The 288,358-nt window shown below is 40.4% G+C and overlaps 4 protein-coding genes across 8 annotated transcripts; 1 reads left to right on the forward strand and 3 right to left on the reverse strand.

Annotated features, from left to right (window-relative positions):
- Window positions 1-16,346: 16,346 nt before the first annotated feature.
- On the reverse strand, window positions 16,347-101,314 carry IPO11 (importin 11). The gene is made up of 32 exons (XM_082075779.1): window positions 100,993-101,314; window positions 100,190-100,245; window positions 97,844-97,927; window positions 97,415-97,558; window positions 95,702-95,802; window positions 86,568-86,640; window positions 83,053-83,256; window positions 80,180-80,312; window positions 79,030-79,088; window positions 76,358-76,406; window positions 74,528-74,598; window positions 72,961-73,153; window positions 72,398-72,550; window positions 72,069-72,112; window positions 71,108-71,198; window positions 69,279-69,326; window positions 68,542-68,647; window positions 64,561-64,687; window positions 63,443-63,476; window positions 63,220-63,260; window positions 62,013-62,129; window positions 60,533-60,646; window positions 56,455-56,570; window positions 54,880-54,956; window positions 54,243-54,322; window positions 53,593-53,673; window positions 50,015-50,110; window positions 48,317-48,430; window positions 47,319-47,440; window positions 28,371-28,466; window positions 24,856-24,940; window positions 16,347-16,852 (listed from the first exon to the last, which is right to left on the reverse strand). Exons 4-32 carry the CDS (start codon window positions 97,550-97,552, stop codon window positions 16,688-16,690), a joined length of 2,928 nt encoding a protein of 975 aa, XP_081931905.1. The 5' UTR covers window positions 97,553-97,558; window positions 97,844-97,927; window positions 100,190-100,245; window positions 100,993-101,314; the 3' UTR covers window positions 16,347-16,687.
- Window positions 34,282-38,104, reverse strand: LRRC70 (leucine rich repeat containing 70). Its single transcript, XM_082075780.1, has 2 exons — window positions 37,792-38,104; window positions 34,282-37,314 (listed from the first exon to the last, which is right to left on the reverse strand). Exon 2 carries the CDS (start codon window positions 37,301-37,303, stop codon window positions 35,378-35,380), a length of 1,926 nt encoding a protein of 641 aa, XP_081931906.1. The 5' UTR covers window positions 37,304-37,314; window positions 37,792-38,104; the 3' UTR covers window positions 34,282-35,377.
- Window positions 101,315-103,972: 2,658 nt separating the features above from the next.
- Window positions 103,973-113,272, forward strand: DIMT1 (DIM1 rRNA methyltransferase and ribosome maturation factor). 3 transcript variants are annotated; one of them, XM_082074615.1, is made up of 12 exons: window positions 103,973-104,434; window positions 104,653-104,726; window positions 105,659-105,745; window positions 106,131-106,192; window positions 106,300-106,393; window positions 106,482-106,531; window positions 107,381-107,504; window positions 107,616-107,708; window positions 108,449-108,513; window positions 108,816-108,879; window positions 109,372-109,478; window positions 112,788-113,272. In XM_082074615.1, exons 1-12 carry the CDS (start codon window positions 104,374-104,376, stop codon window positions 112,828-112,830), a joined length of 924 nt encoding a protein of 307 aa, XP_081930741.1. In that variant the 5' UTR covers window positions 103,973-104,373; the 3' UTR covers window positions 112,831-113,272. The 3 variants fall into 3 exon arrangements, with proteins under 3 accessions (XP_081930741.1, XP_081930742.1, XP_081930743.1); XM_082074616.1 differs by lacking the exon at window positions 104,653-104,726 and having other exon boundaries at window positions 103,977-104,434; XM_082074617.1 differs by lacking the exons at window positions 103,973-104,434; window positions 104,653-104,726 and having other exon boundaries at window positions 105,670-105,745; window positions 106,482-106,528; window positions 107,377-107,504.
- KIF2A (kinesin family member 2A) lies at window positions 112,786-171,255 on the reverse strand. 3 transcript variants are annotated; one of them, XM_082074614.1, is made up of 21 exons: window positions 170,869-171,255; window positions 147,093-147,187; window positions 145,671-145,790; window positions 145,174-145,228; window positions 143,049-143,171; window positions 142,364-142,464; window positions 139,844-139,939; window positions 139,007-139,061; window positions 135,871-136,033; window positions 132,422-132,512; window positions 132,204-132,267; window positions 131,692-131,783; window positions 131,309-131,451; window positions 130,354-130,558; window positions 125,718-125,828; window positions 123,534-123,601; window positions 122,099-122,212; window positions 121,167-121,317; window positions 120,624-120,725; window positions 117,607-117,742; window positions 112,786-116,218 (listed from the first exon to the last, which is right to left on the reverse strand). In XM_082074614.1, the coding sequence occupies exons 1-21, from the start codon at window positions 170,930-170,932 to the stop codon at window positions 116,133-116,135; spliced, it is 2,235 nt and encodes a 744-aa protein (XP_081930740.1). In that variant the 5' UTR covers window positions 170,933-171,255; the 3' UTR covers window positions 112,786-116,132. The 3 variants fall into 3 exon arrangements, with proteins under 3 accessions (XP_081930740.1, XP_081930739.1, XP_081930738.1); XM_082074613.1 differs by lacking the exon at window positions 122,099-122,212 and having other exon boundaries at window positions 143,106-143,171; window positions 170,869-171,252; XM_082074612.1 differs by lacking the exon at window positions 122,099-122,212 and having other exon boundaries at window positions 170,869-171,252.
- Window positions 171,256-288,358: the final 117,103 nt, after the last annotated feature.

Genomic DNA, 288,358 nt, shown 5'->3' on the forward strand with positions numbered 1-288,358 from the left:
ATTATAGGAAACATCAGACAGTAGGGTATGGCAGCAGGTATGTACTTTCAAAATGAAGGGACCTAGTGATACGGAATATCTGAGAAATGTATTATTCAAACAATGCAGATATGTTAAAATTATAGAAACTAAACTGAATGGAAGATCTTAAGGTAGGCATCACAAAATTAAGGAAAGCCTGGAGGGAAATGTCTAGCTTTGATTTCAGTTAATCCTTATAGAACCAAAGACACAATTCTCAGACAAAAGCAAAACCACAATTCTAAGCATAATTTTGCATTTCTGTGTCTTCTGAAAACTCAACATAACACATGAAATCCCTAGTGAAAGCTGATGCTTGATTTCTGAGAAGAAGAAAGTTAGAATCAGTACCCAGGCATACAACAAAGAACCACAACTTCTTGAGTTGATGTCCTGATCTGGAAGGAACTGACAAGGATCATCAAGTCCAACTCCTGTCCCTGTATGTGACAACCCCAAAATTCACACCATGTGTTTGAGGGCATTGTGCAATCACTTCTTGAACACTTTCAGGCTTGGGGCTTTGACCACCTCCCTGGGGAGCCTGTTTCAGTGCCCCACCACCCTCTGGGTGAAGGATAGGGTCAATTAACTCCCAAAATGCTGAATACAAATATGTTACTAGTTTCACATTAATCATTCATCTTTAACAGGAGTTGCTGGTTTGCACTCTCCAAAAGCAATGATATGAAGGAATGAGAGCTGGTGTTTTCCAGGTTTATTTTTGGGCAAAAAGAAGTTTTGTTACCACTAAATTCTGCAAACATGACATAAGCTTCAGACGTGTCAATGGTCAGACATGTGCAGAGAAAACACCAATCTTTGCAACAGACAAATTCCCACTACCAGATTCTATTTGAGAGGGAAATTTGGGATAGGGAGACCGAGTGACTCCTGGATACAGGAACAGAAATTGCCTTTGAGAAGTAAGGATACAAACAGGAAACCTAACTGTAGGCAATATTTCTCTGTGTACTCAGCACATTGGCCTCCCAACAAACCTAAAGCACCAGCAAACTTCGTGAATTTTAGTAGCAAAGCAGGAAAGGTCCTGTTTGTCTGTATTTTTGGACAAGCACTGCCTCCCAGGTGCAGTTTAATCACCAGCAGAAGCTCCCTGTGCTGATCACACATCCTCACTCAAGAGCCAGTCACCCTCCTCCACTTTCTGGGATGGCTGTTCTGGGTGCCCTCTTTGTGTTCAAAGCCATCAGCCTTCACTACTCCTGTGGATTGCAACACAACACCCGGAGGAAGGGTGGTCAGTCTGGGATGTCAACTATCTCAACGGGAGCAGGAAAGTCTCCCAAGCTTTGGGACTGCTCCTTAAGACACAGTGATCTGGACAAGAAAATTTAGAAGGGACATGGAAAGCATGGGGGCAACAAAATCCCAGCTGAGGTCTGTCCCACCGCACATCTTCCTGCTCCCTCCTTTGTACCGGCAACACGGCTGGAGTAAAGACATTGGAAAATAAAGAAAGAAGGAAAGAAGGAAAGAAGGAAAGAAGGAAAGAAGGAAAGAAGGAAAGAAGGAAAGAAAGCAGCACCAAAATCACAGCGCAATTATGTGAGCTGAACATGAATATGGAGGCACAGATAAAATAGCAGGGTCAACCTGGCCTTTTCCCCACCTTTTCCAGCTTTACAACCTGTTTCCTAGACAACTGCTTGGCCACATGCACACTTGCCACCTCTATTCCCCTATGCACATCCCCCTTTTCAACATAACGAAGCCAAAGTATTTGTAAGGAGGTGTACCATCTGTAGTGCTGATTTCTGTAACATCTAGATTTAATTTAGCATTCTCACACCTACCTGTTTTCAGCCAGCTGCAAACGAGAATAGGTTTCACAGAATACGACAAAATTCAACAGTCCAAATGCATACAGGGAACCACAGACTATTCACCTCTGGCCTGTATGATTCTTGCTCCTAAAATTCCTGCCATGCAATATTCTGACATCAAATTAACCAGAAAGTAGAAAAGCATTTGATCTCTGTAATGATTTTTTCATATATACCTTTGACTCATAGAACATTGCTTATCAATTCAAGAAAATTCATATATATATATATGTATCTGTGTATCTCTCTGTATATAACTCAACCAACTGAAATGTTTCTTGCTCTGGTTCTAGGGAGCATAACAACAATTTCTTGTAGTTTAAGCTTCAAGATATTGTTTGGTACGAGAAAGCATTGTAAGAAAATAAAACCTCAACAAAGTAAAGCATTATAGGGAGTAGAAGTAACTATGAATGAAGATTACTCCACATCATGAGATAAGAGGCTTCAGAAACAGCACTTGTGCATCTTTTGTGGCTTTCCTGGAAAGTTTTGGTACTAAATCCTGAGTCCTGCTGACCTAAGTGGTCTGTCAAAGAAACAAATGTTCATCATGCAGCTCCCATATTACAAACTAGCACAAGGGTTTATTTAGTGAGTTTTAAGTGGTTTAGGAAATGCACACAGGCAAAGAAACTGAATCTGGTTGTTTACCTAAAATTCAACACAACTAAACTGGCTTGATAAACAGGTCTGAAATCCCAGTAGAACTTTCTATAACAAAAATCCTTTTTTTCTATCTTGGCTCAGACACAACATACAAATTTCTGCCTTCTCCTATTCCACATTAACTGGACCACAGTAGCACTCCTACATTTTTTCTTCTCCATTTTAACATCCTTTTTCTCACTCCAGAAACCCCACCCTACAAAAAGAATACAAATGTGCACCAGTCCTTATTTTATCAGTACATATATTTTACTGTTTTGTCAGCCCATCCCAATTTTTGTCCAGTGTGAACATTAAATTCAAGAACAACAAAGCTTATTCTGACTCCATCAAAACTTACGTTGTCTTTTGAAACGCAGTGATGTCTGAAATCCTTTAGCCAGAATGAAGTTATTCTGATATTTTAGACAACACCAGCAGCAGTAAATAAATTAACCTCAGAATGTGATATAACCTATACGGCCATTATTGCCATTCATTACACACTGTAGATGATGAATAGGACTTTTCTGAGGCTTGATAACCAAAAGTGATGACAAGATCCAGTTTATTAAGACTCTGCCTCCTGTTCTAAGCTGCACAACATAAAAACCATCAGAATAAAGTAAAGGCATTGACAATGTTTTAGAAATTTGCAAATCACTGCAATACTATAAAAATAGGAGTGTCTGTCATAGGTAATTGAGGGACAGCTATGAACCTCCCACTGAACATATGCACATACACACACTGCAATTATTATAGAAAAGCTGCAAATGGTAAGAAGTACAACATGTTTACTGTTTTTATTTCTAAAGGACTGACCCTTGTGAATAATCACCCCATCAACAGATTCTAGAGGAACACAAGAGCTGAACTTTCAAACCTTCAAAAATTCTCACGTTTATTCCTTTTTAAGAACTATATCAACACACTGACCCAAATGAATAACTGATGACAAATTCCACCACCTCAAGTGGAATTTTTCAGCTAATATTTAACTGGGGGTTAATTTTTTTAAACGACATTTTATTTGTCTCAACTTTGTTCACAAGCACACTCAAACCACAGCATTATCAACAAACTATTGCATCATCTTTGTATCTCCATGAGCACTTTGCATTAAGCTTTGTCATCATTATTCAATCTTTTGTAATACCATCATATTCCCACTAAAAGCCTATCAAGAAAATCAGTTACTACACATGAAGATCAGCTTTTGTTCACTGAATGAGACTAAAACCCTCCTAAAACCCCTTCATGTCGTCAGCCCTGACATCAGTATCAGATTCTTTTACCCCTTTTTACAGCAAAAAGCATTGCAAAGAGAGGACTCAGAGCAAAGAAAACAGAAAAGAACATAAGGTGAAGCAGCCATAGTAAACTTGCTGCAGAAGTCTCTCTATAAAAACCGCAGCTGGTTTAATTTGAGCCTTATGTTTGGCTCAGTGGTCAGACATGCTTTATCAGTGGGAGAACATGCTGTTACTATATTAATACCTTAAGATTTGCACAGGTTTCTGAGGTGCTGGCCCCAGGAAATTCTAGTTTCTGCTCAGTAAGAACTGCAGGTCAACCCAAAACTGACTGGTCTCTTCTCATACATTATACAGTTATGAAGAACAACACTAAAATTCACACACAGCAAGGAAGGAAACTGTATAGCAAAAGACAGACATGGGACAAGCTGATTATCAAATTCCCCTTATTGACAAATGCTGGTGGCCTAATTTTTAGTTTCAGGCCTTTCAGATACAAATTATTGCAAGTTCTACTTCTGCCTATACAACAACAACAGATATGCAAATGTAGAATTAGCATTAAAAATAAAATGGGAATGAAAAACCGTATCCATGCATTTTGAGGGCCAGAGTGCAAATCAGTGGAATACAGTCAATAGGGGCTAAAGCTACTGGGGTTTATCCTGTTCAGAGAGTTCACCAGCCGTAGAGGAATGCGAAAGAACAGTTTAAATAGCTTCAGAGAAAACATCAGCAACAACAAGCTACAAAGAAAGCTATTGCAGCCTTTTAATGTATTTTATAATGTGCAAAAAGCTAGTTTACATTCCCCTAAGTACAAATAGTCCATTTCCCCATGGAGCAAACACATCTACATCTAGGTTACTCTATCACTACTGCAGGGAAACTAATACTTTTGCATCTGATTGATCTGAATTATTTTAGACTGCTCCTTTCTGGGGACCTAAGATGACCAGCTCTGATGCATGCACATCTACTCTAGGGTATTTATACTCCACAAGCCTCATCTCAATTTGAGCCTGTACTAAGAATTATGCAACTGCACAGGTATGTGCATATATGAAAACTATTCACACACTTCAAAAGGCTGGCCAGATGCATCATAGCTGAAACATCAAGTAAATAGCTAAAAATCAAGTAAACTAAGACAGTTCTTGCTTGAATGCTGTGTACAGTTAAGCTTGTGATGGAAAAAACATTATGCAAAGTAAAACTATTTTCAGACATGCCAGATACTGGTTCTAAAGCTGTACAAATACACATATTGTCCCCAGGTTTCTTAGTAATCATTCTCTAGAAACGCAAAACATCTAACTCTTCATTGCAAGAACCTTGTCTTCTGACAACTCGGTTTAAAATATTTTGTCTAATAAACACTGTCTCTTTGATCTGTGACAGCTCCAGACTTAACAGGCATCCAGCCTTCACCTAGACTTTATCAATAAGGTTGCACAAAACTGATCACCTTTGAACAGTGCAGAGGCTCATGTTAATAAAAAGCCCACCTTATCCTGTGGGATACCATCTTCCATTTTCAGGTTATTGTTTTTAAGCATGCTCCTCAAAAGCACATGCAGCTGGTGAACAGCTTAGTCTGCACTGCCTGATGCTTTTTTTGACACAAATTTTTATCCCAGAGAAATAAATCTCCCACTCTATTTACCTCAAACTTATCACTAGAATTATCTAAATCTTTGCTCTCAACCTACTTGTTGCCTCATTAATGCTCAGAGGACTGACATTTGCAAGCAGTCCGGTAAGTGAATTGCTGAAACCTTCCTTTGAAATACTCAGAGCTACATTCTCATTGTGTCCTGAAACATCTCATAACATCAGACAAGACAGCCCATATCTTTTATATAGTTCCCACAGATTGTTTTTCCACACAGAATCCAAAAATGCTGTGCAACTCAATAAGAAAGGAAATCTGTTACGACAGGAATTATAGAAGAAAAAGGAGATTTATAATTATACAAAGAATTTAAAAAACTGACATCAAGAACAATTGTGTATTCTTGGTATATTGTAAGTAAAGTTCTGGCATCCACAGTTGTCCTGCAATAACTTGGGATCCACTTCAGACAATGGAGGAGGGTTGGAGGAACTATAGTTTTAGACTTCATAACTTAAGTTGAATTTGCTCCTTTCTCTGATTCCATGGCTTATGCTACCTCAGGAAATACAATGGTGTTGGAAGCATATACATTATAAATATATATCTCTGCAATCCCTCCCTCGTTGCTAACAGCAGGTGTTTGTTACTGTGTGTAACTCTAGTCCAAGGATGTATGTGGAACTCACAAAATGTTTCACTTTATATTGTATCTCTATTTGGGGTAGAGCCTCAGATAAAATCTATGCTATTTATAGTCTTTACAGCTTATACTATTTTATCTTTGTTTATTGCAAAATGAAGATGACTTAGAAGTTCAGTTTAATCTGGAAGCTGTACACAAAGTACCTTGTACTTGCCTGGACTTAGGACTGCTTAGTATTTTATTACTGTTAGATTGTACTGACTTTGAAGCGCAACCATAACTGTGGGCAAGAGGGAACAATACAGATTTCAAATATAATTTCTACTGAAAGAAATGTTAAAGAAACTTTGAGTGAATTTAGTGTTTGGTAGACTGACAACTCCAGAGAAAAGATCATACAAAACACATACCCTCTGAAGGGGGGTGGTGCAAATATCTTACTGTTTGGGTACTGTTTGGTTTTAGTTAATGAAACCCACACCTCAAAGCCATGTTTTCCACTGGTGAAGCCTACAGTAAGGCTTTACATTTGTATTTGGGGCATGCAAAAATGATCATGAACAATCGGGTTACTGTCACTTGGCGGCTTACCGCTGATTAGGTGCTGTTAAGCTCTGAAGCTCTACAGCCTTATGCACCTTTGGTGTGAGTTCATGGTGGAGTAAGCAAATGCATTGTACTGCCTATTTAGAACAGGGGGGGATCATACACAACGAGCATACTAATTCTGCCAAGTGGCAATTCAATACGCCATGCTTTCTGTATGTATGAATATGGCTTTAACCACCAAAAAGCTTCTTCCTCCAAAACGAGAAGTTCTGGCAATATTCTGAATGTGCTCACATTCAAGTTTTGAGGGCTTACTTCACTAGGGCAGCTTTGAAAAATATACCAGTCCTGGTAAGAGGCATGGAAACACAGATGAGTGCATGCACATATACTAACATGTGTACTGAACAGAACATTATTACTCTAACACTATTGCCTGTGTTTTGTTCATATTTTCCATCCTTTTGTACTTATCATTTTCATAGAAGTATCAAACACCTCTTGACTGTTCCCATGTCAACTCCCATCACTTTCCTCTTTCTTTTTCTTTCCCACTCTATTTTTCCTACAGAATCCATTTTTTCTATCTTCTTCCTCCCTAAGTCACACAGAATCACAGAATGTTTGGGATTGGAAGGGACCTCGAAAGATCACCTAGTTTTCCAGAGTAGGAGACTTCACAACCTCCCTGGGCAGCCTGTTCCAGTGTTCTGTCACCCTCACTGAGAAGAATTTTCTTCTCAAATTTAAATGGAACCTTTTGTGTTCCAGTTTGTACCCATTCCCCCTTGTCCTATCAGTTCATTTCTCTTCAACTCCTGCTGAGGCTATCTTGCACTCACCTGTTTTCTGTAAGCAGGCAGCTGAAATTGTCCTACTCCAAGCTATGCAGAAAAACCACATAGGAGAGAACATAACCAGCTGTGTTCAAACTCTGCTGAGGACTCACTGGCAGTAATGTGCAATTCAGATAACATTAACCTGCAAGAGTGACACTGTAGAGTCCATGCTACCATCGCAATCTCCAGGCCAGAGAGAACTAGTTTAACAATGCAGAAACTAAAAAGGTGCACTTGGAATCATCCTCAAGTGCCAACAGAAGCAAACATATTTCTGAAAGCCTGAGAAAATCTTCTCCAAAATTTCTACCTTCTGCTGCATGAAAGTCTGCGAAGATCTAGGGCCAGTAGGATTGTCGAATGACACTGTTTGTTATTTAGTTACAGCTTTTGGCTACCTTGCTTATTCTTTGAATCTCTAAAAGCAATGAAGCATATTACCAATGGCACAAGATACATACATTGAAGGTAGCTGGTTGAAAAAAAAAGAAAAAAAATCAACGAAACAAAACAACAACAACACAAACAAAAAACCACAATAAATTATAAAATAGGTGCAAAATAAAATATAATAATAGAAGTGCCTCTGATCTGGTCTCCTAGGTATAAGTTGCTCTGTTCAACTCCAATATTAACTAAAAATAGGGAGAAAGTGAGAGAACACACTAATATTTATAAGTTTCTAAAAAAAAAAAAAGTTAATGTCATTATTTTACTATTTACAAACAGATTTACACAAAGTGCAAACTAAACCAGATCATTCTGTGCAATGCCTGTTGGCAGTAAGACATTAAACATTTTAGTATATCTTCGGTGTTTAACTGACACTTATATCCTTACATACTATAATAAAATAAGGGCCTTGAATTCCAGAGGTAGCAAGGTCCATGGGGGTGCTCATGCTGTCATGAAAAAATAAGTCAACATTTTCATCTCAAATTAGGGTTAAATATTCCTTACTGTTTTATAAACGGTCCGAGACAACACTGCTGGTTTTGTGTTGTGATATAAGTATGAGCATGTCTGGGTGCATATGAGTTTCCTCCAAACTAAAAAAGACACTCAGGGTTCATCTGTCTCCAGCTGTGAAAATTCACCTAAGAAAATAGGACAAAATTATTGAGTCTTTCACTCTTCAACTTCAGTGCAGGCTTTGTGAAGAAATTCAACCTTAAACACTACAAGATCAAATAATTCCTTCTACAATTGATTTGCCAGCTGTAGGCCTCAAGGCAGAAAGTCTTACCCAAATCCCATTCTGCCTTTCCCTAAATCAGGTGTCCTTCCTTTACAAGCAATCCAAATAAAATAGCACCTCAAGTTTTCCAAAGAGGTCATTACCTCCTTCTGGTCTTGCTCTTGAAATACCATCTTTATAAAGGTTCAGATATTTCTTCTTCTTCATTATAGAATTCTGTAAGACACCTCCAGTCTGTGGAAATCCCTATCTTCTTGTTACCATGGGTCCATCTAGTCTCCATACCCTGATGCTGAGCAATTCTCTGTTGAAACCCACAACAGTACTGTTTCTTTTCCACACCAATGAACCTTAAGATCCACTGAGATTCACCATTTCACCTTCCTTAGAGGGAGGATTTTTCCAGCCCACCATTTACCCTGCAGTTTTCCTCCTGAAAGCTCTCTACAATAAGAGACTCTCAAATCTTGAGGGATCTTAGCAGTGTATATATGTGTAGTGTATTATAAATACTTGATAAGGGGGATGAACGCAGAGGGAGCCAGACCTATGTGGTGCCCACTGGTAGGACCAGAGGCAACAGGCACAAATTGAAACACATGAAATCCCATCTGAACACAAGAAAACACTTTTTCATTGTCACAGTGGTCCAACAAGATGCTCAGAGAGGCTGTGGTGTCGCCATCTGTGGAGAAACTCAAAATCCAACTGGACATAGTTCTGGGTAATCTCCTGTAACTGACCCTGCTTGAGCAGTGGAATGGACTAGATAACGTCAAGACATTCATTTCAACCAAAATTATTCTGTGAAATCTCATTTCCAGCTGCATGAGCTTGTTCAAAACCTCTCTCTCCCTGAGCAACTGGACCCTCTAGGTTTCCATTTCACCAGCCTCAAGGAAAATGTGACTCACAAGGGCTGACTCTGAACATGTTGCAAGGCTGATGAGCATTTCCCAGCACTGAAGCTTCATCTTGCCTTCGTGTTGATACACTGCCCTGCTCAGTTGTGTTCCTTACAGTTCCTGTTTCACTGGAAATTTTTGCCAGTACACTATTGATCATCACTTCCAAATAATTAATAAATTTTTATAAGAATCAGTCCTAATACAGAACCTCGAGGCATGTCACTATTAACTTTTTGCTGGGTTGAAAACGGCTTATTCACCTTCTTGCTTTCCAGCTCTCCGTTATTTAGATGTTAGAATTTTATCTCTGACTGCACAACCACCAGATCTCCTTACCAGCCCCTATGCCACAGCCTTCTGAAATTCCAGCCCCTGTCATTCAGCAATGCTTTTGACATTGGACAGGGATCTGGGGACAAGCAACACATGGGGCATTACAGTATCATTGAATAAAGTGCATAAATATCCTTGAAGATAGGTAAGAGAATACAAGGCTCATTGTTTCCTACACCCACAGCTGCTGGATAAATGAATCTCCTGCCTGTTTTATCCCTGACCCAAGTGCTCAGTTGCCTGCATGCAAGGGTTTCATTGGTGTATTTAAAAACTGAAAAGCTTAAGTGCTATGGAACCATCAGGCACTTGCTACAGATGTGGTAAAACAAAAAGCAACTTCTGGTGGTACAGAGTGGGAAAATACAGGGCAGAGCATTTCAGCAGCTGAATGGGACAAAATGTTCTGCTGCAGGTACAAATTATGCCTGTGCTGTTCCTCATACACACAGCTGATGTTTAAAGATGGGGCGGGTGAACCATCAGGGTGAAGGTGATGTTTTCTGGTCTCTAATGTTTCCCCTGTAAGCTCAGTTGGTGAGTCAGGAGTCATAAGCTCTGTAAGCATGTACAAATTCCCTCATTCCTGCAGGATGAGAGTTTCTAGTTTTCCTCAGTACACTGCAAAAATGCAGGGAAATATCTGCAAGATACATTTGTCTTTTTTTTTTTTTAATTAAACTATAACCATAATAAATTTCCAGTTGAAAGAAAGATCATTTGGTTTAAAATACTTGAAGAACATATTCAGAAATTATTCAAGGTGTATTTATGAAACACTGTCAGGCAGCAAAATAGCCAGCTCTACACTTTCTCTGCTCAGAATTTACCTGTCAGCAATTCTAATTTTCTCAAGTTGGTAAGTTAATGGATAATATTTGTCGATGCTGTATGATTGATTCACTGGGTTTCCTGAATAACTTATGAAGCATTTTTAGCTTAGACCACAACCACCAGACAGGCCCCACAGTGCTCTGCTCCTTTCCTGAGTAGCACTAAAGATTTTGCTGGTGCAAATACTGGAAAAACAAATGTAACTTTTTGGTCATACATTCACTTCATTTAAACATTTTCTGCCTATTTTTAAATGCCGCTTTAATAGTCTTTCTTCTAGGAGGCAGTTAAAATTGCTGTGGGAAGTGATGACAACCCACAATCACAGTTAGCATGACTAAGTTTTTGCTGTTGTTTTAAACACCAATGTGTCCCTTTATTAGCATTATATTCCACAATAGAATTGGATAAGATTTCCAGAGGTTAATAAAATGCAGAAATTGAAAACTAGTTTCTTATCACCTGAAACATTACGCAAGCTCAGCAAATGGGTTTACCTACAAATAAATACTTATTGTAAATGTTCTAGGCTTTTGACATTTTTAGAAGTAAAAGCTTGGCTTCAATATCAGTTTGTATTTTATTAAGAGCAGGTTAAGAAATTTAAAAAGATAAATACAATATTTAACCTTGACTCAAATAAAATACTTCTGCCAACCCACCATTTTTCCCTTCTTCAGACAGAGAGTGAAAAAGTCAATTACTTGCATAGCTCCAGCCTAGGAGACATGTTTTGCCACCTGCCAACATCCACTGCTGACTACAGAAATGACACATACCTCAATGTGGGATGTGATTTTATTCTGTATAATCAACTTTTAAGGGACATGGTTTAGTTACATTTATGTATTGGTGGTGGAATTTGCTTGTTTGCAACAAATTCACTTTTGCTACTTTTCAGTTAATTTTAGACTGCTCTTTGGAAACTGATCACCTATTTTGTGTGAACTTGAAAACAAATTCCTTCATGATCAATATTTTTAAGCAAGTAACGTATACTAGTCAGTGCAGTAGTATGCACTCAGCCTCTCAAACGTTGCCTAGCCAGTGTGGGGAGCAGAGAATGTAACATTTTTAAGCAATCCTTAAGAATCCACAATACATTTTTTAAAGGGAGTTGGGTGCAGTTAATTTGATTTCATTTTCCTCACAGTCAGCAAAATCTGGTACGAACAAGCTATTGCACTTTATGAAAAGTTTCTACAGAACTAGTCAAATATGATTACTTGATGATTAGTCATCATTATTAGTCATAGCTAGCAGTAAGATGGAAGTTGTGAACATTTTAAAATTAGTAATTAATCATTTGGGTTTTGGAGCAGCAGCATTGAAGCAAGACAAGTAATCGAGTTTGGAAAGCCGTCAAAAGTGTACCTTAATGACAAAGGTGCTGCTTTTGCTAAGTGAAGATGTGGCATGTTCAGCACTTCAAAGAACACCATGAACTGCACTTAAGAGTATCAAAGGAGTTTGCAACTACATACAAATTTAAAAAGTAATGCATACTAAACATTATTGAATCTTATTGACTGCATTTCTGACAGAACGTCTGTGTTAATATGATCTATAGAAGTGATTTTATCAATGAACCATCAAAGAAATGAGCCCATCTGTTACAACTCGCAGCTACAAGCTGTGACTCCACTCAGGACTTTGGCCATCACCGCCGGTGCCCTGGGAGAAGATGTCCGACCACCTGCTGGGACCAACAAGAAAACAGAGGATCACGAGTAGCTTTGCCAAGGGTCATGCACTACACAGTGGTCCCTTTCTGAACAAAAAATGTGGTTCAAACCCTGGAAAACAGACTTCACAAGAGAAAGGATGAAATCTTAATGCTCTAGCATCCTTGACTTCAGGACAGTATTTGCTTGAATAATTCAGCTTTCAGAGCAACTGCAGCAGCAATTCCCTCAGGAAGGTGCTGGAGCACTGCAGCAGCCAGGTTCCCTCCTGCAAATTCTCTGAGGCTTCCCTGGTACCATCAAGCCTCTTCCCAATTGAGGCAAAGACAGCAGAACACCCCCTGCTACCCATCAATGACACCACTAGCAATTGCTCACCTGACAATAAGAAGAGTTTTCCAAAAGGGCTCTTGGGGTGTCTTGCAGCATTGCAGCACCTGCAGGCAGCCACCGTGCCGTGCACGCTGCCTGCACCCTCCTGCACCACCATGACAGCAGGTTAGGGGGAAACAGCCTGGCTCTGGGACTTATTCGCAAACGACGCAAAAAACCTCTATCGCTTCACTGAGGGTAGGAGGCCACAACCTCTCTCACGGCGAGGCAGGGAACACCGTGACAGCACAAGACCTCTTCCCTGCCCACTGCAAGCATGGCGGGAGTTCATCGGTCTCACCACAGCAGCCGGCGCCTGCCATGAGGAGGGAGGCCTGAGGGAGCTGCTAAAGGCTTAAAAATCATCTGTTTCATCGGTACACCAAAGTTCATTTATTTGAAGATGAAAGCAGCAGAGTTACTCCTCTCAGTTTCTTTCAGCACATAGCTTCAAAAGACATTTAACTATCATAAGAGACAGAAAAAGTTTGTCTTCAGGTCACAGTCATTGCTTTCTTTGAAAGGGAAACTGATAAAATTTGTAAGCCTTAGAAATCTAATTGTGCTGCAGAAAAAATAAAATCCCCTTTTTTTTTTTTTTAGCTTGAAAAATAAAGCTCAAACTGCAACAGGATCAAAGATCCTCCTTCACAATAACTTCAGAAACTGTATTTTACTGCTTTGGTGTCACGCAATTTGTTGTATTCGGTTTCCTTACTTCCTGAAGAAGCTAAAGTCAGAAATTTCAACAACGACAAAAAGGGTTAAAGCTTGCTGCAGTCCTAATCCACAACCTTCCAGTGGAAATCTAATCCTATATATTAGGTATTATATATCTAATGTTTTTCTGCTGTTTTAATCTGAAATTTCTCCACTTTCTCAGTACTAGACTACTGCTGGGCACAGACGGACACTAGTTTTGCAGTGTGCTAACAGTGGTTGTCACACAAAGGAGTTACGTGATGATAATTGTTTTCTTTTATAGCCCAAGCCTTGGAGTAAAATCTTCCAACATGAAAAGCTTAACACCTAGTGTCCTGGTTTTGTTAAAAACAAGTTTCTCTTTTAATGAATTTGCCTGTCAGCTAAAGCCTTCATATTAGCTGCATTTTCCTGAAAAGCCAGATACGCGTTTTGGTAAACACAGCAATGGTATGCAAGGTCACTGATAAGGATGGATGCAAGTCTTGCAGGAGGGGCAACAAGAAACAGGTGACCAGAAACTGGACAACGGAGTATCCCATCCCATTCACATCATACTTCATACAAAAGTGGGAGATCACGAGGATCTCGTCCCTTTTCCTTATGGCCAACATTAGGAGAGGACCTTGCGAGTCGTCCCTGTGAGCTGAGGCCTAGTGACAGACTGAATCCAGTTGGCTGTAGAGTCCAGTTCAGGACTTCAGGTGCCAGCCCTACATCTGCCAAAGCAGTTGTCGGGGTCGGGACTTTCAAGATTGCTTTTGTATATTTTGTATGATTTTTCTCTATTTTATCAATAGCATTAGTAAAACATTTTTAATTTTTCCAACTCTCTTCTCTCCATCCTTCTTTCCCTCCCGATCGCCTGTCCTTAGTGGGAAGGGGGGAGAGGAAGGGGCTGAAGCGGGAAGCGGGGGGAAAGGGGGGTAACAGTACATCTGCCGCGGTTTTATTGTCACCCCGCAATTAAACCTCGACACCTAGTGGCAAATTTAACTTGTTCCCTAACACATACAAATATGAATACACTTATTCAGAGGCATTACTCAGAAAGTTAATCACAATATTATTGTGCCATTATTAGCCAAAAGTACGTCCATCATTCCTGACAGAGCCTGCGCCAACATAAGTTACCACGCACTAAAATAAACTGCAGTTAACACTCCACCACATGAGGTAATGGGGGCTTGAATATCTTGGCAAATGAGGCAGGCAGGCAGGTCTGGCTTAGCTGTGCCCTGTGCAAGCTGCTGCACAGGGAACATGGCGGCTCAACCATGCAGCAGAAATGCAGACACCTGCCTTTCGGCCAGGGCTTGACACTGCAGGTAGGACCTCACTGTCTCTGAAATGTCAGGGTGCCCCAGTGCTGCACAAGTGATTTTACTGAATGGTGATGGAGAAGTATTGCTTCCCGACCTGAGGTTCTTCTGTATGCCACAAAGTCATGCCATGCGGTGTTTGTCAAAGCTAATGAGGTCGACAAGACCTGTGCTAGTTTCACACTGAGCCAAAAGCTGAGGGTGTCTGCAGATTAACTATGCAACAAATGCAATTTCAGTCAAATGCTGCCAGGTTCTGGTAACTGTAGTTCACAGCTCAATGGGACCATTAGGACACTGAGCCCATTCCCTTGCAAGTACCAAACATAACCAGCCAAAACTCTTAATTGTGAGAATTGATGTTGTAGAATGATTGAAGAAATGTCATGCACATAAGAAACAAATCGCAACAATTCTTCTAACAAACCTCCCTATGCCAAGGTAAAAAGCAGGAAACACTGAGTTATCAAACAACTTCTGGAGACAGACGCTGGCAGCTGGGTACAGAGGAGGTTTTGCATTCAGAGGTGCCAAGAGCCCCTGCAGCCTCTGCCACTGAAGCACAGGGAGGATGAGGGAACCGTTAGGCTTACTCTGCAAACAGAAGGAACATTTCAAAAACAATTACTCCCTGAAGGGTCAGTAAAGATAAAGGCTCAGATTTTAAAAATCATCTGGCTATCTGGTAAGGTTATCAGAAGCATGTAGGTGTGTTTAAACAGCTAATCCTCTCTGGGAAAAAAAAAAAAAAAATCAAGTCTGTCTTAACAGTTTAATCATCCCTTAGCACAGCAAATAAAGTTGACTTCAACTTCAAAAGTCGAAGATCGGAACTTAAAAGGAAAATCTCAAAATGCAAAAGAGACTTTTCTCTCCCCTTCCACCCACAAGGTAGGAAAGACAAAGGCTCATTAGAAAGGAGTAGCTTTATATTGTCATTCCTGCAGCTGTCCAGTTAACTAAAAAAACTCAAAGTGAGCCTCACATTTGCAAATAATTATTTCAACCGTGACCATCTGGGCTCAAACTTTTCCGTAACAATTATAAAGTATCCTGATTATATGCCGTTGATGAAAAAAAGCAATGAATTGAGTTACTGAACAACAATTTTAAGTAGAACAGGTACAGCCAAGAATTAATTTAATTAATTACTCATCTACCTTGGGGGAATTTCTCTGTGTTATGACCGGTAAAAAAAGCAACAGAAGGAATTCAAAAAAGCAAGAAATTTTTCATAATAGAAATAAAGAAGTTGGTGATAAAAATGAAAATCCATATGTTCATATAGAGATATACATTGATATTCTATAATACCTCTTCAAATACAATTTAAGCATTAACAATCTATGGTTTTTTTCTCTGAGACAATTGAAATGGGAATTACCTTTCTCTCATGAAGGCAAACTTCCGCTCACAGTCTTACTGCCTTCCTAACTCTTTCTGCTTCTATGGTTGAATGAATGGTCATGAAAGGGTAATAGGAGGGAAAGCTATAGGTATACAATATCCAGACAAGCAGATACTGATACTGAATTATACTGCTGTATTAATAGACACTTCTCATTAATATACATTACAAAGTTCCTCCAGACCTCTCAGTTTAAGACATAGCTTTGTGAACCAAAAAGCCAGTAATGATACCAAAAAAATGGTGCTATCTAGGACAGCATATATGATCTTAGGAGTCATGGAAGACATACTTCAATTATAAAACCCTTATAATAAGTACCTTATTAAAAAATAACAAAGCATTACCAAAGTCAGTTTAATAGCAACAACAGAAGCTCATTTCCATTTTTAACACAACTTTTATTCAGTGTTCAGTGGGCTCTTCCATACAAGATGGAAGGCTACTTTTGTATTTTTTTTGAAAGTGAAACTTGATGTACAAAATCTTTTTTCGGCTTATTTAGAAGCCTTGTAAAAATTCTTGTAGCTGTGCAACTACTTCTGTATCCACGGTTTCCATAAGTGCCTGAAAACCTTGCTCTCCCAGTAATTCCTGCTGTGCCTTTAGCTTCTCATAGATGAACTGCTGCAATGACACAGTGTGTACAGGGTCCTTCAGTGCAAGCTGTGGAAAACATAAGAAAAAATTACATAATAATACACTTTAAAATACTCTTTGATTTACTCATCTTTTATAACCTCAGCTCAAGACAGAAATCTTCTGCTTTCCATTGTTCCTATTTGAGAAACAAGAAGAAATACTCCTGTAAAGCAAAGACCACATTATTATCAAAAGCAAATATCAGTTTAAAATTATTTGAAAAGCTCTCAAATCATGGATCCAGTCTGCTGTAGCATATCTACAAGATAAAAGAGTTTCAAAGCTGCTTTGTTAATTACTGCTGAATGAGTTTCCCGTAACTACTAAAAACCACATCAGATGTTACTATGATAAGCACTTTAGAGATGGTATGAACAACAGTCAGTTATATTTTAATAGTATAGAAATAAAACACTAAAAAAGCTGAATTAGTTTAGATTATATGACAAACAACAGCTAAAATAAACTGTCCATATGCATAAAGAATAGACGCACTTCTATATTAGTAGCTAGACAATCTCATCAGTCCAGCTGGATTATGCAATCTTCTTTTGGGCAGGGAGCAACAGCGTATTTGTTGCTATTTTCCACATTTTAACTGGCTCTTAATGAAAGTAAAAAGAGGTAAATGAAGGGGCTACATTGACAGAGGACCTATTCTTAAATTTAATATCAGAAGACAGGTGTGGGCAGGCTAAGGACGGGGATAGTTCTGCAGAACTTGCCCCTCAGCCCAGCAGGCTGGACGAAAGGGGATGGGAAGTGGAGATACATGGAGATTGCAGCATCATAAAGAAATATGATGTTGAAATAAAGAGGAAATTACTGCAAATCCATTGTTCTTAGTATCAAAATCAAACAGCACTATTATTTATGCTGGAAGGTCAGGAAACAAAATATAATTCTGGATCTCAAAGCCTACTAAAATAGAAGATTTCTGGGCTCATAATACCTTGCTATCCTGCTATTTCGATATAAATGAGGCATATTAAACTTGCATAACTGCCCTTTTGGCATGACACACAAAAAAATTTGAATTTTAATATGGAGTGAAAGACATTATACCTTAAGATTATTTACTTATTTATTAAAGAATATTATACCTAAAGCAGCAGGAAATACTGATTGAAACAGACACATATATATGACAGAGTAAAGCATCCAAAAACATTGTAATTACCACAAAAGAGAAGTTAGTCTTATTTCTCATTAACAACTCCAGAGAAAACACAGGCTGCTTTTTAGTTTCTTCTATTAGTTATTGCAAGTCCTTTTTTCTCACCATGGTCACCTCACCTTTCATATTGTAAATCTCTTAATCATTCATTCAGCATTCTTAATATTGGCTTCTTAGCCTTCGATCCTTCATAATTTCCTACTGTCCAGCTGTTTTACATTTCAAAAGTAAGATATGATCTTTTCATCACTTATTCCTAACATCACACTCTTTAGAAAAGGGGAGTAATTGCAAAAATACCTCAGTATTCTGCAGTAATTCTTTTGAGTAAATGTAATCTGGTCTCTAGAGCATAAACAGAGTTTCAAACTGCAATTTCAAATTTCTAAACCACAGTCACTCTAATCACGGTCTGCCAAGGGTATTCCCAACCCTTTTGTAACAGCTTTGGCACAATCTACAGGGTAAAAAAGACTGTCCTGCCAAGTAAAGATTCTACCAGTTTCTGAGCAATTCTCATTTGTTAACCAACAACTGTCATTTGGGACATATAACACATTTCTAAGTAGTTAGTTTCTGTAAGTTCATAGCTGTAAACCAGGGGTGTCAAACTCGGGTATAAATGTAGCTACAATCCTAAAATTACATTTGGCCCTTTGAAGGCAACTGTGAGGTTGAAGTGGCACCTGGTGAAAATGGGTCTGAGACCCCTGCTGTAAATAGTTATGTTTAAAAGTACCACAGGGAATTCTGCACAGAAAAACAGGTATTAAAATTGCCATAGACAAGTGCTCTCAACCTTGTGATCCCAATACAGCAGCAACTAGATGAATGGCATGCATTACAAAGTCACCTTTGAAAGAACCACCAAAAAGCCATTCTTTAACAACCTTATAGCCTGCAAAACAATTAATCTAGACATTTAGTTAAAAGTATGACTTATGTGACCCCACCATAAACCCTTGTTAAAGTACTCAGAATTAGAATTGGAACTCAGAACAATTAGCCTTAAAATATCAACTTGAGGTACTTTCTTTTTTCTACTTTACCAAGACAAATTTATCTAAACAGCAACTTCATATTACATATTATTCTTTTGATACCTGCTCCCCTCCCACAAATAAAAGCTGACTTAAATAAATGGTAAATAAAGCTCTCATTTCTCATATGTCAGCCTCAAGTCTGAATTTCTTCCCAATTTTAAGAAGCTATTAGAATGCAAGCACATGTGTAATGCTGTTCTAGCACCCCAATGATTGTTTTCAAACTCTGAAAAGAAGTGCTGTATTGTTTTGAAAAGAAAAAGTTTGAATCCTTGCTTATTTGCAAAGGTTGCTGGAACTCAAAGTCTGAGCAATCTCTAGCATCTATTACAACAATAATTACGGAGACACTCTCTAGCACCTCTCATACATGTTAACCCTCTAGCACCTGCCTCATGGCAGGTGACAATGGGTTTCCAAATAATCTTCTGAATCAGCTCTGCAATTCTACTGAAAAGTAATTAACAGTGAAAAAAAACTAACAAAAGTGAAGATGACAAAACTTAATATATTACAGAACTCAAATTTAGTATTTTTTTAATAGAGCTGCCAGATTTGCACAATGCTAGGAGCTAAAGGAAAAGGCTATCAAATGCACTGCAACTTTGGTACAGAATTATTTTGATTTCAGAAGTATTATAATTCCACACGTTCTTTCTTGTAAAACTTCAGTGAAACTGATCAGCTTCACACGTAGTCTCCCCATTAGACACGAAACTAACTGAAACACCTCTGCTGCATATCTACCAATGTGGCAGTACACTCTCCCCGCACCTGACCCCCCACACGCCCCCCGCTGAGAACTGATGTGGCAGCTGCATGTGTGCACAGCCCTCCCTTCCTTCAATGGGGCAGCTAATGGCTCTTTTATTGTGAGACCCAGGCCAGAGTCCTTAGGAGAGAGGAGAGGGCACACCAGCCACAGTAGGGGAGTGCAGAGATGCACGTAGCCACAGTATGGGGGTGCCGAGAAGCCACGAAGCTTCTAGACTGCCCACAGCCACACCTGACCAGACTACAAAACGGGACTTCCTGCCGACGACCACTTGTGGTCTTCTTAGAGCTGCAGGTCTGTATGCCAGAAGCCTTCCCTTAGGCAGGATCGCTGCCTAAATTAACCTTCTGGGATTGGGACAGCCTCGCCGCCTCGTTTGGGTGAGTGGTAACTTACTAGATATATCTTTGTATTTTCCTTGCTGGACCAGCAAGTGTATTCCGTGCTTAAATATAAGCACGTGTAGTTTCATTGCTTATACTGCAAGTGTACTTTCCTTGCCAGACTCAGGCAAGCGTATATCCTTAATACAATCCCTCATTAGACACGTGAGTGTCTTTTCCTGGAGTCAGGGACGGCTCTGGCATTGTTTATTGTGAGTGTGTGTACGCAAGCTATGGATCTCCATTATTCTTATTTTGCTGTACCCCAAATAATCTCAAGTTGATATCTGAATCTGTATTTTATGTTACTGGAGTGCTAACTGATTGTACAAACCCCATTTCTAATTGGTTTCATGGACTTTCCCGGACAGAATAAAAGCCTGGTTTGGACCTGGTTGTCCGCCTAAAACTAATTTTGGGGTCCCTCCATGACAACCAACATATGTTCTATCAGAACAAGTGAGGAATGGTAAAAAACTCTGTTTAGTTTATTGCAACAAGCAGAATCTCATCCCTCACAGTTCAAATCAGCAGCACTGTAATCCAGTATGGACTGTTGCAGCGTGATTAATGCTTGCTGCTAGAAGTAGCATCTAGTATCTGTAAGCCAAATGGAACTTAAGAGTCTTCAAACTTAATTAAGGAGCTAAAACACTAATTTGTTTTCATTCTTGTAAAAAATATTTCAAGTAAATTAAAGCATTTCCTGCAACAATAATAAATTTGCTTTCCTTTCACTCTACATTTTTGGAATTTATATTCAGAACTAAAAAAAAAAAAAATTAAATGGCTTGGTATAATTAGTTTGATGACAATATTAGACAATTAGCTGCAGTCTTAGCTGAATAAGCAAGCAAAATCATAAGTATGGAAGAATAGTAAGCAGTGTTCTTTATTCACTGTATTTTCATTATGGAAAAATTATAATAGTAACTCTTTGTCGTAGTTTAAACCGAGCTAGCAATACAACCACAACAGCTGCTCACTCACCCTTTCCCTCTCCCTCCCCCCAATAATGGAGAGAATCAAAAGGGAGGAAGAAACTTGGATTGAGATAAACACAGTTTAATAAAACAACAAAATACTAATACACTAATAATAAATATATATATATAAAATAGAAATAAAAGATACTCAAGGCAATTGCAAACAAACTCCGTCCACACCGAGCAGCCAGTCCCAGGAATCAGTGCCTGGTCCCAACAGCTGATCCCAAAGAGAAAAGAAAGAGGAAAAAGGCAGAAAGGCTCAGAGGCCTCTGCAAAACAGCAAAAGGCCGAACTAAACATCCCAAACCAAACTCCCGCAGGTGTGTCCCAGAACAAGCAAGAGTGAGAATGCCCAAAAGAGCGAGAGACCAGAAGCTCCCGACTCTTATTAAATATGAAGCACGATGCCAATGGGATGGAATACTGTTATTGATCAGCCTAGATGTCAGTCAAGCTCTGCCCCATCCTTTTCCCCCTTCCTCAATGCCTCACCCCTGTGGGCAGAGCGCTCAGAATGTCCTTGGCTCTCAGACCAGAGCAATTAAAAACATTAACTCTGTGCTGGGGTGTTATCTGCTTGTTCTCAAACTAGGTCCAAATAATGAGCATGCTAGCTGTGAATAAGAAAGGTTTCTAACTACACGAAGAAAATTAACTCATTTTCAGTCAAACCAGCACACTGGTATAAGATAAAAAAGTACAATATTTTCAGTATTCTATTCGCTTTTTGGAGGAAAAATCATCCTCTTGAAAACTGAGTCTCCAGCGTGCTAAGCACTGGGCATCCAATATCAGGCCAGTATGAAACACAACTGTATCAATATTAATGCTGGCTGCATTGTCTCTAAATACCGGGTCAGGGACTATAGTTTTGCATATAAGTATGTATGCTGAGTTCTTAGGTGTGTGGCTAGAGTATTCTTTAATTGAATTGTTCCTGATTCTGAGAAGAGCAAAACACACCTATTTTCCAGTAAGAAAAAAAAAAAAACAACACACACACACACACACATAAACAAAACAAAAAACCCCAACAAAACACAAAAAAACAGTCAAAAAAAACTTCAACCAACCAACCAATAAAAACCCAATACCCAACCAATCAACCAACTAACCAAAAAACCTAGAAAATTCAAAGAGCTTCTTATTCAAAACAGCTACAGACAGGAAACAAAAGGTCGGCAGGGAAATACACTTTACTGAAATGTGCTTCACACTGCTCAGTTAAAACCTGATTTGACTAGCTTTTGAATCTGGTTACTTTACAAACTGATATTGAAAATATGAGAGTCTACCTTGTGGCTGGACTGAAGAAATTCATCTTCCACCTAGGTAGTTGTAAACAGCAATTTGAAGCAGAAAAGCTTGTATCAAAGCATCTACAGAAAAAAAACCCAAAACATTCCCCATCCATTCAAACTCTACTTGTCAGCATCAATGGCATTCTGCAGAATTATCAGTTGCCTGAACCAATATTTATGAGGTGGATCTCTTTTCTCAACATCTTACGACAACACAACTGTCCAAAATCACACTTTTTTCAATAATCAATTATATATTATTCTGTACTAAACAGTGACCTAATCACTACAAGCGATAACACAAGCCAATGGAATGGCATTAGAATGCAAAAACAGTGATGCCAGAACATTTCTTCCATCACGACTGTATTCATCAAAACTGTACCGGTGCCTTGTATCATTTAGGAGGGAAGAATTATACAGGTCATTAACCAACGTGCCCTGCTTTTCATGTTGGCTGATATGTTTGCAGTGAAGGTAGTCCATAGCAAATCTAACGAGTGTAAATTCCTAAATACATATCCAAACTACTGAAGGCAACCTATAACTGGAAAAATAGGAGAATTTCTGAAAGAAAGGTATTAAAACTTTAGTGAGCCAAAGAGAAATAAAATCTGAGTATACTCAAAGCAAATTAAGAACATGAAAGCACTAAATTTAAATTCAATTTATGTTTTTCAGATCTGATTAACAAACCAAACATACCTCTCTCCCTACAGATACATAGGCATATTGATCCCTATTGATGAAGATACATATATATGTGTCTGTATACGTATATATGTCAAAAGATTAACCAAAACCGCTAAGGATAGATATTTTATTTGTGCAAACACATAGACTTTAATTTAAGCCTGCAAGATAAAAGAAAATCTAATCAAATTTAAGAGCTTAAAGATGCTTTTAAGAGTAACTGAATTATAGAACTATCTAGTATATTTTTAAATCTGAAATTGAGAGACACTAGGAATTTCTCTTAAGGCATTACTAACAGTAGAAGAATATGCAAGAGTTTTTGTGTCATTTTCTTTTTTCTTTTTTTTTTTTTTAGAAAGGAACTCTATATTGATTCATATTTAAAAAAAAGTCTTCTAACAAACCAAAAGCATCCAGTGCCTTTAAAAAAAAAATCCAAATTCAAACAAACTATCAAAAGCCATTCAAACTCTTTTGCACTCGTACAAAAAGGAATAAAGACATTGAGGTGCTAGAGTGACTTCAGAGAAGGGCACTGAAGCTGGTGAGGGGTCTGGAGCACAAGTCTGATGAGGAGCAGCTGAGGGAACTGGGGCAGTTCAGTCTGGAGAAAAGGAGGCTGAGGGGAGACCTTATTGCTGTCTACAACTACCTGAAAGGACGTTGTAGCATGGAGGCTGTTAGTCTCTTATCCAAAAGTAGCAAGTGATAGGACAAGAGGAAGTGGCCTCAAGTTGCGACAGGGGAGGTTTAGATGGCATATCAGGAAAAATTTCCACATGGAAAGAGTCATCAAGTTCTTTGAAGAGGCTGCCCAGGGAAGTGGTTGAGTCACCATCCCTGGAGGAGTTTAAAAGACACGTAGACATGGCACTTACGGACATGGTCTAGTTGTGGACTTGGTGGTGTTAGGTTTACAGCTCGACTCGATCTTAAAGGTCTTTTCCAACATAATTCTATGATTCTATGTAAGTCAGTTGACGCAGACGTGCAACAGGGCTACACCTGTCTGCTCAATCACCCTGTCCCATGTTTAGCAATTACTCAATGCCAAGCAGTTCAAACTCTATTTTATTTGACAGTATTTGTACACCGCAGTTTTCTGTGTGTGGAACCAGTTCTTTGAACTCTTGCAATGAAAGTTAAATTATGAAACATTCACAGACTAGGTTGGACAGCAGCACAATTGCATGGTACCTAATCCAGATATGTTCATCTAAATAAATGCTCCTTCTTAAGACCTCTTGACATTAGAACATGGTTCCATGCAAGTATCAGGATCAATAGATGTTCAGGTAAAACACATGATCCAATATAATAAAGATTCCTTTAAATATGAGAAATTTGGCCTGTCATGACATTTCAGTAAGCTTTAACTCCCTGCATTTTTCAATAAAACCTTTTTATAATGTCTTAATTTTATAATGTCCAGATTTTGTGAACAGATGATGTCTGTTTTGGCAACATTTTCCCAAACTTGAAAGAAAAGCAGAAGCATAAATGTTGTGGCTGCAAATTTGTCATCAAAGCATTTTCCTTTTTGATTCAATTGATGAATTTTCCAAGAACAACAGATGAACCAAATCCAAAGGCAAAGACTTTAATTTTACACAAGGTAATCACAAAATCAGCTTTTCAACTGAGTAACAGATCTAAAACTTACCATTTTTTTCCTTTTGTCTTGTTCTGTGGGAGGTTCCTCATCCTCTGTAGCTTTGGGCTCTTCAAAATGAGACATCAGCATGCAGCTAAGAATGGCAATAAGAATAGTTTTACCATATACTACCATTAAAAATTATTTTAAAGGACTTTTAAAAACACTGGACAGAGACAAGGGAGTTTGATGAAAGTCAGGCAATCTGTCAGCAAGTTATTTTTTTCTGAGAACAATGAATTTAAAGAAGCCTGAATGCATGTTCTGTGTCACCTACACTCACGTAACAATCTCAGTTATCCTCTGTATTTTAGCTCAAGTTCTGCCTTAGAAATGCATTTCTGAATACAAAAAACAGACTACGTGGGTTTAAACAATAAATACAGAAAAACCTACCATTTCAAACTAGAACTTCCCAGTCTTTCCAAGGAAGTGTTATACAAGCATTCTTTATACTATTAACATGAAAATCAAAGTGGCAGACATGCATGCAAAACTAGCTGTAATTTCTCATTGCATTCATGTTTTCCTGCGAGATCTTTAACAAGAGGACCTGAAAACCAATTTGGTCACTGCTATTGGTTCTAGACTCTAAAATATGCAAGACACTGAACAATAATGTTTCAGGTGGTCAGAAATGAGTTAGCTTCTGCAGAGTTTTTTCTAGGCACGTAAAGCAGAGCCTTTAAACTTCTTATTTTTTGTTTTGCTGCACCCTCAACTGGTACACACAGGGAACAGCCATATTATTTTTAAAGTAAATATAAAACCAGAAAATATGAAATAAACAGTTTAAATGCTAGTGGTTTTTCTGTCTCTTATAACAGTTTGAATGGACTTTATAAAAACACGGGGGAAAGCTATCCTACAGGAGACAAGCTTTCCATTCACTTTACATTCTCTGCATTGGAAGAATACATAAATATTCCATTACTTTATCAATTTTTTCCCAGGAAATCTAGTTTAAAAATAAAAAGGATTTAAAAATCATTTGGGTGACAACAACTTGCAACTGCATATTAGGTATGTTTCATGGCAGCAAGGACACTTAATCCACAGAAAGCGCAAAGACAGATGCATAATATTGCTCATTTTCAGCCCTGTACTACTGTGCGTTTTAATCGCTGCATTCCATTAGCAGGTGAAATGTTCATGCAGCTAAGTTGAATAACTTGTTTTAAAGTTACGAAAATGAAAAAAAGTTGTGATTTTGTGTAAAAATACTCAGACTTACTCTGTTTATATATATTCAGTATTCTATTGACACATGTTTAGAGCTCTATGAAAGACCTGCTGAACAGCATGGCAGAAGGGTCAAATGCTAACAGAGAAGTCCTTTCCTGCAAAGGGATTAGTTATTTCAAAATAGTACAGCAAATCTGCTGTCTCCTCACCACATAAATGGTGTGATTTCTTGCAACTCAGCTCCCCTTTCCAGAAAATCTGAGGTCTTTAAAGCTTTCTTGTAATTATTACTACAATACAAGACATAAAAACTAGGAAACCTGACTGAGTGTACTCTGTTTGTAAGCCAGGGCACTGTGTAACTATTTTCATAACCTGATCAAAATCTGATCTGAAACCAGAAGAGACCTTTATCTTTGCATTTGTATTTGGGAAGGCTCTTCCAAAATCCCCTTGCTCTAACTACAGCAGCTTCTTCAGTTTTCTAGTTTAAATGGTCAGCTGACGCTTAAGCCAACAGTGTCATTTAATTTGTAGTTTTCCCTGTGTATGTTTACCTTCTCTTCATCGTCAGTGGCTGCAGTTCTATATTACATCAGCCTTGATTTTCCTATGCTAAACATGTTGTTTAGTCTCTGCTCTACAGTAATCAGATATTATGATAATCAGAGGAGTAACCAATTTTTTTTTCTGAATATATTCAGGCTTAAATCATTCTTCTTCAATGTGGAAACCCAGAATAGTGCACACAACTTCAGATGAGTGCTCTCACTTTATTTACATTCAGATGATGTTGAAATGTGTAACACAAATTGTCAGAATCTTTCGAACAGCCCATTCAGTATCTGTCCACAGAAATATGTCCTTGGTTCTGTTCGCCTATATTTTATGAAGCAAAAGCAATGTCCAGAGCTTGGAAAAGTGAAGTGACAAGCTCTACAAGTCTTCAGGCTTAAAATATGAAATTATCTAGGACAAGGTTTTATTTATTTCTCTGTGAGAACTCTTTTTGTAAAGCCACATATTTAGAAATAGAAAGGACTCCGTAATGTTGTCTCCAGTAGTAAACAGAACACAATGCCAAAGCCTGTTCTCAGACTTGGGAGTTACATCTTCTATACTGAGAGTCAGGACAAAAAAAAGTACTTTCGCAAGCAATTATTGGGCATAGCTCAGGCTCAGCATGAGTGTGGACCATTCTCAGTGCACACTTGTGTTTGTACCACCTGTTCTAAGTGGAGGAAAACTTAATAGATTGCAGGCAGGCTGTTCTGTGCCAGCTGGCTTCAGTGCCAGCAAACATCCCCTGAAGCAATTAATTAATTAGTTCAGATACAGTCTGTTCCATCACCAGTAATTATCTGAAAGTTAGAAAATGTTTGATTCTTAGCATCCAGGAAATACTGTTATTAGAACATACTGTCTGTAGGGACATGTTGCTTAGCATCTGTTTTTAAAGTCTTGCAAATCTCCATCATTCTAAAACTATGTAATCATTACAAAGGAAAAACAACATTAAGATCTCTGTCTTGAAAAATCCTTACTGGTCAGGTTTGTGGTATGTGGTCTTTTGTTTGCTTGTTGTTGTTGTTTTTGGTTGGTCGGGTTTTTTTGTGGGTGGTTTTTGTTTGTTTGGTTTTGGTGTTGTTGTTTTTGGTGTTGTTGTTTGGGGTCGGTTTGTTTGTTTTTTTACCACAGCTTTGATGGAATACCACGAGTAACTTGGGAGGCAGCAGGAAAGGAATGAGCGTGGTGCTGGGTGGCCATGCAGTCTGAGCACCCTGACACCACCTTCCTGCCACAAATGAACCCTTGCTGCCAGCACTGGAAACTGTCATTTGAGGTATGCTTGTAGCAGCAGGTGTGTTAACTGGAACAACTGGAAGGGAAGAATTGCCCTAGGTTTTCAAGTATTGTACACTAGGTCCATTCAATGAGGCTCAGGCATTTAGAAAAAGATCTAGATTAAACTCCAGATGCCACACTCAAAGAAACTCTCAAGTATCACCCTATCAACATACAAGCTTGTCCAATTGTAATTGTAGATAGTGAGCAAAAAGCAAACCTAAGCATATGAACATTTTAAGGCATAATTTGGTAGAGAAGTTAACAAACAACATAGAATTATACTGACTGTAATCTGAAGTCCTCTCTCCCCCATTACAATCATTTTTCTTAAGATCAAAAATTTCCTATCTTACTAAAACATTCATTCTTGTGAAAACACAACTCTTATGAGCACATCTTAACTGTCTACAGATTTTTCCAATTAAAACACTACATATACAGCAGTACTACGACTGTTGAATCCACAAAAATTAATTAGATTTTCCACTTACTCTTTGTATGTTCCTGTTTCAGGATCTTCAGCCATAACATCATGCAGCCCTTCCACTGAAATGTTGATGATACCACAAAATTTATCTTGGATAACACTGAAAAAGAACAAAATTTATCTTGGACAACGCGGCAAAGAACAGGAAAGTGACTTAGCTAAAGGAACTAAACAGGAAATTTGCTCAGTAACTGTAGAGCACATTTACTAAGCAGTATTTTCATTGCTTACTGCTTAGCTGAGCATGCTATTAAGCAGCTAACTCAAATTCTTTTTTTTTTTCATTAAAGGTTTCAAAAATATGCAAGAAACATCATTCTTAAATAGAATAAAACCTCATGTGCCACTGTTGAAAACCTAGACATAATTGCCAATGGAATAAAAGAAAAAATACATTAGCACAGGACTCCAGAACTGAAGTGGGAAGGGCAGGCTCTGGATAGCAGGGAGGTCAGAATACTGGCTTCTATTTCTAACATATACACACATTTTCTCCCACCATTATTCAATGCAAAAATCTACGCACAGACACTTCAGCAAAGGGTAGCTTGTAAAGATGGTACACTCTGTTTCCTCTGTCCAGCCTTACAAGCATTCCTTCACCCTCCTAGGCAGCTGAGTGACTCCCCATGGTGGGTGAAAACCATCTGCACCCAGTTCTGCATGAATGGTGCAGCAGGATCTCTTTGCTGAAACACAGGCCTCTCCTGCCATATGAAAAACTAGGCTATTTCAGACAACTGCAAACAGCTGATTGGTATCACTCAGGACCTTGAAAAGACAAGCACCTTTTGCCAGCACAAGACAAAGGCCAGACTGGATAGCCCCACAACACCTGAAATGACACCAAACACTAAATTTAGATACTTGCTCCTTCCTTGAAAACTGATGTGCCTGTAGGGTGAGGACACAGAAACATGATCTTCCCATGATGGATAAAGTAGGTGCCACCTTGTTAATGGAAAGCAGCTGTGACTGCTGTTTCTGCTGAATTTCCAGCTACTGTGACTGTAGTGTCAGAAATGTGCTATTGTGGGACTTCCATGCATCGACTCCTACTCTGTGAACCACAAGAGCGTGAAGACACACAGCAAGTGAGAAGATGTTCATCTCGGGAAGACTGCAAAAGTTCCAGCTACAGGCAGCAAAGAAACAGAAATGGCCTACCTGGTGACGGTAAACTACAACTCTTGTCCTGGGACTGCCATTGACAGGAGCATTTTATTACTCCCTGTTTGGAATTTCAGGCTTAATCTCCCCCAAAGGAGGCTGCTGCTGTCTAGTGGCATAAGCAGACACATCCCATATTTGTTTAAAGGTACTGAACACTAAGCTCCTGTAGTTTGATCCTTTATGTTTGATCACAGATTAATATATTTCTTAATATGATTTCATTTCTTTATTTCGGATGCAAACTAAAAAACTGGATAAACTGTAGCTCCTTCAACATTAGTTGTTGCATTTGAAAATCTTCTTGTCAGACATAAAACAAAGTTTTACGTATATGACAAAAAGACTTTATATAGCAATGGATGCTTCAGAAGAAAAGCATATCAGGTTAGAATACTAAGCATATAAATATTTCTTCTAAATTTTTTAAGATTATGATTCAGCTCATTATCATTTTGTTTCCAAAGTATTATTTTTGTTCCCTTTTCTATTCAGCTACTGTTGAGTGGCACAATCTGAACTGTATTTTGAAAAATGAAACTTGAAACTCCTAAATTCCACAAAATAAAAATTGACACAATTTTCAGTCTGGCTTATTCTAATTATCATCGTCATACATATGCTTTGAAAGAGACTTTCTCCCTTGCCAGGAAGCTTGCCCATCTCATTCAGAACAGCAAATTATTACATGCTGCGAGGCTGAATCTCTGCGGGGTGCTGCAGACAGCGAGCAAACAGCCCAGCGAGTACACAGCACGGCTGGGAATGCACATGCTGGCTGCCTGGCAGCCCGCAGAACGAGCCCTCGGAGACAGGGCTTCTTCACTTGTCAGTGGTTTCCACCTAGCACACCTCCCATGAAAGCTCTTCCACCTCATTTGTTTTTTTGAAACACATCTCTAGGAAAATGCCATTAGCATGGTTAATATTTTCCAACATGAGAAAGGAAACAGCTGTCCTCAGATTCATGTCAACAGAGCACAAGGGGCATTCAACCAAGAGCAGATGCAAACACTTTGCACCCTGGAGAAATAAATTGTGCCCATATGTCTGCACTGTTTAATTAATAGTATAGGTTGCTGCCTATTACGTGGTAGTTTTATTTCTTCCTTCCAAGCTGCATGAACAATCCCTAACTATCACAGAAATTCTATATTGGGAGGGGAGTGAAAAAAGTGTTTGACCCAATGAAGGCTTAGCCTTTTCATCAGCTGCAGGGCTAATTATGGTCAACCTATTCAGTGAGGTTACTTTAACATGTAAATAAATACTGTAGGCATAGTGCTCATTCAATTTATGAGATTTTTCCAAGCTTGCAGATTGACAGGAAGAGCACACAGGGAGGCCCATTTCAGTAACCTGTGTTTCCAAGGATTTTTAATATTTCCAGAAGAAACTGAGGATACTGGTTGAAGACCCAAAATACTGTTCTTGACAGTTAGCTCTCAAGCACATAGAGAAATCATTCATTTCTTTATGTGGAGAGGACATTTTAACTTTTTACTTTACAGCATAAATGAGGAATGTTGTTTTATTTCTTTCTTCAGTGAAAGACTGAAAATTCATAGTAATGTTTCTTTTGAGGAAAGCAAAGCTAAAGAATGTAGAAGACCTTTCAAAATGGGTTAACTGCTGCCTGCATATTTCAGTATAGGTAATACCTTCTCCTTCCCCCCCGCCTTTAAATGGGACATGAAGTTTCCTCCTACTGAAGACTCACTGAATTGTTTACCAAGTATGGAATGATTAAACAATGCAACTATTTTTAGAATACAAGACATGTGCTGGTGAAATATAGAGACAACATAGGCTCATTGTACTTTGAAAAAAAGTACCTCAGTTGAAGTTCAATGGTAATACAGAATGCATCAGGCCCTATTTTCATAGAAGAATAAAAGAACAATGCAAATCAACATAATACCTTTTTAAAGAGACTAGAATTAGTCTGCTTGTTTAAAAGAAATACATTTCAAAATCATATAGCAGATTCAGTAAAGACAGGGACGCTGTATTTAGAGCAACTTCCAAAACAGAAAATTAACACTGTCCATACTAAAATCTCAACTTGGAACAAAGACATCATTTGAGCAGTTCCCCCCTTGAACTGCACATAATCCAGATCAGCAATAGAACAAACAACAGCATCAAATTATAACTGGTTCTATACCTACTCAGTTTCCATAAGTTCTCCAGATAAAACCTCATTTGTTTATGAAGCAAAAATAAGCAAAAGACAGGCCCAGACTTAGCAGATTATAACATCTATAATCTTGTCTGGATCTAAAATACCCAAGAACTCAAAGATCCAATTAACACATTGCCTTCTCTCTCTCTTTTTTTTTTTTTTTTTCCCCCAGAAATAACCTTTTATGCTGCCTGTAAATAAAATTCACCTTGCCTACAACAAAAAAAAAATTTATCATTTATGGCAGTTTGTACATAAACTCACATCTTTTATTTCAAAGATCGTATAATTTGTCAGATAAAAGAATGAAGGCTTTGCAAAGGAGAAAACAGACATCTATTCTGAAAAAGATAATATTCATTTTTTCTCATTATGTCTATCATTTCTAATACACTCAGGTATCTAGTCAACATTTTTATTATCCTGAGGTCTTATGCAAAATTTCAGAATTTGGATTTCAATTACATAGATAGCCACTGTAAATAAAGCTTTTGCATCAGCTTAATAAAACTTACAACAAATTTTAAATCAAATGGTTCCCATGTCTGCTATGCATCTTCCTCAGCCTATGAGAAATGGAGGAAAAATCCTGCATGGGAAAACACACTTTTTTAGAGATTAAAGGGACGAGGATAAAATCTCTTCTGCTTTTCTACATTCATCAGGATGAAGCAGTAAACACCAAAAGAAGGGAAAAGCTTCGTTTCCTATCTTTCCTAGTGTTCAGTAGATTTGAGAAAAATTCTTTATTTTTATCTCATTAGCCAAGGAAAGAGGTAGAGTGGGGCAAATGGAGATTATTTTGCACTTCTGCAAGCAATGTAAACAATTCTTCTGCACACATCCCCCACTTCAGGAGCTGCACAGTGCTAAGGAGCTCCTAAAACAGTAACGTATCAGCCAAGACATTTCCCATGGAATTCTATAGCTGACCATGAACTTGATTATCATAAAGTGCTATTTTGCCTCATGAGAGCAGACACAACCAAGTCTTCTAATGTATTCTCTAATGATTTTTACATTTAGACGTATGAACCACATGTGTACATGAAAGGATCTGTTTCCTAGTGTGAATATTTAAACACAAAAGCTAGTGAACTCAAAAGAAAGGCATTTCCCCCACAACTGCATGATGAATCTCCCAATTCCTTGTTAGTCTAATCCAAATTGTTGACAAACTGAATATCAGGGGATGACTCTGCACCAAGGGACGGTTTCCACCTGCTCCAATACTTGCTTGCAAAAGCAGCTCTGACACCATTGGTTTCCTTTCACGCTCCATCACCACAGATGGTGAGACTCACACCTGGCAAACAACTGCAGCTTGTCTGTGGAAAGGACATACTTTCAGAAGGAACCTCTCCTGCTCTTCTGTAGAGAGCAGCTGTGGAAATTGAAGCCTAAAACAGAGCAGTCCCTGACAGACTTCTTTGAGAACTAGTGTTTTTTATTTTTCTGCCTCAACCTTTGCCTACTCCCAAGAATCTTCTCTAGCAAAGGCACATAAACATTTCTATAAATGAAAACTTAACTAGTTTCCATTGAATTTTAAGTCCGTATTTCTGAAGACATCCATTTAAAACTGAAAATTTAGAAATACAGCACATAAAACTGCAGAACCTATTAATGCACTGATTGTGCAGCTGTTATTAAATAAAAAAAATTAGCACTTATCACGAGTAATTACATAGGAGAGGCAGAAAGGAACTGAAATGGGTTGAAGAGGAAGAGACTGTAATGGATCAGCTACCTAAAAAAATCATGAAGCATGAATTAGACTCAACATTTTCCCTCCTTAAAAACATTACCCATTACATTTAACATCTGATTTACAACTAGAAAGTTATTAAAAAAGTTTTGACTCAAGCAATCCAAAATAGTCTAAGCTTTTGTTCAAGTAGCTGAATTAAGTGTTCCATTGAATAAAAGTATCTGACCTATTATACAGTAAATTACAGTAAAATATATTGCGATATAGTAAATTGATATTTCATTTCATTCAGCAGAGACAGATAGCAGGCAACAGAGGCACACTTGCATATTCCCACCCACACTGTGCAGTGAAGGTCTATACATGTACTGGTAGCAGGTGATAACGTGCCATTCCTGGGAATACACTGCAGATGGACAAACGAGGTGACAGGGAGACTCAACAGCCAGCCACACACATGAGTTACATCAGCGGAAAGCAGGCAGGCTAGAACAAGAATCTTGAGGGCCATTCTGGTTCATCTGTAGAATGCCCTGGTCTCCAGGCTGGATCCTGGAACAGCAAGATACTTCTAGACAAATCAACCCCATCAGGGACAGACTCCGGAAATACTGTCTTCCATTCTTCCTTGAGCAAAACGATCTAGCTGTAAATTGTGTTGCTTATACACTAAGTAGTTGTAGGGCACAGGCTTGTAGAAGACAAGCAGTATCTACAAAAGCAAGTCCCATGCAATTAACTGAAAACTCTACAAGACTGGACTATTTGGAACCTATTTTTGTGACTTTTTCCTAAATTAAGTTTGAATTACTGGAGTAACAACAACAATCTCAGAAATTCAGTTTGGAAACAAAGCTACAACACACTAGACATAGCCTGACAACAACATAAACTGATCATCAATATTTAAAATAGAAATATAAAGTAAAAAAATTGCAAACTCTATAGTAAAATAATATCCATCTTTTGAAGATTAAGCTTAAAATTAGGTCTCCACTAAGAAAATGCACTTTGACCTGACACTTCGAATATACGCTACAAATATGCACATATCTTCAGTAAATAATGTAGCATTATGTATTTAAAGTGTAGTTTATTTCTTCAGTTTATACCTCTTCTCCAGCCAAAAACTACCTCAAACTGTTACTATATAGATAACATAATATCCTTTATTGACAATAATTAACCAGCTCTATTACATTAGGCATAATAAACTTAGTCACTTGTTCAATCCAACAGAAATTTAGTTTCTCTATTAATGCCAGCTTCAGGTATTATCATAAAATGATACACATACACAGTTACAAAAAATTCACTTTAATATGTTCATTACACAGACTGAATACACAACTTTGTATATTAAAATATGCCATAGGTATGAATAAAATTTTAATCATTTAATTTTTTTTCCTCAAGACTTTGAATATGCTAAGTGTAAATATGCCTTTTTTTTTCCCACTGTGATGGTTAATAGAGGCAGAGTAGAAAATGCATTACAATAAATAAATAAAGCATTATTTTTTCTCACTCCTCCAGATTTTTTAGCTTCATGGTCCTGCTAAAAACTGATATTTTTGTTGCTTCAAGCTTCAAATTAGCTATGGAATTTCTATAGAAACTTATACCATCAAGTATTGCGAAATGAAAAGAAATATATATGTACTTTATATAGCACATGTACTTGAGTTATAGGTCAAAGATTCCTACAACAGGGACAGAGGATAATGTAACTATCCACATCAGATTTAAATGACATCTGATAAAAACCAATACATTTCAAAACATTCACAAAGCAAATGACGATGACAAACCCAAATTATATCAATTTTCACAATTCTATCAATCCGTTAATTTTCATCAGTGCAGGCACTTTTAGGAAATTGAGTTCTTGATTTCTTGACATTTCAGATACCAGTAAAGTTAACATCAAATCAAATCAGATAAATTACAATGATGAATGTTCAAACAATATGACCTGTGCCTGACTTTCAGATGGTGTTCGCTTGAGCAGCCTGATTTGATCCAGTTCTGAATGCCCCACTGCATTCCGAGTTAGAGACTGCACTGGGCCAGTGATGTTGTACCTGCCAGGCTGATAAAAACCATAATATTCTATGCTCTTTTCCCCTGAGTTTTCCAGCACCTTTAGTTTCTGCCTAAACTGAATAATTTTGCAGGTTAAGAACAGGATCACTGTACAAGCCAGAATGAAAAAGGCTAGTAAAATGTCAAAAGCCTGACTCAACTTTTCAACCTGTTGTGTACAAAGCAGGGGTGTTTCTAACGATACAAGAGAAGCATCTGTTGGATACAAACCTTTTCCTTCTACCATTCTGTTAACAGGTATAGTCTGTGCTGGTATTTGCACTGGTAATGTTCGTAATACTGTAGTTGTCTGTGATGGAATTTCAGCAGCATTTTCTTCATAGGGAAACGGGTTAGCAGATGTAGCTGTAGTTCCTTCCCAGAAAGCAACATATTTAGTTTCTGCATTGGCAAGCTGTTGCGACTGTTCAAATGTGTTGTGCCTGTTTCCCTTATGCCATGCCATCAGCAAAGTGGTGGGGTTGTGACGGACACCTACGGATGCCAGACTCTGGGCTGTTTCTGGGCTGGGAGTCGGGCTACTGCAGTTTGCAAACTGAGCCCACTTAATGTAATGCAAAGGTCTGCCACGCATACGTGGGGGATTCTGACAATGAATTTTTACAGAAATAGGAGACGATGCTAGCCAATTAAGTAAACCAAGCATTTTGCAGCTGCAGTTCCAAGGATTATAATTTACCTGTAGATGAGTTAAAGACACTAAGGGCTTGAGTACTTCAGGTTGTAACTCTGTAATATTATTGAATGCTAGACTGAGTATTTTAAGTGACTGTCCCACTTTTTCAAAGGTACCATTGCCGATACTTGTTATTTTATTTCTGTCTAACTGCAGATACATTAAATTGTTCAATAATGTAAAAGTGCTGGAATTTATATTTTCTAAATCATTGTAACTTAAGATTAACTGGCTAAGGTGGTTTAATCCAAAAAATCCATTTACTGCAATACATTTAAGCTTTATGCTTTTTAAAGACAGATATCGAAGCTTGCTAAGTCCTTTAAATGCAAAAGGATGTATTGAACCAATGGGATTGTGAGACAAAGAAAGTCTTTCAAGATTTTTGAGCTTTCCAATAGCATTTGATGGCACAAGTGTTAAGTTGTTACCTTCAAGGAACAAATATGCAAGGTTTTCAAGATGATGAAATGCTGAATCTGATATCCGTGAAATCCTATTATTGGCTAGGTTAAGTGTTCGGAGATTTCTCATTCCCAAGAAAGTGCCACTTCCAAGGATACTGAGACGATTTCTTTGAAGTGTTAAATATCTAACAGAAAGGAGATCACTAAACAATCCTCTGGGAACAAAAGCTATTTGATTATTCTGAAGGTATAAACAATGAAGATTGGAAAGACCTTCAAAGATTCCTGGATCCAGGCGTTTAATATTATTGTTATTTAGATGCAAGTAGCAGAGTTTGGGGAGTTCCAGAAAAGCTTTTGGATGCACATAAGAAATACTGGAATTATCCATATAGAGTGCAACAAGCTTCTGCAGGCCTCTCAGTTCATTTGGAGTGACAAGCGATACATTATTCTCACTGAGGTACACAAGAATTGTCAAGTTCCACGGGATGCTTGAAAGCCCTAAATTACGACAGCTAACTTGTCTCCCTGTGCAGAGCTGGCAAGCAGCTGGACAGCCAAGAGCCTCCTTCTGGAGCAGCAACAAAAGAAAACAACTAAGGACATACAGGAATGCTCCCAGGCAGGGTGGAGAACTTTGCAGACCACACATATCCCTGTCTTTGGCCTTCTCAATCATCTCTGACTTTGCTAGTAGAGATAAAAAGAAGTTTATAAATATTATTAATGTGGAAGTTTAAAGATTCTATGCGTACATTCCTTAAAATATAAGCGTAACTTTCAAGAGCGGTATTTTCTATATTCTCCTTTAATGCCAAATAAGTAGTTTAAAAATAAAAGCTTAGTAAGTATAAGTTTGAACTACACTGAAAAAAATTTCAAAGTAAACGAAGAATGAAACAATGTACTGCCAGCCTAGTCAGAAAATATTTAATTGGTTGCAGCATAAAGGCAACTAAGCTGCCAAAATAATGGCTTCTAGTAAATTCAAAATACAGCTTATTAACTATTTTTTATAGTTAACAAGAACTAGGAAATTTTTCAATAGCATTCAAGTAGAAATGCTAACTGGAAACAAGTTTCCTTTCACTGGCAGCTCACTTATAATTTGAATTTTACTTTTATAATGCTGAGTTACATGAAAAATAAATAAAAACAATTCCTTACCCCAAATCTGAAGTTCATTATTTCTTTTATTTTCCTGGTTTGCAGCTCATTGGACTTAGTTAAAAGCTGACCAACCGTACTCATCTGTGAAAGCTTTTTGAAGGCAATCTTGTCGCGTACTAGAGCTCTTACATTTTGCCCTAGGATTTGCAACTGTTTGCTCAGGAAACTAAGAAAGAAGTGGTTAAAGTCAGGTTGCCATGGATACAGGAAACCCTGGGACAGGAAGCCATTTTATCTGTGCTTCAGAAGTATTGTTGGAAAGGAAATCTGAATGATTTGTTTCTAGAAAACTACAAACTATCTTAGTTTGTAACTGTTGCTGGTTTGGCTTTTTACTGTTTTCAACTAGCAGAGCTGAAATTAGTTTTAGCTAAATTAGGTATTACTTTCAGATTAAAGCGCATGCACTTCTAAGAGTACTGCTGTGCTATTTTTAATCCTTTATCTACCATCCGGAATCTGAGATGTTTTATTAGATCAACAGCAACACTTACACTGTTCCATCTCTCTGCAGAGTCAAACTGCGGCCACCGTGAACACACGCACACACTCACACACACACACACTCCAGCAGAGAGGGAGAGGAGGGAGGCTGGGATGGCAGAGCCCAGGAAACCTCAGATACGAGAACCGCACAATGTGGTATTAAAACTGCTCTGTATTCCTTATACTGCAGACTTGATCCACGCTTTTTAAGTCCTTCTTTAGGCCACTTTTTTTAAAGCAAATTTATCCACAGAGGACTATGTACATTCTGACAGCCACACCTTTGGTGCACGACTCTCATTTCCTGCAGGGCTCCTTGTGTCTCCCCTCATCCTTAGTTTACCTATCACAGGGAACAAACACCTGCAAAGTTCAGCCGTATCATCAAAGGGGGAAAAAGGAAACAACAAAACAAGGTGGTAAATTAAAGATTAAGCCTACAAATAACAATGTAACTATAAAAATCACAATTTATACTGTAAAGCACCATTCTGCTCTGCAAAACGAAGCTGACAAAGCCCATCAGTGCAGTGACAATTGGGAAGGATGGAAGGGCACCTGGCACAGACAGCAAGAAGATCAAAATATCTTCAAAGCAAGATCAAAAGCTCTGTAGCTTCCTCACAAGTAGAGGAGGGGGAGCAGGCGCTGATCTCTTCTCTCTGTTGACCAACAACACTCGAGGGAACGTCAGGAAGATGTGTCAGGGAAGGTTTAGGTTGGACATTAGGAAAAGGTTCTTCCTCCAGAGAGTGGTGGAGCACTGGAACAGGCTCCCCAGGGAGGTGTCACAGCCCCAAGCCTGACAGTGTTAAAGACTGGACAACGCCCTCAGACACATGGTATGAACTGTGGGTTTGACCTGTACAGGGACAGGAGTTGGGCTCGATGATCCTTGTGGGTCCCTTCCAACTCAGGACATTCTACAATCCGTTGCCAAAGCCAAGGAAGAGGCACAACAGCAGAAGAATCAAGTAATTTCAGCCATAATGATCTCATACAGAAAGCAGAAGTTCATGTAAGGGGCGAAATATCACCCAAATATCTTTGTCTACCATAATACACGCTGAAATGCACGACTCACATGAGCAAAGGAAGCAGAATAGACATGGCCATGCTTCTGAGAGCCCTTCTTCCAAATTCTGCCAAAAGAAACTTGTATTTCTGAAGTTTTTATAAAAAATGGTTTTGAACATTTCTTTTTTCATTTGGAATCTGTAAAACACCCAATAGTCCTTCAATTTTCCAACTTGAGCTAGTTAAAATTAACTAGATGGAGGGGAATTTTTTTTAATTTTGGTTTTTCTTTTTTAAACACAGACAAAAAATTAATGACCTTCATTTCTATCAGAGTCGATACCTCTCACAATATCTAAAGTAAGAAATCAGCAGGACCAGGGAAATTGGTCCATGAGCCACTTCAGACAAATCCTGCATCAGTTACAAGCCAGAATAAGAACTGCATTTGGTTCTTTTTTTTTGAGACCATTAAACCAATAGGAAAACTAACTGTTCTTTAGACATAACTATTTAGTTTCACGTTTTAGTTTTTCATATTATTTAACATAATGGTTGATATAAAGGAATGTAAAATAAAATACATGAGATGTAATTTCCTTAAAGGAAAACACTTGAACAGTTCTCAGGATGACTAGGGAAGTATCCTGCATATGGGGGATAGAACAGTAAGAGTAATTAAAAAATATTATCTAGGTCATACGCAGGCAGGTGAGTGGAAGAACAAAGATTAACAAAAATGAAGAATTACTTCAAACAAGAAATTATCTCTTGGCTAAGCTGTAACACCTATAGGCTATTTATGCCAATATTTACTTGGCTAAAGAAAACATTAAAAATTATTTATTTCAAGATGTGCTGTGTGAACCAACCCCATAGGGCTCAAAGAAGCAAGTCCCAATCTAAAAAAAAGTTTTAAGAGACAATTGTTAATAGGTCTACCTTCTTGCAAAATGCCAAAATTAACACATTTAGAAAGACTGAAGGTCCATGAGATATCAGACAGCATGGGAATTTAGAGAAACCAATATAGTGGCCAGATAAACAAAAGCTGGTTCCTAGCAAGTTGTTTCTATGTATCTTATATGGCTTTAGATTCTTCACTATTCACTGCAATATTTAGTGAACTGTTCAAACTATAAAAACAATAAGAAATATACTCAATATGAATGCATTTGAAAGTCAAAGCAGTTTCCCAAATTTCAAACAGAATAACTAATTGGCCTTCTAGAAATTGATCCAAAACTAAATCAAATTGTACAGTTTTCAGCAGCTATTGCCTGCTATTTTATGGGACAGGATGGGTGTGCTCTTGGCATTAGTAACAGATAGCTTCTAAAAATTTTACAAAAAGAGAAAACATACAATTAGTCTGTTTCCTGAAAACTACTACAGACAATACCCATATGGAAAATACAAAAGCTATTTCTTCCTTAAAAATGCAAACATTCTTTATGCTAGATATTTCCTTTATCTTGAGATCTGATGTTTTGTTTTAAACCCTCCCTTTCTCATTAAATTGTCTGAATATGAAATGTTGATTTATAAGAAAATACTTAATTGTAGGAGTTCTCGCAGTGATATTGGTTGTGCTGTTAACCACTTCTTGTCACCAAGTATCTCAGCTACTCTAAGGCAGTCTCAAAATTCACAGAGCATAGGACCAGAGAGAGAAGTAGGTGTACCAAATAGCTCAGAACAAACTCAAGTGGAAAATCAGCTACAAATCGGTATTAATTTTGCTTTTAAAGTTTGTTACGATAATGTGATATTTACATATTTTTAATAATATGCTATACTTTAGTCACTGTCCAATAACTAATTCCCAAACAGGGAGACTGCACATTACAAAGGACAAAGGTAAAAAGTTTGAAGAAAGCTGTTTAGTCTGTTTTATCATATTTTGCTGTTTTTTATATTACTAAAACAATCAATTTTAGGGTGGACTATATTTAGTAGAGTTTTAGGCAAGGCTTCTGAATTTTTTTATACAGGCCACAAACTAAAGCAAGATATCAGCAGCAATCAACCTCTTAGCACTGCAGTTTGTTTTCTGCTGCAGAGCAGCTGCATTTAGTGACTAAGTACTTTGCCATCGCTTGGTAAAACTTGTAAACAAGCCTTACGGGTCTCAGGGGAAATGATAATTTGTTCCTGGCCAGTCCATACTAACAATTAGGTGTAGGAGAAAAATTAACAGAGATTGTGAACAAGGGAAGTTTATTGAGTGCATCCTCTTGCCAATGCTATGATGAGACAAACAATTAAGGAAGTCATGGTACTATATATAACACTCTGAACGATGCAGACTCTGATATTCAGACTAAGACCAAAGCCACATTTTTCACTCATATCATTAGAACTGCACTGCTACCTGTCAGGCAAACTAAACAAATATAAGGCCAAACATGGATGACAACTGCAAAGTCATAATTCAAAGAGCTCCTTTTAATACTAATAGTCTATTAAATATGTCTGTGAGCACACTTTTGAATAGAGGAACGAAAAAAAGGAGGGGAAGACGGGCCTTCAGAGTATCACCTCTATAAGGGTGGATATGCAAATTAGTTATGTACCAAATTCTGACTTCATAAACAAGGATGTAACTCTCTCTGAAGGAGAATATAACATTTTATTAGGCATTTTCTTGCCATTTCCTAATATTATATATAGACAGCTTCTTCAACGGAAAATTAAATTTCTAACAAAGTAACTGAAACAAATGACACAGGCAAATCTTCTGTAATAACCTAATGAAGATTTATAATAGCATACTGTAAGTACTTACATTCACAGAATGCCAATTATCTAATTGACAGAACCCATACTGGCTGACATATCAGATTTGATATACAGTGAGAAAAAACAGACATTCATTTATAACTATTAGAAATGAGCAGAGCAACCTGCAGAACCTCTTGGGCTCCTAACCTTTTCCTCAAAATAAATTCCTCAGACAAACACATTTGAATTAAAGTGGAAAAAATAACACTGGCATCTTGAAATACTACTCATATGCCACAAATCAAAAAGGAAATAGACAAGATCAATTAAAATGCTTTGTGTTTCAAGCTAAGTAGAGTCTCCTCTACTTTGGAGTGGTACCACTCCACACTGGTAGATCCACCAAGAATGAACCCATCCTCAAGCATCAAAATTAGTGGACTGTTTTGGAAAGTGCTGACTTCGAGTAAAAGCAAACTTGGCAACCTTCCATTCAAGAATTATATACGTAGCACCAATAACACTCATCAGCAAAAGGGGAGTGCTAAGCTTTCAACATAGTGTCAAATGCTACTCGTTCTTACAGTTAGGTATCAAAACAAGCTAAGTTAATCACTGACACAATATCTTTCCAAATCCTGTTTGTGTTTCCTATTAGAGACTAAAATATTCATAGAATCATTTTGGTTGGAAGAGATCCTTAAGATCATCAAGTCCACCCATAATGTAAATTGGGCACTAAACCATGTCCCTAAGAACCTCATATACACATCTTTTAAACACCTACAGGGATCGTGACTCCAGCACTTTCGTGACCAGCCTGTTCTGGTGCTTCACAACCCTTTTCATGAAGAAACCTCCCTGGCACAACTTGTGGCCATTTCCTCTTGTCCTGTCAGTTGTTACTTGGGAGAAGAGACCAACACCCTCCACGCTACAACCTCCTTTCAGGTCATTGTAGACAGTGATAAGGTCTCCCCTCAGCCTCCTTTTCTCCAGGCTAAACAAACCCAGCTCCCTCAGCCGCTCCTCATCAGACTTGTGCTCCAGGCCCCTCGCCAGCTTCATCACCTCCTTTGCACTCTCTGCAGCACCTCAATGTCTTTCTTGCAGTGGGGGTCCCAAAACTGAACACAGGATTCAAGGTGGGGCCTCATAAGTGTCGAGTACAGCAGCACAATCACTTCTCTAGTCCTGCTGGCCACACTATTCCTGTCACAAGCCAGGATGATCTTGGCCTTTTTGGCCACTTGGGCACACTGCTGGCTCATGTTCAGCTGGCTGTCCATCAACACCTCCAGATCCCTCTCTGCCAGGCAGCTTTCCAGCCACTCTTCCCCAAGCCTGTAGCGCTGCCTGGGGTTGTTGTGACCCAAGAGCAGGACCCAGCACTTGGCCTTGTTGAATCTCATACAACTGGACTAAGACCATCAATGCAGTCAGTCCAGATCCCTCTGTATGGCCTTCCTACCCTCTCACATATCAACACTCCCAATATTCCTATCACTCTTAAGCAATTTCAGTATTGTTTGTGTTTTACCAAGAGACACAAGTAATGAACAGAGGAATAAAAAAAGAAATCTGCTTTGCTAAATAATCATTAAAAGCTTGCAATATTCCAAAGTAAGCACATTACAAAACACTGTAATGCTGACATTATCAAAGTGACAAAAGTGCAGTAAGCGCGCTGATTATTTCCAGATATATATAGTTACAAGAATGGGAATAGGTACAATTTTAGCTGCTTTGGTCTCATGAAATACAAAGAATGCTGAAGATGTGTGTCTCAAAATGCAGCACCTAAGACAGTGGTGGTGGCCCATGTCCTTTCCACAATGGCCTAAAGAAAAGTTAGGCTGCTGATCCTAACCACGTTCACTAGGCACTATTTTGGGGACCAAGTGCATAACTAATAAAGCCCAACCCAACATCTGCTGTACTGTACTAGAATCATGGAGTAGAATACCAGATTGGAAGGGACCACAAGGATCATCTGGTCCAAACTTTCTTGGCAAAATCACAGTCTAGACTAGGTGGCCCAGCACCAGTACTCTTCAAGCTGTAAGTTCACAAACAAGCCATGACAAATGGCTTGTAGACAAACTGGATTATGACTGAACAAGACCAGGAAATTATGACATCTGTGAATGTATTCATCCAGGTTGTCGTCATATCTCATGTCTCACACCCCAGTTCAGACATTATTCTCTTCCAAACTTCAAGTCCTTTCATATTTTTCAAAAAACCCTCACTGTTCTAGCTATTGTGTGTCTAAGCATACTTCCCTCATGTACTTAGCATGGGGACACTGTTACTCCTTAAGTGTATCCTTACTGCTTAAATCTTGTTACTGGACCCTACTATTATATGCTTCAGTTTAAAGACAAAGGTCTGCATTTTAAGAAGTACCAAGAGCTTTTAATAAATTAATGAAAATGCACATGTAGAGATATGAGCAGCAAACAGGCATTAAGAGCATGAAATGTGGAAAATAATATGCATATATATGTATACATCGGTCAGACACAAAAAATGCTAACGCTGACTGGCCAGAGCCAGGTAGCAAATGCACAAAATTAGGTAGTATTTAGTTTATCCAAAAATCCCAAGTTACACCAGGAAATTACTGCTAGGTGAAAATGTGCTGCAACACACTAATCAGGAAAGAAACTCTTACTGTTCTTTTTTTTTTTTAACACAGACTCTAAAGACTAACACAATATGCAGCTGTCTGTAGGAAGATAAACAGAATGGTGGATTGAAGGACCATATGCATTTAATGATAAAATACAATGGTACTATTGATACTAAAGACATTATTGCATGTATCTCTGGATGATATTGCCTACACAAGCAAGCTATAGTTTGCTAATAAACTGTCACTTTATGACCCACTTAGTCCAACTAACTGGCCTGAGAACCACTGTGAACTATGAGTGCTCTAGAGTGGTTCCCATCTTATCTATTCTAAAATCCTTCACTTGTGACACTGTCAGAGGCACAATATATGAAACAGGAAATTGTTTCTGCCATACTGGTTTTAAATGAGTAATAATAGAAGCTTTAGCTTCCCATAAAAATGAGAAAGTCCCAAGTCCACATACATACGGCTATAAACACGAGCCCTAACTAGAAAAGTACCTAAAAGCAATGAAATAATACTATACAGTTTGAAGGGAGAATACAAAAGGTCACTCCTTAATACTTTCCCCAACATTTTATCCATAAAGCAACTCAGAGGGAAAAATGTATCTTTTTCTATTCCCTCTCTTTCTAAAATAACTTGATGCTCTTGGGACAGCTCCAGCTGTAGGTTAGAGGAAACAACTGGCAAAAAGAGCAAAGTCCTCAGGAAGTGCAAGACACAGTGCAGATGACTGTTTTCCCTACAGCAGAATCTTGAAAATCTGAGCTTGCTACTGGTACCACCCTGACCATTTTACAGGAGCAAGCTGAGGGTAGAACGGCACTCTCAGCTTGGCCTTCCCAAGTGAATCTATCTCATAGCCATTCTCAGGAAACAAAATTCTGTTCTTTCTCTACAGCTGAGAAATCTTGAACAGGCTGTGGATGTCCAAAATAATATCTAATCAGGAAACTTGTTAGTGAGGTACTCCAACAGGAAAAATTACTTAAGCTTTTCTTGAAAACATTGTATACACGGGTCAAAATATTTTGTTTAAATACTGTATTATACTTAAAACATATTTTCTTAAACTTTGCAAATGGACTTGCACAAGAAGACTGCTTTTGAAAAATTTGATTTTTAACACAAACTTCATATGGGAGATGCAGCAAGTATATACAATATAATCCCTATAAAACTGGAAAAACAGAGTGACTCACATTGTTCCGTAGCAGAAGGAAAAATCACTTGACAGAATCGGCTTCACACATTCTGTCTGAAGGTATGTTTGGCCCTGGCAATCTATCAGTTGTATAGCAAAATTTTCATAACTTTGACATAAATACGTCCACTAAAGAGAGGCTTCTTTATTTGAGAAGCAGCTTTCTTAAATGATTTAAGTATATGAAAAATAAAGCTGTAATTTGCAGCAGCTTTTATTATGTTAAGGACTGCCAGAAATATTTGGCTCTTACAGCAGGAAATTGGAGCAGCTGAAGGTAGTTCAAAATAACACAGTTATCTAAAGCAATTTCTATTTTCCTTCCTCTCTTTAAAAGAAACTTCACAGGAAGACAGACATGTAGCTCAGCACCTTAAATTTTAGACAACACCTCTTTGAGAACATTTCAAATATATTCATAAGTAATATAACATTGTTACATTTACTGAAAAAGAAAAAACAAATGCTTTTTCATAAAGAAGCTGCTTGGTTCACCTTTGGCTAGGTGTTTCTCTTGATGATCTGGGACAATAAAGGAAAGCTTCTGTGTACATCAAAAACAATGAAGCCTCTTTAAGTTTTACATGTAATAGCTCCCTGATTTTTTAGGTAGCCACTACATTATCTACAGCTTTACAGACACTAACTTAGATTTAGGATTTGTCAGTAGAATCTAAACTCCCATTAGATAATACTTGAGCCTTTTCAGGAAATCAGACTGATTTTCCAGCAGACTAAACAAACTCATGCAGTCTTGTCTTCCTGACTTTCAAACAGACAAGAATAATCTGAAGGTAAGTATGGACTGAACTCTCACCAAAACATGTTATACATGAATTCTAGCAGTGACAATTTAAAAGTCAGTGTAACACTATTCATTTTTTTCATTAAAATATTTAATTTTGTATGTTTATTGAGCAAAGAAGATGGCTAGAGAAAGAACAGTAAAAACTGCTTGCTATAGAAATCTACAGTGCAAAAACTGTTTCAGTCTTTCACAGCAATTATTCCGTTTAATATCATAAAGGGGAAAACCAGGATTAAAGTTCAGATCTACCCACAACATGAAAGAAAACTGAAACTTTCTTCCCTGGAAAGGACACCAAGCCAACTAAAGCAACTACTTAAGTCACCGATGAGAGAAGCAGCTAGCTCAATATTAACATGAGAATGAACAATAAAATATGCAGTGCTGTCTCCTCGCTTTTACTAAATCACATTTTCCATGACATAGAAGAAAGGTTATTATATTGCTACAAAGGCAAACATAAATTAATATAATGTAGCATGAAACTTCTACTTTAAGTGTCTCTTGACAAAAAGAGGCAAGAAAACTACTTATCTTTGAATATTTACCTGTAAAAGTGTGAAATACCTTAAAAATATATCTTAAAAATATCTTAAGGTCCTTTGAAGCATTCCTATTTAAGGTATTGTACACTTCCTCACCTATTCAATGATGGCAGAAGTGAAAGCAATGCCAAAGCAGACAGTTTTCTTCTTTCTGGCTGAGTGATGTTATCCATCCGATCAACCCACATTTCAATCATGTTACCAAGAACTTGGTCCAACTGCAATGGCAAAAAGAACATTCCTTTTAATTCCTGAGTACTTCAGCTTATTTAGAAAATAATTTTTCTACCAACTGAACAAATTATTTAATCTGGGAAAAACACCACACAGTTATGAATACCAGACACAAGTAGCAAGCCACAGGTACTTTTTAAATTTTCTGTGTCAGTGTTTCTAGGCCATGAAATCCTCTCACTATTAATTGTAACCTGGAAGTTAGAAATGTATTTCATTCATGGGCAGAGCAGTGATTTAGGACACTGAATTACTCAAACAGTTTTCTTATAACGGTCTAATACATATAAAGCGCGTGAACTTTTTCTCTGTTTTACCTTCACTGGCAGCAAATAAAAAGACTCGTCTTTACCTGTTTGAAAACTATATTATACCCAAGGATAGGAAAACTACTAGATTTCCCTTAAAGATATAGTACAATACTTGTAGCAAAGAACCTCAGTAACCTCATCAGTGAAAGCAGAGCACACTGATCCTGATACTCGAGATAATCCTCACCAGAGAATGACTAGAACATTATTCTTGGTGCAGGACCCATCAAGACAGCACAAGGAAAGAAACTCTTACTCTGCAATGCCATGCAAACTGAAGAGGTTTATATGGTTTATTGTGGGATGCAATGGGAAGATAATTTAGCAACTGTATAAAACTTTTTATGAGGTGTGTTAAGGTGGTTGTGGGAATATGTAAAACTTGTTACAGGATGTGCAGGGTTAGGACCAAAAGAGGGGAAAGAGCCTCTTTCCAAGGCAGACCGGAGAGGAGCAAGCATGGAAAACAGATGGAAAAGTTCTCTTGGGTCAAAAGAATACAGGTCTTCCACATGCAATCCAGCTGAAGTATCAAGACAAAATCCTTACCTCTTGAGCCAATTCACATGCCATCTGGCTCAAAAGTACTGAAAAAAAACTTGCATTTTGTAGTAGAACTCTACCCATGATCCCCAGATAAGTGGACATAACCACTGGATATCTCTGAAAGAAAAGTAAATCAAAGCAAAAGGGGGCTCAGTTTAATTACAGAAAAATACTTAACATACAGCGTGCAGATCCATGGAAAACACTTGCATGCATCCTTTATATATTGTATTAAATTAGAATTAAATTTGAAATTACACATTTAAAAGCCTCTAAGACCACAAGACTGAGTGAGTAATCATTCATTACTAGAGTTTGTTGATTCTTACAACAGGAAAACTATGTCAATCTCAGTCATTTTCCTCCAAACAGTCAAGACAACCATGCAAGGTAATTTTACTTTAAAAACTTGCATCGTAAGGAATAAACAGTATATTGTACCATTAAAAATTACTTTGAGGTTTTACTATGGTTTAAAAATACTTTTCACAGTTTTTGTAACACTATGAAGTGCTCAGTATTTTTGAAGTTGTTATTTATTTTACTGAGACAAACAATAATACATTAGCCAATAACTGATTTGCAAGTGTCCCAACATTAACTTGATACATTAATAACCCCATTGTTTGTTATCTTTTGTTATTACTGTTAATTTTAAAAGAAGCTACAAATTTATTTGTATTGAATCCAGCATCTAGCCATATAACAGTAAGTTTTTTGTAGAATTACCTACTTGACAAACAAAATGCCAATATTTACCTGAAAATGATAACCCAGGCTAATACCTTTTTGAATAGGGAACAATTAATTTATTAAAGTCTTAAATCAGAACACATTTTAATAATCCACTCTCCATTTTTGTGTCATCTTAAACTCCAAACTGCTCAAACAAACTGGCTTTTACTGTGTTCTATAGGGCAAAAAGTACATCACTAAGTAATATTATTTAGCTTAATCTTGGAAATATCTTAGTTAATAATAATGGGAAACAAATACCAAGATCTGAAAAAAAGCAAAGATTTTGATCAGAAGCCAAAAGCATAGAGAATTCCACACACTGATTCTGCTGTTTAAAGTATTTTTTTCTCCTGCTAGTACTGCAAGGTTCAACATAATTAAAGCATATTGGTTTTTACTCCTTCTTATCCAACATGGAAATTTGTTGAAGGTAGAAAAGAGGGAGAACTTAATATATCTAAGCAAGCAAAATGCTAAAGCCTGTTCTATCTCACACAAAGCATTCTTGCATCCTTCAGCTCCTCATGTCAATTAGGCAATATGCCAATTAGAAAAAGAACATCAAGTCAACCTTCTCTTTGTCTGATTTGTTTCCCTCTGGTCCAGGTACACTTAAAAAGGAGTAGTACAAGTGTCTTTAAAAAAACAGCAAAAAACTCCAACAACTTCAAAGAATCTGAGTGTAGAGTCATAGCAACTTTTCAGTGTTAAGAGTGAAGTAAGAATAGAGTAACATTTTATTAAAATGAACACTAGATGACGAAATAAGTGATGGATATGTTGCTTCGACTCTTGCTCTACTATGTTACTTTTACAGACTTCTCAAGTAGCTGTCACGGATCTGTCAGGTGCTCTTAAAGTAACAGAAAATGCAACACCAGTATGGTAAAACTGGACCAGATAACTGAAGGTACTTTCCTGTTCTAAAGGAAAAGCAGATAATAGTTAAAGAGTAACCCTTACCTCCCCATCTATAATTCCCCTGAATATTGATGGCAGAAGCGGTTGAAAAACTTGAGGACCCAAAACAGGGTTTACTTTCAGGGCATTTTCCACAACCTTAAGAACAAAAGCAAATTAGACAATTAGTAAAGTACATTTAAAAATCTTTACTGAAGCTTTAAAACTACATCTACTAGTCTATATATAAAGTCCTGGTAGAATGATTACCATTAAATACCAACAAACCCCAGGACTGCTAGATGTATATTCTATCGAAGTATTCTGCAAACCTGATCTGCATAACAGAGCTGATGAAAACCAACATGCCAAGTGAAACCCACCTAGCCAAGCACCTGCTCATAAGCCTCCCCATGGCCCTGGAAAAGCTGGTGAGGTGGGTTGGAAGGAAGGACCTTGACAAGGCTCCAGGAAAAGCAGCTTCATGAGGTGGGCTGGCAGTGAGGAGTGCCAGCTGTTTAAGGCTCTTTTCTATACTTTTGTCCTGTCACTGAAGAACCATTAATTAGGATGTACGATCTCTTTGCAAGTGATCAAATAATCACAAGTGCTCTCACATATGCTGTTCTCGATACCCTGCTCTGGTTCCCAGTTTTTACATTCTTTACCCTTTACTTCTCAGCTCTTTCTCGCCCACCATGAGCTGTTCCCTGAAGTATAATTTTTTCCTCTCTTCTTCAGGCTTTCTTCTCCCCAGCTGTTCGGGCTCTCCTCTTGTATCAATACAGAGAGGGGAAGAGGCTGTGAGAATAATGGGCTGATATCTGCTCCTATGGGTAAGTCAAGATAGAGACCACGCATTGATACACTAACGTGTATAAAGCATATAAAGGTACCTCCTTAAACAGTCTTCTCAGTCTCTGGCTACTTGCAGCTCAGAGGGACTTCCTCAAGTAACTGCTCTTCTGTGCTCTTGTCCAGTTTCCCCTAAATCTCTTTCCTTTTGAACCTTGTTCTTACTAGCTTCATTTAACGCCCACTATTTCTTGCCTTGAGAGATGTTAAGCAGTTGACCCCTTTCAATGCCTCTCAATTTTGTAGACCTTTAACATACTGTTAAATGGAGGTGAACATAAGTTTTGCCCCACTCATCTCTTTCATATGCTGGAAGTTTTGTCCAAATCATTTGTTCCTTGTACAGTATTTTCAAATCTTTTATTGTCTGTCTCGGATAATTAGAAAACCAAGTCACATTAAGCCTCAGAAATCTTGCAATAAATAGTCTTGTCAGTTCAAATTAGTGTTTTTCAACTTTATCTGTTTATTTACTCTTCTAATGTCTATTTTAAATCCAGCCAAAGCTGTTTGTAGGAAAATAGTTCAGAGAACACTCCTGGATACTTCTGCTCCTGATATTTACCTTAGGGGTTTTTGTTAAAGAAGTCAGCATAGTGACACCTAACAAAACATTTTCCTTTTTGTAAAAATACATGGATTAAATTTCAATTATCCTTCTGGGAGCAGGAAGGCATACTAGGAATGTGTTCAAAGAATACTGGACAAACCTTGTGGCTAATGCAAGGCAACACTGGGAGCCAAGTTGATAAATGGTACTATATTAGCGCAACATTCCATTTTAGAGATCTAATTAAAAGGTGCTGCATCAAATGTTTGTCCAACTACAGACTCTAAATAATACTAACGAGGAATTGACATTTTAAACTCTAGAACTAGAGTCTTTAAGCTCCTCACAGCCAGAACTACAAATGGAGAGGACTATCAGTTTCTGCTGTTTTCCTGTCCTGGGGTTCTGCAAGCAGCTCTGCAACCCACCAAGGAGGTAGGTGCAATCTAGGTTCTTGCCTCCCTTGCATTTATAATGAACTGAATTCAAGTCCAAGATTTTACAAGCAACATATAGTTCCCAGTTAGTGCAGCCACTGGAAATGTAAGTAGTAATACATGAGTATTACTACTCAACTACCAGTGCATACTCCATTTCCTGAAATTCTTCAAAAGGCACATTTAAAGTATCATGGCAAACATTTCAAAAGCTATGAATTTCATAACATTTCTTTCATAGTAGCATTTGAAGTTTGTGCAAAAATACTTTTCTTTGTACTCTGAAAAAACACTAGCAATTCTATTGAAGCAGTTGTTGCCATTGCAATAGCAACTTATGCCAAAAGCAAAGACTTTGAACAGTACGTCAAGGTACAAATTCAAGTACGCTACACAAAGGAATGTGATAGAGCGGACATACATCCAACACGCAAAGATTGGAAAAGCTTGACTACAGACCTTTTAGGTTCTAGCAGTCATACAGAAATGGAGAAAAAAAAAGTGAATCTAGATCATTCAGTGCTTATTCAATCCTAAAAATCATCCAAATGTTTTTTATAATAATACACGTGTACACAGAATTATTACTTAACCCTTATCTTGTCAGTTTTTCAGATATGCAGTTACAAAAAGGAAACTGTATGATTATTTTTCTTATTGGCATTGAATACTGAAAGGAAAACTAATATGAAAAAAAATTCTAAATGTAATACTACTGTTGCTGTTCTGTGCTGGCAAAGCGATCAATTCTCGTTGATAAGGCACAGACAAAACTCAGATTAAGAAGGCTAGATACGGTAATTAAATAATTACCTTTGCATATTTGATTAGAAACAGTCTAGATTAACTTAATTATTAAAAAACTTAATTATAAAAAAAGTATGACTTTTTACTTTAGAGTTGAACACCTTCTTAATGTTGCATATTTCATCCGAATAATGAAAGATATGTTTTCTCAAATCTGAACCAAGCCAAAAACTGAATTAGGACAAATCTTCAAACTTATTGATTTTGCTCTTTTATTTTGTAATTAGAAGTGTAAGCATCTTTTATGTTACACTGTGGTACTCTTCTCCATTCTAGAATTCAATTAGAAATACACAACTTTGATTAGTTTTCCACAGCTTTCATGAGTCCACTGATAGCCAAAGATTAAATCAAGTTACTTTGACCCAAACACAATCTTGTTTTGCAACTCAGTGCTCTCAAGATTTTCTGTACATTAGAGTGTCATCTTTGCAATGCAGTGATTAGTCACCTGGCTGTTTAAGTGAGCTGTTGCAAGGCTGCAGAACAAACTATTTTCATGAGGTTCCAAGTTCTCACTAACCTCCTTTCTCTAGTAATCTAGAAAATACTGAGATGGGAAAGATATCAGGGAGTCTTAATTTAAATCCATCTATACAAAGAGCACTCAAACTAGCTTAGAACTCACTTACCTAAGTACAACACCTCAAAATCACATGAGGTAATGAAGGCATTGCAGAGAGGGTATAGGAACAGTGTGTTAGGGGATTATTTTTTAGGGTGCTCTATTTAGGGCTATACTAACGTTCTCTTGGGAAAAGTAGTATTTCTAAAAAGTGTGTATACACTCTCCATACACACACACACAAACTTTAAATATTCAGTTTCAAATACCACTGACTCCAATGTCAATGTGTGCTAAATAAGCTGTTTTCTTCTACATGTTCTACATTCATCATACTTGAAAATATTACTCTAACCTGATAAAGCACTACCAGGAATAACAGCTTTACAGATCTGAATACCCAGATATTATTTTTATTACACTCTACCTTTAAAACTTGAACTTGACCTTCAGTAGTTATGTCCTTCAAAAGTTCACAAAATGACCGGCATAAGTCAGTAGCATAAGTCTGAAATTAATTTAAAAAGGCAAGCATGTTTTATAACTATGTATACATTCCAAAATTCAACACATAAAGGATTACATATTGTCCAAAGACCTAACTTCATAGTTGCTAAAATGCTTGTATTTCCTGAACCAAGTAAAATCTAATCTAAGCATTTTTAAAACATTACAGGTTTTTTAAACAATCAATCTCAATGGATTTTCTAATGAAGAAAGTTTGAGAACAAGGCATAATATCTCTAGCTAATTTCTTGCTAGAATTTATTATCATAATTTTCATCTCGTTGGATATTCAGAGTAATTATAACTAGTCTCCATAGGACCTTTTCAGGTACCAAAATACTAAATCAATCCACAAAACATTCATTCTAAATAATAATCTTTCTCAAATCTTATTTGAGTGTCCACTATGTGCCATAAAGAGCTAGCATTAGAACAATATCCGTGTATACACATAAATGACTAAGAGGATAAATGTTTGTCTGTACATTGTCTTCCAACATGAGAAAAAAAGATAGTTTGCCAGTAGGGAGCTAAGGTTCCAATATGACTCTTTATGTAACAGTAACATACCTGTAAAAATGCAGATGACGATAAGAATATATAAGCATTAATGATTTTAAAGCAATTTTTGAGGTTTTCTGAACTCATGTCTAGAAAAAAAAAAATCACAATTCAGAATGTCATCACCAAACTGAAGTACAACTAAAATGATTCACACTGATCTTGTGTATAGTCACAATCAAATCAAGTCTCACAGGACCTGGTCCACAAAGGCAATTAATACAAAGCAAAAACTACAAGACAATAACTTTTATCTATACCACCTTAAACACAGCCAAATCAACTACTTCTATGTAAATGGTTATAAATATTTTCAACAGTCCTTTTGGGTCTGAGTTAGCAAAGCTGCACTGTATTTATTTGCATACACTGTTCCATTCTCACATAGGTTTGTCCCCTATTATTGTATATTAATACCTCTAACAAGTAACATTTATGCAAGACTTAAAAATGCTATAATGTAGGGTAAGTAGATAATAAATATTAAAGATAGGAAAGTCAAACAATAAAAACCTGCTCTTCATTTTCTAAGTTAGAGTTCTGCAAGCCCTCTTGGTTCTTGTAGCCACTGCAGCATTGCTTAATATATGAACAACACAAACAGTAGAAAAAAATAAATCAGAAATTTTAGTAGTAAAAGACTTACCAAGAAGGGCAGGCATGTTCTGAAATATCCTCAGGAGGTCAGGTGTAAGACATGGACTATTCTCCAGAGTCACTAACCTGAGAACAGATTAAGTGAAATGTTTTACATGATCTAGGGATAACACTAAGCAATTATTTTGACAGATGTAAAACAGTGTAACTTCTATTAACGTCCTCTATGATCCTTAAATAATGCGTAACAAGTGTCCTATTAGTCCTTAAAACACATCCATCACTATAGGCATGGATTTTGCTATGGTAGGAAAAGAAAGAAAAACATGCCACTGTCTTTTTTAAAAGACAATTTAACCTCCCTAATACAGCACTGAGAATGTCAAAGTACTGAAATGGGGAACTCAGAGAAGGTGGGTAAACAGAAATATTCGCAGTGTAAGGACAACATGTGTAGTACTCTACATCTCAAAGGAGCAGCTGTGGTAGCAATCAGTTCAAACCTCTACTTTTAACTACATACTCAGTATTGTTTGCATACATTGATAATCTTGAGGTTTGAAAACAGTAGCTACAAATTAAATTAATACTTAAAGCCACAGCAACACATTCCAGTTTGTTCCTAGACATTAGGTGTGGGATTACCGTATTTAAATAACGTTTATGATCATGTAAAGTATCTTAGCTGTTCCCCTGCTCTTGGCTCAGGAAGCCATCCCAGCTATCTCTGCCAGCTCCATCCTGGTTCCACTGATGCTCTAGGACACCTTAAAGTATCATATTTACATTATTCTGCATAGGCATCAGAATAACAATTTCACGATCAGTCTTATGAAGAAGATATGAAAGTTCTGACCTGATACATTAAAAAGGCCCCTATCTTAAATTTTGTCAAGATCTTGTACTTTGACTTGCTCCCCCACCACCAATATCTTTATAAATTTCAGTTTTGCTGAATACAACAGATCATTCGTAGGTTAAGCATCTGCAATTAAAATGTCCATCTACAATTTTTCAAAGAAATCCCTTGCTATTTTCATGACAAACTCAATATATTCCCATTCTGCAAAAATCAGATGTGCTGAACTCAGTCCAGGTTAACTTTCCTTCTCCTAGAGTGTCAGCTGCACCAGAAACAATTGAATTAGCCACATGGTAAATTAATCACAGCACCACTTTTTGGTTTATGTTTCGTCACCAAATAGCTTGAGATCTGAAAGATAACTTCTGCATCTTATCCCTGTAAACTTGCCATCTCTTCCAGCAACCAGCCTGGAGATTCACTGAGTTATTTGTTTCCAAAGTCAAGCAGGTCAAATTGTTGGTTTAGCATTCACATTATAGTGAGTCTACAGTTTTTGTCTTGCTGTTCATTGCCACAACAGAACTATATCTCTCTATCACTGCCAGAAAATGGATTATCTACTCAGCTATTTTTAATTATGTTTCTGTTATTAATTTCCTAACCTCACCTCTTCAGAGCAAGGGTATGATACAGATAATGTCAAGTAACAAAAACATATACATTTTTAATACGCCAAAGATTTGTAAAAGATTTTTTTTTTTCTCTGGGGATAAAAAAATTAAATTTTAAAAATTAGAAATTGATAAAAAACATTCTCACCACAACTCTAAACCATCTTCCAGAAGATAGACATGTGGAGGTTGAGAAACATCTGTACTTAGCTGAATAACTGGAAGTAGAAAAGGATAGAGATTTTTGCTGTCTGCTCCCAGGCCCTATAAAAATAAACCCAATAAAATACTTGAAAAAACCCTCAAATCAAGCATTTGAAGAACAGCACATAAAAGAGTTCTGATGGTGTTCTATTTGCATACTGTAAATATGCATTCAAGAAATCAAAGGTTGAACTTGCATCTAAATGGTCCAACAACAATATATAGACTGATACTCCTGAGCTTTCTCTCAACATGTCTTGAGAAAACTGCATGTTTTTTAATAAAAGTAGTTTCCTTTTTTTTTTTTTCGTGTTGATCTAGAAGAAAAAATTATAAACAATACCCATTACTAAAAATATTAATTGTTTATTGTCTTTTTGGGAAAAGTCACAGCTCTAACAAATACTAAATAACTAAATGCCAAATAAAATGTTCTAAAAATCAAGAAAACAATTACTCTTTGGACCTTATCACTTACTACACCTTTGACATATTCTGAGATTCAGGAGGAGGGTTTCTTTTCATTGCTACACAAAGATTCACAAACTGATGACAGTGATTTATTTTTTAAGTTATCCATGAGTCATACACAAAGATGTCTTCCAAAGAATGCACAGTAAAAATCTTTTTCAACAATAATTTCATAAGAACAGCTTATTAAAAGAGATGGGTTAAGATAACTATTGTCATAACTAATCATAAATTAAAAATAATCCTAAAAAGAATGGAATTCTTAAATCTGTAACTACTTAATGTTTTGTAATATTACTACTTAAGAGAACTGAGGCTAGCTGAATGCTGCTGTTGCACAGCTATTCTTTTCAGAAACTGTTAAGTTAAAAATTATTTGGTGTTTCTCAGTTAAGGCTTCTTTGTGGAATTATTCATTTAAACATACTTGTCGTAGATGAAAAAGAAACTTGCAGAAATTTGCTTAATTTTTTTGGGTCCACCTATACTTTTTGCCATAGTCCATATTAAAGAAGTGCTTAATACCATGGATTCTGCAAGCAGTATAACTGTGCATGGTTTTATTTGTCAATCTTTTCTCAGGAATGTATTACAACTTATTTGAATTTTTACTGCCAACAGCACAGATATTTCTACATATTTCAAGTTTAAGGATTATTTAGTTATACCAAGAGTTTTTCTTTCACTGATAAGAAATTCAGGTAATTTTAACTATTATCTCTGGATAAAGCAAGCAGCTAAAAATTTCTAAAGGAGTTCAAAATTGTCTGCAACAGTATTACAGTAAACCTCTAGAGGAATTAGAGAACATATTGTACATGTATAGAAAAACAGGGAGGAGAGGCAAGTAACCATTAAGAATCAAAACTACCCAAACAGATCATCTTAAGTGCCATCATGCAGCACATACAGGACAAGCAGGTGATCAAGCCCGGTCAGCAAGGGTTTATGAAAGGCAGGTCTTGCTTGATCAACCTGATCTCTTTCTATGACAAGGTGACCTGCTTTCTAAGGGTGAGGGAAAGGCTGTGGATGTTGTGTACTTAGACTTTACTAAAGTTTTTGACACCGTATCCCACAGCATTCTCCTGGAGAAATTGCAGCTCATGGGCTGGATAGGTGGATTCTGCAATGGATAAATAATTGGCGGGATGGCTGGGCCCAAAGAGTTGTGGTGAACGGAGCCAAATCCAGTTGGAGACCAGTCATGAGTGGTGTTCCCCAGGGTTCAGTATTGGGGCCAGTTCTGTTTAATCTCTTTATCAATGATTTGGGTGAGGGGATTGAATGCACCCTTAATAGGTTTGCTGATGATACCAAGTTGGGTGGGAGCACTGATCTGCTGGAGGGTGGGAAGGCCATACAGAGGGATCTGGACCAGCTGAATGGTTGGGCTGAGGCCAATTGTATGAGGTTTAACAAGGCCAAGTGCCGGGTCCTGCACTTAGGTCACAGCAACTCCAGGCAGCGCTACAGGCTTGGGCAAGAGTGGCTGGAAAGCTGCCTGGCAGAGAGGGATCTGGAGGTGTTGATGGACAGCCAGCTGAACATGAGCCAGCGTGTGCCCAGGTGGCCAAAAAGGCCAAGAGCATCCTGGCTTGTATCAGGAATAGTGTGGCCAGCATGACTAGGAGAGTGATGGGCCACTGTACTCAGCACTGGTGAGGCTGCATCTTGAATCCTGTGTTTAGTTTTGGCCCTTCAATACAAGAAAGACTTTGAGGTGGTGGGGAGAGTGCAGAGAAGGGCAGTGAGGCTGTTGGGAGGTCTGGAGCACAAGTCTTATGAGGAGCAGCTGAGGGAACTGGGGCTGTTTATCCTGGAGAAAAGGAGGCTGAGAGGAGACCTTATCGCTGTCTACAACTACCTGAAGGGAGGTTTTAGCATGGGGGGTGTTGGTCTGTTCTCCCAAGTAACAAGTGATAAGTCAAGAGGATATGGCCACAAGTTGTGCCCAGGGAAGGTTCAGATCGGACATGAGGAAAATTTCTTCACAGAAAGGGTTGTCAGGTATTGGAACAGGCTGCCCAGGAAAGTGGTTGAGTCACAATCCATGGAGGTGTTGAAAAGATATGTAGATCTGACACTTAGGGACTTAGTTCAGTGGAGGATTTTGCAGTGTTAGGTTTACAGTTGGACTCAATGCCCTTAAAGGTCTTTTCAAGACTCTATGATTCTAAAAGGTCAAAACTCATTTATCTGAATACAGATCATCAGCAACTTCCATTTAGATACAAGGTTAGTCAACATAGCAATTAATGTTATATGGCAAAATCTGGGACCAAAAGTTATCTACATTCCTTTAGTTTTGAGAACAGTTAAGATACTAAGTGAACTAAACAAACTTAGCTGAATGAACAACCTAATGAGACCTAATGTTGATAAATGCAAGCAATATATCATAGAAAGGAAAAGTTTGCTACACCACACAAATAAAAAAAAATAAAATCTACAGAAAAACAATGGTCTGAGAATCACTGTGTTCACCGTACTACTGTCACTTACTTCACTTATGAGCCACAGTCACAAACAAAGGTAAGGCATTAAAATAGTTCTGACCATTCTGTTTTAAAATGGACATTAGAAAGAGGAGATACTACAGTATAGCTAAAACATCCATAATGAGCATGGATAAATTCTCAAAAGGAAAAAAAAAATATATCAAAGAGACTGAAATACAAATAACGGGATGTGATACAAATCAATTATGTAACAAAGCAAGTGGTTCAGAGTTGATATTTTCTCTGTTTTATATAATAGATGTACAGGGCACAAGAGAACGTCATAAAGTTAAGAAGTTTAATATGGGATGAAATAAAGTATTTTTTCCACACACTGTGAAAAAATGTTGCAAAAATAATTGCAAAGGGACATATAGGTATCAGAGGTTAGCAGTGGAAAGGTAATGGTAAAAATTGTAACAATAACAGTTATGATTTAAACATGTGATGCTAATCTGAATCAAAATGAAAACTGCAAGAACAGGTAAAGGGAAACTTCTTGTGGTAGCCCATATCTTGGCCTGTGATTTAAAAGTGGCTCATGTTTACAGAAAGTTTGACATCAAAACAGAAATTTCACATCTCTGGAGCTGAATTGAAAGTAATGGGGAAACGTGCCTACACAGCAGAACCAAGTCAGAACTGTATATAACAATTGTAAGAAGAGATCAAGATTCCTAATGCTGGATGTGAAACAAAGGGAGCTAGAACAAGCTCTTTCACATAAGGTCACTAAAGGAGATTTAATTCCAAGATTACAAAATCAGAACCCTCCACAAACACAAGCAGATCTGCCTAAAGAACTGCTTTTACCATACCAGCCCCTGAAAACAAAACAGTTTAGTGCTTAACATTAGCCACGCTTATCTTCACTATCAGAGAACGACGTTTTTATTATAAGACTGAGAAATACTTAGAAATGGCCTACAAAACCAAAATATACCTTGATTTTACCTCTATATAGACACATAAACACAGAACACATGTAGGCATGTCTGAGAAAGAACTCTAAGAAATACTGACAACATTTATTGGATTCTGACCCCTTACCTGGACAAGATGGATGAGGGTGGTTAAAATCGCACATCGTAGCATATTGTGCTCCTCACTCTGTTTCCAAAGGAGTGGTAAATACTGAATCAAACAGTCTACATATGGTCGTATCTGAAGTTCAGAACACAAAATTAACTTCTTAATGTGTGAAACAAGGCCATTAATTTATCCCAAGCATAATTTCTGAAATATTTAAGACCTGCTTTTGCCACAGTAAAAATAAAGATTTTGCTTTGATTTACTCCTCTTTCCTCTTCCTAAAACACCATTTTCCACACTCTGTGACTGAAGTCACTTCTGACTGCACAGTGGTTTGAGAAGAACATTATTACCTATAGTAAAATTTGTGCATGGCAATGAGGCTTAGGTAGAAAACAGAACACAAACAATACTTTATTTGATAGCCATAGATATTTTCATATTAATATATGCTTCACTTAGACAGGAGTCTTTAAGATCACCAGAAACAGTCCCATGAAAAAAAAGAATAATGCTGAATAACCTCTGAAGTTACCCATGCTTTGAGCAGGGGTTGGACCACATAACGTCCAGAAGTTCATCCCAACCTAATTTTTTTCTGTGATGCTCTACAATAATGAAAGGTTAAGCTGTTTGTCTTCAAAATTATTTAATTAGGAATTAACCTAAACAGACTTAAACATTCTTTCTCAAATTGTTTTTTCTGTTTCTTCTCTAGTTGATCTAAAATTCAGGGAAATCTGCTGTTGTGTTGACTTTTCTTACAGCAGACAATTAGGAAAGCTACATTTGGCTCTCAGACAGGATTACTTGTGGAAAGAGGAGATAAAACCACGCATTATTTCTGTCCTTAATAAAGCAATGCTGAAAAAAAACCTGACACAATATCAATCAACAGTTCATTTTAGAATTCTGCAAAAGCATCTTCAATTTCTTTACATTCTAGCTGAAGAATAACACTAAGAAGAAAGCACTAAAAATATATGTGAACTTCAAACTCTTCATGCAGTTAGGAGAGTGCTGTATAGGCAATTGTAACCCCTATCAGTGAAGATAAGATTACAAATTTAACTGCAGAGTCCCTGCGAGTGTGAAGCATTTTGACCCCCAAAATGTCTCTTAATATGTAAGATTTAATAAAACACTAGTTTAGATATGAGACAATTAGATTTGAAAGTGAAAATTAAAAAAAGAAAACTGAAAGAAATGCATTAAGATAAGCAGTAAAAGTCTTCCTGTACTCTAAAAGATGAGTCGAAACAAAAAAATATACGGTAAATAAAGAAAAGCAGTAACTGAGCAAGAACATGTTACAAAAAAGATAAATGAGAACTGGAAAAGGACAAGAGAACCAAGGAATGCAAATAATGCAAGCATTGACCATAACAATAACTAGTCTATTAATCAATTATATTTTTCACTATTTTTGTGTAAAGCAAAAAGTCATCCTCTGTATTTGAAGTACAAAGTTAGCACTGAAGTCTGTAAAAAAAAATACCTGCATATTCACTCTTTCAATCACACAAGACAGAACGTGAAGTACATGCATTTTGGTGTCACACTGTGTTACTTCCTGAAGCAGCTGAAAGAGCAGTGTAAACATGGGTTCTAGATACTGAAATAAAAATAAATAAGTAGAGATTAGACCATTAAAAATACAACTGGTGACATGAATTGGTGATTTTTGCATACTCCTACCACTCTAAGACATCTGTGAACTTTGAAAGACAATTGCCAAGTATGCAAAATGTTACTTTTTCATTGGGAAAAAGGCACACTAGCCAATCACACTAACACACCGTCTAAACCAAGACAAAAATATTTAGAGAGACTCTTTAATAAAACTATTCAAATGTTATTCAGTTTGAACATAAGCCATTCTCATGTTTGGGCAAGTATAAACATAACTTCACAGATAAAACATTATAAAGCTGAAGGGCATCTCTCCAGAAGGAGCACTTTGTTAGGGTCAAAGCAAAGGTACGCTCTTCCAGCTTTTGGGTCACAGATGAAATTTAGATACTGAACAGTGTAGATGCACTCTGCATTTTTGTTTTGTTCATTCACAAGAGAGCTGTAATTAACAAAGAAGTCATAATCAAATGAGAAGAAAAAAGCACCTGCTAAGTTTCAGTGATCAAAATAAGTGTTGTATGTTTAGCTTAACATTTCATTGTTTACTTAATGACAATAGTAACGACCACTGTAAAGAACGCAAATGTAGGAGACCAAGACAGTTTATGTTTTTAAGGTGCTATTTTAATCACACACTTATATTTAATATTTTTGTGAAACAGTAGGTTGAAAAGTACTGTGTGAAACAGGCATACTGGAAAGTCACGTTGGTGAGCAGACTTGTTGAAGACAGAATTCATATTGTCATAGCATGAAGAAATTTAGCGTCTGGTAAAATATATATATATGCAGAGAGAATTAGAGTACTACACACAATGCTAGGAAGTTGTAATAGTCATAATAGCAACTCGTTTTGAATTGCCTGTCTGTGTATTGTACATCACCAACCTTAGCAGCAACAGTATGAGTCTTTACATGTTTTGGCCTATGAAAACTGAAAAAAAAACCAAAAACCACACACACACACTAATTACTAAATACTGTGGTTTCAAATGAAACTGGACATTTTTTCCTTCTTTCCTCTATAGATCTATCTACTCATCAGAATATGTTCATATAAATGGTCTTACCGGTAGGAACTGGTCAGTTCTGAACTCAAAGTCATCTACAGGTAAATAACCATTAAGAAAAAATAATACAGACTGTAGAGGGATACAAGACTCAAATAAGCAAATATTCCATGGATATTACCAAATTCTTCATGTTACAATTTTTGTGTAAGTTTAAAGTTGTTTATTTTCCAGTAACTCTGAACTGAGAGCTAATCAAACGTCTTTGTCCATAAAAGGATATCTAACTTCAGTGTCGTAGCTGTCTCAATACGGACCTGAAAGAAGAAAAGTCAAGATGTACCACACATATGTCCAGTAAGCCTGTTGTTTATCAATATAATATCTGACAATATCAAAGCAGTTGCTGTTTTGGCAATTGAATCATTCTGTGTGTTCTGTCACCCTCTAAGAAATGTAGTTAGTTCAACACAAACATTTCAGTATCCTTTACAGTTTATTTGGCATTGCTAAAGTGGTACCACCTGGAGAAATTTCTCAGATAAAACCTTCATGAAGGTCAAGAAAGAATTAAACAAGAAAGTAGCCTGTGATAAAAACTCTTGCAACAGAGAAGGAGTTTAACTTGGGATTATCTCATGGTTTGCTGTCACTCATAAAGCACAGATTCAAATATAGTCAAGAAGCTGGCATGTTCTTCCCTGGTAGATGTTCAGATGCTCCAAAAGTGTCAACCAAAACCAGTCAAGAGATCGACACAGAAACACATCCTGCTCTGCTAAAGCTGTCTGGAATCACTGAAAAAACTGCTATGACTCCCATAACAGAGTAGCTCTATCAGTTGGCTGCTAAGTCTGTTTAAAAATTTTAAAAAGTAAAAATAAAAAGAAAGAAAGAAACAATCACAAAATCAGCTTCTCAATTCAACCTCGCCTGCTGGTCTACTGAAATCATAGCTTAAAACCACAGAGTTGTACTCAACCAGCTTAGCAACAAACACTATTCTGTTAGCACATAACTATTGTTGATGCTAAAATAGTACTGTATACTGCAGGGACTAGTCACAGAATAACCCTGTTTGATCTACACAAACTGTTCATTTGTTTATAAATTATTTCTCTCCAGACCCTTCACAACTTCTTCTTACAAAAAAAACAGACTGTCACTATTGTCATTCATTTTCCCACTGATGTAATCACCTAGTGATTATCTTAAGGGCTTGTTTTATGTCTTTGACCTTATTGTTCAACATCTCAACAACTAAATACCCCCACAGCTTCCCAACAGATTCTCTCTTGCAAAACAGCAGACTGCAAGGTGTGAAGTTCTCAATCAAATTTACATAAGGTATGGTATTTCTGTCTCAGCTGTGTTTACAGAACATCACTCATTTATACTTACCACTAAGTCCTGGTCTTGAAGCAAGTTACGAATTGCCTCATATAACATAGGTCTCAAGTCTGATTTGAATTTTACAGAAATCCACTGCCCAATCAGCCAAATTACTCTTCGCCGTATTGGTTTATATCTTTAAAAGTGGGGGAAAAAAAAAATATATTCATTAACTCATCATATTTGCCATTATAGAACACTTTGACGAAAAAGAAAACTAAGAATCACAAGGAAAACATTATTCCCCAATAGAAGATGTAGTTTGTCAAGACCAATATTAGAACTTTAATGAAGAATTTTTTTCATCAAAATTCTGTAGGAAACACCAACTTAGTCAGAAAAAGGTAACTTTCATCTTAAATGACTGAATCTTGAAGATCCCAGTAGAGATACAGTTTATTCTGCACATAGCACACCGATAAACTAAACTAAAAATAAATCTTAGATTTATTACCGCCACCATGGAGTCTACTGTGATCACCATACTTTCCAGCAATTTCATTGATATTTCTTTTACGCTAAATATTTTAGGTCTAATACAACTTAAAAATGCAAACTTAAGTACTGCATTACAGCAACTGCAACAGTATTTTGTGTCATCAGTCTAAGACTATTCTCAGAAAGAACTGACATCACCTAATCTTGCACCACTACTGCAATAAAGGTACAAAACAAACAGCTTTCAAGTCAATACAAAGAAGAACCAGAACGGCAACGAGGTGGATTACCTAACATAATGATTAAGAAAAGCATTCCATAGAGCTGCTGTTTTTCTCCACTGATTATAAAAGCTGATGGGCAAAAGCAGCTCAAATTTAAATGTTTAACTTGCAGACATATAAAATTAGGCAAGATGAACCCCATCCATGGAATTTCAAGTAAATTATTTTGCTTTGTTATCCTAAATGTATTTTTCATTTTATGAACTTCTGCCATGTAAGCCATTAAGACAGCACTTTAAACTGAAGCTATCAAGGCTTCTTTATATTTAATAAATGTGATATATTAAACATTCCGATAACCATGAGATAGTTAACAAAGCACAACTTCAGTGAACGTGAAAGTTGTGGAAGTTGCATGTATACAGCAGTTCATCAGAATGTAACATAAAGTTAATGAGGAATAACAATTCAGTTTTGCTTGAGATTTATTGAGTCGCAGTGAAGCATGAACAAGCCATGCTGAAACACGACTTACACAATATGTTGCCTTACTAACCTGTCCTTCTATTTATTCCAGAAGCTGTGAAGATACAACTTCTATGCTTAGAAAGCTCGTGCCCGATACATAATCTTGCAAAAATCAGAATATTAAAAAAGAGGTTTGTTTTGAGATTGGCGTTGGATAGTTTTCAAACAACTATCACATAAAGAAAAGTTTTAAATTACACGACATAAGTCTCCTGATACAAAGGATTTTCAACTCTGGTGACATCTGTTGTACAATTCATACATCCTACATGTATCTTTATAATTCTTTCTCCCTGGTAGAGAAAAAGATAGTGTGCTTTTGGGTTGTTGGTTTTGTTTGTTTGTTTGGTTTTTGGGGGGGTAGTGCTTGGTTTTTGGTGTTATTGTTTGTTCATAGGTGCTAATTTTTGAGGTCCTACATTTTCTACATTCACTCCTGGGAAAAGCTCACCTCTTAGAACATCATTAGCTTTTACAGTAAGAGCATATACTAAGTATAAGCAGATGGAGCCTGCTGGACATAAAGATTTCATAGGAAAAATGACCATATTCCAAAATAAGGCAGCAATAGTCATAGGACAGTAGCTTTACGTGGTCTGTACAACATTCAGACATTCAAGTCCAAAGTATCTCACTTGATACCAAAGTATTAAGTGTGACATTGATACTCTCTCTCAGCAGGAAAAGTTGTTTTAAGATTGAATTATTGTGAGAGATTGTATTCAGTAAAGTATTTTCATATTATGGAAAAGTTTCTCCTTACTCCATACAAAACCAGATACCATGGCAAGTGATAAATTTTGCAATGCAATGTTTCTAAATATCTTTAAGAATATTTTTTCATTAATCCTATATTTCTCCTACTGCTATGGCCACAGCTGACAGTCTCACTATCAATGGACAATGAAACATTCAAAGAAAACAAAACACAGCAAACTCTACAGTCACTGCTGACAAGGCATAGGCTTGTGCTCCCAGACATGAACCAATTTGTGAACAAGTATGCTAATCACCATGGGACATTCTTCAGGACAGCAGATCATGCCTTCCAATTTGCTTTATCTCAACGGCATATATATTCCTGAAGCTGTTGTTAAAGCAGCACTCCAATCAAACTACTACCACAGTCTCCCTTATTGCCATGGTGGTCTCCAGCGCTGCTGACAGTAGAAGCAGCTGAAGCAAATAAAGCTTCAAACTTTCAGATGACTCCTACTGCAAGCTTCTGTCCCCACAGGAATTTCATCCTGAGATATCAAAAATGCCAACCAAATGGTTAGATCAAGTGTCTTCCCTACTGTAAACACAACCATATCAATTGTAGAAGACTTTTCTCAGTTTTACTTAATGCTATATGGGTGGATGGTATAAAAATGCCGAAGCTACAAATACTGTGGCAGTTTTATTCAGAAATCAATGCTGAGGAGGTACAACAAAAAAAAGGATCAATCATATATACAAGATCTCTCATTTTTTCGTGCTCTTCTGTCATTTAACCTGTTAGAGTACTTGGCCACTGGTAAAAGCAAGATGAAGTTGAGATCATGCAAAAAAAAAAACCAAAAACCAACGTAATGAGAAAAAAGTAAACAACTGTAGCACTTATTCTGTGACTCTGAAGTAAGGTTAGATATCCAAAAGTAGAGAATTCATTTTTAAGAAGTATATTATAAGGCAAAGAAGCATTTCAGTATTTTTAAGTGCACCAGGATCTTCCATTCTACCTTAAATTGAACTGTATTTGTAAAAAAAGTGTCTATAATTGGCATTTGGAAAAGATGGCCATTATGGAAAATCATTTACAATTTATAGTAGCTCCTAAGGGTACTAGCAAACAAATTTGTATATATTACAGTTAACAATTATGTGTGGTAAGATTAATAGCAAATATAAAGAAAAGAAATAGTAAAATTCTTCAAATTTCAAAATGGCAATTCTGCCATTGACTCATAGGAAAAACAGGAAATACTTATTCAGAGCCAAAGGATGACTGAGAACTCATCAGATAAGGACAAGCACATACAATAGCAGTTACTGTCCTTCCCCTGAGGAAGCGTGACAGTTTCAGGAACAGGGAGGAACACTCTTCTAGGCACTTGTAGACATGGACTGAGATGCCAAAAGCATCTTTCAAAATATCCTATGACATCCACTAACCAAAACAAAGGTTTTCATGTGAAGGCCATCCAAGTGAAGGGAACCTTGGTGAGAAAGGAAACCCCAGCAGATGGGCCATGTAATACTTTTGATGTAGAACCAGCCTGTAATCATTCACACTTTACAACACAACACAAATCCTCACTTCCTCACTTCATTGCTGGCAAAATCTACAGAAGAGCACTACAGAGGGCATGTATTGAAACTAGCAGAGAAGAACAAATCACTGTTTTGGCTGAGCTACAGTTTTACAGAGATTTCCACAGACTGCAGTCAGCCTTTGCTGCCTGAAGGCCTCTGGGGTCTCAGAAGGCCTACATATCTCTATTTAAGTGAGCAAAGGTGGCTGTCCTGAGAAAGATTAGTCAACTCAAATACTTGCAAGAGGACAGACTCATTATTTTTACACAACGCTGGTAGTATCTGCCACACAGTAATTTAAACATAAACAGAAAATTTCATGAACGCTATCACTTCTGTGACTGTATCAGCTATCAATATTTATTTCATAACACTGCTCATTTATTGGATACATTTAAATGTTGAGTATTTTTCAAGTCTGCAATTACTTGACATTATATGTTAAAAGATTTGTATCAACAGTTCATATTTAAACAAAGGTATAACAAACTAAGGTGTTTACCTGTTGTGAGAAACCTGTAGTTCTGCTAACAGTTGATTCTTAAACCACTGATCAAAATCCACACTGTCAAATAGCTCATACGCAGCCAGTCCAACTGCATTAAACACTGGGAAAAATATATATTTATGCTTACTGTTTGCTTAAATACTAAATGATTTTAGTATTAAATAATCAGACTAATTTAAGTTTCTGAAAACATTTTGGATAACCTGAACATAATAAAGAAAACAAAATTAAGCACAACTTTCTGAAGAAAGGTATTATCAGACCATGGTAAAGTTAACTCTGGAAGAATGTTTAGTAAAAGAAAGATATTACAGAAGAAAGTTGAAAGACATAAGACCGATGAAGATCTTATTGTGACATCAGGAATTATTCCATTAGAGGTCTTAGTCAACTCTTCTCTTTTGCCATAAAATCTCCTTACTTGTACAATGGACAGAGTATCTCCGTGGGAGCCCTGTAGCCCACTTATTTGCAGAAAGGAAAGGAAAGGACAGTACGGGAGACTGTCTGGCTAAGGGTTTGTTTCACAAAAAAAGGTGAAAAAAGCACCATTTTTTTATATAAGTGTTTTGAAAATAATGACATCAAGTGCAAGGAGAAATAGGATTTAGGTCTTACTCTCCCAGTGTCTTAAAAAACATCTTGCAAATTCATCCTGCAATTTTTAAGAAGTCAAGCACATACACAAAAGCAGCTCTGTTATTTTAAACGTAAGGCAAAATTTAATTTACCAGCATCTTTAATCAGTATAGCACTGGTATCTTCCATGTTGGTAGGTCCTACAAGACAACATTAAAATAAAGAAAAAAATATAACTAAAACAAAGAACTAAAGCAATTTGGGCCTAAGTATGCTATGAAATAAGACTGCCTCACTATTTTTGTTTTATTCACAAGTCCAGTTATTTCAGTTTCCATATTTTTTCAGGTAACATATGTAATTAAGTCTCAATTATAATCAAGTCTCTGCTTTCATGCTCTATTTTTGATGGACTTCTTTGGGACTGAACAGTTTTAACAGCAGCACGGCAGGCAGAAGCATACATTTTAAACGAACAGACTCAAAACTCATAAATTGCTGAGGACTATTGACAATGTGGCACTATTTCCAACAGTTCCTATACACTTTATATATGTGTACTTGTGTACTTACACTGTATAAGTAAAATTTTTCCAAAATCTTAAGAATTAATGAATAGTTAATACCATCTAGTATTTCAACAGAAGGGGGAAAAAAAAAAAAAAAAAAAAAAGCAAGCATACATGTATCTTTGATCATGGAATTATTAACTTCCATAACTCTTGGAAAAAACTGTAACTGTTAACCCTGTTGTAAGGATACTTTTACCACTCCCAGGACTACAGCAGAGCAAGGCATCCTGAAACTTATGTGCACAAAGAGATTCTGGAGGTGAAGTCAGAAATCACGCTCAGAATATGAGTATTTATTTCTATTTTTAATAGAAAGTAATGATCCAGTCTAATAAGGACAAATATAAAATGTTTTAAGTCAGGTGACATACAATGCGGGGAAACAACTAAAGCCAAAATGACAGGGAAAACAAAGCAGTAGTTACTACTCCTTATCTTCCATGGCCACTATAAAAATCAGTTTGAGGATGAAGAAAACCTGAATCATTCCTCAGTCTATGAAGACTTCAGTCATCTGAGGAATGGACACCTCTGCTGTGAGGACAGGCTGAGGGAGTTGGGGTTGTTCAGCCTTGGAGAACAGAAGGCTCTGGGGAGACCTTATTGCAGCCTTTCAGCTGTTGTGATAGCACAAGGGGAAATAGTTTTAAACTGAAAGAGGGGAGATTCAAGCTAGACATGAGGAAGAAATTTTTTACCATGAGGGTGGTGAAACACTGGCACAGGTTGCCCAGAGAGGTGGTAGATGCCCCATCCCTGGAGACATTCCAGGCCAGGATGGATGGGGCTTTGACCAACCTGATCTAGTTGAAGATGTCTCTGCTCATTGCAGGGGGATTGGACTAGATGACCTTTGAAGGTCGCTTCCAGCCCAAACTATTCCATGATTCAAACAGAAAACCACAAAATTTGCAAATCTTCGTACCTGGAAAGCCCTCCACAGTCTCCAAAATGAGAGCATAACTTGAACTTTTTCTTTTGAAAGTTTTTTTTTTTTCCCAAAGATTTTTGCAGAGATATGGCAGAATTACCATAGACTGCCTTGCAACATTTGAACAGAAAGTTCCCAGTAAAAAGCAACCTACAGAACTTATTAATTCAATTTATTGTCAACTGTTCTCAAGAAAGTCTCAAATCTCACACAAGTAGAAAAGCCCCAATCTTTGCCAGTCATCTAAAAGAGATACAATGAAAAGGAAATAATCCTTAGGATTTTCTTTTCATATATATACATTGCATTTCCTTTATGGTAGCTTTAAAAATAATTTTAAAATATTAACACATTCTTTCAAAAATGCATAAGGAATGTACTATATATAATTAGATATCACAAAGTAGTTTAACAGTTGACAAAAGTCAATGTAAAGAATTCTACATTTTACAGCTCCTTTGTTTGTTAAAGAACTTACCTTGTAGACTGTGAACCATTTCTAACAGCACAGGGCTAAGAGTCTGATTATATTCATGGAAAATATCAATAAAAAGAACTTCCGTGCATGGCTGAAAAAAATAAAATATCTGGTTTAGAATCCATCAAAATAAAGGCTATTATTATACATTTTATGCTCAAATTTGTAAGTGCTGAATATCTTGTACTGAAGATCATTTATAGCAAAATTCATATCATATGAAATACCACTCTTCTTATTATACAGTATGCTTAACTTTTGCAAGATTTTGACAGCTCTATCTATACCAGCCAGTTCTGCAGTAGAACAACAATGGATCTGGGGAGTGACACAGCTGGTGTTGAGGAGACAGTGACCACACCGTAGGTATGTCACAATTTCTTTTTGGATTAGCTCTAGTTGAGTCGTCTGGACTGAATAACCAGTTGCACTTGGAACACACTAGAAGAACAGGGTTGGGTTTTTTAGTTTAAAATGAAAGTAACTCAGTAAATAAACTCTGAGATCTCTCTGCAAAGCAAATCCCAGCAGTGATAACTGGGAGATTCAATTCAACAAAGCACATTTTTGATCTGAACTAAGATGCTAATGTAGATGCATCTGAAACTTTCTTCGTTCATGTCTACTAACAAAGTCATAAGTGATAATACAAGTTACCAGTTCAAAGAAGAAACAACTGCTAGGTTTAATAACCATCAGATACTACACAATACAAATGCTGAAGCAGACTCCTTTTACCTCCCTCCTCGAACATGAAGTGCATAGTTTCCAGTGTATTTCAGCATGCTTGAACATTGATAAATGAACAAAGTTTATACTAATTTTAATGAAATTTTTTAACTAAAGATTCTTTTGAAAAGCATGAGCTTATCTTTCCAGCATCATCTCTCTTGGCTACAAGACTATCAAGAAATGCATCCAGAAACACTGAATGGTTTTTTTTTCAAAGTGTAACACTTACTCTGAGGCTGTACTTCCAAGAATCTCCTCCTGTCTCTTCTACCGCTATGATTTCACAAAAAAAAAAAAAAAAAAGAAAGAAAGAAAAGAAAGTATTATTTCAACGACAGTTCAAATTAAGTTTAGTAGGTAGATATCTGAGTATCACAGACTACTGAGAAATTTCTCATCAGGAAAACAATCTCTAGAAGGAATATTTGGAATATTTGTCCATGTAACAAGACTTCAGAAAACAGCCAGTATTGCAAGTAGGCAATTTACAGAGGCAATGTGGATATGAAACTCCAGTATCTAAATAAACTGCAGCCAACTATACAACACATTTCTTACTGAAGCTTTCTGGATCCTCTTCCCACATCATTAGTTCTTCCTTTGTCAACAGGAAATAATGACTGACTAATCTCCTACATATTTCCGTTAGTGTTGGATATGTGAAAAATGCTGTCTTAATCTTGTGTGCTTCGAGAGTTTCAGGACTGCTATCTGAAATTAAAAAAAAATTTCAAGTTACAATTAAGTGTCTTAGTGATCAAAAATTGATAGGTAATAAATGCTTATTCTCAGAAAAAAACTGACTACTGGTTTTAGTCAATTACAGCAAACATCCCAGTTTATCAAAGCAAGGAAAGCTGTATCAAACCATTTGATGAAATAATCAACAAAGCTTCACGCTCCTTGTGGATTCAAAATTACTTTAGCAAGTCAGTGTCTATATATATTAATATTTTAACCATCAAAATAAGAATTATTAAGATAGAGACAGAAGTGTATATTATTAACTATTAAAGTATTAAGTGCTTCAGAAGAATGTTTTAAAGGAGTTTTACTGTTGAGAATAACTAGCAAAATGTTTTTCAAGATATAAAAATGTTTATGGTAAATAGCAGCAGTACCTTCAATGTTTTTGGATGGCTTGTAAGCATAATTTTTTACAATCATCTTAATGAGATTCATGCACTGTACAATAAACCGCTCAAATACAATTCCTTCACCAGCCTCTGTGAATACATAGCTTACAGCAAACTCCAATGACCTCTGAATCAAAGGGGTGAATGAAAAAGGATGTTGATCCAGGAAGTCCAAAAGCTAAAAATTAAGGAAGCAGAAGAGGAAGAAAGATATATCAAATGACTTTTTATGCAAGTCTTCTATTAAATGCTTTCATAAACTAGTTCTCAGAAACAAGTGCTAATTTACATAAAATAATAGAAAACTGCATGCAGACAGTAAATTAGGAAAAGATCAGTATCGATGCCTAAAGAAGCATTATTTTGCCCTGAAATTTCTGACTCATGTTCAAGTTTTTTTGTTGGTTTTTTTTTTTACATTTTCAACAAGAGCAACTTGCTAGCAACATAGTATATAAATAATATCAGCCACACTTAAAACTCTGAATGTTTTAGCACATAATTCATCCCTCCTAGAACTATTCTAAGTAAAAGAGGCATGCGGGAAAACAAAAGAAAAAATTGTTTTTCTCCCCCTCCACTGCAGTACAGCACTTTCTTCTTCAGCTTAGCTTTTCCAACTAGTGGTCTAGAATGCACTGGTCAGCTCCTTTAATGTACTCCACTACTTCAAAACTGCTTAAGCCTAAATTCTTGTACCTGAATTTCTACAGGTGCTAGATTATTAAATAGTGTATTTTCTCTTCAAGTCTATAAAAAAGAAGCATATGCCTCACATGCTTTACTTGTTAGTTCAAAGTAGGAAGTACTATGATAAACACTAAGAATGTTGGGTCAGAGCACCTCCAGTTCAATTTTGGTGAATCTGGCTGATGCTTCCTACTTCTGACTATTAGGCTGAATATTTAAATAAGATCCATGGCCCCAAAATAGGATGTGAAAACAATGAGAATTCTGTAGGTTTTGTATCTTTTAAAAACAATAAGTGAAAATGCTAAAATTACTTTCTGAAATTTATGCAATTAATGGTTGCACAGAATTAGGAGACAACCTCAAATACGTAATACAAAAGTCACAGAGGGTAAAAGAGTTTTTTGTTAATTTTCTGTCAATGAACCAAAAGTGGCTAGTCATTCAACAGAACTAACAGGGCCTTAGAAACAGCAATCTAACTGCTTGTAAAAGATAGGATGAAAAGTTTGTACCTTCTTTATTCACCAATGCTGACACCAATGTTTTAGCAAACCTTCTGCAATTCTCTTATGAGCAAAATCTTAGCTAAATAATTTATTTATGGAATTCATTTAATTTTGTTTGAGCTAAGGAAATGTATTCTTCACTCCTACAACTTACATCAGCATTTGTAAACATACCCCTTTTTCTTTAAAAAAATTTCAAATATATTTCATAACAAAGAGGTTTTAAGTTACAGTACCTTCTACCTCTTTAAAAGATCTGAAAGCTATTGGATTTAAGGAATATACACGTCTGAATGGGGACTTCTGCTCCAGAACAGTAAACTATTCAGTAACTGAATGGAGAATTTACTTACCACTTTAGTGAACAGAATTATAGTCTTTTCTAGACGATCTCTGCATACGTTTTCTGCTCTTACACTTCTACCTGGTAAATTAGATATTTAACAACTATCATTTTTTTCAGACTTTCATTTTCTTTCTGGATAGCTAAGATTTTTTAAAAAATAACACTGGAGGACAACTTGTTCTATATATAGTTCAGGGATTATGGCAGCCAGAAAAAAAGTTCTATGGCAGAATAAATTAGAAGTCAAATTCAAGGTAAGAAGTTCTGGGGGGAGGCAGAAATTAGCTATTTCAGCTGCAGTGGGATTCACTGTAACTGATCAGAATAAAACAATAAAGACATAAATAAAAACAATAAAACAATAAAGACTGTTAACTCAATGACAAAAGACAGTTAAAATAATGCCAGAAAATGCTAGCAAAGGCAAGAAGTAAAAAAGCATTGAAAAGATGAAAATGTCCTTTTATTAAAACTATGGTATATCCTTACTGCATAACACTACATGCTTTTCTAGAAACTCCACCTTAAAAATCCAATTGATTATGGATATGGGAAAACATTCTCAACTTACAAAAAACAGATAAAAGTTTTTACTAACAAAAAAAAAAAAAAGCCATAATTAAGGCACACAGGCAAAAACCATGACATAATACATGTAAACACTAATCTTCTAAGGTAGTGGTTCCTGCTTTTGCAAAACAACTTATTGATTAGAAAAGTGGAAATGCAAAGCTTCAACTTGGTTCTTATCTTAGAACATTCCAAGTCCACAGACCTTATGTTCTAGGAGGCCACAATAACCACCAAGCTTCGGAATGTGTCAGCTTTCAATTCAGTTTCTTAAAGCTAGGCAATTATCTAGCCAAAAATTGAAAAAGGACCAGAAAGAGCATGACTATATTACAGTAGAATGGGCAAACAGGTGCATGCAAAGAAGCCTGTATTTTAGAAGTGCAAAAAGGGTATTTTATTTTGGAATTGAACACAGTGACTGTTTTCATGTTTTTCTTAGAAACAAAGTTCAGAGCCCAAATCAGCCCTCTTCACCTAAGTCCAGGCTCCTAAGCCAAGTACCTTCATTTACATCAGAAAATTCTTTCTACTCAGTTTAGACATCTGTCCTCAGCAAAAGTGGTGTTGAATCCTAACAGAATGACCTGATAGGCTTAAAATGAATGAATGGCTTACACCAGGACTACTACAAGCATAGAAACAAAAAAAAAACAAAAAAAAACAAAACAAAAAAAAAAAAAAAAAAAAAAAAGAGTTAATTGAGATGGAACACCTCCGATCATCTGATCATCCCCTGCTTCAGGTGAAATCCCTGCAAATGCACTAACACCTGCCAACTACACTTACATTTCTTGTGACTGTGTTAACCCGTGGTTGCCCATCCCAGACTACTACTCTTCTAGTTAAAAAGAATATAGAGGTAAATGTGATCTTTATTTCCCATTTGACAAAAACACATGGCAAACTCCAGGAAAAACACAAAACTCTCCTAAACTAGAAAACTCAAGATGATCTGGGTTTTTTCTAGCATCTACATATTTTAATATGGATACTTTGTCAATCCATGGTTTGAGATGAGTATTTTTTTACATGGGCATTATCACACAAAGTATAATTTTGGTGGGATTTTAATCTGTTGACATAAATCAGCATTTTTAATGAAGCCATTTCAGACAGTTCAGCAGCATTTAAAGTAAAAGCTTTGGACTTAAAAAAAAAAATCTCACATATAAATGATTAATGATGATGCACTAAACATTATTGTGTCTTCATCCAGCTTCTAATGTTTAATAACCAATACAAGGAAAAATATTCAGATACTTACTACACTCCAGAAACTGTTTTAGGCGTTCAAACACTGCATTTAGAAAACCCTGAAAAATATAAATGTGTCTTTAAAAGATTAAGTTTATTTTGCACTATATTATGCAGCTCATGGCCCAGATGGGCTTACTATTCACTGGGTAAAGAACTGGCTGGATCACTGGGCCCAAAGAGTTATGAAAGAAGCCAAATCTAGTTGGCAGCCAGTCATGACTGGTGCTCCCCAGGGTTCAGTATTTGGGCCAGTTCTGTTTAATTTCTTTATCAATGATTTGGATGAGGGGAGTGAATGCACCCTTAATAGGTTTGCTGATGATACCAAGTTGGGTGGGAGTACTGATCTGCTGGAGGGTAGGAAGGCCATACAGAGGGATCTGGAGCACCTGGATGTTTGGGCTGAGGCTAATTGTATGAGGTTTAACAAGGCCAAGTGCCTGGTCCTGCACTTGGGTCACAGCAACCCCAGGTAGCGCTACAGGCTTGGGCAAGAGTGGCTGGAAAGCTGCCTGGCAGAGAGGGATCTGGGGGTGTTGATGGACAGCGGCTGAACATGAGCCAGTGTGTGTGCCCAGGAGGCCAAAAAGGCCGACAGCATCCTGGCTTGTATCAGGAATGGTGTGGCCAGCACGACTAGGAGAGTGATGGGCCACTGTACTTGGTGCTGGTGAGGCTCCACCTTAAATCCTGTGTTCAGTTTTGGGCCCCTCATCATAAGAAAGACATTGAGGTGCTGGAGAGAGTGCAGAGAAGGGCAGTGAGGCTGTTGGGAGGTCTGGAGCACAAGTCTGACGAGGAGCAGCTGAGGGAACTGGGGCTGTTTAGCCTGGAGAAAAGGAGGCTGAGGGGAGACCTTATCGCTGTCTCCAACTACCTGAAGGGAGGTTTTAGCATGGGGGGTGTTGGTCTCTTCTCCCAAGTAACAAGTGATAGGACAAGAGGAAATGGCCACAAGTTGTGCCAGGGAAGGTTCAGATCAGACATTAGGAAAATATCTTCACAGAAGGGCTTGTCAGGCATTGGAACAGGCTGCCCAGGGAAGTGGTGAAGTCATCATCCCTGGAGGTGTTTGAAAGACATGTACATGAGGTTCTTAGAGACATGGTTTAGTGCTAGAATTAGGTTATGGTTGGACTCAATGATCTTTAAGACCTCTTCCAATTAAAATGATTCCATGAGCAGAAAGCTGAGTCAAACTCAGTTCAGATGTGCTACTACCTCAGGGTCTAAGAAGGAGATAGACTGTTGGGACCGTGCTCTGGCCTCCCTGAGACAGGAATGGCCACCAGTAAAAACACAAGATCAAAGGAGTCCTGTATCCTCCCCCTGCCAAACTGCAGACAGCAGCTCAAGGGAAACAAGTGAATGGCCGCAAATCCACACTCAGGCTGGCAGGTGAAACCCACCTCGCCCTTCTAGGTGTCTCTGTACAACAGGTATGAGGCTCTGGATGTAGAAGGCCACAATGGATGAGGAAAATGAAAGTACATCTACACCACAAGTATTGACAGAATCAGAAAGGCCTATCCCCTGTATTACAGCCACTTCCATGACGAAGAAAAGATGGGTTGTAGTTGTAGGTGACTCCCTTCTGAGGGGAACAGAGGACCCAAACAGACCCTCCTCTTAGGGAAGCCTGCTGCCTTCCTGGGGCCCTGGTTAAGGACATCACCAGGAAACTTCTCAGACTGGTACAGTCCTCGGCCTACCACCCATTACTAAAATAGGGGAGACTGAGGCTAGACATGAGGAAGATATTCTTTACAATGATGGTGGTGAGACACAATGGAACAGGTTGCCTGGATTGGTGATAGATTCCTCATCCCTGAAAACATTCAACGCCAGGCTGGACGGGGCTCTGCACAACCTGATCTAGTTGAAGATGTCCCTCTGAATGGCAGGAGGGTGGGACTAGATGACTTTTGAAGGTCCCTTCAAACTCAAACTGTTCTATGATTCTATTATCACCTTATCTTTTTTAACTGAACCAATTGATTTTTCTCGGACAAGGCATCTCGCAGACTGCATAGATGATCCAAACCAAACTTAGTACGACACCAACGGCACAGAGGCTCTAAAAGGTGGTGGTATAGGTAAATATAGATGTATGCTTTACAATCTACTTATCCATTTCTTTCTTGTTCTCAAAGTCTTAGTTTAGGATGTAGGCCATAGGTACCCAATTCCTCCAGCAAAGCACTGTTTGGGATTAAGGGAGATGCTTGCATTCCCTTCTTCTCTTCCCACTTCTCCCAACACCCAGGTGGGCTGCATACCACAGGTTTTCAATTTGATCAGACAAATTCTATCCATAGAATTTGACAAGACAAAGATGCCATTGGATTAATCATTAAAAGAAAACACCATCTTCAAATGATGGGGGACAGCTCATGTAAGACAACTTCCAGTAGGCATCAGGGGTGTCACTATCATGTGACATGTAAACTGGAAGGGGTACCTTTTGGTTTTTTTAACATCATGCCATTGTTTAGGTTCAATCTAGGATCTGACAGTTCTTAAATGATGGGAGGACAAGTTTGAGAATGTGTTCCTTGATCTTACTTTACATGACACAAATGTGTGCCATTCAACGATTTTTAAATGTAGCTCTAGCAATACCTGCAATCACCATAGAAATTTCTAATCTAGAACTACAAATGGAGATATATTACTTACCATCACCTCTGAACTCCAATGAGGTTCTACAAATCCATGGACTGTCAGTTTACGAAGCACTAGGAATAAAGAAGTTACTTGTGTAGATAGTTCTCAGCCCCTGTTCCAACAGATTTCAGATCATGATTACAGTTACAGTTGCTATGCCTTTCTTCTATTTCTCTGTATTAAAAAATGCACTTAATTTTGGGTCTTTGGATTCCTCAACCATATGTAACGTGAACCTAATCTTGTTGAAATTACTTAAAAGTACATCATGTGTAAAATAATTACAAGAATTCCAAGAATTACTGAATCTTCACAAGGAATTCCGAAAAAGCTGTAAGTATTCAAGCTCTGAAAGGTTCTGCAGCAGAGAAAGGGCCAAGTACAGTCAACTATGGCCCACACATCATCTTTTAATTTTCTCAGATTTATCACTGCCAATAACCCAGAGAAGCCACACACTGCACCTTCTGAAACAATTTAAGACTGGTATCATGTACATTGCAAGCACCGCACACAAACCTTCCAGCTCTTCAAATCAGCAAAGTACAGTAAGGCTATATATTCATTCTACAGAAAAATACTCAAGCATAACCTTAAATCCAAACTGACTACTAAGGTTATCTCTTCATTGAACACGAGATACACTTAACATAACAAAATTACTCAGTTAAATGCCTAAAGATAGCAAAATGTAAAGCACGTAAAAAAGCATCTTGTTGTGCCCTCCACTTTCCCATCTCCTACACTATGACTTCTTACAACATGCATATCAGAATGGTACATACTGAGAAATAAAGAATACCTTCTCCCCCTTCTGCTTTCCTGGGGACAGCTGAACACTTGCCTGCTGGTGGGAAGCTGTGAATGAATTTTGTATTTTGCTTTGCCTGTATGTGCAGCTTTTGCTTTTCTTATTAAATTGTCTTTATCTCAACACACAACTTTTCCCATTTTTTTATTCCAAGTCTTGCCCCATCCCACCAAGGGAGAATGAGTGAGTGGCTGTGTGGTACTTATTTGCCAGCTGGTGTTAAACTACAACATTTTCCTAATATGCACAGCTTTGTCAGAAAATGGTAACGCTTGACCAAAGAAGTCTTAATTGTTCATTGTGAAGAAACTTATTTGATTCCTTGTATTGAACATCATTCTATATTATTACCTTTCAATGACAACAAAGTTCTTTCTAGTGAATTTGTGGCTGCAGCTTCATCCCCTGCACAAATTTGCTGAAGGAATGTATCAGTATGATGATTCCACAAGGAACACGCAAAGCTATAAATACTTGATGCAAGCTGCAAAAGGAAGAAAGACCAACAATGTATTTGTTTTCCTGAATTTGGCTATAGCATAACAAATTCCTAAATTTTAAAGGCCAATTTAGACTGTACAATTATTTAATACATGTTCTTGCATATAATAGGACGCAGTGTTTCACTCACTTTTTTGTTGTACTGAGTCATACTGATTCAAAGATATTTTCCAGAAAAATACATTGTCTTAATTTGAAGATGTTATGATAGACTCACCTGCTTCCCTGACAACTTGGTCTATGACTCTGCCACTTTCAAAATAACTATTTAGGCCTCCTTATCTGATTTTCATTAAATACAGCCACAGATCTGTAATACAGTACGAGGCTTCAAAAAGCTATCACCTCTCCTCATCACCTCCTCTCCCACAAGACTTGAACTATTTGTCTTATAGCATAGTTAATATCGAAATGCACTTACTGTGGGACACGGTTAGCAGCTACGTGCCTATCTCTAATAAAAACAGTGTTGAACAATGCCTGTGCTGAAACTTTATTTTGTAAATAGCTGCAAATCCTGACTTTTTGCCTCAAATTATTTAAAATATAAAATGACAAATTGTTTCTAATCAGCTAGCACTAAACAAATCTCAGACTTAATTCACATTACAGTTTCCAAACAGTGCTTACCTGATAAAGATATCTGAAATGTAAACAGAAGATAAAGAATTTCTCACTCAGTTGTGGTAGCACTTGACAGCTTTATAGTTAAGGAAGAAACTGCATTCAGTCTGTTACACATTACATCAGTGGAGTTTAAAGCACATATGAGCTGTTTATTTGGTTGCTTTGACTGAGTAAGAGCCTGACAATAGAAACTCCTGATAATTATTCAATGATGTGTTCGTGGATTTTCAAAAACACATCATTGAATAATTACCAAGAATTTCCACCTACTTATGTTTTGGGGGTTGACTTTGGATATTAAGGAGATGTCTCTTTTAAATAGAAAGTACTAATACTAACCATACTAGCAAACAGGACCAACTCAGATGAGGAAAAAAAAGAAGCAAAAATAGCCCTAATAGTAGGATATATTCTGGATAACCTCACTTATTTGTAATCAGATCACTGTACCTTAGTGCTGAAAGAATTTAAAACAATATCTGCTTTACTAAAAATTGGAGGGGACAGAACCACAAAAACACACACTGTTCATTAGGAGGACCCACCACGTTTTTACCTTTGAAGTCATTCAGCCAGCAATTATAATTTGTATTATTGCAGGACCTAAAGACCTAATCATGGGGCTAGGCTGCCTTAAATTCCTCTAGCCAGTAAAATAGGTAAAGCGCACTCATGGTGGTAAATACATACCCAAGCTAAAGAAAAAATATGGAATACCTTCATAAAGCAAAACTGTTCATGATGAACAGTAACAGTAAAAGCAAAGATGGCAGACTTGTTTCAATAGTGGATTTCATAGGCTGCCACTGATTCCTATTTAGGAACATATTTCAAATATTCAGTCACCTTCAATGCAGCAAAAAACTCAGAATCATAAAAATTCTCATTGAAGTTCAACAAGGTGACTAAACTGAATGGTGTGTATCCAGTAATGGAGAAGGTACCCAAAATCTTATTGTACTTCACGGTAGGACTGCAAAGGAAAGTGGTTATAGTTTAAGACAGTGAAGTTGTGCAGAACTTCACAATTTCAGACAAAAATTAGTTATTCAGATAAACTATAAAAACATAACAGCATTCTTGCAAAACCAGGGCCAGGAAGCACCAGGAAGACTTGAAAGCTTAATGTCAAATGAATTAGGGGAAAAAAAGGCAACAGATATTTTCATTGATTTGCAGTCATTCATTATATCACTTATCCAATATGTGCAATATGCTGCTACAGAAAAAAAAAAAAAAATCCAGGTTTTAACACATGCAATTAATTTATTCCTGAAAGTAGCAGTAGATTTTTATTAGATAGAAAAATTAAACTCACTAGTTTTACTTCCAAGAACCACCATTATAATTTCGTAGACTAAATCCAGAAAATAGGCTCAAAAGAAAATGTTTGTTTATAAGCATATCACTAAAGGTATATAAGCAGATATTACATTTTTTCTACTGGTACTAAAGCAGCTAACTGTATCTTTTAGATGGTTAATGTAGTTATAAACATAACTGTGCTATTCACCGGAAAGATGGAGTTATAAATAAGTTCCATTTACAAGTTAGTGTATCACAATTCATACATCATCTAACATTTTTCTTTTTAAACCTCAGGTAATAGTGTTCAATAAGGGACACCTTATCTGTAAGCATAGCCTTGTAATCCAGTACTATACTACATTAAAAATTTGTCAAGTATTTCCAAAGCTGTAGTAAAAAAGAGCTGAAACCGTAACTACTTATTTGAAAGTATCAAGAAAATTTGCATTCTGTTACTTAAGCTTTTAGAACTTTAAGCTTCCAGAACTTTTAGCTTCAAAGAGCTATGTTGCTTCTCGACTGTCAAAGTCACATGCCACCCAACAGATGTAAATTGCCTTTACAGGAGACAGAAGAAGCAGATGTCAGAGTTGTCTAATTTTGCCATTATTAAAACAAAACCCAGGCCTTAAATGTAAACCCTATTGTGACAGATGCTCAGAAAATTACCTTTTCCCACCTAAGGTTCCAAAAACTGTGAACACACACAGTATTCCCAACACAGTGAAAGTGGATGCTCTGAAAATAAGTGGTTTGCATGCTCTCCAAAACTGCGTTGCATTACTTACATCATAGAAAAGCTTCCTATCTGCAGCAAGCCGTTTGGATGCCAGGGTCTTCGTAACATGATAAAAGGTAAGTAGCGCTCTGTGCTGTCGAAGATCATCCTGGACTTTCACAGATTCCAGAAGAGTGGGTATAAGTTCTGGCCATTGCCTTGGGCAGTCCACCCTGGCAACTTTAGCAATCAGTACAGAAATCTGAGTCGCTATCTGCAGGAAAGAAAAACAAAACATAGACACCAGAAAGTCAAAAGTCATTTAGGAGACATACAGTGCAGAAATTAACAGCCAAATAAAACCTGAATCAAAAAAGTCTAGTATGGATTGTCAGATTTGTGTGTGTGGGTGTGTGTTTTTTTTTCCTCAATCTGTTTTTAAGTTTGTTGAATGCAAATAGATTTGGAGCAAAAAAAAGTCTTCCATTTTATATTTATCATAAATATTTACATAAAATGCTAAGCTGGCTACCTTGTTTAAATTTTACATTACAATCACTAAATTTTTTGTTCTAGAAATCACATAAATGAAGAAACAGATATTTGGGAACCACTTTTTACTTAGTGATCTTTTCTAATGCTTTCTACAAACAAACAGATTGCTGAATACATATTACCCTTATTTCTGCGATACCTGACTTTTCATTTTTAGACAGAAGCATTCCCTTTCCCAGGCACATGTGCCTGTGAGCCATGGTCCCAGATCCTCACACCACGGGCCAGGCATACTTATACCATCTGGACTTTGGGTACTAGCACCAAATCCCAGTCACAGCATTAGCTGGCACCTACTCCTTGCAGCATGGACACACAAGAAACAGAGTGAGATGACACAGGAAGATTGTTAAGGGATCCAATCAGAAGACAGGACAGAGAGCAGTGATTAGCTCCTGGGTTTGTTCACACACGGGTACTGAACAGCCATGGTTTACATGACTGGCCCTTTCTATACCCTCTTTCTGTCTATTCTCCACTTTGGTGCTCCACAACTCCCTTCCCCTGAACATTCCTTAATAAATTTTGCATAGTCCCACATAACCCCACCTCAAATATCCAAAACCATAATTTCTTCTTCCCCCATTCTTATTGCATTTCCATTGAAAAGGCCCTCAATTAGACAACCTTAATGAAGCAGATGCTCTCACCTTCAACATACCCTTACAACTACCACCACACTTCCAGTCTAGGGAAGAAGTCCCCTTCTTATGCCATAGAAAGGATTCTAAGCAATTTACTGGCATAAAAGGCAATAGCTGCCTCCTTTACTGCTTCCTTAGCTGTTTCATCTGACACCTGACCACCCCATAAAACTTCCTACAATACTGATTCCTACCCACTTCCTCAGGGAGAAGAATTGCTTCAGAAAACTCACAAAGTTTGCAAGGAAGGACAGGGAGTCTTATTTATTTTTGGATCAAGTGATACTGATTGGCAGGAGGGAGCAAATAAACTCTTCTCCATACATGATACAAGAATCTACCTCTCCAGGGATGCTAAGAGCACTTCTTCCTTAAGGACTGGCTTTTTAAGTGAAAACAATCTCCTGTCATATATTTCAAGCAGTATTTTGCTCCTCTCTTCACTCCATATGGCAAATATCTTGAGAGAGCACAGAAATTATGCTCCCAACATATGGTATGTTCTGTTTTTCTTTCCCCCTCGCCTGGAAGTCAGCTCGTATCATCACATCTCAATGCTATGTCTAACTCTTATATTTTTGTGTTGTGGGTTTTTTTTTTTCTTTTTATGCATACAAGAGTCATAATTTTTCTGCCTTCAGTGATGAAGAATGCACAAGTAGATAGCAACTGTGCTATGACGTATCTGTGACTGGAAAAGAGCATCTGTGACTGGAAAAGAGCACTCATCAGAAACATGAGATAACAAAATTCAGGCATACCAGGCAGACTGGGGACTAAGTGAAAGATGCCTCTGAAAGTAAATAAAGATACCTACAAGAAGGATTAGGGGACAGGATAGAAAGGAGGAGAGATGGACTCTTACATTCTTCAAAATCACAACAATAGTTTGGATAAGCATTTCAAAGCAGATTGTTGGCGTAAAAATTCCTTCACATCTTAAAAAGCTATATCACAAAAATATCATAAGGACACACAAATAAATATATAAAGCTGCTAGCCTTTAAAGTGTTAGTTAAAAAGGTTACAATCTCAGTCTGCAACTATAGTCTCAGAATGGGAGACATGTCCATCAGCAGTGGAATTTATAAAATACACCATTCTATTGTCTTAGCAGGCAAATTGATTAAATACTAATGAAGGTGTGAAAAAACTGTTGATAAATTTTGAATCATTTCACATACAATGCAGTTAACATTAGGTTTTTAGAAATGTGAATACCACATAACCACTGCAAAATTAAGTATCTGATTAATTTTATACTACCTAGTAGTAGCATAAATGACACAGACTTTATGGTCCAAGACAACATACTTAATAGTTCTTTTTGGTTGAAATAAAGAAACAAGTAATACTTGGTCATATATCTCTTTTTTTACACTGAAACTATATCTGCATTACAAATCTAAAGATATTTTCAAAGTCTATCTGGATTTTTAAAAATTGCATTTGAAATAAAAACTTCAAATTCTAGTCCAAATTGTCATTGCACAAAAGTCTTCTACAAATACTCAACTACCCTAGTTTTGACACATTGCTAAAATCCTACAAATAACGTTAATCCCATCAAGGAATGCTGAACAGTTGAAACTGAACTGTCTGCAGAATGGAAGTTTGTTTGCTATACCTTTTCTTTTTAAACCTTACCTTATTTAAATCATTTAGTACTTCGTTGGAAAAGTTCTATAAGACCTAACTCGAAATATTTGCAAATATTTCCTTCCAGAATCTCATACTTGCATGAGCAAGAATAAATTAGCAGAAGGCAGACTCATTCAACCAGCAAATGCATACTCTGAACCCCTAACAATAGCTTTATACTCAATTTAACAATAAATCCTTATTCTAAGTTGCTTAAAATTAGTCACTTTTTGTAAGATAAGGCATTATCATGCTGAAGCTTTATTATGCTTATATAAACTCATTAATATTGTGACTAGATATGTGACAATAATACTGCTTAGGTGGGTTTATGCAGTAGCATTCTCAACAGCTCATTCCCACTACACACCCACCACACTTCCTCATAGGGCAATACTGGGAATCAGATCAGAGAACAGATACAGCTGAAAAAAGAAAAATCACTTGGGGAGAGAAGGCTATTTTTGAGCTACATCCATTCCCTGAACCATCTCTCCAAATGGTTGCATAAACAGCAACGGACAACATAAACTACCACTGCAACAAAACACAAACTCTCTAAAGAGACAAAACATGTTGAATTATTATCCATGGAAAACGATCTTACTTCAACATACAGATCTGTCTGAAAGGCAACATGGAAATTGCAACTCATAAACTTTATTAAACACTTTGTAAAGAGAAAAAACAAATTATATACCAATACAAGCGTTTGGAGAGTAATAATTAATCGTCCACCACTGACCTGATTCACTGGCTCATTAAAGTTGGTAATAAGTCCAGCACGCAGTGTAGCTTTTTCTTCCTCAGAAAGAGCACTGTCAGGATATATTTATTAGAATATTATATAATGTTCAATAAAAAACAACTATTAATTCATATTCAGAATTACTTTCTCATCATTACTAGAAACAAAAGTTAAGTGATCATTTCTCTCTGTGCATCTGTGTTTGACTGGATGAAGATTACTTTTATAATCCATTCTCTTGAAACTAATATATTTCAGTTTGGTAAACTACCAACATATAAACATCCCTTCTTTTTCACTGTCTCCAAGACATTTAACAACAGAGGGAACAGTGAAACAGACAAAATTAAACCCCAAGTTTTGATGTGACCTTTGTAAATACAAATGGCAAAAAAGAAAGCTCACAGTAAGATACCCTAATATATTATGAAAATAAGAGAAGATTGCACAAACTATAAACTGATTGTTATTAGACAGTTTTTATACAGTTATCACTGTGGCTATTGATGACTTGTGTATGACTTGCCCATGTGCACTAAAGAATAATGACAAATAGGTGTTCAGTTTAAGGCAATCAGGTTATCAAATGACAGCTCTTTTTGCAAAAGTAGTAATCATTTTCTGCTACAAATCCATTTCTACAAGCAAGTCATATAGCCACACTTAAAAATATGAATCCTTTGAAAGTTATACCTTTGAGTGAAAAATATATTGATACAGTCTTCAAAAATGCAAGGAAAGCTAGTAAGAAGAATAAATTCTAAGCCATAAACGTTAACTTTCCTCACATGAAGCTTTACACTATCTTTATACTTCCTTCTAAGTGACTTCTATGAGTTTAAGACTACGAATTAAAATACCCTATCACTCCAGCACTACTTCAGACTTCATGTGACTGATGTAAATTACTAATATATTCCAGGCAGGAAACATAACAAACTGCTTTTAAAAATGCTTTGTTGTTATTTACAGATTATGCAATCAGAAAAAATAATCAACTTTTGTTAACTAACAGCAGCTAGAAAGCTGTTCCTTGTACATAAAAAGACATAAATTATCACACAAGGTTGTTTAGATAACACTTTCATCTAAGACTGCAACAATTTAGAAACATGCATGCAATCACCACATCCCAATGAAATCTAGTTGCTGGAAATTAAGAAGAATGAAAACACACGGCAGAACAACCAACAACTTCAACCACCCTGACATGTGCTGGAAAAATGGCACAGTGAGCTGTAGGCAATCCAGGAGACTCCTGGAATGCACTGAGGATAACTTCTAGGCCAGGTAAGAGACAGCCCTACAAGATGGGATGTGACACCACACCTGATGGTCACCAGTGCAAGTGAGCTAATCAGTGATCCCAACACTGGAGGCAGCCTGGGCTGCAGTGATCACACACTCATGGAGTTCACAGTCCTGAGGGACGTGGGACAGGTGACGAATAAAGTCAGGCCCTGAATGGTAGGAAAGTCAACTTCCAGCTCTTCAAGGAGTTAGTGAACATGACCCCTGGGAAACTGCCCTCAGGGACAAGGGAGCAGAACAGAGCTGGCAGAGCTTTAAGGACACGTTCCATTGAGTGCAAGAGCTCCCGATTCCCAGGTATAAGAAATGGGGTAAGGAGGGCAAGAGGCCGGCATGGCTGAGTCGAGACCTGCTGGACAAACTAAAGGGCAAGAAGGAAATGCACAGGCAGTGGCAGCAGGGACAGGGATCCTGGGAAGAGCAGAGGGGACACTCTGCAGTTGTGCATAGATGGGGTCAGGAAGGACAAGGTACAGCTGGAGCTGAACTTGGCGAGGGACACAAAGAATAACAAGAAGGGCTTCTACAGGTAGGTCAGGCAGAACAGGAAGGTGAGAGGTAGAGTAGCCCCCCAATGAACAAGACTGGTGAACTGGCAACAATGGATGAGGTACTTAGCAACTTCTTTGCCTCAGTCTTCACAGGCAAGCTCTCTTCCCACACCTCTCAAGTGTGTGAACTGCAAGAGGGGACTGAGGGAGCAAAGTCCCTCCCACGTTAGTGAGGATCAGGTCTGTGACCACTCATGGAGCCTGAACATATGTAAGTCTATGGGACCTGAGGAGATATATCCCAGAGTCCTGAGGGAATTAGCTGATGCACTTGCCAAGCCACTCTCCATGATATTTGAAAAGTCACGACAGTCAGGTGAAGTCTCTGGTGACTGGGAAAATTGAAACATTGCACCCCTTTTAAAAAGGGTAGAAAAGAGGAACCTGGGAACAGATCTGGCTAGAAGCAATGCTAAGGCACATGGAGGAAAGGGAGGTGATTCAATACAGCCAGCACGGCTTCACCAAGGGCAAGTCCTGACTGACCAAACTAGTTCCTTTCTATGATGGAGTGACTACATCAGTGGACAAAGGGCGGGCTATGGATGTCATCTATCTGAACTTCTGTAAAGCCTTTGACGTGTTCCCCCACAACATCCTTCTTTCTAAGTTGGAGAAGTTTGGATTTGATGGGCGGATTGTTTGGTGCATGAAGAACTGGCTGGATGGTCGCACCCAGAGAGTAGTGATCAATGGCTCAATGTCTGGATGGGCACTGGTGACAAGTTGTGTTCCTCAGGGGTCTGTATCAGGACCAGTACTGTTAAATATCTTCATCAATGACACAGACAGTGGGACTGAGTGCACCCTCAGCAAGTTTGTGGATGACACCAAGCTGAGTGGTGCAGTTGACGCACCTGAGGGACAGGACACCATCCAGAGGGACCTGGACAAGCTCAAGAAGTGGGCCCATGTGAACCTCATGAGGTTCAATAAGGCCAAGTGCAAGTTCCTGCATCTGGGTTGGGGCAACCCCCAGTATCAATACAGGCTGGGGGATGAAGCGATTGAGAGCAGCCCTGTGGAGAAGGACTTGGGGGTACAGAAGGATGGAAGATTGGACATGAGTTGGCAATGTGCTCTTGCAACCCAGAAGGCCAATTGTATCTTGGGCTGCACCAAAAGGAGCGAGGCCAGCAGGTTGAGGGAGGCGATTCTGCCCCTCTACTCCACTCTGGTGAGACCCCATGTGGCGATACACTCTCGCCCCACCACCCCCCCGCTCTGCTGAGAACTGATGTGGCAGCTGCATGTGTGCAGATTCCCCTTCTCCCTCAACACCTCCCCCCTCTCCTGAAATGGGGCAAGTTAATGGCTCTTATTGTGAGACCCAGGCAAGAGTCCTTAGGAGAGAGGAGGGGGCACACCACCCACAGTAGGGGCGTGCAGAGGCGCAGGCAGCCACAGTAGGGGGGGTGCAGAGGTGCATGTAGACACAGTAGGGGCGTGCAGAGAAGCCACGAAGCTTCTAGACTGCCCACAGCCAGATCTGACAAGACTATAAAACAGGGTCCAGCTGAGGCTGCTTTTGTGTGGTCCTCTCAGAGCACTGGCCAAATGCTGCTGCAGAGAGCCCTCCCACAACCGGGACACTGTCTAAGGTAACCTCCCGAAAAATAGGACTGCCTCATCTCCACGTGTGGAGTGATAACTAGATGTTCCCTCACTGGATAAGCAAGTGTATTAAATAATTCCTTGCCGCTTGGGTGGGTGTTTTCCTCACTAGACCAGTGAGTGTATTCCGTGCTTCAATATAAGCACATGTATTTTTCTAGAGTCAGGGACAGCTCTGGCATTGTTTATTGTGAGTGCATGTATGGACGTTGTGGATCTCCATTATTCTTATTTTGCTGTACCCCATATAATCTCCTCAAGTTGATACCCGAATCTGTATTTTATGTTACCGGAGTATTAACTGATTTTACAAACCCTGTTTCTAATTGGTTGTTTTCCCGGACTTTCCTGGACAGAATAAAAGTCTGTTTTGGACGTTGTTGTCTGCCTAAAACTAACTTTGGGGTCCCTCCGTAACACCCTACCCGGAGTCCTGCGTCCAGCTCTGGAGCCCTCAGTACAGGAAAGACACGGAACTGTTGGAGAAGGTCCAGAGGAGGCCACAAAAATGATCAGAGGGCTGGAACACCTCTGCTGTGAGGACAGGCTGAGAGAGTTGGGGCTGTTCAGCCTGGAGAAGAGAAAGCTCCAGGGAGACCTTATTGTGACCTTTCAGTGCTTAAATGGAGCCTATAAGAAAGATGGAGACAGACTTTTTAGAAGGACCTGTTACGACAGAGCAAGAGGTAATGGTTTTAAACTAAAAGAGGAGAGATACAGGCTAGATATGAGGAAGAAATTTTTTACAATGAGGGTGGTGAAACACTGGCACAGGTTGCCCAGAGAGATGGTAGATGCCCCATCCCTGAAGACATTCCAGGCGAGGCTGGACAGGGCTCTGAGCAGCCTGATCTAGTTGAAGATGTCCCTGCTCATGGCAGGGGGGTTGGACTAGATGACTTTAGAAGCTCCCTTCTGTGGAGAGTTTTTGGAAGAAAGAGGACATGGGCTGTGTGCTGTGAACAGGCCAGAGCTTGATGTGGCTGAGGTGTAGGCTAGGACCTGCACGGAGGGTTGTCTGGAGACACCAAAGACAGAACGGAAGTCGCTTAAGTAAACAGAAGCTGGTCTATCCTCAACCCAGGCTGCAGGAGGGGCGCTGTCATCACTGCGCGTGAACAGCTCATGGACAGTGCCCTGCAGCTAATCACCATAGCGGGGGGACGGACTGCAGAGAGTGACCAATCATAGCCTGTGCTTGTCGCGTGATCACTAAGTAAAGAGTATATAAGTGTTGTTAAAACGTGTATTGGGGGACATTGATATTCAGTGTGTTGTTAAAACGTTCATTAAAGGGCATTGATGCTAAACTCATATTGAGTCTCTGTCCTCGCGGGTCGCCTGTCGCACTCAAAGAGACTTACCGTGCCCAAATTCTTCGTTCTCCACACCCTTCCAATCCAAATCTATGATTCTAACCACTTCCTGTTGTCTGACCTCAGGCACAGACACTAACCTACCAGTTTTATATAGTGAGACTCAAAATGGTGGCTAAAGCTCCCTAAAACACAGCTTTTACACTAATCTAGAGAAATACTAAATACTCATCTCAAAATAATAAAAAGCAGTGGTAAGATTTAGCCTAAGATCAAACATTTGCAACAACACTCCAATTTTACCTTTTTTCCCCTTTGTATATAACACAAGTACTCACTATTTCCTAAATCAAAGAGTTACCATTCTTAGCACACAAGGGGGGAAATCTATTGTTTCACTTTTGACTCAGAGCTGTGCACTAAGTCCTACTTTGAAAGGTAATTTATAGCACTCAGGAAACACGTTTAAATGGCTTTTTATGAAGACTTAGGCTTTAAGTTATTTCTACATAAAATTAAATTATGCCTAAAAACATTTAGGTAATGTTTACAAATATTTCTGCAACAGTAAATGTTTTTCTGCAGAAAACTATTTCAGTTGTTAATGTAAAGCCACGAGATGACATCCAATTTCTGTGGTCCTTTTTTTTTTAAATACAAAAATGTGGTATATAATTTCCACATGTACCTGCATACTTTAAGTAGTTTCTAAAACTTGTATGCCATTTTTAATGCAAATAAGAAATCAAATCTCAATTACTTGTATCTTGTACAATATCTCACTTTCAGGAATAACAGAAAGCACCTAAAACCTGATTTATAAACAAACAAAAAAATGTTCTACTATATTATTACATTTACCTTGTTTGTGAGGAAATGAGGCTCCTTGCTTTAATTACTCTTTCATAACTAGAATTATATTAGTCATACCATATTCATATTCCAAAAGGAGCGAGAATTCAGTTCATTGCTAACCATTAATAAAAATGGCATAATTACACTTTCACCATTACAAACAAAACAAATGAAGGAAGCGAAACAGATTCATAAGAATGAACATCTCAAATACCGAAGCTTATGAGCAGAGGTGGCAAAGAGTAGTAATAATTAAAAAAAAAAAAAAGAAACCAATGCAGAGGTAAGTGCTATACTGCATTATGTGGCAGGAATTGAAGAATCTCCAACAGTTCTTCGGAGGATGGAGGAATTTACCATTTAGATAATACAACAGTGGCATCTGCTGGAGACCAGATTCCCTGCTACACGCTCACCCATCCGCAAGTCACAGACAGAGCCACAGACAGAGCCACAGACAGCGGTATCTTTATCCTCTTTTAATGTGCTGCAAGAAAAGCCCACAACACCTTCCAGAAATTATAGGCAGGCTAGAAATTGGGAAGAATGTGCATAATTCAACAAATCATGTCCCTTCAGCACTGAATCACTCCAAAGCAAAAATTAAAACAAGATTAACTTCTAAGTATTTATGTGGTTGCCATTCACAATTGGCAGCTTCCAAGTTTCTGATCTTTTTCTGTGTTCGCGGTATGAGGAAACAAGTATCCAAATATTTTAAAAGTTCTTTTGGAGCTTTTTTTTTTAAAGATTCTACTATTTCATAAGCTAAAAATCCAGATCTCAAGAGTTATTTACAGTTATCACTCAAACAAACAAAAACATGGATTTGAGATGTATTATTAAAGTTGCCAACACAGTAATCAAACCAGAGAACAAAATCCATAAAAGACAGGATTTAACAGGATTATCTGCAAAATTAAAAACATGTTCAAGAAAAGGAACTCCTAATAAAACTCCAACTCAAGAAAAGCCATAAACCAAAACCACGTGCACAATCATAGAGTGAAATCACCTTCTGAGGAGGCTGGCAACACATTCAAAACCAGGCCACACCATGCCTTAAATGAGGGTATGACAAGCCCAGGCTCTTGCCCACAGCAACCTGGGAAGCTGCCTGACAAAGCACACAGCAGAAAGTTCACAAGACCATCTCTGAAATAACTCTCACTGGAAAATGCTGCTTTAAGTCCAAGGCAGGTGGAGAATAAGCAGCATGAATAGGACAGATAGCATCAGTGAACATGTACAAAAAGAACACTATTTCAGAAAACTCACGTTTTCTTAATTTAAAAAAAAAAAAAAAAAAAGTTGTCTGTATTCACTGTTCTGTAGCTATGTATTTTAGCAGAATGAAACACTCAGATACTGTCCTGTTTAAAGAACTCACCATCAGCATTTTCCTGCTTTGCAGAAGTAGCAGCTGAGAAATCATGAATGACCAGCAGAAGGGGAAAGCTAGCTCTGCTTGATTCAGCTGAACTAACTTCAGCACACTGGTACAACAGAGGTATTTATCTTACTGGGAAAGTTTGTGAAAGTTCCCTACAAGTACACAAATATTCAAGAGAAATTGTTCTGAAAGAAACTATCTTTAGCACTAAGGAATTAAGGCTGTATGAAAATATTACCTGTCTGCAAGAACTCTCCTCCAATTCTCATAATTCTTCAAACTACCTGGCAAATTTCAACTGCATTTGGCAAAAAGCAGAAATGTCAACAGTATGATTTTTTTCTGTAGCTTTTGTGAAAATCAACAGCTGAGTAAAGTAGATAGACCTGAGTTCACATCCCACTGAGAAAACACAGGTATAAAAAGGCCTTTCCTTTGAGAAGCAGCAGAAAACAGTCACCTCCAAATCCAACATCTGCTCTACCAAACAGGATGGATCGGAACACACTTTGAGGTACTACCATGGATGGACACGGGACAGCTGCTGATGTGATAGACGAGATGAAAGACAAGAATTTTGCAAGGACAACAAAAATGCAACATATACAGTGAAATATTAAAAGATCATAGTATCTAAAACAAAACTAGTTCACAAAGCAATCCACTGAGAAATCACAGCTTAAAAGCAGCATTTCTCAAAATACCCTCAACATAAGAGAAAAGCAATCTGGGTGAGTGCAAAATACTGATAGGATCGTACATACAAAAAATTTAGAAGTGAAATTAGAAATAGAGGAAAAAAATAGACATAGAGTGGAAACTTAGTACTTATTTACCACATGGAATCTTTACCAATAGCCAATATTTTAAAATAAATATACATTAATTGTGCTAAATCTGCAAATAGAAAAATTAGAACTGGTCTTATTTCATATAGAATATATACTATTTCATACAGAATTACTTCATGGAATCTTTAAAAATATATGTTTTATTGGCTATTATTAATATTTATATTACTATTATTTTCCTGTTACATAAAAGAGAATCCGAATGCTTCCAGATGTTTTGCAATTGTATACTAAACCACACGTACAAAAACTCTAGTACTTTCCATAATAATGAAGGAGTACTACTAAAATGTTCCACAGATGTAGAATTTCATCACTTTTCCCTCTTTTGATGAATCTTCATAAAAGCTTACAATGTAAGCCAAAATACATTAACTTATCTCAAACAAACACAATGAAAATCATGCCATACTTTTCTGAAGTAGCTTAGAACTATGACTCATAAAAAGTGGACCTGGAATTACAAGTTGTTCCCTACAGAACCTCATAATGATGTCCCACCTATTTATATTACTACCATTTAAGAGAGAGACTGAACACTTCCAAGCCTTTCCTGGTTCCTAAAAACAATGAAGGAAAATTGAAACCCTTTTTGAAATTAGCCCGACTTTTTAAAGGGAAAAGAAAAAACTCCACATGGAACAACCGAAAGTATATAGGGCTGCAAGTATCGCAAATTATAACTGCATTACTTGTAACTTTTAAGTAAATGATTTGGTGCTTGAGAACACTGCTTAGATTTTTAGCTTCTTTGGAGAACTTTTTTTTGTCATGCATTATCAGAACACACATATCAGAACAACAGACAATGAAGACCAGAACTTGCTGTCATGATAGCAACTTCCTCCTTATCACGTACATGTTCAATATGAATTATTAATCCGCTTAAATGAAATTCCTCCTTCGTAATCTCTCCAAGAGGCTTCCTACCTTTGCCTTCATCTGCTATTATCAGAAAATCCAGGTGCTAACCTTATAAAGCTTATCACTTCACTTCAAAATCTCATTTCTACAAAATAGCCTTCTAACTCAGTTTTTAAAAGTAAAACATGAATATAGCTATAAGAAGAAATACAAAAGCAGGGTGGTTCAAGAGTGAGTCCTAATGTTGAAAGGTTTTATCTGTTTCACCATGAATTCTAAAATAACTTCTGTCAACCAAGGAATTTGTTCTTTTCCAGTTTGACAAGTATAACAGAAACTACTGTAGGAGGTGAGGTGAAAGAAAATCAGAACTTACTGTGGTGCGACACGTCTCCAGTAGCGATCAATTCCATTTTTAAAGTACAGCACAGCTAACCATCTTACATTCACATCCAGGGTATGATTTGTAAAGATATTCTGTTTCAAAAAAAAAAGATTAAGTTAAAAACTGATCAATACACCACAGACAGGATAGAAATTGTATTAACACATGCACTGGCATATGTATAAATACAAACACCACTGTATGTACAGGTGTATATAAAAAAAATGCACTAGCCAGCATTTGACAGACACGTTAAACGAAGTGTTAAACATTAATTTTTAAAGATTACAAAAATGCTTACCACTAGCCCTAACACTTAATTCATAAAAAATAAACTAAACGTATATGGCAAATGTATTTCTAGTCTCGTCTGACTGAACAGGGAATAAAAAAATAATAATTACCAGCACCAGCCAGCTATTACACTCTTTAATGACACAGCTGAATTATGATTAGAATAAGAAATTATTCTGTATTGTGCAGTGCCACAGACTTCCAAGACCTTTCAGGAGATTTCTTTGTTATCTTGACATATGCTGAGAACTGTCTTGACTACCAATGTTGACTGCAAAACAGTAACCTGGAAGGACAGCAACTCTTACACTTGCCTATACTTATTCAAGAAAATCAGCTTCTACTACTTAAAAGTATCTAAACACATACATAGATCTGTATCTATCTATATACACTTTTATGTACCTATCTGTATATACAAAGTAAGAAAGATTATTTCATACAGTAACAGTGTAAAACAAACCAAGCAGGAGAAGTTAAAATAAATATAGGCCATTGAATCTTAATACAAGCACCACTGCACTAGACGGATCCTTCTCGAGGGGGTGAGACATTAGTCCCTGCTTTACGGAGCAAATAGATGTGAGCTCAGTGGTATCACTACACAGTGCACAGCACCACTTGTATAAAGGGCTTTTAGAAGGCTACTAAGAAGGGACATGAAAAATGCAGGGATTCAGGTCAAGAGCATCTGCTAGTTTTGGCTGCTGTGTCTGAAGAACTAAAAATAAACCTTTAAAAGAAGCTGGCACCTCATCAAGCTTTTCAATATGAATTCAAAACTTACCATTTTATCGAACTCTATTTCTATAATACTACCAGCTTTCTAGACATAATGCCCAGCACAAAAAGAACCCTCACAAACTCCAATCACTAGAAAGCAAACATAAGCTGACAAGGGTATTGACTCAAAACTAGCAACCTAAACACCAAAAAGGTTGTATCCCACTGATAAGCACCACACAACATGGAAGGATCTATATGTAACACAGTCACAGGGGAACTTCTACAAAAGCAGACATAATGCCACCAAATCCACAATAAAGGTGGTTCTGGTCCATACAAGCCTCCCTCCCTCATGGAGCAGTAAATGTCATTTCTTTGAGAAGGGTCCTCTTGGCCTTCTACCATCTAGAATTCACAACAGGCCAACAACAGGGTCAGCACTAGAGCCCAGCACCTCATGGCACTACAAGCTGGATTTCCTCCTCCTTCTGAACGTCTGGGAAACAAGCCTGCTGTGAGACACGGTGATGACAACGCCTGCCACCACACAGCATTGGGATACCAGCAGCTGGACCATGACGACTCAAGGCTTTCCTCAGCCACAGGTCATGGTGCCCAGTATTCTAGAGTCACATCTAGAATTACTCAACGTTTACTTCATTGCACTTTTCCACTGTGTCTTACCAACAAGACTGAATAGAACCCTGGTTGCGTCTCCCACTGCTTCAGTTGCTCCTCTGCTGGTTTCAGCACTGCAGTATCTTGGCTGGTAGCTTGGGTCAAGACTTGCAAAACAATACTGCTGGCACTGTTGATATCCATGAAAACCTGAGAACATTTAAAAAGGAGGAAAAACACTGAAGAAAAAAGCCAGCTAATATAGATAGGTATTTTCCATTCATATCACCTAAACACCCCACGCTCAGTTGTCGTTAGACTATACCGTGTAGGATCACATTACACCCACTCACAGGCAGCATCAAGGTACAGCAATTAAACTATTTTGCTTTCAGAGATCACTCAGCAGAAAAAGCAAGCATTACATCCATTATTACAAGTACATTTACTACCTTTGAGGAATTACAAGAAATATTTCTGTTTTAAACCAGTTACCTCTCTTGTGAAGGACAGCAAACTAAAAACAAAACCACTGCTAGCGATGACCTCAAATGCAGGCAGAGAAAATCAGAGGCTCGTCTGAAAGAGAAGAGGATGCAGAGTATTATCATTTTTGTATGGTGGTAGCACCTCTGGAATAACATGTTTCAGAAAGGGGAAAATCTGCTGTGTAACAGGAGCCGGGAGAGAGGAGTGAGAATTTGTGATAGAAACAGCGCTGCAGACATGAAGGTCATTCCCACTCCCACACTCCTTCATCTCCTCCTGATGGCAAAAATCCAAGATCCACTTCTGTTCTATTCTTCATTCTTTCATTCCTTCCTAAGGAAGTGTCTGCACACACAGTTGACTTCAGAGAATATTCCCGTGTTCTGCCATGCTCCTTCAATGGTTTTCCTGAGTAGTCAATCCTTTTGATACAGGCAAATTAGTAACCAAGTACTTTTCCCGTAACACTGAAATACCTCCAAATTTTGGACTCACATGTCAGTTACAAAAAACATATCAGGGACAGCTATATATCTGCCAGGGAACAAAACAAAGGGTTCACAGAATCACACAAATTCACAGAATGTTAGGGATTGGAAGGGATCTCAGAAGATCATCTAGATTCCATCAGTAGACACCTCCACACTTCATTTTTTACAGACTTCAAAGAATGCAGTAGAAAAACTCCCTCATAAACAGCAATCAATTCTGTACTCTTTTAATTCTTTTCCACTCTAAGAGGGTGTAAGAATAGTTTCTCTGAAATGAGAAGGACACAAAGTGGTAAATATATCGCCCAAAACAAGACAAGTACACACTAGGTTGTGTTAAGAGGAACATAGCAAGTGGCTCTGAGGATGTCGTTATCATCCTTTCCTCAGCAGCAGCCGAGACTGACTCTAGAACAGGGTCTTCAGGTTTGTCATCACTCCTGTCCCTCTGCCCCCTTCAAGAAAGAAGTGTAGAAACCGGAGAGAGGCCACAGCCACTCAGACAGTCTGAGGTCTAAAGCAAATTACCCACAAGGAGAGGCTGAGGACTTGTTCAGGGAAGTGGAAGCTCAGGGAAGACTCAGTAACACAACAAACTTCCCAAGGGGCAGTTGCAAAGAGGACAGAACCAAACACTTCTCATCAGCACATAAGGGAACTAATAAATAACTACAAAGCTACAAACTGCAGCTAGGGAGGTTCAAGCAGAAGCTCAAAAATGTATTTTCCTGCACATTTGTTTCAAGAAAAACACAAAAACCAAAGTTTCCACTCCTTAAGGCTGAAAGAACCACCTAAGGGTCACCTTCTGAAACGAAGAACAAGAATACTAGCATTCATAGTTAAACGAACATCTACAAAGTTATTTTTACAAAAATTGAAACTAAAACATAGGTCTTGAAAAAGTCAGCATGCAGAAGATATAAAGGATAAAAGGACAAAGACCAAGGTGGAACACAGGAATAAAGAACAGGAGTGAGCAACCATACTAAGAGAAGTCAGACTGCATTAAAAATATTGAGGAGAAGAACAGCCTTATAGGGTAAGTGGAAAGTATCAAGCTGACCAAGAACTACTCAGAAAAAGAACAGCCAGTAAAAAAAAAACAATTATATTGAAACTATTTCAAGGATTTGCTTGGGTATAACTCATAAGAAACTCTATCAGAGGGTTCCGTATTGATGACACAGAAAAAGCTGAAGACACATACAGAGACAACACAGGCCTATTTTTAATGTTTAACAGTAAGCTTATAGGATCAACAATCTCACAAGATCAATCACATTCCTTTGACTTCTTCCTAGTTCCCCTAATTTTAACAGATCTGCAGAGATATGACAGAAGACTTTCTAACACATTAGTGTGCAACAGCTGAAACAGGAATGCAACTTTCAATCTGCCCTCCTGCTCTGAAACAGCTTTAAATCATTTCAGTTTAACTACAGTTTAAACCTGTTTCTGATAATACAGCTTGAAAATTTTATACATAAAGCTCAGGGAACAAAAGCTTGTATTCCATCATTTACACACAGCTGCTAAATGCCCTTCTGCAGAATGGTACAATGAAAGAACAAGAGAAGAAAGGCAGAGAGTGATAAAAAAAAATGGTGGTAAAATGCAGTTTCAAGAAATCAAAACTCACAGGGAGAACACTGTAAAGACTGGGGTAGTTCTCACACATAATGAATGCTAGTTTGAAAGACATGGCAAAAACACAACAGACATCACTTCATCAGAGACACAAGGGAAGCAAGGTATGTAAAGACAGAAAATGGAAGCAGTATCAGTGTTGCATCTAGAGCCACATACAGTTCACACATGTTTTTGGCTTCTAAGGTAACAAAGCAGAGAAACGACTCACCTTTGATTTACGGTAGAATCTGCTTTACTGTAAGGCTTTCAATGCTGTTCTTCAACCTGCAGGAAGAAAATAACCACTTTTAATGAAGGCAAATACTTGTCCTTTCCTACAAAAAAACAAGTTCTGTCAATAAACCAACCACCTTAATGCCTCATATTGTTCTGATGCCGTCTTGTCAATTCTGCCCCTGCTGAAAACTGTTTAAAGCAGGGAAGAGCTCTCTGGCATGAACTGACAGCTCTTCCAACTCCGAGAATGCACTGCATTTTATGCAATTTGAAAAGAAACCCATCTACCCTGGCTAGACCTGCCTTACCAAGTGGGTTGGACAAGATGATCTGCAGAGATCACTTCAGACCCCAAACATTCTGTGACACTGGGATGCACTTGGCCATTACCAAGAACTGTATCACCCTGGCCGGTCTGCAGCAGCCAGCACAGGGGCCGGCACACCACGGAAAGGATACGCGAGCAGCATCGGGCAGCTCAGCGCAGAACCGGAGGCGAACAGCGGCCTGCGCGGGTGCGGAAGGGCCGCCCCGCCCGCTGCGCTGCGCCTCCGGGGCTCTTTCCCCTGAGCGCGGCCTCGCTGCGAGCCGAAGCCGCTTCGCCCCCTCGCCCCAGCCAACCCTCCCGCCCGGGCCCTGCACCGCCCGGGCCCTGCCCGCTCGGGCCCTGCCCACCCGGCCCCGCGTCCCGCCACGAGCCCGCCACGCCGGGAGCGGCGGGAAGCGGCCCGGAACGGCGCGCGAGCATCCCGCAGCGCCCCGGGTTCCGGCCGCGCGGCCCCGCACGCGACTCACCGTTGCCTACTGCTGGCGCCGCGCGCCGGGCCGGGCGCGCGAGACCCCGCTGGTTCGGAAGCTCGCGCCACGAGCCGGGAGCAGCCACTGCCGCACTCCGCCTCCCCCGGCGCGCCGCCGGGACGTCACTGCGCCGCGACTTGCGGCCGCCTCTCCCCGCCGAGCGGTCGGGGGCCGCCGGGACCGCCGCGTGCAGCTCCCGCCGCAGGGGGCGGGGACTATGGATGTGTGGGCGGGGCGCCTGGCGCGCGGCACCGCCTGACGTCAGCGGCTTCTCCGTGAAGCGGGGGCGCAGTCGTGCTGCTTCACTTCGTGCCCGCCGGGGCAGCCAGCCGGGCTCACGGCTGCCCAGAGACGGCCCCTGGGCTGCGCCGGGCCGCCCGCCTCAGCCCCGCCGGGAGCCGTCACCGGCGCCCGTCACCGGGGCACGGCCTGCGCGCGGCGGGCGGGTCGGCTGCGGCGCCCGGTACGTCACAATGCGTGATGGGGCTGTTGCTGCTGTCGTGTGCGGGCTGCCGACGGGGGAAAACGGCTGGAGAAAACGGGAAATGGCGACATAGTTTTAGTGATGTGTTTGAAGCCGTTGTCACCAGCTGTAACGCCTGAGAATGGTGTTGGGGGGCTGTTGTAAAAATCTTCGGTGTTATCGTCGAATGACAAAACGGCAGGTTGTGAGGGACCTCAGGGATCACCTGGTCCAGACTTCGGTGACACAGTCACAGTCTAGACGAGATGGTGCAGCACCCTGTCCATCTGAATCTTAGAAGTGTCCAGTGTTGGGGAATCCACCACCTCACTGGGGAGATGATTCCAATGGCTTTTTGTTCTCATGGTGAAAAATTTCCCTCGTGTCCAATCATTATCTCCCCTGGAGTAACTTGTACCCATTACCCCTCGTCTCTTCCATGTGACTGCTTGTAAAAATCTTCTTTGTGGCCACAAATATTGGAATGAGGTTTCCCCTTAGCTTGCTTTTCTCAAGGCTGAACAAGCCCTGTTCTCTCAGCCCTGCCTTGCACAGCAGCATCCCAGTCCTTTGATCACCTTTGCGGCCTTTCCTTGGACCCTCTCCAGCCCACCCACGTATTTTTTGTATAGCAGGGACCAAGACTGAACACAGTATTCCAGGTGTGCCTGACAGGCACTGAGCAGAGTGGGTCAATGACTTCTTTGTCTTCGCTGCTTATGGCCTTCTTGATGCAGCCCAGCTTCTTGTTCACTTTCTTGCCATATCTGTGCTATGAATAGCAAATGAATTTGTATCCTGTTTTCCATTGACAGGAAATACCAGAAAACTTCAAAATTGCAGAAAAAATTCAGACAGTCCCAAAAAAACAAAGGTTACCACCCTGAAAAACAACGTCATTCAATGGATATGTATTATTTCAGTAGGTTTTTTTGGTTTTAATTTATGCCTTCCTTTTAAGCTTCTTCGCATTCTATCTGCACCTGTACCCATGTAGCACAGCTTAGTATTGGGTTACACAGGAACAGTACTAACTCTCAATACTAGACAGTCCTGGCTCCCAGTCCTGAACATGAACAAACATGTATGCCTATATAGGGATATGCATTTTAACTGCTGCTTACAGTATTTAGAAGCAACTAGATAAAGATCCCTATTTCTGTTATCTATATAATAGACATTTATATGTCTCCTCTAAAAATGGCTTTGATATGAGGTTTTATTGCAGAGAGGAGGCAAAAAGCTGCTGCTCTGTATTTTAAAAGCAGTAAATTCTTTCCTGGCAAAAGTGAGGTGCTGGACTTCCAAGTGACTGTTTTTAAATATACCAAATAACATGCATTGATGCTGCCGTAACTGAAACCTGCATTCTCTGATCATGGACTTCACCTCACTGTATTCTTGCACAATACTTGACAGTACAACCCATAGTCTGGTCTGGGCAATGGAAACAGAGTTACAGTCATTTTACTTGTTGGGGATTGTTTGTATTAAAGTGTATTTAAACGTTTCCTTTTGATGCAAAATACCTGCGTCTTCCATTTGTCCTCTGGTAGTGACGCACATTCCAGGTCTGTCCATATTATTTTCTTGGAGAAATCCCAGTAACTGTTTCTCAGAAACAAGAGCATTGCAAAAAGCATTATCGAGGTACCTGAAACTACCACCATCCTTTACCCCCTCCTCATTGCCACCAACCCACTCTAGGAACCAGCAGAAAACTACCAAAGGGCCGGTGCTCATAAGCATGGACAGAAGGTGTGGGGGGTTTTGTCAACTGTAAATTCAGTTTTAATAAGAAAACTACCTGGCACTTCAGGGCAAGGAGGAGTTGTAGCCTCAATCAAAGCTGTCAGTGAGTCTTAGAGCAACGCATGTCTGTGCCCTGACAGAAAGGGTAACTGAAGGGTCTTAATCTAGTTTGGATTATGCATATTTGTTGCCAAGCTCCAGGCAGGGTTTTCCTAGGGAAATCTGCATTACCTCTGCATTGCAGCTGTGGTCTGTCTTATGATTTGGGAAGACAGTAACTATTGACTGTGCAGCTTCACACAGGGATGAAGTCATGACTCTCTGTATTAACAGGTCATATTTTCATCTCTAGCATATCTTATTCCATAAGACCACAGTAAGTGGATAAAAGGCAAACTAGCAAAACCTCTGCTAAGATGTAACTTTTTATTTACATCCAACGTAAACTGTTTAAAAGTCATAGATTCAGAGACATGTACAGAAATATCCACCAGAATTTTCTGGCATCCTGAGAGGTTGTCTTCGAAAACACAAAGAGACCCGCTGCTCCGGAAGCTCCCGCCACGAGCCGGGACCAGCCACTGCCGCACTCCGCCTGCCCCGGCGCGCCGCCGTGACGTCACTACGCCCCGAGTCGCGGCCGCCTCTCCCCGCCGAGCGGATGGGAGCCGCAGGGGGCGGGGACTCTGGACTTGTGGGCGGGGCGCCTGGCGCGCGGCACCGCCTAACGTCACGGCTTCCGCGAGAGAGGCAGGGACACCACGGGGAACGGTGCGTGCAGCCGTTCTGGGCAAAGCCCGATCTGGACAATGTGGTGGAGGACCCTGTCCAGCTGAACCTTAAGCGTGTCCGGTGTTGGGGAACCCACCGCGTTCCGGCGGAGGCTATTCCAGGGGCCGGGTGTTCCCGTTGGGAAGCGCCCCTGCAGCTCTGCGGGGTCTCGCTTCGGGCGCGCGGCTCCTCCTGCTTTCCGCGGGAAGGCCGCGCGCTGACCCTAAAACCGGCAGTTCTGCCGCGGAACTGGTCCGCACACACCTCCGGCCCGCGGGGGGGCGCTGTCCGCGGGGGCGCTCCGCCCTGCTACCGCGCGGCGCTCCTGCTGCCAGGCCTGTCGGGAGTTGTGGTCCCGCGCGGCACGTGCGCGGGGCCCAGTGGTGGCCGCCATGCCCAAGGTGCGGGCGGGGAAGCGGCCGCGGCAGGAGCGGCGGGACGGCTGTGCCGGCGGTGAGTGCCGGGCGGGACTGGTCAGGCTGGGCGGCGGTGCCCCCCGGAACGGGGGCCAGGGCCGGGTTCGTCCTTGCTGCGGGGACGGCTCGGTGCTGCGAGCGGCGCCGGGGGAGGGCAGCGCCCGGCGGGGAGCGCGGTCCGGGCAGGGAGCGGCGGCGGCCGGTGGCGGTTCCGCGGACGCGGCTGCGGCAGGAGTAACGCCGCTTTCTGCCCAGGGATCCTCTTCAACACCGGGGCCGGGCAGCACATCCTGAAGAACCCGCTTGTCGTCAACAGCATCATCGAGAAGGTGCGTGGCGCGGGGCCCCACGGCGGGCGGAGATTCCCCCGCAAGGAGAGTCCTGCGGCGCGGCCCTCGGCCCGGGCCGGCCCTTCGGCGCTCTTGCAGGGACCTTCCTCCTCCGCCGCAGCCATTGCCTTGATATTGCTGCTTGCTTTTTGTTACTGCTTTCTGATGTGGCGGCTTGCTTAGTTTTCTGTACATACAGAAGCACACAGTCATAGAACTGTTTAGTTTGGAAAAGACCTTTAAGGTCATCGAGTCCAACCATTAACCCAACACTGCCAAATCCACCACTAAACCACGTCCTTAAGAACATCATCTACACATGTTTTAAACCCCTCCAGGGATGGTGATTCCACCACTTCCCTGGGCAGCCTGTTCCAATACCTGACAACCCTTTCCATGAAGGATTTTTTCCTAATATCCAATATAAACCTCCCTGGCACAACTTGAGACCATTTCCTTTTGTCCTATCACTTGCTACTTGGGAGAAGAGACCAACACCCTCCATGCTACAACCTCCTTTCAGGTAGTTGTAGCCAGTGATAAGGTCTTCCCTCAGCCTCCTTTTCTCCAGGCTGAACAGCCCCAGTTCCCTCAGCTGCTCATCATCAGACTTGAGCTCCAGACCCCCCAACAGCTTCGTTGCCTCCTCTGCACTCTCTCCAGCACATCGGTGTCTTTCTTATGATTAGGGTCCCAAAACTAAACACAGTATTTGAGGTGTAGCCTCTCCAGTGCTGAGTACAGCAGTCGATCAGATACTCCTGTTTTCACAGTTTTGCTCCCATCCCTTTCTAAACAACACTCACACTCCTCTGCTGGCTGATTTTGGCCTTTTACCAAGCTGCGCATATGTCACATGCATTTTGTTTTAAAATTAAATGGTTACTTGAAATTGGTTCTGGAAAAGTAACTGAAATGCCGTTTGTTCATAGGCTGCCCTACGACGCACAGATGTCGTTCTGGAAGTAGGCCCAGGAACCGGTAACCTAACAGTAAAGATGTTAGAGAAAGTAAAAAAAGTAAGTGTGAATTTCTCCCTCACCTTCCTCAAGCTCAAACCACCTCATGGCTTAGACTGTGGAAAGCAGAAGGATCTTCATTTGCTTGATTAAATTAAGCAGAATTACTCTACGGATACTTTTCGTAATATTTGCGTAATTCCAATGAGCTTTTATGTAAATTCATGTAATTCATGTAGATTCATGTAAATCTTGCATGTTTTTATCAAACTATATTGCTGTTACCCATTTATGTGCTAAGTCTGCATGTTTTGGAGGAGGGAGGAAAGATGCACAGCCTTTTTGGGAATTTTAAAGATTGATATAAACCCATAGCAATAGATACAGGTTTTTTTTCACAACTGGAATTTTAACATAAAGTTGTAAATATATACTTTGTTTTCAGGTTATTGCTTGTGAAATTGATCCTAGGCTTGTTGGTGAGCTTCAGAAGAGAGTTCAGGGCACGTGAGTACCAACTGTGGAAACAGTGAGCACTTAAAGCAGCAGAGCTGCTGTGGAAGAACTTTGGCAATGTGCATCTCTGAGGATAACCACACTGTATTTTCCCCCAGGTGTCTGGCAAACAAACTTGAAATCAAGGTTGGAGATGTCTTGAAATCAGACTTACCGTTTTTTGATGCATGTGTTGCTAACTTGCCTTACCAGGTATGGGCTAAACAACATAGCAAAACTTCTTTCTCTTTTAATGATGATTGCCCTGGAGTTAAACTAATGAGATTCCTCTTTTCCTCAGATTTCTTCACCTTTTGTGTTCAAATTATTGCTTCATAGACCTTTTTTCAGGTATGTGGAAGAGAACTCTGCATTACTTGATAGAAAAACAAAACAAACTTTAAAAAATATTCTCAAATCTAATTTTTTCAGTTCTTAAAATATCAGTTTGATGGGTCAGAGCTGCACCCTTTTTTTTCTAATATGAAAACTGCCAGTGCCCAGGAATTAGTTTAAGTCTGTGTATTAAGCGCAAGAAAATTGAGTCTTGGCATCAGTGAGTGTCCAGCTGATGAAAACAGGAGTTGCACCTCGTTACATTAGTATTATAACAAATCGTTATTCTGCGGATAAGTAGGGCATTGTAGCATCTCAAATGCCTTTCTGCCTTAAAAAGGAAGGGTGGAAGGTGCCTTAAAAAGGAAGGGTGGAAAGGGTAGCATCAATGCCAAGACACTTCCTGTTGTCTGGTTCAAAAATACAGCTGCTTAGGTACTTCTGTGTGTTATTCAATGTGTCAGCAGTTACTGATTTCGCTCACTGAAGTGCTAATGTTAGTGACGTTACTGGTCAATTTTTGGAGCTAGAGTCTGGATTTGAAGGATTTATCATAGAATTATTCAAAATGATTGGTTACAGTCAGGCACAAAACTCTGAGACTAGTCTCTTCCATCCTAATCCATTTAGTGGTATAAATAATCAAATTCTTCTGTAGCTTTAAGGAGATTTAGATGGTTTCACCATGTTTTATGTTGGTTGTTCTTTTAAGAGAGTGAGCTGATTAAGGCAGAGTTTGTTTATGACAAACTTTTATTGCTTCTAAGCAGTGAGGAACATCCTGTGTTTTCCAAGTGTGTTAGTTGGCTTTTGACATAGAAGTTGATTACTTATAATGGATTTTCTCATTTCTGTTATTCTCAGGTGTGCAATACTTATGTTTCAAAGGGAGTTTGCACTTCGTTTGGTTGCAAAACCGGGAACAAAACTGTACTGCAGACTCTCCATTAATACTCAGTTATTAGCTCGCGTGGACCATTTGATGAAGGTACGTTGTTCTGTGCTAGCTAACAGAGCTATGAAAGACAGAAGAATGTTTCTAGGAATGTGAGGATTTGCTGCTTATTCATCCAGCTGCCTGACTTCTCCCAACTAACAGGTTGGAAAGAACAATTTCAGGCCTCCTCCCAAAGTGGAATCAAGTGTTGTCAGAATAGAACCAAAGAACCCACCACCACCTATCAACTTTCAGGTGAGAGTGGCATACTCAATAAATGTGTAGTGTACTAGTGATAATACTTAATTTCATTTTTATTTTCCCTTCCTACTGAGTTGCATGTGCTGTTTTCACTATTAAGTACCAGCTATTCATTGGCATTTACTTTCTCTGTTGATGGGTCTTGTGTTAGGATGTTACCTGAGTGTGCCACCATCAAATCAGGTTAACATTCGTTTACAGTATTTCTGTCAAGACTGAGATACGATCTCCATGTTGGTTGGGGAGTTGCTAATAATAATGTCCCTTTCTTCATGGTTTGTATCTCCCAGAGACCCTTCTGGCTGATGACTTTGTTGGTTATGATCAAAGTGGTATTTATGAGAAGTCTTATGTTCGCATGAGCGGGTATCATCTCAGAAGACAGATGTTACAGCATGCTATTCTTAAAGCTAATTTTTTAAAACATTTTGATTTTCAAGACCGTATTGCCCAAGGTTAGCTGTAGTTTCAAGTGTCTGCTTCCTCAGCACATAAAATCTGGCCAATAGTGCCTAGGCATGAAAATGAGCAATCAAAAGGATTTCGTGGGTGAAATATTTTCTCCTCCGTTTGTATTGCCTTGTTCAAGACAGGACTGGTTTTTATTGTTTAGAAAGGTATTTTCCTGAAAGATTTTGTTGTGTGTTTGGTACTGTGAAGTTGTCCGTAGTGGCTGTTCCAGTTTGTAGTAGCTGTCTGTTCCATTCTGTAAATTCCGAAATTTTTTGTTTCAGGAGTGGGATGGTCTGGTAAGGATAGCCTTTGTTAGGAAAAACAAGACACTCTCCGCAGCATTTAAGTAAGTAACTTCTATAAAAGGAAATATTTTCAAAGTTTGAGAGTTCATCCAGTGAACCATTTCTTTTGTGCAAATGCAGAGCTGTGTTAGATGCATGCCAGCACAGTCTGGGGTAAACCATGATGGAGGATTTCTGCTGAGGTCACGAGCTTTTTCTTTTCAAAGAAAACTAGGCAGCTGTTGAACAGCTTTGTATAGTAGTTACAGGTTTTTATAATAAAGATTTAAAACCAACCTCAGTTACCTCAAAAAAAAAATCTCGTTAAAGCTGAGTTTTCATTCTAAACTTGTATTTCTTTCAGGTCAAGTGCTGTAGAGCAGCTGCTGGATCATAATTACCGAATTCATTGTTCCTTACATAATACAGTAAGTGCCTTTTTAGTATATTAAATTCTGTTTCTGTGTACTGTGACCTACACACTGGCTTTTATAAGAGTAAAAAAATTAACATTGACAAGCTTAACATGTTAAAAAGATTTTCACGGGACAGTTTGAGGGAGGAGCTTCCTTCCTAGAGAAAAATCTAAAACTGTCAGTATATAACAGCGCAAAAGCTGAAAGCTGAGTATGTTATTAATGTATTGGCTGTACAGGTCTCAAGGACATTAACTGATGTAAGAAAACATTTTGTCTCTGCTTAGCAATACTGCTGTGATTAATTTATAGTGAATGAGCCTAAGTATGAAAATTCAGATACAACAACAGAAGAATATAGTAATCAACACAAGATAAAATACAACTTATTTCTGTTACTTGAAACAAGAATTATTCTAAAGCAGAAAAAGAACAGATTGTTTAAATGAACTATTTCTATGCTATGGATAGCAAATGAATTTGTATCCTATTTTCTATTGACAGGAAATACCTGAAAATTTCAAAATATCAGAGAAAATACAGACAGTCCTGAAAAATACAGGTTACTCTGAGAAACGAGCCCGTTCAATGGATATAGATGATTTTATTAGGTATTTTTTTGTTTCAATTTATGCCTTTTAAGCTTCTTCACGTTCTGTTTGCACCTGTACCCATGTAGCACAGATTAGTATTGGGTTACACAGGAACAGTACTAACTCTGTTTTCCTCTCAATACCAGACACTCCTGGCTCCCAGTCTTGAACATGAACAAACATGTGAACCCTGTATATGCATTTTAACTGCTGCTTACAGTATTTAGAAGCAACTAGCAAAAGATACCTATTGCTGGTATTTGTGTAATAGACCATTCCATGTCTCCTCTAAAAGTGGCTTTAATATGGAATTGGTTATTATAATTTCTCTGGAAGCAGACGCAGCCATTCTCTATATGTCCTGAGGATTAGGCCTTAGTCTATAGCATAATTTGGAAATTTGGGTAATGAAGTGCTATATTCTGCTCTTACTTCTGTCAGTTAATTTAAGTGGCAACATGAATCCTCTTCTGACTTAAGAATTCCCAGCCATTTCTCACTGTGACAACAAATACAGGTTCCTCTTTTCTACCCTTTTTAAAAGGGGTGCAATGTTTCCATTTTTCCAGTCACCAGAGACTTCACCTGACTGTCGTGACTTCTCAAATATCATGGAGAGTGGCTTGGCAAGTGCATCAGCCAATTCCCTCAGGACCCTGGGATATATCTTGTCATAGATATGTCTTGTCATAGACTTACGTATGTTCAGGCTCCATGAGTGGTCACAGACCTGATCCTCACTAATGTGGGAGGGACTTTGCTCCCTCAGTCCCCTCTTGCAGTTCATCCACTTGAGAGGTGTGGGAAGAGAGCTTGCCTGTGAAGACTGAGGCAAGTTGCTGAGTGCTCCGCCTTCTCCTCATCCATTGTTGCCAGTTCACCAGTCTTGTTCATTGGGGGGCTACTCTACCTCTCACCTTCCTGTTCTGCCTGACCTACCTGTAGAAGCCCTTCTTGTTATTCTTTGTGTCCCTCCCCAAGTTCAGCTCCAGCTGTGCCTTGGCCTTCCTGACCCCATCTCTGCACAACTGCAGAGTGTCCCCTCTGCTCTTCCCAGGATCCCTGTCCCTGCTGCCACCGCCCGTGCATTTCCTTCTTGCCCTTTAGTTTGTCCAGCAGGTCTCGACTCAGCCATGCCGGCCTCTTGCCCTCCTTACCCTGTTTCTTATACCTGGGAATCGGGAGCTCTTGCACTCAATGGAACGTGTCCTTAAAGCTCTGCCAGATCTGTTCTGCTCCCTTGTCCCTGAGGGCAGTTTCCCAGGGGTCATGTTCACTAACTCCTTGAAGAGCTGGAAGTTGACTTTCCTACCATTCAGGGCCCTGACTTTATTCGTCACCTGTCCCATGTCCCTCAGGACTGTGAACTCCATGAGTGTGTGATCACTGCAGCCCAGGCTGCCTCCAGTGTTGGGATCACTGATTAGGTCACTTGCACTGGTGACCATCAGGTGTGGTGTCACATCCCATCTTGTAGGGCTGTCTCTTACCTGGCCTAGAAGTTATCCTCAGTGCATTTCAGGAGTCTCCTGGATTGCCTACAGCTCACTGTGCCACTTTTCCAGCATGTGTCAGGGTGGTTGAAGTCCCCCAGCAGGACAAGAGCCTGCGAGCACGATGCCTCCTGTAGCTGGAGTGAGAAGGCTTCATCAGTAGCCTCCCCCTGATTGGGTGGCCTGTAGTAGACACCAGCCACAAGGCTTCCTTTGTTACCTCATTCTCTCTTACCCGTAAGCTTTCAACCTGCTTGTGGCCATTCTTCAGAGAGAGCTCTTCACACTTTGTCCATCTCTTGATGTAGAGGGCAACACCTCCACCCTTCCTTCCTTGTCTGTGTGTTCTGAACAGCCTGTAGCCACCAATCACTGCACTCCAGTCATGGGATCTGTCCCGCCAAGTTTCAGTCATCGCCACAAGGTTGTAGCTTTCTAGCAGCACGGTGGCTTCCAATTCCTCCTGTTTGTTGCCCATGCTGCGTGCATTGGTGTAGAGACACTTCAGCTGGGCTGTTGGCTGCGTGATGTTGTTAGAGGAACCCCCTTAATTCTCTAGAAGTATTTCACTGGAGTTTTCCTGTTGGCCTCAGTTACCTCAGGAGTCCCTGCCTTGTCTCCATAAGACTTCAGGTGTGCTCCAGTGGAGCCAGCATGTCTCAAGGCCACTGGCTGAGGGTCCTCACTAGCACCCCACCCCTCTGTCCTTGGTGGCTTGTCCCACAGCTTGTCACAGGCTATATCGTCTCCCTCCCCCATCATGTCTAGTTTAAAACTCTGTTGATGAGCCCAGGTAGCTCATGTGCAAAGACCCTGTTTCCCCTTTGAGAAAGGTGAATTCCATCTGACACCAGCAAACCTGGTGTTGTGTAGGCCATGCCATTATCAAAAAACCTAAAATTGTGGTGGTGACACCAGCCACAGAGCCACGTATTAATAGATTGTGTCCATTTGTTTCCTCTAATGTCACTGTCCACAACTGCAAGGAGGGAGGAGAAAATAACCTGTGCTCCCGATTCCCTTACCAACTGTCCCAAGGCCTTGAAGTCTCTTTTGATCACCCCTGGACACCTTCATCACCACCCAAATGTAAGACCAGCAATGGGTGGTAGTCCTGAGGGCCGTACGAGGCTGGGAAGTTTCCTGGTGATGTCCTTAACCAGGGCCCCAGGCTTCCCTAAGAGGAGGGTCTGTTTGGGTCCTCTGTTCCCCTCAGAAGGGAGTCACCTACAACTACAACCCATCTTTTCTTCGTCATGGAAGTGGCTGTAATACAGGGGATAGGCCTTTCTGATTCTGTCAATACTTGTGGTGTAGATGTACCTTCATTTTCCTCATCCATTGTGGCCTTCTACATCCAGAGCCTCATACCTGTTGTACAGAGACACCTAGAAGGGCAAGGTGGGTTTCACCTGCCAGCCTGAGTGTGGATTTGCGGCCATTCACTCGTTTCCCTTGAGCTGCTGTCTGCAGTTTGGCAGGGGGAGGATACAGGACTCCTTTGATCTTGTGTTTTTACTGGTGGCCATTCCTGTCTCAGGGAGGCCAGAGCACGGTCCCAACAGTCTGTCTCCTCCTCTGTCTCCCTGATGTTTCTTGACCTTTCTACTTCAGTATAATAAACTGCACTGAAAATATACCTGTCTCTCTAAAGTAAAAAATTTGCAAGTAACTTCTATTTTAACATTTGTAACAATTCTTGATGACAGTTGAACTGCAATGGCTACTTTCCTGCTATTTTTGCATGTTCTTTGCCAGGCAGCGCATCTTAAAAATGCTGTAAGCTGAAGTATAAATTGCTAGAAATGGTAACAGAAATGTTTTACTGTTTCAGACTGCTGCATGGCTTCAATTCAGAAGGCATCCATTTCTCATAGATCCTACTGCAAGCATGGAAGATGGTCTGTGTTTTGTCACCAAAACCTCACATCAGACAGAGTGACTGCAGTGAGACCAACTCTTCTCACAAAAGGGGTGGACAGAACACAACATCCACACTCTGGTTCTTATTAAATCTTACCTGCAGTTTTATCACAGAGAGGAGGCAAAAAGCTGCTGCTCTGTATTTTAAAAGCAGTAAATTCTTTCCTGGCAAAAGTGAGGCGCTGGACTTCCAAGTGACTGTTTTTAAATATACCAAATAACATGCATTGATGCTGCCGTAACTGAAACCTGCGTTCTCTGATCATGGACTTCACCTCACTGTATTCTTGCACAATACTTGACAGTACAACCCATAGTCTGGTCTGGGCAATGGAAACAGAGTTACAGTCATTTTACTTGTTGGGGATTGTTTGTATTAAAGTGTATTTAAACGTTTCCTTTTGATGCAAAATGCCTGTGTCTTCCATTTGTCCTCTGGTAGTGACGCACATTCCAGGTCTGTCCATATTATTTTCTTGGAGAAATCCCAGTAACTGTTTCTCAGAAACAAGAGCATTGCAAAAAGCATTATCGAGGTACCTGAAACTATCACCATCCTTTACCCCCTCCTCATTGCCACCAACCCACTCTAGGAACCAGCAGAAAACTACCAAAGGGCCGGTGCTCATAAGCATGGACAGAAGGTGTGGGGGGTTTTGTCAACTGTAAATTCAGTTTTAATAAGAAAACTACCTGGCACTTCAGGGCAAGGAGGAGTTGTAGCCTCAATCAAAGCTGTCAGTGAGTCTTAGAGCAACGCATGTCTGTGCCCTGACAGAAAGGGTAACTGAAGGGTCTTAATCTAGTTTGGATTATGCATATTTGTTGCCAAGCTCCAGGCAGAGTTTTCCTAGGGAAATCTGCATTACCTCTGCATTGCAGCTGTGAAAAGAAAAACGTGCTTTGCTCTGTCTTATGATTCGGGAAAACAGTAACTATTGATTCTGCAGCATCGTGCAGGGATTACACAAACTATTCAGCCACAATTTCAAGATGCATCTGCTACCTGACAGGACACGTGTAATTTGCAAGATGTGGTAAAAAGCTGCTGAAATCCAACTGCGGCTGTCCTTCCCACTCCTGTTTGGTACCAGCTGTAAAGCACAGCCTGGCTGTGGCTCTGGGGGTACATGCGGGAAGAGGAGGGAAGGCACCATTTCTCAGGTAGGGTGTCTCAATCTTCCGAGGCTTTTTAGAAAGTGTGATTTCCCTAGAGCAGCTCCAAAGAAACCCACTGGGACTACACCATAACCTCTGCTATCACCTGCTAACAAAAGCTGCTCCCTTCTATTTCCTTGTTTTCTTCTCTTCACTCTGATGGACGATGTTCTTAAACAACTAACTGCTCAGAAAGATGGGTGATGGTTCTTTGAAGATCTTCTGCAAAACTAAAGTCAGGACACTACTCTGGGGAACTTCTTCCCCTATGACAAGTTTGTACAGAAGCGTTAGTTAGCTCCAAGTAAATATCCCATCTGAAATCAGAGGCCTTTTCAAAAGTGTAACTCCAATGTGCTTTCAATGTGAAACCCTTCCCATAGCGCAATAGAACTTTTGTACGAATAAATTCAGACGTACAATTCATGTAATAGCTTACTTTATTAAACACATGTAAAATCTACAATGTTTCAGTTTTTATGTTTACACACAGGAGGATTTTTTTTTTTTTTTTTTTTTTTAATCTTGATGCAACAAGAGCGTCCCATAGCCTATCGTGCTACGGGAGATACAAACATGAAACACGACAAGAATTCCTGGCTCATTTAACTCTCTTTTCATTGCCTTCCCCTTATTTCCCTCCAGGCCTGGCACAAACAGACAGGCCTGTCTTCCAAAAGCAATTGTTCAACAGCTCCAAGGGAAAGTCTGCTGACACAAACTCCTGGAAACAGGGAGAACTCCTAGAGAGTTCTACAATTCTTCATTTGACAAGAAGTCTTACATGAAAGATCAATCTTTTTTGGATACTGACTTGCAAAAATAACGTGAGTGCCACCAGCTAAGAAGTGCTGACACACATGGTGCCATTTGTGAGAGTTCAGGTACTTGTGGGATTTCTGTTAGCACTAGGTAAAGGTATTGCGCAAAATCCTCAAATGACGCAATTTCACCCCACTTTTCAGTTGCTGGCACTGTACAAAGGGAAAAATAGGCATGAGCTACTTTATTTTAAAGCAACAGAGCTACTCAAACTACCTGCAAACTACAATTAATGTACACGTAAGTTTCTCATGCATCAAAAGCTAAATTTTAACAGTATGTGAAAGGCAAAAGTTTGCATTTAGCTATATCCCCATAGTTTGACAACGCAGAGGTCAGATCACACCTTTACGCTGACAGTATTATCACGCCACGCCACATACTGTATAGCTGCTTTATGCTAAGATACAACTCTCCTCAGTGCTTAAACATGACCCTTTTATACATCAACTATTTTTTTCTCTTTTTTTTTTTTTTTTTAATTACAGAGAAAAATGTTAGAATTTTATAATCATTTTCATGGCATTCAAATAAATCTAGATTCCAGATTTTTCAAAAGGAGGATGGAATGTCCAGCTGTTTGTCCACTCCAACAGCTCTTGCAGTTCCTGTTCAAATGATATGGCACATCCTGTGAAATGACACTAGCCAGCAAAAATGAAAGTCTAAAAACACGTTAAAAACGTACACGCACTAAAAGTAATTCATACTGACAAATAAGGAATGTCGTTCATTAAGGCTGTGCTTCAGGAGGATGTTTAGGGTTAAGTAGCCTTCAGCAAGGCACCAAACGGGAAGAGGTCAGCACAGCTGTCTCTGGAAGAGGAGGTATGTACAACCACTAGTGAGGTGTGCATGCACGCAAACACAATTTAAATCTGCACAGCTGGTCTTCGTAATAAAACTGAACACAGCTAAAAGGAAATACTGCGTCTTTTTAATGGCCACATTTTTACTTCATTATTAAAACATGGCCGATATTTCCAAACATAAAATTCACACTTTGAATAAATGAAATATTTTAAACAAAGTGCTTCACAGATCTGAACCCCGCACACTTGTGCTGTCTGGTCTAGAAGCATTTTGCAGACATTGGAGCATTTCACACGAATCTGAAAATGTCACTCAGGTGAATAAGAAACAGGACATTTCCACAGACATTTCTAACAGTTTTACACTTTCAAGTAATTGAGTTCTTACGGCCACTGGGATTTGTAACAAATGTTGTGCTACAGCAGTACAGGTTCGTGGATTCCTTTAGCAGCAGAGGCCCCTTTCAAAGGGCACGTGGTCTTTTCGGGTTGATCTGTTTACTGGCCTGTTCCTCCTCTTGCAGAGCTGCCCGGAAAGATTTCACTTTGTCTTTAAAGAAAAAGAGAGAGTAACTGCTGATGTGCCTGCGCTCAACACAGATCTTGAAACTAAGCCCTGATGCTCGGCATCCTGGCCCCAATGCACAACAAAGAACATTCTTCTGCAAAAACAGCTGACGCCACAAACTACAAGAGGATTGAGAGAAGCTTAAATTCAATACTCACCACACAAACAAGTTGCTTAGCAACTCAGTCCCTTCTGAGATGCCACCCCTGTCTCTAAGCAGGAGAGGGCTGGAAGCTGCACAATTGCATTCCCAGCATGAAACCTCTTCACACCTAAATTCTGCTTCTAACTTACAGAGTACAGGGAGATGCACACCACACACACCCTTCTGCTTCCCAGCAGCTTGCAACCATGCTCAGAGGCACACAGAATTGTATTTAGTGTACAGTCTCTTCTGTACATTCCAAAGCCCAGCAGAGTAAATTCTACTCCCCTTGTGTTCTTCTATGAATGTGAAAAGCATTTGTGATTAAATTTTAGAAGTTCTTCACTGTAAAGACACAAATGTATCATTTGTTTCATCGTAACTTGAAGAGGAATGGGAGAAACCTCAGATAGGAAGTGCAGCATCCTTTCATATTTCCGTTCCTATCCCCTTCCACTCTCCAGTAATAATAATAACAATAATAATAAAGAAGAAGAAGAAGAAGAAGAAGAAGAATAGTAAAATACCACTCAGCCCCCAGCAACACCCTTGAATTTTCACCAGAACACCATGCTGTCTGGAGTACAAATTGTTATAGAAACTAGAACGAAGAATTCATCTCCGGGAGGTACCAAGCTGACAAGCTGATTTTGGAAGTGCAAGAGTCAATTCTGGGCACTAAGAATTATCTGCAGTTTGTTTTTCAACAAAGAGAGGCTGACAAAATTCAGACCAAAAGGCTGCTGAAGGAAAAGGAAGGCTAATAAACAAGCTCCTCAGAGCTCGATGCCACTCGTAAGCACAGTCTTAAAAATGACATTAGGCTGCCTGCTACACTACAGAATGCAACAGAGCAGGAACTGGGAGCACCTATTACATTTTTCTCATTGCACTGCCTTCCTTTTTGTTTACGTTGTGTTTGGATTTCCTTTTTCTTTATTGTTTTGAGACAAAGGAAAAGCAAAGTTGCAGGATTGGGTTTATACTTGAGATAAAGCAGAGGTTTTTCCTTTCAAGTAGGAGGAACTGAGCACAGACAGGAACTTGTTCTCATGCAGCAGGATAAAAGTTCCTTCCACAGGACATTACAGGGCAGTGTAAGAGGGAAAAGGACCCTAACCCACAACCACATTCTTCTGTTTCTCATCATTATTACTGCAAGTCTCCTTGGCATATGAAAACACATTGCTAATAATGCACACAAAAGGGATTAAAAGCAATCTACCTCTAAGTTCGGTTAGAATATCAATTTTTTGCTCTAGAATTGCTTCAAGTTGAGTAGCGTAGGAATCCACATCATAGTCTACTTCTTCTGTCATCTCAAGAAGAGCTTTTTCATCTTCCAGCCATCTAATAGATTCCTAAAACAAACAAACAACAAAAAAGTTAAAGCCAAGGCCAAAAATTAAAGACAAGAACCAAACTAGACCTTTTCTCAAGATGACCACAATTTTCCTTTTGAGCCACCTCATTAAAACAGGTTTCAATCCTACAATGAAATCTTATTCCTAAATCAGAAAAACTGAAACCTTACTCCTAAGGTAGCAAAATGGCACATTTCCTACATGGTTTCCTAATTCCGGTGGCCATAACACCAACAGGTAAACACCAGTGAACCCAGTTCTCTTCAAATTCAGAATACTAGGTGGTTGTAAAGCTAAGAAACTCAGAGAACAGCACTTTATATCACAGTTATTTCCCCTTAGGCACGTATCAAACTTGAAGTCAGACTTTCGTTTTAAGTATGGGCTGGTTGCCACTGAGTAGAATCACAGTGGTATTGCTACACTCAAGGAGCCAAGACAATTCTGTCCATAACAGAAGCCCGCTATTGCATGAGCTGTCTTCCCAGATAGAGAGAGTACTTTAAAGCTTGGCTAAATCAGCTCTTCAGCATCGTTGAATATTACAAAAAAAGGAAAACAAAAAAAAGTCTTGCAGTAAAGAAGCGTGCGACCAGGAGCTTAGAGCTTACAGAACCATGCGAAGCTGTGATCAGGAGAACTGAACCCATTGGAAATACCGTGATTTAAGAAAACCAAAACAGCTGATATGCTGCGCCTGAAATACAATTAAGTCTTTCCCTCTGTGCTCAGTAGCCCAAGTAATATTGAAAGCTCAGTCCTAACCCCATGTATGCTTTCTGCCTTTCTGGAAAAATGAGCTCATATTGGGATAGGATTCACCTCATCCAGTGTAAAATCATACATCCAAGACACTAAGGAAGATCAACACCTCCACAGCACTATTTACTTCATTGACCTATTCTAGACATTTTTGTTAGGAATGGATGTTTTGTATTGGCAGCTTCCAGAAGAAAGCTGACAGGAGACAAGTTCTGGCTGGTGCAGCTGGTAGATTTTGTACTGGTCCAGCTCACTCCCACTCACAGCATAAACTAACAAGCCACGCTGTGAGCGAAGGGAGCTGAGGTTTGGACACGTTTCCTTCCAGCGGCTGCTCGGAGGAGCGCTGATCTCCAGCAGAAGGGCAGATGGACACAAAGAGGCAGTGACATCTTAAACTAACACAGTTCGTCTCTCCAGAAGTCACAAGCAGTAGGACACAGCTACAGCATATGGCAGGTGACTTTCACACTTCTGCATGTTTTACTTCAGGGTTGATGTTTCATTACAACGAAATCCCTACATTCGTTACAAAATGCGATGTTTAGCATCCTACTGAATCACAAACACAACTCAATGTTCCACTAAGTCAGACACCTAAACTGAGATGTATGTATTCCCTACAGGTTTAGTGCTCTGCTGTTCTCTTAGTAAAATAAAACAATTTAGAAATCTCTGACAGCAGTGGAATGACCGTATGATATCCCACAACTTCAAGACTATGCACTTTCATGGCAAAAGATCTGGACAGGCTGGAGGAGTGGGCAGAGAAGAACTTCACGAAATTCAACACAGGCAAATGTAGGGTCCTGCACCTGCGGAGGAATAACCTCAGGCACCACTACATATTATGACTGACCTGCTGGAAAGGAGTGCTGCAGAGAAGGACTTGGGAGCTCTGGCGAACAGGCTGACCATCATAGAGTGTTAGGGATTGGAAGGGACCTCAAAACATCATGAAGTCCAATCCCCTTGCCAGAGCAGGAACACCTAGATGAGGCTACACAGGAATGTTTCCAGGCGGGTTTTGAATGTCTCCAGAGTAGGAGACTCCACAACCTCCCTGGGCAGAATGTTCCAGTGCTCTGTTACCCTCACTGAGAAGCAGTTTCTTCTCATATTTAAGTGGAACCTCTTGTGTTCCAGCTTGATCCCACTACCCCTTGTCCTACTGTTGGTTGTCACCAAGAAGAGCCTGGCTCCACCCTCGTGACACTCACCCTTTACGTATTTATAAACACTAATGAAGTCACCCCTCAGTCTCCTCTTCTCCAAGCTAAAGACACCCAACTCCCTCAGCCTTCCCTCATAAGGGAGATGCTCCACTCCCTTCATCATCTTTGTTGCCCTGAGCTGGACTCTCTCCAGCAGTTCCCTGTCCTTCTGGAACTGAGGGGCCCAGAACTGGACACAATATTCCAGATGCGGTCTCACCAGGGCAGAGTAGAGGGGGAGGAGAATCTCTCTCGATCTACTAACCACCCCCCTTCTAATACACCCCAGGATGCCATTGGCCTTCCTGGCCACAAGGGCACAGTGCTGGCTCATGGTCATCCTGCTGTCCACCAGGACCCCCAGGTCCCATCCCCCTATGCTGCACTCTAATAGGTCATTCCCCAATTTATAATGGAAGCTGGGGTTGTTCCTACTCAGATGCGTCTTTCCTATGAAGAGAGACTGAGAGAGCTGGGTCTGTTCAGCCTGGAGAAGAGAAGGCTGAGAGGGGACCTTATTTATGGTTACAAATATCTCAAGGGTGGGTGTCAAGAGGATGGATCAGACTCTTTTCAGTGGTGCCCAACAACAGGATGAGAGCAACAGGCACAGACTGAAGCACAGGAGGTTCCGTGTGAATATGAGGAGAAACTTCTTTACTTGGAGGGTGCCAGAGCACTGGAACAGGCTGCCCAGAGAGGTTGTGGAGTCTCCTTCTCTGGAGACATTCAAACCCCATCTGGACTCATTTCTGTGCAATCTGCTCAGGGTGAACCTGCTTTAGCAGGTAGGCTGGACTGGATGATCTCCCAAGGTCCCTTCCAACCCTAACAGCTCTGTGATTCTGCAAAAATCCAAACTCCTGGATTAGGATAAAATGAAGTACAACTCCATCTCTTACCTGGAAGACAGCTCTGTGGTCTTCTAGAACTTGCTCTTCCATTTCTACCATTTGTGACACAGCTTCATGGAAAGTAAACAACTGTGGAGAAACTTCCTCTTCCTGAAAACAATATTTAAGCTTGTCAGTCTGGAAAGAACTGTGGTTATAGGATACATAATGAATGTGATCCATCCCATCACAGAACAGAAAAAGAAATATGCAGAAAGAAGAACCTGTGATAACCAGAATTTAATGCTTTTAACAATAAAATCTTCAGAAATGAGAGCAATATATAAAGAAATGTTCAAAGAGTTAAATTTAGTTCATATTTTGTTTTGTTTTGTTTTTTTGGGGGTATAGGTTTGTCTGGTTTGGTTTGTTTTTTTGGGGGGGGCAGGTTGGTATGGCAATTAACATAATCCTACAAAGTGACAAGGTGAAGAAGCATATTCTGTTTACTTAATGGTCTTGCTAACAGGCTATAAATACACATTAACCTGGATTTGTTCTGCCACTGTCTTTACCATCACCTCTTTCCACCTAATGCTGTAAACTACTCACGTTTTGTTCACAAAGCAGTTTGAGATCATCTCTCTGAGGAGAGCTACCCACACCCCACTGTGTCTCCAGATCGTCAATCTGACTGGGAGCGTGGTGTATAATGGGACGGGCATCTCCTGCTGTACTGGGATCGACCGTCAGCTCCTTCACCCTGCGAGCACAGAAGGTTTCATTTGGAAATCAGTAACTTCCTGTGCAAACGAGTCACAACCAAAAATAAAGCTCTATGGGTTTATGCGCAATTAATCCATTTATTAAGGAAGATGATGATGTCAACTTCACAATTCAATGTGCTTTCACTGACAAAAAGTTGTTTCTCCAACTCCTAAAAAGCGTGGACCATCGAATTTCAGCTACTTGTGGGTGCATTAAACCCCATCTTCTGGCCAAAAGCATTCTCTGATTGAAATCTTACTGCTCATTGACAGCTAAGAAGGCAAAAATCTTCAAGTCTGTTAAGTTTAAGAACATAGTCTTCATCTCTTTAAAGAGAAAAACATTTTTTTCCAAGTAGTACTTATTTACTACAATGGAAACTATTTTTCATTCAACGCTAGAGGGATGAGAAGTTTTTAAAATAGACACATATGATAATAGTTTTGTTTTTTAATTAGAGATATTCAAATTACCCTAAACACAGACTTGTCATATTTGGTCCACTAAATGTACAAAGGTGACATCACCATTTCTTTTAAAATGTACAAAGGAAACTATTATAGCAAGCCTAGATACAGAGTGTGGATGTTTAAGGAGGGTGAACAAAATACTGGGAAGATGATTGCAGATCATGCAGAACCATCGCCTGCCAAACAAAATAAAAACAAAGTATGTGTGATTCAAGGCAAGGAAACTAATGAAAGGTTGGTCCGTAAAATTACATTGCCAAAAACAAAACTTAAAAATAAAGATTCCATGTATAGAATGAAGTAGACCTGGTGATTGAAGGAGAAAAGTCGTCATACTCATAGGAAGGAGAGAGATCAGAGCGACTGCCACTACCCTGTGAGAAGGGAATGTCCGAAGGACTAATTCCAAATTCCTTTACTCTGCAGCAGCAAAATACAGCAGCAAATTAAAAGAAAATGTTCTTACAAACACAGTTAAAATGACAACACTTTGTTTAGCATACTTCTTTAATAGTTTAACGATAAAACTATTGGTATATTAAAACATAAGTGTGCCAACATGTTTAAACCTTCTACAAACAGAATTACAGATCACGAACAAAACTGAACGAAACCAGTACTGCTGATTTGCAGCAGACTGTAATAGCAGTATTTTCAGAAGGGTAATTCCAGATTACAGTTCATGCAGTTAACAAAATCTGTTCTACATTCAATATTCCACTAAATGGTTCCTTTGAAAACATCGAACTACTACAGCTACAAAACTTTAAATTCTGTTCTGTCCTTTCTGTTACACTGCACACACACTGGTGTACAGCATCTAAAATATAATTGTACTATGAAAATGATATTGTGCTAGAAAAAAATCAAAATACTACACAAAACACATGAGTCATTTACTCCACAGGCTGGTCCAAGCCAGGCAGATGTGCTACTAGTTCCCTCAACCCAGGCACAGAAACATCTGGATACCAGGAGGAGCAGGCACTCGGCCTCCCTGGCAGCCCACAGTGCCCCTGAGCGACGGCCCGGGGTGCCCAGCCAAGCAGGGTCTCTGGGTCACAGGTGTGACTGCAGGGACAGGCGGGGCCTGACCACCTCTTCTCCACAGACATTAAACAAAGAACTGAGCAGGGGAAGGCACCTTTCACACTCACTGAAGAGATGAACACCTGCAGCAAGCGGTACAGGTCTCAAAGGTGATGATTTCTCTACACAGTTTATAAAGTCACTGTTGGATTAACTGACTCTGTACTTAGGGGTCTCAGAAACTTGCCTGAAGTCAGGAAGTATAAAATTTCATCTCTATCTATGAAACAGACTGGCAACTGCATGCAGTTCCACCAGGGGGATGAAAAAAAAAAAAAAACACATCGCAGAAAGGTATTTCAGCTAACACCTCAGGAATCATCCCGAATACAGACAACCCTTATGCAAGAGATGGTGCCTCCAGAGCTGGGGCAAAACTAATAGTAGCATCTCCAATATTGCTTGTAAGCCACTTTATCCATCTTTGGGTAATGGCTTAAAAGTAGTTGCTATTGACTCCATTGTAATGGTCATAAAGAATAACAAATTAAATGTAAGCCTGGATCACTAATTTGGTTTTAATCTTATTCAGAAATGCACATACAAGAAAATTATTTAAGTACCTAAAATAACTATACATCATGGAAAAACACTATTCTAAATGTTGGTGATCAACAGACAGTACAGCTATAAGAAATAACATTTTCCATACCTATTTGCGTATCTCAATGTATTTAGAGTGTTTTCACATGATGCCATCCCCGGAGAAATCGTAGCGATCTGGAGAAAATAAGCCACCTGTTAATGAATTACTTTGTACAGTTTCATTTGAGATCTTCTACAAAAACTGTCTACTACATACATCTGTCCTTATCTAATGACATCTTATGTGGCAGATGCATTCAGCACCCCCAGCCAAACCAGCACCAGTCTGGTCCAGGCTCCAGAGGAGGTGAAGGAGGAGCCACAGCTGGGCCAACAGCTCCTGTCGCAAAAGCCCCGAGGAAGCAGAATGGCACACGGACGTTGTGGGTGCAGGGAGTCTCGTGCAGACCATTCCCACTGTGTGCAATATCACTATGAGCCAACCACTTTATTCAATAAATATGACAGCCTCGGTCAGCCTACTCTGAGCTCTCCCTGCTAAATAAGCTGGCTGTATGGTGATGGTGTTTACTGCTCACAGATCAGTGCATAAGCCCAGTTTAAGTTTCGTATCAGTCATTTAGTTTAAGTCAATTCATACTGAATACAACGAATCACCTAGAATTATATAGTTGTGTGATTTTTTTTTAACGTGCTCTCTGCTTCATGTTACTTAGTAAGCTCTGTGCTGTAAAGTTCTGCCCGTATTTACCAAAAGCAGTTACACATTACACTGAACATCTGTGAGATAAGGTCTAGTTCGCACTTTGCTGAGAACAATGTAGTTGACTGGGGAGAAAATGACAACTTCAAGGCTAACAAGAAGACATCACAGACATCTGTGAAATAGGGCCTGTCCTGCACTTTGCTGCAAAGGGAAGGATTCATTCGGACAAAACAGCACCTTCAAGGCTATGGATTATAAACAATATCTACAGTTAAACAAAACAAAGGCCCATCTAAGATCAATGAAATAGAACCAATGAGAAGCAAGAAGACCCGAGACTCAAATATTGCTTCTGGGCTGAATCATGGTATGAATGGTCTGTAAAAATATAAAAATACAGGGATTTCTGTGCTCAGCTGGGACCTCTGTACAGGCACCCAGCTCGAGCCAGCCCTCCTGCTATTCTACTCCATTAAATTATTTATTTCTATGAACTCTGATGCCTGAGAGTTTGCTTTGGGAGTTCTAGGATCCAGACTCCAGTGTGACTGGACACCAGGCCTTTGGAGGGAAGGTCAGCAGCATTCGACTTGGCATATTTCCTCCATGCAGCAAATGACAGAGTGAACCTGCCAGCAAACTCTCTTAAGTCACACTCTTCTCTGGGTGATCTAAACATTACAGCAAGCTGAACCCTAAATCACCATCCATGGCACTTAAGCAGACAGATATCAAGTCAAAGCTACATTTTTTTCTTTTTTTAACCACACCCGGAACATTAAGAATTCACAGAAATTCAGTCAATTTCCCCCATCTCACTGTCTTGGCAACATAACATGTAAATGCAAAACTCTAACTGAAAAAATACTCCTCAAAATGGGAAATATGCTACTCAATAGAAAGTGAGCCTAATATAACTGGGAAACAATTAGCAGATTATTTATAAACACATATATATCTTTGCAGGCTGTTCTTCAGCTAACTCAGAGAGTAATTTCCAACAGGCTAACTTTCCAAACCTTCAGTAGTGTGGATATAGTAGTAAGAGATGCAAAATCTAGCTTTCTGATCCTGCAGAGCGTTTATGAAGTTACAGAATCATAGAATAGTTCCAGTTGGAAGGGATCTTTAAACGACATCTAGTCGAACCCCACTGCAGCAAGCAGGGACATCTTCAACTAGATCATGTATGTCTCAGTGGGAAATAAAGCAATCCTGTCTTTTCATCAGAAAACTGAAGGAGAAAAAAATACTAATAAAAATGCTGGTTTGCCACCATTTTCAAATTAGAACCATACCTAACAGCTAAAGGGAAGACTAGGCTGCCCTAACACCATGGTTTTAATGTTGTGGTCAGCAGACTTCTCTGTCTTATAGACTAACTAATTCTAGGGAGCCTGTGAAAAGTAACAAACACAAACAAGCCTAGAAATTGGTGTCCACTGCAGAGAGTTCGCATTTCCATAAGGAGAAATGTTAAGGATGCGCAAATAAAAACAGCTGGATCATCATCAATTCTCTGTCCTTTCTACCATCTTTTCTTTTTGTAATGCATAGAACAAACAGTTAACCAAACCAACTTACCATACAGGTACGGGAGTTTTCTCCTATGAATGAATCTCTTAGCACCTGAGTAAGTTTACTTGCTCTGAAAGGTGTATGAGGTTTATTTCGGCCTAAGGCTCTAATGCACTCCTGAAAGAACAAACAAGTTTATGAATTTTTGTTTAACATGGGTTGAATAAATATAATACAAATGCAATTCAAAATCAGAAAATACATGCTTTAGATAAGCTGCTGTCCCCTAAAATAGCATTAAAATTTACCATTAGAGTTTGGGTTCGAGAAGTGCTGGGCTTTTACCTCTCCCTAATTTCAGTAGAGAGGTAGGAATCTGAAAGGACTTGGGAGCCCAAAAACTTTCTGAATTTCATCCAGAATGTTTGTATCTATTGTAACCAACAACACCACCAAAACAAACCAGAAAATAGTGAACTTAAGTGTCCAGACTAACAATTATTTCTCATTATCAGCTGCAAAAGCCTGAATGATCCACAGCCTCCACCAGCAGAAGCAGTGTGGACAGAGACACATGTTACATCTATCAGTTGAAAGCAGTAGCTTTGCTTCTGGCTCTACCACTGACTTTCTTTACAGCTCAGAAGAAAATAAACTTTCTGAAAGCTTCCACAGGTCACATACCTCCTACTGATGTACTCAGTGTTGGAAGACAATTGAAAACCTAAGTCATCCTCTCCATGTGAAAAAAAAAAAAAGGGATAAGGTCTCTTCTTTCACTCACAAGGGTGTGGGGCTAAACTAACGTCTGCAATCGGTTGGAGAGTTTCAGTGAGAAATACTGCACAGATGTAATTATTATGAAATTACTATAGAAGTTAGAGCAGCGACTAAATATAACAGTGCAAACCAAGACCACTTTTTCCCACTCGGAGCTCTAGCATCAGATAATAAATTACTTAACAGGCAAAGAAAGTTTACATTTAAATTTCTATGTTGTTGTCATCATCATATTTTGATCATTAATTCCAGTTTCTGACTTTGCCTTAGTACTTTGTGTACAGGCATTTCTTCAGATGCATGGCTTCCTTGGTAGAGTTTTAACACACATACATACAGGACTTCTTCAGACAGCCACACTTAAAAGCTTTTCAAATCAGAACTTTGCTTTTAGCAGGGCTTTTGTGCCACATGGACAGTTCTACAGCAGTTCAGCTAATCCTCCTGCTGCAGCCATATCCTTGTGGCCTTTTAAACTTTCCTAGAAACAGTGTCTTCCAAAAGCCAGGCTAGAAACTGTGGGATGATAATCTAAGAAAACACTGCAACTGCGAAACAGCATAAAACAGAGCTAAACATGGGCTCAGAATAAAACTGCACTGATACAGAACAGAACCAACACTAGGGCCAGCCGGCTTTAACTAAAGCGATTCTTTAAAAACTCTCATCAGCTGAATTTTATAGAATGGACATGGCTCAAACAGAAAGACTGAAGCTTGCTGAATGTGAATTTCACTCACAAATGCTAAAAAGGACTCAATATTTAAACGTGAGCAAGGTGGTGAATTCCTTGCACCTTCTGAATTTGTACATTACACTACACTTAACTAAGGAGAAAAGCAGATTAGGCACGAAGTGGGTAACGAATTTTCAACAAGTCACGTTACAGACCAAAACCAGTAACAAATGTGCATGTTGAGTTATTGATATGGAAACCAACAAGTTTAATAAAGATATTTTAATTTACTATAATGATTTTTAGTTTGCTTGCTCCTGAAAAAATAGAACTGTATTATCTCCTTATTAGTAAAATGACTGCAGGACACTGCCAGCTTCTAAATTAATGGAGTTTTTAACTACTTTTGCTTTTCATCACAGCTCAGAAAACCCGGGAACAAAAATTAGGTTGGTGCAAAAGTAATTGTGGTTTTGGACCATGAACTTTAAATCATTATAACTAGGCTTAAACACATCCTTATTAATCAAAATAGGAACCATTACAATCAACACATTTTTGCCAAGGAGAAATAGGTTTGTTTACTCCCGTAGCATAAAAATCCATGCTTTGGGATTCAACAAACTCTTGGAAAGCATTTTCTGCATCCTGCTGGGTGTGGAAACGTTTTCTCTGCAACAAGTGGTTGAGAGGCTTGAGAAGCCGCAGCCAGTTGGCGCGAGGTAAGGGGAATACGATGGATGAGGCAAAACTTTGTAGCCCAATTCGTTCAACTTTGGAAGCATTGGTTGTGCAATGTGTGGTCCAGCACTGTCGTGGAGAAGAATTGGGCCCTTTCTGCTGACCAATGTCGGCTGCAGGTGCTGCAGTTTTTGGTGCAACTCATTGATTTGCTCAGCATCCTTCTCAGACGGAATGGTTTCGCCAGGATTCAGAAAGCTGTAGTGGACCAGACTGGCAGTTGACCATCAAATAGTGACCATGACCTTTTTTTGGTGTAAGTTTGGCTTTGGGAAGTGCTTTGGAGGTTCTTCTTGGTCCAACCACTGAGCTGGTCACCGCCAGTTGAAATGGTTTGTTGTTACTGCATAGAGTAAGAGAAGATGATACTTCAAAATGATTATTTTCCTGATTTTCAGTCAGCTCATGAGGCAGTCACTTATCCAGCTTTTACACCTTTCCAATTTGCTTCGGATGCCAAACAACCGTAGAATGGTCTTTGTCAAGTTCTTTGGCAATTTCCAATACAGTCGTAAGAGGATCAGGTGTGATGATTGCTCTCAGTTGGTCCATGTCCACTTCCCATGGCCACCATTATGCTCCTTGTTTCCAAGACTCTTGTCTCCTTTGTGAAATCTCTTGACACAGCCCTGCACTGTCCATTCATTAGCAGTTGCTGGGCTAAATATGTTGTTGATATTGTGAGTTGTCTCCACTGTTTTGTAACCCATTTTCAACTCAAATAAGAAAATTGCTCAAATTTACTTTTTGTCTAACATCATTTCCATAGTCTAAAATAAACAGCAAGTAATAAGTCAGTAGCAAAAAAAAAAAAAGTGGGAGCACATTAAAATTATGTATAACATAACCACATTTACTTAAGAATGTATCCAATATCAAATGGCAAATTTCAACAATGCAAAAACTGCAATTCTTTTGCACCAACCTAATAGTACATTAAACTGATAAAAACTGGAGAACAGGCTGTTTACAGAAATAACTTCCTGGGCCAAAAATCTGAACAATTTAAGACAGGACTGATATCCATATGCAAATAGTAAGTCTTGGATAAGCACCAAAGACCACTTATCAGAACATACTAATTTAATTCAAACTTTACAGTAACTTCAAGAGTCTTGAATACAAATGGAAAAAGCTGTGTCAAGTTTTGGGGGACAGATGAAAAATGGAAAGCTAACATACAACTGAGAAACGTATAACTTCTTGTACCACTGTTTAGACCTCTCCAAACCTCCACGTATTTTTATTTCCCTTCCCATATAATTTGGGTCACAACCACTAGTATGGCAGCAGCAGAACCTTTCACTATAATTAAAAAGATAAGCTGTATGAAAATGAACTAAGTATGTTCTATGGCTATTGCCCTGAAGGTACTAGCCAGTACAAAATCAAGTAAACTGAAAAAAAAAACAGAACAAAACCAAAAATAAACCCTAACCAATCAACCAACAGCAAAACAAACAAACAAGCAACCCCCCCCAAAAAAGATTAAAAAAAACCTGCTTTATTCAAGTATTATACATTTAGAAGCAAGTGATACTGTCAACACAATGTTGCTTGCATGATCTACTTTGATGCTAAATCAAAACAGGCCACAATTTCAGAACTGCTGCTTCCCATTTTTCAACATGCCACACAATTTTGTAACACATCATAGGTTACAATTTTGTGGTGTTTTGCGAGATATGCTTAGAGTCAGATAGAAGTCTTCTCCCACATTTATACTGGAGATAAACAAGTAAGCACAGTGATTTTGGCATTCAGGTTCTTTATATAAAACTGCAGTGCTGGTGCTGAGAGCAGTGAACCCAAGCAAAACTAAACAACAACAGAGAAGTTCTCCCCAGGTAAGACCCAAAAAATACTTTCCCTGTTTAGACTGAACCTCTTTTAAGCACTATAAAACACACAAACAAAAAAGGCATATGAATATTTAAATAATATGTCTTAGCTCTCTTGATGTGTCCTGAATTAATGTATGAAAATCTGACAAGTCACTGTATCAGATCATTTCCTGTTAAAAGAGTAGTCAAAAATGGATTCCAACTTTCAAGGGTTATTTTAGTCTACTTGTTAGCTCTTTCTGGATACATTGCTGATGTGTTTCTTTAGTGAATTAATTAACAGCAGTAAATAAATATGTTGTAAAGGTAATTCTATTTTTATAAATAAAAAAATAAATACAGAGATCAGCAAGAATATTTCTTGCTAGTATTTCAGACCTTGAGTACCAAAGTCAGTCACCTGTCCTCCCATTTTAGAGGACAGATTTTTTTTTTAATTTAAATGCGAGCTGATAGTACAACGTTTATACAATGTTTCTACTTGGCAATTACCAAGTGCTCCTTCAGGCATTTAGAGGAAACATCATTACATTATTTTACCTGTCACATCAGAAGACAATGTAGACAAGCAAAGCCTCCAAAACCACTCATTTTAATAGTCATTGCTATTACATGCAGAAGGCTTCCACCTACTCAAAGGCAATGGAAACATTTCAGTTACCTTGAGTGCTAAAAGGCTCTTGTTAATTTCTGCACCTTCCAGTCGGGTCTGCCTATCAGCACTGGAAGTATCTGCTCCTCTTTCATTGCCAGCCAAGTCAATCAGAGAAAATTTACCATGCAATTTCCCTTTCCGTCTGAGAATAATCTGAAACACTGCATGGCTTCGAGATGAGTGTGCATTTGCAGATGTCTGGCCAGATGTCCTTAAATAAAAGGAGAGAAGGGAAGGACATGTAAAGAGGCGAAGGACCATACATGCCAAACACACTAACCTTAGAACGTTAGTTTTCTCAGGGCAGAGTGCTGTGTTTTCTTACATGTGTTGACAGCATGTCTAATGTTCTTGTGGATACTAGATTTATAACCCTAATAACTGGATGCACATAGTACAATTATACCTCTTTTTTTCATCTCTTGAAACAGAAACGGTATATTAGTAACATTTAACCTCCCTTTTAATAGCAAGAATAAACACATCTTCAAAGATTCAGATTATCAGAGAGCTTACATGTAAAATGCTGATGGCATTTTTATCTGGTCAGGCAGCAGTCTATGCACTAGGCTAATTTTAAGAAAAATGAAGCTGGGTTCTTAAAAAAAATATATATATAAATATATATGTATACATAAGCTTAACCATCTCTCACTATGTATCAAGGCCTTTTAGAGCAGAAGAATCTGGCAGTATTCCAGATTAAAAATGATTTGAATTTAAGTCAGTAAGCTGCTTACATAATGCATGCAGTTCACATCCTTTAGAAAAACCAGTTATTTCTCTGTAGGAGATAGAGAAACTCTATCTTTATTTAAATGGTAGTCAGAGTCCTCACTTGCAGCCAACTTCATCAAAAAACCCTCTGCAGATTAAAAAGCCATCACTATGAAGAAACCCCAAGAAAAGCTTCTGATTCTTTAACGTACAATGAAAAACTGGTATAAGCTATGGGAGATACCTGCAGCTGTTGCCTATTTCAATAAGCTTAAGAACATCTTCAACACATTTGACTTCCCGTTCCTGTAATCCCACCACCTGGACTTGCTGTTTACCATCTTCTAACACTCTTAATTTTGTCTTCCTGTTCAACAAGTCAAAAACCTTAGAGGGGGGAAAACAGCACAGTTAAAGAGGAGCTTTAAAATACATTTTTATTTTAAGATCCTATATCAAAATATGTAAAGCATTCCATGGAAAAACATGATTGGAAGGGCAGCATAAAGAATCATGCGAAATAAAGCTTTTAGTACAAAGAGGAAAAAAATATTTTATGTGACAAGCTCGGAATCTTTTTTGTGAAAGAGAAATGCCCCCTTCCTCAGAGAAAGATCTGGTGCTTACCTTACCACTGTAGATCTCAAAAAATGTTGCATATACTTGAAGTTCTAACTTCTTATAGTTTGGTTTCTTTAGCATTAAAAAGACATCTCGAGCTGTGAATACATTTCCAGAACAAAAAGAAAATTTGTTCTTTATTTTCATTTAGTGCAGACTCACTAATGTGTAACAGTCTATTTTACAGCATCTCATATTTTTCAAGTATAACACATAGGGCCAGTTAGCCAAGTCTAAAATGCTGGAGTTTCAACTGCCACATTACACCGGAAGATGCAGAAGATCCCAAAATTATAAACTTTGTTAATCATCTGTTGCATTTATTACGTGTTTTGAAGTAATCTACATATACCTTTATTTCACTGTGTAAAGACTACACCTCTAGGAACTACTTTTGATGTTACCAAAGCTTCATTGTAATGCAAAATATGTAGACCCTTATGTTTGTACAACAGGGAGCAAAAAACTTATTGGCCTCAACTAATCTGCAAAAAGCCAACAGACCAATAAAGTCTCACCTGCAAGTGCATATATTCCGTTAGAACAATCTTGGTTCTTTCCTAAAAAGTCACCACCCATAGTCTAAATTAAAAAAAAAAAAGGAAAAAAAAAATCAAAAATACACTGTGAGAAAATCACAGAACTGTAGCTCGCGTATTTGTTACTTATTAGAACTTATTTAAGTGTATCATATATAAAAAAAAGTGTATTGCTGACATGTAGAACAAATACTTACATGGGTTTTTCCACTGCCTGTTTGCCCATATGCAAAACAAGTGGCCATCCCCCTTTCAAATATGGTCTCCACTAAAGGTCGAGCTGTAAACCTTAAATGCAAAAAACAACAGAACTTAAGAAATTGAATTACTTTAAGATGCTACTACCACAAGGATGCTATAAATATTAAGGCCAGAAGTGACAAAACTGATCCTGTGATTCAAGAGGTCAAAGGACACCATCTCATTAATTCCTGAACTAAAGAGACTACCAGCTCTAAGGCATTAAAATATCCCAAACAAACAAACAGAAGCTACAAGGTCTCTCCCATTTATTTCACAACACTATTATCCTTCTTTAAACCCTAAGTAAAAAAAAAAAATCTTGTTTTAATAATGCAACACAACTGTTTTGTTTTGCCAATACTAAAATTCTGCTACAGATTTTTTTTTTTTAGTCTTTTTGGGGGGGGTTCTTGTTTTGTTTTTTCCAGCTCAAATCAGCTTTCAAGATATAATTTAGAAGATGAGTGGCCAAAAGAACACTGCACATCTTAGTATTTTGAGAACACACATACACCGAGAAAAGGCTCAAGAAAACATAATATACCCCAGCCTTTCAGAACTGAAAAATCTATTTTCTCTGAAATATTATTTGATGTGTCAAAAAAATATTATCCAAAGTATAATTTTTCTGTTTTAGAGACTTAATTTTTACTTTAGAAAACAGATGATTTATTGTTCCTACTTCAGCTTCTTATCACCATTACTTCATGATAAACTCCAAAAGCAAAGGGTAAACTAATGGAGAGTTACCAAGGGAGGTAAGAGTCTCTCTACAAGTCTCTGTTTCTGAATTTTTTCCAGGTGTTCACACAAAAAGTACCTTTAAGTGACAGAAACAGGAACAATTGTTTACAGAAACACAGAGCTGTTAGAACTTTATTTCATGCCACTTTGGAACAAGCATAAGATCACTTACAAAAATAATATGGGCAAGACTAAGCCATTTCGCAACCAAAGGTTATGGAAAAACCTAAGATTAACTGAATACTGAATTTTCATCAAAAATGTAGCAGTGATTCCTGATCAGCCTTACTGTTTCTATTTTGCTTCTTCTAAACATATACTTCCTTTGTCCTCAAGAGGATATACCCGCATTTTGATGTTTGTGCCTTTTATATATAAAATACAAAATTTCACAAAGCCTATCAACCTAACAAATACACTCCATTATCTCTTTTTAACTGACTTTGAAAAGATTCATTTTGCTGATTCATAAGAAAGAAACTTAACTGTATCTATTTTAATGTAAGGCAAAATACAAACATATCTACAAAAGTTTTCATAAAGCATTATAAACCTCCAAATGGTACCATGCAAAAACAGTCCAACTTTACTTTTACTAGAACCTTATTTGCAAACTTGATCTTTCAGAAATGTAAAATCTGGTTCTGCTTTAAAACTTGTGTACGTTTTTTAACATCAGCGAAAACTTACAACTCAGTGTTGTGGCTCAGAGATTCAAATATACTTAAAATATAGCTTAATAATAATAATAATAATAATAATAATAATAATAATAATAATAATAGAGTAATACTCTTCTCCTGCAAACTGAAGACTGTTTTTCAATATAGAAATACAGTGACTCATTTTAGTAAACTGGAGAAAACTGGAGGAACTTGTCACACTATTTTTTGCCCCACTGTGACCCTGGCATTCTGGTAGGAGCAGATGATGTTGTTCTTAGTTCTGTTTTACAGGAGACCTTGAAGCAGTTTGCTCTTCAAACAATAATAATCACTATTGTGCCATGAGGGAGAAGGAGGAAGTTTGTACTGCCCCCACAGACTAGAGATTTACTGTTTCAGTACAAATACAATCATCTTTCAATAATTCCTGTACTATCATTAATGCATTACGTAACTAATAAAAATTGTCTGGCAAAAACTCAATACAAAAATTCAACAACACTGTATGCGAAAAACACCCCTTGCATTTATACACTGCTCACAAATGTAAGTAGCAGGAAGGAGGGATATTAGAAGAACTGTTTGCTAAGTGGGAGAAGAACTATTGCAAGAGGCATACATCAACAGCTAGATCACTCTCCCGCAGCTCTTCAGTCTCAAAAAACTAAAGATGCTACCAGTAAACAACCATTAGAGACAGACATCTCCACAGGCACAGCTTTGCTGTTTAGAAGCCTTTTGTGAGGGTAAACAGACTATGCCAATTTTCCTTCTACCACCTTCATCCTTCTAATTATATCAAGCATAAGACAGCAGTTTTAATTTTCAAGGCCTTTTAATAATTCTTGTATTATGAATTTTCTGTTATCCATCAACAAGCCATTAATATCTAACATCCATCAGGACATACTGCTAACTTCTGCTTCCTAGTTCTTGGATTAAAAACAAGAATTAAGGTATTTCTCTGTCACTGTTCCCTAAGGCTACGAGAAGCACTTTCCAAGCATAAGGAAAAAAAATCTTAATCGAATTCCTCTCTAATATCAAAAGCTTCACAATATTTAGACTCTGTACCAAGATTATAACCTGGTGTGGTGTCTAACATTGCCTGCTACTGTACCTACTCCATTTAGTGACTCGTACAAGGTAAATAGCTACTTCCAAATATGTTTTTAAAAGCACTGTATGCATTATTCTGTGCTAGCTTTAGAAAGGAGACAGAAGAATAAAGGAGAAAATGGAGATCAAAATACCTTGGGGCTGAAAGTGGATGTGTGTCTTTGTTACTGGGCGGTTTTTGTGTGTGTGGTTTGGTTTTTTGTTTGTTTAGGATTTTTTGTTTGTTTGTTTGGGTTTTATTTAAATCAGGAAGATTCAGCATTTTGAGCAAGATAACTTAGCTCCATGCAGCTCTGTGTTACATCAGCCAGATTGCTCCCAGCAGCCAAGCCATTCAGGTGTCAGCACTGCAGCAACATAACCTCTCCCACTTTCTTTGTACTTTCCCCGCCCTCTCCCCATTTGTTTCCATCTCTTTTCATATATGTAAACTGCTCTTCCGGGCTGGGGCTGCCCTTTTCTTCCAAGTTTCCTGAAGACCAAAAGCCTCAGGTGCCTCAGGTGCTGCACGCACACCAATTATTAAGACAATAACCCTGACGCAAAGGGAGAGCTCATGAAGTTGTTCAAATATTCAGCAGCTGAGGAGGCACGAAATACACGCCAGAGCCTGGAAACCAGCAGGGCTTGGAGGAGAACCTGCAGCAGGACTGAGGCCAACAGAGGTGGAGACGACATTGCAGGTGAGGAATTCAGGATAAAGAGTTAAAACAAAAGTAAACAGAATAATGGAGTAGCAATATACATTGTCTGGTAACACAGAGAATAGGAGTAAAGTCCATGAGCAAGGTAATCCCACAGTTATTGACATGGGAGATACATGAGAAAAAAGATTCACCAAAAAAAAAAAAAAAAAAAAAAGCATATACACATACCTGTAAACCATTTCATTAGGAGCCGTGTCATCAAAGGCATAATCAAAACGAAAAGTTTGGTTTTCTAGGTACCTTGTTAAATCCACCTTTTGTTTTGGTTCATGTACCATCACAACATCTTTACTAGGAATTGTTATTACATCAAGGTCTTTCATTAAAGTTTCTATAAAATAAGTGAAATATATATTTAACTAGCAACACATAATTATTTTTTACATTTTTTTCATTGTTTACAGTCTTACAACATCTCAGATAACACAGCTCCTCCAAGTAACAACAATGCAATGGATTTGGGCTTCCGATGCCTAGATAGTAATCTGCTATGGAAGAGATTTGATTTTGGAAGCCTAGTCATCCTACCAACTGCTAGAAATTAAAGAGAGGTTGTACAAAGCTAATTCGAAAAACTATCACTGTAGCTTGTTATGTATTCTCTAAAAACACTTTCCATGGATTTGAGTTCTTTTTCCTCAGGGCTTCTATACTGTTTCACAGATCACTGCCATATTCTTTGAGTTTTTAAAATTAACTTCTCTGCTGGATAAACTGGACACCGAAAGCCCTATACTGCTTGCACAGTTAAACATGCAAAGAAACTAATATCCTTACGATAATCTGCTTAATTTTAAATTTTCAACTTTTTTATTTTCCCTATATCCTTAATGTTACAGTCATATGTTTGCAGGTTTCAAAAAGAAAAAAATTACTTTCATTCTACACAGATATTTTAATTTGCATATTCCTCCTGGAACCTACAGTATACATCTTTAATACAGAACTTCTCTAAAGTAAAATCCTTCCTAAAAATTACCTTGTAAGCAGAAAGCTGAAAATGCTAATGATCCTTCCTATTGCTAGGCATGAACAAAAGCCATCTAGACACGATTTCGGCAGTGAGATCCCAGGTTATAATTACTACACAGCACTACAATTTACTGCTAATTGTTGTGTGAGATATGAGTCAGCAAAACAGAGAACCCAGGGATCCGTAATATGCACAAAAATAAAGATCCTTTGTGTGCACAGCCAGGATCACTAATGTGTCCTAGTTGCATTTCTATGTAAAACGTCTTCAGGCACACAGTTCAAGAATTTGATGTGACTTTATACAATCACATAGAAATCTTTTCATCAGTTAACGTACTGATCAAACAGTACAATGGTTACCATTGCATGACATTACACACCAACAGAAACATGTATTCAAGTCACTATATAATAAACTTCTCAACTGCACTGAAGTCAAATAAAATGCAATTATTCTGCAGTAATCACAGAGAAGAAATAAGGAACAGTAATGAACAGAGATGTATGACAGTCAATTTTTGCAGCAAAAGCTTTTTAGTTTAAGTAGTCAAGAGCTGATTTTCCTTAAACAATTGTTTGAAATAAGACATTTACCTGTTCCCAGCTATTTGTTATGACAACCTGTATTCCTTGATGATGAAAATTTGGAATAGTGTCTATGAAACCCACCATACATTTCTCAATTATAAAAATATATCACTGAAATAAAACTTTAAAATGTAAATCTGAACACCTACTTCCTGCGAAGTCAATTCACAGAATGGTGTTGAGAACCTAAAGATTTTTGTGATAATTCTCTGTATATGAGGCTGACAAAAAAATACTAATTTTGTTTTTTCTCTTCATGTGGTTACATACTAGTATCTTTGATTCTTTTGTACTCTTCAATTTTAAAACATGTCAGGAGAAATACTGTTTCTTATGAAGTGTGTGTTTTCAGAAGATTGTATAATGTGGGTAGTACATTATCTCGATGGTTCACCCCCTGCATAGATTATTTCATGAATACCTTTTTACTATAGCTTATTCTAAAAAATGCAAAACAACTTTAGCGCCAACCTCATTTTTACTTAGACACTCATCTTCCTACAAACACCTCTGAACTATTTTTAATAGCTCTAAATCACTAATACTTAAGATAAGCAACTTTCACAAAAGCAAATCCTACTTCTGAATCCCAGCCCATGCCCCATGACAACTTCCTCTCATTCACTGTCATTTCCCTTTGTCCACCTTCAGTGCAGGTAGAAGGTGATGCTTCCCCCAAATGTATCAGATTTCTAAGTCATATTTTATTAAAGATAACCTCCAATGCTAAAACAGAAATTCAGCTGCTACCAGACTTGTATACTGAGTGCCCTTATTAAATACGTTGTGCAACTACAGGCTGGTATCAACATATGTTTTCCCTTCTCCACACAATTCTCCCATCTTCCTCTCGATATGCGCTAGATAATCCTTAATGCGTAGTTCTGACAGTACAAAAATAGTAAACGCACACCATGTTGTTTCAGAGTCAGAGTGATGATCTCTGAGTCCCTTAACTAAGCAAAATATAATAGAAAGAGAAGGAAAGAAACATCTTTCAAAACAAATGTCAGTTTACTTAAGTGCTGGGATTCAGATAGGCTGCAATCCAGAAGCATTTGCGTTCTTAATTTCCCACTGAAAGTACAGAACTTCATGGGAAGAATGAGATTCAACATATCAAAAAAGTCACTAGGGAGTCATTCCAGTACCTAATAGTTTTTTAGTGGCATTTCATATGCCCCAGGGTATCTTGCCCCACCTCCAGTTTGCCTGTGAGCCACTAGCCCTGCGACGATGTCTTGTCTTGTCGTAAGACATCAGCGTTTAAGCACCTGAACTGCTCTCTTGATGTCTGATTCAAGACCATTTGAAAGTATAAAAATAAGTGTACAAAAAATGTGTATGAAAGTTTTCACGGGGCAGGTCTCTGGTCAGGTCATCCCTTGAAGGATAGTCTGAAAGAATGGTGATCCTAATGCAATGTAAGAATACTGAAGAAATTACAGTAGAATTAATGCCTAGATCAACTAAATACAGCCTACATGATCTTGGAAAAAAACTGCAGTCTCTCTGCACCTCACCTCCCAATCCATAAAATGGCGACAGTTAAACTACTTTTCTCCCATCTTTATCCAGTTTATGATGAGTCTATGAATTTTCTGGGTCTGTCACACATACTGTCTAGCCTAACAGGTTCTCCTTTGATCAGTATTTCTACATCTCTTTAGCACAAATCATACTACTATCAGAAGCAGTTTAAAAAAAAAAAAATAAACAGCAAAATCTTCAATGGTCATACCTTTTTTATTGAGTGGTCGTTTTCGTACACAAACACATATCCTGTGCTCATCAATCTGCAAAAGAAACAGTCTTTCAGTGAACCATACACCAATTCCAGTTATACAATATTTTACCTTATTTTACTTCTATTCTTGAATTAATTAGCCAATCATGTATACAAAGAGAAATTTCCAAGACAGTGAGTCATCTGAACATGTAAAAGCTCCATGTGTCTGCAAAATAGCCAAAAACCCAAAAGGGAGAAGCAGAGATTAACAAAACTCCCTGCAGACAGTGACCCAATTCTGTAGAGTACCAGGGGCATCTTGGAATATGGCAAGAAAACCCACATCCAAGAGGGTAAGCGCTATGGACAGAAATTGTCACAACCTCTGATTTCCACAGAGATCTGACAGTGTTCATCATTTAGGGATTCTGCTCCTCTGACTCCTCTGCAAACCAAAGGCCCTCATCACCTTCAAAGATCAAATCTTAATCCTTATACTCACGAGGGTTTTTCAGAGAAGCTTAATGATTTTGTGTGCACATCCCCTACTATCCCAGGAAAATTTACAATAGAGGCTGAGTGACTACTTAGTACATATTGGTACTATTTTACAGTAAAAAGACATTTAAATGACATAATTAACAAAATTTAGTAACCTAGGACTTTCAATACCTACAAATTTCAATATCAAATTAGTGAAAAAAATAAAACCCATGTTATAATGAATACTAATATATATTAAACTACTTGTTTTTCATGTTTACAGACAGAAGTATACATTGAAAAAATTGAAAACACATATCAAAAATACAGGAGGATAAAACATTTCCATGTTGCTAGGGTACTTACAGGATCTGCAGTTGTCAGTGGTCTATAATCCAAACTTCCCCTGAAATCTCTTATCATACACATAATTTCATAATTTGGGTTTGTAGCATCAACATCCTGGGGAAGTGAGCAAAAGAATTGCTAAATTTACTTTTTTCATGAAATGGACTAAACTTCAGTATCTTCTGTATTCTTGATAACAAAAATACACATCAACTGAAATCTTATTTTTTCTCCAAAACATTAGAAATGTCTCATATGCAAGTTTAATGCCTTTTTCCATTCTGATGTAGCTAATTTACTGATCATAAAGCAAAACAATTACATGCTTTCTATTTCATGGTTTTGGTTGGCATGTAATATAAAATACGTTTTAATTAACTGTCTGCTCAAGAAAGAGAAACGACTCCTGCTTTGCCAGGGTCATGACGTTGAACACCTCCGAGCAATTGCACAACACTGGATAGCACATACAGCCAACACTTCCTGAAAAAAGGCAGTCCGATGGACACACTGCATTACAGGGGTACAACACACACCTCAGAGGACAGCGCAGGCACCCTGGCTACTCTAAACACAACACAGCTGCATCTAAGTAGGTTTAAGGAGCTTGATCCAACTACTGGTCCTGGGTTAACTCCTACAGTCACTCGGATGAACTGGAATCTCTTCTAAGACTTCTAGACCCCTCAAAAAGCAGAAGCAATCCCAAAGATATGTGGTAGGCAACATCCCAGCTCAGAAGACCTCCTACCCCTACACCTAAAGCCATCAGTACCAGAGCAAATGAGCACCTAAGAAGCCATGCACAGAGTCCCTTCAAGCCTTGCTAAGCCTGAGCCTACTGTGAGCTGAGATAGTTCTCCGCAAGATCAATCAAATATCCTTGCTGTCACTTCTTCCCGCGACTGTCGGTTTTTACACCTTTTCAGAACATGTTCTGCTGATGCCACACACAACCAGCTCTGGTGCTCAGACCTTATAGAGTTGTGCATGGCTCCCCCCAAAATGACATAAACCTCCTCCTGGATCGCCACTCATTGTGGAAACAGTTTAAGTGCTTTCAGAAAGCGCTGCACTGGGGTTAACAAGCTGAAAGGGAGTACGCTCATGTCTCTGCACCTCTGACACAGCCAACCATAGCCCAGATAAAACTGCATCCTGCTCATCAGAAGCTGATGGTACTTGGTGTTGTTGACCCTGATCACAGTGAACTAAAAACTGCTGACTGTAAGCCCCTACAAAATGTATCCCTGCTGAAATGCTTCCTTCTAACAGTCAGAAAGGAGTACTGCTTATTGCAGAAAAAGTGTTCGCCTGATACTCTTCAAATCCTGCCTTACCCACTAGAAAAGAGTGTTTGGCTAATTATTGCTGCATTTCATAATGACAACAAATGACAGAATAGACGAAGCAACAGGAAGCAGAGGTAAGCACAGGCCACCAAGAGAAACAAAGCTTCCTCATACAGAAGTTTAAGACTCAGATGCAAAGGGACTCTTCACAGGAGTGACAAAAGGAAAATTTTAGCTGTAGTGTGAAGTCAAAGTATTTCAATATCAAAAGTAAAATATAAAAAGTATAGAAATATAAATACAAAATAAACCTAAACAGGTAATATGAAATATAATATTAAATATTATATGGAAAAATAAAATATATTTTTAAATATATTTGTTCCTTGCACATAAAGGCATAGTAATGTTTTCTGTTTGTGTAAATGGATGGAAATTAGAGAACATGAATTCAACATAGGTGATTTTAGGTCAACTTAGAAACAGCATAAACTATGAAGTGAATTGCCTGAATTATTTATTTGGTGATGGTACTTCTCATGTCAGCAGTGGATTGGTAGTATCTCTTTAGAGACTAACACATAGCCACAGGGCTGCCAACAAGATTACACTACGAGTTTTGCAAAAGCTTTTGCACCACTGTGACAGAAAGTCATCTAATATTAAGAGATTTTTCTCACAGGATTAGCAACTTCATTTCTTTCACACAAGTTTCTAACAACTTACTGCTGACCTGCTTGCATGATGCAAAGGTAAAATATAAATACATAGAATGGTTTAAAGAAAAAAAAAAAACATTAAAAATCACTGTTTGAACTTGAGCCTCAAATCAATCTCCTACAAAGCTTCAAAGATCACAAAGAGTAATTTATCATAATGCTGTAATACCTCCTGTAGAATAACAGACCTATCTAAAAGCAAAAGACTTGATTATTTTCTTCAATATATTTGCCTTAAGAAATAGCTATTATCAGTACTTGATCTTTAAAGAACACATGGCAAGATAAGCAGTTGTAAGCAATTATTTTTGTAGGACGAAAAGGAGGGGGAAAACTGTCTAAAGTAATAGTTATGAGAGCAATGCAACCAAGCATGAAAATATTTATCAAACTTGTATACAGGATGAAAACATTTAATTTCAAGATTACTACAGTTCATAAGAACTATTAAAGACTGAAAAAGCACAATGATTTTGCAAAGTTCTCTTGCTGACATAACATTTTCCATCCAAGCTAGAAATACTAACCTGAGCTCTTTTTTCTCTAAGTTCCTGCTGCTGTAACCTTCTTTTTTCACGTTTCTCTTGCAATTTTTCAACCTCTTTTACACAATTAGATTTTCTACGTGCTTAAAGAAAATGATACACTCGTAAAAATATTTTCAGTGTTGCATGAATTTAGTATTTACACTGTAACACTTCAATTATATTAATTTATCAATAATTAGAATGTATTTATTTCAACTATTTTTTCAAGCAAATCAGTATTAGTACAAAATAATTATGGCAATTTAATTTCTAAAATTCATAAAATAAATGAATTAGAAAAAAATCATTGGAATAGGACAATAATTGCATGACCAAAAATATAAGGACAATGACCCTCAAAAAATATTTGGACGGATACATGTGATCTCTTGTTTTAGAATTAAAAGAAAGCCCAGGCAAATTAAAAAACAAAACAAAACAAACACCAAACCACCAACAAACACCACCATGGTTAAAAAATATAAAGGAAAAATGAAATCCGCATACTGGCATAACTATGACAAAGTGAACCTTTTTTGAGCCATAGCTCTCTGAAAAAGCTCCTCGAGGAAGCCCCACAGACAACTGTGCATGTACACCACTGGCCATTTATGGACAACACAATCCAAGAGAATGCACATGTAACGCCCAGAATGAATGAATCCTTGATACACGGTTTACATACAAGGGGGTCCAAATTCCTTTTTTGCAGCTTGAACTGGAGATATATCTGAAACACTACCATTCTGTTGAGAAGAGGAAGACTGCTCAGGAAGCTGAGTAGGTCGCGCGCGTGCAGAACCAACCACTGCAAAGGAAAAAAGCACAAAGTTCATGTGGACAAGGAAGAGTACCATTTCTACACAATTCTGAAATGCTTTGGTATGATGAGGAGATAAAACAAGGCCCCTTTTCCAGACACAACAGTTTACTGGTGGCTAGGGGGAGCCATACATGTAGAAAGTCTATTAATAAAGACTTTCGGTATGTAGCCTTTTTTATCCTAGTATCATACACCAACACAATGTAATTATTAAGTACCAACACTGCGTGTGCATATTTTAAAATACTCTACTGCAGAATTAGTACAACTTATGTGCATAGAATGAAGCATGCACTTGAAGATATGCAGTCCTGAAGTTTTAAAGTGCTGAAGTTTTATTTATATTGTGACTATACCCAAAAAATGAGTAAAAAGAGAAGCCCTGCTGTTTCACATTCTCTAGACATTACAAAATGGTCCCACCCCATTGAGCCTACGACCTCTGGAGGGGCAAAGGGATAGAAATGAAAGGCAGCCAAGTGCAGCTCAATCTGTGAGTGGAAGAAACAAACCTTTTTGACACTATACTGGAAGGGATACAGATACAATCAATACACATAAACTTATGCATTGATTCTATATGTGCTAAGGATGCCAGTTTCTGAAGATGCAGTGATGTGTGTTCCCAGTGAATGCAGGGGGAGTGGTGAGCACACAAGCCTCTTTGTTAGGGCTGAATGCTATTAATTGTTTTTCAAAGAGTTGCTTCAAGCAGCTCTGCTTCAGCTGGCCCGTTTCCTGCACACACTCCTAACAGAGCCTGCCAGAGGAGTACAACAGTTAAGGTACCAGCTTTGATTAGCAGCCAGAGATGACAGCTCACCGTGCAACACAGAGACAACCATGGAAACAGGTATCGAGTGGGACAAATGAGACAAATGCCCAGATCATTCCACATATGATAGGAGATCTAGCTGATAGCACAAATCAACTACACAAAATAAGACAGCCTGCTGAGAAAAGCTTATCTACAAGGCCAACAAAGAACAAGTACTTAAGCCGACTGTGAATAGTAAGATGCACAGGACCTATTAAAATACAAGTGACAAGGTTATTCCAGACCAAACAGACTATTTACTACAAACAACAACATGTTATGGATCTGAGGAGAGCCATCAATAAGATGTCTCAAATTTAAACCATATTAGTTCGAAAAAGATTATCTCCTCCTCATGAGATTTTCAGTTTAATACCCCCAAAGGCAAATGGCAGAAAGGTGAAAGTGGTCCCAGTCATCCACCAGAAGAGTCTGAACACTTACAAAGATACGCAAGCCCACTTGTTTTTCAAGTTAAACAGATGGACTTGAATCTAGTCCGTATTAATGACACCAGATTAATGTTTAGAAGAAGAATCATCAGCATAAGTTAGTTGCAGGAGCGAAAATGAAAACAATAAGAAGTAACTATTCCTTCTGATGTTATGGATGCATTACATGCATATTAACCCAACGTATACCTTTCACCTCTCCTCCTGTGGTATTTCAGCATTTTTTTTGTAGATTTTTCACTATTAACTTCAGAGAAATAACCCACACGGCTTAAGTACTCTTTGAATGAATGCTTATACACAGACCGTTACAAAACTAAGCTAAAAAATTTAAAGCGTAAGAATTTTAAGTGCACTATTTAGTTTATATTGAAACACTTAATTAAGCAGAAAGGTAACTGAGGATGGTTTAACTTGAAGAAGTCCACACATGACTTAATGTACCATAATTAACTTCAAATTTTTGCACCTTCAGTTCATTCAGCTTAATTTTCCTAATGCTATATTGCTTAAATTTGCATATAAACACTATTCGTACAGTATGAATTCCTAAATATATATTGCAATACTTCTAGGAATGAGCTACCATGTCTTTTACATTTCACATGCATACATACTGAAAAAGAAGTGCAGAGCTATTAAGGAATGTTATATGAGGAAGAGGCTAAAATGTTCCCATATTTTTTACTTCCCTGAAATGGAAAGAGATAACATTTACCTCTGTTATCTCTGGCAGGGATGTCATTCTTCGCAGATGTCACAGTCCGGCGAGTCTGTAAAGAAATAAATCTGCGTTATTCAGTCGCCATATTACTGAAAATGTAAACTGCAGCCCCATCTCTGTTTCCTTCTGGTGAATGGAAACAACACCATATCAGTAATATAAATAGGTGATTGCTTCCAAATCCCTCCCTGAAGATCCCACGGTGAAAGCTGCTTGAACTACACATACTGTTTTGAAACAACCTCCAAAACCTTTTCGGTACTTTTCCTTGAGATATATTTAGTTACAGAAGTATTGGTTCCCAACTCCCTCTCTGTTCAAACTGTTCTTAAAAAAATGTTAGAAACTGCTACTCACCACAGGAAAAAGAAAGGAAAACAGTTATCAGATAGCTCCACAGACACAAAAGTTGAAGTTAAAAATTCAAGCCCAGCAACATGTATAGAAGTACTGTAAGTTTAACATGAACATGCTACATTAATATTACCAACCTTCACAATTTTGTTTACTTTGGCTGATGAAGCAGGTGGTGGTGGTGTCTCTGGACTAGGCTCAATATCTTCATCAGGTGCCAGATCTGGGTTAAGTGAAAATATGCTCTCCAAGTCAATCTGTGTAGAGAATACAAAACACATTCGTGAGTCTTAAAATGGTATTCACCCCCTCCATTTCTCCTGTGATGTTTGAGAATAAACAGCAAATATATTAAAAGTTTTCACACCACAATTTGTTAATTCTAAAATGTGAATTATCTTTTATGTCAAATAAAAACAGCTTAATCTTCAGTCTTGGTATAAATTGAAAACACACCTTTCAGAAAAGGGATTAATTTAAAATGACCAATAGATCTTAATAATTTCCTAAAGAGATTACATTAAAACCAAAGTAGCTAGTATTACTGTGTTAATTTGAAAATTACCGCAGAATATGAAAGACATTCTGTAATATAAAAAGAAAGACATCTCAATCATTTGAAATTTCCTGGACAGTGCAAAAGAAACAGATGAATTACAACCACCCCAAAATAAAAAGCATAGTTGAAACCATGGCAAATTTAACATGCTATTTTCTTTTTCTTTTAAGTGTTTCTCATTCAAAACCCTGTAAAATGTAAGGGGGGAGAGCCAGGATCTCAAAAATAGCTGGCTTCAGATCTATTGAAACTTGGTTTCCTAAAAATCTTAAATAGCTTTAGTCCCTTTAGATTGCCATTTCCCCTGGCTGGACCTTTCAAAGACCTCACTACTGTATAGATCCTGTGTGTCCAGAGGGATGAGCTCAGCTGATTACATCACTAGGACTTTCTCAACAACATTTTTTCTGTTTCCTGTGTTTTCACAAGAGTGGTAAGTGTAATTGTTTCTGAGATGCTTCTGCAAATCTCAGCTGAAATTGGGTAACATGGCCCAAAATGTAAAGGAAGATGGGATGGCAAAGTGTTACACAGAAATACACAGTTTCTCAAGGGAAGGAAGGATGGAAAATTATTGCCAAAACTAAATAAATAAGCAAACAAACTAGCAGTTTAATTCCTCACTAATAGAATCACAAGAAGATTTCTAATCTAACTCTCCCACTAGTTTCCTGTCTGAACTTCAAGTCATTCTCCATCTCAAAAATTTGACTTTTATACTTGTAAAAAGAGGTTAACAAGGTCAGCCCTTGTAATCTGGTTCAAAATCAACAAATGAAAAGAACTATTTAAAAGCTACAACAGAGATCTCAGGAAGCCAAACTTAATAAAACAGAAACCAACATTTGCCAAACAGCTCCCAGGCAGAACAGTCTGTAACCAAAGAATCATCAAGTAAACTAAGATTTATATCTTCTTTTCTCTCTAGTGCAAATTCCAAAGTAATATTCATCTAGATTACACATTTTCAAAAGATTAAAGTTCTGAAATAATTTTTTACCTCTTTGCCTTTAGTATCTCCATTTTCAATCCATTCAACAGTTACACTTTCATTATCTTCATTCAGGGATGTTACCATAGCTTGGTGAATTCGGCCTAGAAAGCAAACACAAATGATCATTTATCAATTGGTGAAAAAATTTTCCAGAAGATATTTTCATCCCTGCACTGAGACATGCAGAGAGAGGCAGGAAGAAGAGAGTTAATAAAAATGAGGCGATAAACAGAAGATGATCCCTGGCCACAGACTGTGAAGTATCTCAGACAGTGGAGACTCTAACGGGACAGTCAGCATACAAGTAAAAAAGCTCAATGAACAGAAAACTGGGGGGTAAGTAAACAACACACCACGTGAAAGCCACACCAGTTAGACTCTCTTTTCTTGAGAGAAGAAAATTCAAATACCACGAGACTCTCATGAGCACTGAAGTCTCCCAAGCTGCACTCCACAAAGTCTTGTTTGCCCCCCTTCTAGGATGACATTAATACAATATCACATGTCCCAACATAGGAGTGAAGCCCTCCGAAACTGTATTCTGATATCCATTTCTTATGGGTATCCAATCGGTCAGTAATGAAACTGCTTGCAACAATAATACAAATCATCATTTTAAAACAGCTGCTTACACAGATTGCTGAGCTGAAGTGCCATTGCTCTGACTTCTCCCATGAAAAACCCAAAACCAGCAAGCCCCCATGAAGTACAATAAACCCAGTAAACTTTTAGCGGGAATAAGGAATTTTCTTCTTAAATATGTAGCGTACCACAATTTTCTTATGTCCTATTTCCTACACACAGTAGTGAGGAACAACTGGAAGAGCAGAGCAGCCATGCGCTGACACAAAACAATCAAGACCCAGGTGTCACATTGATTTCACATCTGCACTTTGCCCTGAGAGTACCAAGAATTGGGGTTTCTGAGGAACACGAGTCCAACCCAACGGCTCCTCCATCACCCTCCTCTAATGAGCCATGGCAGGAGCAAGCAATCCCTCAGGCCACCCGGCCCAAGCCAGCCCCAGGTGCCCAAGGGCCACATCCAGCTCTTGGTGCATGAGCGACCGTCCCGGAGCAGCCCACACACACGCTGCTGCCGGGGACCCACTCGAGGGCCAAACACAGCGCAGTCTTGACACAACTGCTCTGGCCCAGGTTCACCTTCCACCCTCTCCTTACCTAAAGCTCCCACCCCCCTATCCACTTCAGTTTTCTCCTTTGTTGACATTTTTGAAGTTCTATTTTAGCAATTTCAGTCATAACTTGATGATTTTCTGAAGTCAATGTTTTTATACAGTCTGAAAAAAACCTTGACTGATAAGCCACATCATCTCACCTAACAGAGCAAGCAAAAAATGTACCCTGTTAATATTTCTTTGATTGTGGAGGCTGCCTAAACATTCACACTTAGTTAAAATTAAGCAAGAAGAGAGACTACATGGAAGCACCATGGCAGGTAACAGCACACCTGTGTACTTCAAGGTACCATGTGGAGGAAGAGCTCAGCTGATGCTCCAGCCAAGCGCAGCACCCGGGGCACAGGCAGAGCAGCCAGCACCCCCGGGTACCACTGTCTCCACATCTGCCATGCTCGGCTCACCTGCATTACATACGCATTTACAACCTCCGTGCCTGTTCTTGCCCAAAGCGTAAGTTTCACTCCACCACTAAAGAAGTTTGAGTAGTTCTTTTCAACTTAAAAAAAAAAAAAAAAAAAAAAGAGCCTCCCCCTTTGCTTCACCTGGTTTCTCTCCCCTAGCATTTGTTAGTTTCCATTCCCCTGATCTGTGTTTTGCCCAAACAAACCCTTCTACTTGTGCTTCCTGAGCACCATCCTCACAAGTGCCCCCGCTGCACGCTCTGCAGGGACAGCCTGAGCGGCACTGCAGGAGATGATGGGCAGGGACCACCTGCTCTCCTCTCCCCTTTGCCCCTTGCACAAATCACACTGTGCGGGCACACATACTGCCCTCGGGACTCTGCCTAAATTCTGGTGGCAGAGCTGAAGCAGACACACTGAACATGACGCTGTCACACCTTATTTCCTTGGACGAGCTTTTTTATGTGAGTTTTCTTTGTGTAAGGTCATCAATGTTTCTGCATTTAATGACCTCCAGGGACTTAATTTTGTGCAAGAAGACCCTGTTGTAGAATGTTTTCAATAAGCTATCTGGTTCATCAGCAAACTAGCAACAGAAGCAACTGTCTTCCTGTAGCAGTGTCAGTCCTGCCACTTTTACAGGGAGCACACTGGGACTGCAAGGACACAAAAACTGTGGGAACTGGAAGACGCCTCAAGCTTTGATTGGTATAATCTTCTGTTATTGTTTTAAAGTCAGGCCCAGCTGTCAATCCAGAATCAAGAGAAACACAGTATATGAAAAATGTAATTTTAGCCAACAACTTCTATACAATATAATATATTATACAATATTATAGAAATATTGTATATAAATAGACAACACAGCTAGGCACACACAGTCCAGGAGGTTCCTGCAGAGCACTGATGATAACTTTTTGACACAGGTGATGGTGATGGCCAAGCCAACAAGGAGAGATGTGCTGCTGGACCTTGTCCTAACAAAGAAGGACTGGCCAGAGATACAACGGTTGGTGGTCACCCTTGGCTGCAGCGACCATGAGATAGTGGAGTTCAGGATCCTGTGTGGGAGAAGCAAGACAGTAAGTAGGATTACAGCCCTGGACTTCAAGAGAATTAACTTTGGCCTCTTCAAGGTCCTACTTTGAGGAATCCCATGGGTTAGGGCTCTAGAAGTTTGGGGGGTCCAAGAGAGCTGGTTTATATTCAAGCATCACTTCCTCCAAGCTCAAGATCAGTGCATCGCTATGAGCAAGGAATCAAGCAAAAGGAGCTTGTCTCATCATGGATGAGTAAGGAGCTTCTGACAAAACTCAAATGGAAGAAGAAGGGCTACAGAATGTGGAAAAAAGGACAGACCACTTGGGAGGAATATAGGAACACTGTTAGAGTGTGCAGGGATGCGGTGAAAAAGGCTGAGGTCCACTTGGAATTAAATCTGGCAAGGGACATCCAGGACAAGAAGAAGGGCTTCTTTGAGTACATCAGCAGCAAAAGGAAGATTAGGGAAAATGTTAGCCTGCTGCTGAATGAGGTGGGTTCCCTGGTGATGGATGATACAGAGAAGGTGGAGTTACTGAATGCCTTCTTCACTTCTGTCTTTACTGCTAAGACCGGCCCTTGAGAATCCCAGACCCTGGAGGTAGGAGAGAAAGTCTGGAGAAAGGAATTTCCCTTGGCTGAGAAGCGTTGTGTTACAGATCGTTTAGATAAGCTGGACATCCCAAAATCCATGGTTCCCAACGGGATGCACCCACAAGTGCTGAGAGAGCTGGCAAATGTTATTGCCAAGCTACTCTCCATCATCTTCGAAAGGTCTTGGAGAACAGGAGAGATGCCTGAGGACTGGTAAAAAGCCAACATCACTCCAGTCTTCTAAAAGGGCAAGAAGGACAATCCCGGAAACTACAAGCCAGTCAGCCTCACCTCCATCCCTGGAAAAGCACCTGAACAGCTCATTAGGGATGTCATCTCCAAGCACGTGGAGAAAAGAAGGTTATAAGGAATAGTCAGCATGGATTCACCAAGGTGAGATAATACTTGACTGATCTGATAGCCTTCTATGGTCATATGACTGGCTAGGTAGACGAGAGGAGAGCAGTGGATGTTGCCTACCTTGACTTCAGCAAGGCTTTTGACAATCTCTCACAACCTCCTCATAGGCAAGCTCAGGAAGTGCAGGCTGGATGAATGCATGGTGAGATGGACTGAGAACTGGCTGAATGGCAGAGCTCAGAGGGTTGTGATCAGTGGTGCAGAGTCTGGTTGGAGGGCTGTAGCTAGTGTTGTTCCCTAGGGGTCAGTACTGGGTTCAGTTGTGTTCAACCTGTTCATTAATGACCTGGATGAAGAGACTGAGTGCACCCTCAGCAGGTTTGCTGATGATGCCAAGCTGAGAGGACGGGATGACAAACCAGAAGGCTGTGCTGCCATTCAGTGAGACCTGGACAGGCTGAAGAGTTGGGCAGAGAGGAATCTAATGATATTCAACACAGGCAAGTGTACGGTCCTGCACCTGAAGAGGAATAACCCCAGGCACCAGTACAGGTTGGGGGTTGATCTGCTGAAAAGCAGCTCTGTGGAAAGAACCTGGGAGTCCTGGTGGACAACAAGTTACCCATAAGCCAGCAATGTGCCCTTGTGGCCAAGAAGGCCAACAGTATCCTAGGGTGCATTAAGAAGAGCGTGACCAGTAGGTCGAGGGAGGTGAATCCTCCCCCTCTACTTTGCCCTGGTGAGGCTGCATCTGGAGTTCTGTGTCCAGTTCTGGGCTCCCCAGTTTAAGAACGACAACGAATTACTGGAGAGAGTCCAGCAGAGAGCTGTGAAGATGATGAGGGGTCTGAAGCATCTTTCGGATGACGAAAGACTGAGCGAGCTGGGCCTGTTCAGCCTGGAGAACAGAAGGCTGAGAGGGGATCTTATCAATGACTACAAATATTGCAAGGGTGGATGCCAAGATGATGGGATCAGACTCTTTTCAGTGGTGCCCAAATGACAGGATGACGAGCAACAGGCACAGACTGAAGCACAAGAGGTTCCATCTGAATATAAGGAGAAACATCTTCATTTTGAGCATGCCAAAGCACTAGAACACGCTGCCCAGAGAGGTTGTGGAGTCTCCTTCTCTGGAGACATTCAAAACCTGCCTGGACACATTCCTGTGCGATCTGCTCTGGGTGAACCTGCTTTAGCAGGTGGGTTAGACTAGATGATCTCCAGAGGTCCCTTCCAATTCCAACCATTCTGTGATTAAAATAATCTTTAGTATGTTACCAAGTTTTATAAATTTTCAAGAAAAACAGTACTCACAGCTGAAACCTGTGATACTATAGTAGTCACAGAGCCATCATCTAAGTCCTATTACCTGCCTCTGTGCTCCACAACTTTTGATAGAGAACAAATAGCAATTTAAAAAGGTTTAATCTTTGCCATAACAAGTGAAAGGAGATCAAAGCAGGCTGATGAACAAAAAGAAAATACTGAACACTCTCACAAGCACAGTAAGCCAGCACGCTGGAACAAAAGAATCACAATAAATCTTCCATCTCTGTGCCAGATTTCATCCATTGCCTGGCCAAGAAAGTCAGGACTGAATAAAAAAATCACTAATGAAAATTCAAGTTATGTCTGTCTTTCAAATATTCTCAGCTTAAATACAAAATGTATACTATAATGTCTGAACTGGCAATGTACCCTTACAATTTGTTCCTAAAAATTCTTTGTTACTAAAAGTTTACATGTCACTGAAGTGCCAGAAAACACATTTACATCTTTACAATTGCCTCTTGCACTCCGCAAACAGTATTCCATTATATTTTTCTAGTACACAGCTGAATACAGCAGCTGTGAAATTCAGGAATGCCAGCAACCAATTAGTCTGGCATAAACCTCGTCTAGCATATAAAGCAAGACCAAGCTGCAAATGTTACGAGCCAAATCAATCTGCAAAGAGTGGTTGAAGGCAACATCCCTGATTTCTGGTGCATTTCCTAGAGTTGGTATAAACCTCTGAAATTTAAACATGTCCATGTAAACATGAGCATGTATTATGACAAATTGAGAAAGGAAAAGTGATCCAAGAAAGACTAATTTCACACACATCTCAAAAATAAAAGACGAAAGTAGAGCCATAGTGCTGATACACTGATTCTTCACTCAGTGTTTCTTTTATTTCTAGTGCCTCTCCTCACATGATTAGATTTCACATCACAAGCAAAACTTTTTCTTGGAAGCTGTTCCATTGCTATAGAGCTCAAAATTCAAGAAGTTATTTGAAAAGACTATTATTTGTGTACATTCTGTCATACAGTGTGTGGCATCTGGCTTATCTCCTACTGACTAGAGCATGCAGAAAATATTGCTGCAAATACAGCAACAGAATACAAATATATGTGAAGCTGACACTTTTCAATTACCTTAAATACATATACGTTACAATCTTATCACCCTAATCAACAGAAGTGAAGAACATAAACTCTCCGTTCCCTCTTTCCTAGTTACCTGATGGATATTCCACAAACAGAAGAAAGCAAGCATAAACATCTGCAGAAACACCAGATAAATCCCCACAGCAATTAGGGGGCAATTGGTGTAGGAAAAGGCTCAGGAAGCAGCAGCAAAAGCAAATAACCAGGGCTAAATCAAACATTTTACCTAACCCACAATCTAGGTAGCAGAGCCAACTGATGGCAAATACCAAGCTGTACTTAGAGCCTTATCTCCAAGCAAAATGAACATTTTCTACCTGCAAAACTTCTCCAAACCACCACAATTTTGAAGCAGTGATCAGTTACAGTACTAAAACCATGGCCTTTTCATCTTCCTAATACTTTTCAGAAATGCCAGTATCAGTGTTAAACATAGGTTGGTGTTTTCTAAATTACAGTCTGGGCTACAGCACTGGCTGACATGTGACTTAAACCCCTTTGCACTCTCCCAAGTGACTCAAGAAATAAGGCTCAAAAAAGAACATAGCCTTCCCCACCCTTCCACATAATTAAAGTGCCCCCACCCCAAAAGACACCATATTCACACATGGCATACCAAAGTTTTGAAGTCTTAGAAATATTTTTGAGCCATAATAATTAAAAATTTACACACAGGCTCCAGATCAGGCTATGGAAAAGAAAGGTTCATAATTTCTGGTATGACACTCCTTCCTCTCCCAAAATCAGGCGCGGGACCCTGCCTGGCAACGTTACGCTACAACCATCATACAGTTGCTTAAGCCTTGTTAGCTCAAACCCAGGCAATTATTTTTAGCAGAACCAGGCTATGGCAATGTTAACGGACCCAACGTTAAGTAAACAAAACTCACAGCTTACGTTACATCCTCTGAACTTGCCACTTGTTTAGGAGCACAGATGTGTTAGATCAGCTCAGCCAGCAGTCTGTCAGCCGAGCACTGAGCTTGTCTAAGTGCATCAACAGTAGATGTTTCATAGATGAATGCAAAACCATACTATAACTTAACATCTGCTACAGAGTCTTGCTGAGGATGACCACTGCCACAGAAACTACCCACCCCTTAAAGTACTGTAATAGGCATCTGTGAAATAGCCAGGATTTTCCATGAGGGTCTAACATGAATGCTATCTCATCTAGGGACACCTGGACAGGACTGACCTTCACCCTCTGCCACTTGATATTCAAAAATTAAAATTGTGAAAAGAAGAATTTTCTTCACTGTCTTTTAAATATAATAAAAATGCCAAGTTACATGTACAACAACAACCAAAAAAACATGTTTAAGAAAAACATGAAGCTGCAAATCCAGAAGCAGCATTTATCAGAATTACCATGGTCCAGAAAACTGTCTCCCGTGCTACGGGCTCCAATCCAGGTGACTGGTGAAAAGGCTTTCCTGCTCTCTCAGAGCTCAGGGAGGTGAAAAATAACCCTCTAGTCATCGAACAACAGCTATACCAAAATTCAAGGAAAAAATCTGAAAGAAAAAGAGAATTTCAGGCTCGGTGTCTCCAGCAACGTCAACTGTGGTGACATTGCTATTCAGGCTATCAGGGCTTGTCCTGGTCCCCCCTGCGCTGCACAGGCAGTCCTGCTGCTAATCCCCCAAGGAAAAGCCGGCCGTTACTAGGGACAGATGTTTCTTTCTCCACAACACTAAACATGTTTGATTTAATTTTGTTTCAAAGGTTCATTTATCCACAAACAAGTAGCCTTTTATTTTCTTTGTATCTACCACAGTTATGCTTTAGTTTTGTTTTACTTAATCATACAGATTTATTTTGGTTTTGCCAGGCTTCCTTATTGTCTTGTCTGTTACCTTATGGTGCTACCACACCGTCAGTTAGGTCACTAAACAGACACAGTACTGCCAGATTTCTAAAGCAAGTTCTTAAATACCAAACGAAAGCCATGTAATTTTAATCAAAGATATATTTTCCTATTTGTGTTTGTGAATGATCCCTCACTACCAACTCATTTTGTTTTATTCTCTATATTATCACATTGATACTCAAGCTCTTCAAATGGCAAGCATGTTACAACATTTTATGATCTCTGTAAAGCTCTAGGACATAATACACAGGGATTTTCAAAACAGAAACTAACATTACCCCAAACAAGTTTCCCATATCTGCGTGTATATTTCAGCTTTGAATTAAAATCCAACTTAATCTACTCTTGCCCCCATCTAGAAAGCTACCAAACTCAGAAAAATCCCCATCTAAGATATGTATGTATCTTATTTCTGTGCAAAAAGAATCAAATATAGTACTTTAGAAAAATGAAGTTCACATATCTTACTGACAGTCCACTAACAAATGAGGAGGGGAAAAAAAATCCAACACATAGACATGTCACTGAACTGTATAGAATATTAAGCTTCAAAATACAAGCAGCACATTTAATGTCCCTCATGCAGCAAGCAGGACATCGGCGACTTTTTGGTTTCCCTTGCATCCAACAGCAACAAGCACCCCCATCCCGAACCACTAAATTGTAATTCACTGTGCTCAGCCTACCTGAACTTGTTTCCTGTCCACACTGATGCACCTTCTCTCAAGTAGTTCCCTAGAGCTGCATCCCAGTGCTGCTGTCACAGTTTTTGTTTCTCTATTATTCATCAAATCTCCAATCCTTTCACATTGTGATCAGTGGGGTTTTCCGCTGACTCTTCATTTTGCAAGCCAATCTCTAAAATTCCCCTTTACATTCAAAACAAATTTCCTGTGGTTTCCCCACTTAGAGGAACACCTTTGTTTTTTATTTCCCTCCAATGTAGCTCCAGTTTCTTTTTGGGGTCGGGAGCTAATACACTTTCAAGCACATTTCAGAGGGCATTGACTCACATCAGTGAGCTCCTCTTAAAACATATTCCCTTTATTCTCTTTCAGAAGCTTCACACAAGGTTGTCAAGAGTATCTCACCACTGTGGCATTTAGAAGCTACAGCTACATATTGCCTTTGTAGGTATCGGTGTCAGAGAGACACTTGTTTTTCAAGCAGCTCAATTCATAAAGTACCACATCACAATGGCTAACAGATGCACTGATATTTAGGTATTTATAATGAAGTTATATCTTTGCTCTACGGTTCCAGCCATCCTATCATTTTTAAGAGGATGAGTTCTCCACAAACAACTAAGCCACAGAAAAAGATATTTGGAAGGAAGTGCCCATCCAATCGTATGTAACGCAGAGTAGTGAACACATTGCACCTTTATGTTATTAAGTAGTCTGCCGCTGCTGTCCACCCCAGAGAGCTGCGCTAGTACCTTGCTGTCAACATACACAAACTTTTTTACAGATTCCATGTCTTCACAGCCATCTAGTACTGTCTGCTTTTTCATGGCTTGTACAAATACACCTGTAAAAGAACAGCGAGCCACCTCTAGCAGCTTCAGCCTCGTAGGATTATCTCGTTTTCCAACACTGCCAACCAGGCCAAGGTGCAATAGCCCACCGAAGCTCCAGACTGCTTTCCACAGGAGCACTCACTGCCAAATAACAGTAATTTTGACATTGCATTCACTTTCCCCCTTGTCACTTCATCCTGGTAGTCCACGCTTATTTTTTGGTTAACTAGAGTATCAAGGTTTTTTGTCTGTCATTCATGGTTTATGATCTCCCAGTCCACAGAAAAAGCACAATGACTTGGTGCCATGTTTTACCCCAGTTGTTTCATTTCATAGACCTCACCTGGAGTTCTGCATCCAGCTCTGAAGCCCTCAGTACAGGAAAGACATGGACCTGTTGGAGAGGGCCCAGAGGAGGCCACAAAAATGATCAGAGGGCTGGAACACCTCTCCTGTGAGGACAGGCTGAGAGAGTTGGGGTTGTTCAGCCTGGAGAAGGCTCCAGGGACACCTTATTGCGACCTTTCAGTACTTAAAAGGGGCCTATAAGAAAGATGGGAACAGACCTTGTAGCAGGGCCTGTTACGACAGGACAAGGTGTAATGGTTTTAAACTAAAAAAGGAGAGACTCAAGCTAGACATGAGGAAGACATTTTTACAATGCGGGTGGGGAGATCCTGGCACAGGTTGCCCAGGCAGGTGGTAGATGCCCCATCCCTGGAGACATTCCAGGCCAGGCTGGACAGGGCTTTGAACAGCCTGATGTAGTAGAAGATGTCCCTGCTCATTGCAGGGGGATTGGACTAGATGACCTTTGAAAGCCCCTTCCAACCCAAAATATTCTGTGACTCTATGATACTTCTTAATCTTGCTGCATGATACAGATCTCCAGAGATTATACTCTCCCTCTACCATAATAATGAAGTTTCCCAAGAACAATGTTACTTTCTGTGTTACCGACCAGGAATGAGTAACTAATGGATGGGAAAAAACAGGGAGCTAGTCCCAAAACTGACCCCAGAAGGCACACTTTTAGGTAGAAATTATTAGGTATGCTACCATTACCTGTCTTAAATACATTACTGTATTAAAACTTCATATGAATCATTCTTCATACTCTACAAAACATTTTCCTGACATTCAGAGAAACTTACAACTGACCCTCCTAATGGGTTGATATCGGTAACGCTTCACAAAGCCTCTCCCATGCTGAGGTCCCAGCGGGACCAAGATGGGGTCAGGTCACCCCACATCAAGCTCCATGACTCAGCACAGCGTTTACCCGCTCCACCTCTAGGACACACTGACTAGAAGCACTTTAGCATCTGTCCTCCACCATTTGCTACTACTTTTATTCGAGGCACTGTATGCTCCTAGAACGCCTCAATTAGATGCATAATCTTTCCACTCATTTTAGTGAGAAATCAAGCAGGATGGGCTGTAATCACTTCCAAAATCAATGTGATGATATACATGCTCTTATCAAAATATGCCATAACCCATGACCAACCTCCTCATTCTCAAGCAGCAGGCAGGACTACGTTGTAATAGAAAAACCTCAAGTCCCAGAGATCATCTCTGCACCTTTTATTCCAGACCACACCATGGACAGAAACCCCAAGATAACTGGTACCGGTTGGTTCATGTCCACAGCACCCCTGGAACAGCACCTTTCACAGCACATTGTTCACAACTAGAACACTTAGTGTGCAACCCATGTCCCTCGGCTGTGCCTGTCTGAGTAGTGCACTGCAACAGGAGCAGCTCTGCAGAGCAAAGTTGGTGGTGCTGGGGAACAGACATTCAGACCACATGTCTTGGAGGGGACTTGGGCAGGGGGTCTATTCCCACAGACTGAGCACCTCGTGTTGGAGTGCATCAGGGTCATACCTGGAGTGTGCTCTCCAGCTAAATTTCATCCAAATGGAATTTCGTGTGATCCAGGGTACACCTTGTACAGGTGTACCCTGCGGTACCAAGTGGCATGCATAGAGCCCTAAGACCTCACAATTTATTTTTTCTAATGGTTATTCACCTTGACACAAAAATGAGAAAACTGCATTGCAGCCTCCCACTATGATGCTTTCAGATCACAAACAGGATCATGTGCTGCATGCCCAGGGATGTGCTCAAGAATATGCAAGTGTGATGCAGAAGCACTTGTCTGAGCAGTGACAGCTAAAATGATGCAGTTCAGGTCTCTCCCCAAGAACCACCCAAGGAGTTCAGGTTTCCTGTAGGAGGCTCACTCCAGATGGAAGCCTGGACATGAACTAGCACATGTGCAACAAGAATGCTCACAGTACAAGAGACTAGACTAAAAGGAGATGCAAGATGAACTCGCAATGAGAACGGCCCAAACCATTAAATACTTCTAATCCTCTGTACAAGTTTACATGAAAACAGTGCTAAGGAAGGAGGGGACTGTTTTCTTTTATGATATAGGCCTTTCAAAATATTAGCTAGAAACTTACATGTCATCTTCCAGCATGGTGTTCACTTAAACTCTGAATTACACTAAATTTTGGATCTGATCCTTTGGCAAGACAGGTTTTTGGATAGTCAGATGACATGACTTCAAAAGAGCCTCTCAAAAATAAGGCAGTACACAAAAAGGTGGCAGATGAGGTTCAACATAGACAAAAGAAAGATAATCCACCCAGATAAAAATGATCTAATTTATAGGTACACAATGCTGAAACTAGAAGTTACAACTCAAGTAAAGGATCCTTAAATTAACACTTCTCCAAACATATCAACTCGATATGTAGCTGCAACAACAAAAAAGGCCACTAAAACACCAGCCATTGTCAGGAAGCTACAGTATAAAAGCAAGTGTAACTTTCAAACTATAAATAAAACCTTGGTATACTCACATCTCAATTACTGAGGCACTATTCTTCACACTTCAAAAAAGATGTAGGGGAATTAGAGGAGGTAGAGAAGGACAACTAAGAAGAGAAAGAGAATGAAGATATCAAGTTGGGGATGAGATTGCTCACTGTGCTGGGTTAGCTAAAATTGAAATATTTTTCTTTATGCATTTAAATCTTTTATTCTTGTGTGAGAATAAAGTGATAACATTGCTTTTTCCTGCAATGGAGTTAATGTTTCCTTGTCACTAGGCAGACTGTGGTTTTGGCTAGGTACAAAAAGAACATACGAATTCACTGATCTTTCGGTTGTTGCCAAGGAGACTAAGGACTTCTTCAGCCTTCCAGCTGCAGGTGCAAAATAGCGGCTGGGAGGGAGAACATGCAAGACAGCACCAAGATTGACATTCAGGTTGGTCAATGAAATGTTCCCCACCACTAGCATCACGCTCTGTATAAAGCTGGAGCCAATGGGCCAATGGGCTTTCCACTTTTTGACTTTTTGGTCTCCTGCTGGGATCGGCTGTTCGAGACACAGTCTTTCCAGGACTGGGTGTTCAACACTACAGGAGTCCATAAGCAATTACACTGCAGAACATTTATTTTATTTTTATATACATAACTAAGATTAGTATATTACTATCATCATTATCATTATCTATAATAATATTATGTTGTCTTATTAAACTGTTCTTATCTCAACCCATGAGCTTCTCCCTTCTTTTTCGATATTTTCCTCCATTCCACTTTGGGGGGGAGACAGGACGAACCAGCAGCTGCATGGTCCTATTTGCAGGTTTTTGAGAACAAGACTGTGAGTGGATTTGCTTGCACTTTACAACCATACAGGACAAAATTAGTTGAATCCGTTATTCACCAAATCCTGCAACATTAAAGCTGGATGCAGTCTCTTAAGACTCACTGGCTTCAAGCATATAAAAACAGCAATGTACTTGCCTATGCAGCAAGCAGGGAAATTCCCGATCTTGCTTCCACAAGAGGATGTTGAGGCAGACAGTGTAAGGTGGGTCAGAAAGGTACTCAATAAATTCACAGAAAATAGGTCTATAAATGGATATTTAATAGGACTAGGCAGAGTTGTACTTCTGATATCCCAGATATAATTCCAGATACTTGGGGAAGACAAAGACTGTGGCCACTGGCAAGGCTGACCTGCTTTCCCTAAATAGCCTTCCCTGCCGCTGTTGGGTTAGAGGAACCATCAGTTTAATCCTCTGAGGCACTTCTTATGGTAGTGGTGAGGGTAATTTAAGGGGAAGGAGGAACCTCCAAAAAGGCAGAAACACTTCATAAGCTTTAAAAAAAAAATCACGTTCTCCAATTTCAGTTAAAGACTTCTAAAGAGAGAAGGGGGAAAAAAAAAGTCATTCGTTTTTCATAAAGTAAGCTTCATTTTGTCATATATTCATGAAAGCAATCTCCCTTCCAAAGTCTAAAAAAAGCCCAAACCAAAACAATAATCCACCTGTTTTCGACATTCCTGTGAGGTTTTCCAATGCCTACTGGTCCCTTTCATGGCCCATATGAACCCCTCCAGTTCTCAGATTTAGGGAAGATTAAGCAACCAGAGCTGCAAACTTTATTGAAATGAGAATAATTCATTAATGCATGTCATGATAGTATTTTCTGTCCTCTATGACATTTTTCTTTTACTGTCACTTTGTAAGTCAAAGTTTTCATTCAATTCCTGGTAATGACATTCGCATCTTTCCTATAAGTTGACAACTCGTAAACAAGTTGCAGGAATACTTCTTCTTATATATATTTTTTTAGTTTTGTAAAACTGAACATCACTTGACATATTTTTGTACATTGAATCAGCAGTTCCTTGGAGTGCCTTCAACAATTTTGCAGGCAGCTTCTTTAAAATCTTTTTAAACTGTTTATGAAAGTTCCTCTCCAGAATACTTTGCCATATACTTTTACACATCAAAGTCCTCTGTGTTCAGTATAAATTTCAATACGGTTATGGTATGTAGGAGCAAAAGTAGATTCAGTCAAGTATCTCTTTCAAGCCGCACTGGGGTTTAGTGTCGTAGAAACTTTTTTAGCAAGAGGTTTTTAGATTGTGGTGTACCACTTGGTGTGATGAATACCCTCTGCCAAAAAATTGAGATGACTTGGCTGGTTCTCTCTCCCTTCCCCCTTTCTCATTTTGTTTGTTGCGTTAATAAATGGCAAAGACTTCATTATTTTCTCTACTTTCTCTGAAGCTGACAGTAGCTGCCTAGAAACCATAGCTTCTTGCATCACACAGAAAATTTCTACCAGCACCTTCTACAGATGTTTCCAAATGGTACCATTTGCCTTTTATGACCCACCCTGTCAAATAGTGTCTTACTGGTTTTGTTTGGTTTTTGTTTGGTTGTTGTTGGGGTTTTCTATGTTAATTTCCCTTACTTAGCAATATTACCTTTAGTAAGAATATTTACCATTACCTAATTTATTACAGAGCTGCCAACTGTTGCTCCTGGTCAGAAGTAAGAAGCCTTTATCCTCATACACATTTAAAGCCTGTATTTTTCCTGTATCTTAACATGGTTCTAAAAGCTCAAACCAGCAAGAAAACTTGGAATAATATTTTAATTCTTCTCTGTCGTTTGATGAAACTTATTGTAACTTAAAAATCATTGGATTGTGATTTATGTTTACCTCGTTCACCACCACCTGAGCTCCTATCCTGTTATAGTGTCAAGATTAACAGAGAAGTTAAATTCATAGAAGCATAGAAGAACATGCAAAAATAACCCAAAAATGAATCAAAAGCTTGGAATATTTCAAAATCTAAGTGTGCATGTACTTTTCAGATTGAATTCATTTCCATTGCTCTCTCCTAGAGCCAGAGATCCCCATCACTACATCATTATGCATGCCTACATCTCTAGCAAATACTTCAACAAATCAGTTGGATATACACCTCAGACTCTCTATGTAGTTCAGATACAAGCGTAAAGTAACACATTTTAGTGACTGCAAAATATGCAGCGCTGTGCAACAAAATTTCTAGATCCAAACACTGAAAGGGCACGAATATGCAATGCACCTTGCTTCTAAACTCGTGCTCTACCACCCACCACTCCCTCACACATTCAGTGTGTTCATCCACTGAAGGCAACTCCTAACATACTATCCTGCAAGTAACAGAAGGGACTGAAAATACTCACAGTTCCGATACCTGGGATTACACAGACCTGTCAGTGCCTGACAGGAGCCATGAGAGACTCAAACTTGCACTTGACAAAGCTTCAGTGGGATAACTGCTAACTTCAAAGCATGTTACATTACTCCACAGGAAAAGCAGAACCATCCACTGATAAAAATGAAACCAATGTCAAATTTTTTTTTGTTATATACAAGTTACTTGAAGTCACTTTGCTACTGCTTGGGACTGGACAATTAGTCCTACAGAGCTGGCACAGCAGAAGTACCAAAGAACACAGCAGACTGATCCCATTGCAAGTCTGGGAAACTTAAATGCCGCTCATCCCTGATGACACCAGAACTGTCACTAGGTAAAAACAATAAGCTATACTGAAAGTGTATTATTTGAATAAAGCAAAATAAAAAACTATACTATCACATTCAAGCCTTCTTTCTCAAGAGTCAAACACAAGACTCAGTGTTGCTAAACAAGAATCCATAAAAAACAAAAAACAAAACAAAAAAAACAAAACAAAACAAAACAAAACAAAAAAGCAACACAAACTCATCAAATGGCTTAACTATTAAATCTACCTGGTAAATCACATTTTTTAAAATCTCATTTAAAGTTTCGGTTAGATGCACAGTTACACAGAGTTTTGTCAAGAACCTCTACTTACTCCTTTTAACTAAGCAATTCTAAAATTAACTGGGGTTCCCAGCAACATAAAAGAACAACCGAATTTAGACAATAATAGTAGAATTACCTAAAGTCTTCTAGGCGTGTTCTACTCATGTAAATGATTCAGTGCACTCCACATATTAAAAAACAAACAAACAAACAAAAAAAGCCTGATAAATTCTTTTTTTTTCCAGGAAAGGTACTTCTAATGTAATTTTTTACACAGCTTTATTACCTCATGTCTAACAGTCCAGCTTTACATTTTAGAAATGAGCAAATTCAAAGACAGCAAAATTAACTCCACAGAACACTTCTCAACAATGCCATCTTCATGACACCCGTGGCTGCTCTGTGTCCCAGGCCTGATGACGAGGCAGAGAGAAGGGGTACAAAAGAATGTTCCTGTTCTGCCTCCAGTGGTGGCTCCACCTGAGAAAAAGCATTTCACGTGGCACGTGTACTGCACTGCATTCTAGTAAATCAACGGGTATAGATGTTTTAAGATATAACTGACCTGTTTATCATGATACCCTTGGGGATATGAACAAAATACATTTCCAGGGTATCAGACACAGTCAGTCATGTTGCATCGCCATATACTACAGAATTCAAAGCGTTCCTTTACAGAGGTCAAAAGTGTAGGAAAATCACATAAATCAGCCATCTATATAGAGGGAACACTAGAGCAAACTATAGGCTTTCTAATTCTTTGAGTGAAAATAAGAAAATAGTACTCAGCAATATAAAACTATGAACACTTTAATAAAAGGAAAGAGGACAGAAAAAGAAGAAACAGCACACGTGCCTGTACATACACAACATGAACAGGTTTGAGGATACACCTCACAGCAGTTTAAGACAATCTGCACCTGGATTACCAGTTTCAGTGCCCTCAACCCCTCATTTCCCTTCAACACATCTAACTAAAAACTAAAACCAATGCAGTGCACACACAAGAGCAGCCCAGAGTTAAACATATTAAACACATGTGGAATCACACCAACAGTCAAAATTAACTGTAGCTAATTTAACGATGAAGAGTGGCTAACAGTCCTATGTAAGTATAAATACCTCTACCCAAACCCAGGAAAAATTGATCCCAACAATAAAGCTAGGAACATTAATTTTAGTGTTTACAGTCAGTTCAGTATTGAGAACAATTTACATAAAACCTCAAATACCAAGTCACAATAAAACCCAGAGGTTTCGAATATTCAACTGCAAGCAATTTTTAAAAAATTTTGTTAGAAGGAACTGTAACTATTCCCCCCCCCAAAAAAATAAAGACTTCTGAAAAGACACAGTGGTAAAATTGGAAAACACAGATAAGCTTTCAAGCAAGCAAACTCAGCTGTTCATATACGTGAAAGCTTGTTCATGTTTTTGAAACAGATGAACAGATAAAACAAAAAAATGTACTGCCGCTCCATAAAAACCTTCTGCCCTAGATCTGGAAAGACATATTGAAAGCATTTATGCTTCCAAGTAATTTTACCTATATTATAGAAGTATAATGAAAAATTGACTAAAAAAGCCAAGCTCTTCTTTAAAGCTCTTCAGTTTTAAATTACAAACACTGTCATGCCTGACCATATATTTTGTCTACTACACATTGCTACTACTGGACAAGGACTGCTCGGCAGTCCTTACTGTGGATTTCTATATTTTACTTTTTGCATTACATCAGAAGTTTAACTTAACTCTGAAAAGTTAACAAAAAGCATTTATCAAAAGTGATTGTGTTATTTTCCTATATAGACTAAACATACTGTGAACAATTATAGTGAACATCACATTTTAGTGTTCACCATGGGCTGATCTTCCTGATACTGGCTCCAGTCACACAGTACAGTGAGGAAGACAAGACAACCCAACAAACAATAAGATGGGAAAAAAGGTATTTTGTTTTAATCATACTTCATTATATAAGTAATAAACACTTAAAAAGGAAGACCTTAAACAAGAACAAAGCAATGAAGTGAATTTACTCCATTCTGTTACTTGTTCCTAAAGCACAAAAAATGGCAGTGGCACATTCCACAGGTCAAGCCAGCAAATATGCTCCAGGAAAGGAGCTCACCCTGCAAATACTTCATATTCACTTCTCTACATTGTCCTATGGTAAGTGGATGTACTAAAAGAAGTCAAAAGACTAATTTATCTTCTAGAGCAAACACAGATACTTTTGCAATGACATTGATCTGCAGGCAGGGATCACCTCTACCCAGTGATTTATGGTCCCTTCCCACCTTGGCAAGGTGGGAAGCCATGCCTGGTACCATAGCAGCATGGCAGTCTTCATAAAGCTGTAAGAAGAGAAGACAAGTAACACTGGGCTCAGGGAACAGGCCATCAGACAGAGCAAGTGGGAAGAGCAGTAACTTTATCTACCAAAAAAGAAAGAAATTATAAATTGCTCAACATGATCAGAGGTGAAATAACACGCAATACAAGCTGTGTAATCCTCATGGCCACACACAGCTCTAAAGACATGATTGCCAGGATGTAATGCTATATTAAACACACTTATGGAACAAAGATGAGAAGATTTACTGAAGATTAGGACTCTACTCTTGTCATTCAAAAGCTATTTATACAAAATATAGAAGGCCACCATAAATATCTGAGAATCTGCGAGTTACCGTGCAAATCCACTTACTGCATGGCAAAAGCTGAAAGCTTAAAAAGTGATTTCAAGAAGGACTCAGTAAATTTAACATATCTTCCTGGTCAACACTTCTGTAGGAAAAAAAAAAAACAGAAACTCTGGATGTAATAATATAAGAAACTACACTGGCTAACCCAGTCTAAATGTTGGATCCATTAGCTCAACCCACAATAGCAAACCTGAAGCCTTGCCTGTGATCCGGCCACTATGGAAGGACAAAGACACATTGTGCCCATATGGCTTACACAGGGATTAGGTAATTGAGTCAAATGATTTAAACATGGTAATCACAAGGAACAAAGAGATGTATGTCACCAAAGGAAAGAGTAAAAGCACATTACCATTTAAATCTATCTCCAAGAGCTTGTAAAATAGGGTGACTACTCAAACCTGTACAGAATTTTTATAGTGTCGTTATACCTTCAATCCCGCTATAAAATCCTTGTTGCTACTGGGAGTTATACGTCAAGATCAAGATCATCATACAGGATTACGCAGAAGACAGAGCATGTTACAGACCTCTCAAATCTGAGAAACATCAAGTTCACGGAAGCTGGGCTTTAAAGAAAAAAATTACAGCCCTTACCGTTACAAAAATTAGTCTTGTTCATGTCTGAAAGGCAAAACAGTTACCATGATGTTTTGGGAAGCCTACAGAGGGAGCTGCCAGCAGGATTTTGGACGACATGGATTATATTCGACCGTGACCAGTTCCAGCTGCTTTAGAGACAAGTGAAGAAAATTCTTAAGTAGGAAATTGCAAAATAACACAGCCACAGGCAAGATTTCTTCCTACCTCCCATCAGTTAGAGGTTATTTAAACAACACACTCAGGAAGAACAGAAACTAGCTTTTACACTTGCTGGTGTATTTTTTAAAATTTTAGTGTAAAACTGAATATTCTTACTGAATATTCTTTCTTAAAATTCTGCTATGCTTCTAGCCTCCATCTCCTCTGGTAACAAGCTGCACATGATAACTGCAGCTAGTCTGTTCTCCTTCATCAGTTTTAGTTTTCTCTTTCAAACACTGACAGCTCTCCTGTTTTTCTATTATGAAAATATGGTCACAAACTCATAATCTTTCTTTTTTACATCATTTGATGGTTAATCCCTAAATCTCTGCATTTTTCCTTTTCTGGAACTTCAGTCAAATCTTCAGTCGCTCTTCCAGTTACAAGAATGTCCCTTGTCCTCATGCCTGTGACATTATTTCTGACACATTGAGATCAGAACTGTATTCCACCCCTTGCTTTCAAAACGAGCAAATACATAACTAATTCCTCTGTCTTTCTAGGTAGTACTTCAGATCTGCAAAGACAAAGAGAATAGGAACAGCCTGAAGAGGAAATGGACAGAACACAACTGGAGTGAAAAAGGAAAAACACCCATCAGCCTACTAAAGTGCTGCAGGGCATAAGCGATTTATCCTATTTCAGCAACAGACTGAATGTATGGGGAAAAAAAAAAAGTGAAGTTTTTTTCTACAAGTAGTTATATAGGTATTTAACATCATTAACTGGATAATGCACAAGAAGTGGAGATACAGGTGTAAGTTCACATATAAAGCAGCGAGCTATTTTTATATTATTTGAGTAAAGGGAATTCGTCAACAGCCAAATGCCTGTATTTAGATATCAAAAAGAAGCATCTTCTGGAGAAGTCTCACAGGTATCCTCTGACTCCCTCTCTCCTTCTCTAAGCTTTCATGGGCTAAGGCACATTTTTCAAGACTGGAAATACATTCCATTCTTAGCAATTTGCAATCTAAATCAAAGGAGTTCCTTCCCATTTCCAAGATAGATTACCTAGCATATTTCAAGCAAAAAATATAAATTATACTGAAATAAGAAGTAAATTTCAGTATCAGAAATTATGACCAAAAAGAACAAACTAGCTGACCACTTGATATGCTCTTACATTACACAAACATGACTAGTTATTCCAGTTATAACGGGAAATATTATCTGCAGCTCTAGACAACATTTATACCAATGTTTACCCACTGAAAAAAAAACCCAGATACACAGCAAGCAGCTCTGCCAGCATCAGTCCTTGAAAATGCTGGGTTTTATCCAAACACTGGTTTTCATGTGTTTTTGGCCATGACTTCTAACAATGCCTTTCATTTGTACAACATCTATTTTCTATTGAGTCCTATAAGAAATCTCTCATGAAACACTTTAACCTAATTAGAACTTGTCAAAATGACAAAACAAGTAACTTTTCTTCCCAGAATGTTCTGGTCTTATTCTTTGGTTTATTATGTTTTGCCAGTCTTTGCAATTTTGGTGTAGTCAACAAGTATGACTTGTCACATTGATGTTTCACCAAAAAAATGCTTTCTCTTAGGCTCCCTTTCTATTTAAAGACAAATAGAGTTATCTGGAATTAATAAAACTCTGTATTCAGAAAAGTGTTTAACGTTACTGGTGGACAGATGGGAAAAAACACATACTTTTTCAAATGATCCCATTAACAAAGTAAAACTTTATTCTTCTCTGGATTCAGCAAATAAACAGATAACTATGGAAATTTTTAAAGAATTACTACACATGCCGCTCAAAATAATATTTAGTTTTAAAAGAGGGCTCCCTACAAACCACATGTAAAAATAGCCCAGATCAACTCATCACTCTATCCAAAGTTTCTTAAACAGTTTTAATTATGCTTTCAGGCAAGCATAGCCGGTACGATACACAACCCCAACTCTGCCTAGGACACAGCTCTGGGTAGAGCACATCCAGGTAGCTCATTGTTTACGGAACCAGGAGACCACGTGTGAAGACCTCCATTTCATCCTGGCCATGCATTTCCTACACACTGACACTGCTGGGGTCACAGATCCCTCTGTGAGCTATTGGAACTAGCGCATCTAACCATCTTCTGCTGTGTTTAGTCAATCAAATCATCAATCAAATCATCAGAAGAAGAAACTAATTGACCACGCTGGATGACAGAGTTTGTATGAACAACGTGGCTGACAGAGGCACAGGCAGCAGGACCGTCCCTTTGTTAGAAGCAGCTAGATCAATTTTGATCACCTGTACAACCACAGTTCAGGTTGTAAACCCACCTTCTGAATGGCAATGTTATCTAGTCCTGGCTGCCCTTCAATATCCTTCTCAAAATGCCCCCTTCCACATAACTAGGACAGACTCTCCTACATTTTAAAGGGGAATTTTAACAACAGAAGGCTGCAGTAGATTGAGCCAGAATGGGGTACCTCCTCCACCAGTCCCAAGAGAAAACAATCAGACCTCACAATAACCAGGACCCACTAACTCTAGTATTACACTGCAGTCACACGAGGACCAAGTTAACATAAATGCTCAAAACCCTACAGTTTGAGCAATTGCTATAAAGGTATCCCCCTAGTATTACTGATGTGTAATGTATTAATGTGTTGCATCACATGTGTAAGTCATCCAGCAAAATATGTAAATAATTAACAGTAATGAAAGGAAGTATTTTTACATTCAAGAGTTACTGTCCTCACTGCCGACTTTACAAGTGAGTAGAATCCTGCAGAGGGAAAAAAAAACACAAACCCAAACCAGCAAAGCATGCTCATGCCTTATTTTCCAAAAGCATACAAGCCAAACAGTAACATTTATATTTATTAAAAGTTCACACAGACCTCATAAAAGCAGTTTTATAAGTTGCTACAGTGAGGTTTTCTGAAACCCCAGACAGAGATCTGCAGAAGTTATAAAAATAACTGCCAGACCTATCAGATTCTTCACGTGACACACAAGCCATCAAGCACAAATTGAGGGGTTAGGTTTACTATAGTGTCCAGCCAACTCCAATCATTACTTTATTGTAGGGTTGAACTGCAGTATGGGACACAAGGAAGACAAGCTGCATAAAGCTTGTCAGCTGCTTGTTTCCTGGCTCATGACAAAACCATGCTAACTTCAGTGCCTTTGACCTCGAGAGCTTTCTTCCATGAGAAACATCTGGTTATTCTTTAGCTAGCTCCTGAAATCTGAACAGGAAAAAAAAAAAAAAAAAGGCTTTCCAGAAAACCCCAGCAGAACCCCACCCCAGTTCAGCAGGCTCCACAGACCTCCCAGAGGCTGAGAACAGATGACATAGTCCCACTCAAATTAAAGAGCTAAAGTCACGAGTGACCTGCCATTGATTCAGCCAAAGAACTTCCCATTTCAGTTATCTCCTACCAGACAAATATGAAGAGTTAGCAGCCTAAACCTGACACACACGCCTCCTTTATTCACGTGTATTTCTAGACAGCACCATACATCCTCCCTCTGGGAGATGCTGAGCAAGGTGAGAAACATTGGATTCCCAACGGAGAATTAACAACTCATGGCCACAAATAGCAATTGCCCTTATATTTTGATCATAAAGAAGATCTGAAATAATGACATCAAGATTTCTATCAGGTTATGGAAGTGTCCAGAGGCATTTCTGTCAGGGCATACTGTTGTGTCATTCTTTCAGAGCACGGCTTGTACCCAGACCAAACGAGAAGTTATTTATTCACATTCAAGGCCTTTCCTCCCTCCATCACCTCATCCTTTCCCCTAAGGTCCTCCCGCCTCCCTGCCCAAACCTCCCCGGGCTCTCCTCACCCACGCCCCTCTCCCCGCCAAAACCCCCGGATCACATCCCTCCACAGCCGCCCGGCACGCCCCATTGCCCACCTCACACCCCCCCGCCGCCGCGGTCCCTCGCTCCCGCCCTGCCGCAGCGGCCCCGTCCCCAGCGCCCGCCCGCCCCGCCGCTCGCGCCCCGCGCAACCGCCCTGCGCCGCCAAGCGCGAGCGCTCCCCTGACAACCGCAGCGCGCGCCAGGCCCGGCCACTCCCCGGCCCCGCGCACACAATGGGCCCCGCGCGCAGCCCCCTCCCCGCCCCCCCCCCGCGCCGCGCACTGGGGCGGCGGCCCCGCCGGGGCCTGCGGCCGCTCGTTCACGCCGGCCCCTCCCGCCGCCCCTGCCCCACTGACCATCGCTGCGCTTGATCTCCACGTAGATCCCTATCTGGATCTTGCCGAAGTTGGCCGCTGCCATGGCTTCATGGGGCAGCCGCGGAGATCCGAGGCGCTGCCGGCCGGGCGCACAGGGGGCGGGAAGGGCGCGCACAGTGGCGGTGGCGACGGCGGCGGCGGCACCGACCGCGGCGGCTCTGGGAGGGCGGGAGAGAGGGGAGGAGGGAGGGAAGGAGGGGGAAGAGAGAAAAGGCGCCGGCCGGATACAACAGGCGCTGGGAGCGGCTGCGCCTGCGCGCCTCGCCGCGGCGTCACGGCAGCACCGGCTGGCGGAGGAGGCGGGGGCAGGCGCGCCGCCGCGGCTTCGTCAGCGTGAGGTGTCCCCTCCTCCGCCTGCCGCCCCGGCGGGCGGGCGCCGTCGGCCTGCGCGGCCCGGGCGGGTCCTCGGCCCAGTTCCCACCCGCGACCCAGTCACGAGGGCGCCCCGTATCCCCAGCCCGCGACCTTGGGGAGCCCCGCCTCGCCATTCACCCGCGCCGGGATGCCGCAGCCGCTCTCTCACAGCGGCCCTTCGCTGCACCTCGGCCGGGCTGGCATAAGATGGGTGCCCTCTCTGCCCTGGGACCGGCGCCCCACGGTAAAACCCTGCGCTGGCCGCCTGCCAGCTCGCGTGGGCCCGGGCCGGGGCCGGGAGGGGCTCGTCCCAGCCGCAGGCCGTCTGTGCCAGCCCCCGTCTCCTGGACATGTCCCGACTTACAGACACACATGCACCTGTTTGGCACCAGATGGTGACGGAGCTGCTCTGAAGTTTTAGCGTAATAGTGTTATCTATATACTGTCTGCTTATTCCAGGCTGAGCTCTTCTGCCTAGGATCCAGTGACAGGACACATAGGAATTGTTCAAAGCTGCACCAGGAGAGGTTTAGACTGGACATTAGGAAGCATTCTTTACTTAAAAGGGTGGTAAACACTGGAACAGGCTTCCTAGAGGAGTGGTTGATGCACCAAGCCTGTCAGTGTTTAAGAGACATTCGGACAATGCCCTTAATACCATACTGTGGCTTTATAAGCCCTGAAGTGGTCAGGCGGTTGGACTAGATGATTATTGTAGGTCACTTCCAACTGAAATGGTCTAGTCTAGTCTATTCTGTTCTGTTATCATGTTCTGTTCCATTCCACACCCATGTGCCAAGCTGAGCAAGTTAGAAGCATGCTTCAAGTTCTCCAACCTGTCAGCAGCTCTTTGGTCCAAGGAAGCCCATACTGTCAACAGCATCCACCCATCTTCACCTCATTACTACCCTGTGCCTTTATACAGCTTAAATAAAAACCACAACACAATTCATGTTCTTTATTTCCCTGTAGTGACTCCTGTACCTCAGGCAAGACACCATCTCAAACATTGTCCCTTGGGTTTCTCCTCTGAGGGTAGTTCCTGACATGATGAAGACACCACCAGTTTAAATTTGTCCTTGCTGCAAAGCTTCCTGGACACCTTGAGTGTCATGACAATACCCTAAACACACAGCCTCTTCTCGCCCAGCAAAGCCAGTCTATTAAAAATAATCCCTTCAATCCAGACATCAAGGGGTAATACATGATGACAGCTGACACTGCACCCTGAGAGCTGTTCCCTCCCATCCAGCCTGTCACCCCCCTTGCCTTGTGTCTTCTCCCTCCGCTGTCAGTTTTGTACTGAAATCAGTACAATACCCAGCAACTCAGCATTGATAAGTTACTGCTTCCAACTCCTACAAGCTATATATATATATATATATGTTTATATATGTACATAGAGAAAGCAGCCCTGCAGATGAAAAGCTGGACATTACCTGGCAGAGTGTGCTCATAGACCGGAAAGCCAACCATATCCTGGGCTGCATCAAAAGGAGTGTGGCCATCAGGCTGAGGGAGGTGATTCTGCACCTCTGCTTCACTCCGGTGAGACCCCACCTGGAGTCCTGCATCCGGCCCTGGAGCCCTCAGTACACCATCAGTACAGGAAAGACATGGACCTGTTGGACAGGGGCCAGAGGAGGCCACAAAAATGATCAGAGGAATGGAACACCTCTGCTGTGAGGAGAGGCTGAGAGAGTTGGAGTTTCACTTTTAAAAAACAGGTCTTACTCTCTTATCTTTGCCCACCGTAATTTTTTACATGAGAAATGTAGGTCCAAATCACATTAGTAATAGGAGGCATTGCTTACTATGGTTATGATGGAATTATAATATCAAAGATACCAAGATATGTCCACCCAATATACTTTGGCTTTTTAATTTAGTCACTGTCCATTTAACTAAGACTACTGGCAAACACGGGGCAGAAATATTTCTTTGAAAAAGTTCTGATGTAAGTAATAGCCCAAAGAATCCTGTGCCATTAAGAAGACCTCTTCTAATTATAACAGAATTAAAGACCTATTATTTTTAACCCATGGATGATTTTGAAATAAAACCAAAATGCAGTAAGTGTTTTAGATTTACCTAAGAATTAGGCAGAGACTAACTTTGAATTTAAAAAAAAATATTCTTCTACCCACTGGAATTCCACGGCATTTCAGTGACTTGAACAGAGCACTTTATAATATTACTTTTACACAAATTCTACGGCATAAATATACCTTTTGTAGTTCAGTTTTGTTTTGGAGAAGTACCTATGACAGACTTGGATAGCCATTGCTTGGTCTTTGTTTAACTTTTACATTTATGATCACTTTGATTAAACCTTTTCAGATGTTTTTATGTAATGTAAAAATATGAAATGTTTTCTTTTTGAAGATCAACTCAGAAAATATTTTCCTAGTTACACAAATGCAACTGGTATTAGATGTGTATGCAGGGCAGTCAACAATCAGGTTAAAGGAACTTTTGTTTGCTTGTAAAATTAAAAAAAAAACCACAAACAAACAAACCAAACCAAACAAACAAAAAAGAGCAAAAACACAAACAAACAAACAAACGAACCACAAACAAACAAGCCCCAAACCAACAAACAAAACACCCCACCATATTTATTACATAGAAACTTTTAAAAAGAAATCACCACAATACTGTAGCTTCTCAGGTCATCATGGCAACCTGGTAGACTATAAAAAAAAAATTGCAAAATTAATAATAGATTATTTCTTCCACTTAAGAATCAGTAAATATACAAGAAGAACCTGAAGCAGTTTGAGATCCCAGTTGCCCACTTAGAGCGATAGACGTAGACTTGTCCAGTTTGGTACCTTTGTCAGAACAGTGACAGCTGAGCTGTCTCACAGACCCCTTCCTGCTCTTTTTTCCTTTTAAGCATCTCTTCACCTGTATTGTATTGCTATTTAAAATTACCCCCTGTGGGACACAGCACTTCATGAGTAACAGCACTACACAATAGTATCACAAAGTTATAAAAATAGGAGAACCACCTTACTTATAGAGTTAAAATATTTTAACATATTCTGCTTTATTAGATATAGCAATCTGATTTTCATGTCTCAATAATAAATTACCGTAATCTTGTAGTGGTTTAACCCCAGCTAGCAACGAAAACCACAATAGCTGATTGCTCACTCTCCACCCCACATACCCAAGTAGGGGAGAGAATTGAAAAGGAAGGGAGAAACTCGTCAATTGAGGTAAGAACAGTTTAATAAAATAACAAAATAATACTATCATATACTACTACTACTAGACATAAAATATGATATAAAATAAGTGACACTCAATGCAATTCCTCACAGACACTGTCTGTGCCAAGCAACCAGTCCTGGGAAGACAGAGGTCCCTGGTCCTGAACAACTGATCCTGGAGGGAGAGAGAAAAGGCCAAAAAAAGCAGAAAGACCCAGAGGCCAAGTGTGAAAGAGCAGAACAGCAAAAGGTGAGATAATGGGACTCCTGAATGGAACTCAACTGAAATGGACCAGAACCAGAACAGGTCTTCACAGCTAGAAAACCTGACTCCTATTAACTATGAAGCATGATACTAATGGCATGGAATATTGTCATTGATCAGCCTGGATGTCAGTCCAGGTCTGTTACATCTATGCCCCCCTTCCTAACTTCATGAAAAAAATTAACTTGATTTCAGTCAAAGCAGCACAGTATTCATAACTTTATGTAGCTGCCCTATCTGACAGTCAAAATATTTTAAACTGGGCAGTTAAAGCTTCATAACTAACCTTTTGTCATCCACAAATGCATTCTAGATTCCATTGCGTTAAATGTTCTGCTGATTATCTGCAGCAAATGAATTGATGACTCATTTGAGTAACAATGCTTTTGGGCTTATAATTAACTAATTATATATTGGAAACAACATAGGTGGGTGGGTTTTCTGATTTAAGCAAATATGTCTAAGCATAATAGGTTTCTCTGTATTAAAGAATGCAGGTGCTGAAACTGTTGCTGTAAAACTCAAACACACTTCACCTTCAAAGACGTGTCAGTGAGATACCGATATTCAGGCCATCATGAGAACGGGAAGCATTAAGTTTTTCTTAAGCAGTGCCTTGCAGATTTAAACGAAAGTTTATAATTGCTTTGTTGTCACCAGTGTCACCCCACAGCACTCTGATAACTCCTAACACAGCTTTTCTGGTCACTTCTTCTGTATGCTTCTTAAGAAGGTCAAGTTTTCTAAAAGCCACTAATCTGCATGAACAGGACTAAAGAGATCTGTTTGTATGTTTTTGCAATTCTAGCTACTTTTCTTTTATTACTTCATTTCCATGTGGCCTCTCCAGGTAATTCTAGATCCTGACTTATAAGAATCTTTCTAGCAGGACACATACAGCTGGCATAGGGGTGCATGATCAGGCCAAAGATATTAAGAAAATGTGGGGGTCACTGACCTGTGTTGTTGTGAAGAACATCACTTCATGTATAGCAGTTTCGGCACATTTCTACTAGTTTGGAAGGTCAGCTAAAACACACGGAGAAAAGTAATTATTGAGAGTTTGTCCTTAAAGCAAATGCAAGTATACAAATAAATCTGGTATTTCATTTATTGCTTTATTCTTCCAGAATGAGCTGTGCTCCTAAAGAACTTTTGCATGCAGAAAAGCAGAGCACTGCTAGATACTAGTGAAAGAATCCAAAAGTGAAGAGCGTGAATGTATTCCAGTCCCTTCAAAGAGGAAGGCCTTTGAGAAACAAGGTGCAATAAGGAGAAGCACACATCCCTCCCTTACCATGCCCTTCACTCCAGCTCTGCATTTGTAGCCACTGTGACATCTTTTGCCTTCCCCCATATTCATAGGTGCTTGTGCAGTTATAACACGTAGCTAAGGTTAGAAGGACAGTCCAGAAAAACTACCGCAGTTCAAAAAGTCCCAAAATAACAGAAGCGCTGAAGAATAACAAAAATTGAGGTAGTTATTGCAGTAGGCAGTGGTGCGGTCATTATGGCTCTGGCACATGCATTACACATTCTTTTATTAATTCCATATGCTGCTGCTGAGTGTCTGGCCTGAGTCAGCTGTGTATCTGGGGTCACATTTCTTCGTACTCTCCTATTGATCATATGAAATACAAACAGGATTCCTGCTAGATAGCAAACTGCCTCAGGAAAGAAAATGATAAAAACCAGATGAACCTTGATTTCTGCCCAATCCACTTGCTACCTACAGGTAAGACCAGAACAGCTATAGTGTGTATAGTCTTCTTCCTTCTTTCTTTTCTTCCTTCTCTCCTCTCTGCAAATCTTCTAGGGAAATCTCAGAGGGTTTGTGGTAAAACACATATTACCCAGCTATTCAGCTGGTTAATAAACTGCCATTTCTTACATCTTTCTGCTATCCAATGTAACTTTTTTGTCAGAAGGAAATCTCATATCATATTACCTGTGAAAACAATTTTAGCATTAATGCATCTGCCTTGTATCTCAATCTAATTATTACATCCCATCTGTCCCCACCAGTGAGGCTTCCGCAACAAGTCATGTCGACCTTGTAAAAATTGAATGGTTTCTTTCCTTTGTCTTAGAAGTTATCCTGTAGCTTTCTACATATTTCTAAGTCATTAGTGGACAGTATTAGAAAAACCAGATAGTCATACCTGAGGTAGTTTTGCCTTAACACGCAATGGTTTAGCCCATTTTTATGTTGAAATTTGAACTCATATAGATTGTCAATGTGCTTGTTTATAGCTTTACTCCTTTTTAACACCATTTTATAAATCTGGTGCAACCTCTGTGTAATTAGCTAGAACTACATTGCATAAAACTATGCAATACCCAAGCAGGCACTGGGCTTGGTAGTGCACTCAGAGGACATGGAACTCCATCCTGAATACACCTGTTCCTCAACACGCAACAGAGAGGTGATAAAAATACAAAAAGAGCTATTTGCGGTTTCTTAGTCAGGACCTAAATTCAAGCTAAAAGGCTATTCTAAAAGAAGGCAGTGGATTTGATTCCACATATCCTGGAATACCGAAAACATTTGGAATAAGTATGATGATATGGTGATTTCAGGCTTCCTTCTAAGCACTAGCACAGGCCTCTGACAGTAGAAATCCTTCTATTAGTAGCCTAACAGTGCAACTGGAGAACATTTCTAACTATAATGGTGCATACTTTTATGAAATAAAAATAGGCAACAACTTTTTTAAAAGCTGAAGTAATTAAAACTTTACTCTTCATCTTTCCCCTTCTAGAAGAACTTGATGGAATCAGGTGCATTTTTGTTCCTTGTGTTTTACCATATAAAAAGCTTAATATCAAATCTTCTAAAACAAAAAGGGATAGCAGAGGCTGCTTTATAAAAAAAATCTCTGCTAAATAGAATAATTTTCTTAAAATGCAATTGTTTGATTAAAGTAAATGTTTATTCTTGCTTGACAGATTCCTTGGATAAATTAAGAAATTTGTTTGCAAATGGATTCTTGCATGCTTTTCTATTCTTGAATGTCAGAGAACAACAACCAAAAAAAAGCTGAAAAGATGTATCAGTTTTTAGACTCTTACAAATCTGATTGCATTTCCTACCCATTCACCTTAGAAAGTAGGCAGAAATAATATATGCAGACTATCACGATCAATTGTGCATTTGACAAGTTACTCACATTAATCATAATAAAGATTTTTAAAAGTATCATAACAAAGGCTGTTTATGTTTAGGGAGCTCTTATGCATTATGAGCACAACAAACCTAATGTTTTGTTCTTAAAGTAAAGAAAAAAAAAAAGAGAAAAGCTCAGACATTGTAATTAGTTATTGTAATAACCAGGAAAGCTAAAAGTTATTAATACCCTGTCTTCTCTTGTAAGCTAGCCCATACATTATTTTTCTATATAATTAATAAGGAGTTATCGTCAAACTATGTTTCTTTTTCCTGAATTTCAGAAATGGTGGCTCTTATGAAACTGAATAACCCAAATGTCTTCAAGTCCCTAGGCAAAAGTCTACCACCATGTCCTTCTTACGTTGCCAAAGCAATGAGAAAAAAATATTATGATGAGAAGAAATTACTGCAGTAACTAATCTGTCAAAGTAGATGTTAACTTCAGTACAGTTACAGCTGAATGGCTCTTTAAGGTTATTTAAAATCAAGGATTCCTTTACAGTCGATGAATAGGAGGGCAACCCACTGAAAGAACCTGAGCTCTCTATAGCAGGTGACTTGGATAAACACTGAAACCCTACCTATTTCAAAGAAAGAAGTGCCGTTGGGATGAGTTCCATGGCACAGACATGTGTCAGCATCGAAAAGTAAGGGCAGCAAGGCACATATTTGAGTAGAAGGGCTCTGGCAGGCAGCAGTACTTGGGCAAGTCCTATTCTGCTCAGAGGAGGTGGCAGGAGTCCTGGACCTCTCTGAAGCTGGAGGCACAGAAACTGTCAGCTGAGATGTGGGCAGAGGCACCTTTGAAGGGGATGCGGTGCGTGGCTGCAAGACACAACATGGTCAGAGACAGCTGCTGGTGTCAAAGGAAAGGAATTATTTGGAAATACTGGCATGCCTCAAGACTCAGTGAATGTAGTGTACAGTTCTTTCACCTGAACATTCATAACTGAGTTCAAATGTTTCTGAACTCACTGGATCAAGTGCATGAAGGAAGAAATGAGACTAGAATATTTTGTATCTAGCTTCTGGAATATATTTAAATGTGTTTAAACTTTTTACACTTGTACAGATAAGTACACACATGGTGAAAGTATATCAAGGAAAAAAAGCCTTTTATGTTTAGCTTGGAAAGTGGACAGGCAACATTTTGAGGTTATTCTCCTCTTTCAGCTTAAAGAAAGGTATTAATATTAATTTCTGTTTACTAAACTTCTGGATCTATACTTGTGGGATGCCGTAGAGTGTCTTTTGAGTCTCAGAGCCTTTCCTAAGGATGAACATTTCTTACTTTTCTTATTTTTTCCTCTGGCAAAGGTATAACTATTTTTATTTTTATTTTTTTTTTAAGTGTGGCACTGATGAAAATAGTAGGTATCTTGTGAAAGATAACTAAGTTTCATTTTATCTCATTTGAACTTGCTCTTAATGATTGTCTGTAGAGTGTCTTGAAGAGTCGATCCACAAGACAGTTTTTTTCCCCCAAGTTTTATTCTAAGAATTACATTATTTCTTCTTAATGTGCTGTTAGAAAAGAGGGAGTGGTTCAAAGAGACACACAAGCATAGGTAGCATTGTGATTACCTCAAAATGTGACAGAACAGAAGCTTGAACAGAAGCTTTGTCCAAACTTGAGGAGCTTTGTCCTATACTGCTGCTTACCAGGGCTGAGAAGAGGCTGCTTGGGCAGCAGAGCTGGCCTGGCACAAGTGGCTTGTTGATATACTGGCTATGTGAAAGTAAGTTAAAATTCCCGAAAATTCACCTGTCAACATGATTAAATGTGGTAATGACAATGTCAGACTCACAAATGAGAATGTGCTACTTCATGCTGTGGAAATTCCCGTTTTTTACAGTAACCATGCTGAACATGACCCAGTGTCTCGCTCTCGCAGAAGCAGCAGCCAGTGCAGGTTGGATGTGTTCATGAAGAGTACTGTAGGGACATTATAGGGAAAAAAAAACCTTTCTGTTTAAGCATAGTTAAGCACTGGGTCAGATTATGCAGGACATTTGTCATAATTCTCCAGTGAAGGTGATTCAATAAGAGATTAAGTGTCTCTTAGAGACAGTATATAACCTGTCTCTGAGCAGGCGGATGGATTCGATGACCTCTTTCAGATCCTCACTGTCTTACGTTTCTATCGCATTTATGACAAATCCTTTTCCTCCTGCCTAAACCCTCTGACCCGTCTGGATTAACAGATTTCATTTAAACTTCATGGCTGTTCTAATTTTAGAGATGAGTTTAATACTGTATGTTCAACCACCACCCATGTGATTTACCTGATAACTTGGGCGTGCCTGTACAAAGGTATCTGAAGAAAGAATCCCTGCCTTTCAGTCTGTTGACAGAAGAGGTGGAGGCTTTTTTTCTGAATAATTATATACAAAACCGCTGAAGTGCCCTTCAGGGGCATTAAAATGAAGTTACTTAGTAATTACTGAGGTTGTTACAGTTACTATCATTTTTCATTTCTAATTCTAAGGTTATAACCTCAACTAAGGAAATCAGAAACAGCAGACAAAACCAGGCAAACCCAGGCAATTCCAGAATATGCAGTAAATGTTCATCTATATCAGAAACTTTCCTTACAAGTTGTTTTCTGTTGCTCACAGGACAACAGCCGTCAATACAGAGCAAACAGGAAAACAACAGGACCCAGTTATGATGAGAATAAAATCCCTATCCTGTAATTTTGCTCACTTCATAACTTACACGTTCTTCATATTAACTTCCTTCTAAAAGAGGCTTGCACAAAGCGGTGAAGTGGTTTTTCTTTTGCAATTGAATTAGTGAAAAAACCCAACATACTGAGAAACAATGAAATGGGGGATATACGGGCTTTCACTATGCTGGTTACAACCCATGAAGTTGGTACACATTTTAGGGAGTGGTGTTAATTTCCAGATGTTACCTTAAAGGAACTGTAACTCTTTGTTCTCAGCTATGATTATTTATTTTAAAAATCTTGCTTTGAAAGAAAAAAAAGAAAAAATATCTTTGCAGTATTTAATTCTTACAGACCTGATGAAAGCAACTGTGAGCATTAAACACCCTGAGAATGAGGGATTGTAGTTAGATACTTACATTTATGTGCCCCAGAGGTAAAAAAGTAATCTCACAACATCATTGTATTACTGTCTTATAGCTGGTCACATCTCTATTAAACCTGCTTTCCACAATGTCCCAGTGTTCACCAGACAAGAGGCAAACAGAATGACTCTGGATAATGATGGCAGTTAGCAGACCTGTGGTCATCAACATACAGGGGTTTTTTTTGCATTAAGTTTCAGTGTGCTCACACAGATATATTTTATTTGTAAGAATCCTTTATAATGACCCGTCGCTGCACACACAAACATAAAGCACTGGCATTGGAATAATTTGTAAAGAAAACTTGGGTCACTGCAAAGTACCTGTTACATTGAAGGACTGTGATAATATCAGCGTAGGACTATGGGAAAAGCTTATTTGCAATAAACATCAAAATGGTAGCTTGAAGCGAGTTGTACCAAGAGGATGGCTCACCACCACCAGATCCAGGAAGCTGCCTGGTAGATAAGCCTAGCTGTATATTGTTGCTGTGTGGAAAGGGAATGCATACAAGACCTGGATAAAATACGAAGTTAAGACATCCTCTACAAGATGATTTTTACTTAGACCGATGGCACTTAGACTAGTGATCCTAATTGGTGTGGGACATCAGAACTGTGCCCCCCAACTAAAATATCAGCATTCAACAAGACCTGCATGGAGCTAGACAATAAAAGACCATTAACTCTAGTGTTATCTCTATTGTCCTATTTCTGGTAGAAGAAGCTTACCTTTATAATCTAAAATCAGATTCATTTGAAAAAGTGAATCTGATTATTAAATTTGTTTATGTGGTCTGAATTTCTTTCTTGTATCCCAGGAAACTGGAAGCATGAGGAGTCCTTCAATCTAAATACACTAAGTAACAAGAAAGTATGAGTATGTGCAGAAGCTCAGTATTTCACATATTCCTATGCTATGTGGGTTTGTCCCAAGGACTGAGCCACCATAGAATTTCATCTACCAGTTGATATGTCCTTCAGTGTTGAACTGTTGTTACATATAAAGTTTTATGTTAAAGACTGTGATTATCCTAGTGACAACATAACCTACTATTGCTGCACAGTCAGTAATAGGAACAGGACAGTGCAGCACTGTTTGCTGAGATAAATACTCACATATCATAGCCTTGTGTTTTACTAAGGATTCTCACTTGTCCCAGTTGATAGATGTAGTAACTCTGTTGGTTCAAGGTTATGATTTATTACCTAAGAGCCTTTTCCCATTTTCTATCACTTCCTTATCAAGAGCTGCCATTTTCAAAGCTCAGCAGTTTGTACTGAGCATTGCCATATTATATCATTTACATAAAATAGGATCCTTCCTTTTAGTTGAAATTCTTTCAGTATTTCAAAGATTTCTTTGCAAAATGTATTTCTGTCAGGCAAATTGCATTTTCTGACACTTGGTCTCTTCTTGGATGTAAAACCTTCAGCTTGATCCTCACTTAAACTTTTTCTTCATGGCTTTCATTTCTCTCACTGCTACTAGAGTGTGTCAGCAGGAATGCTTTTCCAAATGATGACACTTTTCTGTAGAAAATGTAGATTTCAACCGGATAGGAAAAAAATTGTAACACCTTTGAAAGAAGCTCTCTGGTCTTGCTTTACAAGCCTCTCCTTTACCCCATAGTTCAGTTACTAACACAACAGGAAGCATGAAGAGGACAGGAACTTACCTGCACAACTGGCTCAGGAACAGATTTGTCAAAATCACTGAGGAAATTGCAGAGAAATACATAAAAGCACTGCAGGGAAGATAACAGAAGAAGCTGTTTTCATCTGAAGAATAAAGAATGACAAGCTTGATTTTTTATTTTATTTTTTTTTCCTAAGGAAAAGGAAGTGGCTTAGCAGAATGGTATTAACTTTGCTGCTATTCCATCTTTATATGTGCCTGGTTTACTCCTGAAATTGACTGTATCCTTTTCCAGGAAATGTTCTAAAACAGTCTTAAAGGAGCGCACCTTTCTTTCTACATATTTCTTTTTCTGTTGGAGAAGTCTCAAAATTAATAACTTCAGACCTGTCAACTTTTTAAATTTTCTTGTAATTGTGACTGCTATCATATATAGGATTTTCCTTGTAAACTGATTTTCTGTGCTTATGTATTTAAAGGAAAAATAATTTTAAAATAACACATGTTGCCCCCCTGCTTTTAAATTTGTACTAGTACTTAGTATTTTTATAGTAACATAAGTATCCAAAGTACAGTACAAACATTTATCAACTGTTACAAAGCCACTGGTGTTGGACAGGAGAACAAATGATCTATGGAATATCAGTAATAAAACTGAAAATAGAGACAGTAATGATGTGCTCCTAACAGATGAAAGTAAATTATGAGAAATTCAGTACATATGACTTCTTGACTCTTAGCTTCACATCTTGCAACTTACAAGCCCCTCTGCAGTGTGAGTGTGACAGGCTCACCCTTGTCCTGAAGTGGCCTATCAAGAGGTCACCCCAATCCTTTTGTGTGACACCCACCAGCAGGAACTCTTGCCATATTAATTTTACACTCTTCATAGTCTGTCATTATTTCATGTTCATTTAAAGCCTTCTCCTTCCCTGAAAAGTGTGACTGAGATCTGGCATCCTGTCCTTTCAATAGCATAGGATATCACCTCCTTATTGTTGTCTCCAGGCAATTTTCATTAAGGAAACACAGTGATTTGCTAAAATCTCAAACGTGCCTCTTCCAGGAAGCCTGCTTGGGTGACAACTGTGCATACTATGCATTCTGGTTGTAGGCCAGCGCAGAGGTTTCCACCACAGCAGCTGATCTTCCCTTTCCCGCACTTACCGCACTGGTGGCTTTGGGTCCCCATTTACTGGACCTGAGCACAACAAAACTTGCTCTGGGGTGGCTATAGCACTGTCTGTTCCCCTCTCTTCATGGAATCATAGATGATTTGAGTGGGAAGGTACCTTCAAAGGTCATCGAGTCCTACCCTCCTGCTATGAGCAAGGACATTTTCAACTAGAACAGGTTGCTCAGAGCCCTGTCCAACCTGACCTTGAATGTTTACAGAGATGGGGCATCTACCTACCTACCAGTGTTTCACCACCCTCACTGTAAAAAATTTCTTGCTTAGATCGAGTCTGAATCTGCATCTGCCCTCTTCTAGTTTAAAACCATTACCCCTTGTCCTGTTGCTACAGGGCCTGCTAAAACGTCTCTCTCCATCCTTCCTATAGGCCTTTTCAAGTACTGAAAGGCCACAATAAGGTCTCCCTGGAACCCTCTCTTCTCCAGGCTGAATAGCCCCAACTCTCTCATCCTGTCTTCACAGGAGAGGTGTTCCAGTCCTGTGATCATTTTTGTGACCTCCTCTGGCCCCTGTCCAACAGGTCCATGTCTTTCCTGTACTGAGAGCTCCAGAGCTGGATACAGGACTCCAAGTGGGGTCTCATCAGAGTGAAGCAGAGGGACAGAATCACCTCCCTTGACCTGCTGGCCACACTTCTTCTCATGCAGCCCTCGATATGGTTTGCTTTCTGGTCTGCGAGTACACATTGCCAGGTCATGTCCATCCACCAGAACCCCCAAGTCCTTCTCTGCAGGGCTGCTCTCAATCCCTTCATCCCCCAGCCTGTACTGATACTGGGGGTTGCCCCAACCCAGGTGGAGAACCTTGCACTTGGCCTTGGTGAACCTCATGAGGTTTGCATGGCCCCACTTCTTCAAATTGTCCAGTTCCCTGCTAAAGGAATCCCATCGCATTTTCTTGATGCAGTTCCAGGCACTGCCCAGTCAAGCCCCTTTGAAGATCTTGACAGTAGTACTTGTCAAAATCCATTGCAAGTTTAATAAATACTTTCCTAAAACTGCAGTTTTGTAATATTTTTCCATTATCTTCATTTTTAAAGACCAGAGCAATGATTTCTATTTCCTGCCACTTGAGAATTTTTCAATCTCAAACGTAGCTTCTCGAAGTGAAAATCATTATTATGAGCTTCATCAAGGCTGTCGTTAAAGATGCTTTTTGGGAATAGGAGTCTTCCTGCTTAACCACTGACCAGGTTAGTGTTACCTGGTGATGATAGTGATACATCAGCCATCTGTCACTATCCCCTGAAATTTAAGTTTTCGAAAGGACGACAAACCCCATTCAAAATGGAGTTTATAGTCAGATAGAGATGTCTAGTCCCCAAGACAAATCAGAATTCATAAGCTTTTTAAAGACAGGTTTCCTGTATGAATACACATTTCTAAAATTCTTTAAATTGGTTCCTAGAAGCTGTATATGGAGAAAGAGGTTTCAAGTTTTTCTCATGGATTTTCTTGAATTAGCTTTGAAAATCCTCATGAAATAAGTAATCATGCATAGAAAATGATTACAGCTTTGTGGCCATATGTGGAATTTTACTGATAATATTTTTGAAACTGGGTCACTTTTGTGAGAAGTGCTAAATATTTAAATTCAAAGTTAATTCTTGAAGTGTGCTAGTTCTGTCTTTTAAAGAATTTGATAGGACTTGCAAGGCAAAGTCTAGGCAGTATTATACAATAAGCTATCTGAATTATAAAAAGAAAGTATATATCTTAATATAAAAATAACAGGAATTTTGGCAAGCTGAATAGCACATTTTTACTTCAGTGTAGTGTTAAACTGTAACAATAGTTTCCTGTTTAAAATCAATAGTGATTTCCATGGACGAGGAGAGATGAAGGATAGATTGATGCAGTCCTCCACAAGCCCAATTTAAAACAGTAATGCTCGTAATCAGCATTCCTTAAGCATCGTTTTTTTACACTGAAAAGAAGTGTTTAGATTTGACTTCTGAATACTATAAAATCTGTAATTGCAATCATTGAGGACAATTTATCTCTGTGTTGCACACCATCTTGGTGCCATTAACAGGCGAGAATCAGGAAAGGAAGACGTCAGTGGCTGGAAGAGGAAGAAAAATAATTTGTAGAAAGTACAGCAAAATTAGAGTTGTTGTTCATACAATCTATGGCAGATAATTTTACTTAGAAGAGAGGTGATACTGTGACGGCTTTAATGTAAGAGACATAAATAAATGAGAGATTGTCCTGGTTTTGTTAAAAACAAGTTTTTGTTTTAACGAAGTTTCCTTTTGGCTAAAGTCTTCTTAGTAACTGCACTTTTCTGAAAACTAGATACATGTTTTGGTAGACATAGCGATGGAATGCAAGGTCATTCATAGGGATGGACATACATTCCACGAGAGGGGCAGTGAGAAACAGGTGACCAGAAACTGACCAACTAAGTATCCCATCCCATTCATGTGATACTTCATATAAAAGTGGGAGATCACGAGGATCTTGTGCCTTTTCCTTATGGCCGACATTAGGAGAGGACCTTGCGAGTCATCCCTGCTTGCTGAGGCCTAGTGCAGACTGAATCCAGATCTGGTTGGCTGCAGAGTCCAGTCCAGGACTTCGAGTGCCGGCCCTACATCTGTCAGAGCAGTTGCCAGGATTTTCAAGATTGGTTTTATATATTTTGTATTATTTTCTCTATTTTATTAGTAGTATTAGTAAAACATTTTTAATTTTTTCCAACTCTTCCTCTCTGTCCTTCTTTTGCCTTCCAATCACCTGTCCTTAGGGGGAAGAGGGAAGACTAGATGGGGAAAGGGGGGGAGAGGGGTTAACAATACATCTCCCACAGTTTATTGTCACCCTGCAATCAAACCTTGACAGAGATGTAGAAGAAAAGTTTACAGAGTATATTTCTAAGTATTTTAAGGAAGTAAATAAAAATTCAGCATGTTCTAAAATGGCCTATTTTTAATATTTTAAAAGTTTGAAATGTTTAAATTGCAATATACTGGCTTGACTAAACGGATAACTTTTACTGCTGCTGTGATAAATTTTGATGAATTGCCAGTACTGAGTGTGGATGCCAGTTCCCGTTTCACTTGTCAAATATATCTGGAAGTAGTGTGGCTTAGGAAGACATAGCATCTTCCAAGAGATGATTGAGAGAACTTTGAGACAGTCCACTTACTAGTTAATATTTTAGGGAAGGATTTGCGAATTGTATTCTTTTTTTGGGGAAGAAAAAGCTTTTGAATTTTAAAGCTGAACAGCGTGTTATCATCTTGGATACATGAAAAGAAATCGTCTTTCATAGATGAAGAAGAAACTGTCATTGCCCTGTAGCTTAAACTTATTCTGAATATTCTTGTGCCCTAGATTTTTCCTCAACACTCAGTACATGTTTTGAGATTAAAGTTGTTATTTGTGATAATCAGAAATAATGAATGTAACTGCAGTAGCTTCATCCAGTGTAATTGTACTCATTTTGGCAGTACTTTGGAACTCCAAACATCAAAAGCTATTAAAAAACATAGGAAAAAAATACCACAAAGGGTACAGAAGATTCCTTTGCATTTTGCCTTATCATTTTGCCTGATGATGTGCTGCACAGGCTTTGTTTTGTTTACTTCCTTACAAGCCTGGTGTGTGTATACAAGGAATAATTATTGGTGCTGGAAATGAGTCATTGCTGTATGAGACTTTGGGGGACTTAGCCCAGCAGTGACACCTAAAATCCTGTGCTAGCCATCAATTTTTCCTGTCCACCTCAGAAAGTCATCACAAGGTTTCCAGCTCAGGACAGCATGCTGGCTGGGTGGTTACAACAGCAGTGTTTCTGGCAGGGACACTAGAGACCACCCGGTTATTCTGGGGTTTAGCAATGAGCCTGTCTCACAGACACTCTCTCTGGGACAGGAGGAACATGTTTCAACTGCTTCCTCACTGCAGCACAAGATTGTTCTCAATTCAGGCTTTTTCATAGAGATGCTTATTCATAGGATCCCTCAGAGCATCTGCTTTTTAGGACATCATGAGTATCGGGATCGTGTTGTCTAAAATGATCACTATCCCAAAAAGGTGTATTGACTTTTAATCCACTGAAATCAGCACTGATTAGTCTGTCCACTGAATGTGTGAATTCTGTCTATTTTAAAGACCTTTATGTTCCCTAGTACCTAAAATCTATGCCATTTATTTATGGATCTTAATTTTAAAATGTTTTGTAAAAACAAAAATGAACTTGGTAAACTCACTGTATGTGTAAAATGCACTCATATTTGTATGTCACTGTCACAGCTCACCAAATATCAGTCAAGGGCCAGTCACTACTTTTCCAATAAATTAGCACATATATAATATGTAATATTTAATTTGTTTAACACAGAATGTCATTCTTTTATCCAAGTGATAATTACATGACAATAAGAAATTTATTACATGAGTGCACATTAATAAAAAAAAATTTTAAAAAGGATAAAAGGATATTTCCTTCTCAAAGGAAGGCCTTTTACAAGTTTGGAGCAGGTCTTTGGAGTGCACATACCATTAATCCTTTCAAAAAGCTTTTGATGTTCTGTGATGCTGACAGCTTTCCTATTACTTTGAGAACAATCTAATAATATTTGGTTATGCATTTTTCTAAAGATTCTAAGCACGTGTAATAGGCCATGATGTCTCCATGGTGCATGCACAGAAGGCAAGTCACATCCTAGACTATTATTTGCAGACAGACCTTTCAACAGAGATATGATTTTACTGTAGCTAAAGTAGGTTTCTAATAGGTTTCTCTGAGGGCTGAATCAAATGTCACCAGTCCTGGGACTATTACCTAAATCAAGCATAGGGACTAAATTATTCTTTGCTTAAGAGACTCTCAAGGAATCTGTGAGGCTTTCAGAAAGTCTAAAAATGGTGTTTTGTTTTGGAAAGTATTCTCCTCTTATCAGCACAAATCTTACTCTGTAATTTCAATGGTTTAATTGAAATTAGTGAACATTACTAGATTAACTGACTACAGAATCTGACATAAGATCCATAGAGTTATTGCATTGTTGAGGTCTGTCAAAGATCTGGTCTAGTGCATCTAAAAACAAAGGTGGGCTCTTGCTGATGTATCTAATAGTAAAGTTTTCAAGTTTGGCACTCAAGCAAATATACAGGTTTTGAGATAAATTTGTCCATATAAAAGACGGAAGGGCAAAGAAGAGTTGTTGGAACAGGGTGAACAGAAACTGCAGAAACTGTTTGGATCTCTTCTAGCACTTCTGCAGACAGCATTTCTGCAGTTTGTTGTCCCCAGAAGACAACAACCAAAAAGAGCCCATGCTGGAGTTTGACACTTACTTTTATGGTAAGCCACAAAAAGTGTCTTTGATGTTTACAGTGGGGAGCAAGATCAGAGTTGATCAGACAGCTGCTGACAAGCTTCCCAGAAAATACAGCACAATGAGGTTGCTGTAGTCAAGGGTCTATTTCTGTTTCTGTTAGAATGCATCTAATTTATTTTGTAGAATATTAGCAGAAAAATCTTCAAAGTAAAGCCTGTAAAGTTCCATTTCCTGCTTTCTGCCCTTGGTTAGCTGTCTCATAATAATTAATAAAACTTGTGGTTAAATAACTAGATCCTAAATATGCCATGAATTTACATTCTAGAAAACATGGGGGTTTTAAGTATAATAAAGAATTTTTTGAGAAGCTTGATTTTATTACTGTCTTTGTTTAAAGTAAATAAGGAAAAATTAACAAGAAGCCTAGAAAAGCAGAGGAAGAGGAGCACTGAAAGCTTTCCCATCCTCTCTTTTCTAATGCTCTGTAGATAACAACTCAGTGGGCACTACAATTTAATAGCCAGTGAAAAAAATACCCCAGCAAGTATCAGCCTAATAAAAACTCCACTGTGGTTGAGTTGCTTTTCCTATGTTGCAACAGGTGTAATAATAGTCAAAACCCAATGTCTTTGTAGGATATGAAAAAAATACAGTTACCCTTGTCAAAGCTAATTAGGAGTTATATAATGTCAGTCCATAGGTTTTGAAACATCCAGGGATGATTGTCTGGAGGAAGAGAGACTCTTGTGGATGTGCTGCCATTCTGGAGCCTCTTAGGGTAAGAGTGTTCTCTTTAGACCATTGCAGGAGTTCATACACTAAGCGGTAGAGCCCACTAACTTATGCCAAAGTGTTTCAGTGCAAGTAACTGCTTAGTGAAAGAAATTACAGTGACAGATTATTTTTGATAATTCATTCATTTTTTTGAATAATGCTACTGTATCATTTCAACTTTGGAAATGCTATTTTATTATTTAAAAATATCAAATATAAAACTCTCAGACCTTATGCACAAAGGAAGCAAGACCTCGCTGTAGTTGCTGTATTAATGTTGAGACAGGAAGAACTTGAATTCACTTTCATCACTCTTGATACATGTGATTAGTAATTCACCTGGTACATGGCAAGAAAAGGAGTACTGGAAGAAACCACAGATGTTAGTATCGTATATAACAAGAGGACTTTATATTCTAAGTGCATGTTTGAACTCATGCTTTGCTGTTAAGCACCTGCATAAAGAGGTGATTTAATCTCTGGATGGATGGAGATTAGACTAGACTACAATGGACTAGGCTAGGCTAGGCTAGGCTAGGCTAGGCTAGGCTAGGCTAGGCTAGGCTAGGCTAGAATAGAATAGAATAGAATAGAATAGAATAGAATAGAATAGAATAGAATAGAATAGAATAGAATAGAATAGAATAGAATAGAATAGAATAGAATAGAATAGAATAGAATATTTCATTTGGAAGTGGCCTACAACAATCTTGTAGTCCCACTGCCTGATCACTTCAGGGCTGACCAAAGTTACAATATGGTATTAAGGGCGTTGTCCAAATGTCTCTTAAACACTGACAGCCTTGGAGTATCAACCACCTCTCTAGGAAGCCCGTTCCAGTGTTTGACCATCCTCTAGGTAAAGAAATGCTTCCTAATGTCCAGTCTAAACATCTCCTGGTGTAGCTCTGAACCATTTCTGTGTGTCCTGTCACTGTATCCCAGGCAGAAGAGCTCAGCACCTCCCTCTCCACGTCCCCGCCTCAGGAAGCTGCACAGAGCAATGAGGTCAGCCCCTCAGCCTCCTTCTCTCCAACCTAGACAAGCCTGAACTCCTCAGCCACCTCTCATGGGACATTCCTCCCAGCCCATTCACCAGATTCATTGCCCTCCTCTGCAAAGGACCTTCACATCTTTCCTAAATTGTGGGGCCCAGAACTGTACCGAGAGCTCAAGACAAGGCCGCACAAGGACTGAATACAGCAGGATAGTTACCTCTTTTTAACAGCAGGTTGTGCTGTGTTTGATGCACCTCAAGATGCAGGACACACACTCTTGACCTCCAGGACACACTGCTGACTCACATCAAGCTTAGTGTCCAATCAGCACACCCAGATCTCTTTCTGCAGGGCTGCTCTCCAGCCACTTGTCTCACAGTTTACGCTTGTGCCCTTCGTTACTCTGTCCTAGGTGCAGAATCTGGCATTTTGACTTGTGTAAATGCTCCAATCTATCTAGATCTTTCTGCAAGGCATCTTGTCCCTCAGGCGGTCAACAGCACCTCCCAGTTTGCTGTCATCAGTAATCTTGCTAATGGTTCATTCAATTCCTGTATCCACATTGTTGATTAATTTATTGAACAGAACTGGCCCTAGAATTGAGCCCTGAGGAACAGCACTGGTGACTGGTCACCAGCCAGATGTAGCCCCATTCACTACAACACTTTGAGTCCAGCCCTTCAGCCAGTTCTTCACCCAGCACACTGTGAACCTGCTCATCCCACAGCTTGAACTGCCCTCAGTTGACCAGATGGAACTTTGCAAAGGCCTTTCTGTTTCACATGCATTCAGCTAGAATATTTTAACCTGTCAGATATTCTGTAGGCCAAGAATTACAAAAGTATGGATGTGTGCGCATACCTCAGTGGATGTTTATTGACCCTTTATCTTTTAATAAAAAGGTCTTTATTTTCTACTGTGATTAAGACTTCTGTTATACATTCAATTTCTTTTTTTTCAGCCAGAAGTCTGTAGTATTCTTGACTTTCTACAGAAATAAAGCTTGACAAAAACTGTTTAAATATAGCTACATGAACACTGAAGTCAGCCTGTTGAAATGATGCTATTTGTTTCAAATGCTTGATAAGAATGTCAAAAAATAGAGCTATGAAAGGTGTTTTGGCAGCTGCAGCAGTAGCATTCGAAGCATCTTTGTAATTAGTGTTATCTGAAGCTTATTTACTATTCAGATTCACTGAGATTTACTGCCAAATTAACAGTTTTTGCTCTCTTAGGAGTTTTTAAATAACATGGTCCAGCTCACAGTTTTATTTACAGCTTGCCTCAATTATCTTTTTCATTATTTTTTTATTTTTAATGAAGCTGATTATTTGCCTTTTTCCAACAAAGTTTGAAGTAAAATATGTACTGATTTGGGATTAACATGGAAAAAACTCTGCAATCATGAATAAGTGTAAGGGAATGGAGAAGAAATCTGTGATGCTTAATCTTTATGAGCATTACTGTTGCCTCTCTTGGCCTGAGCTGTTACCTGGTAGCTGAGGCAACTGCTTAGGAGACATTAATGATGCAGAAAACCCAGTTTATTACCACAGACACAGAGTTTTTTTTTTTCTGTAAAGACTGACTTAATTTCTGAAGAGGGGATGGAGGCAGCAGTAACTTTTTGGCAAACGCCAAAAAAAACGTTGCTATACTATCACAAAGGTAAAAGCATTCTAAAACTGTGGCTGACAGACTGGCTTTGTGGCAGAGAGAGGTTTAAGCTAAGAGTTTACCACTTGGCTTTTTAGTCCTATGTGGAAAAAAGATTTAACTCATTCCTTTCCACTTCATTGCTCTATTCCCTCTATTGGCAGTAACGGTGTAAGGCTGTGAGGTCATTCTATATGTCAATTGGGAGAGCATCAGTCATTAAGAAAGGCTGGTGACCAGCTTACCTTTCTCAGGTTCAGCACTAGCCAGCCAAGATAAAGTCATAGTGTCTGACCACGCCTGCCTGTGATTCCACCCACTGTGGTCAGTGGAACAGTAGGGTCTTCTCCCTAACTGACTTGGTCTTTGGGCCAGCAGGTCCAGGGAGAAAGATCTGTCTGGTGGGTTATGCCTTCTTGTGAGGGTCCAAAACAGCTACATGAAACAGCAGGACAGCATTGTCTGTTAGCACTCCTGTCTGCTTCCTAGCGAAGAAAGATGTGAGAGCGGGACCATACCTTATCACAACTGGGCGCCACCGGAGGGGTGGTGACAGTTCAGCAGCTGTAGAGTGGATAACCTGTGTTTTCCTTGAACTGGTATCAGTGGCTGAGCGAGAAGGTTGTTCCCCAATATCACTCCCCAGTGCTGACTCCATGTAAAAACCCATAATGTGATCCCCATTTTTTTTTGTGAGTGGTAAATTGTCACACAGTAGGATGTATGCTTTGCCTGTGTAAGATGCAAAGCTTGAGGAGCCAGCAACTGGAATCAGTCTCCTTTTACTCCTCTGTACTGATATCAGACCCTAGCCTTTCTGCTATGCTATATGACACTCCTTCAGAGATTGTCGATGCCTTAAACAACAAGTATTTTTCAGAAGCATAAAACCAAAATGTGCACTGCAACTCCCAGTAGGTTGTCAGATTTTTTAATGCCCCAAGTGGAATCTTTTTGAAGTTTTCTGAGATTTTCTCATGGACGTTTAGTTCTGTCTGAGTTTTGAGAATATGATGCTTGCTTTTTCCTTCTTGCTGTGTTTTGTTAGTAAAGAGAATAAATAGTTTATTTCCCTGTCTAACAAGCCCATATTTTATAGCATTCACAGAAGTTTTGTCAGTGTGCGACTGCCATTTAAAACAAGGTTGAAAACCTGTGAAGCTAAATTGGGCAATATTGTTTGAAAGATGTATGGGTATCCTTCTGAATCCTTTGCAAAAGCCTCTGCTCAAGAGAAGTGGTAATAAAGAATGAAAACTAATTCTTTTCTGTTCACTTGTTATCCTGGTTATGAAAGAAGAAAGAGAAGAGTAAGATTGTTTAACTAACCTGTAATTTTCTTAATGAATCTGTAAACACCACCTGGCATGAGATAACCCATTGAAGATCACAAGTCATGGCAGTGAAACACCGACATGGGCTACCTCTGGGTGCTGTGAAATCTCCTTTGAAAAGGGGCTGGACAAGCACCTATGAAGGACAGTATGGCTCCTGCCCAGTGCAGGGCTGGAGGTGAAGAGTTTTTCATCTGCCTTCTAGCTCTGTGGCACATCTCTGTGTGGCTCTGCTGATTTGGGAAGGCTGCCCTTAGTGTTACACTGGCCTTTGTCTGGGATCCCGCAGTTTTTCCTGGATGTGTAAAGAGGTAGCTGTGCATGGGTGGATTTGGACACCACTGATGGGAGGGCATATGCTACCTCTGATCTCAGATGGGAAGTGCCTCCAACCCTTTTTGCTGTTTCCTGAGCAGCATTTTCTCCAAACCTGTTTTCTGCTTTGATCTATTGAGGATCTAGTCACCCTTTGGGAGTGAGCAGCAGTGCTGGGAACGTAATATTTTGTATAGTATGTTGGCCACTTCAGAGTAGTGGGTCCCCCTCTCCCTTCAGGGTGCTTCGCTTGGCCTCTCTGAGCTACACATGGGCCTCTTTATATCTCAGCTGCTAGAAAGCTGGTCTGGAGATGCTCGGCATGGGTCAATGATGGACAGCTGGTTATCGGCAAGCTGTTTTTTGGGGGTTTTTTGTTATGTGCTTTGCCCATGACAGGGTACTGCAGAGGATGTCAGCTCCCTGGGAGCCAGGACCACAGGGACTTCACAGAGCAGCAGGGCAGGACCTCACAGCCAAGGCTGTTCCACCTCCCAGCCAAAGAGGTGGGCAAGATGGGGGTCAGTGAGGCAGCCCCCTCCCCAGGCATTGGGCATTTCCCTGGGGGTGGTGACAGGCCAATATCCACAGCTGGTTGTGGGATGTTTACATATATAAAGCATATGCTTGATTTGGAAGTAACAAGACTCAGCTTCTGTTGGAGCGAGATAAGGACTCAGCAAAACCAGTCGATTCAATGTGAATCACGCTAAGCCATTTATTACAGAAACAAGTCTCCTTATATACGTAACCATATTCCAATCACGCGTCCACGCTCCAAGCATGGAGTCGCTAAATGAGTACCGTGGGCTGTCCGTGCTCTGGAGTCTCACCGATGATACATTCGATGATTCACGCCACGCCAGGACCCCGGTGATTGTGGAACGCCCCTCTCTCTCACAGCAGACTCCGATCCCAGCCTCCCGAAGAGGCCCTGAGACTCCTCCGAGCCCGACCAATTCAGCAACAGGTCTCCATCCATCAAGACCCCTCCACAAGCTTCAATATGGGCATATAATAATTTGTTAAAATTGGAGCTAAAATTTGTCTTAAGCACTCTTCTTGACAACATTTACTTCTGCTGTCACTTGGAAATATGGACCCAGAGGCCCCACAGCAATGCTTTGTAGCTTTACTGAAAACAAACTGTGCCTTTTTAAAAAATAGCTTACTCCAGGGACTGTGACTCCAGGGATTCTGTTAAAGGCCACCAGGCAGTGGACAGAGTGCATTACTCATTAATAAATCTAGTCTGTTCCTGTTCCCTTCAACCATGTTTCCCCTCCCAAGCCCTTTGGGTGTTCTAATGCCGGTAAAAATCCATTCCTGTTCTCTCAAATGCTCTGAAGTCTCAGGGACCAATTCGCAGGTCTCTGAAACAGAGAAATGATGCTTAAGGTGGTAGGTAACAGTTAGACAAAGACTGATACTTCCAGAAAATGACAGCTGACAAACAGCAACACTTTCAAATCTACTACTGCTTGATTTGGAACAATCACCCAGCAGTGCACAAACACCTGACCCCATTGAAAGTGGTAACAAAACCCCCATTGACTTGTAGGCAACTAGGATTTCAGGACTTGTATTTAGCAATTCAGCTGCAGAGTTTGTGGCAAAAAGCAAGGTATTTGTATGCAACGCTGACCACCCAAGAGATGGGACAACAGTCCTGGCAGCGAGCACAGAACAAAGGATTATTGAACCGGATCCACATGCCCTGCACAATGCATTGGCTGCATTTGTACAATTAGCCCATCATGACGTGAGTCATGGACAATAAAGAGCTGTCTGTAATCCCACACAGCAGTAGCAGCAGGGCATGAGGAGCTATGGCCATGGCTCTGCAGGCAGGATTCCTTAAAGAGTAATCAGGTCACTTGACATATGTTAGGCATCAACATGGCCAAGAAAACAACTCAGCCGGACACCTGGAAACATCATGGGATTGGTAAAAACAGATGTATGACTCACAGGAAAATCTTCAAATCCCATTTCCTCTTCATCGCTTTTAAAAGTGGCCATCATTTTCCTTGTGCAATCACTGTGGCAAAAATAGATCCATAGATGATATAGATAGATATAGATATAGATATAGATATAGATATAGATATAGATATAGATATAGATATAGATATAGATATAGATATAGATATAGATATAGATATAGATATAGATATAGATATAGATATAGATATATATTTTTGTAATTAAACTAGATTTTTCAATAAATGAAACATTCTGCTGCTCTTGCTAAGATGAATCCCAGATGGGTGTGAATTAATGAGAGCAAGAAGTTTTCCAGAAAATGTTACCTCAGCTTATCAAGACTGGAGCCTCAGCTAGCATATGTTACCCTTTCATATATTTGCAAGAATGTCTTTTTATTGTTTAGCTTCATGTTTTGTTCATTTGTGAACCCTTATAGAGATAGATGTCCTCTCAGCTAGCTTGACAGAAAACCAACAGTTTTCTCTACCACTTTTATAATGAATACCAAGAGCTCAGAGTGATGGTTGTGGGGTGACAGGCAGAAGGCCGTAGAAAATGGTCTATAACTGAAGTTCAGTTTTCAAGTTCAGCTGGGTCCTGTCAATACCTTGGAGCTCCCTGAGAAATGTTGAGTGTTGGCAGTACACCATAGCTTGAGAGGGATTGGAAGATGCTGATCTGAATGATTTAAAACCAGGAAAATCTAGAACCTAAGACTTTCTGTTCTTCTTGGGTCCAAGTATAGGTAGCTGCGTTAGTTCAGCTCAGTCACTTCTGTAAAATTAGCTTGTGAAGGAGATCACCACTTCTGCAGCAACTTCTCTTTTCAGTGGCACATTCAGGCTAATGGCTTTTGGACAATCCTACTTCCAAGAAATAACAGATTCTATTTTTAGGTTTGCATTCCTTCTTACAAGGAACCATTAATAATTTGACTGAGCTGTTAATACAATATCATACCTGTTGTTGTTCTCTATTTCTTTTTAAGGTGTTTTGATGGGACATGTAGAGGTGGCTCCTGCTGACTGAATATCCTTCATTAATCTGTCTTTTGATTTAAGCAGAGATTTTAAAATAAACAAGGAAAGATCTTTCCAACAGGAAAACACTGCCAAAGTATTAATTCAGAGAGATGGTTATTACAGAAAAATTATTTGAGTGTCATTTAGTATTAGATTTATCACCCTGCATTTGTCAACTAACTGGTTTAACGGGGAATTGCTTAAATAAAGTACACAGGAGCAGGCTCATTCCTAAGGCATATTCTTTGCTCAACATTAAGAAAATATCTGTAAGTCTGGATAGGGGTAGCTAGAATTTTTATTGCTCATATTAATCAGAGAGAGATTAGAAAGGGATTTAGAACAAACATTGTTTGTGTTTAAGCATTCAGTACATAATCCTCCAAGGCTGATGCTGTGTCAGGTACTCTCTACTCCCATCTCATGGTGAGCAGAGACCATGGCAGCTCTGGGACCAGAAAGTCTGACCCTGGAAAGTCTGTATTTCATGGAAGCTGCAGACTTTTCCAAAAGATAGTCATTCTGTATGGGACAAAATTAAAATAAAATCACCTCCGAGAATGAGATTTCTCTGAGTCATACACTTTAAAATAAAATGTACCATTCTATTTGGATTTAAATTTTTAAATAACATGTATCACACAATCTGAATATATTCCTTTGCTTTGAAGAAAAGCCGTGGTGCTTTGAATGCACTTTCTAACACTGCTGACAAAAAAAAATATCTGTGAATTATGGTGACTAGAATAATGGAGTGAGAAAGAAGGTAGATCACTGATGGATACTTAAAAGCAACTCTGCTATTTATGAATTACTCCTGCTTGGAGAACTGATTCTTTCTGCAGTGATGTGTCTCTTCTGAGAAGTACCAAGATTGTCATTCCTTTTGTCTTTGTCACACCTACGGTTTAGCTGTAGCATAGTAATACCCCATTTACAGTGGCGGATCTCCCTAACAGAAATGAAACAATTTATTTCCTTCTAAACAGAAGGATAAATACTGGATGCTTTTCTATGCGTGACCCAGAGATCCATGGCTGGGCAGATGCTGTGACAAAACCTGTTTCAGTGCTGAACCTCTTGGCTCTCGGGAAATGCTCCTGTTGCTATGTCTGGCATGCAGAGCTGAGCTTGGCAGATGTCACAGTTTGGGCCAATATCTTCAGCTAACACATCTTTGCTTGCATTAAACTCCTGCTTCAGTCCATAATCCCTGATTGTTTTACATATCTGAAATTTTAGCTCACCCAGCATAAGCCAACTGGCCTCCTCAGTGATGAAACCTGGATGTAGCTGGAGTCTGGCTTTCTAGCCTCCTCCGCACTCCCATATGTCCCTACACTGGCCATCTTTCAGGGCTCAAAACCTTACCATTGTGCAGAACAGCCCTCTCGCAGGAGAGAACTTCTGTCACCTTGCATGGTGTAGGAGGAGCTCCTCCAATTGCGGGAGGCCGGCATGTTGGCTTGCCTCTTGGGGGCTTCTGTGCAGAGGTATGCTTTGGGGTTAGTCACTTGACCAGGTGCCATGGTGTAGAAACTTAGGGGTTGTGTCTAGCAGCAATGGCTGACCAGGGCAAGAAGACACTAAAAATGCATGAGGATATTCTACTGTATGATGAAGAACTGAATCAGCCCTCCCCAGTCATAGGCCTTTTTTTCTGGTGGGATGCAGGCATCTCTGGCATCCAGGGCAGAGGGAACTGGCTGACAAAACAACACCAAGGAAGGTGAACCTTGCCCAATATCACATCAGCCTACTGAGCCTTGTGCCAATCCTGCCTAGGGCACTGGAAAAGGGAAATTTTGTGCCAGCTACTTCTGTTAGAAAAAGTTGGAGGGGAATGCTGGACTAGAGACTCCTCTGATTTCTGTGGACTTGGCCAGGGGTGAGACCTGTCAATTGTGAGGGTCCATGGTCTCTGGGTAATTCCTGTATGTCTTTGACGGTCAACTAAGGGAAGCAGTGCTATTGGGAGGCATCTTACATCGGTATACAGTCCCGTGGAAAACTTGTAGAAGAATCTACAAAAAAAGCTGCAAACTTGTTCTGTTTAATTTCTTTGGATTTAAACAAGGGCTAAGAACCCTTTATTTGATTTATTTGGTCTTGTGTAAAGGTGAGGAGCCTCTGTTTGATTTTACCTGACCTATTAAAGGCAAATTGACACTACTCATGTAAGTTCATGTTATTGACTTGTTCTGCTGTAGTATTCAATATGCAGCCTCTCTTACCTGTGAAAACATTTCATTTTATATCCTGGACTCCTCAGGGAAAGGTGGTGTGTTTATTGACTCAGAAATTATTTGTTTTCTAGATTCCTAAGGGAATGGCATAGGACTCTTTTGGCCTTATCGTGTTGCTGTTACTTTGCTATGATGGCTTGTAATGTGTATGTTGCCTTAAGGTTTCATTATGGCTTGCGTCTTGTTGTGGGCCAAAAATGGCCAGTTTTGCAACATTCCTGAAGGAACTAACAAATGCTTACTCCTCAAGACCTTACCGGCGCCTTAGCGTTACCATTTCCCCCACCATTAGTCTTGCTATTGTACAGAAGGACTGCAGAGGCAGGGTGAACAGTAGGAAAGCACACAGGTGGAATGAGGTACAGGGAAGAAGAGAAACTGCCTCTGGATTCGTGAGGCTGTGCAACTTTTGAAAGTAGGCTATGGAAAAGTACGGGCTGTGGGAGACAGAAGCATATGGAAGCTTAAGCAGACCCATTTAGAGGGGCAATGCTAGTGCCATGTAGGCTCAGAAATCATGCACTTTGCTGCTAAGCAATGGAAATCCCAAGTATGGTCTTCCCTCACAGAAGCACTGACGTCAGTAGTGTTGTTTTCAAGACAGATTCATGAGGTCCTGAGCCCTTTGCCTGGTGACAGGATTCCTCACCAACATCAAAGAAATTGTGCAGAGTGTGAAGGGTTGTGACGGTGAACACCATGCTAGGGATGCAGGCAGGCAGCCAGTCTTTACCTCTGTGTGTGGAAGGACCTGGACACGCTTGCTTCACATCTGTGCAACAGAGACTGAGTGGGCACTGGGTGGTGGCTCGCAACAGGTGAGCAGGAGCACACAACCATACTGGTACCTGGTTTGCAGTGTCACCCACTATGTAGGCTGTTTTTCAGGAGACAGAAGACATCATTATCTGGCCCAGGCTAAAAATAGCCCCTATGTCAGAATTCAGCTATATGTCTTGTTTTCAACTCTATTAATTGTATTTTCTTCTAAAAAAATATTAGTCTTTATTAGTGTAACCCCTATTTATGGTTAAAAGGACAACATACTAAAATAAACCTTTCTGATTTTTGTAATTCCATGTTACTTTCTGATTCAAACAAATCCTGCAAGTCCAAGTTCGGTAAGTTATAGAATTTTCCTCTTGTGTTTCTTTAAATAAATTTTCCAGGAACTAGTTGTATAAGCCCTTTAGGTAATTTTTTGCCCAGCTAGTATATGCTAAGCCAACGAGTTATAGGGCCATAGAGAAATTGAATTATACCAATTAAATTCAAGATCTGACAATATTTTCATAAGTAGAGCAAAAGATTTGGTTCTAAAGGCACTTCAAGTTGTTTTCTCTTACAGGATGGTACTTGCAACTGAAATAGGCATTATGGGGCTGAATTTTATTTTTGGTTATTCTGTTGCAGAGCTGCGTCAAACCAGTGAAAACTCCCATGGGTGCAAATGGGTGTGTTTCAGACCCATTCGAGTTGCTTTGCACAGACGTGTCAAAGCACCTGTCAGACCTCTCTTGCTTTGGCTTTATATTTGGAACAAGGGGGCTGTTGTTAAGCAAATATGTGCTTGCTTGTGGTATACTATACTTGGAGCCAAGAGAAGTACTCATTTCAACTTTCAGAAACTCTTCCATATTCCTTTACAGAAAAGCTGTTTTTCACAGCTATATGCAACATTTGGAAGGCTAGATCTGTAGACAGTTGAAAGCATTTCTGTAGCTATATCTCAAAAAAGCAACACAGTAGGAACTTAGGTATTTCCGGATCATACTTACGATTTGTTGAGTTTTAGAGGCAATTAAGTCATTCAGCTTTCTTTTCTCGATAGATGACCTAATTGTACATTAAACTAATTTCATTAAAGCCAAAGACAGTTTTAATGTGAATACATTAATACAAAATTAATCTAATTTTCAGAGGTTCATTTCTTAAATTCAGAGTTATTTTTCTTAAAATACATTTTGAAGTATTTTAAAATGTTAATAGTCTAAACACTCATGAGCAGTGTTATAATAAAACAGCACTTTTACATGCTGCAGACATTTCCTTTAGTGAAGGAATAGATTTAAGTCTCCAACAGGTCGTGTGTAAAATGTAATGGGTCAAATTCAATGCTATTTTGGGATTCTGTCATGACGTTCATCCACACAGTATCTAAGAACCAATTTATACCATATGGGACTTCACAAGAAAAAATTTTCTGGACAAACCAAAGATGCATCACCACCCTTAGGCAGAACCTAGTAGCATGGAAAGATGCAGGCTTTCCTGGCAAGGGCAAGGCAGCACAGGGAGACTGTCACATGTACGCAAAGGTAAATGCTGACTTAGGCAGGCAAGCAGCCCTGCCTGCATCCAGTGCAGAAGGCCAGCTGCCTGGTGTTGGCTGTGCCCAGTTAAACCTGTGTCTGACACTGCAAAGGCAGCCCGTTCAAATTAAAGGACTTTGAGCAATGATTAAGCACAGGTGAAAGTCTAACTGTGGGGGAGACTCAGAGTGAGAGCAACCAGGGTGGGGAGGAGAGTGTGAGGAGGTCCAGACAGACCAAGAAATGTGCAGGTGCCATGACGGGGAGAGGGATTTGACCAGTCCAACTTAGTGTCCTCTGGACAGGGGATATGAACTCTTGATCCATTCTCAGCTCTAAACCAAGAGGGATGTCTTAGGGTGGAGGAAATGACAGACATTGCTGCAATGTGGAGGCAAATATCTTTACAAAGCAGTTAGGATAGGAAACAAGGGGAGAAATTGCAGAAAAAGTACATTGTTATTACATGTTACATGTGTGATCTTTCTGAGGTTAAAGTCTCTTCCTCCCTCAATCCATTGTAGTTCAACACAGACATCCACTGCAGTGAATAGAGTAACATGGTAGTTAAGGAGTATTCAGTGTTTCCTTAGACGGAGGTATGTATGGGTGCATTAGAAAGATTACAAAACTGGATGAGATATAAATACTCATTCTCCAAACCATACATCAGCTGCTGAGTGTCAAAGTGATGAAGAAAGGTCTATAAAAAGTGACTCCCAAACAGGCCAGTACTGATTTTGTGATAATCCATCTCTGGTCTGGCCATGGGTGAGATTATGTCCTTCACGACATTCCTCTTTCACAGCTGCAAGAGCATTGCCATCACTCCTGCTGCTCCTCAGCATGGTTCATCCCAGCAGGCTGGGCAAATTGGCCATTAATTAGCCTCAGGAGATTAAAAGCTTAAAAATTAATAATACCAATAAAAAAACAAAATAACAAATAACAACAGGTGAAAGTTAAGCGTCATTTTAGAGATGAAAGAAATAGTTTTGCATAATGCTGAATAGGCACTTACCTGATTGTAGTGGAAATCTATTTCAGTACTCCTAATAAAAATATTCCTAATGATTTCTTTTCTTTCCTTCAAAATAAAAAGGTCAAGACTGATTCTTCCTCTGTTTCCTTTCTGAGGAACATTATCATATCATACCATAATTGTTGATTGCAACACAAAAACTAAAGCTATATTGGCTGCAGCAACTGCAGCAGTGATTTTTACCTTCAACATTTTAACATTTTAACTCCTTCTATTTCTATATTATTCCTCATTCTTTATTGTAACTTAGGTGATTGCAAATATATATTAGCAATAGCTCTGAGAGAATCCAAGAGTACTTTATACGCTGTCCATCTATTAAATTACTTATGATTTGTTTATTTTGGTATGCCTTTCCTCTGTCTTGATATTTTGGTATTATGTTTTGCAATCTGAGTGATTTTTTCAGATACTGTGAGCCTGTATGTGTGACCTACTGAGCAGTCTAATAGCTTGTGTACAGTCCCATGAAAAAATAGGTAGGATCAGCTGCTATGAATTTCACCACAGACTCAAGATGAGATTAATTCACATTAGTATGATAGACATATTTTAAACAAGCAGGTTTCTTCTACTGGAGAAAGCAGTGTAACTATCGTAGGTGATTAATATTGCATTCCTATCCACTGCAAATGGCTATTTTCCAGCACAGTTAAATCACCACATTCAGTGACATCCATATGAATTTGTAATAACTGTTACAATGATATTTTGGGCTTTTCCAAACTTAAGACTCATTTTATATATAAGGGTGAGCAAGGGATTTTCAAAGTTCCTGCTACAGATTAGTGTTCCCAGCAACTATTGTCAAACCACTGAAAGACAAGAAGAGGAGAATGTTCCACTTAGTAACTAGTTCCCTAGACCAGAATTCAGATTAATAATTTCCACACCTTCCCTTTACAAATGTCCATCATTTAATCATGCTGGCTCTCCACAAGAGCTCTGTAGGCATGACGTAATATATTCTTCACTCTACGGCTAAAGAAAATGCTGTTGAATTATTAATTTACTCATCTGAAGCTGGGTTGTGAAAGGAATCACTATTAAGAGCCTCTCCTTCTCCATTTGTCTGTATTTCAGTGGGCCACCCCACTTGCGCTCTTCTCCCATGATCTGCCCATGGTGGCAGGTTGGCTTGACTGGTGCTGAAGGACCACGTCAGCCCGGACACCCTCTGCAGTCTGGGTGGGAAGAGGTGTGGGACAGCAATGCACAAGCCAGGCCTGGCTCTCTGAGCTGGCTCAGGTGTGGGTGGGCAGGAGCAGTGAGGGGCTCAGCAGGGTGGCTGCAGGGATTTCCAAACCTGCCCAGGAGCTCTTCAGGAAGGTGCAGGCTGGTCCAGGCCAGAAGCACGCCTGGCGCTTTTGTAACACCTCACCAGTGCAGATGACTGTGTTCCACTTTCAAGAATGTTTCATGATAGTTCTGAATTAAGACATAACCATGTAACTCACACCTCGGAACCATCCCATTTATAGGCACTTGAGCACAATAATGGTTCACAATTCAGTAACTGATGCCCTTGAGATTATCCAAACAATTAAAATTGAGAAATTTATTTTCTAGCTTAGAGAAATGTTAAAAAAGCCCCAGCAAACTGATCCTGGGCAATGTTGGCTTTTGCAGAAGACAGAAAACTCATGTGTGTTGAGGGCACAGTCTCCCACGGGCAGCCTTGGGATGACTTGGTGGCTGCATTGCTGTCTGCCTGTGTATATGCAACTGCTGAATACTGTGATTTTTAGTCTTAATAGGTAATGGGCATATACAAAGTGAGAGCATTTAAAGTTTTAGGAGACACATCTCAAAACATTCTTAACAGATTGAAGACCATGCACACTTGATATAATGGTTCAACAAATGAAAGAAATAAGTTTATTGTGGTTTTCTATTATATACAGAAGGAATAGGTTTCCATTACCAGATTAGTAAGAGTGATTAACCTTGTATGGCATTGATGTACTAGGTTTTAAATGTTTGTAGACCAGGAAATGGGACTGTCTAAATATCAAGTGTCGCTACAAGACACTAATGAAGTTATTTTAAGCTTTAGGCTAATCAGTGTCTTCAGTTATTTGTTCCCCCAGTATCTGGTGATCTTATAACAGTAGCATTGCAAGTGAAGCGATAAAGAGGAGGATTAGCTGTACAAGTGTAGAGGAGTTGTGGCTAATACATGCATACGTAAATGCCACCACTGGACATAAAAACATCATGTTTATGAATTTGGTTAGAGAACTGTTTTCCTCCAAAAATGTATCTCATAGCTCTCCTTCATTTAGTTTCTGTTAAATAATGTATAAGCCAGATGTTACTTCCACTAGTCCTACGTGAGTCCTTTTACGATGCCAGAAACAGGATGAGGTGCAACTCCCAGGCATTTGGCCACCTACCACTTGAGGTATCTACTGTGAGCTGGATGTCCAGGTTGTCTCTAGGGTCAGTGGGCACAGATGAGCATTTCCAGGAGGTAGTTTGTTGCACCAGGTTTAGGAAACCGTTGCAAGGGGAAGGGCCCCAGAATTGTCTCTCTGCCCCAAGTAATCATGGAGGGATCTTACCTGACTAGCTTAGATCAGGTGCCTGCCTCCCAGATGGTCTAAGTCAGATAGGAGAATACTAAATTTTGATCTTGTTGTGCTTATTGCACAAGCATATACTGTTTCCTATTATCACTTCACTGACTTACATATGACAGTTTAGGAGAAGGAAGCTAAATAACAACAGATATTTAACTGATCTTCGTCTCTAGCTAACAGTGTACTGTGGTCCACATCCAACTTTAATAAGAAGAGCAATTATAAATAATAAGATGCCTGAGAGAAGCCAGTCCTGCATTTACAATGTGTTTTTTAGCTGGAATTTATTCAGTTTCCTAAATGCATGCCATAACTTCTATATATTTTCATTTAGATTAAGAAAAGACAATTTTAGAAGTACAATCAATCTCAAATAAGTTCTGTAAAATCTGGCAGACTGTGCAAGGTAATGCGGTTGTGGACTTACGTTGTATCAGATACTTTCTCATTTCAGGACAGGTTATTATCGTCACGTGGCTCAGGGCTGTGGGTTATAGCAACAGGTCAATCCTCATTTTCAGAGCAACTCAGCAATGCGAGAGAAGAAAGCAAGCGAACACAATACGATGCACATAGTCAGGAATTTTTGAGATGAGTGAAAGAGTAAGTCATCAATTTTAAAAATTTATCTTCCTACCTGTGGAGTTTCTCAAACATAATTTGAACCGAATTGCCACCCTTGTAACTAGAGGTTCACCCAAGATTCAGCTCTGAATCTGTGGAACTTGAAATCTGTGAACAATATTGCTGCAGCTCTCCAGGTGGTGGCACTCCAGCCCTGTTTTTTTCTAAGGCAGAAAAAAGTGCCCTGAGAAGTTCAGGGGAGGCAAATGTTTTCTTTCCTGTCATTTGTTCCATTTGCAAATAAGCATTTAAACTTCATTGTAAGAGTCACACTGGAAAGCAATCATTAGTAAAGTAAAACAACGACTTCTAACTATTGTACCTATGGTGCCTCGTTTCTTTTCTTCAAGCTTTTTAAAATACTCTGTCATTCTGTGCATAGAGACTGCTTATTATTTCATGCACTATTTACTCATCTTAAAAATGAAGTGACAAAGAACAGAGGCAAAGGTCTGCTGCTTGCAAGGAGTGGTGGATAAATATATTTGTTTGTACTACGGGATTGCAGTTCCACTAGAACGAACACTTGACATTTTGATGAGTGTCTCCAGGGAAAAATGGTACTAACTTCAGAATTTAGTTTTAATTATAGTAAGGAGATTTCATTATTCAAAAGCATCCCACTGGTAAGGTGCAGCATTTCCTGAAACAGTTTAGTGGAAAATGCCACATTAATCAGTTCAGTATTACATGCAAATGGCTTAATGAAGGGAAGAAGTTGAAAGCACTGTTGCATGAAAAAAACAAAAAACAAAAAACCAAACAAACCCAAACAAACAAAAAAGGGACAGAATGTTCTCATAGTCCGAGAGAAATGAAGAAAGATTTCAAGGCCTTGGGATGGTTGGTGAAACAGTCTCGGACGCCAGTTATCTTCTCTTCCCTTGTTCCATTTTCAGGTGCCAACATGGGATGGAATAGAAGAATTCAGTCCATTACAGAGTGGCTACAAGACTGGTGCTACAGGCGGGGCTTTGGGTTCTTTGATAACGGCTGGTTTTATAAGACACCAGTCCAGACAGTGATACAGGGGAAAGGTTTATGGTACAAGGTCAACAAGATGGTGGGGCAGGAATTAACAGGGCTCATTTGGAGAGCTTTAAACTAGACTCGAAGGGGTTGTAGCTGGGCTTGCACCAGTGGGGCAGCACTCTAGAATTGATGAAGACTGGGAGTCCTCCCATCCCCCTAGGGTGAAATCAGTGTGCTCAGCTCCCTTCCTGAAATGCCTGTACACCAATGCACGCAGCATGGCGAATAAGCAGGAGAAGTTAGAAACCTGTGTTCAGACAGGAGATTATGATCTAGTGGCAGTTACAGAGACATGGTGGGACAGCTCACATGACTGGAATGTGGTCATGGGTAGCTTTGTCCTTCTCAGGAAAGACACGCCAGCCAGATGTGGTGGTGGAGTTGCTCTTTATGTGAGAGAGCAACTACAGTGTATTGAGCACCGTCCAGGGGTGGATGAGGAGCGAGTTGAGAGTCTGTGGGTGAGAATCAAGGGGCAGGCTGGCAGGGGTGATAATGTTGTGGGTGTCTTATTACCGGCCACCAGATCAGGATGAGGAAGCTCCTCATGTTCCCTCATTCCCATCAGTATCCCTGGGCTATCAAAAAAGACTTTGCACAGCTGGTTCAATCCCAGCCTACATGAAATGAAATAAAGCTGTCAGTCAAGCTATTAACATTGTAAAGGATTGGAGGGTGGGCTACAGTTTTTCTGAAGCAGTGACACACAAAGGTCTCTCCACACAGAATAGTGATGCCCTTAGCAGAACAAATACCCCTTGTGCAGGTGAGAACATTCAGATAAGAGAAATGAGGAGTCCCACTACAATTTTTGGCCACACCACTTTGTCTAGCCTTCTCCAAACAGAGACGAGAGATACAGTAAAGGGGCTTTTTGAGTAATGATATTGATAGAGGAGATAAATGCAGGAAAACAGAAGGATACTGGAAGTCCTTCTTTGACTCACTATCACTGAGATACAGCCAAAATGCACTGTCTGCATTCTGCTCATGTACTCACTCTAGGAAAGGGCCTAGAAGTTCACAAACTAGTAAGTAACTGCCAACATGGATTTGTCAGGAACAGATCATGTCAAAACAGCCTAATTTTCTTCAATGACAATATAAGTGGTTTTGTAGCAAAGAGAGAAACTGTAGATGTGACCTTAGTGTATCTTGACCTTAGTGTGTGTTTTTGCACTGTCTCTCATGGCACGCTTATAGAAAGACTAGGGCTACTTTGTCCAGGGGAAACTTCTGAAAGCCTGGACACTGGTCTTCAGAAAACCATTCTTAGGGAACAGTGATCGCTGGTTCAACATCAGCTTGGTGCACGTATCAGGGGGACTGTGTGGGCATCAGTCTTGTGTTGTCTACTATTGAATAAAGACCAGGTTGATAAATGAGAAAGGATGCCTGCTGTATTTTCATACAAGTCTAAGCTGGGAAGGATTGCAAATGTTTTAGATGGCAGGGCCAGCATTCAAAAGGATGTCAATGGACTGAAATAACTAGGCTGCCATTCAATGAGGATAGGTGGAGGTCGCAACCCATTGACGGGTTAAATGAACTGCAGTGCTGTGAGAGAGGTGGCAACGAGACAGGAAGCAGTAACACAGATAAGGATCTGCAGCTTTTAGCAGGTTGCAGACCAAATACAAATCAACAGTGTCCTGATGCTGTAAAAAAGCAAACCTCATGGGGGTATATATAAAACCAGGACTATGTCAGACACTTAAAGCAATCCTTCCCTTTTGGCAAGGACTCAGCTGAACTATAGCCGCCACTTTTGCATGGCAAACATATTGAGATAAATATCTCTTGATCTGCAGAAACCAATGCAAAAATAGAGGCAGTACAGAGATTTTATATTACTAGAACCCCAACAGTCAGAAATGTGTTGTACAACGTTACTGTACGTTTTCAAATATTTGGAATCATCAGAGCTAACCTGAGAAGCAAAGAAATTAAGACAAAGGTGGTGAAGATTTTCAGGCAAGATTAGTAGAGCTGAACATGTATGGTTTGCTTAGGCAATTGTTGCAAACTAAAATCTATGAAAAGTACAGTCATTCGGAACAGTGACAATAATTTCACATGTTACACAAATATAAATAGGGAGTGATGGCAGCAATCAGAACCAGAGGTTGGGCTAATATTAGAAAGAGCCCTGCCCTCATGAATGTGCAGTATTATCTAGTAGTCCCTGTCAGGATGTTATGTAAGGCCAGTGTAAACCAGTCTGTTACTGTCACCCTTCAGTGCCTCAGTAAGGAACAATACCATCTTTACTGTTAGTGAGAAAGTTTACTGCACACAGGACACACCAAGTGTCCCCAGGATGGACCCTCTGTGGAGCCGTGGCTTACTTCTTAATGCTTTTCAGCCTGGAGACTCAGTGAATCTCAAGGATTTTATTTTTTATCCATCACCTTATTTCCTTGTGCTTTAAAGCATAGGTTTTTGGTTGGTTGGTTGGTTGGTTGGTTGGTTTTTGTTTTGTTTTGGTTTTGTGCTTTAGCAACTTCAAATGGGCATTGCCTTTATTAAAACTTCAGGGCACTGAAAATCTATTTCATGGTAACAAGCAGATTTTTTTCTTAGGATTTCCAACTGAAATTCTGCACATCTCTCCCCATTCTTGATGTTTACTATTCCAGCTTACTCTAATTATTCCCATGAGTACAAATAAGCAGGTACACATCAATGGATGCTTGGCTGCTGCTGCTTTTTCTTGATTATGAAATTTAAAACTCACATGGGAAAATGTAGTCATACTTTCTCTAGGAAGTGTTGACAGTTTGAGGTTTAGCCACTACAGCTCTTTTGTAATGACTATATTTAAATTCTGTCATTTCAAGTAATGGTCAAAATTCTACTTTAAGTCATCTTTGGAAAACTCCCCAGATTTTACCAGGCTTCCGTCTCTTTAGGAGAGATCAGGCTTTCCCTCGTGACTCCCAGCTGGATAGGACCTATAAGGATACTGAAGACAGAATATTTACAGAACTGATGTGAAATAGAAGCAGGACAAAATCCAACAGATATCTTGACTCAGATCAGCCTGTCACTTTACTATAATTTTATAAATTCACTGGTGTTGATTGAGCTGCTTCAAAGTCACACCATGAAACCTGAAGATTTCACCTGGCCTCTGCAAACAGAAGTCACCAGAACAGGGGGAAGATAAGTCTTTTGTGCTGGATCTGAGTTACAGCTTACCTTGATTTAGCTGCTATTACGGATTGCAAGAAAGACAACAGACAAGAGATAGAAAGAAGGAGAAGAAACCTAATTTAGAACCAAAGGAGTTGCAAGCAGATTTGGCTGAGCAGTGCCTGGTGTTTTTGCTCTGGAGGTTCAAAGGACAGGACCTCTGGGACTGATAACCAGTAATGATTTTATGTCGAAGTGGAGAACACCTCTTTTCAGAACATGGGAGAAGGAAGACTGTTTAAAATGAAAAGATTTTGTTTGTGAAAGCAATGCAAGCAAGTGAAAAATATAAAGTGAGAAAAATTAGAAATCACAGAAGTATTTAATCTGAAAATAAAACCCTGGGGTTAGACCAGGAGACAAAGGCTCTGAACATCTGAGCTCCTTTCCAGATTTTCTGAAGCCAGGAGAGCTGTACAGCAAGTGACTTTGGCCATGGGACTTCAGGTCTCAAATGTCCCTCGACCGGAGTTCACCAGTGAACTGGGTAAAATACGAGACCACACAAAACTCAGTGAACAAACCAAACCTGCACCCTCCCCTGCCAATAATGTGCCTCTTCTGTTCTGCTACAGGACAGACTGTACAGTCTTCAGGGCAGAAACTTCCCTGTGGTTTGTTCATTGTGCAGTTACTGAGAGCTGGAGGTGATATTGCAAGGTAAGTAATAATAAAAATCTCCCTTGTACCAAGGAGGAAACCTTCAAGTGCATTGGTGCCTGGAAGAAAGTGCTACTGAAGAGAATATCAAGCTTCATAAACAGCTACTGCAGATTAGTATTTAATTAAAAGGAGAATAAAGAGAAAAAGCAGAAGAAAGGTAATCAGAGGAGAAAGAAATATCACTGAGCCTTGCTTGATTTTTTTGTTTGTTTGTTTTGTTAATGCTGCTTTCTATTGTTTATGAAGCAAATGCTTAAACAAGCACCACTGCTATTGTTGGTAATACTGTAACATTTGCCTTCAGTTCCTTTGTTGCTCAGGGAACATGTCAGATTTTCAGCACATTTAGCCTTGCCATTTACTTCACAAATTGCAGCTGCAGAGTGGTACAACCAAGCCAATTTTACTAGAAATGAAATGCTGAGGAAAAGAAACTTCTCCAGTGGTGTTTCCAGGTATTCTGAGTTTAGGGTAATCTTTTCATTGATTTGTTTTGGCAAAGAGATAATCTGTAAAACCACAGTGTTCCTGTAGGATTAAATAATAAAGATCACCAGTGACAGTTAAAGTATACAACATATGTACCTTTGTGGGTCCTAGTGCAAGTTTGTATCAGCAGTGTATTTTTCAGAATATAAGCACCTAATATTAAAAAGGCAGATAAGAGGAGATGGATGTAAAAGACAAAAAACTCTGAAGTCCTTAATGTAAATTCACAAGCTGATGTTTGTACTAAGATGAAATGCCCCAAATGAAATGTTGCTGAATACCAGAGCTGGGACATAAGCAGTTCATGTAGCTGTCTCTGGCTAATCCAGAGACTAGAAAACAATGAGAGAGGAATGCACCATTTTACCCAATAAGAATTTAATTTCATATGTTTCTTTTACACAGGTTAAAGAGCTCAAAGGATAGAGAAAATGAGAAAGGAAGATTATTTTCTTCCTTACGTGTGAGAACTGCAAGTAATTCTATAATAATCAACTTTAACAGGGGTCAAATGCACACTGTCTCACAACAGGGTAACAGTCATGGGCAAAAATATCCCTAAACTACAGTGGCACTGTGATAAGATCAAGACTTCAGAAACAGACACGTGACTTTACTCTTGTCTTACTGAAGTCGAGATCTCCAAATTTCAATGTTATTTAAAAAGCTGATTTGGAAGGCACTGGAAGACAGAGCTGGTGGGTGACAATGGGGAGCCTTCAGGCAGAAAAACACATGGATGCCAAGGAGAGAGTGGAATAAAGGTCCAGTGCTTTTGGAAATCCACTTGAATGCTTCCAGTGCTTTATACAGAGTAAGGATACTTCCATCCCTTGCAGTACGACCTAATAACCTGGAAGCAGAAAAATAAATGTTTTTTTGTGAGCATGGCGTGACTTTGATATTTTATGAAAGCATGTAAAATGTTACGCACTTTATTTTAAAATACTGATGTTTTGAAATGAAGTGTAGGTTCCTCTACAAGATATTCACGGTAATAACATGTCATAGTCTTCTAGTCTGTAAAACACAAAGCTTGAATTCAGATAAATATTCACAATGGAAGTTTGGTCAAACATAAATGCAACTAATTAAGCCAATTAGACAATTTCTTCCTGATCATTAATTTGATGACTGACATATAGTAGTGACTTTTATGTAACAGTGAAGTGATTTTGCAGTTTGTTTTGCAGAAGGAAATCTGCTGTCAGTCATCTGAATACTCAGGCTCAATCTTTATCTCATAAATTCTTTCAATATTGTGAATCCTGTGTTTCCACAGCAGCATTGTAAATGTTAAAAAGTAAATTTTGGAGGTATATGCTAGTATATTAATTTATCTCTTTATAAAATGTTTATATGATAGTATTTCTTGTTATAATATCTCTTGGCAAAATTCAGGTTTCAAAATACTTACTTTTCTTTTTTCTTGTTTCTCCAATCTTATTCCACTGTGAGGCACATTTGCATTGCTACTATCCCATAATTCCTTCTTCGGCTTAATTTTTGTCTGAAAAACACTATTATTGCTTTGTAATTTGTGTGTTAAGAGAACAAAAGGAGAAATTGCAGGAAGGAAGCAATGAAGAGTAAAGCAAACTCTGCTATATCCTACTTTTTTTCAGCTAATTGCTTTCTAGGTCACCACCTCTTTTCTTTTCATACAAAAATACACAAGTGCTCCCATCCACAGAACAGCAAATTAAGGGAAAGCAGTTTCCAAGATATACTAACTTCTTCCCTTATGCTACTGCTGACATCAGCAATAAATTTGTCTGGAACTGCAGCTCCTCTTGTCTGTAATTGAACAGGTATTTTGCTATCAACTTCAGCAAAATGTGTTGTTTGGCTCTGCATTATCTGAGTCTCTGTAAAGGACTTCTCAGAAAGTAAGCCACATGTACATAACTGAGGAATCTTCTGCTTTAACAAAACATTCTCTGACGTCTTCAAGCCTCCCAATATCAGGGGTTTCTGAGCATTTCAGAAACACTTCTTGGTCTTTGTTTAGTCTTTGTCCCATGGCTGGAACTCTTCAGTGCCAGCTTTAGGTGTTCAATCACCAATTTTATAGCCATGGACAGAAGTGTCATCTTGCATGTTAGATATCTTGTACTTCACATCAGTAATCTGCTCACAAAGTTATTCAGTTTGGAAGTGACACATCTGATTCACTTGGCATTCTCTTTTGCAGCAGGGCAAAACTGAGAGGAACATGAGGCAGAGCACTAGCTGATGACAGAGGCAATAAGGAAAAAAACGGCACTGTGAGACAACAGAAATATTTTAAAAACAAATTAACCTTGTTTGCAATTAAAAGCTCATGAGAAAACCTGTGGAGCAAACCTCCCAAGTGGACAATGTGATGACACCTTCATAGGTTGAATGTTTTTTGTAGAAACACTTCCTTAGTGTATAAATCTGCTACTCCAAATTATTACTATAGAAAATATATTACAGAGGTTAAAAGAACAAGGACACTTCCTACTAAACAGTAAATTCAAATAATGTAGGCTACAATATTCCTTATCCAAGTTGTCGAATGGTGTACAGTAAATGACCTGATTGCATGAGCATCCCAGCGTGGTTCAAAACATGATCAAGAAGCCAGTGAAACACAGCATCAGCCGTTGAGTGACTTTTAGAGTAAGTCAGTGACAAAAATGTTAGGCACTGCTACATGACTTTGTTGGGCAATGGAAGACCCGTCAGGCCATGAGGGCTCTGGACCAGGTGGGTTCAGTCCATGGTTCTGACAGCAGGAACAAGAACATGGAGAGTACAAGTAGCAGATATATCTGGAAATGAATTTATAAAGGCACTTTGAAGTATGAATACAGCACCCGTGTGCAGTACCTTGTGCTTGAAAATGTAGACTCATCAAGTGCAGAATATCAGCAGAGGCTGCTCTGGAAACTGCTTGTTCAGTGCTTTGCAATCTCCCTGTCACTGGCAAGGTCACTGTGCTGAACGTGTGCTCCCTGCCTGGGGTTGTGAGGTGTTCTCCAGATGCCCTAGATTCTCCTCAAGCCCTCATTCTGCCCTTCCTGCCTCTGACCAAGGTCTGTAAAAAGCACCTCACAAAGATAAACACCTTGTCCTGTATCTGCATCTCTCTCTTCCTTCTGATGTTGCTGGATATGCTCCACTTCTGAAGCTCTTGTTGGCCCTGCTTTCTGTGGTGCTGTCTTCTCTTGTGTCTATTCCTCCTCCCAAGCACCACTTCAAGATTTCTTTTATGTATTCTCCGTTTTCCTTTCTGGGGAATGGTACTTGGACCCTGCCTACTCCCACTATATGACCTTTCTTTGGATGATATCACCTGCCTAATATACTTCAGCAGGATGACCGTGAGCCAGCACTGTGCCCTTGTGGCTAGGAAGGCCAATGGCATCCTGGGGTGTATTAGAAAGGGGGTGGAACAGGGAACTGCTGGAGAGAGTCCAGCACAGAGCCACAAAGATGGTGAAAGGAGTGGAATATCTCCCTTATGAGGAAAGGCTGAGGAGCTGGGCGTCTTTAATTTGGAGAAGAGGAGACTGAGGGGTGAGTTCATTAATGTTTATAAATATGTAAAGGGTGAGTGTCAGAAGGATGGAGCCAGGCTCTCCTTGGTGACAACCAATGGTAGGACAAGGGGTAATGTGTTCAAATTGGAACACAAGAGGTTCCACTTCAATTTGAGAAGAAACTTCTTCTCAGTGAGGGTGACATAACACTGGAACAGGCTGCCCAAGGAGGTTGTGGAGTCTCCTTCTCTGGAGACATTCAAATCCCTCCTGGACACATGCCTGTGTAACCTCATCTAGGTGTTCCTGCTCTGACAGGGGGATTGGACTAGATGATCTTTTGAGGTCCCACCCAATCCCTAGATTCTGTGATTCTGTGATTCAACTACTATATTTAACCTTCAACAAACCCGCGTTCTTTTTAACTATTCTGTTACCCGTGAGTAGATTCTTGTGAACAAATACAGAATTTCTTTCTTCTTTTCTTCAGATATCTGATCATCAGCTTAAACTTAACTTGATCAAAACTGCGCTCCTTTCAGTCTGTCATGACTTATCATGCTTTTCTCAATCACTGATCACACCAGCACATTATTTTCTGTCCCTCTGGTTCACAGTCTGACTATAAGTTTTCACATTTATTTCTCCCTTTCTCTGTATATCTACCTTCTGCCATGTTTATCTTCCCAGTACTTTCTAGACTGTAGTCCTTCATGTCTGTTCTTCTTATTTTATAATTCCAGCAAGACCATCACCTGCATACATCTTGGATACATTACCCTGTCCTGGCCTTGCCCAAACTTTTTATATCATCCTTCAGCCTTCAAAGAACAGATAAACTAATTTTCCTCACCTGCCATGAAACTTTTCCTTAATCTTCTATTCACCATCACATGGAAGTTCTTGTTTTGCATCTCTCTTATATTAATTACATCATGGATAGTTGCTTTGAAATTCCACTTTACCACTAATTAGCAAGCACCTTTACTTTCTTCCCCCCTACTGTGTCTTGCACTCAAACCTCTGCCTTAGATTAAAGAGTAAGGCATAGCAGATATATGAATCAAGATTTAGTTCAGTCACATAAAAAAAAAAACAAAAAACAAAAAACAAATAAAAAACCTGACAAAACAACAAAGCCACCTGCAATGGCTGTGTGGGAAGCAGTAGGAGTGGGATACAAGGTTTATTTACTTTAGAGTTTTCAAATGATTCAGAATGATGAGATTGCAGCCCAGGTTTTATTACTGTCCTTTTAACAGCTGTGCCTTCTCCTGCTATCACATGTGCCCCGACTTGTCTAACTCCCAAACATTTGCAACACCCAGCTGTGTTACCATCCATTGATGAAGTTAACATTCTTGAAAGTGGGTTTTTAAGTTAAAATTAAAACAGGATGGCACTATTTGTGGCTGACCTCTAAAACTATGATAATAATCTAGTGGTGGGGGCTAAGGATAAGTGTTACTGCTTTAGTTAACTTTTGTTTTGTAGCCCTCACACAGAATCACAGAATCACAAAATAGACTGGGTTGGAAAAGACCTCAGAGATCATCAAGTCCAACCCTTGGTCCACCTCCAGTCCATTTACTAGATGATGGCACTAAGTGCCATGTCCAATCTCAGTTTAAAAACCTCCAGGGACGGTGAGCCCAGCACCTCCCTGGACAGGCCATTCCATTGCCTGACCACTCTCTCTGTAAAGAATTTCTTTCTAATATCCAGCCTAAATTTCCCCTGGCAGAGTAAGCCCATGCCCCCTTGTCCTATTGCTAACTGCCTGGGAGAAGAGACCAATCCCCACCTGGCTATAACTTCCCTTCAGGTTCCCTCCTGTTCATGTACAGTTTAAAATGTCAAGGACATTATAGATCAATGATGATTATTTTCTGAATAAACACATTCAAATAAATAAACATTCTTATTTGCATTAATACAGGTTCTTCAAGTCTCTAGTAGTCTAAGGCAACATGCAGAAATAAAAGGAAAGACAACCTTTTCTGCAAAGGGTTTATAAACTTACCATTAGTCAAGTTAGGCTAGTTGAAATGAACAAAAGGATTCTCAAGAGGTAAAGGGTATCCAGAGGCCTCCAGTACTCACACAGCTGTTTTTTTGGCAAGACTTGTGGTGTACACCAGATAAAGGGCTTTTATGATGTTGTTAGCAGACACAAAGGAATATGTTAAACACAGGTATTTTAGTTTATCACTGCTCAACTCAGAATAAGCAAGCAGTGTTTAAGGGTCATCATGTTATGTGAATCACACGGAAAGATTTTAAGGAAGAATACCATGGATTTGGGTAAAAGACTGCACTTTTTACTGTTAATTCAGTCCCTTTCTTCTCTCTTGCTTTCTTATCAAACTCACATCTCCTCCTTCCTCTGAGATTGCCATATTTAACAGTTCCTTATAGGCAGAGACTGTATCCATCTTTATGGCTGCACAGTCCTTAATACAAGGGAGTAGCCTGTGGTTACTAGGAAAACTATCATCACATGTATTCTGCACTTCTGTGTCCTTTGCTTTGTTTGCAAAGTTAAACAAGAAATAGAAACTTAAACATTCAGAGCACTGAGATCTTTAAACCACTGCCTTTATATCTCTCCTGTACACTGAATGGGTCATAAACTGACAGAAAGGTTCTATCTGGACATATAGTTTAAACTGATGATAAAAATGGTCAACCAGACCTAGGTTGTTGTATCACTTGAGTAGCTTTAACACCGGTATCTTGATCCTAAAAAATCTTCACGTGGCTCAATTCTACATGTATCACACAACCCAAGTGAGGGATAGAGTAGACACAGGTGAAGATTTCTCCAGCAGCCCTATCTGCATCCTGACACTTCCCTGCACTGCCAGGAATGCACACCATGCACTGTGTCCTGCACAACAGGCACTGCACACCAGCCACCATGCACCCCATGCCATGAACTGCACACCACGCACCGCAACACCTCACGCTGCTCACAGCACAGCGGCACAGCACACATCACCTGCTCTGGAAACACTCACTGACCGTCTCCTCTCTCCAAAATACCTATCTGAAAGTGTATAACTGCATGACTACCTATCACGGAGGCACCCCAAAGTCAGTTTTAGCCAGACAAGAAGCTCCAAAACAGACTTTATTCTAGCCAGAAAAGTATAGACAATAAACTGAATAGGAACAGGGTTTAGACAATTAGTTAGCACTCTGACAACACAAGGTGCATGCATACACTCACAAGAAACAAAACCAGAGGCCTCTGACTCCTGGGTACCCACAAGAAATAATCACTTGCCTGGATTAGGTGATGGCTCACTCAAGGATATATCCAATAAATAACCACTCACCCAAATGAGGAGGTGAGGTGCTCTCAATCCCAAAAAGTCTCCTTAGATGGTGTCCCACTCTAAGGGGAAGGCTCCAGTTCACAGACCCACTGCTCCAAGAAGACCACTCCAAAGGGGGCCTTCGGCGGGGATCCCGTTTTATAGTCTGTTCAGATCTGGCTGTAGGCATTACAACATAGTCCAGAAGCTTTGTAGCCACTCTGGGCATCTCCTTTGTTAACGACCCTGTCAATTGAGTCAGGGTCCTGTTAAGGGGGGTTACCCTTCCTGCCCCATCGGCTGGTGAAGGTGAAGTCACCCTGCCCCGGGGCAAGGGAGGATGTGACTGTCAGCACCTTGGTACCACCCTAGGTGCCTACTTGCGAACAGGCACAATGGGGCACAAAAGGTGCTGAAGGAGCCATCAACTGCCCCACTGAAGGCTCCAGATCTCAGAGGGATGTGCAACTGCCACACTACCTTAAGACAGATGTTTCACAACATTTATTCACCTAAATTCATCTAAATATTCAATCAAATATTCATCTAAATCATACTTGCTTTGTTCATAATTTCATTTTTATTTAAGAAGCTGGAAACTAATTCTGTGAAGTTCACCATGACCACTGCCACTTTTCCTCAACATGGCTTGAGACACAAGTTTCAGCAAAGAGCTCCTGGCACTCTTTTAAAGAGCTCTTGAACTCTATAAAAATAAACAGTTTTGCTGTTCCCAGCTGATGGCTGTTACCTTAAGGGGAGGGATGGCTGTTGGGATCATGCACTAGTACCAAGAAGTGGTCATGGCAGTACAGTTTCATTTCCCTCTGTTATCGCCTTTCACCGTGTTTCTGCTCCAGTATCATCTTGGCAGGTTGTAAAAATTTTTCTGAACCAAATGAGTCAGAAAAGGGAAATAGTGACTTCTGACAGAGTGTATTTTAGCAAAATATAAACAGGTTTCCTGGGGTGAAGTAGATCGTAACCCCAGGGCTTTCTCCCCATTTGCTGATGCAATGCCTGGAATGGTGTTAGTGGGTCAGAAAGACAAGGCTGGAAATTATCTAAATAAATGAATGAATGGAATGTTATAGGCAGTGACCCTGAACATAGGAGTTAATCTCAGCAATCACTACAATATATCAAGCAAGTTATAGCTTGCATAACTAATGCCTTCCTAGTCAAGAATAGAAAAAGGAATGTCAGGCAATTAGATCCATTCCTTTATCAGTTCCCAAATGATCTGTTGGCAGCACATTGAGGATGAAAATCTGAACAGAGCAGAATCCTTCACTACCTATTTGCAAGATATTTAAGGAGAAGCAATGGATCTATCTTTCCCAATACTTAATATCTACTACTTCACCAAGTCAATATATTACAGGGGAATACAGCTACATACTTTGGTAAATGATTTTTTTGAGAAAGAAAATGTAAAAAGTTTTAAAATATTAAGACAATAATAATGTGGCTGGACATTACTAGTAAAGAGCTATTACATCAGTATGAGAGTATGTTGTTTTCCTTTTACATTAGTAATCTGGAGGCAAGAACATGTAGTCTGTAGAGAGGGCAGGGAAAGCCTGTATTTCAGAAGGTAATTGATTCTGAGTGATTTGGAGGGAGTAATCCAAATACAGACACACCTTCTGTAAACTAGTGCTGACATTAAGTAAAGGGGAAAACTTACAGCTGACTATACTTACCATGAGGGTACGCAATAAACACTGGGATGTGGACTAATCTATAGCACTTACCAGATGAACTAAGTTGCAAACTGGAAGGGGTCTCTCTCTTCTCCTCAGCTGTCTGACTGGTTTTGCAATTTCTTTTTATGTATTGTGCTGCTTTTGTACTAATAGAAATGCATTTTTCCTTGTAGCTTGCCCTCATCAAACCGACCTTTTTTATGGAAGTCTGTTTAATGGCAGGCAGACATAACTTCAATCCTTTAGGGTCATGCTGCTCTCTTCAAAGGTTAGGATATATGCTAGAGCTAGGCTGGCTTTTGAAGTAGCTACATTATGGCTTTTAAAGAAAGATTTGTAATGGGCAACATGTTCCTGTGGAAAAACCATATTTTATTTTAAAATTATAGTCCTCAGGAAATTTTCTTCCATACATAATTTATGACCCATAATCTATGCCTATTTACAGGGAGTTTAGAAAAAAGGTGTTCTTTCTCATACTTCTAAGAACTGGAACGTAGTAAACATATTAATACTAACCAGCCAGGAATTAACAGCTTCACAGAATACACCTGGCTTTCCTGAAAGCCATGAAAACATAAACTGGTGGGCAACCTGAGACTGAAGCTTTCAGCAACAATAAAAACAAGCCCAGAGATGTCTGAAGCAAAAATCTGAGTGTTTGGAGAGGGCCACACCAGAGCAAGCAGTTTGGTACTTGCCACATCCTTGAGGAAGTGGCTTATAACTGCTTCCCAGTTTGGCATATTCTTCTCCATATAACTACTCATGCCTTCCTTCAGTACCTAAGCAGGGAACAGAAATTCAAAATTTAGGGATTTAAGTAATTTGTAGTATTTCATGATGACTTATTAAGCCTTTTACACCCCATACTTGAGAAAGACCTAATGCAATCGTATCTAGAGTCTTTCGTAAGGTATCATAATCTGTCGTGATAAGGTGTGGTTGGAAAAGTGATCTTCCAGGATTTTAAAATTTAATTGTTCTGGAAGACCTGATGTAATCCTCATTAGCAGTTCAAATAAGTTTATAAACTAAAATGTATTGTTGGAGAAGGAAATATTTATTTGGATATAAACTCTAGATCAGGCCAAAGGGGACTTCTTAATTTTGTCTTAGTTTATGTTTCCTAGCAATATTCTCCTGAAGCCCAAAGATGAATACAACTGGAAGTCACAAATTTACCAATCTTCTCTAAGATCTTTATCAGAAAAAAAATCTATTAGTTTAAGACCAGCTTTGAAAAACAGCAGTTTTTCTCTTGAGGACATGGCTATTTCAGAAAGAAACAGAGCTCTACAAATTTCTAGATCTTCGCTTCATGGAAGTTCATAGAATCATTGTGCAGAAATCAGTATTATGCCTGATGCGTCGAATATTTTCCTCAGTGAACTGGTAATCACAATGGTCTAAAATTTGTGGAAAGCAAAATAATTAGAACGCTAAATAAGACTGTGGCCAGGACAGTCACAAAGAGAGGACTCTCACTCTGAGCTGTTCCTTATATGCAAACATAGGAGTATCAGATAGGAGCAAGAGAATAAACCTAACCGGGAGTGTGAAGGTCTGGTCGCATCCAACTGAGAAGACCGTTGGCCAACTGGATAAGGAAATGGGTCCAGAAAATGCGTAGAGGAAATACTGTACAGTGAGAAACTTCAACAGCTTGAGCTATTTATCTCAACAAAAATAATAGTGAAAAATGGCTTGGGTTTAATGTATAGATGGCTTCAGGGGAGAAAATATAGATTATTATAGGTCCCTTAAGTTTCCCAGAGAAACAATTAATTAAAAGATGCGGTTATGCTGAAACCAATTGAATTCAAATTACTCTCTGATTTTAATAGTGAGAATGGTTAATGACAGAGGGAGATGGCTCCAAATTCTTGCTTTACAATTGTTTAGAGGAGGGATTTGACCCAGGGTTGCCCACGTGCCCCTTTAGTTTGAGCAGAGCTGATCCAGAGCCCTCAAGAAGTGTGAACAGACCAGGCTTAGATGCTGAGGAGAGAGTTGTGAATCTGATGAATCTGACCTTACTCCCTCCATCTCTGAAAAAAAGTCCATTGCATACCTATGGCTTGTAACTTGAGAGCTGCATGAAGGATAAAACTGTTGTTATTTTTAAAACTGTGCAAAATTGTTTAATAATCAGCAAAATAATTCAATATTCAAGGAAAAATGTTCTCAAACTGGGCTCAACTTGCTGTATCATGGCTCAGAAATCTTAGTTTACTCCAAATTAAGCTGACTGGTTTGTGGTTTTTTTTTTTTTTAAGAAAATTGAAACTGAGTGTTGTAGACAGCAATATAATCAAGTCTTTTTCATCATTGTTATTATTGCTGTTGTTATTATTAGGATATTTGAATGGTTTTATTATCCTTTGTTGTATGCTTACAATCTGCTGGGCGTTGTAGAAGATGCAATAGACAACACGTGCCCCTGAGTTCATACAGTTTCAGCCTCTGATCTGGCAATTTATAATGCATGGCTGGAATCCACATTAAAGTTAATGGTGCTCCACTTGAGCACAGCTGGTGTGCCCGAACATTGTAAATTGCAGGTTGGGGGCCATAAGTATTTGCATGTGGATATAAGATTCCCCTTAGTCTCTTAAGGTCAAAGCTTACAGCTAGAGCGGAGAGTGCGATTTCCGTACCTTGGAAGGATACAAGAGTTGCTCTCGAACTAAGTGCGCAGCTTTACAGATTTGCAGTTGTCTCCCTTACTTTGGGTGGAAACCTTTCTCTGACCCAAATTTCATGTGAACCAGAGGCTTCTTCAACTCATGAGCCTGCTGTTGAAATGACTGTTGGTGTCTGCTTCACTGTGGATGGGGTCCCTGGAAATTGCCCATGGCTGTGGGGCAGAGCCGTGGGGTGTTGCTGAGAGATACCCAGCACCTCCAGCATCCCTCACCAGGCATGGATGGGCTAGCAGCTCTTGCTGCAGGGCCGGGAGCCTGGCTTCTGGACCAGCCCTGCAACTCATGAGGACACCTGCGCCACTACGCACCTCCTGACAGGAGCTGCTAGGAACACTGAATCCAGCTCTGGGCTCAGAAAAGGGCCAGAAGATGTTTTGAAGAAAGCTATTCAAGTCCAATGAAGTGGTGTTTCTGGAGGAAATTATATTCATCAGAAAAAAATTCTCCTCAGATCTTCAGTCACTTTAATTACTCAAGTCTGCCCGAGTCTTATTTACTTGTGTGCTTAAAATTAAAAAATACCTGAATAAAAAAATAACATAGCCAGTGGAAATGAATTCCCTGTTGCACTTTTGTTTCACTAATTAAAGAAGAAACTGATGCGGCTAAGGGCAAGGCAGGCTGAGAAAGTGGATTGCCCACCAGGCACTTGTGAAGGGTACCATTCCCATGCAGAGCTGTGAATCTAAGCAGAGCATACACCACCAAGCATGTACTTCTATATTTAGAGGAGCCTAGCAGAACCTACTGAGTATAGGATGTTGAACAAAAACAGCAATTTTCATCAGTGTATTATCCTCCCCCTATTTACACTGATTCTTCAGGAGAAAACAGCCAGTTAAACTCTACCTGCTATTAGCAGAAAATAGCAGCAACCCAACTGGAAGTAATTTCACTGTTGACTCCATGTGTATACAACTGATTTCATTCCAGATCCAGGGGAAAGCAAAAGTACCATGGCTTGTTTGTCCTTGACCTCTGCCAGGTACAGCTGGTCTCCTGGCCCAGTCACATGTTGCAGGAGCAATACTACTTCTCTCTCTGAAATGACAGGTGATTTTTTTTCCTTTTCTCCTTTTAGATTACCTATGAATTTTCAAGCCAGATTCAGAAGCTTAGTGAACTGAGCTGCCTCTCGTTAACTCAGTTGTCAATGGCCCTGTCCCCCCTTACCTCCAATGCAAGCCTGTCCTCCTCCTCTCTATCCCCTGACTTTCAATTTCCAATTTGCTTTTCTTTTGTGCTACCCTCTTGGACCAGAAAATATCCTCCAAAGTCATTGAGCCACTTCTGTTAGAATTTAAGATCACAAAAGTTACATCTGGAGAAGAGCACGCTGCCCTCTTAAATGTGAGAAGGTGAGTGCAGCATGGGGCCAGGTGCTGCCCTCAATTATACTGGTACAGATCTGGAGGAATTTTGTTTTCTTCAATGACATTAATCCTGTTGAATGAAAGTCAAGAGCACTGCCTGTGCATTCCCCTTTGTGCCCCTTCCCCTTCTCCACTTCAGCTTATAAATGATTCCTATCATAAAGGATTTGGGATATACTGTATAGCAGAAGGTTTATAAATATTAATGGTATCATACCCTGTATGATGTGAGACACAAGCCACGCAGTCTGTTTAGAAAGAACTCATTTAACCCCTATGGGCACCACAAGCATGGTCAATTCAAGACAGCTTGAATTTATGATGTGCAGGTATTTCAGGGGAAGGGAGCACTAGTATTCACTTCTTCCTGAAAATCTAAAACTGTCCTGCTGCAACACAGGTTTTGATCTCCCAGGTTATGCTCACAGTCTCTTCAAGGAAATACCTTCTCCAGAATTTTTAAACACAGAGGAAGGTGTGCCTTACCTCTCACTTCTCTTCCTCTTCTTCCCTCTCTGAGTCCTTCTGGCTCTTCTGTGTTTTCCCCATCTGGTCTCTGCTTCTCCTCCATGTATCACTTCTCACCCTGTTCTCCTAATTTATCCAGGAGATTCTTCACTCTTTCATTTCTCTGTCCACTGAAGAAGACCCATGTCCTATACCTGTTTTCAGGTTTTGAAGAGCAGAAATTTGGTTTAGATGCCTGTGTAATTGCATAATGTTTTTAGGAAGCACAGCTTGGAAAAATTGCCCTAATTTGTGTATTTTTTCTGAAATAATGCTGGCATAAATTTCAAGTAGTTGGAATATGCTTTTAAACTAAAATCTGCCACACTTAATGCTTCTTTAGCAGTTTCTATTTGTAGTTGGATAACCACCATTATTTGCATAAAATTTTGGTGGAAACTTTGAATGTGAAAGTAATCAAAGGGCTCTATCTGGATACTCTGTGCCTGCAAAGGACCACCAGCGGAGTTTTCACAAGTTGAATTGCTTCCCCATGGGAGCTGCCTTTGGTGTGGTCGTGACCTGCTACAAAACCTCATCTATGTGTCAGTGTCATAAAAAGCCCTGAACGTGCATCTGTAATTAATGCCTGTAGTCTTCAGCAGAGCTGGTCCTGAATGGGAAGAGTGGGAAGTAATCACCTGTCCTCTGTAAAACAGCCTCAAACACAAAGATGTTGGAACTTCGTCCCACAGCTTCAGTGATGGTCTGTGCCCATGAGCACACTAAAATATATTTGTTTCTAAGGTGCTTTTTTTTTCTCTCAAAAGGAAAGCTCTGCCCTCAATCTATACATAATTTTTCCCATATTTTGTCTTTTCCCACATTAATATTACATGTAATCAATTTCTGCTTGGGTAAATACCAAAACTCTGTGCACTGGAGCAGGACACACAGCTCAGAGTTCCCCAGGGGGATGGCATCTCCCTGACCCCAGCTCAATACAAGTCGCCTTACAGCAGTCATTAAAGCATCCAAATAAAGAGCAGAACTTCTCTGCCTCTAGATTTTGTGCCGGTTCAGCTGTGTTTCCCTGAAATTAACAGACATGCTATAATACTCCTGTTTACCTCCACTTTTACACATCTAATCCAAGAAAACTTTAAGCACTCAGGTTTGTGTTAAAAAGTCTCCTGAATCCATCTTTAAACCTCCCTTTACTTCCTGACTTTTTGCTCAGTGATGATAATGCTGAAGGGAAGCAGGGTATCCGTGCAGGAGGGTCCCACTGGAGGAGGAGCAGGATCTTACTTAGTTCCTCTGGCCTTTCTGAAACAGCTGGAGAAAATCCATGTTGACATTCCTGGTGGTTACAAAGGATGGGTTACTTGTTTGCTAGGAACTCGATGTAGGGCATTTCATTTTACAGCCACCAAACCAGTGATTGCTGGAAGGAGCTCTGTTGCCTCTCGCAGCAAACAAGCATAGCCACATGCATGTTTACTACTATGTTACCAGGGCACCAGGAATGGCAGCCATCCCAGTATAAGAGCTGTAGAGTTATACTTGGAAAAATAACTGGCCCTAGAACTTAGGGAGTACTATACTCTATTTTAGTATGAATAAAAAGATGTGTATCCAGGCAAGGGCTTTGCAGAAACACACACAACTGCCAGTTATGCAGAGTTTTCCTGGTGCATCTGGATTCCAGGCACAGCTGTGAGACTGATCGGGCTCTTCACAATGGCCAGGCGGTAGAAACAGCAAACATCTATGTAACGTCTCAGGAGAGAAGAAAAGTGTGATTTAAAGATTCTGTTGTTATTAAAAAGCAAATATATTCTGCAAGTATTTTAATCCTAGCATCTTGGATTTGTCAGAGTTCCCATTAAATTCAGTAACATAATTCGTGAAGATGATGGACACTAAATAAATTCATACAGTATTTTAGTAATTAAAGAAAATATCTCTATCCATTTGAAAAGTACTCTGAAGGTACTAAGAAATTTAGTACATCAGAAGAACTGTTCACTAGTATAAACGGATGTGATAGGGTTTTTTTCTTTTCATTTGCTTTGAACTAACAGAAAATATGCTAACTTGATATCACAAGTAAGAGGGTCTTTTAGAGAAAATTGTTCTGTAAAAATGCAAATGGCTTTGAAAGAAATGAGGGTCAAAGACACCTACAGCTTTGGTCTCATTCGCAACATGGATTAACTGTTCGTTAATTTGGTCATCACTGAACCCATTTGTGCATCAGTTTATTTTTCAGTTTACTTATCTGAAAGATAGGTATAAAATACTTATTCACCAAACAGGTGCTTTTTGCTTCCTCATAAGCTAAAGGATCATTTACAGTATCAACTCCTGACAAAAAAGAAAAACCAAAACAACCAAAAACCCACATCAAAACAACCAAAACCAAAGACCAAACAAACAAACAAGACAACTCCCACCACAATAGATCATCACACAATTACCACAACTACTCCATGAAACTCAGGTAGGCCATTTTAGACATACCAGCCTTGCAAGAATTATGAAGACAACTTTTAAGAGATGGCAATTTACTGTGATTCCCAACTGTTTTACATAAATGGACAGAATGTTTTAAAATAAACTGCAAAATAGCTCCACTGGTCTGCTTCTGCCTAGAAACTAGTCAAAACCCAATAAAGCATCGTAAGAAAATCAGTGCAAAGTGATGGGGTGGTTTTCCTCTGTATGTAGCCAGAAAAGGGTGGTTTGGACAATACAAGGTGAAAGGATAAATGAACAAAGTGCATGACAATTTAATACTCAATATCCCAACAGATTTAGTAGATGGGTTCCATCTTAGTATTTTTCAAAGGCTTTTGAATCCCTTCTCCTCTATTTTCACTTCCATCATCTGAACTTTTGCATTGCTCTTTTACAAAAGCTATGGGATATGTGATTGCTGCCTCTGCAAGTCTCTTGGAAGTATTTGGGAGAGAGTACGCAGCATTTGGCTGTTCAAGACTGAGGTGACATCCCAGGGTTGCTTGCAGGTCAAGAATTGTGTCTGAGGAAACTTCAGATGCTGAGCATCTTTTGACTGTTTGTCAGTAGCAGGGATAAAACCCCCAGGAAGATTTCAGATTTCTGAGGACAGCTGAGATGGGTTAGTCTCTGTAACAGGGATCAACACTGGCAGGGCTCTGCTCCAGGGAAGCCAGAGGTGATGTTGCTTTTCATCACCACCAGCAGACACATCACTCTTCATAACCACTCAGGAGAGCTTAAAAGAAAACAGAGTTACAGGAGGAACCTCTAAGAGAGCACACAAATGAGACATTATTTTCCACAGATGCTGGGAGACAAGTGAGACCCTTGGTACTGCTCACATGGGAAATCTGGAACATGGGAAGCTCCTCATTTTGCTTCTTCTTAGGGCTTTAGAATGACTTTTTTCAGTGAAGGGAGTTGCTGTGTCCTCCCCACTGCTGCTGCTGCAGAGCAGGAGGCCAGCAGGGGTGATGACGCTGCGATGACGCAGTGATGCCAGCAGGAGCATCCCGAGGGGACCCAGCCTGAGCAGTAGGGCCAAGACCCCCACGGAGCTTTGTCATGCACTGTCACAGTGCTAGACATGCCTTGACTCTACAACTGCTATTCAAAACAAAGGCTCTGTACCTATTTGCCTAGTAGGTAATTATGGAGTAACTCTGTGGGTTTGAATGCATTTGTTCCTCACCCTTCTCCCACAGAAAATGGAGTTTGACCTAGATAAACCAGTGAAAAAGCCACATGCTTGGTGATGCATTGTAAAATTCCACTGTTCCACATGGGATGTGTTAATTACAAAGTGCTCTGGCTGATTAATTTGATTCCATAGTTTAAATAACTTCTGTGAGAAACAAAATTTGGGTGGGAAAAATGAATTTAAAGGAGAAGATTTTGTTCTGTCCCATCTGTGCTGGATGTCCTGTGCTGTATTTCTGATTGCACAGGGACAAGCCCACCTGGGAAGTGACATTTGTAGAGGCAGCCCACCCCAGGATGTCATTTTTTTAAAATGCAGAATAAAAAGTATAAAACATTAACAAGGAAGGCATAATGGACCCCAAAGAGATTATTTTGTTTTAATCCATGTGAAATAGTTCATCTTTACCCTAGACAATCTACATTTTTTTACTGTTCTCAGACAATCAAGAAATCATATCTGTAGTTTTGCCATCTTATTCGTCAGGCTGAAATAATCTGCACAATCCTCTACAAAATGACAGTGAGAAAGATATTATTCTACCTTGCATCACACTGGTTTTATGCCATGTAACTCCTCTGATGTCAAAATTGAGACATATTGCTGTATGACTGACATAACTGAGACTTTGTATATTTATTACAAAAACAACTTAATAAGTACCATATGGTCTAGGGTGTGGGAACACAGTGAACATTTCAAGAGATGACAAAAAAAACCACATCTGAACACTGGTTCCCAGCTAGGAAGTGGGTACTGGGGAAATGCTGAAACAGCCTGACCTGGTGCTGGATCTAAAGAAACCCATCACTAGCCAGGCGTTCCCTATGCCCTCAAGCCTTGTTTTCCCTTCCCAGGGTCTGTCCAGAGTCACCTGAACCCTTCAGGATAAGGGAGAGCATCCCAAGATGTTTAAATTATGGAAAGTTCCTGCTGAATTTTCTCAGGCATTCACTTGTACTGCTGCGGGTCCTTTTATCACTATCTGTCCTTTCAGGCTATGGGCAGGAACAATTACAAACAAAACTGAGCCTGCTCGCTTGGGTCACATTTGCACAGATCCTCACACAGACACCCTTCTATCCCTACGCATGTGAGTAATCTCAATGGCATAAATGGTATGATGCACATAAGACCTAGGAAGTATATCACAGAATCACAGAATGTTAGGGGTTGGAAGTGACCTTGAAAGATCATCTAGTCCAATCCCTCCGTCAGAGCAGGAACACCTAGATGAGGTTACACAGGAATGTGTCCAGCTGGGCTTTGAATGTCTCCAGAGAAGGAGACTCCACAACCTCCCTGGGCAGCCTGTTCCAGTGCTCTGTCACCCTCACTGAGAAGAAGTTTCTCCTCATATTTAAGTGGAACCTCTTGTGTTCCAATTTGAACCCATTACCCCTTGTCTTACCATTGGTTGTCACTGAGAAGAGCCTGGCTCCATCCTCGTGACACTCACCCTTTACGTATTTATAAACATTAATAAGGTCAGCCCTCAGTGTCCTCTTCTCTTCTCCAAACTAAAGAGACCCAGCTCCCTCAGTCTTTCCTCATAAGGGAGATGCTCCACTCCCTTCATCATCTTTGTTGCCCTGCGCTGGACTCTCTCCAGCAGTTCCCTGTCCTTCTTGAACTGAGGGGCACAGAAGTGGACACAATATTCCAGGTGTGGTCTCACCAGGGCAGAGTAGAGGGGAAGGAGGACCTCTCTCGACCTACTAACCACCCCTGTTCTAATACACCCCAGGATGCCATTGGCCTTCCTGGCCACAAGGGCACAGTGCTGGCTCATGATCATCCTGCTGTCCACCAGGACCCCCAGGTCCCTTTCCCCTACCCTGCTCTCTAATAGGTCATTCCCTAACTTATACTGGAACCTGGAGCTGTTCTTGCCCAGATGCAAGACTCTATACTTGCCCTTGTTATATTTAATTACATTTTTCCCTGCCCAACTCTCCAGCCTGTCCAGGTCTCACTGAATGGCAGCACAGCCTTCTGGCGTGTCAGCCACTCCTCCCAGCTTGGTGTCATCAGCAAACCTGCCGGTATAAGGCTGCAGAAAGAGAGAAAGAGGAGTTTTTTTTTTCAGTCAAGGATCTTCCAAAGTCAAAAAAAAAAAAAAACAAAACCACAAATCAGCTCAATCCATTGGGTTGTATCTGTGCATATATATATTTGAAGGCAGCTCACATAATTACAGTAATTATGTTACAACCCTAAAAATTTGATGCCATGCTGCTCTGTGTCATTAATTGCTAACTTCTTAACAGACTTCTCCTTTCCATGCAAATTTTGAACTTCATATCTACATTGCCCTCTAAAGCAAGGTGTACTGGAAAATCATTGAAAAACTTAGAATTCTATCATTAACTCTGCAGCATTAGGTCTTCTGGTTGAAGGTTCATCTTGGAAATGGCAGGACAAGTTACAATATATTGCATGATGATGTATAAAAATGACCTTACACTGATGGCAGATAGACTTGCAAATACCAGAAACTATTTGGGCCTAACACTGTCATGGGATTGTAATTAGACGTAAAGATTCTTCCTGGGAGAAGAAGGGAGAAGGTCTCATCTCAACTTTATCTTAACCTGAATCTTTCCTAGGGTCTTCTTGCCATCTTCAAGGAGAGTGCAACTCTCTTTTCAGCAAACAAATATGCATGTTTGGCTTATAGGGGCAAGCTCTATTCTCATGCACCAACATCTATCCATCTATGTAATTAAGCATTGAAGGCTGGCTTAACTGGATTTACTGCAGTTTGATACTGGTAGCAGAGAACAGAATTTGGCCTGCAAGATACGTGTTATGCTTGTGCCTGTGCGTCTGTGTGTCTTGTTCCTGAGAGGAAGAGATGCCTGGGATAACCTAACTAGACTAGAGTTGTCCCACTGGCTTTCCTGTGGTGTGACTGGGCTCTGACTGAGGTCCTGTCACAGTGGGAACATCACTGTTCTGCATCCTTACCCATCACTGTGAGTGTCAGGAGACCGTTTTGCTTCAGCAGCTGCGGGCTGAGTACTGAGCATGAAAAGGGACAGTGGCAGAAGGTGCTTTGGATGGATCCCTTTGGACAATAGAACATATTGAGATACATAGCTGCATCTGCAAATGTAACCTCAAAAGTATTTGCAGTCAAAAAAGAGGATGGATCTTTCTCAGGAAATTTCAGCCTAAGAACTCAAATGGGAAAAACTGTTGATTTTCCTGCCTAAGGCTCTGGTGGTAGCTGGGAATCAACTGCTGCCTTATTTTTATCATGTTATATTATTCTTAGGAGAAGTTGCTTACTACTTGGTGCAATTTTTAATAAAAAGCTTTAGTCAAATGTGCTTAATCTGTGGTCAGAGCAACTGTTCGTATATGGCAATACTGAAGTGGCAATGAACTCTGCAGGTCAGAGGTGAAAATACCAAACTGACACAGCTTTGTGCAAGATTTGCACCCCTGAATTCAGATGGCAAACATATGTGAAAACATGGTAAGTGCAGGACCAGCCTCTTTCCATTGTATTGAGGACATAGTACATCTAAGCAACCATTTGCACACTGGATTTCCTGTTTTCAGCCCTCCAGGGAAAACCTCCTTGGGCTACAGCCTGGAGAGAAGCATGTCAGCTGCTCAGCTGCTCAACACTCGGCACATTAAAGAAGATCCACTCCATAGTTTCCCCTCTTTGGCCTCCAGTGTTGCTCTTTAGCCAAGAGCAACCTTGTCAGCCAAGGCATCGTTATGGGAGGAGAAGGCTCCCCATGGACATGTGCTGTGCTCCACACTGGCACATTACATATCCTTCCCTGCTGTTCCTGCTGTCTGTGGAAATCCCAGCTCTGTGCTACTTAAAGACCTGTGTCAATTAACTTCATCTAGCCTGTGAGTCGGAGCAGCAGATTACAGAATCTGTTTTGGAGTTTAGGTCCAGTGTGGATCGTTTACCATCAGAAGTGGCTTTCTTTTTGATTCCTCCTGTTTTGCCTTGACTTGCCTGAGATGCACAAGTCCTTCAGAGGAATGCACAGTGAAGCAGCTCCTTTCTCCATTGATGCTGATTTACATCTGGGTTCTTTGAGACATTCATGTTCCCTCAGGTAAGTGAGAGCTCTCCGGGGCACACAATGTCAGTGAAGGGCAGATTATGTTTGTTTATACGTCTCCCACAACCAAATCAAACAACTTGCTTCTCATTTAAATTTTGCAGAAGTCTGAGCTATAAGGTGTGTGAGTGGCAGAAGAACATGACCCTTAGCCTCTGCAAAAAGAAATTGGATTAAGGTTGTTTTATCTCTTGCAGGTGTTCAGCAATATTTTTGTCAGGTAGTAGCTAAACTGAAGAGAAATGTATTTTGGGGAATGGAAAAAATTAAATACTAACATTGGCTAGCGTTATCAGGTTAAGTCACTACATAGATGATACACTGGGATGAAATGATGCTAATGATACTGAGCCTGCCTGCTATGGTGGAAAAAGAGCATGCAGGTCTTGATCTCTGTGAAGTGAGAAATGGACATAGAAATGAAAAAGGATGTAAATATGCATACAGATGACATTGTGGATCGATATGTTACTTATTTCCAAATGTTTCAAACAAGAAAAATTCATATTAAAAATTCCTAGCGTGCGATATGAAACTAGTTTAGACAAATCCTTAGGCATTCAGGCTTTTAAAGCCTGTATGTAAGTGATGTGACACTGGGAGTTGCAGGAACCTCATTTCAGTAAGGATGTGTCAGAAGAACAACTGGCTTTCCTAGAAAACCAAGCAAAGCTTCTTCTGTTGGAGCCAGTGAGGGACTCTTGCAACTCAGAGTTTAGAAACATATGTAGAGGCTGCAGCTCAAACTCTTTTTATCCAGCATTATAAGTACAGGCTTCCCTCCCAGAAAATTTGATATCCTCTTGAGCTTATTCACTGGCTGGGGTTAGACCAAGCTGAGACCACATCTGCATTTCTCACTCTTCCTGTAACCTAGTCCAGCCAGTCTGCACTGAGCCTGGCTCCCATGAATGGATTTGTTCCCCATTGGAGAGGACTGCAGAAGGCTTCTGGCAAGAAAACTCTTTCATGCAGGGCTGAGACATCAGCAGGTTGTGGCCCTATTGTGGCCTGCAGTGGCTAAACCACAGACAAGGTGACCAGGCACTGGCTTTTCAGCAGCACCCAGGGGATGTGTGCAGCTGGGTGAGATGCAGCTGATCAGTGCTGTGAGGATGCATGCTGGCAGGGTGGTGGTGAAGGTTAGAAGGTGAAACTTTGGGAAACTCCATCAGGATCCCATCAGTCAGGAGACCTTAAATCTACAAAATGATTTAAAAAACAAACGAACAAAAAAAAAAGAAGCAAAGAAAAAGAAGCAAAGAAAACATAATTCCTCACAAAACAAATTTATCTGCTGTGAATTGAGTAATTTCTTTTTAATATATCAAGATATTAAAAAAAATGAGCTTCTTTCTTTAACACCAAAGTAAGGCAACTACACTTTATTTGGAGAATGCAAATGCCTCAAGCTGCAGTTTCTCTTTCACCAGCTCTCAGCAAGTGGCCATTTAGTCTTAATTGCTCCTCACAGTGTAGTCCAATTAAGAACGGCATTAGCAGGGCAAAAACTATTTGTTAATCTGTAAAAGGTATGAGAGACAGTTCTTGTTTTGCTTGAGGTTTCGATTCACATGTTTGGGTGAAAATCTAAACACCTGGAATGTTCTCCAAGAAATACGCGCATACTAGCAAGCTATCAGTTATAAGCAAGATAAATGTACATGTATGTAATTAAGTAGAGCAAAACTTTGCAAAACATTTATTCATATTTAGAAAGACACACATTGCTGAACCAACAGAGCCAAATTATGAAGTGATGGTACTGGCATTTGACTTGAGAGATGTTTCTGAGCTTGCTTGGATTGGAGGTGAATAAGAGGAAGACAATAGTTTATGGTCCTGCCACCTCCAGGTGTTTGTGCAGAAAAAAAATGGAGAGTCTTTTGCTGCTGGAAGAACATTTTTCTCAAGACAGGAATATGAGGTTAAGTTGTGGTGTCACTGTGATCCTTGCTTCTATACTTTGAGTGAGATGTTCAGAAGTCACGCCTATCAACCTGGTTATTTCCCGTCATTACTGACAGTTGTAGTGCAGCTCCACTAAAGTACGTTCAAGTAGCTTTTTTTTTTCTTAAAAGGGCCTACACTCTACATGGCTGTTTTGTGCTCAAAATTTATTGTTTCAAGTTAATAAATACGTTGATTATGCCCATTCACACAAGTGGGATACTTGGAGACGGCTTTTCGTCTAAGAGATATTGAGGTTTTATATGCCATCTGGTCTAAAGTCACTGCATTTTTAATAGCAGAAAAAGGGGACAAAAAACTGGGAAGGTAGAAAAGGGCAAAGAGCTGGATGCAGTTTGTTGCAGGGTGTGGAGGAATGTACATGTGCCTTGGAAGCCTGCAACAGAATCACTCTGGTGGGCGTAGACAAGTGTTAACCATGGCCTTTATCACAGTAGACTCAATCCATTCTCCCTTGACTGAAGCCAAATGGTACATGCACCAGGGCTGAGCCTATAAAGCAAAGATATTTACATAGTGACCCAATTTAGGAGAATCCACTCAAACAACATCAATGCAGAACCACCTACAAGGCAGCCTTACCTACTGAATTTTATGAAATTTGCTAGATTTCAGTCATTCTGAGGCTCAGATAAGAGTCATGTTTTCTTGTCACGTGGCTAATGAAGACAGACTCTTTATTCCTACAAGAAAAGTGTTTAATTACATCCACTTATTATTCTTAAGAAATGAAAATGAGATTGGAGTTTTCACCAGCAGTGTATACCCTCCCACCAAAGAGTTTTCCTAATGTTTCTTATGTATGTCCTTGTTTTTTTCACCCTGTTTTCTTTCTGTCTGAGAGCTTCATGTGTAGAGAGGACCTGTAGGGATCCACTGTGTGGGCTGCAGATTCTTGTGGGAGTGCTGATCTGATGGTTACACTTCTCTCACCTCCTTCACTGGATGAAGCACTCAGAGAAGCCTATTTTTAAAAGAGGTTTTATTTATTATCCAACACTTACGTGGATCTGAAATCCAGTATTACAGAAACAAATCCACTATGTTCTTGTTCTGCATAGTTTATATGTCACTAATGGACCTGCTTCTCTTAGCAAGGTCATTAAATGACAAATTGCTTTCAGATAGGCTCTCAGTAGAGATCTTCACTCTTGCTACTCTAAGGGGAAACACTGTGGGTCTTTCCTACATCTGGAGTTAAATTTCTTGCCTTTCTGCTCTCTTTAGTGCAAGAGTTCTTTGCACTGATGCTCTGGCCTGGGGTGCTACACCATCAGCTGTCCAAGGCCCTTTCCACCCCTGGAGACAGACCTCTGTTATTACTGCTAGTCCTCCCCATGGCAGAGGGCTGACACAAAGCTCTTTATTTTCTTTCCTTGTTCTTTTCCCTTCTTTTTCCCAGGTATTTCCAATCTATTGATGTGTAAAAAGTGCATGTAGTATTAAGTGACATCTTCATTAATAATAATAATAATAATAACAACAACAACAATAATAATAATAATTGGTTTTATTATTGTTGTTGTCGTTATTATTATTATTATTATTATTATTATTATTATTATTATTATTATTATTATTATTATCTTTCCAAAGCTGAAGTTAATGTAATATTCACGTGATGATTAACAATACGTTTGAGATGATGAAATAATTATAAAATAGTCTCCATACAAGGCACACTACAGTCTCTTTGAGCAGCCTCTCTTTGTAACTTGCTTTGTGAGATTAATAAACAGATTGATCTAGAACCCTATTCCAGAGTGGTATGAATCACCAGAAGCAGAAGGTGAAAGGGTGACACAAGTGCACTTAGCAGAGGCTTTGATGTTGATTTCACCATGGTCAGGACTCCATGCCTGATCTTAGGAGAAACTATTTGCCAGTTTACCTGAGGTCAGAAACTGGTGCTGAACAGAGCTAGGGGACATCCTCTTCCTTGTTTGCATGCAGGTTTCCTCATCCCAGCTAGGGTCAACTGCTCTGCTCCTACCCATTTGCAAGCCCAAGATGGCAGCTTGTTGCTACATTGCTTTGTCTAGTCCTGGGCCCTTTGCTGCTCAGCTGATATCGCTGCAAGCATGACAAAGTGTGAGCACCTGCTCAGAACAAAGTGACTGACTGTTTATGACAGTTAGGAGCCATTTTTATGTGTATTGTAATTGAAAAGTTTACTGCACTGCTTATAAAAAATAATGTCTAACAATTTTTCAATTAAAATGCCTGTAATATGATGGCTTTACTTTTCTCTTGAATTATGATCTCATTGTGCCTTTGTTTTGCTGAGTAACATCTTGCCATGTATAGAAGCATTTTGATCAAGAGCCTTTTTTCTTTGTGTACTTTCCACTTGAAAGTCCATTTGCATTTTATTGCAAAGACCCCAAAAGAAGGTGTTCTCCCTTCAGTTCAAAGGACACCAGATAAATCAACTAGTTATAGAGCTACCATACAGAAAACATAATTTTTATATTATACTGTTGGCTACCTCGATCCAGCTGAGAAACATAATTGTGTTTTTTTGCTTGTTTTCATACCATCACATCTGAGCTGCTGGGCATCCAGAACTCCAGTAAAGCACAGGTGTGCAGTGGTGCTGACCTTTAAGCCACCGATCTTCTTGTACATTTCTCATTGCATTATCTCATGTGTACATGTCCCTCTCAGTGCCACGTTTGCTATCTAATTTGCTCTTCCATTGTAAAAACTTTGGTCAGCATCATATCCAGAGTCTTCAAAACCATTAAAATATATTTGAAAACTCTTTGCAACTTGAGTATAGGTTTTAGACAAACAGCTTAAAACAGGCTAATAGATCAAGAGAATCAGTCTAAAGAAATAAAAAATACTTGGGCACCTGGCTATCAGGATCTTCTTTCCAGAATGTGCATATTATTTCCTTCAAAAATAACACATGGAAATCCCAGCCCTTTGCCACTAGGTGGTACCCACATAAAACATTATGTTTCTGTCTTAATTGTATACACTTTGCAGATAAGGTTTGGTTTGAATATACTCATGACAGTTTATGTGAATGCTCAAGTCTTGAAGTTTTTCTTAATAAAGAATCTGAATATTCTTTGGGTACTTAGTTATCAGAAAGTCACTCCAATGGTTTAACAAGCTCCTTTTTCCTTGATTTGGCTCTGCTATGGTGTTATGGTCACTTCAATTTGGCACACGTCTGTGCTGCTGATAGAAAAGGTGGTACCACCTACCACTTTACCTCCATTCCTGGCAGCTTGCTTCTGTTGGCTGCCTGCCTAGCACTGTGCAGGTAACTGGTCCAAACTGGCAATCATGGACAGACACACCACACAGCCGTATGTCTGCAGGTCCGAGTGACAGGAATACAGTGAGGACCAGCTTCTGTGAAAGGAGTAGGTGACCTCCTTCTGATGGCAGCAAAGACTTCTATTGAATTCAAGTGACTGTGCAATGAGTTGTGAGAATTGAAAATGTTCCAAATCTCAGAGGATCACACCTTCATTAACAACGTTCATTAAGGCCTTAATTCATCAAGGTGCTTAAGAACATAACTCATTTTAAGAGCCTGAACTGTACCATTGACTTCAATCAAGCTGCTAATGTGCTTAAAATGAGGTGAGTACTAAAGCAATTGATGGATGAAACCATGCAGCCTGTTGTAGCTACCCTGGAAATCAACTGCAAAATGTTCACTGATTTAACTAGGCAGAATGGTGCTGCCAGGCTGCATGGAAACCACCGTGTCTTGGAGGGTTTCTCAGGCCACAGCCTCCTGGTCATGAGTGGGTGTTGCAACTGGACTGAGACCAGCCACGTCTCTCCCTCCTTGGCCCTCCACCTCAGACGGGTGCCCAGTTGGTGGTGCTGCAGTGCAGTGTCCTGGGGGCCTTCCCCCAAACACTGCAGGGACTCAGGAGCTGACGTAGGGCACAATGGCCCTATTAATAGGCAGCTTCTGCGTTGGGTCTCAAATCCTTCATACCAGCAAAACCTTCTTTGAATCCATCATGACTTTTCGGCTGTGTAAAACCTTTAGGGTCCATCTCAGGACCCAAACCAGGGCTCAGGTTTTAGAGTTTTTCCCTCCCTGGCAGAATTTTTAATGGAGACTGACTATTTTATCTATTATCTGAGTAAGCTCGCAATTTGATAAGTAGCATATCAGAAATAATAGTTAAAACAAATTTGGGTACATCCCAACAGAATACATACAGCTATTGAAAACTGTAATAGTCCTGAATTTGTAGCAGGAGGGCTGTGTAGAATGTTGCTTCATTAGAAGTTGTACTGTGAGATGAAATCACTACCTGCACCCTCACTTGGTTCACTTCAGGGTGTGAACTGTCATTGCAAGCACCAGCATTGACTGTTGCTTCTCAAGTGTGAAGAGTTGCTGGAAAATATATTTCATACTATAATGCTGCAGGATTTAGATTTTGATAATATCCCTGCTTAAAATGATTTGATATAGAGCAGAACTCAGGGCACAGTTAAGGAATGGTAAAATTTGGGCCAGAGATTATTAGAGATTATCATATTGAGGTAACTTTTCACAGAACAAAAATGTTTGTATTCTCGATTACAGAAGTTTGCCAGGAAGTTCTCCTGCCTGGCCTTCTACCTGGTAAGTACAAGCCTCCTTTTTCCCTGGGCCTCTCTGTGTACATGGGAAAGGACCCCAGGGCAACACGGGTCTTCTCTCCTTGGGAAAATGATGATTAAAAATGGATGAGGCAGAGATTCAAGGTCACTGATTGTATGCTCCAAGTTTGGGTCAATAATTTTTCACCCAGTCGCCAAATATAACTAGTACCTTGTAATTTTTGGAAGTATTTTTTTTAATATTCTGCTTCTGCAGAACTTTATTCCCCTTGATTCAACATCAGGCAATGTGCAAATGTTTGTGTTCATTGTCAAGGCTACGTGCATGGAGCTGGGGAGCTGTGCTTACCTTTGAGAGGACACTATGATTAAAACATAGGGATTCTTAGTTGCCGCAGTCACCTAAGTGGTGAGTGACATTTATCCAGTTCTTTTCTCTCTGAGCTGGGCTTTCTCTCTTGTTCCCAAAAGAGAGAAGTGACCAGCAGACAAGGGAGGAGTCTGGAGCAAAGGAAAGGTTTTTCTCTTCACATTTCCTTCTGTGGCTGCTGCAGTTTGCTGTTCTAAGTAAATATTTAATAGGAAAGGGAGAGATGACTCTCAAATGTACTGTTTAGCCCATGCACCTGCGCGGAGAGTGCGACAGAAAGAGTCCCACTGGATGGATGTAGGAACTCAGCTTCAGTTCTCTCCCCTGTGGAATGTCCAGACGGGAACAGAAAGGCAGGGTTCATGACTTGTCTCCTCCTCTTACGGCTTTCTGATAAATAAAATGATTGTTACTTCTTTAGACTTTAGAATAAAGGGCTAAGGTACGTAACTCCCAGAGCAGGTTTAGGGCTGCAGATCCTAAATGGGAGGAATCACTCCATTCAAGTCGGAGAATGTGACAGTCCAAGAGAGGGCCAGGGTTCAACACCCATCTCTATCTCCAGCATTTCCTTCTGGCTGCCTAGAGTGGAGTTTTGCCTGCAAGAATCTGGTATTTTCATCCTCTGTCTGGAGCAGGAACCCATGCACCCCACCTGGGTTTTGTGAACACTGAAAAGCAAAAGGGCACCCAGGAGTCCCACAGTGGAGCTGCTGGTCCACAGGCCCCTAGCTGCGAGCTGCCACACTCTCTTCAAGGAACTCTAGCAAGGAGCCAAATGTAGGCTTTCAAATTCATTAGGTAATATGTGGACTCTTTTCCTTTGGCAGCTGTGAAGAAGATGTTGGGAGCAAGACTGCATTCTTACCTCTCACTTGTCCATATTTGTTACTATCTGTTTTGTGCCAAAGGGAATGAATTAGAGAACCAAGCTCTTTATAAATCTTCCATCTTTGTTGATGTAAAATGGGATGCTAATGAAATACAGAAGTATGATATATCTGAGTGTAATATTAGAGCTATACGTAATACATTTGCAAAATTAATAGGTATTATATAATGCAACGTTCTGTATGATCTCCTCCATTGCTAATAGTTTCTGAAGTATTAGAGGTAAAAGTTGTCAGATGTGTACTAAAATATGATTTATATATGGAAATACAATATGATGCTGCTTAATTCAATGTCATTCAATAATATATTTCATACCAAAGCATCACAATCTATTAAGCCAAAGACATTTACTGGGATTGACTTCAATCCATAGGAGGTTGAAAGTAGCTTCAGTGAGATTAATGGCTTAAAGTTAATTGTTTTTGCTAATGTTTTATTTGAAATGTCCTGCTCAACAAAGGTAATGTGACATTTTGATCACTGGGGATGTCGAGCCAAATTCACTGCTGACATAGGCAGGTGTAACCCCATTGACTTAATTAGACCTTCACCTACTTACGTCAGCGGTGAATTTGGTATCTTGCCCTTTTGAAGAAAAGGGAAAAATGTAAAGGTTGGTGCTTAGAAACCTGGAGGTGGAGCAGAGAGGAAGAAAGAAAGAGGAAATGCCAGTATCTGAAACCAGTTTGCCAGAATTTCTCTAGCAAAGTAGCCAGTAAAGCAGCCACAGCTGACTTAACCCTATCCAGTAAGGGCTGTATGTTAAATCTTGTTAAATAAATGGTGTGAAAACAATCTGAGGTTTTAATAACCACTTGAAAGAAAAAAAAAACCACATATAATTGTCTCTGGAATAAAGAATAATCATTGCCCTTTTGTGAGGAAGAAACTTGCTCTTTAAAAAGAAAACAGAGATAGTGCAGAGATACTGATGACCTGGAGCAGGAGGGAGGCATTCGCATTTAGAAGTGCATATTAGTCCTGAAAGGATGGAAGACATAATGGGGATGTGGAAGACAAGTGAGGAAGTGCCTGGTCACTTGTCTTCTCCAAGACAAAGATGTTGACCCCAGGAGGTGCCAGGTGATCTCTTCCCAGCCACTGCAGTGGGAGTCCCCCCTGTCACTTGCGTGGAACAGAGCTAAATACCTGAGTGCCTCCAGCGGAAAATTTGCTTGTCTTGAGCCTGTGGAAGTGGGAGCTTTGTGGATGGATTTTATTTGAATTTTTTTACACTGTTTTTTATTTCCTTCAGAGGGCTTTGAGCCCTCTCATTACAACATCATATCTTCATTCAGAACAGAAACTCCAAAGCGTAGATCCATTGCCACTCTTATTCTATGTCTGCTGAGAAAGAGAGAGATGATACTTTGAAAAGAAACACATGGATCATTTCAATTGCATCTGACTATGGAGATCACACCTTCCCAAGGCAAAATCTTAAGGCTTAATCAGGCCTTATAGAATCATAGAACGTCCTGAGTTGGAAGGGACCCACAAGGATCACTGAGCCCTGCTCCTGTCCTTGCACAGGGCAACTCCACAGTTCACACCATGTGTCTGAGGGTGTTGTTCAGTCTCTTCTTGAACACTGTCAGGCTTGGGGCTGTGACCACCTCCCTGGGGAGCCTGTTCCAGTGCTCCACCACTCTCTGGGTGAAGAACCTTTTCCTAATGTCTAACTTAAACCTCCCCTGGTACATCTTCCTGCCATTTCCTAGGGTTCTGTCATTGGTCGCTAAAGAGAAGAGTTTGGCACTTTCTCTTCATCCTCCCCTTTTGAGGAAAGTGTAGTCATGATGAGGTCTCCTCTTAGTCTCCTCTTCTCCAGGCTGAAGCCTTGAGTTTCTTGGGCCAGCTGATTTTGGACAGCCAGGAGAGCATCAGCAAGCCTCCTGCCCCTCCAGCGAGAAAATCAAGATAAAGGGCAGGGAGTCTCTTGAAAGACTTGAGGTTGAGGTGTTGCATGCAGTCTGTGGCCATGTGGCTTCTCGCTCCTGACCCAGCTCCTGGACCAGAGACGGGCTGGCAAAGCTGGTCTTGGAAGTAGCAGTGGTGATAGCAGTGATGCCAACTGGGTCTAACATTTATCTCTTGTCATGGGATGTCTGAAATGTTTCCTAAAACTCTCTGCCTTTTAAGAACAGGTGAAAAGTTCAATGATCATTTTAAAAGTCTTTTAGAAAGAAGCATATTTGATAACATTTGACACAGAGATGTGAGTAACCCTAAAAATGCAGAATCTGAATTTTTTTTTGTAGGCTTGCAGATATTTTCGAGGAGTTAATTGAAGGATTACTGCCCACACCCCTGATCCTTGTGAGGACATTTACAGGACTGTAAAAATATATGTGTCCCCATCCTCAGGCCACCCTCTCTTCCCTCCCCATGTTCTTGTCGCTGGCCCTGTGGGAAGCAAAGGAGAGGGAGGCGAGGTGCTGTAGGTGCTGTGCCATGGAGGTGAGGCTCACTTTGCCGTGTGCAGAATGTGCTCTGGATAATGCAGTACCCCCAGCTTTTTATCCTATGTTTGACTTCCTGCTGCATGTGGCACTGCATGTAATTCAGGAACTAGATATTGACTTCAGTTCAGGAATGATGTACCCAAATGCACTTGGCTTTGAGTATAATTTCAAGACTCACTAACTGGCTTTGTTTTCAGTCCACAGGCATGCCTGCTGCTAATTACGGGGCTGTGCTCAAAAGTTATACACAAAAACCTATTTTATAGAAAAGATTAGGCAAGTCATTAAGATAAAATCCATGTAAGCAAAGAATCCTCTTCCAGCACTTGATATAGCCTGGAGGAAGAGGAGAAGAGGCATATTATACTAAATAATTAGATTTTGAAATGTTTTATGTGTGGGAAATATTTATTTTGATGCAATAAGGAACAACAATAATGGAATATCTTGCCTTTTAGTCTTGGCCATGCTGCCATTCATATATCATCATGATAACCCATTTAAATGTCTTACTGCATAACATGTAACCAAGAGCTATGTATTAGTTTAGAGTGCACATATTTTTATGGAGTGATGCCTGTATTTGCATTTTCAAAATGGTCTCTGCTTTGCTCCAACGTGATTCCCTTTAATCATGCAGGCAACACGATACAAAGGTCTGATATGGCTGTTTCATCCAGTCAGAAATGCCATTTACGGGTTTACATAAAACATAGGTACTTTATAGATTGGCAGAGTATTGAAACTCTTATGAACCAAGGAAATCTGCAAATGAAGGGTGACATGCTGGCATCTGAGGGTAGTGCTAACAAGACCCTTTGGTCTGCCATCCCAGTGAAATAAGTGGCTCAGCTGAAGTGCATCTATACAAATGCGTGCAGCATGGACAACAAACGGGAGGAGCTGGAAGCCCTTGTGAGGCAGAAAAACTATTATTTAATTGACACCTCAGAAACATGGTGGGATGACTCTCATAACTGGAATGCTGCAGTGTATGGCTATAAACTCTTCAGAAAGGACAGGTGAGGAAGGAGAGGAGGTGGGGTAGCCATGTATGTTAGGGAGGGTTTTGATTGTCTGGAACTTGATGGGGGTGATGATAGGTTTGATTGTCTATGGGTGAGAATCTAGGGGAAGGATAACAAGGCAGACATCCTGGTGGGGATCTGTTACAGACCACCCAACCAGGATGAAGAGGCAGAAGAAATATTTTGCAGGCAGCTGGGAGAAGTACCCCATTGCTAGCCATTGTTTTTATGGGGTCTTCAACCATTGCTAGCCCTTGTTCTTATGGGGGATTTCAACCTACCAGATGTCTGCTGGAAATACAACATAGTAGAGAGGAACTGGTCTAGGAGGCTTCTGTAATGCATAGAAGACAACTTCCTGACACAGCTAGTTAGTGAGACTACCAGAGAAGGAGCCCCCCTGGATCTGTTTGTAAATAGAGAAGGACCCATGGGAAATGTGTCGCCTTGGGTATAGTGATCATGAAATCGTTGAGTTTACTGTCCTTGGAGAAGCTAGAAAGGTGGTCAACAGAAGTGCTGCTTTGGACTTCAGAAGGCCAGACTTTGACCTGTTCAGAAGGCTAGTTATCAGAGTCCCTTGGGAGGCAGTCCTGAAGGACAAAGAAGTCCAGGAAGGCTGGTCTCTCTTCAAGAAGGTAATTTTAGAGGTGCAGGAGCAGGCTGTCCCTGTGTGCTGGAAAGTGAGCCCGTGATGAAGGCTGGCCTGCCTGAATAGAGGGCTGTGTCCAGAACTTAGGAATAAAGAGAGAATTTATAACCTTTGGAAGAAGGGGGAGGCTACTCAAGGGGAATACAAGAATTCTGTGAGGTTGTGTAGTGACAAAATTAGAAGGGCCAAAGCTTAACTAGAGCTGAGCCTGGCCACCAATGTGGAAGGTGACAAGAAATGTTTCTATAAATATATTAACAACAAGAGGAGAGCTAAGGAGAATCTCCATCCCATAATGGATGCAGAGGGAAACATAGTGACGGAAGAAGAGGGAAAGGCTGAGGTACTAAATGCCTTATTTGCCTCAGTCTCTAATAGGCAGAACAGTTGTGCTCCAGGTACCCAGCCCCCTGAGCCAGAAGACAGGAGGGGGAGCAGAATGAAGCCCAAATAATCCAAGGGGAAATGGTTAGTGACCTGCTACACCACTTGGACACCCACAAGTCTATGAGGCCAGATGAGATACATCCAAGCGTGCTGAGGGAGCTGGTGGAGATGATCACTGAGCTACTTTCAATTATCTACCAACAATCTTGGCTAACTGGGGAGATCCCAGTTGAGTGGAAGTTGGCTAATGCCACCTACAAGAAGGGCCAGAAGGAGTATGCAGGGAACTACAGACCTTGTCAGTCTAATCTTGGTGCCGGAGAAGGTCATGGAGCAGATTATCTTGAGTAACATCACATGGCACATCCAATAGAACCACATGATCAGGCCCAGTCAACATGGGTTTATGAAAGGCAGGTCCTGTTTGATCAACCTGATCTTCTACGACAATGTGAGTCACTTAGTAGATGAGGGAAAGGCTGTGGATATTGTGTACTTAGACTTCAGTTAAAGTCTTTGACAGCATATCTCTCAACATTCTCCTGGAGAAAATGGCAGCTCATGGCATGGTTGAGTGTACTCTTCACTAGGTAAAGAACTGGCCAGAGGGCTGGGCTCAAAGAGTTGTGGTGAATGGAACCAATCCAGCTGGTGACCAGTCATGAGTTGTGCTCCCCAGGGCTCAGTATTGGGGCCAGTTCTGTTTAATCTCTTCATCAATGATCTGGATGAACAGATTGAGTGCACCCTTAGTAAGTTTGCATATGTCACCAAACTGGGCAGGAGTGTTGATCTGCTGGATGGTAGGGAGGCTCTACAGAGGGGTCTGGACCAGTTGGATTGTTGGGCTGAGGTCAATTGTATGAGGTCCAACAAGGACAAGTGCTGGGTCCTGCACTTGGGTCACAACAACCCCAGGCAGCGCTACAGGCTCGGGGAAGAGTGGCTGGAAAGCTGCCTGACAGAGAGGAAATCTGGGGATGTTGATTGACAGCGGCTGAACATGAGCCAACAATGTGCCCAGGTGTCCAAAAAGGCCAACAGCATTCTGGCTTGCATCAGGAATAGTGTGGCCAGCAGGACTAGAGAAGTGATTGTGCCACTGTACTGGGCACTGGTGAGGCCCCAGACAGGTCCTCTGCCCTTCAAAAAGGCACAGCATGGCCTGAGGGCCTGGGGTGACTGTAAAAATGTTCTTTATACAATAATCAGATAATCACATCACTGTATGTAATGTTTGTGTGCATACATGTGTAACAGAGTGAATATTTCTCTAGGCCTCCAGCACCTTGTGCTCTCAGCCCCAGGGGTATATTTAAAAGGACTTCATCTTCAAGAATCTTTTAAAAAAAGATTGTCTTTGAAATGTTTTGCTGGGACCAAGCTGAAGTTCTGCTTCCTAGGACCCAAGAGCTGCCTCTGCAAATAAGGGTTGCCTCTGCAAACAACGGTTTGCTCTGCAAACCTCTCAGTACAAAGTCAATGCAGCTGTTAACCTAGCTGTTCTTCCAAATGTAAGCCAACCTCATAGAATAATTTGGGTTTGAAGGGACCTTCAAAGCTCATCCAGTCCAAATCCCCTGCAACGAACAGGAACATCTTCAACTGCATCAGGTTTCTCAGAGCCTGGTCCAGCCTGGCCTTAAATGTCTCCAGGGATGGGGCATCTACCACCTCCCTGCACAACCTGTGCCAGTGTCTCACCACCCTCATTGTAAAGATTTCTTCCTCATGTCTAGCTGAATTTCCCCTCCTTTACATTAAAACCATTACCCCTTGTCCTGTTGTATCAGGCCCTGCTAAAAAGTCTGTCCCCATCTTTCTTATAGGCTCCATTTAAGTACTGAAACGCCACAATAAGGTCTCACTGGAGCCTTCTCTTCTCCAGGCTGAACAGCCCTAATTCTCTCAGCCTGTCCTCACAGCAGAGGTGTTCATGCCCTCTGGTCATCTTAGTGGCCTCCTCTGGATCCTCCCCAACAGGTCCATGTCTTTTCTATACTGAGAGCTACAGAGCTGTATGCAGGACTCCAAGTAGGGTCTCACCAGATTGAAGCAGAGGGGCAGAATCACCTCCCTCAGCCTGCTGGTCAAGGTCTGCATCAAAATCCCCTTTGGCTGATGCTGTTTGAATTCAAGGCCATAGCAGGACAGAGAGTAAAGGTGGTTGAAAAAGTGGATTAGAATTGCCCCAAGTTGTTTGTCTCTGGTGTTCTAGATCATTTTAATCACTAGTTGATAGTCAGATCCCTTTGCTGCAGCAACCGTATTTTTTGTGGTCCCGTGGCATTCCTGTAGTGTTCAAGGTATGGGATTCCAAAAAAAGACAAATGTCTGCTTTACTCTTATTAACAAGCTACCAGCCATCTGTTGGAGTGGTTAGTTCCTGGAATATCATAATTTAATTAGATTTTAATTGTTCTGAGGCTTAGATGTAAATTGTTTCCAGATCTTTTTTCACCATTGCAACTCCAAGCAGTGGACGACACTGTTGGTGGGGTTTTGAGAATATCGATCCCATAAATACTGTTCATAAGTTTATAAAAGCAATAAAGTGCCTAAAACTGCATCTGCAGGAGCCCTTGACATTTAAGTAGTAACATTTTTTTGTTCTCTGGTGGTTAATATCGATTTTTGTCCAAACAATTCGTTAGATTGACTTCATAGAATATTTAACTTAATATTCACTATTAATTGTTTGTTATCTAGAGATTTACTGATGTTCCATATGATTAAATGATTATTTCAGAGCACAGTCATCTAAAAAATCAGTAGATGGTTTAAAAAAATCCCAAACCAGCAGTTCGATCTCAGTTAGCTGCTGCTATTCATAAAGTTCCAAGACTGTTCTCACGGGCTACAATAACATGGAAACTGTTTGCTGGAAATGTCTCTTGTGATACAACATGGAAAAGCATGTTCTTCTGTACTTAATAAGAGAAAATAGCAGGTACAGAGGATTTACAAAGTCATAAAAAACACCGAGGTGGAAACTCTGTGTGGACTTTTTGTATTAATACAAAGTATATGAGTCAAAATGCACAAGGGGAACAAATATTTTAATTTTCATCCCAGTCATTTGGATTTTGACTTAATAAAATAGTCTGGAGTTTGTTAGGTGGTGTTAGATGTGCTGCTAAAGCTTTAGGATCACCGAGCACAAGATCCTAGGTTTTCTTCTTGTGCATGAGTGGAGAGAATCAGGTTACAAGAGACTGTCCTAGTTGATTTTGGATTATGCAAACTAAAGAATGGATAATTGATCTAATTTTGTATGAATCAGCTTTGACAAGATCTGTACAGCTCTCTTTGATTTTGGCTCATCTCTGATTTGGAGAACTGTCTCTTGTTTAGAGTAGATAGCTTGTCAGTTTTGTTTCTAGATGATCATTGGAGCCTTAAATGGGAACTCCCCACATTTTAAAATTATAATAACTGCAGCTTTGAACCATTCTCACATGTTCTGTCAGTGTATCCCAGGGAGAAGAGCTCAGCACTTCTGTCTCTACGTCTCCTCCTCAGGAAGCTGCACAGAGCAATGAGGTCGCCCCTCAGCCTCCTTTTCTCCAACCTAGATAAGCCCAGAATCCTCAGCCACTCCTCACAGGACATGAGTTCCAGCCCTTTCACCAGCTTTGTCACCCTTTTCTGGATGCATTCATATCATCACAGTGTCCCTGAACTGCAAGTGAACACAGGGCTATACACTGGAGTAACACCAATTTAGCGCAAAGCAAGGCAGGGAGGCAGGAGAAGGAACTTGTCTTGCAGGGGTCAGTCTCCCATTTTCATCCCTTGTGGATGCAGATTGATGAAGTGAGAAAGTGAGGCCTGTGTTGATGCCTATCCCCTGCCATGATAAATGTTGAGGGTTAAATTCTGCCAACAGCTGCCAACATCGTTTTTCCTCTGGGTGTGCAAACAGCAACTGCCAGAGCAGGGGCTTAATGTTTCTGAACACCACCATATTTACAGGAAAGACCATACAGAACTGATACGCAACTCAAGCAGATGCTGGTGAACAGAAGTGAGTTTCAGTGACTGATGTCATTTGTGACAGGCAGCAGACATAGGGGACGGGAACAAACCAGTGTGCTGCTGTGGTAAGGGCAAGTTGTGTAGCCACTGTCTGGAAGGAGCTTGCGGGAACCTGATTCTGTCACACATTTGAGGAAAATCTGGGGTGATTTCCATGCCTCTGATGGATTACCTCTTTACACTGCCTACTGGAGGTGGCTTACTCCTAACTTTGCTTCAGAGGATGTCTGAAGTAATGTAGTATCTGTATAAAGGAAAACAAAATTATCAACTGGTGGCAGGGTTTCCTTAAGCTAAACCTCATATTAAGAACCTAATTGAGACTAAGCCCTTTCTGTAGCACCATGTGCCTAGACTTTTACGCAAGGACAACATCAAGTACTTTTGGCACTTCCTGCATTGGCAAGGTCTATGATCTGCTAGCATGACTCTGAGAAAATACCGGTACTTAGAAAGAAATGCACGTGAGTCGGTACCTTGGCTTTTCCCACTCTAGTGATGTCACAGCTAAGGGGCAGGACCTGAAGACTGCCCCTGTCATCTTGCTCCTGTATCGGAAGAGCCACTCTAGACCTCATGCTGACGTCCTACACAGAGTACTGGCTCACACTCCATTTGCTGCTTAAACAAGGTACTTAGGGTTAGGGTTAGGGTTTTCAGGGTTATTAGAGTTAGGTTTGGGGTTAGGATTATTAGGGTTAGGGTTAGGGTTGTTAGGGAGAGGGTTAGGGTTAGGGTTAGGGTTAGGTTTGTTAGGGTTATTGTTAGGGTTCTTAGGGTTGGGGTTAGGATTAAGGTAGGGTTAGGGTTAGGGTTATTGGGGTTAGGGTTAGAGTTAGGGTTATTAGGGTTAAGGGTTAGGGTTAGGGTTAGGTTTATTAGGGCTAGGGTTATTAGGGTCAGGGTTAGGGATAGGGATAGGATTAGGGTTGTTAGGGTTAGGGTTATTAGGGTTAAGGTTAGGGTTATTAGTGTTAAGGTTAGGGTTAGGATTATGGTTAGTGTTAGGGATAGGTTTAGGATTAGGGGTAGGGTTCAGGTTAGGGTTAGGTTTAGGGTGTAGGGCTATTAGGGTTACGGTTAGGGTTCTTAGGGTTAGGGTTCTTGGTGTTAGGGTTAGGGTTTAGGGATAGGGTTAGGGTTATTAGCGTTGGGATTAGGGTTAGGGTTACGGTTGTTAGGGTTAGGGTTAGGATTAGGATTAGTGTTGTGAGAGTTAGGGTTAGGGTTGTGAGAGTTAGGGTTAGGGTTATTAAGGTTAGGGTTAGGGTTGTTAGGGTTTAGGGTTAGTTTTAGGATTAAGGTTATTTGGGTTACTGTTTAGGGTTATTTGATTTACGGTTATTTGGGGTAGGGTTAGGGTTAGTGTTAGGGTTGGGGTTAGGGTTAAGTTTAAGAGTTAGAGTTAGGGTTAGGGTTAGGGGTTTAGGGTTAGGGGGTTAGGGTTAGGGTTGTTAGGGTTAGGGTTAGGGTTGTTAGGGTTTAGGGTTAGTTTTAGGATTAAGGTTATTTGGGTTAGTGTTTAGGGTTATTTGATTTACGGTTATTTGGGGTAGGGTTATCGTTAGGGTTAGGGTTGTTACGGTTAGGGTTATGGTTAGGGTTAGGTTTAGGGTTAGGGTTAGGGTAGGTTTAATGTTAGGGTTACTGTTAGGGTTAGGGTTAGGGATTAGGGTTAGGGTTACAGTTAGGTTTAGTGTTAGGGTTATTTGGGTTATGGTTAGGGTTATTTTGGTTAGGGTTAGGGTTAGGGTTAGGGGTTAGGGTTAGGTTTAGGGTTATTAGGGTTAGGGTTAGGGTTGGGATTAGGTTAGGGTTAGGGTTATTGGGGTTAGAGCTAGGGTTAAGGTGAGGATTAGGGCTATTAGGGTTAGGGTTAGTTTTAGTGTTAGGTTTAGGGTTAGGGTACCTAACAAGGTACTTAGAATGAAGAGTGCTGCTAGAAAAGGCAGTGAAGAGACATCTGGGTGTGAAACTTATGCTTTCAGTCAATGCATTGAGCAGACACAATCTGTGCAGCAGACTGTCAATGAAACTTCAGGAAACTCTTGTCTGAGCACCAAAAGTACTGAAGCCATGGGGATACACAGGTGTGTTTCCTTTGGGATATTCCCCATGTGAAGTGAACATAGCAGAACATTGTGTACCAGCTGAAATGATGTATGGTCCTGTGTCTGGAATACAGGGCAGTGAGTTTGTGGGCCAGCCCACCAAATCTTAAGCCAAAACACTGCTCTGAAGTGTAACATGAAGATTCCCTTCTGATGGGGAGCCAGAGCAATGGGTCCTTCATCATGTCCCTATGCTCATCTATCTCCCTAGTGGTATGACAAGAAGAGATTTTTATACTCATCTCAGGCAGAGAAAGAAATGCAGAAGAGCTCCCTGTTCACACTGATCTTGGTGTTAGGAAGACATACAAGAGATTTATGCCCCAGGGAGTCCTGTCTTGCCATATCTGCTCATAACGGATTGATACTGCCATGTTTTTCCAATCCAGCCCAGCCCTGGTCAGTCGCAGATCTTCCCAGAGGGTACTCCAGCTCTCAGCAACCCCAGATGGGTGCTGATGTTGGTTATCAGAGATGTTACCTGCTCAAACTGGACATGATGCATGGCAGGAAACTGCACCTGGGGACAACTGAGTAGCTGGGAAGAAACAGAGGTTCTGACAGAAAGTGCTGAGCCTGTGCAATGTTTGCAAGATCAGACCCTCAATTAGGGCAGCAAGGCCATGACCAGACTGGAAAAAACAGGTGTAGTGCAGTAACTATTATAGTTAATAAGAAAAATTAGCTGTACAGAAACTACAATTATTAATTCCTCTTTTTGCTTTAGGGGCTGTGTTTCTTCACCGCCTGACCCTTGCTGTTTAGTACGCAGAGACACTTTGAAACCCACCTCTTTCCAGAGTCCCCTTGGGAGACATCATTCTGTGGGGAGCAGCAGTGGAAACCGTTTCTCATAGCCCTTTGCCCTAGTCCGTATCCCATTAAGCTCCTCCAGTTCTTTTTTTAAGACTTGCTGACATCACGTATTACCTGCTGTCAGCCTAGAGCATGGTTGTAACTGTGAATTTGCTCAGCAAGGTCAGGAACTTGTCACGCTTCCTTACCTTCAGCAGAGGCAGCACGTGGTATGTGAAACCAGTGTTTTAATTCCTGTTCTCGCACTCATGCGGTCTCCATATTTATATAATTTCCCTGCAGACTAACGTGCTTGTTCTGATCACTCCTCTGAGCAAAGCTTTGCAAAGACAAGACGGAAGAGTAGGAGCTCTGCTTAATGGGACTTCCACAAAGGTAGTCCTAATGAGAGCCCTTTGGCTGTGCAAGAGCACGGAAGAGACAACTCGTAGGAGAAACATCCTCTTTAAAGTTACAAACTCTTTGAAAAAGTCTTCTTTAATGGTTTAATTTTAACTTCCATGTTTACCAAATCCTGGTTGCAGTTCAGGAATCAGGGGATACTGTTTGATGACTTCTCTGCTTTAAAAAGAAAAGTTCAGGGATAGGGATGCAATTAACTGTGACTTACAGAAATCTGTATAGCAAAAGGAAATCTTTTGTGGAAGAAATTTAATTTCTCCCCAAAGGAGAGTGATTACATAGATGACTTATTCAAATGTGTAGATAAATTGCTTTGACATGTTTTGCAGGAAGGAACAGAGGCACATCAGTATCGAAATTGCTCAGGGTACCACAAATCTATTCACAGGTAATTGGATTACCTCATGTGTCTGCTACCAAAAAAGGAGCTGAAAAAATGATCTCCAGATGACAGAATAGATTTACACTGAATTTGATCTTTCCACGTTCGACAGCACTGTGCTGCATGAAAGAAACACTGTGTTCCCACAGGAAGGGGAACAAGAGCAATACGCATTGATGGGAGCTGCCTTTCTAGCCATGCCACAGCTTTCCTGCACTGTCCAGGCAATCCCACCATGCAGGAGCAAAGGAGACCCTTCTCACTGAGGCTAGACTGAGAACAAACCTCCTAAAAGCTGCCCTGCTCTGCAGCAAGATGGCTTTAGTGTCCAAGTCTTGTACAGCTGACAGCTCTCATCCACCACCACAGCATCTGTGGGGACCTGCAGTGAGTTCAGGTGTTATTCCCTATGGCGCAGGCTTGTGGAGATCCTGATGGATGCCAGGAGGCTGGAAACACACAGCTGGTGGCTGTGTGCATTCTCACTGTGGTCCAAACACTCATGGCTACCATTTCTAGTCACCAGTGTCTATCCCCACCTTGCTGCCTAAAGTCTGCCCTGATATTTTCATTTACACTTTTCTATTCCATCTGGTCTACATCCACAGATTTGGGAGATCTGTCACTGCTGGGTGAGGAGCTGCCAGACTCAAGGTCCGTCTAGACTCAGGTTCCATCTTTAATTATGGCTCATATGAGGTTTTTGGGGGAGACAGTAGGAATCTTTTACCTATGGGATCTGTATGTAAGACAAGAGATGCTGCTCGTTAGCAGTCAGGCCTGGAAAGCGATGGAAAGTGTTGGTGGTTGTGGCCATTCTGGATAGCCTAATATCCATATGCTACTCAGTTTCACTTTGAACCGTTTTTACTTCCTGATTCTGCTTTTTCTCCCTGTCACTGACACTGAAGTATGCAAATAGTGGCCTTACTGTTTTCTTCGTGTGCATTTTCCAGGACTGGTAGGGGCTGAAAATGTTCCCCGTGTTTCAGGACAGAGTCAGAAACAGCAAGTTTGTGTGTGTGACTGTAAGAAGTTCAGCTCAAATTTTTAAGAATAATGAATGCCATTCACATCAGCAGGGACAGCTGATGGCTCACTCCACTGCTTGATGCAAGAGAAGCAGAAGAGCAGCCCATGTTCCCTTCTGCTGCCAGCCCTGTACCTTCACCTGCTGACAGCAGCCAGCTCTTAGGTGAGGGAAACCTCTATGAACTCTCTACTAGTGGTGTGGAAAACCCCATTCAGACACTTTGTTGTTTGCTTTTATTGGTACAACTGGGAGAAGGCCTTGTGCTTCCAGCCACCCCAGCCTTGCTTCTGAGCTGGGAAGAGCGAGGGAAGAAGAGAATGAAGATGGAGGGAGAAGGGAGCATGGGAAACAATTACATGTGTTCAGATGAAGCATAATATTTACTCTTCTTCCGTTTGAGTGCTACAGTCCTGTTGTGCTGTTTCCTCCCCCTTTTCATTAATTGAGAGCTAAAGTCGAAACTATTCAAGCACCGTTCTTGCTGTTTCAGTGACAAAATCACCACCTTCCCTCACACATGACATGTGCCTGCTTTCTGTTGCTGCTCATTTTTCCGTGCCAGAGCTCCCTCTGCAGCAGATACTCTTGGGTCACAGGGAGGGAGAGGGCCTTGTTGGTGCTGCACCTGCTCATGGACCTGGGTATCACGCTGCACCTGTTATTATTTAATAACTTGCAGTGGAAATCATCACTTATTCTGCTGCAAGTGCATGGCATGCCACACAGAAAATCAAATTGCTGAATGAGTGTCAGCTACAGGTGGCACTGTGATCCTTCCGCACCTAGGTATTCCCAGCCCGGGGGAAAAAAAAAAGGGAAAGAAACGTGCCATCCTCTGCAGACACAGTTTGGGCCAAGGGCAGCCACCTTATCTTGGTCTGTGTGTCTCAAGGCACTCTGAGCCTTAGGTTCTGCTTGCAAAGTGAATTTACTCAGGCCTTGACTGACCTACTAGCCTCAACAATGAGTTATGGTTAAGACCTCCCACAGAGAGGTCCTTCCTGCTTCTTCTCATACTTTCTTGTACAAAGCCAAAACAGTTTCACTACTGCATGTCACAGACCAGAAAAACAAACATTTTGTGATTCAGAGTTCAAGGCAACTGTTCTGCAAAGTCCCTCACACCTTCACCTTCATCCTCACTGCACCCCTCTCAGCTGCCCTACAGCTCCCTCCTGAAGGTAGGGTGGGTACACAAGGAAAGTACTGCCATCACTTTAGTCACAGAGTGCATTTAGATAGCTTGGTAAATGTTACAAGACTGGAAAGACAAAGTATTTTGGTACAGAGAAAGAGTGAGTGCGAGAAGTAGTTTCGTGGGCTGCCAAGTGCTGAAACACTGGACATATCTGCTAAAAGCAATGAGAGATCCCCTGCAGCCTGTGAGTGTCCTCCCACGTGCGCAAACACACACACACATCCACACACTCACACAGACAAGCCTGGACATAGCCACCCCATGCCTGCTCGCTGTGCCTCTCAGCCCACCACCAGCAGAGCTGGCAGTGTGAGAAGAGAGTAAAAAGCCAGGGATGTGATGGCTGTGCCTTTAGACCAAAGTCCAAAGTGGATTTCCTCTCTAAGACCATCCCAGAACATCATCTCCCAAAGCAAGTAAGCTCCATGCCACACACTGTGACAGCATCTTTAGGAAGAGACCTTTCTGCACTCTGCAATCTTCCCAGTGCACATGCTAGATGTTTGTCTTAGGGGAATTTATCCCTGTGTCCTTGTTCAAATGTCATTCCTCCCCCAGTCATGTAGCACTCAGTGCAGTGTCAGCCGCTCTTCAAAGCCAAAGAGGTGGCATTTCAGCACTCTTTGACTGGCTTGCTTTGGTTTGACAGATGCAGTGGAAAGGGATGCTGCTGTGATGATGGTGATGATAATAGATGTTAGCTTTGCATGGCAGGTATTTTAAAGTCATCAACACTCTGAGGCAGTTAGCAATTGCCAACTGCAATTTTTAAACAGAAGATGTGAGAAGGCATCAGACTGAAAGCTGCTAGATGGCTCGGTGCCTGTGGCAAAAGTCACAAAGATGTGTCTCCCCCAGGTACAAGACAAGACAGGACAGATGCTGGTCAAGTTCCTTCATGAATGACCAAAAGGTGCTCAGTGACTTTGCTGATGGCTGAGGCAGAAGAGACACTGCAGACCAGAGTCCTGATTGGTGCAGTCACAGGGGTGGATTAAATGGCTCTTATATATAAATACATATAAAAATATATGTATGTATGTATGTATGTATGTATGTATAAATAAATAAATAAGGGACTTTAATGTATTTAAAATAATCCTCCCAGATAAGTGAAAAGTCGATGAATGAGCTCAGACTTCACTCTGCTTTCCAATAACTGAGCTGTGCATAATTACAAGATTACCCTGGGGGGCTGCTCCTTTACTCAGATGTGTTTGAAAATCCAAAGCTTCATGACATGGCATGATGACTCTTTCCGAGATGGAAGGTTTGGATCAACCCTGCCCTGCTATTACCGCTGCAGTCTGATCAAATGAGAATGTATGTGTTAGCAGGAGAAAGAGAGGACAGCAAGGACACTGTCAAGTCCTACTGGCTGCAATCAGGCTTGGAACTGTTCAGTTTCTGATAGTTCAGGTTTTGAAATATCTTCTATAAAGATGGCTATATGTAAAATACTGATATATTCATACTGAAAGAATGCATGGTAAGATAATTAAGATCTCCAAAGAGAGAGCCCGAGATCATGATAAAAAGGCGGAGGAAGTCAGGAAAAATCCAAGAACGAGGTCTCAAACAGCAGAGGAAAGAATTTTATCAGTCGTCACCAGCTGTTAAAATAAAACACCTCCCCCTTCTTTCCTCCAGAAAGTTTATTCCACTCCCAGATGCTGAGATCTGCTGAGATAGCGATTTTTCTGGTCTTGAGATGTCCTTAGTGTCCCTCCCACCGCGCTGTCCCGCCCGAGCAGTGGCCGCGCAGTGCAGGCACCGCTCCCGCTGCGGCTTCTCTGCTGCTCGCTGGTTGGTGATGCTGCAGGGGGCTGGAGGCAAAGGCCGCTCCCCCCGCCGTGGTTCGCCGGCCTCGCCAGCAGCACCTGCGGTTTCTGACGCTGATTTATTTCTGTAGCTGGAACCGTAAGTGAAGCCCGGATGTTCTGCCTAGTGTCGAAAGACTCTGCTCGTACCGAAAGCGCAGAGCGCTGCTCACGGAGGGACCTCCCGGGTCTGCCCGGAGCGGCACAGCCGGGATTCGCTGCCGGCGGCCTCGGGACGGGCCGGGGGGCGGGCGTGGGGCCCCGGTAGCAGCCCGGCTCCACCGGAGGGCACTCTTGTTCCACCGAAGCGGAGCAGCGGGAGCATTCATCTTTCTTTTAAAAAGGCAGTTTAGCTACGGCAGGTAATTTGGCACATTTCTAGTTGAGATGTGCCAAATGATTTGGCGGATATTTCGCATACATCTGAAAATAGGAGCACCTGCTGCTGGCCTACAGGGAGGCTGCGGGTGGGGGGAGATTTTATTAGCTGCTAATTACAGGCCCTGTAACAAAACTTGCGTTGGATGTGCCCGCCCGCCCTGTGCGGGGAGGCCCAGAAGACGTGCAGAGCCACTCACTTTAAAATCACTTTCTCCCAGGCGCTGGCACCTTTTCAGGCATCATGGGCTACTCTGTCACCTTGTAGTAATGAGCATGACTGATCCAGGTTGGCTGTCATAAGGTGCATTTGCACAACTGAATCGTGATGTGGCTGATCCAATGCACCAGGGATAGAGGAAGTTAATGAGAACTTTACCTTGTGCTCTGGAACATCTCTTCCCTTTCTATGGACCATGGAAGGTTCTGCTGAAGTCTAAGCTGAAGACAGAAGGATCCTTTCACTAACAAAAGCTCCATTAAAATATGTATAAACAGCTCCATCTATAAAAAGCTCCATCTATAAAAAGCTCCATCTATAAAAAGCTCCATCTATAAAAAGCTCCATTAAAATATGTATAAACAGAATATAGGCTGTCCTGGGGAGCCCTGTACCCCTGAGACCCCGGATGAAGCCAGGTCAATGGAGGAGTTTGCTTTAGTCGATGAGGACTGGGTTAGGGAGCAATTAAATAGTCTGGACATTCATAAATCCATGGGTCCAGATGGGATGCATCCGCGGGTGCTGAGGGAGCTGGCTGAAGTCATTGCTGGACCGCTCTCCATCATCTTTGCCAAGTCTTGGGAAACGGGAGAGGTGCCCGAGGATTGGAGGAAAGCAAATGTCACTCCAGTCTTCAAAAAGGGCAAGAAGGAGGACCCGGGTAATTATAGACCGGTCAGCCTCACCTCTGTCCCTGGGAAAGTAATGGAACAGCTTGTCCTTGGTGCCATCTCAAGGCATATCAAGGATAAGAGGGTTATTAGGGGCAGTCAGCATGGCTTTACCAAGGGTAGGTCATGCTTGACCAACCTCATAGCCTTTTATGAGAATGTAACAAGGTGGATGGATGGTGGCAGAGCGGTGGATGTTGTCTACCTTGACTTCAGTAAAGCCTTTGACACAGTCTCCCACAGCATCCTCACAGCTAAGTTGAGGAGGTGTGGTCTAGACAATAGAGTAGTGAGGTGGGTTGCAAACTGGCTTAGGGAGAGAAGCCAGAGAGTGGTAGTCAATGGTGCGGAGTCTAGTTGGAGGCCAGTATCTAGTGGAGTGCCCCAAGGGTCAGTGCTGGGGCCAATATTATTCAATATATTCATTAACGACTTGGACGAGGGAATTGAGTGTACTATCAGCAAGTTTGCTGATGACACCAAGCTAGGAGGAGTGGCTGACACGCCGGAGGGCTGTGCTGCCATCCAGCGGGACCTGGACAGGCTGGAGAGCTGGGCAGGGAATAACCTGATGAAATTTAACAAGGACAAGTGTAGAGTCCTGCATCTGGGCAGGAACAACCCCAGGTTCCAGTATAGGTTGGGAGATTACATATTAGAGAGCAGTGTAGGGGAAAGGGACCTGGGGGTCCTGGTGGACAACAGGATGACCATGAGCCAGCACTGTGCCCTTGTGGCCAGGAAGGCCAATGGCATCCTGGGGTGTATTAGAAGGGGGGTGGTTAGTAGATCGAGAGAGGTCCTCCTTCCCCTCTACTCTGCCCTGGTGAGACCACATCTGGAATATTGTGTCCAGTTCTGGGCCCCTCAGTTCAAGAAGGACAGGGAACTGCTGGAGAGGGTCCAGCGTAGGGCAACGAAGATGATTAAGGGAGTGGAGCACCTCCCTTATGAAGAAAGGCTGAGGGAGCTGGGTCTCTTTAGTTTGGAGAAGAGGAGACTAAGGGGGGACCTTATTAATGTTTATAAATATATAAAGGGTGAGTGCCATGAGGATGGAGCCAGACTCTTCTCAGTGGCAAACAATGATAAGACAAGGGGTAATGGGATCAAGCTGGAACACAAGAGGTTCCACTTAAATTTGAGAAGAAACTTCTTCTCAGTGAGGGTGACAGAGCACTGGAACAGGCTGCCCAGGGAGGTTGTGGAGTCTCCTTCTCTGGAGACGTTCAAAACCCGCCTGGACATGTTCCTGTGCGACCTCACCTAGGTGTTCCTGCTCCAGCAGGGGGATTGGACTAGATGATCTTTTGAGGTCCCTTCCAATCCCAAACATACTGTGATACTGTGATACTGTGATAAAGGAATTTAGGACAGGACTTAATTGTGAGCTTACCAGCCTTCTGTAATTAAAACACCTGATTTCCCAGGATTCATCTGAGGCAAAATTATCACATTAGGAAAAGAACTAAGCAGGTTTTGGAGAGGTTGAAATAAGGAGTCATAACGTGGCACATATGTCAAATATAAATGAAAATTATGCATAAAAATCTCTTTCCAGTGCCCATTTTCCTGATCAAATAGTGTTTTTGATTTGAAAAATCAAGTAAAAGTAAGACAACTTAGACAGCAACCTAGCCTATGTGTGAATAATCACTTTGACAACTGTAATTACATATATTGGCAGAAAATCATACCAGTGTCAGGCCAAACCCAGAGTGGAATGTGAGTGCAATAACAGTTGATAGAGCAAGGTAGGGTTTGCTTTTTTCTTCATGTCTACAAATCTACAGGACAGGCAAATGGCCAAAGCTCTATTATGTTTTTAAGCTAACTTAACTTTCACATTCCTTGCTCTGAGTCACAGCTTTAGTTCTGTCTTAGGATCCTACTAAATTCAAGAATGGTCTGGAGGTACATTTGGTTTTCTCATAGCACCTATCGATGTCACTTCCAACAAAGTCTAATATATATTTTTAATTATAAATACTTATTTAAATAAATAAATAAATAAAATAATAATAAAAAAGAGTCAGCTGAACAGAACACAGGGGAAAAGACAAGCAGCAAGACCAAGTGGTGAGGTTGTGACTGTTTGTGACAAACTTTCAGTGCTCATGTATGGGGTCAGACGATGGACAGAGTTCCTGGGTGCAGCACGCTGTGCAAGAGTCAAGATCCTGCAGTACCAAGCAGGAATGCTATTTGTGCTTGAAGATCAGATGGGATCACTTCCAATAGCATTCCTTGTATTTTCATGTCTCATCTGTTCTTTATAAATTACATGCTGACCCAAAATACCCCTATGAATGTCCACAGAACAAATCTAAGAAAAATGGAGATTTCCATCAAAGCAAGCAAGCATGCAAAATAAAATGAGCATGTTTGCTCATTTTAGACATTTTCCCATCCATTGGCAATGACTAAGTCCTGTTTTGTCAAAGCATCTGGTACACATTAAGCTCTTGGCCCAGTATAGAGAGCATATTCAATTCTGGGGGCAGTAGGACTGCACTGGACATTTCTGGATGCTGTTGGTGTCCCTTGCGGTGCAGGAGCTAGCCCTGAGGGTGTCCTGCCATCCATAGGCATCAGTGACCTCCTTGGGGATGAGGCTGCACCAGGGATGGGATAGGCAGGCACAGTAAGGGCTGGCACTGTACTGCTCGTCCTGACAATGCCTGGTTGTTTTCTCTGGTAGTTCTCCCCCTCCACTCTGTCTTATACCCAGAGAGAACTGAAAATCTGGGCCTATAAATCATTCAAACTCTGTAGCAGGAAATCAGGTGCAATTTCAAGCTGTAACAATTTAAAATGGTTAATGCTGCTCATTAGAAACACTTTTTAGTAGTTTAGTAACTCTCTTTAAAAGTTCAAAAGGTTAAAAGTAAGGGACTCAATCATATCTGCATGGAAAGAGACTTTTCTTTTATTACTTTTACAAGTGGATTCAGCATTCATGAAGTGTCAGGCCAGGCAAAAGACTTGAGCCAGACATAGAAGAGGTGAAGAGAAGTCCTGGCCATGGGGGATGCTTCTCCAGTCTGTCCAAACAAAAGTCCCTCTTTTGCTGCGAAGGGGATGCTAGGAGGAGTACATTAAAATAAGTTCATTTTTAGTTCAATAATAGGCTGCTAAATAGTTGCTAACCATGTATATCCAGTTAGAGTCAGAATCACAGTCTTATTTATTAAAGCAGATCAAAAGAAGCAGTCTGCAAGCAGCAAAAATTTCCCCTTTGTCTTTTGGTTGTCCATATCTGAGTTGGAGTTTTGAAGGGACAATACTCACTTATGAAGCCCAAAGCATCAAAACCTGGATTTCTTGTTCAGTTTCATCTTGGGAGCAACCATGCAACAATTCTTCACAATATTCTTCTCCTCTAGGTAAGGTAGAAACTAACCTGCACTTACAATAGACAACATGTGCAAGAAAATACAGAGATGAAGGCTGTACTGTAGCATGTAATAAGTGATGATTTGAATAACTATGTACTATGAGAATATAGTCCCAGTTTAAAAAAGATGGAGAGAGTGGGATGCAGAGCATAGCTCTACAGACAGAGGAGGAGCACCAGGTGCCTGCCACCAACATAGCAGTTGCTGTCATACAGTATAATGCAATTCATATTTCTCTTCTTATATTATGTGGGAGAAAATTATTGTTTTTACAGTCGTGGACCTGGAATAAACATGAACTGAATTATTGTTGATCTGAACTACTAGGAAAGGGATTTCAAGCCCTATTTTACAATGTTTTCAGTCTCTTCAACTAATTAATGTAAAAGAATGTTTCTTAATTTGATACCTCACCTAGCACTGAGGAGCTGGTGTTAGTGATCACACTGCTGAGAAAGGAGGGGATGGCAGAGGTGCAATACACTCACTCAGCTCTTTAATGATCATAGAATCACAGAATCATAGAATCATTTTGGTTGGAAAGGACCCTCAGGACCATTGCATCCAACCATTAACCTAACACTGGCACTAAACCATGTCCCTAAGAACTACATGTATTTTAAACACCTTCAGGGATCATGACTCAGCCACTTCCCTGGCCAGCCTGCTCTGGTGCTTCACAAGCCGTTCCATGAAGAAATTTTTCCTAATATCCAGTCTGAACCTTCCCTGGCGCAACCTGAGGCCATTTCCTCTCGTCCTACCAATTATAATAATGTGGGTCTTCTCTGAAGTCTTCCAACCTGTTAAGATATCCAGAGTGCCTACATCACCCACTAGGAAGCCTTCAAAATGAATTCTCCTGTTCAACTTTAGCCATACCAATACAATTATTCCAAAACCCAGCAAATTTCCATCAGGACGTGAGGCAGTGCTACTCTACGAGTCTGAAAGAAAGTGGTACCCAGGGATTGGTGCCTGGCAGAAATCCCTCAGTGAGTGTGGGAAAATCCTCTGAGTTGCTTTGAACTTGCTTTCCACATGATGAACTTAGATTTGATCAAACACCCATAAAAATTCATAGAGGTTTTATTTAACGGGAATATGATTGAATTCCAGGACAATTCCACTGGTTTTGTCTTCCTTGCTATTTATGATAAAGTACACATCGGTTACTAGTACAATCTACTGCTCTTTGAATATATTTTATTTCTTTTGTTTTATTTTTATTTTAGGCTTTCATAATGTACATAAGATGTCAAACATTCCTGGGGAAGATGCAAGGCAGAACTCTAAATATTCCTACTGTTAATTTTTGAACAATTGTTTTCACTGCACTTGGGAAATGGTAAATTAATTACAATTATATCTCTATAATTATAGCATCTAAACAGGATTTGAATTTAGGGTCTTGAGACAGTCACAAGAACTGTGTCATCTGCACCATTTTATTCTTTCCATCTGCATTCTCTCTCTAGAAAAATTATATATTTTTATTATTATTTTTGTTCTTGATAAAATCTCTAGACCAATAATGAAACAGCCAGAGAATATTGCCTGCTGGAGTTTTGTAACAACTTCAGTTTTCCTTCTCAGGATGCACAGTGAAATGTAGCATTGAATTAATCTGTTCTTGAGAACATCTTAAAATTATAACGAGGACAAAGTGGTACAAAATATATTCATTCTCACGACTTCTTCATGATTGCAACCAGAATAGCAAATGCCAAAATGTATTATTTCTTATAATAAAAATATAATGAAGACAGAGCATGTTACAAGATGAATTAATTGTAATGGCAAACTTATAACTGCGAGGCATGGTCTTATTTGAATAACATACTGCAATTCTGTACAAAACAAGTACACAACAAAAACTGCTGCAGTGGTACTAGAAGGATACTGATCTGATCATGTTATTATAGTATAGTAACTCCTTTTTTAGAAATGAAGTGGATATCTGGTCCAATATTTAGTAATCTTAATACTTTGCAATCTCGCTAAAGCTGGAACTAGGAGAAGTCTGTCTGAAGAGGAAAGAAAGTCACAGTATCACAGTATCACAGTATCACAGTATGTTTGGGATTGGAAGGGACCTCAAAAGATCATCTAGTCCAATCCCCCTGCTGGAGCAGGAACACCTAGGTGAGGTCTCACAGGAACATGTCCAGGCGGGTTTTGAATGTCTCCAGAGAAGGAGACTCCACAACCCCCTGGGCAGCCTGTTCCAGTGCTCTGTCACCCTCACTGAGAAGAAGTTTTTTCTCAAATTTAAGTGGAACCTCTTGTGCTCCAGCTTGATCCCATAAGTCCATAGTAATGAATGCCAATAAAGAAAACACAACCTGAGGAAGAGGCAGTAGGATGGGAAGGAGGGCCAGACTGACGCTGTGGGTACTGCTGGTACCAGGAGCTACTCCAAATCAAGGCTAAAAATTCACCATGGCTTGTGGCAGAGTGGAATAAGTCATCCATAACCCCCCTTTAACTGGGATAGGCTGCTAGGTGGATTTTATACCCACTGAAAGGTAAGATTGTCCCAGGCGAAATGGTCAGCTTGGTCATGGGTTCACCAACTATTTTCATAGTCGTCCAGTGGAAGAAACAGTTGCAGTCACCAATATCTTCTTTGCACCCTCACAGCATCCCCACTCATGGCAGCTCCAGGCAACAGTCTTCAAGGTCTTTCGCAGCAAATACCCACCTCTGCTGTGTCAGTCTGTCTGAAGGCAGCCACCTTCACACACAGTGTAGTGCCATGTCAGAGACCCCTGCCTTGTCCCTGCACATGCTGGGGTGTCTGTGTGGAAGGTGCAGAACCATGCAGGGCTGCTGCTGCTGCAAACCACGGAGCTACCTGGGAGAGCACAGCATGGGGCTGTACAACCACTAATGAAAACTCATTCTTACTCCTTAACCCATGGTCAGTGTCATGCTGGGGAGCTTGTTCCAGTGCTCCACCACCCTCTCGGTGAATCTTTAGGTTCAACCTAAACCTTCCCTGGCACATCTTCCTGCCATTCCCTGGGGTTCTGTCGTTAGTCACTAACAAGAAGAGTTCAGCACCTGCCCCTCATCCTTTGCTTGTGATGAAGCTGTAGCTGCGATGAGGTCTGCTCTCAGTCTCCATCTTTCTGGGCTGAACAAACGAAGTGACTTCAGCCACTCCTCAGATGGCTTCCTCTCCAAACCCTTCACCAACTTTGTACCCCTCTTCTGGACACTCTCCAGTAGCTTTGTATCTTTTTTTCTCCTGTGACACCCAGAACTGCACATGGTGCTCCAGGTGAGGCCGCACCAGTGCAGAGCAGAGCGGGACAATCACCTCCCTCTCCCAGCTGGCAATGCTGTGCTGGATGCACCCCAGGACATGGTTGCCCTCTTGGCTGCCAGGCCACACTTTTGGCTCATGTTCAACTTGCCGTCAACCAGAACCCCCAGATCCCTCTCCACATGGCTGCTTTCCAGCCTCTCATTCCCCTGTCTGTGTGTACAGCCAGGGTTGCTGTGTCCCAGCTGCAAAATCTGACACTTGCCCTTGTTAAATTTCATGTGGTTGGTGATTGCCCAGGTCTCCAATTTGTCCTGATCCCTCTGCAGGGCCTCTCTGCCCTTGAGAGTGTCAACAGCTCCTCCCAATTTTGTGTCATCAGCAAACTTACTAAATAATCCCTCAAGTCCTGAGTCTAAATCATTTATGAAGACATTGAAGTGTGTTGGCCATGTGGAACCCCACTGGTGACTGGTCGCCAGCCTGACATAACCCCATTTACTAGAACCCTTTGAGCCTGGCCTGTTAGCCAATTGCTCACCCACTGCACCATGTGTTTATCCAGCTGTGTGCTGCACATCTTGTCCAGGAGGATACTGTGAGAGACAGTATCAAAAAGTATTTGGTGAAATCCAAAAAGATCACATTGACAGGCTTCCCTTGGGCAACTAGATGTGTAGCCTTGTTGTAGAATGAAATTAAGCTTGTCCTCATGAACCCCTGCAGGCTGGGACTGATGACTGTGTTGTCTTTCAGGTATTTTTCAATAACTCTCAGAATAAGCTTCTCCATGATCTTGCTGGGCACAGAAGTGAGGCTGACAGGCCTGTGGTTGCCAGGGTTATCCCTGTTGCCCTTCTTGCAGATTGGGACAACGTTTGCCTACTTCCAGTCTTCCACGACCTCACATGTACATGTACTCCCAGCCACAAGACATGGCCAGGGCTGCGTGGCTTCACACCCTGCTGTGCAGTGACAGCCCTCATCCAGAATAGTAATTCATAGATCTTCATTTCATCTGTCCATCATATTTGACAGAAGTGCAAGGGAAACATCACCATGGTAAAGAAGGTGGCAATGTGGAGACTAAGGCTTCTGCCATTTTCCTGGTGGAGCTGGGAGAAAGATCCTAGAACTGTAATGAGGACAGGGATGAATCCCACCAGGACCTATTTCCATGACAATTTATGAATCCATCACAGTCTTAAACACTGCACTGCTTGTTCACAGCTATTATTCCATGAAGGGAAAGGGGTTAAAATTGTTGTTGATGTCTCATTCTAAGAGTTTAGAAGGTAAGAAGCACTTCTGACCCTGAACAGACCAAGCTGAGTTTATATGTGTGCTTATGTGTATCTATGCCATTTATAATTGTTATTGGACAGTAATAACCATCTTATGGGAAAGGTAATGGTGTTCTTATCATCACTAAGTGGAAGACCAATTAAGTTGACTGTAAAAAACAAAATATCCCTGCTTTTAGTGCTGTTTTGAAGGAAATCCTTAGTATTCAGCCACTTAAAATGAAGCAGGTAACTTAGCTTTTAAAGACGGCTGTCACCATTTAATGCAGGGCGACAATAAACTGTGGCAGATGGCCTCTGTTAAGTCCCTCCTCTTCCCTCCAAGCCCTCTCCAATAGGGAAAGACAATAGAACGAAAAGAGAGAGAGAGAGACTTAGAAGTTGGAAAAAGTTAAAAATGCTTTACTAATGCTACTAATAAAATAGAGAAAATAATACAAAATATACAAAACAAATCTTGAATATCCCAGTGTAGCTCAGTGATGGAGCTGGCAGCAGTGTCTGTAGGACAGGCACCCAGAACTCCTGGGCTGAACTCCCCAGCAAACTGGAACTGGATTCAGGGATTCAGGGATTCAGGGTCTGGAACCAGGTCTCAGTTTGCAGGCACGACAGGCAGGGTCCTCTTCAGATGCCGGCTGTGGTCAAAGAGACCAAGACCCTCGTGATCTCCCACTTTTATATGGTGTATGATGTGTATGGGATGGAATAATCTGTTGGTCAGTTTCAGTCACCTATTCTGTTCACTCCTCCTTACAAATACACCCCTCTCACTTATGGGATGTGCATTTTTATCAGTAACCTTGCATTCCATTTACATTATGAGCTCTTGTCTGCAAAAACATGCAGCCAAATTCAGAAAAGTGCATTACTTAGAAGAACTCAGATGAAAGAAAAAATGACTGAAAGAAAAACTGGTCTTGTTTTTAACAAAACCAGGACAATATCTTAATGATAAAAGAGAGCTGGAAACTGGCTTACAGGCTCCCACTCTGCTGTTGTTGTTAGGATCACTTTTCAGAGAACTCGTCACCTCTAGCATTCAGCTGTGCTGCAGGAATTCCAATTGTAATTAAACATCTTAAAATACTTTTCATAGCTTAACCAGGGTGACAAATACTTCCTGTTCTGTGAACCTGTGAAAATAAAGGCAGCTCTTCTCCCAGATATTTTTTTTCCAAACTACTGGTTTCATTTTAATCAGTTAGAAGAACACTTGAGTTTTGCAGAATTTTCTTCAACCCCTTCCCATACATTTCCATCAAAAAGGGACACCTCAGTGTAGGCACACATGCAGTGAAGGAAACCCTCACTCTACCTTCAGCCACGAATGAGAAGCATGCGTGGGTTCTGTGTAGTGCGTGTTGAGGTGCACTATGTACTACATCAGACAGCATCAAGGTGCTCCCCAAGATGCTGACCTGACCTGCTTTGCCAGGAAGACCAGGGTGTGTGGATTGACCATTTAACCTCACTGCTTCACAGGACTGATTTTCTCAAAGCAATTTTCCCAGAACAGTGCTTGTTGTTTGCCTCTGAAACATACTTTTATGGTGGTGATGAGTAAATAGTTGAGAGACTGGCATATCATTCCTGCTAGACCTGCTGGACTTACATGTTGTATGACAAGCCCATGACCATAAAGACTGCTTTGCTTCTGCTCCACTATACACATGAAAGTTCCTGTGATAGTAGGTTTAAGCCCCCAGTCTTCGTGCTTCAGAAAGAGATCTTTACTTCTTTAAGCTGAAGAAGCTTTTTAAGTTGTTAGAAGCTGTGTGTCTGTGACATATGCCCAGTTTTCCTGTCATCAACCAAGAGGTGAGCAGACTTGACCATTTTTTATAATGTTATTTGTTCATGAATTATTATTTTGGCCTTATTTCTCCATCGACCATCATCCAGTAAGTTTTCCCAGTCCATGAAGTTCTTGTATTCTATGAACTGCGAGTTAATGAAATGGATCTGATGATATGGCTGCCTGTGATAGCATCAGGCTGTCCATGATGTCTGCATTGGTCTATCCCATCTAGTGTTCTGAGGTTAGGGGAAAAAATTCAGCTGTTCTAATACAGGCCATTGAGAAATTTAATTTTGAAATCAAGCAGGGCAATACTTTTTTTTTTATTTTTTTTTTTTTTTCAGAAAATGTCAGAATTGACATAAAGACTGTTAGGTGTGGACAAAGGTCAAAGTTTCAGAAATGAGGTTCCATGCCTGTTAATACCATTGCCCTCAGAAACAACAAACATTAACTGGTACAATGCAACACCACATTGGCCAATGTTACCCCAGTCCACAAAAAGGGCTGCAAAGCTGACCCTGGCAACTACAGGCCTGTCAGCCTGACCTCAGTGCCTGGCAGGGTTATGGAGCAGATCATCCTGAATGGAATCACACAGCACCTTCAGGATGGACAAGGGATCAGACCCAGCCAGCCAGCACTCTTAAAAGCTAACAGAAAGTCATGAGGGACGTATAAAAATAAATACTGATGCAATCTGCTCACACAGTGGTTCTAGGATTGCCTGATGATTCTCCCAGTGATCACAGATTAAACTGTGAAGCAAGGTCTCAGGCACTCCACACCTGGGGTGCAGATCTGTGCTTGTTAGCATGTTTACAGAGTTCTCACATTTTTCTGAGGTGGTTTAGCTCATCACAGTTGGTTTATAATCACCTGTGATACTTCATTTACAGTACCAGTGTTGCTATGAGAGAATTAATTTTCTCTCTGCAATAGTTGCTAGTGTAATTCATACCTTGCTTTTAATTGCTGGATCAAATTACTTAATGTATTATTTCATGTATCATCGCATGACAGAGAAGTCCAGAAAGCTAGCTGTATATCTACCTTCTCCAAAAAAATGATGACTTAAGTTAATTTGCTAAATGAAATTTTCTTCTGTCCTCAAATGGTATTTTCACAGAATCACAGGGCAGAGGAAAAAATAAATACAGTGTGTAGGTGAATGCAAATCTGGTAAAATGGAAATCATTGTACTTATTTATTGACAGAATGACTGGACATTTTGCCTCAGACAAATCTAGTGGTCCTTTCTTTTTTTAATCAACACTGTTGCTAACATTAAAAGGGAAAATGCTGAAGCATAATTAAGAGTTGGGATTTAGCTATCTTGCAGGACAGACAACAAAGGACAGGATCTGCCATCTCTTCTTGCCAGTATCTCCATGCTCTGCCAGTCCAGGTTCTCCCCCTACTCAGCCAGCAAGCACAAAGGTGAGCTCCAAGCTGCCTCCAAGCAAAGTTACATCCTACAAATGTCCTTGCACTGCTGCCATCTCCCATCCAGGCTGAAAAGATCTGTCTTGCCCCTTACATTTGAGTGTCAGCCAACTTCACTGCTGGCATCAGAGCTGCTGTGGCACGTGAAAGTGGGAAGTCACAGGGTGAGAGGGAGATGAGTTTACAAAGGGAAAAGGAGTGTGGTGGAGGCAGAGAACAGCTGGATGCAGGATTTGCCATGGGAGACTCCTTGATATTGCTGTGCATTGCACATACTCTGGGGCTGGAGGACAGGGCTACAAGGATTCACATGCAAGCAGAAGGTGAGAAGATGCCAGACAGCTGCTGGGCCTGTAGGAACAGCAGAGAGAGGGTGGGTGGAGTGTGGACAAAATATGTGCATGAAGCCTGTGTCTGTTTTCAGTCTATGAACAGTCTATGCAGGACCCAAACAGCAGAAAGGCTATGCTGCTTTCAGCTGGTCTAGCCAGGAGGTTGAATTTGAAAGATGCTTAAAAATTGCCATTGGCCTGCATAGTCTTTTGCAGCAGTAGCTCCACTGGTTATAGAAGCCAGAGCAAAAAGGCAGGTTTCTCTCCTTACTACCAGACCCCTGAGCCCCTGCCCCAGAGAGCTGTGGCTGCTGCAGCTGCATCAGCCCCAACTCCAGGCTCATTGCTTCCAGTTCCAGTTCCACAGCATGATTGTGTTTGTGGTAGAGAAGTGGGGTTCGTGGGCCATATCCTGGGGTAGAGGTAACTCTCACGGAGCAGAACTCAGGCTGTGAATAGGTCTGTCCCTCTTTACACCTCTGCACCCCTGTCATGGTCCTGACCTGGCCCCTGCACTGACCAGACCCCTCAGCCTGGGACTACAGCATATCCTCCTGCCTGGGAGGATGCTTGCTGGGGGGGGTGGTCCAGGCAGCTCATAGCATGCTGCTGCCCAGGTTCCAAAGCAAGCATAGCCAAAAGCTGATGGGACATGCCAGCATAACATTGCTCCTGCAGTGGCAATCTCTGTCCTTGGCCACTGAGGGCTGCATGTTCCTGCCATGTGGAGAGTTGTCCTGACCTGGCTCTTATACTGTTGAGATGAAGTAGACGTGCTGCAGCAAGAGCAGTAAGAACCTGATCCTTCATGACTGCCCCTTAGATAAATGCCTTATACCTAAGCAGTTAATTAATTTTAGAATAACCTATAAAGAACTATATAATGTGTTCCCATCACAGGTAAATGTCATCTCCCGTAAAAACAAAGGTATTTCAGCAAATAAAAACAGAGCTTGGGAAAGCGTATTTTTAAACTTCCGTTGATGTTTATTTTTGAAGTCCTGAAACTGAAATTGAATTCAAGTGTTGAATAAATATCCTTCAGATATCTTTCACATCACAAAGAGTAATATGTTCTCTCTGTTCTTTTGCAACATCAAAAGTAATCATGGCCATTCCTTCAGATGCTGATGGCTGCATGTTTCCTTGTAGGACAAGGGGAGAGGGAAAACAGAAGAGGGAAAATGCATGTCACATCACAACTTCCAAGACGCATGTGTCTCACTGTCTGTTTCAACGTTGTAACCCATGGTGTTCAAAGCATGGGTTCATAAGGAAGAGGCGTTTGTCATTAATTGTTGCCATAGTGTGATACCATAAGGTTGGCCAGGATTGGTGTTCTGTCAGTGGTAGTCATCTTATAAAATACACCCCAATTCTGGCAAGTATAGGAACTCTACGTCTACAAGCAGTTAAATGGTAGCTGCGTGAATATATAAAGATACTGTCTCTGATGCATTCGGGTAGCAATAAATAAAATGGTTCCCTTAATCATTCTGCTTTCTAGGTGAAAAATATGAAAACCCAGTATGCATAAGCAATGTTAAAAATGTCTGTGGCACCAAGAAGAAATGTAGCTTCACAGCACGGATGTTTGCAAGAAGGGATAAAAAAACGAACTTACCAGCCACATCTTCAATGAGTCCAGTGAGGTCAATAGTGAGGCTGTTCATATCCCCCCCCACCAGCCCAAGTTGTCTTATGGCCACTTCTACAGAACGCACTCCCAGACAAAAATGGAAGCTGAATTACATTGTGTGGACATCATATCATTCACCTTTAGAAGCAGGAGGCACCTTCACTCTTTGCAGCCACAGCGCCACCAGCTAGTTTTGCTCAAAGCACTGCTGACAGGGTAGCTGGGGTAATGAAGGAGCCAGTGTGGCTTGTGAGACCCATGCAGGAGATGAGGGAATACCCATGGGATTAACCTGCATTGAGCTGCACCCATCCACAGCTGCCATGTTTGCAAAAATCAAGCTGTCTGTTCTAAAGACAGTTCAGGCCTGTTTGTACAAACCACAAACCAGAAAAAGCCTGCTGGCAGCTTTACTCTAAGGTGCTTATCTGTTAGTGTTGTCCAGCTCATAATCATGTTGCAGAGTGAACAGCAAATCAACTGGGTTGGCTAAATGGTCCTCCACGTCACTCTTCCCCATTTCAGTGTATGTGCACTACTACTTAGTACTACTTCTTGTGGACCAACTTTGACATAGAAGACCACACAGGGGCACAAGCCTCTAATAGTTTCATTTAAAAGAGATAATGTATGTCTTTTGAATGGACAGGCAAAGCAGCCTAGTAACTTTTAATGTCTAAGGGAAAATAGTGTCAGTCTTCTTCTCAAGGCTCAAGTCAACCTCACAGAAGAGGGTAGGAGCAGAAGAGGAATAGGGAAATAGAGGTCTGCATTTGGTAAAACTAGCCACTTGTGGGGATGGTGAGGCTGTGCTGCTGATCTGCCATCTCAGCTGTGGGTAAAGGGGTGAAATGTGGCCTCTCGAAGCCCAGGCATGAGAATGGCCTAATTTCTGTGATATTGGTCGGAAGTTGTTCAGTGTGTTCATCAATGGCCTAAGGAGACCTAGAAAGCACCTCCCCACCCCAGGAAATTTGCAGATGGCACCAAATAAGGAAGATTGACCTACACAGGGAACAGGAGCACTTCAGTACAGAGGCACCTTGAGTTTCAGACAACTGAGGCTGTCAAAGTAGAAGACACTAGAGCAGGGGTGTCAAACTCATTATCACCGGGGGCACATCAGCCTCGTGGTTGCCTTCAAAGGGCCAAATGTAATTTTAGAACTGAAGGCAACCACGAGGCTGATGTGGCCCCCAGTGAAAAAGAGTTTGACACCCCAGCACTAGAGGATCAAACTAGCAGCTGCCCCATGAGGCTTAGCCAGGAGAAGTGCAGGGTTTGGCCACTGGGCAGGACAACCTGAAGCATGGCACAACCAGAGAGTGACAGGCTGGGTCACCACGCTGCTGAAGAGGTCCTAGGGACTTGCAGATTGAGCCAGTCAGGTACACTCGTTGTGAACCAGGCCAGCTGCATGCTGAGCTGCATTAGGAGTGAAACCTTTGATCTAGAGGTGGGTTTGTTACCCTCTTCTGAGTGCTGCAGAGGTCTCAACCAAGACAGAGCCCAGCTCAGGAAGGATTTGGAAGTGTGGTCCATGGAAAGACTACCAGGATGGACATGACCACCAAGGAGAGGCTTTGTAGGTGGTGTTTAATTATATGAAAAGGAGGCAAAAGAAAGATCTAATAAGCACCTACAACTACCCAAAGAGGACTTAAAAAGATAAAAAAGCCGAACTCTTCTTAGAAGATGACACAGATAGGGGCAATGCCTACAAACCGCACCTTGGGAAGGTTAGAATGGACATTCAGAAAATTGCTTTACTGGGCAAAGAGTGCAACATGGGAGCGGGTTATCCAGGGAGGCTGGAAATCCTCCTTGGAGGTTCCTTGGAGGTTCTCTGACTGGAGGGGTTCAGATATAATGAGTAGTTAAAATCTCATAAAAGGCATGCCTACTGACCAAAAAAAAAAAAAAAAACAAAAACCAAAGCATAACATATTAGTGTTACTTCTTGCATTTAGATATGGAAAAACAGCTGTATTGGAAACAATTTTGCATGGCTCTGAAAGTGCATAACAGGGGTGCTATGATGCTATACTCTAAGAAAAGCATGTGCATATTAAAGCATGTCATGCTGAGCAAGGTGAGGCTCTGTCACAGGTCCTTGTGTTGAGCAAAAGTGAATTGCCAGCTCCTGCTGTCTCTTCTCCTTGCGCTCATGAGGAAGGGTAAAAAGGCACCTTGGGCAAATAGAAAAGGGCATGCTTAATCAGATTCAGGCTTGATTCGACCTGCAAGCCTTTCATTGAAGCACTGAGCATACAGTTCCTTCCATTAAGAAACAAAGACTTTTTGGTCATTCAGTAGCACTCCCATCACTTTGCTGCAACCACAGAATCACAGAATCACAGAATTGACTGGGTTGGAAAAGACCTCAGAGATCATCGAGTCCAACCCTTGGTCCAACTCTAGTCTGTTTATTAGATCATGGCACTAAGTGCCATGTCCAATCTCAGTTTAAAAACCTCCAGGGACGGCGAGTCCACCACCTCCCTGGGCAGGCCATTCCAATGCCTGACCACTCTCTCTGTAAAGAATTTCTTTCTAATATCCAGCCTAAATTTCCCCTGGCAGAGTTTAAGCCCATGCCCCCTTGTCCTATTGCTAACTGCCTGGGAGAAGAGACCAATCCCCACCTGGCTATAACATCCCTTCAGGTAGTTATAGAGAGTGATGAGGTCACCTCTAAGCCTCCTCTTCTCTAGACTAAACAACCCCAGCTCCCTCAGCCTCTCCCCATAGGTCTTATGCTCAAGTCCCTTCACCAGTCTTGTTGCTCTTCTCTGGACTCGCTCCAGCACTTCAATGTCTTTCCTGAAATGAGGGGCCCAGAACTGAACACAATACTCCAGGTGTGGCCTCACCAATGCAGAGTACAGGGGAAGGATCACTTCCCTTGTCCTGCTGACCACGCTATTTTTGATACAGGACAGGATACCATTGGCCTTCTTGGCCACCTGGGCACACTGATGGCTCATGTTGAGCTTCCTGTCAATTAGTACCCCCAGGTCCCTTTCTGTCTGACTGCTCTCCAGCCACTCTGCGCCCAGCCTGTAGCGCGGCAGGGGGTTGTTGTGACCAAAGTGCAGCACCCGGCACTTGGCCTTATTGAACTTCATCCCATTGGAATCAGCCCATTTTTCCAGTCTGTCCAGATCCCTCTGCAGAGCCCTCCTGCCTTCCAGCAGGTCGACACTCCCTCCCAACTTGGTGTCATCAGCAAATTTGCTGATGATGGTCTCAATCCCTTCATCTAAATCGTCAATAAAGATGTTAAATAGGACTGGACCCAACACCGACCCCTGGGGAACACCACTAGTGACTGGCCGCCAGCTAGATGCAGCCCCATTCACCAGCACTCTCTGGGCCCGGCCCTCCAGCCAGTTCTTAACCCAGCGTAGAGTACACTTGTCCAAGCCATGGGCTACCAGCTTTTGCAGAAGTATATTATGGGAGACAGTGTCAAAGGCCTTGCTGAAGTCCAGATAGACCACATCCACAGCTTTCCCCTCATCCACCAGGTGAGTCACCTGATCATAAAAGGAGATCAGGTTGGTCAGACAGGACCTGCCTCTCCTAAACCCGTGCTGGCTGGGTCTGATCCCTTGTCCATCCTGAAGGTGCTGTGTGATTCCATTCAGGATGATCTGCTCCATAACCCTGCCAGGCACTGAGGTCAGGCTGACAGGCCTGTAGTTGCCAGGGTCAGCTTTGCAGCCCTTTTTGTGGACTGGGGTAACATTGGCCAATTTCTAATCATATGGGACCTCCCCAGTGAGCCAGGACTGTTGGAAGATGATGGAGAGAGGCTTGGCAAGTTCTTCTGCTAGCTCCCTCATCACCCTAGGATGGATCCCATCTGGTCCCATTGACTTGTGAGGATCCAGATGGCTCAGTAAATCACCAACTATTTCCTCCTGGAATACAAGGGCCCTATTTGGGTTCCTATCTCTGTCAACCACCTCCAGAGATGAGTTGTCCTGAGGGCCACCTGTCTTACTGGTAAAAACTGAGGCAAAGTAGGTATTAAGTACCTCAGCTTTCTCCTCATCTTTGTTAACTATATTTCCCTCAGAGTCCAACAGAGAATGGAGATTTTCCTTGCCCCTCCTTTTGTTGTTAACATATTTGAAGAAGGACTTTTTATTATCCCTGACAGAATTGGCCAAATTAACTTCAAATTGCACTTTTGTTTCCCTGATTTTTTTTCTGCATGATCTAGCTATTTCCATAAATTCTTCATAAGTAGCCAGCCCTTTTTTCCACAGTCGGTAAAGTCTCTTTTTATTTCTGATTTCATTCAGAATCTCCCTGTTTAGCCAAGCCGGTTGTCTTCCCCGCCGGCTAGCCTTTCGGCACACTGGCATAGCCTGTTCCTGCGCACTCAAAACCTCCTGCTTGAAGCATGTCCAACCCTCCTGGGCCCCCTTGTTTTTAAGCATTGTTTCCCAGGGTATGCTCTGAACTAGACTTCTGAATAGGCAAAAATCTGCCCTCCGGAAGTCCAGCGTAGAGGTTTTGTTAATGGTTTTCCTTGCATCTCTGAGTATTGAGAATTCTATTATTTCCTGGGCATCTTGCTCTTCCTTATGCCCCACAGCCATCAAACCTCTGCCCAGGAGGCTGTGAAACAGTGAGGTTAGGGAACCACACCAGGTCCATAGAGTGTCACGTCCCAGGCAGGTCAGCATCCTGCCTGGGGACCTTCTCCCAGGGTTTAAGGAGCATCACTGAGAGATGTCTCAGCAAACCACAGAGGGCATTGCCTACTCCTGATTTCTGAAACCTCTTCTTGCATCGTGCTCTACAGTTTAAGATCTAAAGAGTAATCTTTGGGTGCAAGCTCATATCTTTTAGGGGGTCTCAATGCACAAGTACAGCATCCTACTGAAGCAAGGGGTGCAAGAAAGCACTGCATCCTACCTGGGCTGTGAACAAATCGAGGAGCTCAGTTTCCATTTGACAAATACACACATTCACTGTTTGTTTTTTTTTTTTTTCCTAACTGGGGGAGCAAATCACGCATTATAGTGTATTGTCCATGTCCCCAGACTCACATATATTTTCCAGCAGCCATCCTCAGCATTCCACATTATAAAATCAATCTCTATTTAAGTAAGAGGGGGATAATTATTTCTTAATTTTTTAATAATGTATTTTGTGATTTGTTACACCTCTCAGTGTTGTATTATTTATTTATTGTGCCCATAGGGTGCCCTGCCACATGGTAATAGAGGAGCTACAGGAATTAGAGACCTAAGAAAAAGCAAGTTCAATAATTTTGCTACACTGTCAGACTCAGTCCAAAATTAACAAAGGAGTAAAACTGCAATGCAAGGACAATGATGTAATGGTTTTCCTATCAAGTTTTTACAAACCCAATGGAAGTGAGCTAAAAAACCCAGAAAGATCAATCATCACTGAAAGCAAAAATTAGAACTGTATCTTAATATACCTCCCAAGGTGTTTCACAACTGGATTATTTGCTATGGAGTTCTTAAAAGATAATAGTAAATTTACACAGAGGCCTGAGTGAAAAAAGTATTAGAGTTTTCTTTCCTACCTTTCTTGCCTTCTCCCTGCAAAAAAAATTCCCTTTCAAAATACACTCAGAAGTCTTTAGCGCAGAAAAAAGAATATTGATTTAGCTTGCAAAACGTCTGCATGCATTAGGTGACATCTCAGCCCAGTTCAATAAATGGCAAAACTCTCACCATCTTCAGTAGGCTAAGGTTTACCTTAAGCAGCTAAGCTAATTTATCACAGAAATCTGAAAGCCTGAAAAGCAGGAGTTGTGGGCCTTGCCTGTGCTGAGTGCTAACCCTCGGGAAGTCACAGTTGTACCTGCCGAGGCAGGATGGCTGCAGCACACCTGCATCCTCGGTTTTCTGCTGCAACAAACCCTGCTGGCAGCCCAGGGCCACAACCTCTGCTTTTCATGGGGATGGTGTCAGTGATCATGCTCTTGGGTGGTAGTGGGTGAAAGAAAGTCAGATGCAGTGTGTGTTTACTCACGACAACCATACAAATCCCCATCTGATCTCCTTCATGGTGCACAGGATCTGATCTAGAGAGGAGCTGGAGCTGCCAGGAATCAGCAGCTTACTTGACTTTTTCCTGTGAGAAATATTTACCAAACTTAGCAAAGCTGATTCAGATGGAGCTGGTTCAACTTTCTCCATCTTTGATCACTCAGTTTACAAACTTCAATTCTTCTGGCATCTCTCTGCAAAATATGTGCCTCATTCCTTCCTTTCAAGATCTCAGTAGAGAAATTTTTGACTTAAGTGTTCTCTCCCATTTGCCTCTTCCCCAATTCCATAAGCACTCCTGGCTCCAGAGGTCCATCCTTTTTCAGGGCTGCTAGCATGTTACTGTGACTTCTGTCACTCTCTGAGCAGTGTCCCAGCTGACAGGCCAGCCTTTGATAAGGGTCATACCATGGCACTTACACCTTCAGCCTAACACTACGTTTCTGCCTGTTGGACTTTTCTAAAGGAGACTTCCCAGGAGGCAACTTATCTTCTGACTTTCCGGGTATTTGGGGTTGTGATGAGAAGTCTGGTATCTGCTGAAACAGCAGCAGAAGGGATCATGCTAAGCCTTTCCCTGCTTGCTGTAGCCTTCTGAGATGCTGTGCTGCTTCCCATACTAGAATGAGACAACAAAACATTTGGTTTCGTTTCTGGTTATTGAAATTGATGAAATGGTAAGTGACTAGGCAGGAATTACAGAATCCAGCTGTGAGAGACCCAGCAGTCTCAAATCCTGCTTGGAATAGCTACAGAGGGAAAAAATGTCATTTTACTGCCCAGCAGGAATGGCTGCCCAAATCATACCTAAGAGGAGGTTCCAAGAAAGCAATCTGCAGATCGCAGGTTTCACCATCCTTGACACACTAGGTAATTGTCATTGGCATTAGGACATGTTTTTATCTCACATGGAAAAAAACCTCACCAGTTTTAACTGAGTATGGCCCATAGGCAAAGAAATCAGAGTAATGCTCTTCATTTGGTAACTCACTGACTGATGTCAGGCTGCCAAGGGTGATTAGATCCAACCACAGCTGGTTCTGTTGTAGACAACCAAAAGCTTTTCAGCTCACAAAAGTTGGAGCTGAATCTTTGGTGGGGAAAGTTTGATCCTGGCTCCCTTCAGAGGGAAACGTGACTCTGTCTGGACCAGCCAAGCTCATTGTAAGGTCAAATGCATCCTCTGCCAGGACAGATCAGCACTGCCCTTTCTGCTCAGAGGCAGGAATCTGGGCTGGGAGCAAACATGCTTTGTGGTGGAGGTGTGGTGAGGGCTTCCCAGCAGAGCTGTGGGCTGGTGAGCTGCTCTGGCACAAGGGCTCTCCCCATCCGTGGCAGGGCTCGCACTCCCTCCTCAGCCAGTGGGGCTTGCTTTCTAACACTGCTGTCCTCTCCAGTACTGCTACATTCCTGATCCAGATTTTGGTATCAAATGCTGTTGGTCTGACTGACTGAGGGGCTGTATCACACGTACCCAGCTGTAGCTGCTTCCTTCTTGCAAGTGGTTATTCTGCTGCTTCCTCACCTAACCTCCCTTGCACCACAATGCAAGGACATAAAGTCCTCCTGTCTCCAAGAGACAATTTGCTCCTCTCTATATTCTCTCTTTTGCAGAGCAAACATAGATGCTATGTTGGGGGAGTGTGTCAGCCTGGCTATGACCTGCCCAGCTAACAGCTGTATCTGTGTGCACATTTCTATACCACCTCAGCAGCCAGAGCTATGGTAGTAGGTGCACCAGAGGGCATCTCCCTGCACATCTCTTTAGCACCTCTTTAAGGATCTGTTGTCCACTGATCTGCCCAGTTTCACATGGGGCCCACGTGCACTGTCCACCTCTGTCACCTCTTGTAGCAACAAATTCCGCTGCCGACTGTGTAGAGGAATATTTTCTTTTATATGCTTTAAACTGATCTCTTTCTAGTGCTTCCTGCTTCTAGTGTTGTGGGATTTCGTGAATAACAGCTCTGAAGTCACCTTATTACTGCCTGCACAGTTTTGGTTCTTTTCATGGCTGGAAAGTAAACATCCCGAAGCAATATTGGAGATTTCCATTCCCTTTGTTGCTTAGGGGAGCTGGAAGTCACAAACTGCACTGCTCTTTTAAGAGAGTAGCACCCAGCTTTTGATGACGAGTGGTATTTTCAGAAGGTTAGCTGCTAAGCCTCTCACAGGTACTTTCCACAATTAACAGCTGTGCCTGAGGGATAGGAGTTAGCTACTTCCACGGCTTATGTGCTGGTGACTATGCTGTCAGGTACGAACCTGTAATTTTTAGAGCCAAAGTGCCTTTGAAAAATCATAGGTCAGTTTTGAAATTTAACTATGGTTGCTTCAAGCTATGTAAATACTTTCTTCTAGTAACCAATGCTGTGGTTTTGAGTGAATCATTCAGAGGCTGTTCTCATTAGCTCACCCCTGTCATTTAGTCCTGAAATGTGTGGCACAACATGCAGAAAATTACAAAGTGTTTTGATGATGATGATCTTCAGAAAGTCTGGCCATGGATACAATGGCATCATCACTAACCAGTCTATACTAACACGGTCTAAAGCAGAGTGGAATCTCTAGCAATGTGCCCAAAAATCTGTGTACCAGTTTCTCCCTCTGGAGACCAGAGCCAATAAAGCAGGCTGACCTCAAAGGGACTGTATGCATATTAATTGGCCTGAGTTCGTAAGGTGCCTGGAGTAAAAAGTGTTATCAGAACTCTGGGAATGAAACCAAAACATGACTCCCTGCTGGATTCTGGAGTATTTCTGTGTTGCTCTACCACAGGAATGATCTTTATATTCTCTTAAATCTGCTGGCTGCTTGTGTTGCTTTATTTCATCTTAGTTGTTGGAAAACAACTTGCTCAAGGCCTTGAGTCAGCAATAAATTAACTTTTTTAAACAAAAAAACACGGCACACCCAGTAGATCAACTAACGTTTGGCCCTGAATATAAAATAGAGAAGTGCATTATTATTATTTGCTTTGTTAAGCAACAAGCAGCTCTCTGGTCCTTCGCTTCCTCATGTGATGCTGCTGGTGTTACTCTTGACTAAGCTGTGTTGCAGTGATCCAAACTCAAAATAACTTCTAGGTTTCTTCTCCTGAAACATGTTAATAGGTTAAGTTCATTTCACAATTGTTAATATTATATTATTTCAAAGGATGATTACATATTTATGTATTATTCATTATACAAATTTAGCATGATACATTATTTACAGCAGTATTAACAGTATTTATTATTTATCATGCTACTGTATTAATATACATTATTTCAAGCAAGACTGCTTCCAGTGGTGTTTGTTGATTCCAGTTATTGAACTTAGTATTCTGAAGGTTAGACAGTACTGTCCAGTGGGCTGAGGCTGATGAAATCTGATTACAGTGGCCAAGAAATACCACTCACTTTTGCCTTGGCAATACTGTAAGATTGTGACTAGCTCTATCAGGGTATAAACAAACAGAAAGAGGAATGTGTCCTATCTGCTCTTTCCAACTACATGGGGTACTAGTGCAGAATCCCATAGTCCCAACTTTCTTGGCCTGTAAGGCTGAACAGATGCACAGACTACAATTGCTACACACACCAGGGTGATGTGAACATAGACATTACCTGCATTTTGCTCCCTCTGAGAGAAGCCAGAATCACGGCAAATGTATTGCACAAGCCTCAGTTGACATTAGACACTGGTTGGTATCACCAAGTGGGTTAGGGAGGTGGTTTCTTGAAATGACTTTGCTGTGGCAGCAAAAGCTCTTGCTTAGAGGTGGTTAGACCTTCTCAAAAAGGCCTTGCTGGAATAAAGTATTTTGCTGGAGAACAGAACTACAGCAACAAAGGCACTTCCAGTTCTCCGTGGCTTAACCTCACTAATACACTTCTTCTCTTGGAGGAACAGAGTCTGAACAGTCTTTCTCTGAGAAGATCTGCTCTTGCATAGATGAGAAATTAACCCTTAGTGATTATGAAGGGCTGGAAGGAAACTTGCTGCAGAAATAAGCCCATCTTCTGTTCGCATCATGCCAAATGCACTGCTAACCTATTTCTTCATAACTAAGACCATGCTCAGGGGGCTGGTTTGCTTACATGTACGTGGACTTCTTCAAGATATGAAGGACCCCCTACCCTCTCACCACCAGGCTGTAAGGGGCAACTCAGAAGATGGTGGAGAATGGGTACAGGTTACAGGTCAGGGCAGCAGGTGAACACATCCTCAGCCTGCCCCACCTTCCCAGGTGCCTGTATACAACAGGTATGAGGCCTTGGAATTGGATGGGCAAGCAGCTGATGCTGTAGATGAAGAGCCTTCTGGGAAGGAGGCATCCTCTAAGCAACCCATGCCCCACATGAAACCCAGCAAACACATTCAAACCTCACATGTAAAGAGAAAAAGAAGGGTAACAGTCATAGGTGACTCCCTTCTGAAGGGAACAGGGGGCCCAATATCCCGACTTGACCCAAACGACAGGGAAGTCTGCTGCCTCCCTGGGGCGGGGCTAAGAGATGTGGCTCAACAACTCCCCAGGCTGGTAAGGTCCTCTGACTATTACCCTCTATTGTTTTTTAATGTTGACAGGGAAGAGATAGGAAAAAGTAGTATTAAGCAAATCAAAAGGGATTTCAGAGCTTTAGGGCAGTTGGTCAATGACTCAGGTGCTCAAGTGATTTTTTCCTCCATCCTTTCAGTAGTAGGCAGGAATACAGAATGGAACAGGCAGGCCCAGCAAATCAATACATGGCTATTACTGGTGTCATCGATGGAACTTCAGGTTTTTCAACCATGGGATAGTCAGTCCTTCACCAGGTCTCTTAACACCTGATGGAATGCATCTCTCACAGAAGGAGAAAAAGGGTTTTGCTCAGGAGCTACCAAGGCTGATTGATAGGGCTTTAAACTAGATTGGAAGAGGGAGGCAGGCGGTAACAGGCAGGTCAGTGACACCTCCTCAAAGGTGCTTGGCAGCTAGATTCCTCAGACTACACCACAAGGTGAAGGGCACAATCAACCACACTTGAAGTGCTTCTACACTAATACGTGCAGCATGAGGAGCAAACAAGATGAACTAGAAGCCTTGGCGTTGTCCCAGGGATATGATATCATTGGCATTAGTGAAACCTAGTGGGATGAATTCTGTGACTGGTGAACCATGATGGACAGCTACAGGCTCTTCAGAAGGGATAGACAGGGCAGGAGATGCAGGGGGTGGCACTGTAGATAGCAGAGGGGCTGGAGTGCATGGAGCTGGCAGTTGGCAATGGCAAAGTTGAGAGCCTCTGGGTAAGGATTAAGGGAAAGGCAAATAAAGCAGATGTCCTTGTGGGTGTCTATTACAGGCCACCCAGCCAGAATGATGACACTGATGAGTTATTCTTTAAGGAGCTAAGTGAAACCTCCAAATCATCTGCCCTGTCCTTATGGGGGACTTCAACTTGCCAGACGTCAACTGGAAACATCACACAGCTGGCACCTAGAGGTCCACTAGATTCCTGAAGCATCTGGACAATAACTTCTTGGTGCAAGTACTAAGGGAACTGACAAGAAAAGGTGCCTTCCTAGATTTGATTCTCACTAACAGAGAGTGTCTTGTGGGAGATGTGGTAACCGGGGGTTCCTTTGGCCACAACGACCACAAAGAAGTCAGGTTTAAAATCTTTGCTAATGGGAGGAAAACTTCCTAGTAACACCTTAACACTAGATGTAAGGAGACAAGACTTCAGACAACTCAGAGAAGTACTTAGTAAGATTCCCTGGTAAGAAGCTTTTGAAGGTGTTGGGGTCCATCAGTGTTGTTCATTTTTAAAGTACCACCTACTAAGAGCACAGAACCAGGCCATTCCAAAATGCTGAAGATCTAGCAGGCAAGACAAAACGCCAGCTTGGTTGATCAGGGATCTTCATCTTGAAATACAATGAAAACATAAGTCACATGGTCAGTGGAAGCAAGGTAAGGCAATATGGGAGGACTACAGACATGCTGCTCACCATTGTAGGGAGGAAATTCATGCTGACAAAGCTCAATAAGAATTGAAGCTGGCTAATACCATGAAGGACAACAAAAAAGACTTTCTAAATATATCATTGGCCCATTACTTGATAAGCGTGGTCACCTTGTTAAGAGGGACATAGACAAAGCTGAGAAGTTTAATGCTTTCTTCACCTCAGTCTTCAACACCAATGGTAGACTTGGGGCACGCATAACCCTGGGCTGGAAAACCATGGCTGCAAGAATGATAAACTCCCAACCAATCTGCAAGTTGTACAGGATTTGCTACTCCAGCTAGATCCCTACAAGTCAATGGGGTCTGATAGGATTCACCCAAGGGTGTTTAAAGAGCCAGCTAATGTCATCGTGAGACATCTGTCTGTGATTTTTCAACACTCTTGGGAATCTTGAGAGGTCCTGGAAGACTGGAAGCTGGCAAACGTTGTCCCAGTCTGCAGGAAGGGCGACAGGGTTGACCCTGGCAACCACAGGCCTGTCAGCCTCACTTCTGTGCCCAGCAAAATCATGGAGAAGTTTATTCTGAGAGTTATTGAAAAACACCTGAAAGACAACACAGTCATTGGTCCCAGCTAGCAGGGAATTGTGAGGGGAAAGTTTTGCTTAACAAACTTAATTTCCTTCTAAGACAAGATTACCCACCTAGTTGCCCAAGGGAAGCCTGTCAATGTGATCTTTTTGGATTCCAGTAAAGCCTTTGATACTGTCTCTCACAGTATCCTCCTGGACAAGATGTCCAGCACACAGCTGGATAAACACATGGTGCAGTGGGTGAGCAATTGGCTGACGGGCCAGGCTCAAAGGGTTCTAGTAAATGGGGTTATGTCGGGCTGGCGACCAGTGGCCAGTGGGGTTCTGCAGAGATCCATCTTAGGGCCAGTGCTCTTCAGTGTCTTCATAAATGACTTAGACTCAGGACTTGAGGGATTGCTTAGTAAGTTTGCTGATAACACAAATTTGGAGGGAGCTGTCAACACTCTGGAGGGCAGAGAAGCCCTGCAAAGGGATCTGGACAAACTGGAGACCTGGGCAATCACCAACTGCATGAAGTTCAACAAGAGCAAGTATCAGATTTTGCACCTGGGACAAGGCAACCCTGGCTGTACACACAGACTGGGGGATGAGAGGCTGGAAAGCAGCTCTGTGAAGAGGGATCTGGGGGTTCTGGTTGACGGCAAGTTGAACGTGAGCCAACAGTGTGGCCTGGCAGCCAAGAGGGCAACCATGTCCTGGGTGCATCCAGCACAGCATTGCCAGCCGGGAGAGGGAGGTGATTGTCCCACTCTGCTCTGCACTGGTGCGGCCTCACCTGGAGCACCATGTGCAGTTCTGGGCAACACAAGATAAAAAAGATATTAAGCCACTAGAAGGTATCCAGCAGAGGGCTGTGAAATTGATGAAGGATTTAGAGGGGAAGCAGCACAAGGAGTGGCTGAAGTCACTTGGTTTGTTCAGCCTGGAGAAGAGGAGACTGAGGAGAGACCTCATGGTGGCTACAGCTTCCTCACAAGAGGAGGAGGAGGGGCAGGCCCCAAACTCTTCTCTTTAGTGACCAATGACATAACTGGAGGAAATGTCAGGGAGATGTGCCAGGGGAGGTTTTGGTTTGACATTAGGAAAAGGTTCTTCACCCAGAGGGTGGTGAAGCACTGGAACAGGCTCCCCAGGGATCTAGTAGTGGTTCCAAGCCTGTCAGTATTCAAGAAGAGACTGGACATTGACCTCAGACACATGGTGTGAACTGTGCGGTTCTCACATGCAGGGACAGGAGTTGGACTCCAAGATCCTTGTGGATCCTTTCCAACTCAGGACATTCTATGATTCTAAGAATTATCTGACCTGCTGTATGCCTCTCTCTTTTCAGCTCCTCCACCCTAATGCCTGTATCTCCAGGCTGGCATGCTTGACTTGCACCTTCTCCATGACTTCTCATTGAAAGAGGCTCTGGAGTTCACTCTGAGACCTACTTCACTCAGTGCTCACTACTTACTGTGCATTTCCCTCTTCTGATAAGTGCTGAGGGCACATAAATCTTAAAGAGAATAGGTTATGGGCTCCTCACACTAACTAATCTTTAATGGAAGCAGTGTCCATGGCAGGTTTCAGATATCATCTGAGGCTTCAACGACTTTAGTGGCCTAAGCCAGTTTGCTATTGCTGTGTCAAACTTTTCTGTACTGCCCAGCTCCCATCATGTCTGCAAGCTGTTGTTCTTGTGTCCTATTCTCTCCAGCTACTCTTTCTTTTTGTCTTTGGTCCCCCATATTCTCCACAGTTGACTCTCTGTACTCAGACCTCTTCAACGTACCAGATTTTCTCCCTTCTTCTGGTCTTCCCAGCTTGCCTGACTGTTTACTGTCTTTTGTTTTTGCTGTCTGTACCCAGTCCATTAGTGTTGTCTCACTTTACCTCTGTTGGAAAAGCTGTTGTGCATCCTGGTTGATCTTCATATTTTCCTGACTCATTCCTAGTCACTGTGGTGGAAAAAAACAGCTGTTTATCTCAATTAAAATTTCATTTGTAATTAGGATCTACCTGTCACTATTATTCAGTTTCCTCCAGTATTCCCTCCAGCTATATTCTATGGTACTTTTTTTTCACCTGGTTTCCATGAGAACCATCTCACTATATCTCCATCCAGCCAGACCTGCCATATATTTGGTTTCTGTCAGGAAAGGGCAAATGAAGAGCTGTTTACTGTGAAGTAACATTTGAATTTGGGCCTTCAGCTCTTCCAACAATGTTCAGAATATGGTGAGAGTCACCTCCTCCAAAGATATCTGAGACCCTCTACAGGTCCATATCTTTCTGTGCCAAAATAAATGGAATTTTATCCCATAGAACACTGTCAGTCTGCATCCAGCCTCCCTAGCTGAACAAAAGCTTTACAGACATATCTCAAATCTCCAACTACAGGAGAGACCAAGGACAAAGAGAATGCTCCAGTATCCTTTTCCTTGGGACAACAGCTAGCTCCCTTGCAAATCCCACCAAACAGCATGTGTAGTGGACAGCTGGACTTCAGATGTGACTCCTTACTTCTTTTTTACAGACTGGGCTTGTAAGAGCTCCTACTGCAGGTTCACTTAGCCATTCTTGTGTGGTTTTCCTGAAACAATGAGATGGAAGGGAAGGGGCTGCTCATCTCTGAGTGGGTATGTAGCTCTGTGGCATGGAGAAACTATGGGCCAGGCTTTGCAGAGGTCCCAGCTCGGGCAGTGGGTTGACTAGCAGCCCCTTAGGAGACAGGGCAGAAGCATGAATTGTCAAGGTTTTGAGTGGCAATAAAGCACAACACAGGGATCTCCCCATACCCACAGGATTAAGAAGACGCAACAGATGAAAGATGATGTAATTTTTGTGAAAGACAGTACAGAATAATGCCATTGTGCATACAGCCTCTGAGAAAAACAATACTAAAGGACTGTTCAATTCACAAAGCTGTCCCTCACCACCCAGCAAGAATACATTTAAATACCATTAACTAGGCTTGATGTACATAGAAAGCTTCTAAACATTAATAGTTCAGATTTTGCTAATGCATGCATCAAGTCTTGTGCACCTACAACCTTACAACAATATCAGTAATAATGTCTTTAAAACTGGGTGGTTCAGCTGGTGGATTATCCCTATCTATGGAGGTGCTTGTGTTACTTCAGCACCTACTTCAGCTTAGGGATGTAGTCCTTACATTGTAGAAAAGTAACAAACAGCTGGAGGGCAGTATTTAAAACTGAACCATTGCAGGTTTGTGAGAGTATATCCTAACTTCATCTTATATTTAGCCTAAACAGGAGCACGTAATATGAGACACAGTGCCTGTGCAGAGGTTTGCGCCAGTCAGGTCAGTTCAGTGTAACCTCAGTAAACTTTGTTTAAGAAAAGTCTGAGATACAGTCATAAAGACTTTGACATGCTTAGTCAGAGGTTTGTGTGGTGCTTCTTATTATTAGCAATCACATATACAAGAGCAGTGAAAAAAAGGAAGAGGCAGACTCCAGTTCTTCAGGCATATAGTGGAGAATACTTACCATGAATGCTAGACAAGATGAATATGAAGTACTTGAAAAGAAAAACAAAACAAAACAAAACAAAACAAAACAAAACAAAACAAAACAAAACAAACCATGAAGTATTGCTTATTTATAGCAAAGCTTCCTAAAGAATTGAATCTTCTGTCATGTGGGGGCCTGCTCTGAGTGTGTATGTTTCTATCCTCCTTCTCAGTAACTTCCCAACCCATTGACCATTTTCCACCTCACCTTGCTGGAGGGAAAAGGCCTCAGAGATGAAGTCTCTAGACACTTCATGAAAATAAGCTACAGAATGGTCAGTGCTGTCTTCTCTTACCTTTTTTTTTTTTTTTTCCATCCAGGAATCACTTGTATGTGAGTATTCTGGGCAGGAGCAGAGGTGGAGGAATGGGTGAAATAGGAGAAGGTACTGAGAGGAGAAGGTAGTTATTAGCCAGGGCAGAGAGACATGGCCATTCTTAAGAGCAAAGAGAGAAATATATTTTTTGCATAGTTAGAGCAGAGGAGGTTTAGGAGAGAATGAGTAATGAGGATGATTTAATGAACCTTAGAGCACTGACTCTTTCACACTGAATCACTGTCTCTTCAACCTGTTTTGGCTTGGATTTTGTTAACGCTTGGTAAGACTAGGTGAAGAAATGACAAGCCCCACAACCTACCCACTTTATCCAACTCCACCAGCTTGCTTAAGAAAAGATACTACTTCTCCCTTCAAAAGTGTTCATATTCCATCTTTAGACTGACCAAAGCACTGCTGTTAAATTGTTGGCATCTTCTGTTTCATATACCATTTGCTACCTTGTGGTTTCATTGTGTTTTCAAATCCCATCAGCTAGTTGACCTGGGTTGAATTCAGCCTGTAATCTGGAGATAAGAAGGTCTGTCTCTCACATGTAGCCCATTAAATTGTCTAGAAAGGGTTCAGATACAAGTATTCGGTGGAGCAGGCTTAAATACCTGGGTACTCTGGACAGAGAACCATGACTCATAACTCAAATGGAGGGGATGATGCTTGTTACAAAATTTGGGGGTTTATTTCCAGATTGATACATTGCTGGATCTTCTTTAAAACTTCGTTTCTTTGCTGTCTGGTCTTCCTTCATGAGACGTATTTGGCCCAGACACTCCTGGAGAGATGCAAATGCACATGCAGAGATTGGGCAGCTCTTAGAGGGACAAATTGGGGCTGTGAAGAAGACACTGCCACTCCAGGGAGCTCCTGCCTGGCACTAAGATGATCTTGTCAAATATATTCTGCTCCCAAACAAAGTTTGTTGATGCTCATGCTTGCTGTTGTGTTCATGAGGTCTGTGATTTTGAAGCTTAGATGTACACACTCACATCCATCACTGACTTTATTGTTACAATACCTTTTGTCCAGATTGTT

This window comes from Streptopelia decaocto, assembly GCF_964273445.1.
Source record: "Streptopelia decaocto genome assembly, chromosome: Z".
In the NCBI taxonomy this organism is placed as follows: domain Eukaryota; kingdom Metazoa; phylum Chordata; class Aves; order Columbiformes; family Columbidae; genus Streptopelia; species Streptopelia decaocto.

What these genes read in the sequence shown, in the direction of transcription:
- LRRC70 (XM_082075780.1), bottom strand. Translation starts at nt 37,303, where the DNA reads ATGATTGAGAAGGCCAAAGACAGGGATATGTGTGGTCTGCAAAGTTCT.
- IPO11 (XM_082075779.1), bottom strand. Translation starts at nt 97,552, where the DNA reads ATGGATATCAACAGTGCCAGCAGTATTGTTTTGCAAGTCTTGACCCAA. An exon ending in GGTTCTATTCAGTCTTGTTG is followed by an intron (nt 95,803 to 97,414) that starts GTAAGACACAGT and finishes TTTTTGAAACAG; the next exon opens with AATATCTTTACAAATCATAC. An exon ending in CGTCATCTGCATTTTTACAG is followed by an intron (nt 53,674 to 54,242) that starts GTATGTTACTGT and finishes AATTAATTTCAG; the next exon opens with ACTTATGCTACTGACTTATG.
- DIMT1 (XM_082074615.1), top strand. Translation starts at nt 104,374, where the DNA reads ATGCCCAAGGTGCGGGCGGGGAAGCGGCCGCGGCAGGAGCGGCGGGAC. An exon ending in GCGTGGACCATTTGATGAAG is followed by an intron (nt 107,505 to 107,615) that starts GTACGTTGTTCT and finishes CCCAACTAACAG; the next exon opens with GTTGGAAAGAACAATTTCAG. An exon ending in ACACTCTCCGCAGCATTTAA is followed by an intron (nt 108,514 to 108,815) that starts GTAAGTAACTTC and finishes TATTTCTTTCAG; the next exon opens with GTCAAGTGCTGTAGAGCAGC.
- KIF2A (XM_082074614.1), bottom strand. Translation starts at nt 170,932, where the DNA reads ATGGCAGCGGCCAACTTCGGCAAGATCCAGATAGGGATCTACGTGGAG. An exon ending in GAAATAGGCAACAGCTGCAG is followed by an intron (nt 130,559 to 131,308) that starts GTATCTCCCATA and finishes CTTTTATTTAAG; the next exon opens with GACATCTGGCCAGACATCTG. An exon ending in AAAACTCCCGTACCTGTATG is followed by an intron (nt 123,602 to 125,717) that starts GTAAGTTGGTTT and finishes TATTTTCTCCAG; the next exon opens with ATCGCTACGATTTCTCCGGG.